The 261,713-nt window shown below is 45.3% G+C and overlaps 30 protein-coding genes, 4 long non-coding RNA genes and 2 other non-coding genes across 72 annotated transcripts; 17 read left to right on the plus strand and 19 right to left on the minus strand.

The window, feature by feature from the left end:
* Nucleotides 1-1,559: 1,559 nt before the first annotated feature.
* On the minus strand, nt 1,560-12,917 carry LOC143370358 (venom dipeptidyl peptidase 4). Its single transcript, XM_076815375.1, has 13 exons — nt 12,670-12,917; nt 10,050-10,107; nt 8,958-9,199; nt 8,131-8,205; nt 7,868-7,920; nt 7,439-7,635; nt 7,046-7,215; nt 6,310-6,413; nt 5,354-5,814; nt 4,362-4,644; nt 3,580-3,774; nt 3,311-3,471; nt 1,560-2,970 (listed from the first exon to the last, which is right to left on the minus strand). Exons 1-13 carry the CDS (start codon nt 12,682-12,684, stop codon nt 2,654-2,656), a joined length of 2,331 nt encoding a protein of 776 aa, XP_076671490.1. The 5' UTR covers nt 12,685-12,917; the 3' UTR covers nt 1,560-2,653.
* Nucleotides 12,918-16,324: 3,407 nt separating this feature from the next.
* Nucleotides 16,325-38,233, plus strand: Vari (MAGUK p55 subfamily member vari). 6 transcript variants are annotated; one of them, XM_076815378.1, is made up of 8 exons: nt 16,625-17,297; nt 21,961-22,076; nt 31,202-31,498; nt 32,599-32,835; nt 33,697-34,171; nt 34,973-35,307; nt 36,306-36,380; nt 36,814-38,233. In XM_076815378.1, the coding sequence occupies exons 1-8, from the start codon at nt 17,192-17,194 to the stop codon at nt 36,988-36,990; spliced, it is 1,818 nt and encodes a 605-aa protein (XP_076671493.1). In that variant the 5' UTR covers nt 16,625-17,191; the 3' UTR covers nt 36,991-38,233. The 6 variants fall into 6 exon arrangements, with proteins under 6 accessions (XP_076671495.1, XP_076671493.1, XP_076671494.1 ...); XM_076815379.1 differs by lacking the exon at nt 16,625-17,297 and adding an exon at nt 20,227-20,590; XM_076815380.1 differs by lacking the exon at nt 36,306-36,380 and having other exon boundaries at nt 16,325-17,297.
* Nucleotides 38,234-38,776: 543 nt separating this feature from the next.
* LOC143370362 (endoplasmic reticulum-Golgi intermediate compartment protein 3) lies at nt 38,777-42,377 on the plus strand. Of its 2 annotated transcripts, XM_076815386.1 has the most exons (8): nt 38,779-39,093; nt 39,515-39,673; nt 39,738-39,854; nt 39,926-39,966; nt 40,054-40,118; nt 40,197-40,420; nt 40,496-40,624; nt 41,687-42,377. In XM_076815386.1, the coding sequence occupies exons 1-8, from the start codon at nt 39,009-39,011 to the stop codon at nt 42,022-42,024; spliced, it is 1,158 nt and encodes a 385-aa protein (XP_076671501.1). In that variant the 5' UTR covers nt 38,779-39,008; the 3' UTR covers nt 42,025-42,377. The 2 variants fall into 2 exon arrangements, with proteins under 2 accessions (XP_076671500.1, XP_076671501.1); XM_076815385.1 differs by having other exon boundaries at nt 38,777-39,093; nt 40,197-40,624.
* On the minus strand, nt 40,637-41,455 carry LOC143370376 (reactive oxygen species modulator 1). The gene is made up of 3 exons (XM_076815409.1): nt 41,302-41,455; nt 40,917-41,053; nt 40,637-40,836 (listed from the first exon to the last, which is right to left on the minus strand). The coding sequence occupies exons 2-3, from the start codon at nt 41,045-41,047 to the stop codon at nt 40,728-40,730; spliced, it is 240 nt and encodes a 79-aa protein (XP_076671524.1). The 5' UTR covers nt 41,048-41,053; nt 41,302-41,455; the 3' UTR covers nt 40,637-40,727.
* Mterf3 (mitochondrial transcription termination factor 3) lies at nt 42,376-43,819 on the minus strand. Its single transcript, XM_076815384.1, has 2 exons — nt 42,786-43,819; nt 42,376-42,699 (listed from the first exon to the last, which is right to left on the minus strand). Exons 1-2 carry the CDS (start codon nt 43,762-43,764, stop codon nt 42,422-42,424), a joined length of 1,257 nt encoding a protein of 418 aa, XP_076671499.1. The 5' UTR covers nt 43,765-43,819; the 3' UTR covers nt 42,376-42,421.
* A 478-nt stretch (nt 43,820-44,297) lies between these two features.
* On the minus strand, nt 44,298-49,058 carry Tmem18 (transmembrane protein 18). The gene is made up of 5 exons (XM_076815405.1): nt 46,426-49,058; nt 45,571-45,688; nt 45,441-45,495; nt 45,281-45,374; nt 44,298-45,208 (listed from the first exon to the last, which is right to left on the minus strand). Exons 1-5 carry the CDS (start codon nt 46,480-46,482, stop codon nt 45,071-45,073), a joined length of 462 nt encoding a protein of 153 aa, XP_076671520.1. The 5' UTR covers nt 46,483-49,058; the 3' UTR covers nt 44,298-45,070.
* A 637-nt stretch (nt 49,059-49,695) lies between these two features.
* LOC143370367 (retinaldehyde-binding protein 1) lies at nt 49,696-56,190 on the plus strand. Its single transcript, XM_076815398.1, has 5 exons — nt 49,696-50,164; nt 53,765-54,105; nt 54,499-54,627; nt 54,829-55,063; nt 55,946-56,190. Exons 1-5 carry the CDS (start codon nt 50,041-50,043, stop codon nt 55,978-55,980), a joined length of 864 nt encoding a protein of 287 aa, XP_076671513.1. The 5' UTR covers nt 49,696-50,040; the 3' UTR covers nt 55,981-56,190.
* Nucleotides 52,568-53,011, minus strand: LOC143370377 (uncharacterized). Its single transcript, XR_013085606.1, has 2 exons — nt 52,884-53,011; nt 52,568-52,707 (listed from the first exon to the last, which is right to left on the minus strand). It is a non-coding gene; the product is annotated as an uncharacterized LOC143370377 (long non-coding RNA).
* Nucleotides 56,191-59,000: 2,810 nt separating the features above from the next.
* LOC143370364 (alpha-tocopherol transfer protein-like) lies at nt 59,001-65,577 on the plus strand. Of its 3 annotated transcripts, XM_076815391.1 has the most exons (8): nt 59,001-59,356; nt 60,656-61,194; nt 61,503-61,898; nt 63,177-63,268; nt 63,387-63,632; nt 63,716-63,910; nt 64,482-64,653; nt 65,133-65,577. In XM_076815391.1, the coding sequence occupies exons 3-8, from the start codon at nt 61,628-61,630 to the stop codon at nt 65,171-65,173; spliced, it is 1,017 nt and encodes a 338-aa protein (XP_076671506.1). In that variant the 5' UTR covers nt 59,001-59,356; nt 60,656-61,194; nt 61,503-61,627; the 3' UTR covers nt 65,174-65,577. The 3 variants fall into 3 exon arrangements, with proteins under 3 accessions (XP_076671506.1, XP_076671505.1, XP_076671507.1); XM_076815390.1 differs by lacking the exon at nt 60,656-61,194; XM_076815392.1 differs by lacking the exon at nt 60,656-61,194 and having other exon boundaries at nt 61,643-61,898.
* A 63-nt stretch (nt 65,578-65,640) lies between these two features.
* LOC143370366 (alpha-tocopherol transfer protein-like) lies at nt 65,641-81,632 on the minus strand. 3 transcript variants are annotated; one of them, XM_076815397.1, is made up of 5 exons: nt 81,483-81,632; nt 67,791-67,964; nt 67,146-67,699; nt 66,878-67,028; nt 65,641-66,587 (listed from the first exon to the last, which is right to left on the minus strand). In XM_076815397.1, exons 2-5 carry the CDS (start codon nt 67,957-67,959, stop codon nt 66,556-66,558), a joined length of 906 nt encoding a protein of 301 aa, XP_076671512.1. In that variant the 5' UTR covers nt 67,960-67,964; nt 81,483-81,632; the 3' UTR covers nt 65,641-66,555. The 3 variants fall into 3 exon arrangements, with proteins under 3 accessions (XP_076671512.1, XP_076671510.1, XP_076671511.1); XM_076815395.1 differs by lacking the exon at nt 81,483-81,632 and adding an exon at nt 79,429-79,759; XM_076815396.1 differs by lacking the exon at nt 81,483-81,632 and adding an exon at nt 69,075-69,750.
* LOC143370378 (uncharacterized) lies at nt 67,964-69,220 on the plus strand. The gene is made up of 2 exons (XR_013085607.1): nt 67,964-68,349; nt 68,952-69,220. It is a non-coding gene; the product is annotated as an uncharacterized LOC143370378 (long non-coding RNA).
* Nucleotides 81,633-85,274: 3,642 nt separating the features above from the next.
* On the plus strand, nt 85,275-95,401 carry LOC143370363 (alpha-tocopherol transfer protein). Of its 3 annotated transcripts, none has more exons than XM_076815388.1 (5): nt 85,275-85,653; nt 90,651-90,966; nt 91,040-91,134; nt 93,120-93,434; nt 94,694-95,401. In XM_076815388.1, the coding sequence occupies exons 2-5, from the start codon at nt 90,804-90,806 to the stop codon at nt 95,048-95,050; spliced, it is 930 nt and encodes a 309-aa protein (XP_076671503.1). In that variant the 5' UTR covers nt 85,275-85,653; nt 90,651-90,803; the 3' UTR covers nt 95,051-95,401. The 3 variants fall into 3 exon arrangements, with proteins under 3 accessions (XP_076671503.1, XP_076671502.1, XP_076671504.1); XM_076815389.1 differs by lacking the exon at nt 85,275-85,653 and adding an exon at nt 89,116-90,107; XM_076815387.1 differs by lacking the exon at nt 85,275-85,653 and having other exon boundaries at nt 89,112-90,966.
* Nucleotides 95,402-95,485: 84 nt separating this feature from the next.
* On the plus strand, nt 95,486-112,030 carry Ac3 (adenylate cyclase 3). 3 transcript variants are annotated; one of them, XM_076815372.1, is made up of 9 exons: nt 95,486-95,612; nt 101,894-102,273; nt 103,481-103,765; nt 105,041-105,324; nt 105,471-105,799; nt 106,064-106,399; nt 106,870-107,175; nt 107,261-107,596; nt 107,766-112,030. In XM_076815372.1, the coding sequence occupies exons 1-9, from the start codon at nt 95,508-95,510 to the stop codon at nt 107,946-107,948; spliced, it is 2,544 nt and encodes an 847-aa protein (XP_076671487.1). In that variant the 5' UTR covers nt 95,486-95,507; the 3' UTR covers nt 107,949-112,030. The 3 variants fall into 3 exon arrangements, with proteins under 3 accessions (XP_076671487.1, XP_076671486.1, XP_076671488.1); XM_076815371.1 differs by lacking the exon at nt 95,486-95,612 and adding an exon at nt 96,512-97,698; XM_076815373.1 differs by lacking the exon at nt 95,486-95,612 and adding an exon at nt 97,878-99,534.
* Nucleotides 112,031-112,454: 424 nt separating this feature from the next.
* Nucleotides 112,455-123,615, minus strand: LOC143370369 (uncharacterized). The gene is made up of 4 exons (XM_076815399.1): nt 123,492-123,615; nt 117,197-117,412; nt 116,616-116,905; nt 112,455-115,161 (listed from the first exon to the last, which is right to left on the minus strand). Exons 1-4 carry the CDS (start codon nt 123,495-123,497, stop codon nt 114,867-114,869), a joined length of 807 nt encoding a protein of 268 aa, XP_076671514.1. The 5' UTR covers nt 123,498-123,615; the 3' UTR covers nt 112,455-114,866.
* A 10,123-nt stretch (nt 123,616-133,738) lies between these two features.
* Nucleotides 133,739-140,295, plus strand: Serp (chitin deacetylase-like protein serp). The gene is made up of 5 exons (XM_076813910.1): nt 133,739-134,292; nt 137,237-137,638; nt 137,847-138,168; nt 138,302-138,601; nt 138,888-140,295. Exons 1-5 carry the CDS (start codon nt 134,244-134,246, stop codon nt 139,414-139,416), a joined length of 1,602 nt encoding a protein of 533 aa, XP_076670025.1. The 5' UTR covers nt 133,739-134,243; the 3' UTR covers nt 139,417-140,295.
* Nucleotides 140,296-144,198: 3,903 nt separating this feature from the next.
* Nucleotides 144,199-144,290, minus strand: Trnay-gua (transfer RNA tyrosine (anticodon GUA)). The gene is given in 2 exon segments: nt 144,199-144,234; nt 144,254-144,290. It is a non-coding gene; the product is annotated as a tRNA-Tyr (tRNA).
* A 937-nt stretch (nt 144,291-145,227) lies between these two features.
* Trnay-gua (transfer RNA tyrosine (anticodon GUA)) lies at nt 145,228-145,327 on the minus strand. Its single transcript has 2 exons — nt 145,291-145,327; nt 145,228-145,263 (listed from the first exon to the last, which is right to left on the minus strand). It is a non-coding gene; the product is annotated as a tRNA-Tyr (tRNA).
* An 18,965-nt stretch (nt 145,328-164,292) lies between these two features.
* On the plus strand, nt 164,293-175,649 carry Verm (LDLa and CE4_CDA_like_1 domain-containing protein vermiform). Its single transcript, XM_076813970.1, has 6 exons — nt 164,293-164,778; nt 166,776-166,908; nt 167,757-167,887; nt 172,028-172,177; nt 172,546-173,468; nt 174,638-175,649. Exons 1-6 carry the CDS (start codon nt 164,706-164,708, stop codon nt 174,872-174,874), a joined length of 1,647 nt encoding a protein of 548 aa, XP_076670085.1. The 5' UTR covers nt 164,293-164,705; the 3' UTR covers nt 174,875-175,649.
* Nucleotides 175,650-177,788: 2,139 nt separating this feature from the next.
* LOC143369703 (guanine nucleotide-exchange factor SEC12) lies at nt 177,789-180,440 on the minus strand. The gene is made up of 4 exons (XM_076813979.1): nt 180,106-180,440; nt 179,647-180,026; nt 178,866-179,560; nt 177,789-178,774 (listed from the first exon to the last, which is right to left on the minus strand). The coding sequence occupies exons 1-4, from the start codon at nt 180,241-180,243 to the stop codon at nt 178,689-178,691; spliced, it is 1,299 nt and encodes a 432-aa protein (XP_076670094.1). The 5' UTR covers nt 180,244-180,440; the 3' UTR covers nt 177,789-178,688.
* Nucleotides 180,441-184,798: 4,358 nt separating this feature from the next.
* On the plus strand, nt 184,799-186,864 carry Pgap5 (Per1-like protein PGAP5). The gene is made up of 9 exons (XM_076814740.1): nt 184,799-185,167; nt 185,250-185,395; nt 185,521-185,591; nt 185,664-185,804; nt 185,865-186,032; nt 186,112-186,197; nt 186,265-186,387; nt 186,468-186,608; nt 186,696-186,864. The coding sequence occupies exons 1-9, from the start codon at nt 185,069-185,071 to the stop codon at nt 186,855-186,857; spliced, it is 1,137 nt and encodes a 378-aa protein (XP_076670855.1). The 5' UTR covers nt 184,799-185,068; the 3' UTR covers nt 186,858-186,864.
* Tm9sf4 (transmembrane 9 superfamily protein member 4) lies at nt 186,381-191,797 on the minus strand. Of its 2 annotated transcripts, none has more exons than XM_076814726.1 (10): nt 191,639-191,797; nt 190,960-191,207; nt 190,751-190,897; nt 189,929-190,084; nt 189,584-189,858; nt 189,285-189,503; nt 189,050-189,207; nt 188,712-188,971; nt 188,434-188,617; nt 186,381-188,354 (listed from the first exon to the last, which is right to left on the minus strand). In XM_076814726.1, the coding sequence occupies exons 1-10, from the start codon at nt 191,639-191,641 to the stop codon at nt 188,115-188,117; spliced, it is 1,890 nt and encodes a 629-aa protein (XP_076670841.1). In that variant the 5' UTR covers nt 191,642-191,797; the 3' UTR covers nt 186,381-188,114. The 2 variants fall into 2 exon arrangements, with proteins under 2 accessions (XP_076670841.1, XP_076670840.1); XM_076814725.1 differs by lacking the exon at nt 191,639-191,797 and adding an exon at nt 191,312-191,481.
* An 816-nt stretch (nt 191,798-192,613) lies between these two features.
* On the plus strand, nt 192,614-197,463 carry LOC143370104 (neuroguidin-A). 3 transcript variants are annotated; one of them, XM_076814744.1, is made up of 5 exons: nt 192,919-193,387; nt 193,483-193,624; nt 193,691-194,020; nt 194,093-194,443; nt 194,522-197,463. In XM_076814744.1, the coding sequence occupies exons 1-5, from the start codon at nt 193,373-193,375 to the stop codon at nt 194,545-194,547; spliced, it is 864 nt and encodes a 287-aa protein (XP_076670859.1). In that variant the 5' UTR covers nt 192,919-193,372; the 3' UTR covers nt 194,548-197,463. The 3 variants fall into 3 exon arrangements, with proteins under 3 accessions (XP_076670858.1, XP_076670859.1, XP_076670856.1); XM_076814743.1 differs by lacking the exon at nt 192,919-193,387 and adding an exon at nt 192,614-192,859 and having other exon boundaries at nt 193,483-194,020; XM_076814741.1 differs by having other exon boundaries at nt 192,923-193,387; nt 193,483-194,020.
* On the minus strand, nt 196,695-197,813 carry LOC143370108 (uncharacterized). Its single transcript, XR_013085559.1, has 2 exons — nt 197,644-197,813; nt 196,695-197,558 (listed from the first exon to the last, which is right to left on the minus strand). It is a non-coding gene; the product is annotated as an uncharacterized LOC143370108 (long non-coding RNA).
* Mxt (Eukaryotic translation initiation factor mextil) lies at nt 197,578-205,191 on the plus strand. Of its 6 annotated transcripts, none has more exons than XM_076814731.1 (12): nt 197,578-197,698; nt 198,948-199,066; nt 199,194-199,334; nt 199,407-199,576; nt 199,649-199,844; nt 200,102-200,173; nt 201,125-201,185; nt 201,271-201,559; nt 201,639-201,891; nt 201,966-202,087; nt 203,569-203,708; nt 203,773-205,191. In XM_076814731.1, the coding sequence occupies exons 2-11, from the start codon at nt 198,958-198,960 to the stop codon at nt 203,671-203,673; spliced, it is 1,518 nt and encodes a 505-aa protein (XP_076670846.1). In that variant the 5' UTR covers nt 197,578-197,698; nt 198,948-198,957; the 3' UTR covers nt 203,674-203,708; nt 203,773-205,191. The 6 variants fall into 6 exon arrangements, with proteins under 6 accessions (XP_076670846.1, XP_076670851.1, XP_076670852.1 ...); XM_076814736.1 differs by having other exon boundaries at nt 203,781-205,191; XM_076814737.1 differs by having other exon boundaries at nt 201,972-202,087.
* Nucleotides 205,192-206,789: 1,598 nt separating this feature from the next.
* Top1 (DNA topoisomerase 1) lies at nt 206,790-213,080 on the minus strand. Of its 2 annotated transcripts, XM_076814722.1 has the most exons (12): nt 212,573-213,080; nt 212,256-212,301; nt 211,284-211,677; nt 210,873-211,198; nt 210,643-210,794; nt 210,367-210,552; nt 210,127-210,288; nt 209,967-210,052; nt 208,631-209,604; nt 208,096-208,546; nt 207,888-208,037; nt 206,790-207,809 (listed from the first exon to the last, which is right to left on the minus strand). In XM_076814722.1, the coding sequence occupies exons 1-12, from the start codon at nt 212,612-212,614 to the stop codon at nt 207,707-207,709; spliced, it is 3,072 nt and encodes a 1,023-aa protein (XP_076670837.1). In that variant the 5' UTR covers nt 212,615-213,080; the 3' UTR covers nt 206,790-207,706. The 2 variants fall into 2 exon arrangements, with proteins under 2 accessions (XP_076670837.1, XP_076670839.1); XM_076814724.1 differs by lacking the exons at nt 209,967-210,052; nt 210,127-210,288; nt 210,367-210,552; ... (3 more) ...; nt 212,256-212,301; nt 212,573-213,080 and adding an exon at nt 209,703-209,888.
* Nucleotides 213,081-213,331: 251 nt separating this feature from the next.
* On the minus strand, nt 213,332-216,806 carry Rnmt (RNA guanine-7 methyltransferase). Its single transcript, XM_076814739.1, has 7 exons — nt 216,304-216,806; nt 216,020-216,218; nt 214,814-215,070; nt 214,522-214,703; nt 214,241-214,450; nt 213,962-214,167; nt 213,332-213,875 (listed from the first exon to the last, which is right to left on the minus strand). Exons 1-7 carry the CDS (start codon nt 216,541-216,543, stop codon nt 213,796-213,798), a joined length of 1,374 nt encoding a protein of 457 aa, XP_076670854.1. The 5' UTR covers nt 216,544-216,806; the 3' UTR covers nt 213,332-213,795.
* A 228-nt stretch (nt 216,807-217,034) lies between these two features.
* Nucleotides 217,035-219,742, plus strand: LOC143370105 (uncharacterized). Of its 4 annotated transcripts, none has more exons than XM_076814748.1 (4): nt 217,035-217,338; nt 218,101-218,568; nt 218,645-218,785; nt 218,865-219,742. In XM_076814748.1, the coding sequence occupies exons 2-4, from the start codon at nt 218,113-218,115 to the stop codon at nt 219,156-219,158; spliced, it is 891 nt and encodes a 296-aa protein (XP_076670863.1). In that variant the 5' UTR covers nt 217,035-217,338; nt 218,101-218,112; the 3' UTR covers nt 219,159-219,742. The 4 variants fall into 4 exon arrangements, with proteins under 4 accessions (XP_076670863.1, XP_076670861.1, XP_076670860.1 ...); XM_076814746.1 differs by having other exon boundaries at nt 217,036-217,338; nt 218,029-218,568; XM_076814745.1 differs by lacking the exon at nt 217,035-217,338 and adding an exon at nt 217,864-218,028.
* On the minus strand, nt 219,307-222,567 carry LOC143370100 (uncharacterized). Of its 3 annotated transcripts, none has more exons than XM_076814730.1 (5): nt 222,156-222,567; nt 221,492-221,974; nt 221,214-221,416; nt 220,997-221,136; nt 219,307-220,912 (listed from the first exon to the last, which is right to left on the minus strand). In XM_076814730.1, exons 2-5 carry the CDS (start codon nt 221,854-221,856, stop codon nt 220,010-220,012), a joined length of 1,611 nt encoding a protein of 536 aa, XP_076670845.1. In that variant the 5' UTR covers nt 221,857-221,974; nt 222,156-222,567; the 3' UTR covers nt 219,307-220,009. The 3 variants fall into 3 exon arrangements, with proteins under 3 accessions (XP_076670845.1, XP_076670844.1, XP_076670843.1); XM_076814729.1 differs by having other exon boundaries at nt 221,492-221,959; nt 222,146-222,567; XM_076814728.1 differs by having other exon boundaries at nt 221,492-221,963; nt 222,146-222,567.
* Nucleotides 222,568-222,792: 225 nt separating this feature from the next.
* On the minus strand, nt 222,793-223,861 carry Rsfs312 (ribosomal silencing factor RsfS-like protein, 312). The gene is made up of 3 exons (XM_076814749.1): nt 223,460-223,861; nt 223,133-223,393; nt 222,793-223,059 (listed from the first exon to the last, which is right to left on the minus strand). The coding sequence occupies exons 1-3, from the start codon at nt 223,788-223,790 to the stop codon at nt 222,863-222,865; spliced, it is 789 nt and encodes a 262-aa protein (XP_076670864.1). The 5' UTR covers nt 223,791-223,861; the 3' UTR covers nt 222,793-222,862.
* Nucleotides 223,862-224,475: 614 nt separating this feature from the next.
* On the minus strand, nt 224,476-225,165 carry LOC143370107 (uncharacterized). Its single transcript, XR_013085558.1, has 2 exons — nt 224,883-225,165; nt 224,476-224,566 (listed from the first exon to the last, which is right to left on the minus strand). It is a non-coding gene; the product is annotated as an uncharacterized LOC143370107 (long non-coding RNA).
* A 172-nt stretch (nt 225,166-225,337) lies between these two features.
* Cdc6 (Cell division cycle 6) lies at nt 225,338-227,570 on the plus strand. The gene is made up of 4 exons (XM_076814727.1): nt 225,338-225,944; nt 226,027-226,956; nt 227,043-227,254; nt 227,331-227,570. The coding sequence occupies exons 1-4, from the start codon at nt 225,665-225,667 to the stop codon at nt 227,562-227,564; spliced, it is 1,656 nt and encodes a 551-aa protein (XP_076670842.1). The 5' UTR covers nt 225,338-225,664; the 3' UTR covers nt 227,565-227,570.
* Nucleotides 227,571-228,532: 962 nt separating this feature from the next.
* Nucleotides 228,533-229,955, plus strand: Prosbeta2 (Proteasome beta2 subunit). The gene is made up of 4 exons (XM_076813777.1): nt 228,533-228,691; nt 228,934-229,113; nt 229,202-229,517; nt 229,597-229,955. The coding sequence occupies exons 1-4, from the start codon at nt 228,630-228,632 to the stop codon at nt 229,870-229,872; spliced, it is 834 nt and encodes a 277-aa protein (XP_076669892.1). The 5' UTR covers nt 228,533-228,629; the 3' UTR covers nt 229,873-229,955.
* On the minus strand, nt 229,942-235,680 carry Qua (villin like protein quail). 5 transcript variants are annotated; one of them, XM_076813773.1, is made up of 9 exons: nt 235,447-235,680; nt 233,066-233,158; nt 232,825-232,941; nt 232,365-232,705; nt 231,476-232,238; nt 231,220-231,406; nt 230,903-231,151; nt 230,507-230,803; nt 229,942-230,442 (listed from the first exon to the last, which is right to left on the minus strand). In XM_076813773.1, exons 1-9 carry the CDS (start codon nt 235,462-235,464, stop codon nt 230,093-230,095), a joined length of 2,415 nt encoding a protein of 804 aa, XP_076669888.1. In that variant the 5' UTR covers nt 235,465-235,680; the 3' UTR covers nt 229,942-230,092. The 5 variants fall into 5 exon arrangements, with proteins under 5 accessions (XP_076669888.1, XP_076669891.1, XP_076669890.1 ...); XM_076813776.1 differs by lacking the exon at nt 235,447-235,680 and adding an exon at nt 234,599-234,912 and having other exon boundaries at nt 233,033-233,158; XM_076813775.1 differs by lacking the exon at nt 235,447-235,680 and adding an exon at nt 234,599-234,897.
* A 3,489-nt stretch (nt 235,681-239,169) lies between these two features.
* Mefts (elongation factor Ts, mitochondrial) lies at nt 239,170-241,104 on the minus strand. Of its 5 annotated transcripts, none has more exons than XM_076813903.1 (5): nt 240,839-241,104; nt 240,544-240,627; nt 240,292-240,477; nt 239,702-240,230; nt 239,170-239,622 (listed from the first exon to the last, which is right to left on the minus strand). In XM_076813903.1, the coding sequence occupies exons 3-5, from the start codon at nt 240,445-240,447 to the stop codon at nt 239,399-239,401; spliced, it is 909 nt and encodes a 302-aa protein (XP_076670018.1). In that variant the 5' UTR covers nt 240,448-240,477; nt 240,544-240,627; nt 240,839-241,104; the 3' UTR covers nt 239,170-239,398. The 5 variants fall into 5 exon arrangements, with proteins under 5 accessions (XP_076670018.1, XP_076670015.1, XP_076670013.1 ...); XM_076813900.1 differs by having other exon boundaries at nt 240,292-240,447; nt 240,839-241,103; XM_076813898.1 differs by lacking the exon at nt 240,544-240,627 and having other exon boundaries at nt 240,292-240,447; nt 240,839-241,101.
* A 37-nt stretch (nt 241,105-241,141) lies between these two features.
* LOC143370076 (dynein axonemal heavy chain 7) lies at nt 241,142-244,412 on the plus strand. Its single transcript, XM_076814689.1, has 6 exons — nt 241,142-241,386; nt 241,530-241,833; nt 241,951-242,271; nt 243,324-243,473; nt 243,544-243,732; nt 243,858-244,412. The coding sequence occupies exons 1-6, from the start codon at nt 241,142-241,144 to the stop codon at nt 243,963-243,965; spliced, it is 1,317 nt and encodes a 438-aa protein (XP_076670804.1). The 3' UTR covers nt 243,966-244,412.
* Dhc36c (Dynein heavy chain at 36C) lies at nt 244,412-260,080 on the plus strand. Its single transcript, XM_076814450.1, is given in 29 exon segments — nt 244,412-244,712; nt 244,769-245,123; nt 245,208-245,681; nt 246,546-246,926; nt 247,010-247,446; nt 247,529-247,644; nt 247,718-249,103; nt 249,191-249,388; nt 249,459-249,590; nt 249,653-250,708; nt 250,775-250,934; nt 251,012-251,195; nt 251,278-252,283; nt 252,479-252,667; nt 252,739-253,817; nt 253,997-254,188; nt 254,248-254,474; nt 254,547-254,917; nt 255,087-255,267; nt 256,486-256,784; nt 256,907-257,071; nt 257,129-257,369; nt 257,513-257,802; nt 257,883-257,900; nt 257,981-258,001; nt 258,232-258,469; nt 258,542-258,693; nt 259,240-259,521; nt 259,720-260,080. Coding segments are annotated over 29 exon segments (10,323 nt in total). The 5' UTR covers nt 244,412-244,426; the 3' UTR covers nt 259,927-260,080.
* The last annotated feature ends 1,633 nt before the right edge of the window (nt 260,081-261,713 follow it).

Consider the following 261,713-nt stretch of genomic DNA (forward strand, 5'->3'; position numbering starts at 1 on the left):
CAGCGTTCCGCTTGAATTACAGCGTGGAATTGTTCTCGTGAGCGGATCGAGGCCGGCTCAAAAATTGTTTGTCCAAGACGAATGGACAATTCGGGGGCGACCGGAAACGGTAAGACAGTTGCGAATTGGAACCAGACCACGCTCAAGTACAGATTAACGACGCGGAGGCTAACTACGGAGTGGCTGTTCCTCGGCGAACAGGAATGGCTGAGATTTACACGATGCAGCACGAAGTTTCTACTATTCTAATAATTAATTCGTAATAATATTTAAGAAATTACTGGGCGACCAGTAATTCGTTACTCCTTTCGTGAAACCCTTCCTGTGGCTAGCCGAAGGTCCCAACCACCGCTAGCTGCGAGGGAAATGAGGACCGTGATGGAATTCGCGTTCGATGGGCCAACTTTTCGGAGTGTAACGCGCGTCCTTCGGCCAGCGAATTTTTCTTGCCAGTCGGCTGGCGAATCGGGATTCCAGGTCACTGAGCTCGAAAGGGAGGATGGACGTTTACCAACCCCACTCCGTCACAGAGAAAGAGTCGTTGCAACTCGACGGTGGACTGATACCAGCTGGCTGATTAAATTTCACAAAAGTCCCCTTTGGCTGGAAGAACGGCCGATCGAGTTGCCGTGGCTCACGCAGGGCCGACCGTGCGGAAGGATAACAAACTTCGTTTCCGTCCTTCTGAATCTGTTTCACGGTCCAGAAGAGGGAAGAAGTGGTGGACAGGGCGCGTGATTCGGGGGTAGCGATGGGTCTCAGACACGACGTGACACATTGTCGAATCGTTTACAATGTCTCTCCTATTTGCGAGTTTTTGAAGCTCAGCATCTTGAAATTTGTATTGTGAATGACTGCGAAGTTTTGAAGAATTTTCGGAACGCTGAATGCTTGGAAGGTCTTGAATGTATCGAGGGGAAACACTTTCCGAGATAGAGGTTCGAATGCCCATTGCTAGTTGGAGGTAAAAGGATGTAAGAGAGTAGGGAAGATCGAGAATGGCATGGGGTTGAAGTTAGGGAGGCAGGAGAAGTTACTCGAAAGAAGTGGTCGAAGAAGAAGAAGAAAGTGAGAAATTGGATGGAACGAACACGGGAGGAAGTAAGCAAAAGAAGATCCAAGGTGGTTGGATAAAAACGAAAAGGGAGAATTGCGGGGAAGGAAATGAAATATGGAGGAAAGTCCGGTGGTTTAAGAAAGATTTAGAGCACCCAAACAAGATTGAGGAAAAAGAGAAATCTGCGGGGGAGGCCAAAAGCAAAAGACGAAAAACGAAAAGGAAAATTAAATACAGTGGTTTGAAGTAGATATAAAATTATTTCACAGGATTAAAAAGGGAGAGTCACAGATAAGTGCAGATAAATTCGAAGGTCTGGTAACTCTGAAAAAGAAACAAAGGAGCCCGTGATAAGAAAGAAGAGCAAAGAAAGAAAAATAGTGCGAAGGGGCTGTAACTATCGAAAGAAAATAAACGAAGGAACAAGGGTGCAAGAAACATCTGTGTAATGTAAAAGGGGGTGAAAGAGAAGATAGCGGTAGAATCAGCACGAAAGAAAATGGGGATGGGAAAGAGTATTTTAGGTCAGCGAGTCGAGAAGCGCGTGGTTCCTGAAATTCGTACGTGCAAACAACAAATCCCGCGGAACAACTCGTGCGAATCGCCGATTAATTCGACGAGAGCCGAATCGATTCGGTAACCAAAGGAGTGGGAACGTTTTATCTTTCCATTTTTACTTCCTCGTCGATGAAAACGAAACGTTTGATGCCACGCTCTTTCTGTCCCGTCATTCTGTCGTTTATGACCATTCTTGCCCCATTTTTCATAGAATTTTCCGTTCCCTCGACCAATTACTCCGAAATGGGTGCACCATGGCCACCCCACTATTTCACTCCGATCAGTTTTCCCGCTAAAAATGGACTCGTCAAACGCCAAATACTTCTGAATTCGTGATTGCTCGTCGAACGTAATCAAATACAGCTTGCGAAGTTAGCTAGGTGAAATTAGAACACAGGTATAGATTCGGCTTTTTCTTTCCAAGAGTAACAAAGATCAGGAGTACAGTTATCGCGTCAGATACCAACCACGCTTCCACCCTTGCATTATCCGTTCATTGAACGGTTTCAATGAAAAGAAACGATGCAGCGATCGCTGCGAATGCATCAGTTTCTTCCATCCCCAGCGCGATCCATTTGTCACTGGCTCGACTGCCGCAGAATACATCGAGCACACTTTAGGTATCGATTCACCCGTGATGTCTCTGCTTTTGCAAACGTTTGCGTTAACTGCACGCCAGTGGTCAACACGTGTAGAGATGATCTCGCCTCTGCCGAATTAGGATTCAGAGCGAGGCAGCAATTCCTGGGTCATTCGTCTGCTATTCAAACTTCTTTCCTAAATCTAATCCCTCTGCTTAACATCACTTCTGGGAGGAAAATAATCTCTTCTCGTCATCTTTATCGGGCAATCTCGAAGGAACCATAAGAAATTGAGTAATTTTTAAACGGCCCTGTAGTCCGAAGGCACAGGAAAGTATCCTAGTGTCACAGAGTGGTTCGTTTCTACAAGTAACGCCCACGAAGTTAGATGCATGGGTCGAGGAGATAGCCGACCTCCCGACAGTTTCTCGATTCGCGATTCCAGAAGTGTTTCGGGTCAGTGGGCACGGGAGTAGCCCAGGCAATTGCTCCAAAATCGGTCCATGGTGTGGTAAAGGTGAGGAGAGACTCCAGCGAGCGCGTGGGCCTCGTCCGTGTAGCTCTGCTGCTCGAACATGATGTCCCTGTCCACCAGAGCCTTGTTCAGGAGCATGGCTTGCTGATCGTGCACGTTGTCGTCCGCGGTCCCGTGTATCAGCATGAACTTTTTGCCACGTATCCCTTCCACCCTTCTGGTCACGTCCGTGTGGTTGTAGCCCTCCAGATTATCCTCGGGGGTGGGCAGCCCCATTATACGCTCCGTGTAGATAGTATCTGCGATTGATCACGGATAAATATTGGTGTAGGTACCCTTTGCTTGGCGAACTCTCGCCCGCTATGACTCGCCCTAAGTCTGAATCTCTACTCCCTCCGGCAAACACGGAATCCCAAATCTCGTGGAAAAATTGAAAATTGGAGAATCGATTGTTTGTCCCTCGAGTTATCTGGCACCCCCCAAGTTGAAGTTAATTTTTCGACTGCTGCTGCACAGATTGCAGTAACCCAAACGTGACGCGTCAGGTTAAGCACGTGCTGCCGGCGAGCATTGGGCAATAATAAATTACCGTGGCTAGCTTATATATTTTAGTGCGTTACGCGCGTTATGCTGAATTACCGTAATAAATCCAGGAGGTCACAGGTGCCACCGATATGCCGCACTTGAAAACCGAATCCTTGTCAGTGGCCAGCACCATGGCCGTGGCGAAGCCGCCGTAGCTCGCACCCCATATCGCGGTTCTGTTCGCGTCGATCCAAGGATACGTCTTCTGCAGCACCCTGTTCAATAAGAAATCACGTCAGGAATCTCGAGAGCTGCGACAGACATGTCAGCTTTCAAGCTCTGAGCCAAACGGAAAGAATATGAGAAGACAAGGTGCTTCCTACCGAGTAACAGTTATCTGATCTTCGATTTCCACTGTGCCGATGCTTCGATAGATCTCGAAGAGCATCTTGCTGCCCTTAAAGGCGGACCCACGCCCGTCGATGTGTCCATAAATGACGCTCCTGTTGGTGGCCATGTAGGACTCGAACCCGTGCGTGTTGGACTCGGTGACCCTGACGGTGTTCGGGCCAGAGTACCTGAGAAACGGTTGTTGAGAAACGACGTGAAACTAAAGCATCGAAGAAGGATCGATCGGGCATCGTTCTATCCTCGAGCCGCATGGACACGGTGGAGCGGGGCCTCTAATTTTAAATGGAGATCGCGATTCTCTTTCGGTGCAGATCAATCACGCCGGACGTCAGCCTAATGGCACCGCGGCCACCATTAAGCGTCTGCTCGCCTTTAGGATGCTGGCAGTTTGAATACGAGTTTCAGGATTAAGGAGGAGGATTTTGAGCAGTTTTTTTGCGCAGTTTCAGTGGGGCTAGCACACTTGCAGCCAAAGGAATTTTTACTTAAGTCGCCGGGGGAGGAAGAATCGAACGAGAGTCTTTGGAACGTGAGCGATGAATGGGAACATGTTTCACAGGGCTGAAAGGGCGCCTTTCTTCGGTCATTCTTGTAGAAAATGGTTTGCTGCACTTCTTTCCGATTTAAATTGGAAATCACAGCCGACTGTGCAGCGAGGGACGTGAGAGATTATTGCACCGAAGCGAGGGCTTCGCTATTGTCGACCGTAATTCGACGATGTCCGCTGCAAGATCGCGGATGTAGAGACACTTACACGTTGATCAGCAGTGGGTACGATTTCCTCTCGTCGAAATCGTGTGGAAGGTATAATCTGACCGTGCTGTTGTACCCGTTCGCTTTGACGTATAAATTCTTGACAACTGGCTGCGCGCGACTCGCCAGTTTTCGTCTGAGGGATAGATTCTCCTCCCACGTGTAGAGCTGCCTGTGATCGGCGTCGAAGATCGAGATAGTCGTTGGATCTGGCCCCGAACAGGCCAACACGTAGTGCGAGCTGTCTGGCGAGAAGTACGCGTAGGAGTAGGTGCAGGTGTTCCCTGAAAAAGAAGCGACGTTCCAGCGAGACTCCCATATTCTCCTTTTCAGTTTCTTCTTAAGCAACTTTGACATCTTCGAGCGTCCTTCTGCACGCATTTTCCGCGCGACAGCGAAGTCACAAATATCGACAATCGTCTTACAAAAAAAAAAATCGTGCCACTGTGAGCTTTTATCGTCGTTCTTTCTGTTCTAAAAATGTCGCTGTGTCTTTAAACGTCAACTCTTTTATCGAGTGAACGCGCGTTATTGTCTCTTTTATATTTCCACGACTTCATAGACGCGTACGTAATTTCATCGCCCATGGATTATCGTGGCCACAATACGATTGTGTTACACGAAAACAAGTTAAGCAAGATGTTTCATTCTACTCGGAATTATTAGAGAATCTCTCATCGAATCAGGAAACTAAACTATGAAGGACACCTACAACTCCTTCCTTACTAAATATAATCGCTTAAAGATAGTCGATGCCCCTAATAACACAAGCAGCTCTCAAAATATTGTACACTCCCTCGATCAAGCGATCCCCTAATTATCTCAACTTACTCCTAATCCCACCCCGGCCCTAATCCCGCTGAGCAGCCCGGAACAAGATCACCCCGGATCGCCTGATCCCTCCAAAATCGACGTCAACGTCCCTCAAGTTGGAACCACTCTAAGCAATCGAATGGAAACGCTCCCCCTCGTTTCTCCCCCGAAAAAATTCACCTTCAGGAGTAAGAACCTTGCAGGAGATGCACTCTGGCTTCGTGTTGCCGTCCAGTGACACCGAATATAAGTTCCTCTGCGAAGGCTCGTCGACCCCGGTTGCCGAGTAGTACAGCCTTTGCCTCTTATGATCGACAGCCGCGATGGAGATGACTTCAGACGCGCCAGGCGTCAGGTCCATCTGTCTGACCAATCTCCCATGGATGTACTCGTATCTAGTCGCATGGAGGAATCGCCCAGCCTTTGTCCCGGAGTCCTGCAGCTTCAGAATGATGACGTATTGATCATGAAACGCCGGGGGAGAGATGCGCAGCCAGCCCTCTGCCTCTTCTTGGTAGAAGACGTTGTAGGCCCTGCCCTCCGTGTCGTAGAGCACCATCTGGGCCATGTTCTGCATGCGATTCGTCCAGGTGGCCATCAGGGAGTCGTTCCACCAGCTGACGGTGTACAGGATGTTGTCCCTGTCGAGGATTAAGCTTCTTCAGTGAAACAGACTGGACAGAGTGCCTGGAGTTTCTGCTGACGATGAAGTTTAGGTTCGCGGACGCTTGTGACTGCTTTTTGCCACTTGGGTCATGATTTAGCAGTGCCATTTTAGGTAAAACATAGAGGGGGATCGGTTTGATGAAGAGTTGGCTGAACTTTGATAGTGGGGTTTGCACTGCAATGTAAATCGCTTTAATAAATTTTGACTGCGAACGCTAGCTACCCATTCCTTGAGAGCGAAGGAAAAGGTTCGCGAATATAGGTTACAGTCGTACTAGCCGCTGCAGAGCGTTATATAAATGCTAGAAGCTTCTGTGACCAGGCTGCCTGTCATAGAAGCTTGCCAATCATCGCGGAAGATAAGGTATCTAACAAAGGAAATGAGTGTCAACGACGGACTGGTTGCTTAAAATCATGTTAATGCGACGTGACAACTCTATGGCGTAGGCTCGGGCTTCGAATATACTTACGCGCCTATGATGTCAGCTGCTGGTGATGGGAGATTGACCAATTTGGAGGACGGGTTAGACAAATCAACGAGGCTTAGAGACACGATTGGATTGCGACTGCCTGCCTGAAAAGTAACGGCAATCGCTTTAAAAGCGTGCTCGCACGAAAATAAACACTAACATCGAATAAAAAAGGGAAACTAATTGTCTGCCGGCCCCTAGAGAACAATTGATAATATAAAAAAGCACCCCTTTTCTCCGGTATGAAAAAAATAAAGATTACTTTGCGAAAAACAGGGGTCTAACATCGAATTCAATTAGCCGTTCTCGTACATGTCGATGCAGCGAGGATGAAAGTAGTCGGCGGAGGAGAAAAACGGGGAGTTAAACGCGAGCTAACCCTTTTCATCCGCCTTTAAAGCCGGCGACGCGGCAGCAAGGCCACCACCCTTCCTAATCCACTCTTTTCTTCGACGACTGTCTTTGTCGCCGGACAAATTGGGTAAAGGGAGGAACCGATTATCCAATTCCAGCGATTTTTACTCGCGAGACTTTCCTTTCACCTCCGGCTCCAGAAATCGTTGGATCGTTGCAAGGGGGTGTGAATAGAATTCACGAAGAACGGCGCGAAGGGCAGGGAGACTTTGAATCGCGTTTACCTCGCTCGAGTTAAAGATCACATTGGAGAAGGGAGGAATTTTGAAGAATGTGAGAGGTAACACATTCGACAGCAGTTTGGGCGGTCCGTTAAGCTCACCTTCGGGTACTTGATCTTCACCTCCGAGGGATATTGATTCTCCAAGCTGCCCGGTGTCCCATAATACAGAATCGAGATATCCTTCACTGAGGTGTCGTTGAAAGTGGCGAAAGCGAGGTGTCTTCCATCGGGGGAGAACCATAGGGCTACGGCTGAGGCTAGAACTTCCTCTGCGAAACGATTGTCTGGATAATTACCGCGATTAATCGCGAATAATGATCGCGATATAAGCTGCGATCGTCGTTACTCTCACCCTGTCGCTCTGGCAGCGACGTTTCCCGAGGGTAGGAATTTATATTCACTATTGATAATTCTGTGCAGTATATTCTACAATATTTCGAATTTCCTATTTCCCTGTAATAATCCAACGCGTTCTCCGCGCTTTCCTTTTACCTTCGTAAACCCAGTCGGGTACTCCATTATAAATGGCGTCAGGCACGCCGGTGCGCGTTAATCTTCGAACAGAATTCCCGCCATCGGTGAAATCCTCGTAATAAATATCGTTGTCCAGTACGTAAACCAGAGCGTTTTTGGTGGGCGACCACAATGCTAATGGCAAACGCGTGCCATTTGCAATCTTCGTGTACGTTCTGCGCAAACGAAAAGACCATACGTGATTGGGAAGACTTTAAAGAAGGAATCCAATGGAGAATTCAATTTGCAATGGGGTTTTGATGTGTTCCAGAGATTGTGCATCGAAATTATCATGCAAGTCTTTAAAGTTTTACTGCTGCAAAAGCGTCGCGTTGTTTCGCGATTCAACTTATCAGGGAATCGTTAAAGTTATCGGGACGAGTGTGACGTGAAAAGCGGAACACTCACTTGCGTTTGGTGTCGTAAACGACGAACCTTTGGTGCACCGAGTACCTGAAGCCCTGGAAAAACGATAGGAATCTCTTCTTTAGTTTCCGACGACGTACCATTGCCTTTTCTTATATAAATTTTTATCGACAAGTTAGCGACAGCAATACTGCTTTGTCTAATCTGATATTGGAATCTAATTCGGATTGATTTACGCTTGCAACCTCGATGCGCGATAACAAGTTTAATAAAGCATCGAATAATCGAAAGGGTTTAACACTTACACGCGTGTGATCGTGGCCAATCAGAATGTGCGAGCTGTCGTAGGAGAAGCTCAGTGCAGGCTTGTCGTAAAGATTCTGAAAATTGATAAAGGACAGTTATCGCTTCACTCAGCGTACATAAAAACTAATCTTATGATTGTCGATATAATTCGTTTACTCCGGAAATCTAGGGCGAATTACTTATCACGGCAGATAATTCAATGGAAAGTTTCACAAGCTCGACTACAATTGTCGGCAGATAAGTCCGACGACAAACGATCAATACACTATCAAAATATTGCAGGAGAAGGTTCTAATTGAATATTCGATTAATCTGTAGTATCGATACTATTGTTTACTTATCCCGTTATCGGGCAACGCACGTTCCGTCACAGAAAATCTTCGACTGCCTACGTGCACCGATAACGTGGCATCAGTTTATCAACAGCGTCGATTGAGGATCAAGTTTCTGCGCCGTAGCTCGGACCAGCGGGAAGGAATCAATCCCAATTTATAAAAGTTCGCTCGGCAGGCTCGAACATTTTCAGTAATTACCAGTTTCTTCAATTTCCAGTCCCCCAACAACTTTGCAATTTCTGTCTAGTTAATGCTACACACATCGCAGGTTTTCCAAAGTCGACTCGCGGAAGCCGATGGCTACGCTTTCCTTTCCCTGCTTTTAAGAAGGCCCGTAACTTCTCGAACAACGTTAGTGCCTCTGAATTCTCGACATTCCCGAATTCGAAGCTTCCCCAATTCCTTTCCCCTCCGACAGATTCGACCGTCTCGAACCACTGAGAGAGCAGGGGTATCGTTGCACGTGCGATCTGAGCTTTAATATGCCTCACCGTGATCGACGAAAGCAAGATGATCTCGCTGATCCCCGACGTCACATTGAACGCACGAACATCGCCGGAGTAGTTATCGGTATAAAGGATGTCCTGGTCCGTTCTCCAGGTACCATTGAAGCCGTTCGCCCGGAAACTTTGGTCGTAAGTCTCCTCTAGATTGAATGGTTCGCTCTTGCCGTCTTGATCGTCCTCGTCGACGGGGTCGTAACGGGGGAAGTCTTTGTCGATCACCCGCGGTACTGCGCGTTGGGCAGAGAAAAATTCGAACCCCGTGAAAGCGATCGCACTAGGAAAAGGGGAGACAAATTGGAGGGGAAAGATGCTCGGGAATGGGAACGCGACGGGGAGGAGAAACGGAGCAGCCCAGAGGCACCAGAAGGGAGGACGAAAGGGTATCAGCGCGAAAGTAAGATAAATTAATCGACGCTCCGCGAGAAATTGATTTTTCACACGAGATTTGTGCGTTTGCGAGTCAGAGTGTTCTCGTGTTTCTAAATTACACGGCTGGCTAATCGCGTTAACAAACCTGCGAGGACAAATGGGCGTCGAAATCTTAAAAAGTGATGCTGAGGAAAAAAGTGTGGACACGTCGCAAATAAATTCCAGTTAGCTCGCGTCACTCGGACGTTAATGGGCAACAAATTCCCTGAATTTCTTCCCCGTTCGAGAAGCACTACAGAAATTCACGTCCGCGGCGCGTTTTAAGAGCATTTAATTACTCTCGAATGTCACCGATTTACATGAAACGTCGATTCGAAAATATAAACGAGATCTGAAGGTCGGTTTCGAGGTAAAAAACGGTTCCAATAGAAGACAAGGCAGAACACCTGGAGATCCGTTATCTTTTTTATCGCGCGTTTCTCGATCACCGAAACGTGGCCAATAAAGGTAATATCTGTGCCGAGTTGATCGATGAACGAACACGAGGTTGCGATGGACCTTATCTCCGCGCAAATAACGCAAATCGTCGAGCAGCATTAGCCAGCCAATTCGTCGATCTCGAGGCAGCCCGAGCGTTCCTTGGACATCCGTTCCCTAAGCGGCTTAAGAGGATCGCGATTATCTGCAGGAAGACAGAGGGACACTTACTGGATTTTCCAGCGACAAGGACTGCCATGGATCCCTGCAGCGCCAGCAGCAGGAGCACCTGAAAAAAGAATTCGTTGCTCGTGAAACGCGAGCGTAAAAGAGAAACCTCCCCGTGCCTGGAATTCGGCCCCCAGCACGCCGCCTGTCCACGGAGTGTCTTCAGGAGCCAGACAGGGTGGGAAGGGGGCGCGAAAGACACGCGAAATGGGGAGGAACACGTGCCGCGCATAAAAGTTGCCGGTGCAGGCGCGCGACCATAATTCCGCGAGAGAGTGGAGAAGTCGGTGAGAGCCGCGGAATCATCCTCCTAGAATTACGCCCCCGGCTGTGCTTAAGCTCGCGGCGTAGCTTGGGAAATCGTCGCGCGGCTGCTGGAAACTTTCTGGTGCACTTTTAATGGGTACGGTGCCAAGTCGCCGGGAGCCGAAGAGATCAGAGGCCGACGACTCGCTCGCCGGCTCTTCGGCTCGTGATTTAGAAATTGCCCGGCCCTGTACAAGCGACCGGGGAGTTTATGAATGAGAAATGCTGCGAGGGTTGACGGGGGCGGACGGGGCGCGGAAAAGTTTCGCCGCGGGAGGAAAGTTGGGCTTCTGGGGCGCGCGGCTTCCTCGTTTCGGTTTAAATCGTTTAAATGGCTCCGCGACGGGTCACGAGGACGATGGATCATTGTGGAAACGGGCTTGTCAGCAGACGTGTCCCGTAAATGATACGCGCCGGCGGAATTCTCGCTCCGAGTTAAAAGTCCCACGCTCAGCTGCGCGTCAATTCCGCCAGTGGCGAAGGTCGAGGCTGCACCGAAACCGTGAGTTTCTTGTCCGCTACTGGCCAACGATTACTGGCAGACAGAGGCAGTGAGCGAGAACTGTTTTAAGGAGCACGGTGGTCGAGCCATTTGTCAAGGAGTTCCACTCGATCAGCAAAGGTCAGCTGGCGAAGGACGACGGTCGATTTCGAGTTATTAACTTATCCAAATTAGTGGCTGCATTTTTGACTCGCCGAGAAGCGACGATAAACACGGTCAGCTTGATGGTAATTAATGCCAGTGGCTGGGAAATATTACTTTAAACGATTTTGCGCTTGATGGAGGAAGGCGATCCTCCCGCTTCAAGGAGCTCCTCTTAATGAACGTGGACCAATCGGTGGATGATAAAAATTCCTCGAAAATTATACACTCGCTCGGATGAATAATATTCCTCCCGCTTCCTTAACGAGTCAATTTTCCAAGGAGTTCCACTCGCTTAACGAAAGCGTTCCCCCCGATCAACGAATCATGGAAGCTTCGCTGCACAGTGCTGGTTAATTAAGCAAACCAACAATCGCGTTAAAAGTCCCAGCGACTCGGAAAGCGCGGTTCCCTCTCCGCGAAAGCTGTAAACAGAACTGCAATTTCCATCAGCAATTGCTCTTGGTGTCTGAAACGAAAGATTCCCTAAAGCCCCCGTGAAATCAATTTCGATACAATCAAGAGCAGCTTGGGAATCATTTTACAAGGATTCTCGAGCAACATTTAAGTTCCAAAGTACAGTGAACCGCGTTCGCGAGCGTTGCGAGTTAATTTTCCGCCGTTCCGCCTCGATTTCCCAAGCACACCGGAAAGATATTTCTCAAAAACCCCTGGAAACTTCGTTTGGCAGAGTCATTAGCGGCCCGGGGGGGAAGAAGAAGAACGGAGAAACTATTCCCCCGTCGTCGAACAATTACTAACCCACCCTTCTCGATTTACCGCCACTTTTTCCCTCCGCCGCGTCGTATCTTAACCTTTCTCCAGTCTGGCCTCTTCTTCGCGAGTTTCCCTGGCGGACGGGGACGAGTGCATCGTCGGCGATAAATCCGGACGAAAGCCCCGGCCCGTCCAAACTTTTCCATTGACGAAACGAGGAAGGGCTCCGAGGGAAGTTATCGGGATCGATACGTCAAAGCTGGACCCACGGACCGAAGGGAACAACGCCGGGGGAGCGAGCCGATCCCAAGAAAGACGAGAATCGAGAATCGAGACGGACCGACGATCATCCTCGTCGTATTTCATTTTTTAACGTCGTTGCTTTCTTTCCTCGACACGCGCGAGCGCAGTAAATGCGTTTGTGCAGCGGATTTGCAACACTCGCGATAGATTCTCTCACTCGTGTGTCGATCGATTGGGGGAATGGCTTGGATTCTGAGTTGCTACAGTCGGCCGGGTGCTTGGACAGATTTAGCTGTTCCTAATAAAGGAAGATTCACCTTCGATCTCCGCAGAAGACAGTGACACAGGTTTCTTAGAGCGAATTCAGGAAGCTAACTTCATTCTAGCACCTGTAACTGCTGTGCTCAATCGTGGAGCTTCTCTGACCCCAATACGAGCAATAAAACTCCTTGCGCATTGAATGCGGTAATCCTTCCCGAGGAAACTTGTAAGTCACTGTGCGAGGAGACAGCGATCCGTTGAACTCCCCGCTTTTTCACCCCGACTCCTACTTCCTGCCTGGAGAGATCGGGCCAGAATGCACCGTAACCCCAAAGGAAAACTCACTCGATCGAACCACACCCCTTAACTTCTAGCGAACTGATCCACCGTCGGCCAAGATCAAAGGTAACTTATTCGCGCTGGATGGTGACTGAGAGGGTGTGTACAACCTACCCCTTTCGACGGCATGGCGAACACGTGGCAGCACTATTCGGTGAAGGATCGCGCGTCGAGCTTGTTCAGCGATGATCGAGGGATCGCCGCGGCTGGATGGATCTCACGGGTGCGCCGACCACAGACTGATCCATCGCGTACTTTCCTGACGTGCTGGAAGTGGCAGGTGCTCCCACCTCCTTCGATAAACACGGGGCATACCCGGTGTATCGCGTTGCTGCTTTCCTTTCCCGTCTCGCTTTAGCAATTCCGCTTATGTCGCACGATGACCGATCCACTGATAAGCTCAGCCTCCTTCCTTCGCAGTGGCCCTGACCGCGGAGCGGTCTGAGAAGCTTTCATTGGATCGGTACATCGTTACGTTTGGCTGAAAATGAAGAGAAGAGAATGCTGTACTTGTGTCTGCTGTTCTCGTCGAAGATAGATACTTTTCGGTTGTGTGGGTATTGTTCGAGTAGCTTGCAACGTGGAATGGGACTCGATTTGCTGGCTGAAGTAACGCGTCTCGCCAGCTGGAAGCTATTGTGGTATTGTCCAGGCGAAGGACGCTGAAGGCTACGGCCTGTATCGTTAGCTAATCAAATTCACACTCATTGCCAGTGTTCATCTTCTCTTTCCAGACGTTTCTTTCGAGAGATACAAGCGGAGTGATTTCCTGCAGAGCGCAGAGGCTCGGCGTTTCTATCGCGCCAATGGACTTTGTATCTCTACTCATCGCTCTCTTTCGCAATATTGATACGATGGTTCTGTTCGTGCCACTGCTTTATCTCCCTTTATCGTTGGTCGTTAGTGTGCATTCGGTAATTCTTATCTTCGGTTACAAGAGAACAGAGGGCTTTCCCTCTGGGATTCCGAGTTTCGACACAGAGCACATGTTCGACCAGAGAATTGACGTTACGAAGCCTGGACAGAGTGCCAAATGCGGTGTGAAATAATGTTTCGAGGTTCGCGGGAACGCCCGAGCGAGGGACCCGGAATACACTGGAAATAAAATTCGGGGAAAATCGAAATGGATTAACGTCGGCTGGAATCCCCCTCCCCCCGGGCGGCGATACCGTTCATCTCGACGTTTCACATTCTTTCCCCGTCGTCGGCTGTCACTAATAATCCTGATTCACGAGGCCCCGCTGTCAATAACTTCGTAAGCTTTCGAAATTCGCCGCTGTAAATCGCGGTTATCGAACGACAGCGTTCCATCGGCTGCGACGCGTTGTATCAAGGGCGACGGTGATTTGATTACGGTGCCAACGATGGACGAATCGGTCCAGGAAAGGATGAAATTACTGCGCCCCGGCGTGGCGCTGAAAATTTAACCGTTAATCGATGCCGCTCTGATCAAGAGGACGAGCCGCGGTCGCTGCTAGTAATCCCGTTGTTAAAATAGGGTGCTGCTTTACGAAATCTCCTGGGAAACGGGTTAAACGAACGTGGATTGCCAATTCGGCGGACGTGCGACGCGCGAGAGGTAACAGTGTCTTACTCAGTACCACCAGCAACTCGTTACGAACTCATCGGAGTTCTGCGAGTCCTCCGAGCTCCCTGGCGTTCAATCTTCGTCGCGAGTGAACTCGGACAAAATGGCACAGTCACCCGCGACACCTCGTGCACTCCTCGGATACAATCGATCCAGAGTACTCGCGCGCTTCCTCCTAGCCAGCAGTTTAGAGACAGTCACGTGAGCTCGTCACGTTCCTTCGAGCAGTCGTCGCCACCCCGCCCGTATGTGTTCCCTCTAATTCCTCTTCAAATTTGCACTCCGCCAGCTATCGCGCCAATCGAAAGAAACCGTCGCTCGGACACTGTTAAAAGGGAGCGGGAGCTTGATTGGGGTAGACCCAGATCGACGGCTTTACGAGCTGCCTGGAAACGTGAGTCCTCTTAAAAAACGAAACGTCGCTAGTGAATGCTGCTGGGGCTCCAGTTACTCCCCCCACCCGCCTGTCCTGTAAATCTTGGGATCAGCTTTTTGTAATATCATGTTCGCGGACGGAGAGGAAGTTTAGCTCTAATTTCACCGCTATTTGCGCGCATCAATTCACGCTAATGAAACGGGAAGAGGGGGAGCCTAATCTGCGAGCTGCCGCGAGCCTCTTATTACCTTAATCCGAGTACGAGCTTCGCGCATAGGTAACCAGCTGTACCGCGAGCAAGAGACGCGGTCGGGAATGAATAATGAAAAAGTGGACCCCGCACTGGAATCGCTTCGCGTCCGCGCCCCTTAGGGCGCCCGTGCGTGCCCGCTGAAACTTGGACAAGGGAAATATAGATCGCGTTGAATATTCAGCCACGGTTCCGCGTAGTTTGCAGCAATTAGCAGAAGCTGCTTGTGCAACAGATACGGCACGTATTAAGATATAGACAGAGGATGGGAGATAAAGTTTATCGGCGCGTAGGTGGACCCGGGGATGGAGCCGTGACGCGAGTGATAAGTCGCCGGGTCAATGCCGTGTCAGGCAACCTTCATTGAGCAAAGCGGAGCCGCAAACTGGTGAGTTCGCAGGCCCCGCTGCATCTTTCATCTGGCACGGACACGTGACGCGACACGGAAGTGGGCCCGAGCCGAGTCGTTTATGATGCCAGCCTCGACCAGCCTCTGACCAATACAGCTAATCCCCGCTGAGTACTCACAGTTCCGGTATTTCGAGCGCGGGTGCGATAAAGGGGTGGAATACATTCGCGAGCGAGTGGACGAATGGCACGGAGAGATACGTTTCTTCGGTGTTTGGTTTGTTCCTTCAGGGAGAAATTTCAGATTGCGGGATGAAAGTTATGCTTCGGGTGTGGGAGGTGAGAAATGGTCAAGTTGGAGCTGGAAGCCAAGAGTCGAGGGCTGAAAGGTGGAAATTGAAAGTTCGAATTGGAAGCTGGCAATCTGAAACTATCGACTTTTCCAACGGCGAACTTATCGAAGAAGGTTTTACCAGTCGCATTATCAAATTTCTGCGCGTGGTGTTCGTTGAGAAATAAGACTTTGGCCCTGCGCAACGTTTTCTGCTAATGTATGCTATGTTTTTTCAAAAGAGTCGAGTGTTTAAACAGTGTTTGCATAGAATTACCGCGACGCAATATAGTTTTATGGTAGCTAGTGAAGATAAACCTTTACAACGCTGACCGCGGGACCTGCATAAATCTGGGAAAGTATGCAGGGACGTTTACGATAAGAATACGTGCCCGCGATAACATTCAGATTACGCGCGGAGCAACAACGCTGGCTGCTTAAAGCGCAGAGGACAGTGATATTCCGGAGATAACGTCACAGGTGCAGTTGCATACTAAACAGACTCGATAGCACTTCCTTTTTCAAATCGGTAGTGCCACCTCCCGTTGATAACGACGGATATGATATCGTCATCGAGCCAACCTACGAAACGCCTGTTAGTATGCAACTGTTGGACCTCCGGAATAATACTTCAGAGAGTTCCGCTAGATGGCAGCAGCGGAAAATTCACCAGAACAAACAGAAAGTTACCAGCGATCGTATCCGCGATTTATACGAAATTTGAAAATGGTTCATCGCCAAGTTAATTTACTATCAAGTAAAACAACCATTTATTAATTCATTTATTTAAATGACAAAACCAGAGATCGTTAGTCTAAGATTTTATTCGACCAGTTGTTCATCGAACTCCACGAGATGGCCGTAGTCTTACGATGGCCAAGAGCACGCTTTGTTTGATCGATACGAAATTTAAACACCAGTTACGACTCCACGAATTACACAGACTAGAAGCCTGAAATTCATACTACCTTTTAATATCTAAGCTAAAGGAAACTAGAGAGGAGCGTTTCCTTAAAAGTTCCTCCCCTTCTACCCTCTGACGATCGTCAATCTACCATTTACCAGCAAAAATCATCGTTCTAATTAGAACGAGCCACGACTGCGACTAAAGACTACCTCCTTCCTCGATGATTCCCTAGAATCGCCGAACTACAACTTGACACCTCGATTTGCATTAGAATCGCCAGAAGGTATACCACGAGGAAAAGTGGATGCTCTTGGCGCTCCAGTTCTACGACCGCAATCAAGAATACTTGTGCCCTTTGGCGGACGTGTATCCTATCGATCGATCAGGAACCCACACGGCACACGTTGCCACCAGTCGTGAAATCGCCTAGGCAGAGAGAGGGAGGAAGAGAGAGAGAAGGGTGCAAAAACCCACCCCCCACGCTGCCAAGCTATAAGTACCGTACACGAACCGAGCGCGGGCTTATAGGTCCCGTTGCGGTCTTCCTCGTTCGTTCTGCCCGTCGCCGCGATCACGGCCCACCTTCGTTGATCTATGAATAGATCCTGAGATCCTCGCCATTGCCATTTTCATTCTCCGCGAACGAATAGACCGATTGACGGCCGGTCGCGACGACACGTGGAGCATTCGAGAGGTAGCATGACAAGGTCGCCGATCGATCGAGGATCCAGGCGACCGGAAGCACGATACCGCGAGTGGCTCACTCGGGGCTGGGATCCGTGCTGAGCCCGATGTCGATCGGTATCACCTGACACTCGTCGTTTCCACCCGCAACCATGAAGACCAGCGCGTCGATGATGGACTTCGAAGACATCTGCGGATGCTCCAGGCTACCCTCGATCATCCCTCGGAAGGAGCTACCGCACCTCAAGTCCACGTCCGGTGAGTGAGGAAACCGTGGACAGGATAGATCGTTTGACTTTGGTTTACCTGGCTTTCGTTGGGACAGAGCGGGGTGGGTTTTATTGACTTCCGCGGAACAGCTTTGTGTATTTTTCTTCGCCTCTTATTGCGGCTTCCCGATACTTCCGCTTCGAAGTTGACGAGCCTGGTTTCCATACGTTCGATGACCTTTGTCTGGGTTTCCTTACGCGAGATCTTGGATGGTGCAACGCTTCAATTGATTTCTTGTCTTTGACTCGAGTTCTCGTAGATCTCCGCGAGCCACTGGAAGCTTCTACTCTCTAATGAAGTCCAATGAAGTTTGCCTTCGTTCGTCTCCGTAGACTCCGTTTGATTACAAATTCTGATCGAAGCTTTCAGTAGATTGCGTCTGATCGTTCACCATTCCTTTGGCTTCGGTTCGAATAGGTTCGATGACGTTTGTCAAAGAAACTTCTAAAATTCTGTCCCTCTCCTGCTGCAAACTTCCCGTTTGGAAACTCTGTTTACTGGCCTCTGAAGATTCTTGCCCCTCTGCCACGGTGTGGCTGTGATCCTGTTAAATTTAACGTGATTTCCGGCGAAGCACCTTAAATGCTGGCCTACGTGCCAGTTTTCAAGTCGCGGTTAAGGCACGTGTCATAACAAGAGGCGTGGAATAGGATCGCCGTGCTCTTACAATTTCGATTGATAACTTTTAAACCGGGTCTTCGCAAAGTCGTGGAAAAGATGCGAGAAACGAACGATCGATGCCAAGGGACACGTGCTCTCGAAAGAGAAACTTGGTCGATCGATAAGGGGGTAGTAAAAACTGCTGCATATCTTGCTGCTGATTCTTGTCCTTCTGGTTCTACAGAATCCCAGTTCTTTCTCTGGCTGTCACTGATAACCTTCCCAGTTTTTGCTCACAAATTTTCAGATTCCTTCAGATTCCTCGTTTCTCTGAACGTTCTTCTAAAATCTAAGCTGTTTGTCTTTTACGTTTATTTCCCCTCAGCTTAATATTTTTCTCTTCTGCTTTCTGGACCTTTGTCTTTAAATCTCTTCCAAGAACTTGACGCTTCATCAAACGCTTTATCTTTTTCTTCTGCAAGGATACTCTAAACTTCCTCATCTCGGTTGTTTGAAATGTAGCGTATACATTTGATTTTGCACGCCCCTTGAAAAATTTCTACGGCACATCTAGCGAAGCGGGACGTCTGACGTCTGACGCGAGAAAGGCCCATCGTTTCACTAGTCTCGTCTTCATCTACTATCTTCCCCCGTTCTCCAACTGCTCTTATTGTTACTGGAGCAGCTGGTTCTCGTCCGAGTTTTACGAGTTTCTCGATAAGATGCAGCGTCGGGTCTTCGAAAAGGCGAGGTCGTTGAAGGAGAAGTGGTTTTAAAATCGATTTAACGTCCTACGATCGTGTATATTTCAAGTACAGCGCAAGGTAAACGCCCATAAAATTATATCTCGGTGCTCTTCATCGCAGTCCTCTAATGAACGGCTGCTGTAAACAAGAGACAAACCATCGCGTGCTGGACTCGCGATTAACACTGAAAAGTATCTCCAAAAACCAAGGTGGAACAAATTGAAGCTTAACAGTAAAGTAACAGGGGTACCCAGAATCAATATTCCTCTGCTAATAACATTTCTATTTCCACCAATTCGACGAGCCCTACTTATCCGTAGTGAAGATTGAAAGCAAAGCTGATACGAGTCAAACAAACGTTCCATTTTGGAAATGAGCATTCCAGCTATACCTCGTTCCTCCTTTTCTTCCATTCCCCTTCGGCATAGAGCAGCTGGTTCGTTTCTGGACCCTTCATCAGAGGCTTCCAGTTCTCGCGGGCAGTTTTCAGCCGGTGGTGCTTACGTTTCCTCGTGCTCTTCTCTCCCTCCCTCTCTGTCCCGTCTGAAAAAATAAGAATAGCTCTCCTCTCCCTTTGATCTCGCGTTCACCGATGAATCCTCTCGGGAACGCCAGTTCTGATCGTTCTTCGGCGTCGACGACACGCGTTCCGCCGAAATCCTTCAACAATCTCGCCTTATTCTTCTGGTAGATTACTCCAGTGCGCCCGCCGATCAGTATTCTTCGATCTAAAGAGGACGTAGAAAGGGGAGGAAGAACCATAGGAGGCCAGAGTAGAGCAAGGTTTCCAGAACCTACTATCAACTCTCCAAATACGTAATTCATGAATGAAACTTCCCGATCGAACCGAACCGCAACTGATGAGAGAGCACCAAGATACTTCACCGTCGTGACGTAACGACCCAGTGTTACGTCAAGCATCGGTACTCCAAAAATAAGCCGCAGGAAACTAGTAGCTATCAAAACATTCACAATTCGGAGGACTAAAATCCCATCAGTTAACAAAACCCTTGTTAGCGATAACACGGTGTGACACTTCAGCTTAAGGATAAGAAACTATGTCCACGAGCATGAAGAAGAAACCGAGACCAGTCCCAGAAGTCAAAGATCCCTGAAAGAAATGAGGCCATTGATCCAGTGCCTTAAGTGTCTTTCGCGACAAAGGGAGGAACACTTTCTCCGTGGGTCGCAATGCCCTTAAAAAGTGACACGGATTTCCTCGCCGACGAGGGGAAGAGCGTACCGCGGCCGCTGGCTTAGCTCGCTGTTGTCCCGTCACCTCCACAGGGTGTCGCTTTCAGTCCCCTGGCTGAACCAGGGGCCCACGGGCCCCGCAGCAGGTGTAAGACAGTCCGTTTCCATTCACCGCGACGCGGTGTCGTGGAACAGGCCCGTAGCACGCTCCTTTGACACCAGCTCTGAAAGGAAATCCAGTTAACCTGCTGTTTATCCTGGCACAGCAAACGCTGGCGCAGCTTCTGAACCCTGAACTGCCTGCTGAATCGTCGGCCAGTGATTCGAGGGATCCGTTACAAAGAAATACTCACTGTGAAAATGGAAACTGTTGGCCACTTCGAGGCACTGTGATTCTGGTGCAGGGAAACTCAGCGAAGATACAGTTAGATGACAGTTGGACGGAGATTCGTGGTTGTTCATGGTGTTTGTGACGTGGTAGTGCTGGAGATGGAACGGAGGCTCGAACAGAAGAGAAGGGAATAGTAGTTCGATGAGTGAAAATGTGAGTTTTGTCGAACGAGGTACTCGATAGAAGGATCGCGTCAAGGTGGTTCGCGAAGGAAGCTGTCTGAGTTTGTTGTAGCGTAATAGACGGGGACAAGATGGTTTTCTTTGGGAGAAAAGAAAAACTGGAGGATCGCCGACTGTTGGCCAGCATCGACGCCGTGAACGGGACAAAGCTGTATCACATTGAGAATGGTAAAGCGACGTAAAGCCGTGATTCTGACTATTTCTGATCGAATTCGACCTTAATTGAAAACGAGACGGTGCGTAAAGGATCGTGTCGTTTACTTGGCGGTCTCGTTCGAGCATCGCAGGAGAATCCAAGGAAAATTCTCTAGCCAAATCGCCGTTCAGTAAAATTAAGAAAATAATATTTAGTTGTTCGCGAACGAATTCGAATTCCACCCTCTGTCTAAATATTATTCCGATGCGTTTACGTCCGCGTATTTCACGCTGATCCTTCAGCGAAATCCGCTGATCAAAACTCACGCTCGCGATTTATTCGCGTGCTCTCCTATTCCCTGCACAGAAACAACAAAGAGAGGAGAAGAATTCGATTGGGTGCTTGATTTCGAGGCGAAAGAAAAACGGGGAACGACGAAGGACCTCCTTCTTTAATTAATAAAGCATAAGATCGCTGCAGTTGGACACACTCGCGTATACACTTTTACCTTGACGATAAACGAGTGAGAAATGGGTCGGGGCGTTCGGAAGAAACGACGCTGCATATTAGTGTAGTGCTCGGTGGAACTGTGTGCGCCAGGCCTGGTTGCATCGATGCCTTCCTAACGCATTTATCATGCAAACGTTCCGCCGACGACATCGGTTATCGTCGTGCGTTCAAGCAGCTATTTATCGAAGCCACTCGAACCTCGAGAGCAGTCTGTCTTTTAAAATTGAATGCCACCGATCATTTTAGCAATCTACTCCGTAATAAACCCTGTCTTGGAGGATTAGAATGATTACTCGTGGAGCTGTCGCAGGAAATTGGAGTAGGATAAGAGGATTTATAAAAAATTTATGTTAGATCAGGGGGGAATACTTTGATAAGATTGTGCGACTTAACGTAGTCAAAGAAGATCGAGTAGCTGAAAGCCTGACGAAATGTACGTGACTCTAATTACTTCTGTGACTGGCAAACGCTTTTAAGAAGCCATCGTTAGCACCGTGGTAATTCCTTCGTCCTTGAGCTTGCCCCACATTACTACTTAGCATAATTATTTAGAATCATTATCCCGTCAGCGATAACGAGATAAAATAACTCCGTTAAAAAAACTGCCACCCCACACGAGTCCGTATGCTGTACATAGCTGCCTCGCCGCGGCGAAAGTTTATCGACCCTCGTACTATTCGATTTTTCCACCGAAAGGTCCTCGTGCTCCGGCTTAGCCACCTGTAGCTACCCCGAATATTGATCCAGCCGAGGGATGGCCACACCCGTCATCCTCCCCGCCGGTTCCTTCCCACTTTTACACCCTCGCCGGCTGAGCCGGCAGTGTCGTTGCCCTTCGCGGTGGTGAAAAGTCCTGGCAGTGTTATGGAAAAGTGCCTGGTCACTGTTCCAGGCGCCTTCATGCACGTACGCGACAACCTGGAGGAGCTGGGCAAGGTGGCCGAGGACACGGACCTACTCTTCCTCAAGGGCCTCCTGGACAGCCCTGTGGTGACGTCTCTGGTGAAGGTGAGCCAACGTTTCCTGCTTCCTCCACTCTTACATCATCATTTTCTACAGTCACGCCTGACGCGAAGGGCGAGCGATATTAAGTAACGTGGCCGTTGCGACATCGCAGGCAATTTTAGCTGGGAGATATAGTGGAGGAAGCTTTGATAAATGGCACTTCGAATTGAATGCATCTTGATTTATTTAACATTTTATTCGCTGCACGTGTTGGAGCACACTTGGAATTTTTTTTTGCCGTGTATTAGTTCTTGGAGATATGTACAGTTTTGACAGTGGTGCGGGTGAGACGAGACTGAATTTTTAGGCTCGGAAGGAATGGGAACTCGTATTCGTGAATTTATGGGCACGTAAGAGGGTTGGATGTAGTGGGGGTGGCTGTTGGAGGATTGCACGAGGGTACTTCGAATTTTTAAGGGAATTCATGGTGAATAAATTTAGAAATTTTACGAAGCAGGCTTTCCACTTTAGTTCACCAAAGAGTGCCAAAAAATGAGGTACCTGATGATCTCGTTTGGAGTTTACTCGTATCATCTTTGTGTACACGCAGCGGAAACTTTCGTAATTTTTATTATCCTATTTCATAACTCTTCTACTGTAATTCACTTTATACTTCAACTCCAGCTGAGCATTACATTTCTCACATACACCAAAATCGTAATTGCCCCGTTACGATTTTCTCAGGACTGCGAGATCTACTAATAGGCAACTCGATTAATTACAAATACGATTCACGAGGGTATTGTTTTTGGCAGAAGCGAGTAAACAAAGCATGACTCGTGGATCATGCGCAAGCTTGCACGCGCCACGTGTTTACTACGACCACTCGATTTTACGAGAAAGGAAGGGAGGCTCTCATTTACGATGACCCCCGCTTCCACTGGATGAAATTTCCGCCATCCGAGTGGATCCATCACCGTAAAATGAAAAATCACCTCCGCCACGTGTGAGCCTTAACCACCTGGCGAAAATTCCACTAGTCAATGAACTCGTGTTTCCTTTCTGGATGATCGTCTGACACCAGTTTGCAAGTTATCTTTAAACAATAACAATTTGTACGATGGTTATTTCGTGCAATTGATTTTCTTTGGAAAATTAGTTTGTTTCAGGCGATTTAATTTATTGGACTTTGCTCTGTCCTTCCAGTTACGTAACTTTTTCATAGGCTCTATAATTTCTTGGGAATTATTATACAAAATAATCCCGATTTACTTGTTAGACTTCCTATAAATCTAGGCTTTAATTTAAGTTAATTTAGTCGAGTTTAATTCCATTCGCAACTCGTAAGGCTCTCTGCTGGTCACCTCGAGTTTATTAATTGACATTTAGAACTAACAATTTTTCATTTCACTGCTATCGATGATCTAATCGTTAGGTCGAGCCATGTATACAACTTCCTCTGACCTAAATACGCTTCGTTACCCCCCGCATTGCTTATTCCCGCTTCCGGAGTAGAATACTAGGGTTACTGTAGGTAGAAACTCATTCACCTCTACCCCTGGACTTTTAATTACAATTTCATTAAATTCAATTTGCTTTAATCTCGTATACAGGTTAGGAAGCATTCACTTCCTCCCCTGCGATACTAATCACTCATGTTCCTATCTGTTTTCCTTACACTTCCATCAACAGTCGAAACAATTATTCAATCACATCGTATCAATATCACAGACCTCCGTTGAATTCTTATCAACCACTTCCCTCAAATTCTACCCCGCATCGAACCACTCGTTCCTCTCTTTCAACCCCTACCCATCCCCAAGTTCGAATTCAATTTCGCTTCATTTTCGCTCCCTGAAACCTAATTTCTTTAAGTCTTCTACTTGGATTTTTCCTCGAGGAATCGACAAGACCATTCTTTTCTTTAGAACACGAAAGGTTTCGCAGGAATGAATCGGTGGAGCGATTCCCACGGAACCGTGGCCGTTCCCGAAAGAGTCCCGTGGCGAAGGAATCCAAGACGCAGGCGTAGGAACAGGAAAACTGTTTATCACGTGCCGCGCCAAAATTTTCGGAACACGGTCCGCACACGCCTGCGCCTGTCCGTGTGTTATTTCTTTTTACGCGGGTGCTTGCATCACGGCCCCCGTAAGCCGCATTATTTCGGTCGCGACACACATTTCGGAAACGCGAACAACGCCTCGCCGGCCTTCGGTGCGAAAATATTAGCGTCGATTGTCTGGGACCCACGGTTCCTTCTTCGTGACGCAACGCACACGTCACCTTTTTCACTTGATCATCCATTACGTAACCTATTGTAGCGAAAACAAGCGTCGAGGAGAGGATACTTCTGCAGCGCTTCCAGAATACCATCTCAACGGAAGGTTCTCGTGAATTCGGCTTTTATATTTCGTTCATATCACGTGTGCCTGGCCAATTCGAATTTACCATCCAAAGTTCAGAGGAACGGAAGTTTTTCTTGAAACTCATATCTTCCAAAAATGTTTAGGACTCTGGTACTTAGGAGACTACCAGCTTCTTAATTTGCGCTCAGTTGTTTGGCGATGTCGTCGTTTTATATTATGTTTTTCTCGTTATTTTATATTTTCCGTTTATTTTTTTTTTCTGTTTATGTTACGTTATTTTATATATATTTATTCTACTGAATTGTTCAAGCTTTGTATACTAAAGGGTTCTCCCGTCGAAATAATAATAATAATAATAATAAAATTCGAAACACCTGAGATCAAAGGGAAGCTTCCTCCCGGTTATCTATGGACCTCGAATCTGCCCCTAGAAGCCTCAAACTCGAGAAATTTATAGGCTTGGAAGATCCCCGGTCGAATGGTCAGGAACCCTTGGAATTATCTTGTCCTGATCGGTTGCACGCCGTCGTGGTTTCCTGCTAGACCTTAAGACGCGTTCACACGTTCGTCCCTCCACCTGCCCTGCCCACATTCCACCCTGCTCTTCGGGTCTGCAGGTAGAAGGCCCATCTGGTGTCGAGAAGTCGTTAAGAAGCCGGTGTGTGTTTCCGGTTCGAAGCGACCATGGAAATCGATGACAGCCGCGGCAGGGTTCCAAGGGTTTCGCCGAAAAACAGTGGAAACAGCCGTGAAAATCGGTCAGCAGAGTGAGCAAAAAATAGGGTGGAGAACGGAGGTGTAGCCCAAGGGTGAAAATCTACATTCCCTAGGAATGTTTATTTTACTGACGTCTTCCTTTAATGAATTTTGGATGCGTAACAATGGTATTTCCAGACTTCACTGTAATGGATCTCGAGGATCCTATTAATAAAAGAATATGCACTGTTAAAGAAAACCACCAAAGTTAGCTACAAAAGATTGTAGAGTTGGAAGCATTGAGTCACTCAACTCTATGTCAACTTTGTTTGCGGAGTGCCTTAATAATAGCACGTCATTCGTTTGGATTAATTGGGTGAGAGGTTGTTGGAGCAAGACGAAAATTCAAATTAATAGGTACATTCACTGTATCACAGGATGAATATGAAGAAAATAGCACAGTGAAATCTCGTCTATGATTTGAGTTAATTAGGGGAAGGCTTACCAGGACAGAGCAAAGTCTTCATTCTTCCCTTTGAACTTGTACGTAGATACAAACTGAAAAAGACCTTTCTCAAAAAATGAACCCCGAAACTCCCACATGCAGACAGCAAACCACCTACTCCAGGACCCCTTCGCGACTCTACACACATCCACTAACGTCCTCCTTGAAAGAAGAAGACAAAGACAAATGACATCCCCTGGAAGCCCCGCGAGGTGGCCTCCCCAGGCACAGGAAACCGGCAACGAAGAGTCCTCGAGAGGAATGGCGCTTCCTGCACAAGAAGAAAGGAAGCGACACGCGACACTGGGTCGCATTGTGCCAGGCCAAGTCGGTGGCAGGAAGTCGGGGAGGCAAGCGGGCCAAGATCGTGAATAATCCGGGGCCTGCTGATTGACAAATCGTTGCCGCGACTTCTCTGATATCCGTCTAAGTGGCTCTGACCTCGGGGAACCCGGTCAATTGACCGGGGTCAGAGTTGGCGGCGTCTCCTCGAGCCAGAGTCATCGCTCGTCGCGCGCTGGCAGAAATCGCGAGGCCGTGTCGCGTTCGTTGCGTGCGCCCGTGTACGTATACACGGCACCGATGTAATTCCAACCGGCTTCGTAACCGCGCGGCAAGGGAACAGGCGTTTGGCAGCGCGTGTGCGGCATCCACGCGCGTGTAAGTCGCAGTGGTGTAACCAGCGGGCTAGCACGCCACACGGCCTCGCGCAGCGAAATTTTCTAGGAGCTTTGGCCATTTTCTGGGAGCACTTAAACATTTCAACTGAAAATAAATGTTCTGCGATTTTTTTTACAGTTCGCACTGGCCGCGGCTATTTCCGAGGGTGATACTTCAATTCGAAGGTGTGAGGGATTGAAATTTTTGGGAGGTTCGTTGCGGTTGTGGAAGCTGATGGAAGGTCACTTTGAGGCGATGAAGATTTAGTTCGGTGGGGTGTAGAGAGAATTAAGAAGGATTTCTGGACGATTCTTTGGGAGACATAGCCCGGTAGGAAGTGACCCGTCTTCTTTTTTATGGAAATTAAACTTTCCAGGGGTTTTCACGAAGTGTCCACTGACCCAGCGTTCACTAGCCTGGTATCGACGACAGTTGGCTTTAACGTTGGAGCCATACGATCCCGTTGTATCGCGTAACGGATTAGTGTGTATCTCGAGAAGGGTCTACCTGCGTCGCGAGATCGACAAACGGATCGGTGTCGATGACTGCGGGCATTTTTTACCACCGCTGCTATATAAATTGCGTAATTCTTCTGGATCAACGACAAGCATTGCTATCCATTTCCATCGTTCTAGACCCAACAAGTCCAACCGGAGCAATTTAAATGATTTGAAGGATTCCCCAGGTTTTCGTCACACGATCAAATAATTGATCTCAGGAATAGCCATCGAAATCATTTCTAAGCCTTAGGAAATGAAAGCCTTCCACTCGCGAATGGTGTGTATACCTACACATTCGTACAGGAATGGCGTACGCAATCGGAATGGTTAAATACTAGAAGAAACACCTATCCCCTCTTTATCAGATACCTAAGACAGTTAAGATTCCTTGCAACAAGGCACGTTCACGTTTACACGCTGACGTACTGTGTAGATGGTGTTCTTTTCTTCCATTGCAGGGACTGGTAGAAAGGTGTTGAAGATTCTAACGACGATAGAGTGCAGGTCATAGACTAGAACCGATGCATCGTTTGTCGATGATTATCTGAAGCAGTAGAGCCTTCCCGAACACCTACACCCTTCTTTCCAAACTCACTTCCATCGCGTATCCAAGAATCAACTGTGTAAAGAGACATCCACCCAGAAGAATCATCAGCACCAGGGCGGAAAGTGCCTATTTCTGGTCCACTCCGTCAAGTACCATCATACCACGTTTCATCCACTCAGTGTTACATCTACTTCAGCCCTCGACTTGCCTTTATTCCAACCCTTCACCCTACTCGACCCTGGCACGCTCCATTTTCAACCCCAGTTTCCCATCGAATTTCAAGTGGCCCGCCTCCGTGCTCTCGCCAAATTGTTGCGCGAAAATTACCAGCGAAATCGATGAACCCCAGCCTCGCGCATTCCCGCCGCGAGTAGACGGCCCTGCGCGCAACGTAGCGGAGTGTTGCATGCCATACTCGAAGAAGGGCCCCCACCTGTTCCAGGCAGACAGCCTGAACGAGCGGCTCGTTGATCGAGGTGGGGGCGAAAGAAACGTCAGTAGGCGCGGCAGTTTTCTGACGCCGCTTACCTAAGCAGCAGCACGCCGTGGCCGCGTCCCAGAAAGCCCTTCGTCAGCTCCCATCGTGCCTGCCGTTTACCCCGACGTTCTCGCCCGTCACAGTGCACGTCGACGGCCCTGTCCTGATCGATACGACGAGCCCTGGCCAGGCCACCGATCGCACAAGCCAGCCGCAGTCGTTCCAGACCGGCCAACTGGTTCTCCAAAAAGGAGCGTCCTACCTGGTAGACGGGCGACCTCTGCCGCAGCGTTTCTCCTCAGCCCCAAGTAAGTCAGGAACCGTGATCCCGTCCTCGATTCCAGCCAACAACCCCTTCCCCCTCCACCATCCAACGCCTCTTTTTACACTCTCAAAGAACCTGCCACGGGTCGAGAAGACTCTGGACGCGAGGCCTCGATGCCCGTGTCCACCTGGGACGCTGTTGCTGCTACGTCGGCACGTGTGACCGAAGGAAAGCCGCGGATTTCGTGGATCGTCTGTCCCTTCGGCGTCTGGATCCTCGTGGACCATCGATATTATTCGAGGTTTGAGGGGATTCTTGAAGACTCAGAGAGGTACACTTCGATTTCCAATGGACTCTGCTGAAGGGGGACACTCGTGACGCGAATGGTTGCATCGTTTTCGTAACATTGAAGGAGGGGAGTTGTAAGATGGTCGTTCCAAGCTGAAATTGTCCTTGTGGCCTGTCGGAGAAAGGGTTCGCCTCTGCTGTAGTGTGGATGGAAGCTTAAACGTGTTGGATTGTAACGTTGGATCTGGATACGCGTCTTCGAGGTGATCGTTTTGGAAACGTGTGGAGTTCGTACGTGGAGTAATGAGGCTGTTAGGTAGCCGATAGTGAATTCTCGATGGAAAATCACGGCGCGTCACGACCTTATTGATTTTCATTGCACGACGTGGGTGTACGAGAGACGTGTAGCCTCCGGGTGATAGCGATGATGGAACGTGTCGTTATTGACAGACGTAACGAGCGAACGACCGTTGATATTTTTTTTCCCCCGTCGATTGTAACAATCTTCGCGTGTTTCGTGAGCGTTTCCAGGGACGTCACAGAAGAGCGGAGGAATTCATTACAGGCTGCAACGTTCGTTGAGCACCAGCTGGTCTGGCGTTGTTTCCATGACAAACGTGGTGTAATTAGTGCGTACGATAATGAACGTCTTGCGACATAGGGGGAAATACCTGATGCTCGCTTGTGCATATCATGGTCGAAGGAATCTCCTAGTTGTCCTACTATTAAAACATCTCGATTCTGATTGTTCGTATAGACAAGGAATTCTCATTATCCGCTGCAAATTAGCCTTACGAAACTCACTAGCGATCTAAGCTCTCCTCCAACAATCACTAATTCAACACTAACCTTCTATTCTCCAATGTATAACTTTCCCAGCAAGCATTCGAAATTTCTCAGTATGCGCATAAATCAGAGAGGTAAAATTTGTATTTAAATAAAATTTCGAATAACGAATAAAAGTTAAAAAAAAATAAATACAAATTTTGCCCATCTCTGACGTAAATATTCTGTAAACACTAACCTTCTATTCTCCAATGTATAACTTTCCCAGCAAGCATTCGAAATTTCTCAGTATGCGCATAAATCAGAGAGGGGTAAAACTTGTATTTAAATAAAATTTCGAATAACGAATAAAAGTTACAAAAATAAATAAATACAAATTTTGCCCATCTCTGACGTAAATATTCTGTAAATCCATCGTCCCGTTTAAAAGACCAAGTTTTGAGAAGGAATCATCCATTTCCTCTACTTTATGAGAAGACTGCAGAAGCTCCAAAGTGTCCCACGTGTCTGGAAGCTCCTAGAAGGCAGCTCGAACCCCTCGAAAATTTTCACGCACGCACTCAATCTCCATAAATCATCCGGTGTTTTCTCAAACTTCCAAGCAAAACATCGCTCGAGCATGTTCTTTGATGTCGCAAGTCGCTCGGTGATTTATATCGCCGTTGAAACCATCGTCCACGAATCGCGCGGGCGGAGCTACGACCGTCGAGGGGACCAGGGATTCTGCGTTCGTTGATCCTCCCGATCCATCCTGTCTGCGATCGATGATTTCGACGCGCACATCGTGGCGAGATTCATAATCAATGGCACAGGGGAACGGCGAATCGTGGAAATAGCTCGTGCATCTGCGATGCACATGGATCGAGGCGAATGATTCAATGATGATTCATCGCAGTCGCGGGCAACAGCGACTTGGCTTTGTGGAATAATTTCCATGGTGCACAAACAGGTTGGAATTTAGTGAAACGCAGAACAAGTACTTCCATGGACTTCTATCAAGGTTGATTAATTCGGATGGAGTTTCAGTTCGGGTAGCTTAAAATTTAATCCAGGAAACCGTGAATTCAGGGATTTCTGGTCTCGCGAAGTGTGTTGGATTTTTCGAAGCTGCGAGAGCTTTCGATTCTCAAATTATAAGATTCTGGTGTAATATCCTCAGATTTAAATTGGTGCTCTGAATTTATGCGACTCTGTGCTTAATTAGCAGCGGTAGATTTTCTTAAACGCTGTTTTCTAAAGTGTGTGGAAGTTTGTTGACTGCGTTACGTTCTCCATGGGTGCGTTCAGGTATCGAGCATTATCAAAGCTGGCTCTGAAACGCTGAGAACGACCCACTTTCGTAATCACTCGTTCATTGTTGTATTGGCTGGTCTTAACGTGGGGTACACCAGCCTTACGTGGTCGACACTAATCCAATCAAACCTCGTTGACGCCGGGTCATCGTTGCACAATGATTCGGCACGCGTCTGCGATAAATCGACGAAAATCTCCGTACCATTTCTACTTCAATAAAAGAACAAGCATTACGCTAAAATACGCCCAAATTTTCATCTTAAAACAGTAAAGGATTCACTAAAAATCCATAAAAATTTGCCTTCGATTCATACGATTACAACTCGACCGCCTGGCATGCGAGAGACCGTTGATCAGATCATGCCAGAAGCCTCAGTTTCTCTTCTGCCACACGAAGAGGACAAAGAGCAGCTAAGGCTCCTTCGTACGGTGAATTTAACGCGGAAACCCGTTTCGACTTTCACAACTGGCAACGGCTAAGCCGCTCGCTGTTTGTAGGTTTGACCATGCGCTACCACGTAGCACGAAAAGTAGCTCCAGCCGGAGCATATAAGTGGATAAAAAGCAAGATTTTGAACAATCTACAGGCCCTGGTTCATGGTCATTTAGCTTCCAAATAGAGCAAAATACAACGAGTGTAAATAACTGCCCAAGGACGAAGCCTACAATAAAATTCTCCGAACCCAGACTCCCCGTTACAGAGGATCATAACTCTGAAAACCCCAAATCAGTGATCCCGAACCGTTGCCATGAAAACCAGTTTCGAACGATTCCTCTGACCACGAAGATTCGTTGCTGTTTCAGGTCCAGGAGCGTCTAGAGGACCCTCCTCTCCACGTGGAACCGGTATGCTCCTCTGTCTGTGACATCGTCGACGAGGTCTGCTACGCGTTTCGCTCCACCAGGGACGAGAACGCGCGCGATTTGGTGCGACTGCTGAGGAGCTCGCACCTGAAAGCCCTTTTGGAGACGCACGACGCGGTCGTCGCGCGAAAAGAGGCACCCTCCAAACCCGAGCCACCGCTACCAATAATGCCCACCAACGAGAGGACAGAAGCTGTGAGGATGGTCGGCCTTAGAAGACAACCCGACGAGCCTCTGGTAAGACCTCGTCAGAAATTCGTTTTCTATCGAACTCAAGCACTTCGAAAGTCGCGAGCTTCCGGTCGATTGGAGGTCTAAGTGTTGGAGTGCTAGTAAGGCAGCCTTCAAAGTGAAATTTGCGGCGGATGTTTGGGTGTTTAAGGAGGAAACTGACGCGGAGAGTGGTTCCCCGAGATTTGGAATCGTGCATATCCAAGTTAGACTAAATTAGATTCTTGGATACTGCTGCGATGGAGCTGCGTGAAATTTAAAGTCGCGTGGTGACGTAGAGTTCCCTTCTGCTCCGTTTTATTTCGTTGAGAATCGTCGACTTTGTTTCCTTCCGCTGATTAGAGATGCCCGAGGATTACGAGACACTAACTGTCCGCATCCTTGAAAATTAGCCTCTGGAAATAATTCGCTGTGACGCTTGGACGTTCACGTTTCTGTTCCCCGTCGTTCGCTCGGTTGGCAGCCGGTAAATAAAGGAAAGCGGCATAGTAGGAGGCACGTAGACACAGTGATCAACAAAGGAAATAACTATTCGCGCCGACTTTCTCGGCAGCGGGTCTACTTTTAGACGTTTACCATTCCGTCACGTGAGAGAATTCCCATTCCGAATCTCGGATTCGCCGCGCGAAGAAACGACGGAAATGCCACTTGCAGTTCATAAATAATTCGGAACGTTTATTATCGCCGCGTACGCGATACCCACGCCACGTGCTCTCGAGATCATTTCCCGTCTCCGGAAAACTGTCTGGCATGTCTCTGCTGGACCAGAGACACAGACAAGTCAGACAAGTCGATGGAGGTTCGAGGGAATCGGAACGGTCCCATAAAAACACTGTCTCCTGCTTGGCATTTAATTATTCAGAAAAGTGTTTTAGCCTCTAACGAATTTCAAGGCAGGGAGAATTCAGGCATGCAAATTAAACGTAGAATACCTTTCCAGCGAAGATGAAACCTCCTTCGCTCTCAGGGATACGTAGTTCAGACGTGCATCGCGACAAGAACCATTTATTGTTCCCCAGATGCGTTAATGACGACCATGGTTTCGGGTGCATTTAGCAGAAACACCTCGTCCGCGTTTATTTACGCTCCTCTGCTTTTGCACACAGGGCCTGACGGTGCAGGTGGACGAATCTGGCAACTTAATCATTGCCAGGATCCTCGGGGGCAGCACGGCAGCCCGGCAAGGGCTCTTGAGGGCGGGCGAGGTGATCCTCGAGGTGAACGGGAAGGATGTTCGTAGCCCTGAGGAGCTTCAGGAAGCCATTCAGGACGCGAAGGAGAACCTCACGTTGAAACTGGCACCTGGAATAGCCGGCGATGGCGGTCGTCCTGTAAAATCCACGGTGAGTGATCAGAGAATTCTGTCCTCCTGCATAGATAACGTAGGATTTTTGCAATTATAGCCACTCCTTGGTATGTACTAGTTTGCAAATGCATGAGGATATATGACGCATTGAAAGCAAAAACGGACTAACCCACATTTTTTTTTGCGAAATTGAGTTAGTGGTGCTAGTCGTATAAAATAGGACAAGTTCTTTTTTTTAAATGTGTGTTAGTCCGTTTTTACTCTCAGTGCCTCGTATTCAAAAGTCTTTCAGCTAGAATCAGACGTTATAAATCCAGCCTTCAAATTTCTACGGTCAACCATAATGCTGCCCATTGAGAACGGTTGGCTGTGATTGCAAGCAATCTCTCAACGCGAGCTTTTAACGCTAGTAGATTTAGACTACGCGATTTTACAGCTTCGCTGATAAAATTTGACCGATGCTGCGTAGTATTTCAGCGGCGTTCTAAATATAACGTCGGTGCTGAAAAAAAAAGCAAGTTGAAGTAGCACTTTCCGTTTTGTGTACGCTCGTGTGTTTCGCCGTGTAAATAAATAGGTAACGTGAATCGAGGGTGGAAACGGTATTCGAATCGCGCGGGAACACTTGTTAATAGACGCGCTTTCCACGAACGGGAGGTATTGTTAAGAAATGTAAAAAGAGATGAATAGGCAGGTATAAAAATGGACATGAAAGTATTTTGCCAGATATGTACTAAAGCAGGATATAAGGAGGCTTGAATGGAGGTGCAGGCAATATTTTACGGGGGCATGAATGAAATACAAAATAAGCATGAAAGGAGACTAAAAACTTCAACGTGTCTTACGTAGTATAGTAGGAAAGAATAATGCAAAACTCTAAACATATATCCCATTGCAGTGTTATATGAGGGCCCTCTTCGACTACGACCCATCAGACGACACCCTGCTACCATGCCGAGAGATTGGACTTCCGTTCCAGAAGGGTGACGTTCTGCAGATCGTTGACCAAGCGGATCCAAACTGGTGGCAGGCTCGTCGAATCGAAGGCGAAGGTCTCGGTCCGCCTGGTCTGGTCCCGTCCTTGGAACTCGAAGAACGGAGAAAGGCGTTCGTTCCGCCGGAGGCAGACTTCGTCCACAAAATAAGCATCTGTGGAACCAGAATCTCCAAGAAGAAGAAGAGGAAGATGTACCAGTCGAAGTCGAACGGCGAGTTCGACAGCGCAGAGTTGCTCTTGTACGAAGAAGTAGCTAGAATGCCACCCTTCAGGCGCAAGACCTTGGCTCTGGTTGGTCCAAGGGGCGTTGGTCGTCGAACGCTGAAGAACAGACTCATAAACAGCGATCCTGAGCGATTTGGGACCATCGTTCCCTGTAAGGGTTGCAATCTTTGCTTGTTCAGATATCGTGGCATGAATGGTGGAGTGTAGGGTGCTGGATAGTGTGTCATCTGCACTTTAAGGGATCATGCTCAGTCAGGAGGCCGAAAAGAGGGTGGTCTTTGGAAATTTTTTACTCAAAAGCTATAACACGTTTCTCAAAAATTCTTTTTTCCTTTTAAGAATCGCATCTAGTACTGTACATCGTAATTTTTTTATTTAAAAATATTTACCAATAACTAAGTTACTGTCCATCACTCGAAGGTTCCATTTTTTTGGTAAAATAAAAAATTCAAAAGAATTTACTTATTATATTATATTATCTAGTATTTGAACGAAGGATTTTTTTATCCGATGCTTAGTTTTCTTTTAATTGACGAAAATCAGGCAAGATTTATGATAAAAATTGAAACTTTTACTTTAAGCATCAGCCATTTTTTCCCAAATCAATATTTCGAAGAAACCTTCGTTCAAATACTAGACAATACAATATAATAAGTAAATTCGTTTGAATTTTTCATTTTAGATGATCGACTTTCGAGCAGTAGTGGTCACCGCAGAAGCCTTTTATTTTAGAGAACCTTCGAGTGACAGACAATAACTCAGTTATTGATAAATATTTTTTAATAAAAAAAATACGATGCACGATACTAGATACAATCCTTAAAAGGAAAAAAGATTTTTTGAGAACCGTGTTATAGCTTTCGAGTAAAAAATTTCCAAAGACCACCCTTTTTTCGGCCTCCTGACCGAGCACGACCCCTTAAAGTCACTAAATTGTATTTCTCGTGTTCAGACACGTCAAGGCCGCCCAGAGTCCTCGAAGAAGACGGCAAGAGCTACTGGTTCACCGATCGGGACGGGATGGAAATCGACATCAGGGAGCACCGTTACCTCGAGTATGGAGAACACGGCGGGCACTTGTACGGAACCAAGTTGGATTCCGTGCGCGAGCTGATCAGAGCAGGGAAGATGTGCGTCTTGGACTGCAGCCCAGCTGCGCTGAAGATCCTCCACAACAGCACGGAGTTCATGCCGTACGTAATCTTCATAGCAGCGCCGGGAATGGAGCAATTGAAATGCTTGTACGACCTGGGGAGATCGACTGGGGCGAGCAGTCGGAATTTAACGGTAACTACGACAACTTCGTCCCCTCCTCTTCAGTACAACGATTATATGTTTCCGTTTCTTTGTTTTTACCATATGAGTAACGCTGTCGAGAATGCAACCACTGTCTATGAGTGAAACTTCCCCGTCAAACATTTGGTATTGAACTTTCGACCGGCGATGAGCGTTCTTCGGATCGGAAATGAATTACACCGAACGAAGCTGATGCCATTAAGCCATCCGCGAATAAAGGCCACTGCCAAGCGCGCTTAATAAAAAACAAATAGCCTCGATTCGAGGAATCCCCTGAAAATCAGTTGAACAAAAGAAGAAACATCTTCTATCTGAAGAAACGACACCGCCGGTTAAAAAGTTACGCAAACAAACAGCAAGCTAGCCAAAACACATTGCGACTCGGCCGTTTCGAATGTTTCAAGTGACTTATCGCTGCACCTGCGGATACGAAAATATATTCTTTCCCGCTGTTCGCGGCGGTATTTCCACTCGATAGAGGTCCGTTTCCGCGAAAGTTATATTCGCGTGGGACGATCGGGATCCGCCGACGAATTCCTGGCAGTGACGTATCAGAAGCTGACGCAGTTCGAAGGAAAATCTAGGGGGCAAAGCCGGCTCCATTTACGACAGAATTTGTATAAAGTAGAGTACGTGTACCGTGGCGAGCGCTGCGCTCAAAGCAAACACTGCCGTTAAAGCATTTTACGACGCAGCCTTTTCGAACCCCTGCCTGCCAGACTGTCTGCCATCGTTCATGTAAAAGCGTGCAATTTAGTTACTGCAAATGTATCGCATGCACTTTCGCTCCACTGAGACGATCCACCGATCGATTGGTCCCATGGCAATTCGTGCCCTGGGTAGGCAACGAGCTCATATCGAAATCGTGCTCCCTGTCTTTGGTCTGCGTTACTCGAATATCTTTCTACCCACTCTACCCACTCCACCCCCCAGTTGACGTAGCGTTCTTTATTTAATCTTTCGTATGTATTTGATGTTGGCTTCGCTAGTTTGACCGCCAGAGTTCCATCAGGTACAGCTCCAGGAGAGCCAGGACGCTGGAGTCCCTTGCTTCGTTGTACGAGGTTTGTATCGCATGAATTTTTAGCGTCTTTGGTTTCCGTTGTAGGGCAATTATTTGTAGCTGTGTAGTTAGTCGCTGGCAGTCTACTGTTATTCCCAGATTAATGTGCAGAGCATCGCTATAATCGGGACGAAATTAAGTAACTCACCAGGCCACCTGTCTGTCCCTACTCTCGCACCACTCCAGTTCACAACTTTCGGTGGCCCTGGCCAGTTAATTAATTTCGTCCCGACGATATGTACAGTACAAACACCAAATACCACCTACTTATACTAGCACAAACGGTCCCAAAGTTAACAGACTCTCTCTAAAACACCTGTTCAATCGTCAAACGCCCACTGCACGCGTGACAAAACACGCATCGCCCTGAAACGCACCTGAAGCCTCGTCTCGCCACGAAGCAATGTTAAATCCAATTTCTTCATGGCTAATAGGAGGACGATCTGAAGTCCACGCTGGAGGAATCCGCGGCCCTGCAACGCGCCTACGAGAAGTACATCGACTTGGTGATCGTGAACGAGGACTTTGACAATACTTTCAGACAAGTGATAGCCGCGTTGGACGCCTTGGCCACCGAGCACCAATGGGTGCCAGTGAACTGGATCTACTAACCATGATTCCGATCAGCCCGGGAAGGAAGTGGTCGCAGGCCGGAGGCTCGTTGCTTCCGAGCGGGAAACGAGCTTGCGAATCGTTACTACCCGCGGTGAACGCGGATAGTCACCTTCGTAGCCGCAGGTCTACTTGTTCAAATCGAGCGTCGAGCGTGTCGTTATTGCGATCGCATTTACGGCATCGTGCTGTCGTGCGGCATTGCAGTTTTATGGTCGTACTATGTGTATACAGAGTCTAGTGTGTTGTATATTGTGTCGGTCGAATGTATAGGTACTTTAATTTAATGATACACTCGGCTCGATGGACGAAGCCCCAAGCGAGTAAAGGTAGCTAACGTTTCTAACGATAAAAGGATAACCTCGGGACACGGTCCGAACCATGGTTCCCCATTTTCTTCTGTTTCCACAGATATTTTGGCTACGAAGGTCGATGAGACTGTCCGAGCGACAATTTCGAGTTTCATTGCCGTATCTAGCAAGTACAATCATAGCATTTACGTTAGTTTATTTTAGGTTTACGAAACGACCCGTTCCTCCCGTCAAAATCAGCTAGCTTTTTATAGTTTATCGCGTGGCAGAATCTTGCAGAGGCCAGAAGGCAATACACGACGAAATCAAAACGGGAGAGGGAAAAGTAGCCGAAGGGAATCCGTTGAGGGAAAATTAAGCGAACCGGTCGGATTACTTTCTCGCAATTAAACAGATAATTCTTTTATACATTCCCGCGTGCCGTTCAAGGCGAAAACCCGTGAGCCCTCGAGCGGGTCGATTAAAGTAAGCATTAGACCGCCGTCCAATTAATTTTAGGATACGCCTAGGTTTTAATTTCCCCCTCGAACCAAGAGCCTGCATACACGTTCGTGCGTTTATTTACAGTAAGGGATACTTTCGTTATTTTATAGACATGTATATCTATCGTGCATTATTATCGTACTTCATGGGTCCTGTTTGTACCGCTCGTGCACGCTGAACGTATTCCTGGCATAGAGTGCCTTAATAGCGCAGCCCTTCAAACGGAGGCCTGCGGCGAAGACCTACTATGTCGAGAGGCGAGATTTTTTCTCCTATACTCGAGAGTTTTACGTAAGAAACCACGCGACTCTAATTGACACGGATTTTTCTAATGCTAAACCACGTATCGCACGCGGAAACTACGGCCGTCACGCTGTACGGGCGTATTGCCCGAAATTTCCGACCCCGCCACACGTGATACACGGAAGAATAAAGTTTATCGAGCGTTCGTTGCGAATTTGAATTAAGGAGACCCCCCTGCCACTCCCACTGTCCCTCAATGTCGCCTTATTTGCATCAAATTCTACTGATATAATCGAATTTCTCCTACCCCGAAAGTCATCCAGCCTATCCGGCTCTATTTGCAACTGGAGCAACAAATTTATTCATTCCCCAGATAAGCACAGGCCTGAAAGTAAAATTTTAAAAGAACCAGGTCGTTACATTCGTCTGTACAATTCCTAAAGTTTTGCAAGCTTATCTACAAACTGTGTATCACTTGCTACGATAACTAAGGAATCTAAATGTTAATATTTACATAACAAATATGGAGCGCAACTGTAAAAACAGCTTTAAATATAAAGAGAGCAAGTGCGCTTCTGGTTGTTCCGTGGGTTCTAAGGAATAATTAGAAAGTCGGACAGACTAACGATCGTATGTTTCAATTTATTAACAAAAGTTCAGAAACAATATCTTCTTAACACTAAAACGACTTTTCTAGAACTAAAACGGTATCGCAGTCTTGAAAAATAAGCAATTAAATGGATAAAGAACAGGCTTTCAGAGAACGCGAGTTTAAATGAACCAGATGCACCAGCTCGACGGACGTGATTGGTCGCGCGATGCACACGATGCACCGGGAACGGCCAATGGCGTTCCGACGTCTGCCACATTTCCGGCTCTGTCGCGTTGTCACGTACCAGTTGCGGGAAAAGTCAGCACGCCGAGTGCAGTTCGAGCACAGTTTTGTCCCGCGTCGACGAGTTTATTTTAATTAATTAAACATGCAAATATTGCGGCAACTGGACGTGCACCCGAAGGTGCGCGAAGAAGCGGACATACTCGTGCGAACATTCAGTGGTGCTGTCGGTAAAGTGTTCTGACTTGCGTCACAATTTACGCGAGTACCGTCTGTCAATTCTACCGTTACGCGTTCACGATGAATTCGCTTGCAAATACGCTGGTTTTCGGGTTTGTGACGACACCGGAACAACTTCGAATAATTTCTCGCGACGCTTTCCATCGTTGCTTTGAAGATACCGCGACTCGACGATCGCAGGCGGTTAACCCCACTCGTTGGGATTTTTTAAAGAATCTGGGATCTTTCGTTGATTTCTAGTCGCAGGGAATTATCGCCACTATTATCGCTTCCTGCGCTATCGGTTCAGCCTTCGCGCAACACGTTCACCTAAATCTTCGACTATTTTACTGCCTATTGTTTACATTCGATCGGCCGTAAATAAAGTTTATAACCTGTCCGCATTCATGGTGTATGCTTGTGTGATTTCAGTGACGATCATCAGCACCATCATCATGGGTATATTGTTTCTGTCCGAAGTGAATTATTACCTCACGCCAACTTTAAGCGAAGAACTGTTTGTAGATACCTCGAGGGGTTCTAAGTTGAGAATCAACTTGGACGTAATAGTTCCAACGATATCTTGCGATCGTAAGTGTATGACTCGCGAGAGGTATTTATTTCTGAGGAACGTATTAAACCCGGCGGCTTTCAGTTTTGTCGATAGACGCGATGGACACAACCGGGGAACAGCATTTACAAATAGAGCATAATATATTTAAGACGCGATTAGATTTACACGGTAAAGCCATAGAAGATCCACAGAGGACAGGTACGTAACAGCAGGAGGGTCGCTGAGAAACTACTATTCGATGTAACACGAGATCTTTTATTTCATTCTAGACATTACTGACACAAAAGCGCTTAGCAAAACTACGGAAGAGGTAACTAAATTATCTATCGTTCGCGTATTCGAATTTAAGCACTCCTAGCTTGGGAGGTTGTATTAAGTAAACCGCAATTTCTTCTAGACGGTGGAAAGTACTACCGAAGAAACATGCGGGGATTGTTACGGAGCTGCTAGCGACACGCACAAGTAGAAAATAAAATTACAGACATTTATAAAATGTATTACGAAAGAGTTCTTATACGTTTAATGGGATTAACCTTGCAGATGTTGTAACACTTGCGAAGAAGTGAGAGAAGCCTACAGGCTGAAAAATTGGGCAGCTCCTGTTCCAGGATCGATAAAGCAGTGCCAAAATGACAAGTCCGTAGAAAGAATGAAGACTGCTTTTACGCAAGGATGTCAGATCCATGGTTATATGGAGGTAAATAGAGTGGGAGGAAGCTTCCACATCGCGCCCGGCGATAGTTTCTCCGTTAAACATGTACATGGTAAGTTTCTCGGAATTCTTGGCACGCACGCACGCACACTACATAGTAGTATTATCGTTTATTTAACGTTCACAGTGCACGATCTTCAACCTTATACATCAACTCAGTTCAATATGACGCACAAGATTCGCCATCTAAGCTTCGGCCTGAACATTCCAGGAAAAACGAACCCTATGGATGATACCACTGTCGTCGCAATGGAAGGTATGTCCTTGCTCCTTAGAAATATTTTATTAAGAAATCAACAAAGTACTCTTACATTATAATCCTTTGTATCCTAAATTGTGAACGTAACAGTCTCCGGGTACTAGCATCTTATGCCAGTCCCTATGGCCATAAAGGTACCAAATGTTCCACCACCTTGAAGCATCACTTTCCCAACGTTGTTTATCAACTCCCTTCCTCTTACTCCATATCTAACAACAAACCGTGCCATTAACATCCGATTATAAAGTGTCCGTGCGAATTCACTTATCCTGTACGTATGAATATGTACCTAAGTGCAGAAAATCCGCCGAACAAAGCGCCAGAGGCCATGCCAACACAGAATCCAATCATAAAGCCCATTTTCATTCTGTCCCAACATGAAGGCGATTGTTGATACGCTCCTCCTGGTACGACCGGCATTTTAATCTACGAATACATTAAAGATAAAGATACATTTTCTTTTAACCTATTCGGTACGCCGCGATCTGTTATCTCGTTACAGAAATGCGAAAGTGAACGTAAGCTTCGATCTATCGTTCAACGTGAGATTGGTAGAACACATTCTAGCCGCGAAAAAAGAATCGATTTTTCTGTTCTTTCGTAGCCGGACGCACGGCAAATGTGTATTTCACACGAGAATAAGTTCGTTATCATTCGTGGGTGGTATCACTCACATTTCAAGCGTCCGCAGAAAAATCTCGAATCGTTTCTCCGTCTCGTTGTAGTTCGCTTTGTATTGCAATTTTTTAATCCCCTACGCGATTCCTTCAACACATTGCACCACCCAAGTACCGTAAAGAAGGCGCCATGTTGGATTTCTCTTTGATATGTATGCAGAAGGCGACTGGTGTCGTTGCTTCCGTTCCCCGCGATGTCGCTTCTGTCCGCGGGCTATTCAAGCTTTCAACGTCCTCGGGACTTAATCGAAAGTCGTATCACTTTCAATTTTGACGCGGCCGACCATCAAGATTCTCTTCTCGCTGCGTAGTTGCGGTGACACGTGCCCGTTCCAATTGAACTACTATCTGACCGTGTTTCGTTGTTTTCGCTATTTTCCAGAGGCGATGATGTTTCATCATTACATTAAAATCGTGCCCACGACCTACGTGCGGGCCGACGGCTCGACTTTATTGACGAATCAATTCTCCGTGACGCGGCACGCCAGACAGGTGTCTCCTTTCAGCGGGGAGTCGGGGATGCCGGGGATATTCTTCAGCTACGAGCTTAGCCCGCTGATGGTAAAGTATACGGAGAAGGCGAAATCGTTTGGCCACTTCGCGACGAACACCTGCGCGATCATCGGCGGCGTGTTCACGGTCGCCGGGTTGATTGATTCGTTGTTGTACCACTCGCTCAGGGCAATACAAAAGAAGATCGAGCTAGGGAAGTACAATTAAAATCTAGGTGAATCGATAGATATGAAAAGTATTACACGGCGCCGAAAGCTTCTTATTCCGCGGGGTGCGATCGATCGAGCTGTGCACGAATGCTGCAAAGTAGGCTCGAACGTTTGTCCAGTAACTACGCTGACGTAATTACATAGAAACTGTACACATCAAAGCAGGCCCCCGTTTTTTATACTGACCCCGATGATGCTATCACGATGGATTGAACATTTTGTGTAAGATATACATAAAGTTGTACATACAGATCTATAAACGTGTGTAAGGACCTCTAACAGTTAAGAGAAAAGTATATGAACAATAAAGATTGTACTGCTGCGGGAAGGAGGAAGGTACTAATACAGATACTGGTTGTAATGTTATTATATTTACATTAATTACTCCTACAACGTTACAGTGTCTTTAGAAACATATTGTATGTGTCGATCGATGCTTTTGCCACATTCATACAAAATTGAAGGTCGGTGCCAGATATTAGAGCCAATGGCGACACATACAATGGTTTCAAAGGATCGTACTGGTCTCTCTTCAGGTTTACTAGAAACTGATGCCTTTCTTCCAGCCTTTTCCTTCTACAAAGTAAAATCTGGGGCTGCATGCATATAACTGCATGTGATAAGTTCATTTGATTATGAGCGTAATCGAAACTATTCACTACTTTGATCCTAGCTGAAATCAGAATAAAAGATATTTTCGCGTAAGTGAATCTGACAAATATTTCCTGATGATTTCAGATTCGTATCTTCGATATTTACCGCACATCCACACACGGGGCACTTTCATCAGGAGAAGCTGCATTTCCGTAGAATCAAACCCCATTTCCTCTTTCACGGCAAAAGTGTTTTCTCTTAAGTGAGGCATATTGTATGTTATAAGCCTGGGGCATTTTACAGCCAAGGACCTCACCTGGTAACCATTCAGTTTGAACGTGTGTTGGAAATGACCCAGTCTACCATCTATTTCTTGTGTTTTAAAGGAGAGCCAAATAGGATTTTTGTTCACTATCTCTTTTATTAATTCGGGGGTAAACTTGTGGGCTCTTAAGTACCTTATCCTTGTATGAAGATCGTCCATGTCCTCCTTGAAAATTTTAGGATTTTTCGTGATAAACTGACCAAGGTTCTCCGGCTCTACACCACAATCGTGGAGAAATCTTATATAGGGTTTCATGTCTTTATCGAAATCAAGACTTAGGTACATTTCTACTAAATCTCTATCTTTCTCTAATTTATACAACTCCACTCCCAGCTTCACTAACTGCTGAATCGTATAAGAGTCGTTCGCAAACTTTGCAAAATTGAAAGTTGGCGTCGTATAAGACCCGATATCGGAAAGATCTTCGTTGCAGGGATCCAATGGCCCTGGTAGCTTTTCATTTACGTCTTCCAGCGCGTCATTGATTGTATCCGCATCGTTCCCTAATACTGACATACCATACGATTCTTTGAGTTTGTTTACCATTGTCGTTAAATCTTTATTCTCATTCTTTGTATCAGTACTTATAGAACCGTCGCTCGTTAACCTATCAACATAACCTGCACTCTTAGGTGCGACATTTCCCGGTGAATCGCAATCCTTGAAATTCTCATTCGGCGCTTTACTTTTCGTAATATCGGGTGCAGAACACGCGGAGGCCTTGGAGCCTTCCGAGGCATTTCGGAAGATGAGATTTGTGGTTCCGCCGGTCTGTCGACGCACTAATTTTAAAAGCGTGCACGATCGAGGAAGCCCCATGCTTCATACCAAAATGTTATTAACGATACCGATAACAACGCCTCCTTTTTCCCGCCGCGCGTCTTGGCCCCCGCGGCGACCGAGGTGCTTGGAGTGCCTCAGGCCCGTACCAAGTGAACCGCGTGTGGCGCGTTGACAAAACAAAAACGCATCGAAAATCGTGCTCTCTGGGACGATGTGGAAACCTATTGATACAATGTCGCCCCAATGCGTTACGCGCGGTATATATGATACGAGCCTGAAGCGCTCCAAGCACCTAGACCGCCGCGGGGGCCAAGACGCGCGACGGGAGGAAGGAGGCGTTGCCTCTAAAAATTAGCCGCCGCCTCGTTCACTTAATTCCCAAGCCTGTTGTATACATTACAATCCAGTCAGGTATTCACGCACGCGGCTTACCTGACGTAAGTTACTTCTCATCGAACATTTCAATATAAGTATCGATCGCAAATTTTAAAGTAGGGAGTGGCGTAGTGTCGCCCGTTACTAAAAATTTGCTCGGGAAAGTGTGTGCAATGGAAAATGAAAGTAGAGAGTTTTAAGAAGAAATATTTTATTACTTAAATTGATTAGTCACGCATTAAATATTACGACGGCAAGAAAATGTTCTTTGATTTACACAAATATACAACTCAAGGACGCTGACTGAATGCAATATACGTGCAATACCCCTTGATTAACACCGCATTGTTTTTTGTTGGAATAGTGTATACTCATTCACACATACATACGTGTATATATAACTTGAACCATTATTACCTAATTATGCCGTTCTTTTTTCATAATCTTGTTTAAAGAAGCAATACGTGTTATGGTAGTAAGTACACTGATAATGTATCAAGAACACTTCGATTCGTAACGAATGATTCAATGTTAAAATAAAAGCAAATAACTGTCGGAATGTACCTTAATATAAGATAATATCCTTTCATGTATCACATAGTTTTTCATAATTCGCGGATTGCGTGCCGTTTTCCATTTGAGTGGCCAATGAATTGTGGAATAAGTTAAACCTCTTGATATTTCGCATTTGCATTCTAATTGTACACACACGACGCAAGATTGGAAGTACAACCTATCGACAGTTTCAACTAGTCAACTTCAATATGAATTACAGCAGTGGCTATGTCGGCAGTACCTTTTTGAAAAAGAAACGCTACCTCCGTCAAATAACATTCGCTGAATTTTGCAATGCCATAGTGTACCATTCCATTCATGGTAAAAATAAGCTACCACCCATTCGTGCTAATGTACAGTTTCATCTGTTTTTTTTTTGCTTTTTACACTTATCGTCGCCTGACTAGAAACGTTACTCCTGCTTTTCCCTCGCGCTGGTGCCGTTCGTGCTTGTGGATTCGTCTTCCACTTGCCGATTCCTCGCTTGCTGCCTTAACTGGGCTCTCTTTAGGCTGGTCATTAACTGGCTGGATTGATAAAGCCAACTAGCCTGAAAGTATGAAGATAAGAAGTGTATATTTGGCATAAGCACGGTTACTTTTTATATTTCTTTTATACTTACAATCATTATCATACAATTCATCAAGATAGGCACAGAAAATACTATAGATATGAAAAGTCCATTTGAGTCGAAATACTGTTGTCTTGAAAAGAGCCTGCGGAAGGTTTGTAAATATATATATATATTTCTGTCTTAGCAAGTTCGCGTTCTATGTACTCACATCCAATTAGATGCAGCGACTTCGTTAATGCTTTCAGAGAAATATACCAAGAGTACTAAAAAGCAGACGTTAGAATGTAATACCATTGAATGAATATCGACTGCTTAGCTCGCAAAACAAATGTACTTACGTAGAGCTAGAAATAACATAATCTGAAAATTGGCATGGTTCCTCGTCATTAGTGCAGTCATTGTGACCGCGACATGGAAAGTCAATAACAGAGCAAGCCATGGATCTCTCCATTCGATCTGCAACAATTTGTAATTCAATCTAAGCGCCCGTGCCTTCGACACACTCGCCACAATGATGTTATATAATGAAATAAATATACTCTGTACTGGGAAAAACACAACTGTAACACAGAGAGTTTATTTAACAGAGAACACTCGACGCATACTTAAGAATACATTTCCATAATCGTACATAATTCATACATTAAACCCTCTGCAATGATTTACAAATAATTTCCTCAAAGGGGCAGCATTTTGCGTTCGAAATAATTGCCGAATCACATGGAACGAACCGAAACTTCTCGATCGATTCCTAGGACGGATTTTGGGGCATTTAAAAAGAACCGTGGAAAAGCGGCATTGGCGTAGAACGAATCGATGATGATGCGCGGAACGAAAATAGAACGGGAGTCAAAGCATTTATTCGTCGATTTTTATTAAACGTTTCTCGTAGACGGCTGTTATTGCAAGTCAGTCTACGTAAATCGTATCGCGAAACACACAGATATCTCTGATAAAGTGCAATCGACCCGCGAGTCAACGGCGATTGACATGTGCGCCAAGTGCTGCAGCATTGACACTTTTTCGCCGGTTGCACCGAAAACGAGAGTTTCGGTGAGGCCCGAAAAAGTAGAGAGGAACGCTGTCTATCCCCATAGTCTGGGCCCGCCGAGGGGAGAAATCGAAAGGTGACGATGGTCGAGGAGCGACATGGTGAATTTGTCGAGCGTAAAGTAAAAGAGGAATGAACTCACGCTCTGCAGGAATGGCAGAATACCGTCGATCGGAGACTTCGGTTGGTCCTCCGACATCGTGCCTGGCTGACGAAACTTGTAGGTCTGTTCGAGGAAAAATTGCACATCCACGAACGAAATTCGGGTCGCAGCTTTTAATCGACGCAAAAGACAACGAATGGAACAGTCGGCACCGCAGAAAACGCTGATATGCGCCGTGCGTACACGGCGACACACGGGAAAAACAAAGATCGTGGAAGACAGCGGGTCCTTCCTCCTCTTTTAATCAGTCTCGCCTTCTTTCTCGCAAGACGCACACGACAACTTTATGGAACTCACGCCGGACTACATGCTCCGAACACACAGACAATCCGTCATTTGCGGGTATATCTATAGACTTCGTCGCCAGGTGGCTGCGAACAGTAGTCGATTCTCGCAAGTCCATTCCCCCCGTGACATAATTTTTCTGAATAACGAAGACCTTTTGCATTTAGAATTACAGAAAGATTAACTAATATAGTCGAGACTAAGTATCAATTCCCTCTTTCCCTTCTTTGCGCCCCATATCTTTAATGCTATTTAAATCGCTATTGCGTCAAGCCGGTGGCGTCATCTGCGCAGACATTGTTAGTACGTAGAACTAACGTCCTCAGTCTGTTCGGTTCCGATATCGCGGTACCATTTGCTGAAAGTGCGCGCGATAAAAACGATAGTACGAAAATAAAATTATAATTGGTGCGATTGTAGTCTCGAAATGATAGTGATTACGAGTTTCTACAGTGTCTTGCATTCATCGGAAATTGCGAGCTTCTTCGATACTGGATGGATATAAAATGGATCCAGCGGGCGGCAATGAACTCGTCCCACTGGCTTGAAATGCTGAATCGAGGATCTGGCATTATACGCTGCTTTTCTGCGTTTCATCATGAAGAAGATAGGTCTGTAATCTTAGATGCTTGCGATATGATTTATGAATTGTATTATACTGCACCTATAAACTGGCGAAAAGAAGCATCTCTTATCTGACAGATTTTCGCGGCTATGTCTGACCACCAGCTGCGCGGTGTAGATGCGCACAAGCCGCGACGCAGAAATTCGTATCTAACCTTCTAATGCTTCTAACAATGCACTGAAGTATCGGGAACTCGTTGAAGAATTATTTCTAAATAAAATATCACTACACATCATCGCGATAATACGCTGACAGGTTAAATGTCATTCGGTACAACGAATGACTGCATTTTAATGTGCGTGCGTCTGCATTGGGCATCATGTGCTCAAGCACGTGGCGAAAGTCTGTCGGAGGGGAGGAAGCTTCTCGACCTTGCCGCGCACGATCCTTTGAGTATTCTGTGTATTTATAAATGACAACCAACATTCATCGTCCACGAGAAAGTTGTAAAATTATGCTCGTGGCTCGTATTTAGTCTTTCATCATTTTACGTTAACATTATCGAGGTCACGTGTTTGTCCGTGGACCTGAAAAATATCACGGACGATTACAACACTGGACAATAGAATGAACTCACGAGTTTCAGGATTTGTCGGAAGGTGTCAATCAATGGGAAGGTTATTCGTTTGTTTTTCTTCTTTGGAAATAGAAGGCGAAAGGAATAACAAGTATATACAGATATAAGAGATTGTGCGTGTATATGTTTTTCAATTCCAAAATTTCATTGTGAAATGGTTGCTCTGCAAAAGTGCAAGGATGCCTAAAATTTCATGATGACATTTTCTATGAATCACTTTCCTTCATTCAATAGGAAAATGTATCGTCTGCATTTATTTCAATTTAAAGGGCAAGCTATGTGTAATACTTTCAAGTCCCTGTTATACCACCGAAATATTTGCTTAGGTGGTCAGTTCGCGGGCCTTGAAACGCAATTGCAAGTACATTATTTTGCTACGTAAGCACACCAATAATCTGTTTATCAAAAGATTCGCAAAGTAACATCACGAAGTCAGAGATGTTATTATATTGGACTTTAATCTTGCTGTTATCTCTTTGAAAGCGGGTGACGAAGAGATTCGCAAATAAAAGGAAATGATCGCGGAAGTCATTTTTTAACAAAGCGCGATGCCGTTTTGCATGACGCATTTTTCAGTCGCAAAGTAACAGTAAAACTGTAAGCAGATCGTTCGGCACTCGAAATAACATTTTTATTGATCGCTCACTTTGGACGTTATTTGTTGTGCAACGATAAGATCGTCAATCAAATTGCGCAAACTAAAGTCGAATTGATATGCACCGAATTAACGGGATTACAGTTTGTTATATAATATTATTATTGTCATACGCTATCTTCACTCGATAACGATTTGTTTACTGGTTATCGAATCGCAAAGGATCACCGGGCAATTTCCTCGTCCTTCTCTCCGGGGAAAATAATCAAACTTTTATCGCCAACAGATTTTAATTTCCAGAAATCCTCCGTTTAATTACGCGCGTTCCGCAATTGCGCTAATCTCGCGAATTAAATAATAAGATTGCTCGCCGTTCGAACCAATCGTTAAAAACAACATAAAGGAAGGCATCGATGACGAATCATTAAAACGATCAACTGTAATCTAATCTGATAGAGTGAAATTTAACTTGCACTGCATCAATATTAAACCGCAGAGCTTTAAACTTGGCTCGAGATAAAAAAAAAGAGAAACACTTCTTTTACTTTACACACTACTGTCCTTTGTACTGTTATTAAGAAATCTATTCCTGAACGATCGTACCCATGGCAAATCATGAATGGCTCCCCCTCACACTGTAGAACTTCTGAAATCACCGAGATCAAGCGTACCCAAATTACTCCGTGTCATCCTGCTCCAATCGTCCTCTGTCCCAGGTAGCAATTCGCTGCCGTAATTGTTACTCAGCCTGCGCGAACCACGTACGAAGAAGAACCGATACTCACGAGCGCGTATTCTCGTGGCAAGATACGAGGAAACGCGAAACGATCGACAACGTCGATGTTCACAGCGCGATCTAACCCCCGTTGCTTTACGTAATCCGGCATCGATAAAATTGCATGGAAACGGCGCGTCTGAATTTCTGCTGCCCCTTATCGACGGCAAAACGAGGAATAAAATAAAGTGAAAGAGCAACACGTGCACCGGAGGCTTGCATCGCGAAGGAAATTTTCCACTTGGACTCTCAACTTGGATGCATTCTAAGAGCGGTCGAGTCCATCTGCCGATATTCACGCTTACCTCGCAGGGTGCATCGGCGAGATCGCCCGTGGTCGCTCGAAAGAAGCACCATCGCCGCTGGCGTTATCCCGTGTTTGTTCACGAGCACTTGCTGCGTGGATGGATGCTTATCAATCGGCGGGTAGCCTGGTGTCCGAGCAAACCGCTTCTATGTTGTTCTTTATCAGGTGACGCGGCAGTGTTGTGTCTCATCTTTGGGTGTACACTAGCGTCTCGAAATCGGTGGTTGGAGCAGCCACGGGATCGGTCCGCCATGCCGATTGGACTTTGAGCGGTCAAAGATTGGATCGAGATGGTGGACAAGAGAAGGCCTCCTTCTCCTCGTGCGAGATATATCGGGTCACAGATATATCGTGGTCGTCCTGCTGCGAGGACCGTTTCTTCGGCTGCCGCGCACTGAATCGGCATTCGATCGTCCCCTAAACCGGAACGATGGCATTCGAGCTTAAGCTTCATCCGCCGGGCCCGGAAGCAAAGGCCGTGGCCCTCAAGGAGCTCAGGGAGACAGAGGAGAACGTCAAGCAAGGGATCGTCGAGCTGAAGAAATACTTAGAGGGTGAGTTTCTATTAAGGTTTAGACTGCCTGTAGGTTTATGTCGAAGATCGATTTTGATGGAGATCGTAAGCTTCTTGTCTCTAATTTCCTTCTTCGTCGTGAGGAAATTAATTGGTAGCGCGTACCTCAGAACAATTTGTAGATGAACTGTGAACGATTGACAATACTGTTCTGTTATATTTCGGGTGTTTTAAGCCGCACCTTTACTAAGTGCGAAGAATCTGATATTTTCTTGCTTTATTTTTCATCAAATTAGAAGCCTCTTGATAGTAATCTCTGTTTTTAAAAATATTTACTGTAGTGCCCCTTGCATCTTTAAGTCTAGTAAATTTGCAATATCCGAGAAGGTTCAAATTCTTTCTAATGTACCATATTTCGATCACCTAGATTTTATATAGACTGTTATCGCGTGCTTTCTATACTAAATTAATCGACGATAAATCCCTGAGAGCAGCGTTAATCTATCTCGAGCTTTATCGTTCGCAAGCAAGCGAACAATTGAATCACGACGCCAGTTCTCACACCTGCGAATACACGCGCGTTTGACAGCGTTTTAAAGATTTGTTAAGTAGTCGGACGAATGAAATTTGTTCCATGATTTACGTACTCGTGTTTTCGTGTTCCCAGCTATTCTATCGCGCCACATTTCCGTTTCTAATCGCGCTCGCCTAGAATTCGCATCCTCGCATAATTTCTCGCTGTTTGAATAGCAATATTTCTAACAAAGGCGACCGTCCGTTCGTGAAGTCATCGTTCGTCAGAGACGCGGCACCTATAAACATTCCTTCGACTCGCGTGGTTCGAACGTGAAAAGGCACGTTTAGTGTCTTAATTTCAATCACAATCGCGAAAAGGAGGAGAAGTATGGATATAAAAGAGTGACAAATGAACTTGGCGAGTTTCTACTCACGGTCCAAGTTCCCTTGCAGGCAGCAGGGAAGGGGTGTAACTCGAGAGCTACGTTTTTCTCGCGAATGCCTCTTCGGGGATTGACCGAAAAATCCTAGGGAAACTGTATTTAACCGAGGTAGTTTAAGTCGTATGGAAGAAATCGAATCAGAATTGAGATCTGGGTGAATGTAAAACGAACGGTGTTTATATTTTAATATCATTGAAGCATTGACACTATCTAGACCAGCTCCGAGTGCATCAGAATCTAAACTTAGGGTCACGCTCGTTTCTTTGATAACGCGTTATCACGCCTGCCCGGGCTCGGCCTTCCCCTCTCCTTCCAGCTTCCCTGGTGTCACGGTTTTTCGAATCTCTGGATCAGAAATAATTCCCGCGGGCGTAAACAAGCCGCGCTGGCGCGCCCGAAACGATCGGGAATCGATGATAAGCCATCGATCCCGAATCTGGGGCCGATAACGGACACGGACCTTGACCCTCGATGGCACAAAGAGAACCCGAGATCCGTACACTCGAGATAACATTCTCATTGCACTGGCGAAGAAACACTGATAACGCCGATACCGTCCCGTAAGCGACGCCAAAGGAAGACAGCTATAGTACATTGTTCCACGGTCTACCTTCCACTGAGAAGATTTGTGTTCTTCATTCGAGAAATCCTGTCGATTCTCGGCGAGGGAGGGAAGCTTCGCGAAAAATACGAGATAGTTGGTAGTACAACTAGGGTTGCCAACAGTACAATAATATATAGCATTGTACTATATACTGTTAGAAAAATATATAGTACGCAAAAATACTATATTTCCAATACATCGATAAAATTCTATAGTTTTCGCTTATTTCTTTATTTTATGGCAACATCAAAACTTTAATTTACGAAATTAAATTCTAAGAGAGACGATGTTTTCTGTAATGAATATGAAACACAGCCAATCTACCTCTCATAAAAAAATGTTAATTTGGACGTTCAGTGCAATCAAACCTTTAACATATTTGTTAAAGACAATCGATTAATTAATAATGCAAAATGCACAAAAATATTACATTTATTTTAACGTAGTCTTACTTTGTACCACTTTCCTCTGAAAAGTACTATATTTTTTATCACATTTGGCCGTAAAGTACTATATTTTCCCGGAAAAAAGTTGGCGACCCTAAGTACAACCCCGAACATGGTGGTGTCTTTCGCGAAAAGATAATTTGCGAGGCTGAGGAAAGGAAGCGGGAGATGACTTTCAGAATTCATTCAATCGACTTCGTATATCCAGGAAGCTCTTCCGTGAGTTTATTTAGAATGCAGTTTGTGCTTTATCACGCTAGAAATGAATCCAGGCGCTGTGCGGAGTCGCGGACTGTATTAAATAATTCTCTGAACGTTGGTTTCGCTCGAGAATGCTCGATTGTCGAGGAAGAATCAGCGATACACTGTCCTAAGTAGTTAAATATTTATAAAGATACAATGTTCCAATTGCGTAATTTCCGACTGAAAGGCACACTGTGCGTTGGTATAACTCTTGTGGCCGGTATCTCCTATTTTAAGGCAACATTCCTCGATCAACGGTAGCCGTTGATGCAATTATGTCGTTCTGGCTGCTGGGTTTGCAGCTATGCAATAGTTGCACTTGATTAATGCTCTGGGGAGAGTAGAGAGAGTAAGAGTCAGGAGAGTCAGGTGTATCGGTCACGAGGACCAGGTCTCTAGATTAGTTTTCTAAAAGGAGACGGTAGCCTCCGAGATCTTTGCCGATTTTACAATTGCACGACTCTCAGTAATGTTTTCTCTGATGAGTTCAGCCAACGGTGGACAAACCTTGCGATGCAGCTCGATTCCCACTCCGTTTTCGGTTTCCCTCAGTTCCACGTTACGATCCAAGGCTTGGTTGTGTAAAGCTTCCATGGGTAACTTTGATGGGCAAATAGAGACGGTTGCAATTTCCTTAACGAGGACGTCTGAGGTGATTTCCGACGGAAGAGGCCTTCTTAGCTACCACGCGAGGACAGCTCGATCCTACGTGGCTGTTGTGGTTCTCGAAACGAGCGTTCGTGATCGTCCTGTACCTTCTTGGCATTAATCGTTATCATTGTTAATTACTTTCGTCTTCGGCGATATTAATTTCAAGCTGTTGCGTATTCGGTATAGAGCTGAGAGGTATTCGCGCCTATTAGTATGTATTCAGGGCAAGAACAATTGGAAAGTACTATCAGGTCGTATACAATATACATACAATGTTTTAGCAATTCATGCAGTTAAGTGCACATTAGTGGGATGTGGTCGCTAAATTGGTTGCCTTTAACACCGCGGCTCACAATGGCAAACGTTTGCCCAAAGCATGATTAATCTTATGTGCGCTGGAGAAATATTAGCCGGCCTCTGTTTCATTTCATTCGCACACAAGATAAGGGATGGAGGTTTGCCGAGGGAAAGCAGCTAAATAAACGTATCATTAAATGTATATTGTCAGGTGGTACGAATGCACGTAGGCAAATAATTGTTGGTTAAGTAAATATTTGCCCCGTGGCTTCAGCACGGTCTTAATTACTTACAGCGATCACTTATTCGCGGCTTGGCATTGACGTTGCACATTCATGTACGCCGGTTATGCAGCGACTATAGGTCACTGCCTTGAAAGGTTGAGTTACGATTTCCTACGACCGCGTTCCTCAATTGTTTTCCCGCCCTCTTATTTGCAGAGGACAAGACCATCTATTTCAAGACAGACGACGAGGTCCTGATAATCTTCCTGCGGCCATGCAAATTCTACGCGAAGAGCGCGTACGAGCTGATGAAGAGGGTGGCCGATTTCAAGAGCAAGAATGCGTCCCTGTTCGAGAATCTGATGCCGATCGACGAGAAGGTGGCCTTCCTCGAGCACAACGTCGTCAACGTCTTCAAGGGCAGGGACCACAAGGGTCGCAGAGTGCTGGTGGTCAACTCTGGAAAGACTTGGGACCCCGCCAAAGTCAGCGCCGATCAGATCCTTCGGCTATTCTACTTGATCCACGACGCTGCCATGCTGGAACCAGAAACCCAGGTAAGCTGATCAGAACAGTTTCATAAATATCATTAAATGAAAGTATGTAAGCGGTAGTTTCTTAAATCGACTCGATTTCGATGCTGCGACGTCTGATCATTGATGTCCGTAACTACTTGCATGGCCACGTATCTCACAAAAAGTGTTTTCCGAGGGAAATGGAACATGTTCTCCAGGCGAACTCCCTTTTGCGATTTGTTGGAAAATTGTGCACAGTCGTGGTAACCTTGTTATGTAAATTATTGTAAACTAGTGTTGTCGTCGACGAGGCTAGCGTTCCAGTGGCTATTATGCGGCTACTTCGTTATGCATCGTATTAGGAATTCGTCGAGCTTTGATTCGTCAGCGTTTAATTTGGAACGTTTAAATCAAGCAAACGGTTTTTTCCCACAGATTTATGGAACTGTGGTGATCATGGACTTTGATGGGCTGTCGATGAAGCAAGTGATGGGTCTCACGCCATCATTCAGCATGAAGCTCCTGAATTTCATCCAGGACGCCATGCCTCTGCGTCTCAAAGAGGTCTGTAAATTGCCTACAAGTACCCTCGAGCTCCCTTTCTGGCACATTTCCCGTGCATTTTCGTTGAGCAGAAACCTTTAGAAGGCTAAAAGTATACATATTTGCAACACGAAGGACTCCTATCCTATCTCGCCTGGCGCTTTAGTGTGTTAATGGAACGGTAATTAGTGCAATACACCAGCGTGTTTCTGTATATTTCAGGTCCACATCGTGAAGCAGCCGTTCCTGTTCAACATGGTCTGGCAGATGTTCAAGCCCTTCGTCAGGGAGAAGCTGAAGAAACGTATGTACTTCCACGGGAGCAAAATGGCTACCCTCCATACTCATATTCCAGCAAGCCACTTGCCGAAGAGCTATGGGGGTGATCTTCCCGACTTCGATTACACCAGCGCTGACTGGTATCCCGCTCTGATCAAGGTCGATGACAAAATCAAAGGTGAGGCGAATTCTTTCATTCTCCCCGCTAGAAGGGTTGCTTAAGGGGTCATTCTACTTTGATCGGCCGAAAAATTAAGCTATTTGTTAAGTTTTTTTTTCTCAGTAAATACAAAATTTAATGAAATAAATCTTTTTGGTATTTATTAAGCTACTCTTATATTATACAAAAAAAAATTAAAAAGAATTTTTACAATTTGTTTTAATAGTTTTTTACAGTGTCAATATGGCACTTAACAAAAAGAGGTGTGTTCACGGCGCAGGTGATTTCCCGGCTCAGGCTTATCCGAAACAAAAAATTCCGAAAGATTCTTAATTTGTGTGAGTGTCGCTATAGCCCCTAGCTCAGTTAACAATTTTTGTCGAGAAATAACCGAGATTTTTCTTATGAAACACCCGAAAATACATCCGCTTGAGTGTTTTGACAAACTTTTTTTCAAACCGGCGTCATTTTCTTACTTTTCAACAAAAATTATTGATTGAGCTAGGTGCTATAGCGACACTCATACAGATTAAGAATCTTTTGGAATTTTTTGTTTCGGATAAGCCTGAGCCCAGAAATCACCTACGCCCTGAACCTACCTCTTTTTTTTAGGTGCCATATTAACACTGTAAAAAAAATTAAAACAAATTGCAAAAATTCTTTTCAAATTTTTTTTTATAATATAAGAGTAACTTAATAAGTATCAAAAAGATTTATTTCATTATATGTAGCATTTACTGAGAAAAATATCTTCAAAAATAGCTTCATTTTTCGGCGGTTCAAAGTAACATGCACGCACTTTGAAAGTTCGGGAGACTTGAGATTGCAAGCAATATGTATCTCGTTTAAGCAGCAAAATCATCCCCTTTTGGGGTCCACGCTTTTCTCTTCTTTTTCCAGAATGGAACACTTACGGATATCGCAAGAACGAATAGACTGAGAGCAGGCTGGTAGAACAAGATACTCGAATTGTCCTGATGATCATCCCTCGTCGGGATGCGGCTCGGTTGTACAGATAATACGAACTTGGAACGCTCCACGGGCGGTTGTCGTTGTATATTTCTTACAGAGTTTATAATTAATTGTATACTTTTGTACAAAAGATAATTGTTACTGTAAAACTATAAAAGGTTTTCCCAAAAGAACCAGTATTGCGAGTCCATTGTGGAGAATTTCAGGCCGAAGTTTCAGAAACCGTTTTCAGGCGATGGGGGAACTCCCCTCTTCTGCTTCTATTTTCTATATATTTCCTGCGAGATATTCGTATCCTATTCTACGCTTGATTAATTCACGCTCTTCCTCACGTGAATTCTACACGTTTCTGGCTGTCACAATCAGAGGATGTCGACATTGTCTTCGTGATTGTAATGCTCGCGTTGAATGGGGAAGAGGAAATTGGAAACCTAAAGGGTAAGGGGATTCTAATTGAGGTGACGTCTTTCATTAAGGGGTCATTTCTACTTGTTGGTCTGAGGACACATGTACTTTCGCGATTTTTTTTGGAAAAACTTGAAGACTTTTTAAATAAACGGTTGCGTATTCGGATGAATATATTTTAAAGTCCTTGTAGTATTAGGTTGTTGCAAATGAAATGGCCGTTTCTGATTTTTTAATTTAAACTTTTATTTGACAAACCTAATACGTATTTCATCAATCGAAATAGTCACCATCGACTCCAATACACTTCTCCCAACGCGAAATAAGTGCACCAATGCCTTTCTGAAAGAAATCCAGAGTACGAGAGGCAATAAATTCAGCGAATGCAGTTTTTACATCCATTTCTTCTCGAAACACTTTTCCAATCAAAAAGCTAACTAGGTGCTTGAAAAAATGATAGTCTGTAGGTGAAAGGTCGGGAGAATAAGGAGGGCGAGGGAGAACTTGGTACTTCAATTCTGCTAACTTTTTAAAAGTTTGTTTTGCGGTGTGTGGTCGAGCAGTATCGTGATGCAATAACACACCACGTCTATTGAGCAATTCCGGCTGTTGAATACGCAGCTTTTCATACATGATATCAATTTCTTGACAGTATTTGTCTGAATTTATGGTTTCGCCTCGTTTTAAAAATGAAAAATCCACAACACCCCCTGCTGACCACCATACAGACACCAAAATCTTTCGCGGATGAAGCTTCGGTTTCGGCATATGTCATAGATCAAATTGAACTCATTGATCCTTCTACAGTTCCTCAACCCGGATGAATTATGCATAGGTAGTTTCGGTTGGCTACCGTATGTACAAATATCTACAACATCGCGAAGTGTGCCAATTCCATGACGACCGTTTATGAGCGATTTAGCAACGCGTTGACGGTTTCTCGTCTATATTTCACCACTGGGTGTGCTAACAACTTGACATCAATGACCTTATGACACGGAGAGTTTTCCAGACCGTCGTTACAACCACGTTTAATCCTTGTTTCTCTTATTGTTTACTGTTAGAGTGTTGGCCTGGTAGATCATCGGTTGCACGTTTAAGTACCTATTATATCCTACAATTTCTTGCACGCCAAATTCTAACTTTGTCATAGTGTCTTGAATGGAACAATTGAATGACTTTTCGAAGAAAACAGTAGAATTGAATATTTGGAAAAATGTAGTTGACCCTGATATTAGTAATATGGCACAAGCGAGGCGTGTTTTAATAGGATCCAAGTTTCACGCTTCGAGACTTATTCCTGTGCTTTGTTTTGCAATTGTAATCCCCGTCGTAGCGAAACATGCATTTATTCCGGTTGGAAAATGCGTGGCAATGCAATTTCCGTGAATTATGTGATAAGTGCACCGTTAAGCAAACGAATCGTCGATATCGGATTAGTAGGTGAGGAAATCGAAGTCGCAGTAAAGCTAATATGGAAATGATGACTGCACAAGTGAGTCATGTTATGTTTAGAGGTGCGACGGTCTCCGTCTATCCATTTAGACCGGCTATTTTCCTGCTTCTTCGCCAGTGCCTTATCAATTATATTATAGTTACGTCGTTTCAGTTGTTCGAGCCGTGCTCTCCTTCTTAATAAATAGACGTGTATCTTCTGTGCTAAATTAGGTCATTTATTCCTGCTGGATATTGTGTGTTAATGAAGCATAAATTATGCATATCTGGCACGGAAAGGAAATGAACTATGAGGTCGGAGGAGAATGTAGGAAATACGTGGAAGGTTGAACTATATTCCATGCAAACCGGTGAAAATTAAACGCTAGGAAGCAGCTAAGATTTACGTAACGCCCCGGCGCTTTCAAATTTGACCCAAGACGACGCAATTCGAGACAACCCGGTTCGGAGTACAGGATGAAAGCAGGGCATAATAAACGCTCATAAAGAGTAAGCAACTGTAGAGGAATTCATAACGTTGCGTCACGGTTGGCTGCTCTTGAACTCAATCAAATCGAAAAGCAAAGCAAACCAGTGGAAAGGGACATGCTGAAACTGCGAACGTTCTCATTGAATTAGGGCTTATTAACATACATACCTATATCACAAGAAGAAGAATATTCAATTCTGCCAATACGATCAACTATCGTGCGAATCATCGGTAAAGTTATCCTGATCAAGAATAAATGCAACAAAAATCTCCCTGGAAAATGGAAACCACAAAACCCCTCTCCTCCCTTTCAGCCTCCCTCAAACTAAACTGTACCAGCAAAAGAAAAATAGCGCATTGCTCGTCACAATGCTCTCTACATACTCTTCTCGAACGTAAATCAAAGAGGAAAAAGAAAAATCACGAACCCTGACTATTACAGTGTGTGTGTGTAGTGAAATGCGAAAATGTAAAACAAAATGTAAACAGCATGTGAATTTCCGGCTGTAACGTCCGACATTTGACACCTAGGATAGATATTAAAATTTCATTACAAGCAATGCTGACAAAGGGTGACCCCTGTCCTTCCCACTGTCACGAACCGCGATCGCGGGTGGGAGAAGAGCCGCTGACGATTTCCAACTTACAACTTCGGCCCGAAGCAGTCCTCACCGTGCCCTCGACCGCGCTGGTTCCACCTTCGCGTGCTACCTGTTTCCACCGCGGCCGATCGCGCCTTTCATCGTCCTTCTCTCTCCACCGCTTCTTCATGCGCCTGGCAGTCGACGACCTTCCGTTCCCAGAGCACCGAGAGTTTCCTCACTCGAGACCGTGAGACGACACTGGAGGCACTGTGACCCATCCCCCGCTGGAGAAAACGCATCTCCCAAGAAATTCTGATCGCAGTTAGACTCACTAGAAGCGTCTCACTAATCCTAAAGAAGGCTAGAGGCTCCTTTTAAGTGGCTTCCAGGAGAAACAGGCTCGACGGTCCTGCTTGGTTTGCTCAGGTATTTCATTAAACGTACGAACTGTAGCTCGTTCTTTGGTTCTCCTGGTGGAGGTTGATTTTTGACGATTAGAGATCATGGTGGACGATGTGGAGATTCGAGGAGCCGCAGATTTAGATTACAGGTAGAGTCGAGACGGTGTGCTGGGCTTCAAATACACTTTAGTGAAATTGGAATCGCGTAACTTTGATTTTTAAAGTAGCTGGCATTCTTTTCGGTAAAAGCTCGGGGGAAAAATTGAGCAGGACTTCTTATCGAATATATAATGTACTGGGCGAGAGTAACTTGTATGTGAAATTGCAGTGACGTAAGAGTCGCAAGTGGAAATTGAAATGGAGTAAACGAACTTTCTCCTTCATTCGAGCCCTCCAGTCAGCAAGCTTTTGACCTGAAACTTCTGAAAGCGTCAAATTACGCAAGCTTCTTACTTCGATTTATTAGCAATCGACAGTTTTCATACCTCCCCAAACAACGCGACGCACTGTTAATAACGATCGAACAGAAATTACAGCGATGTTTGTTCAAATCGAGTCTTTGCAAACGATCATAGATTGACCCCATTATCTTATCAGGCAGGGAAATGTGGATCAGGATGCCCATGCGCTAAACATAAATAGACGCAGCAGAGGATGCACTTTGTACGATTCAGTGCCATGGCTGATAGAACAGTCAGAGACACATTCGGTGATTTTTCCACCAAACAAAGAACAGACGCGTTTAGCGTTGTTTGAAAAAAATCGTCCGTCCTCTGCGAGCCGTGGCAAACGTTAATGTGTATATAGAAAGCTGAGTGACATAAGAAATTTTGTCAGGCCGAGTGAAATGATTCCACTTGCTCTATTGCCAGACTCTAAACTTCCACTTTCACTTCTCTGTCGTTTAAAGTTTCGATCGTAGAGAGCGATCATCCCGAATCGTCCCAGCACACCGACCGAAATTAAACTTCCCAGAAACTATACGAATTCACCTGCAAAACACGCGTCACAATACACAGTCCGAAATATTAACACGCTCGAGAATCACGAGAACTAAATAGGCACCGGTGCCCAGGATTACGAACATCAAACAGAACTCACGTAAACAGTGAAACCAAGCCGCGCTACAGAGGAACTCTGACATCACAGCTTTTCGAATCTCCGCTAATGGTAATGAGATTTCATAGTGTAAACTTCATCACACTTTGCACAGTGTAGCCCCCGACATCACACTATACTCACAATCAGGCGGACACTTTCCACGAACACCTCCGAACGCCCACAAACAAGAACCACGAAGCTGTCGGTCCGTTTGTTGCTTCAGACTAATCGATCGGGGCAGACAGAAAGAAGGGATCGAGGAAGAAATCTCACGCGAATATAGCGTAGAGTTATATCGACGTGGAAAAACAGAGAATCGCGATGAATCGCCTATTTGACACACGATACCAAACACGTTCCGGCGACAATCCCGCGCTCACCCGTCAGACATGCTCCGCGCCCGTGAATCTGCTTGAAACGGAGATTCATCGTGGTGTAAACGGTACAGACAGGCTACCGTGGTATGGAAATACTGTAGCCGAGCACGACACTATACGCCAAAGAACAGTACACTGAACACAGAGGCCAGAACAGCTGGGAGAGTTGAGGCAACAGTTATCTTCAGGCAACCTCGAGTTCCGTCTCTACTGTTTAATATAATTGCTAAATCTCCACCAATGAATCGTTGCTCCGAGCAGAAATCTGACAAGGCTTAGGAATGCCAAAGTGACACAATGATTACTTTGTGCGTTTGTCTGCCGAGCGCCGGTGGCCGATGATCTGTTAACGGGGAAAGTGTCCGAGTCATACCTGCAGAAATGGGTAAAAATGTTACTCTTAAGAAACTAGCTTGCTTTCTGTGCACGTGACCTTCATCTTCAATCTCAAGGCTTTTCATCCTTACGTACATCCTCCTCCGAACTCTATACACCCTCCCTTGCTCCTCAGAAACCTATCCCCTTCGAATTACCTTCAGAACTTCCTCGTTTCCTCGTGAACGTACTGTTGCAGAGTTTATCGCATTCTGAAATCTCTCACAAAGTCGTCTGCACTCGTATGTCGAATCGTCCATCCCCTAATAGCCTACTTACTAAATAACATTCTGTATTTTCATTTAATGAATATTCTAGTACGGCCGTAAGGTGATAAGCAATCTTGAGACGTGATAAGGCGGTGCAAAGTATATATTAACGAAAGACAACAGTGTCGGTCGTCGGCGTGCCATCGGTTAAGTTCCTGGCCGAGGAAGTTCATCATGTATGTCCGACAGATAGAGGTGCTTCCTAGCAAACGTAGGGGCAGCCTTGGCAAGGGTTCCTCCGACATGGAGAGGCAAGGGGAGCATATTACCGGAGGAACGATCACGAAGCTGAGGGAGGTGCCGCAGTTCAAGGTGGGCAACTTCCAGTTGACGGCGGAATTCGACGATGGGGGCGAGTATTACAGGGAGAAAGCCAAGAGGGAGCTCAGGGAGACGGACGAGGTTGTTCAGCAGAGCTTGCAGGGCATTAGGGATCTACTCAGAGGTAACTATCTCTCGGAAATCGCCCACCTTGCCAACCAATGGCACTGCCAAATGGCAATTGAGTCTGGCCAATGAGATTTAAATTGAAATCCAAAGGTTTCGAGGAAGTAGAGAGAATGATGGTTGCAATTACAGATTGAGGGAAGGGGGAGGTAGTGGTTAGTGAGAAAAAGTGGTAGCGGGGATCTCAGAGTGAAAGGAAAAGGTAATTGTTAGGTGAAGATGGTAATGGAAGCCTTAGGAGTGCGTGAGAAAAGACAAAGTGTTGATGCGATTGGGTCGGTTAGGGGAGAGTGAAGAGCTAGATCTGATAAATCGATATGGAAGGTGGTTAATCAATTAATCAGAATGTTCCTCGGCAACTTTTACTGTAATTTAAAGGACATCATTTGGGAAGGAGAAACAGTTGAATGTCGAAAGACAGTAGGAAGTTCATTAAAATTCATTGTGTAGAACTCTGGAAACCCTGGGGCGTGAATAAACTTACGATTTCAGTGGCTCTATGGTGAATTATTTTCGTACACTCGAAAACGATTCTGAATGTTAATCGTGATAGCTTTTGTTCACGAATCGACAGTGGATAATATGAAAATTTCTTTGTTTCGCGTCAGCCTACTCGAATTTGGTTAAAATTTGGATAACGCGAAGAAAATTCAATCTTGCTTAGATCGACTAGCGATAAACATTATCAAATGGAATTGGCAGGATCGTGATCACGTTTTTAATCGATAGCTCGATAAACACTGCAAGAAATATTTATCTAATGATCGACGGAACAAAGTACTCTTATCAGACGGATTAAAGAGGGAGTGATTAATTAAATCAATAATGAATGTTTGATAATCGTATCAAGATTGAGTAACTACTTAGGAAGCGGTCTGGTTCACGATAGAAGTAGTGATCGCAATTTTATAAAGAAATTAGCTCGACAAGACGCCACAGTGTACATGAATTCGCGTTTAATGGTGAAAACCGGTCAGGTGAAAACGAAAGTTGTACTTGCTCGTCGAGTCTCACCAGTCGATCAAATAAACTGTACGAAAGATGAGAGTGATACTCACAGAATGCACAAGAAATGCTTTCTACTAAAGAATTCACTAAATCGCGAACTCCATTTTTTTCATGGCTACTCACAGCTGACAACCCACAATAATTCACAGCTGTTGCGTAAATATTTCCGTCGAATGTTTATTCGTTTTAGTGAACGTTCGTCTTTGTACGAACGAACAATAGTGTCCGAGTAACAGCACGTTTTGAAAATCCTCTTTTCCATTCCCAGACGAGCCTGACCTGCACCTACCAGACGACGACGAGTTCTTCCAGAAATTCCTTCGCCCGTGCAAGTGGTATCCCAAAAGCACCATCGAACTGGTAAAGTCAATGCTTACGACCACTTGCAATTCGAAGCTAGCGCAATGGGTAGAATTATCGAGCCTTAAATCTGCCTGGAAGATCGTCATCTTCACGCTTGCTTTCCCCCGTTCCGTAGATGAAGAGGTTCTACCAATACCGATTGACCCATCCACGTTACTCCGAGAATTTGCTACCGAGCAACGAGAAGAAGGTCCTGAGCTCGGAGATCCTGGTACCGTTGCCAGAGAGGACGGACCAGGGTTGCAGGATACTCTTGATCAACGCCGGCAAGAAATGGAACGCGAAGATCATCTCCGTCGATGAAATATTCCGAGCTGTTATGCTGTCGTTGGACGCGGCCATGTCGGAGCCGAAGACTCAGGTTCGTGCATAAAAAGTCTACTTGTTCTATGAAGAGCGTGAGAAGGTGGAGCAACTACTCAAACGTCGCGTTCTCTGTTTCAGATCGCCGGCGTTCACGTGGTACTGAACATGGACGGTTTGTCGTTGACCCAAGTCACGCATTTCACCCCGAGCTTCGCGGCCTCGGTGACAGAGTGGGTGCAAAGATGCTTGCCCTGCCGTCTGAAGGGTATCCACATAATTAACCAGCCCTTCATATTCAACATGGTGTTCGCTCTGTTCAAACCTTTCCTTCTGGTGGGCATTAAACACTCTCATTTGCATTTCTCTCCTTGCGATCGATTATAAGGTGGGCTGCTGTGTCGCCTAGGGCGATATCACGGTGAAAACACCTGCCACGATCGTTGCGGATGAGTAATAGTTTTATCCACTGAAATGTTCACCTTGAAGAGTTGGCCACTCTTTGACTCTTCTTCACTCCACGCTGCATTCAGAATACTGTTAACTCTCCTCGCCTCGTGTTCCTCGTCCTCGACGAAAGAGAGACCACAACGTTACTAGTTTACATTGGCAAACGGTGAATCGAGTCAATAATATACGAGCGAATCCAGAGAATAACGAAATCCCACGGGACAAGTAGCTTTCACAGAGCTCCAACGCTAACGAAATAATTCCTCGCTCCGCGCCGTCCGCCATTTAACCACGAGGCAAGGTGAAAGCAGTAACCTGAATACGATAATTGCTGCTTCTAATTACCGTGTACAGCGCATTGATTACGCGAACTAGAACAATAATCTCCGCTGTGGCGAATATTTCTTTCTACTGAAAAGACAAGTCGAGCGCAGTGCATTGAAACCACGTGTTTCAGGAGAAAACGCGCAAGAGGATTCACTTCCACGGGACAGATCGGAAGTCGCTGTCCTCCCACCTGGACACGAAGTGTCTGCCCACGGAATTTGGTGGAGAACTCGTCATGCCAAACGTGCCGATCGGTAATGGCATTTGCGATTATTTCTGCTGGTTCGAGAAGGAGTTCGAAGGTAATCCACGATTTACCCAAATTTCTTGCTAAACGTTCGAAGTTATTATCCAATATCGATCAGGGCAGCGGCTTAACTTTCGTCCGTCCCGGACGATTTCCATCCGTGCTCCGTCTAAGCCTCGCGCTCTGCGTAGTCACGTGCAGCCGTGCCGCGTCGCAACGCGCTATTAAACTGCCCAGATTTCCGTTGCGCAATCCCGTCGCGTATAATTTTCCACGGTGACGGTCGCCCGAGAAAACGCTGATCACTGGGCCCGCGAAACTTTGTCGGGGAATTACGTCGCGCGGGATCTAATTAACGTGGCGAGGAGATTTGCGTGTGACGTCCGAGATCGAAGTTCGAGGCTTGCTCAAGGTCTGGCGAATATCTGTTCTGTTCGCTATTAGCTCGATCGCTTCTGCAACTTAGGATAACGGGAGCTTCGATGAATTTAATATGTGACTCTGCTGGTTCTATTTCGACTGCATATTTTTCAGCTTCTGGCAAGTACGGATACACGAAGAGCGCGAAGCGATAAGGAACTGGGCGCATCTACTCGTTATCAACCTCTGGTACGCGTCGAGGTATCGCGGTACCGCGATTTTCTCCGTGATCCTTTCCGAGATTTGAGAACGAGGGGAAATGGGGGCTATGGGAGATGGAGCAGCGGTGATTCGAGCATCGGTGCCCAGCACAGAGTTCGAAACGTTAAATAAGTTATTTTGGCATCGTTACGATTAACTATCGCGTTGTAAGATTTTCTTTTAAAAATCAGTCCTGTTGTTTTACGTCTCGCAGTTACAGTAGACATGTGTGAAACGAAGGAATTGTATATCGGTAGCCGGAGTAATTGTTGTTAATCGCAGTTACGAAGGGTATAATGTCTACGGACGCATCGAAGTGACAACGAAAAGAGAATACAACTATTTCTGTTATCGGCAATGAAGATATTTTTTTTTTATTATTGGTGAAAACTTGCGTGCAATAAAGGAACGGTTCGCAACGAAGGCTTCGACGGAAACGTTTAATCGTGAGGTTCAAGCATACAAAAATATTTAACAATATTCCACGGTAGAAAATATAACATAGGTCTATCGATTTAACAATTTAGGGCGTCGAAGGCCGGTAGTTTTTGCTACTGCAAAATTTCCAGCGCAGAAGCTTCAGTGGAAGAGTTTACAGGCAACGCGAGCAACGAGCAATTAGTTATTTGTTCGGCTAATTGTGTATTCTAGTTGATCGCCCATTACTCGCACCTTTCAGCGCCAAGCACATATTTTACAAATGTCTTCTCGCGATGGATAAGTAAAACTGAAGCTCCTGGACGAAGGGAGCAACGTGCGCCACCGGTCCCTTTTCTTATTTAAACAAAAATCTACTTAATTGCTAGATAACTTATTCAAAAGTATTTCTGAGCCCTCGCAGAACAAAGAGGGCTCCATTTGATTCACAGAATTCAGAAGCTACGTCCAAGCTCTTGGCTAGCGGATTATTATACACACAAACGTCGTGCCATTTATTGGATACTCTACGTCCCTGCTCTTTACAATGCGATTTATCGTATTTCTGGTAAAATTAAAAATACAACTACGGTTGCTAGTCTACAGCGCGAATAAATTCCTAAGGCTAGATAAATATCATTTCTCTTCTCGTAATAATATAATATCAAAGCGCAGCAACGCTGCATCTGCTCTGCGATTGCTGTTCCATACGGAAATGCAGTTATCTGGGGAGGGAAGTATATTATTTCTAAATAAGTAGACTGGTTCGGTCACCGAATTTCGATCGGCAGATCGACCGGATGAACCCACAGCCGACCAATTTGTCCGAGAATCGTTGCAGTTCCCGATTTTCGACCGCAACCTACGAACAATCGTTTTCTTCGTTCATCCTCGAAGGGACGCTGCAGTCTACCTAACTCTAGTTTTTGTTGTAACCGTAAGAGTTGATCGCTGAAAACAGGAAAGAAAATCATTAAAAGAAAACACTGGCGATCCCGATGGAATCGGAGAACTCCTTCGATAGCCTCCACTTGTTCAATGAAACCCTTCTATATCTGATATTAATTCTGATATAATTCGATAATGAAGAAAGTAACTACTGAGGTTAAATCTGTGATAATGCTTTATTTGCCTCCCATGGAAGAAGTTTAACAGCGCGATACAGAGATGATCAAAGAGATTTGCGTTTATTAGAAAAGTGTATGATCTCCAATGGCTGTTTACGTATTCACTTTGCGTACCGTCGTATTCTTTGTCGCATAGTAACAACAGTTCCAACCACTGCGGCCCTGTCACCCGTGGAATCTGCAGGGTCCCTCCGTAACACTCTGGCAAACACTTCGGCGAGATGTACTGGTGCAACGATTTGCGATCTGTTCCATGGAAGATAATCTGAAGCACACGTTATTCGCCATGTGTATTTAAAGCGTTACACCACCCACGAGGCATTGCGAGCAAGAATTCTGATTAGAGGATTAACAGAAGGTTCCAAGGAACGGTTCGACTCACTCTGCTCTTAAGCTTCTCCCTGAGGAACGGTTTGAACAGAGCGAACACCATGTTGAAGATGTACGGCTGATTGATGATGTGGATGTTCTTGATCCTGAGGGGCATCGCGTCCTGCAGCCAGTCGACGATCCTCTTCGCGAACGGGGGATTGAATTGCCACGTCTGCTGAAGGCTCAGCCCGTCCATGTCGAAGATCACGATAGCCCCAGCGATCTGCGTGGTGGGCTCCAGCATGGCTGCCTCCAGGTAGATGACGCAGCCCTTGAACACCTCGTCGAGGTTGCACTTGTTGTGCTTCCATTTCTTCCCCAGCTCGATGATCACCACCCTTCGCCCGTGCTGGTCCCGATTCGGCAGCACCGTCAGAATGTTCTGCTCGAATATGTTCTTCTCGTGGCTGGGCTTCAACCCGTTGTAAACGTTCGCGTGTTTCACCTTGAAGCTGTAATAGCTCTTCACGAGCTTCAATGACGACTCTGGGTAATACTTACACGGCCTGAGGAACCTGATCAACCAGGCTTCGTTGTCTATTGGCACTTTCAGATCTTTCTGACCTGCGGACGTTGAAGAATAATTTAAATCGTCGATTCTTCTGCCTTAGGGCATGCTATCTAATATTTGCTAGTATCTTTTTATAGTTTTCACCTTTCAGTAACTCCTTAAGTTGAGCCATGGACTCCTGCTGCAATTCAGGGCTCTCGCGAAGTTCCTTCTTCGCGACTTCCTGCAGTTCTGCGCTTGGCGGGCCCAGCTCGAACTCGAGGGTGAAGTCCCCGAGCTTCAGCGAGGGTAGGTGCTCCCAGTCGGTCAACATTGTTGCTGCAAATGTGAAGCATGCGATATTTAGCGGTGCTCTCGATGGACAAAACAAGATTACGTTCCATAGTTTGGAATTAGACGAATTCAAGGCTTCTAAGGGATGCCTGTCGATTGGCTACGTATTCCTTTTCCATGCGTCAGCTACGACATTACTCGTAACTCGAAGATCAACGAATATGTAAATTGCTACGTCAGGAAGCAAACAAGCCACCAGAATCTGTCATTCCCAATCACGTCACCAGCAATGACCGTAAACTCAAACAGTAATGGAGTTTGTGGAGTGACGAACGAACGCGTCAATGAAATCCTAGACGACTGTGCCATGCGTGAAATCAATGAAATTTGAAACCTAAATTTTCTTGAAAACCACGTGCAACACGCAGCAGCAGGGCTTTAATTGGTTTCGAAAATAACTGTTGCAAACTGTTATATAAAGGTTCTGACTGAAAGAGTTATGAGGAACCTTTATTCGGAATAACCCTTATAAAGAACCTAAATATCAGACTATATAAGTATAAGTTACGGTTTCTATATAGCTCTATAACTTTTATTTTTTAGGTTCTATAACTTTTATTTTTTAGGTTCTATAACTTTTATTTTTTAGGTTCTATATCTTTTATTTTTTAGGTTCTATAACTTTTATTTTTTAGGTTCTTAAACTTTTATTTTTTAGGTTCTATAACTTTTATTTTTTAGGTTCTATATAAGTTACAAAGCGGTTATAGAACCGATTCTTGTAACGATTGTGCAGAATTTTATCGTTACAAGAATCGGTTCTATAACCGCTTTGTAACTTATATAGAACCTAAAAAATAAAAGTTATAGAACCTAAAAAATAAAAGTTACATAGCTATATAGAAACCGTAACTTATACTTATATAGTCTGATATTTAGGTTCTTTATAACGGTTATTCCGAATAAAGGTTCTTCATAACTCTTTCAAGATCCGAAATCTTTATAACAACGGTTTCAAGCCCTGCGCAGCAGGCATCATTGCACGCACGATCTATTGTACTCTACAAAGCGTCTACCTTTGTATCCCCAATAATCATCTTACGAAACTACAGAGAAAAGGAGGCACAGAATTAATCTACTACGTCGGACACTAACTTCCCAGCTCCATGGTGAAAATTCTTTAATTTTCCTGCCCGTTCAGCTCGCCTCTTCTTCCCAGACGGAATACCAATCGAACTCCCGGGATGAAAGGAAACGAAGAGGACCCTGCAATTTCCTTTCCTCGATAGAGCAGCCGACCACCTTTCTCTAGACCATCCGCACTGCTAACTAACAGCTGAATACACGACTCGCAAACTTTTTAATTAAAACATCGCTGAGTAATCCGCCGATAGCGAGCCAGAAAACACGATTCCGTAATGGCTCTGACTCACTAGCTCGTTGAATCTGGTCTGCATAGTGCGAGGCTACACTTCAAGGAAACTATTAGTTATTCCGGCGAGCTCCGTCCAACATATTCCTGGTAGTGCCTCTTTCAAAAAACTTGCTCGCGGTTGTTTTTATTCGCCTCTCTCGATAGTCAATCCTCGATCGCCGAAACACTGTTTACGCACATCGATTCCTCGACAGTTCAGGCGCGAAGCAAAGAATATTCACAGCTGTAGCAAGCGGTATGTTTAATAAATTTTCGAAAGCTACTTTCGTATGGTAATTCTTCTTGCGCGCACACGTTCCTGCTGCTTCGCGTTTCGGCTATCCGAGCGAAATATTCGCTTTGCAAGCTTCTCGTTAATCTTTTTATTCAATTCATGATTTTCAATTCTGAAGTTGCCAGAGTTGCCAGTCGCGCTACTAATTTCGATGGAACGCCTGCTTTTCCTTTCCCGAAGCCCGGGGAACTACAACGCGACGCTACCAGTTCGAAAGTCGAGCAATTTTATCAGTCCCTAGAGTACGCTGACCTCGGCGTACCGGTGTAACGCTGTAGTTTGATAATCAAAGACACTGTGCACTGCCATTACCCGCCGATCGCAATAGCAACGATTACAACGATAAGAGCTCAAAAAGCGAATACAATTAAACGCAGCCGTAAACGTCGCAGAATTTAATCCTTCGCTTTACGAAATCTGAACTGCGCGCCAAGGCAGCTTGAAATTCATGTTTTCGCGAGGCAGGGAAACAATCTCGCTCGCCGGTCCTTGCGGAAAAGAAATAGAAAGACAAGTGAAACTGGTGTCGCAGAAATATATTCAGAACCCGTTTCGCCTCGGCCGGGCTTGCAAACGAATTTTTTCGCTGAAAACAACGACTCCGCGAATGTCAGCGCATCGATTCACCGCAGCAGCGCGCATTGCAACCAGCCACTGCATTTGCATGAAAGAATCTGGCGCGAACGTAGAGACGTTAATCACCAGTTCGTTTCCGAAGAGAACCCACCCGACACTTTTGCACTCGGGGATCGCACTGTCGATGCAACCGAAAGCAAAACAGAGCTCAGAATCTTCGACGAACTTCTTCGTCAACGTAGCCGCAGATTCCCAGAGTCGTCTTCTTTTCAGACAAGCCTCCTTCGTCGCATATATAGTCCGCGTGACGTCCAGCTCCTCTTCATCAGCTAGAACGGTCTTCGCCGCTGGATATCTCTCTAATCGTCGTTGAAACCGCAATTAAATCCACTTCTGACGATTGTCCGCCCCCTTTGCTAGCCAGGTCGATCATTACACCCGCCGCGTGTGCTCGCGAAAATCCTCCGTTCGTGATAATGCTGCCCAAGTGTGGCTCGTGACTCGGGAGCACCGATCTCTTTGCTGCGAAACGGTTCTCGAACGGCGCATCTTCCCTCCTTCCTATTCCCCACGGCCAGGCGAACGCGATTAGATTCGCAATTGCGATTTCTAATGACGTGCTCGCAGCTGGAGCGTGCAAGGTGCATTCCTCCGCGCCGACCTGCAGACTTCGAGTCGTTTCTTCGACGCCTCCTCGCGGAGAGTGTGCAACACCTTCTTCTTCGTACTTACTCGCGATAAACAGACTCTGTTCAAAGTCTTTTCGCTAATCGTGCCTTCCTTCTCTTTCAGGGGAGCGAAGGAGAATGGGGACAAAGGTACGACGCCTATTCTTTACCTTGGACGTGTTAATATTGTCCCTCTGCGACCGCAAACATTTGTCCCATAAAAATGACTAAGGTGTGTCGACGCGGCGATTTGTAAGCGCCAGGGACTGCTAATGGAGGAAAGAAAAGTCGTTCGGCTCACTTTCCATTCGGCGCGCGCTCCTCCGCTAACGTAATTCGCGATCGACTCGCATCCATCGGTTGCGTCTCGTAATCGGAAATGCATTATTCCTTATGGAGATCCTTACGATTCCTTCGCAGCCATTCTTTAAACGCTCCGCAGCGTAATATTCTGCAAGCGACTCTTCCGAAGTTTAACGCTCCATGGGGGCAGTTTGCTTTAACGATTATCACTTCGATATTCGCGCGCGGAAATCGTGTGGGTTGTTATCGCTTCGGTGGGAAAACCGGCGTTTTGACGTCAGTGTATCACACGTTCCGCTGAAATCGCTGCGGCGAATTAACATTCGACGCGGTCCACGCGTGGCGAACGGAGATTTTAATACTGCGATTTAATGGAGTCCACAGTGTTTGGGGATCTAAATTTTATTAATGAGCTTTTGCGACCTACGTCGAACTGATTCGAGAGCAATGAAAGCTTCAGCAATTTCGTAGATATTCGGATCGTTCTCTTTAATATTGCTATTTATTTCCACTAAACATCCACGCTTCTTCTTGATCTCGTTACACGAGCTTCGTGCAACGACAAACATTCCTCCTCGCTACGCGGAACGTTTACACAGCACAACTACTCGATACAGACTATCAGACTCGCTCATATTGCGCTCTTTCCTCTACTTGCAAAAAGCAAATGGCACGAAGACACTGTGCTCTTTAACCCCCGGGCGGGCGCGCCAATGAGAGGTACACGAGCAGGCGCGTGGTGGAACTCAGTTGATCAGTTGAAAATAATCATTTTAGCCCCCTTGTATATTACACTTCAGAAACGGTTTCTCTGTTGACAGTGGTAACTTAAATTAAAGGCGATGGGAAAATATTAGCAATGCATCCAAAGATGCAGTAAATTTATTTAAAAACACAGAAATAGTATATGTGAAACATTTTTAACATCAAAAATGAAAATCAAAAGAAACACACCACGATCGCGTGGAGAGAATGTTTGTCTAACCGAGAAGTAATGAAGGAAATACGCAGATCGGTGAACGAAGTTCACAAAGCGCGTCTGTTCTAGGGTTAATGGTTCGAAGGAGAACGAAGAGGAAAAGGGTACCGCGTGGGTCGGGCAAAGATTTCAATGCCCGTGCCGTTTGTGTCGCGCGTTTCGATTAAATAGGTTGCGGAAAGGGGAACGTTGCCAGCTAAAGATTTACGTAAGCAGCGTGGAACAAAGTCGCTCTCCGTGTCAGACGCAGACCGGAAATTAGGTAAATCCATCGTGACACGCAATTTTCGACGGTATTTTACTGCGATGGACTGAAGCGCCGCTTCTGGCGTCTACGTAACAACCGAGAGAATGATACGGGAATAATGGGAAACAATAACACAGCGGGAGAATCGTTTTGTAACGTCTCGTCGAGCGATTCAATTAAAGCTGAGTCGAGATCGCATACACCGAAGCACGTGAGCGTTGTTTTCCATTCGCCCCCCCCCCTGGTTCGAATAGAGAAAGGCTTCGGAGCCTGAAAAATACTCGCGACCGCGATCCTGCGGAGGATAAATAATCGATTGGATCGGGGATCTGTCGCGACGGCGAGGTTTGCGGAAAGAAAAACTGACCTCGAACAAGTCGAGGGGAGGAGGGGACCAATGAGGTAATCCAAACGGCAATTAGCAAATGACAAACGAGATGAAAAGCACCGTGCAAACTGTGCCAATTATGTAAACCTTTCGCTCGTGTTTGATCGACACTTGACTATCCCCGCGATGTTTAATAACGAAACACGGTCGAGTCGCGTTTCAGGTGTCACGTATCGCGCATCGTCGTGTGCCCCGATCGGCCAATTTCTTCACGCTCGTGCAGACAAACGGTGACAAAGAATGAAATAGGGGGAGTCCGGGAGAGTTGAACCACCTTTTACTTGAAGGTCCATGAAATCTAGGGTATGACATGCATCGATTTTATATTTATGTCACAGTGAAGCCTTGTTATCAGACTGTAATTTCAGGGTTATATCGTTTCAATAAGTTAATAAATGTAAGCACTGAATTAAATTTTATAGAAAATGAGATTTGGCTCATTTCTCCCCGAACGCTGGGAGATATGATCCACCATGCGGGGAGATTTGACCATACTCTAGTAACTCGGGAACAAATGAAAAAGAAACAACATTTTGCTTTAGTTTATAATAAGTAGCCACAAACTTTAGACATTACAATAATTATCTTATATACTTTAATTAATTGAGCTTTTACTTTGTATTTCACTCTGAACACGTTTTCCTGACTCACAGCTAAAGCGGACTACCGATCGTCGTTTTCTTTCGCTATCGCGAAATTTAAAGCAGATATTTGAAGCGGCTCAACTCTCCCATATGGTCAAGTCTCCCGGACTCCCCCTACTGTGAGAGAAATTGTTTCGATGTTTGCAAACTCTCTCATCGAACTCGCTTATGATTCCAAGGTTAATAGTAACATTCGCAATTAACTCCTTCGTGAATGTTAATCACAGTCGTAAGTCACAGTAATGAAACTGAGCTCGGTATTAATATTTCATCAGCGGAAAAGTAGCATATGGCTTGAGAGGTCGTTACGAAGCCATCAGTCTTTCTGTACGAATTTCAAGGAACGAATGCGAGCCTTCTAATCATTTGTAAAATTGTACTTCCGCGCGTGTCGGTGCTCGAATGTTTGATTAACCCCTACGAATCGCAGGAAAACTACGATTGGAGCGATTGACCTGTGCCGACAGGTGCGTCGGAAGCGATGCTGCGAGTCGAATCGGCAAACGAATTAACCGACTATTAACGTCACGGTTGGGCATAAAGGGGCCTTAGACTTGTCGCGGTTCTGTCTCCGATTCTGCGCGTTCAAACGCCTAAGCGACTCCGCTTTAAATGAATGGTTACGAAATCGAAGGTTGCCAGAGGTCGAATTCTTTCGCCATCCGCGGCCTCGAGGTGCAGGGGACTCCGAAAAGGAGATGCCTAGGCTCGAGGTGAACCTGTCCCAGGATCAGGGTCACCGGTGTCCTCTTTCTCGGATACAAAAGCCACCAGGTCGGTTTCGAAAGCGGGCGTGACGAACATAGAAACGAGGTCCAACGAACAGATGCGTGAATACTGATTCTGGGGTCAGAGGATCGGGGTACTGACCTAGGTCAATATTGCTTGCGGTCGATATTCGGCAAAACAGTTTGGTCAGTGGGACGATCGGGAAAGCTTAGAAGCTCGTAGCCTGTAACTTGAAGTCTTAGAGATCGTTGAAATCGAGGACCTGGATTCTAGTAGCTGAAACGAACGAGAGCGTTACACTTTCTGTAATGGACCAAGGTAGACGCAATCGAGTTCGGAACAGAGGGTGCACTGAGACTGCAGTTGTAAAAGTAAACGCGGGCGGGAGTGATGGCGGGCGAGTTGAGTCCCCAAGTAGGAAGTAATCAAAGTGGGAATTCGAAGGAGGCAGACGTAGAATCTGAGATTCCGCAGTTACAGGGGTAATCGATAAATGAAGAAGTGGCTTGCAGTGGAAACGAAAGCTCGATCGTTCGAGAACATCGAGGCAAAGATTTCGGATGCTTCGAAGTTGCGGAGCCGAAGTCATTAACTCTGCAGTTAACTCGCCCCGTTTTTCTGCGCGGGGGAAAACAAGCTTAGTTGGAAGTTTAGCAGTTTAACTTGAGTAAGGGCGCGTAGAATCCTTGTTTCTCCTCATGAATTTTCATAATTCCGGAAAGTTCAATTTCGCACCACTGCCTCCCAGTTTAATTGCAATTTATGGCGGGGCCGCGCAGGCTATTCCCCGGCCGCATTCAGGCCCTGCGAAATCTTATCGGGCGATTCTACTCGGGCGCATCGACCCACCGTTACAATTGGCATTCGACCAGCAAGTGCTTGCTCGGAAAAAGGGTGCAACGGGCTAAGCCAGATACTTTCACGACCAACCGGGGCTCCACGTGCTATTTAAACATTGAAATAGAAGCTGAACGCGTGCCAATACACGAATCCTGCATTTTACGATCGCTGTTCTACGGCGTGTGCGTAATTTCACGTCGCAACAGGCGGCCGTTCTTCAATTACTCGCGGGGGTAGACGGTTACAGCGACAGCTGCGAGGGCGGTTTCGAAACGGTAGCTAAGCTTTCAGATATCTTACACTTCGATCATCCCAGGTATCAATTTACTTCTGTGCGTGCCACCTACTTCATTTACCCTTTCATTTATATCTGTCAACGTCACTCGACGTCCTCTCGTTAATCACTCAACTCGCGCAAACTATCTCCTAGCTAGTACCAAGCACCTTGCACCACAAGCTGAAGAATATCAGACGATTCCTCGGCACAACCTTATGAAACGCAGAATTATGTATTCCCTGCTCATCATTCAGCGGCATCAGCCTCGACAGAATCGATAAGCGGATCCCTCGAACAGTACAGTAACGATTCCCCTCCGCCTAAACCTAAACGGTTCCCTTTCACGAAACAAGCAACCACCATCCTTTCGTTTCGGGCGGAAGCCAGCCCCGCAGGAGACTCTCTTATGCAATCGCGAAGATTTTTCCATATCAGAAAATGCCTGCCGCCCGTTTCGCAGCGGGAGCAATCCGAGCGAACGGTTCCCATCGTCGATAATATAATTCCATTCCCTCTGTTTGCTGGACTCGACCAACGATCGCCGAGGAACACGTCCTCGCCGGTCTCCATCGTTTTCTCGGCCCGTTCATCGATCGTTGGCTCCGCAAACAACTGGAAGTCGACCAAACGACGGTCAACCCCCTTCTTCCTTCCGCGAGGAACTCGCTGGCGAAACAGACGGTTCCATCGACCCCTGGCTTTTTCGCGTGGTCGTTTTCTCGCGAAACAGGGGCTGGAAATTAGGGGTAGCGAGGGTGGGGTTGGAGGGGTTGGATCAGAGTTCAGAGGCGGGAGGGGCGCGGAGCAGAGGGGAGTTAAGACCCTCTAAACGGGGGAGGGGAATGGATAATTAGGAGCGATGAATTAGGTTATTAGGTAATTAGGTGGTTAGCGAGAATCGATAACGAGCGTTCTAAGTGATTAGAGCGGGTACCCGTTGGGTTTCGAGTAATTAAATGCATCAAGGTGGGTCTCCAGGGGACGCCCGGCTACTTTGGGCGACTATTACCGCGAGAAGCAGATCACTGCCACTTGATAGAAATGATAATTCCGGCGGAATTACTCCGGCACAGTAGTCGGCGGTACTATTCCGGCAGAAGTTATTAGTGGAATTCAAGCTATTGTCCACATTGTTGGATCGTATAAAGAAGGAGATCCGTTCCTAGGCGGCCGTTCTTCTCCTCGCGCTGATTACGCCCCGCGCTCATTGAAAAAAGGTGCGAGCAATTTTAGAAATGACCCGGGTACCTCGCCGGGCCTGCAAAATGGAAAGGGGAACAGCCTACAGACGGGAAAATAGAGGTGGAAGAGGGGGTGGGGGGCTTACAATGGTCGAGAAGAAAGGCAAAAAGGAAGACTGAAAGGGACGGTGGCGGAGAAGGGGCGGGAGCGAGAGAGAAAGGGCGAACAAAAGGAACAGAGGGAAGCTTCGTTTCGAAGTTTCATCTATGGAGAACGCAGAACTGGTTCGTTACGTTAGCTTTGATTGGGCTTCGCGATAAGGAGAGGACCCGATTCTGGAGGCTGCGACGAAGAAAGTGACGGGATATGTTTGTCAGATGATTTAGAAGGAATTATGTATGCAGAGAAAGGGAGATTGTTTTGTAATGCTGATTTCGATCCAGGGTTCAATAGCTGTATTCGAAAAAGGAGAAGTAAGCTCGACGCTCAATTCGAAGTTCACGTATTCACGGTACGTAGGAGTTTTACTGGGAATCGACCTCTATTGAAATCTATTGCTCCTGCATTAATCGAAATTCATTTCTATCCGATAAATCATTAATTGGCGGCCTTGCGCCAGCCAGTGGCCGGCTTCTATTGAAAACAATTTCACGGGGCCGTCGCACGTGACTCATAATCGACTTTCCTTTGCAACAGTGGCATCGACATATTTCAGAATCTACATTCTACGCGAAGAATGGCGCGATCCTCTGTTTACCATTCGAAATTGCCTCGTCGGAGCGAAAGTATGGAAGAAGACAAGGTTATGGATTATGGAGGAAGTCGAACGCTTCTGCCTACGGTGGGGCCAATAATTTTATCCACACAATCATCGAGTACAGAAGCTTCTGTACTCTACAATTCAGTAGAATTTCTGACCTCCAGCAACACTGCCAAATATATTTCGCCGACCAAGCTACTTGTTTCCACGAACAAGTTACCAGGAAATCTTTCAAAGAGCAACGAATTCGTGGAATCTACGAGGAAACTTCTGAGAGGAAATATTTAACAGATTTCGTTAGACTTCGGACTTTCGCGACCTCGTCAATCGAATCACTGCTCCAATCAAGATCTCCGCGAGAAGCGACGGGACCAACGGCCCTAAACTCCGCTGGAATTTATCGCTCGTTCGCAGCAGTCGATATTGTGTCATTTCTACGTAGCCGTGCAGACATTGCCCACGTATCAAGCGTGCCATGGCCGCTGAAATAGCTGGCACGCTCGCAAGACACCTCGCGGGAAATGGACACGTGCGATGAACACAAAGAGGAGCTACAAGCCTCGCCCGATGTCGATCGAACGATACGGAGGAACTAGGGTGGAATTCGAAAAGTTGCGGGCAGAATTGCTGCGGGAACCATTCTCCTCGCAGCCTTCTCCGAAACGCTGTCACGTGGAATAGTTGTGATCCGGACGTCTGTGCCGACCGACCTCCTCCAATGACCACGTTTGGCTCGAAATGGACGGCGAAGTGAACGGAGTGTTGTGAAACGTGAGCAACGATTTCGTCATTAGGGCCGGTAATACTGTCGCATAGGCGGTGTTTAAATTGCTACCGATTGCACACTTCGTTAATCGAGATAAGACGAAAACGCCTGACGCCTAAGACATTTTTTAAACTCTGAGTGTGATGTCCCGCGTGGAGTGTCGTTGGGATCGGATCTTCGGGAGAGAAGATCTATATTTGCCAGCCTGGAACACGCGTTGAATCTCATTTATCGCCGGAACGGCTCGACATGCGTCACGCCGCGAAATTATAATTTCAAATCGCCGATTTCAATTTCCAATCAACTTAACAGAAAAAATCCCCCCCGAGGACGGAAAGACACTATTTGCATACCGCGCGAGTTCCTTATCTGCGCGACTTTTTTCCTAGAGCAAAAACGATGTCCTGCGTCTGACCGTGACGTCTCCATTCCCCTTGCCGCGGAAACGGAGAGTAATACTCGGGGTCCACCTCGGTGCTACTAACAAAGGAGAAGAAGACAATTTCTGTGTTTGCAAGAACAATTCGCGCGTCGCCCGAGGCCTTGGGGACAGGTGTATCCGCGGCTGTCCTAATGAAAATACAAACTCCGCGGCCAGGGCAGATGGAGTGGTACTTGGAAACTGGGAAAAACCGATTTCCTTTGCCGACCTGTCTGCGATCTTCTTCTACTCTAACGAGGATTATCGTTGTGAAGCGCTTAAAAGCGATCACGTGACAAATTTGAGAAAAAGGGCCTTCATCTAAATTTCGCGTCTACAGTGAAAGTTACAACTCCCCGCGCTTGGAAATCAATTCAATTCAGTTAGAGGGGAACACCACCGTGACGGCCGGAAAATTAAACCGTTTTTAAATTTTTTTTCAGGAATAATTTACAGTTTTCATAGAAAAATTTGATTACCCAGCTTTAGAACCATGTCTTAAGAGACTATAAGAAGAATATAAATAGAAAAACATGCATGAATTTTAATATATTAATTAATCTTCTAGACCCTCACGCGTACCGATTTCTTAAACAAACTATTTTTATAAAACTGGTGCATTTTAGAAGAAAAGTTTGGAAAACCCGCGAGTAAGATGGACAGTTTTCGGAGCGTATTTCAAACAATTTGTAACAACGGAAACTACACTCATATAGTTTATAAAAAATAAATGAAATTTGATTTCGGACCTGCTGTTCCATAATTCGACCAGCGCGCGTGGGGGGTCCAGAAGATTAATTACGATATTAAAATTTATGCATGTTTTTCTGTTTCTTTATTTTTTATAGTCTCCTGAGACATTTTACTAAACGTAGGTAATAAAAATGTTATATGAGAACTGTAAATTATACCTGAAAAAAATTCTTAAAAACGGCTTATTTGTTCGGCCGTCACAGTGGTGTTCTCCCTTGGAAAGGCATCCATTCCCTCGCACTCGAAATTAAAGCATCCTCTACTCACGTGCTATCAACGCCATGGGTACATCCAACAAATCACCCCGTCGTTTTCCCTCTTCCCTTCAACTGTTTTTTTTTTTTATCAAAGACGAAAGAAGGAGCTGCCGTGCGGTAATTTCTTGCGATCAGTCATCGATCGAGCGTAAAACGCGGCGCAGAAACCAACGAATCCTCTAAACTTGGCACTGATGGACGAGTACGCGAAGGGAACGGGGAATCCTCGGGCCCGGTGGTCAAACAGTCGCCGAAGAGGGGACACGCCGGCGTGAAGGAGTCGAGCGGGACCGACGACCAGCGTTCGATCGAAAAACGGACGAAAATGCGACGGCCCCGGGCCCAGTGGGCCGCTCTTATACGCGCGACAGGTTCACCTTCAGGGTCGAAAAGGCAAAACTCAGCGGTTTTCCATAGAGGCGCTCGCGCGCGCTGGCCTAACGCATGGCGACGATTCACCGTGTATGCTGACCAGGCGACGGATCTCCTTTCGAAACACTACCAGGCGGATGGATTCCTTTTGTCGAGAGGCTGCCTCGATCGAAGCTTCCGCTCGGCACTTCTGAAATTGGCTGGCTCGGCAACGGCGGGGAAGCGGGATTAAACGACAGAGCAGGGGATCTCGAGAAGTTTTCGAGGTACGCGGAGGTTTTTAAAAAATTTCTGACACGTAGAGAGGAAATTGGAGACTAGCGCGCTGGGTCGCTGAAGCGAGGGGTGCAGCGGGAAATTGGGAAATCGAGGCTGGAAGGATTGGCGCGGTGGATAGAGCAGGAAGTTGAAGCACGAGGTATTAGGTCGTTCGTGGAGTAAATAGAGTGGGCAAATGGAGTATCGTGCCTTGAATTACTTGCGCAACGAGCGGGGCGAGGAATATGGCGCTGTGAGTAATTCATGGGGGCAAATGGGGGGAGGAATTGAAACAAGATGGTTTAAATTATTCATCCGCGCAGCGTAAGCTGGGAACTGGGGTGTGATGTCGAGTTGGTCGTCCGGAAAATAGAGAAATCTCGCGATCCCGCGTTGAGGGGTTACGGAGGTCTTTCGAAGACCATCTGGCGACTAATGAGCGGGTCGCGAACTTTTAATTAGAACGATTCGTTTTCTGCTCCGCGGAGCGCGGGACTGCGATCGTTATTCGTCCCCGGCGCGGTCGGTACAATCGATCGGAGGTATAACGAGGCGATAACAGTGACGATCGCGGGCCTGGCGCTGAAGCACAGGCTCGGCTCGAAGTGACTTGCGGTTATCATTCCGCAAAGGTGTCTTCACAACTGCCCGACAGAAAGAGCCTCTAGATTCACTCAATACCCGCGTTTCGAGAGCAAGCTCCTAATTCACAGAAACGTCACTTCTTCCTTAGCGAGAAAATTAGAAAGCGCGCAAGGGGAGACCAGTTTCTAAAGTCTTCCTCGAAAGTATCAAGGTTCCTCGGCGGTGTTACAGAAACGTCGCGGGCAACATCGCTGGAACGATGAAGAGAATTAAGAAGAAGCCTGGTTGTGTTGCTGCGTGTAACTCAGTGTTGCACAGAATCTTAAAATCGATCGTGCCGATGAACAGCTGAATAAGGTTACAGCATTGACTAGAGTTCGCGTGAGAGAACAGATCATTCTGCTCCTCAAGATAATCTCTGACGTTTGCATCACTGTTCCGAACCGATGACAAAGATGATCCCCCACAACTGTCTCCACGAACCTGCCAACGCAATGCAGATCGGCCACTCGTTCACCAAGCTGCCGCGAGAATCTCGTTACCGAACTCGCGTCGTTTCTCATCACTGCGACGGCAAACGTCACCTTGATCGAACGAACCCAGTGACCTAGTCCCAAAAGCAGGGTCGCTAAAACGCTTCGCGGAATCGCTTCGAAGCGAAAGTCCCATCAGTGGTTGATCGAGTCAGCACGGCGATGCCTTCACCGGTTCCTTTCCCAGAGGAGGCGAGACCAGGCCGGACGAAATATCCCTAGGCCTGTGTCCGTTTTCGGCGCGTTTCGGCAGCGTCCCGCGACTTTCCCCCCTGCCGTTCGAACCCCACGGGAAACTGGTCGACAATCCACTCACCGGTTACGTTCGCCTGCTGAGACGGTACAGTCGTCGTTCTCTGCGATCGTGCGGCTTCTGACCGCGCGCGTGATCGAGCGTGGGACGCGCGTCAGGCGAAAACAAAATGCCGCGTGATAATGGATGATGCACAAATCGCGGCCCTCCCTTCTATATAAACGCGTCGGGGACCCCGGTCTCTTGCTTGAGCTCTGACCTTCCCTACCCGATACGATTCTGGTCTGCCCCCCCCCCCTCCACTTGTTCGCTGCACCGATGGCCATCGGTGCTCGCCGCGAAGCAGCGCCGATAAGCGGAGCGGAACGATTCGATCGATCGGATCAGACGAATGATTTCTGTCGGTCAGGGGATTAATGGGACGACGCGGCCTGTTTATCTGTGATCCACCCTCCCAAAGGGGTTGCAGGGGGATGTTTGTTTACCGAAGGGTGCGGCGGCGATCGGGTTATGGGTGTTTATAAATAAATCGACGGTGAACTTGGCAACAGAGCGCGATGGCGTGTGTGTGTGTGGTGGTGGAGCATTGGGGTGGGTCAGGGTGCGTGATCGATTGTCGGGGATTTTCATTGCGGAGGGTGGAATAAATGGTGGCGGTCTGGCCGAACGATTTTCGGGATGTTGATTGATCCCCGGACAGTAACGGGTTTTTTTTTAGGGTATATCGAAGGGGCGGAGGGTGGTGGATACTGTGGTGGAGGAAATTGGGTGTTAGGGCGGTGTGATGGATAGAGCAGGCTTAGCTGATTCATTAGGCTAAGCTTCATTAAGTTGTTAGCGCCCGTCTGTGTATTGCAGGGGCGTTGTGTTTGAAAGGGAGGCTTGTAGGTTTAAAAAATTAGAAGTACACAAACAGCTTTCTGCTAAACATCGAAGCTTTAGGAGCGCGAGAATGTAAGTACTTTCCCTGGAAGTATTCAGAAGTCCAATTCGCACCTCGAAGGCTATACCAGGCCAGGTATTCAAAAACAATAAATCATGATACAGAAATTACCAAAAAGACGAGAACCGTCGGAGGACACCAACTCCATCGTTCTTTGGACTACTAACCCGAGGACACTCTTCTCGATTGCAAGTGACGTCGGTGTAAAGAGCTCGCTCGCCCTCGGCGCGTGCAAAGTCCAATTTCTCGTGTTTGTGCATCGCGAACACGTCTCCTGGATCGCTGGAATCTTATCAGCGTTCTTATGAAACGACTGGTACACCGTTTTGTATAATCTCTGCCGCGGGTAACCGGTAAACATGTCGAATTAATTCTAAGAAGATATACAATGTGCATTAATGAGACGTGCAGGAAGACTAGAAAAAAACTGTGCCGTCAAGTCGCTACCGACATAATGATGGGGTAATCATCTGCGATACCTGTGTAATAATATTATCTAACAAGTGTTAACGATTGAAGCGTTGACGCGTTGCTGGTACTGTAATAAATATGCCACGGAGTTGGATCTCTGAGTTCTCAGGGAATCGGTTGCATAGGTTTTAAAAAATTCTTTGGAGTATCCAGGAAATAACTCAAATTTTTTTAGCAGACTTTTCTAAGATCACAAAACTCTGTCACTCGAAATCATCGACGGTTTTCGGTGAAAGAAACTTGAGGCGACCACGTATGCAGCCAGGTAGGTGTATCTCTGAAGCATTTGTATTCATTAGCCGCGCTATAGTGGAAAGGGAAGATGGACGTGTTTTCATCTGTGGCTTAGTAGTTTTCCAGTTGCTACCAAGGCTGCTGGAAACGCGTGTTTGTCGAGGAAAATCATCGCGATAAAAAAAAATACCGCCCGATACAGTTCTTGCAGTAAAATCGTGATACTGAGATGAAATATAGCCTATATTCATCGCGAATTCATTGACAGGCTGTCGATCACGGAAATGATTATCGCTTGGAAATGACGAGGAACTTATCCTGATAATTGGCCTGCTTTACCGTGATTATTAATCGAAACAGTGGCTCTCAGAGAGAACTCTAGCATGCTAGGAAAGACACATACATTGCATACTAGCTTTACTACTCGGCTTCGCCTGAAATTTAGATTCTGATTTAAAAAAAAAAAATTATTTTTTTGCGAAAATAGTCACATTCATCTGGATTAGCTGAGCATAATGAGCTGCGGCACATTTCGTGACCCCAGAGTTTACTGTTCGAAAGTGTTTAGGCGACAGACAGACACAGAAACACTTTCTGCAAACACTTTTCATATTAAGATCCACCTTTACCGTTTTCGAGAAAAAAAACAGGTTTAATCATGGTACATAAGATTCAGGGGCATACGATGAAGAAAAATATTATTTTTGACAAATTTATGAAGCTGATATAAATGTGATTTTTATACAGTATAAAGAAACAGTCAAGAACTACATTTTGCACATAAAAACTCAAATTTCATAAAGATTGGAGGTACAATATTTGCGCACTAAGCCATCGATGTGTTTCCATTTGGAAGTATCATATTTATTTGATGGGGCTCAATGAATCCCGCAGATTTACTTCCCCTGTGAATTTTGATCGCGCCGTGCCACCCCGAATTTTCATTCGAAATTCATCGGAACTCGTTGCCACGGGAGAACAGTTTGAGAGTTTTACGAGTACCCTTCTAACGATGGGCCACGTGTTTCCGCTCGTCCCATCGCCACGATTGGCGGATCCAAGATTTTATCTCGTTTTGGAGAAATGGAAACGCTGAACCCTGGGTAGAAGGCCATGAATAATGAATGACCCCCTTTTTCCAAAATCCTCCAGTCTCCTTGCAGCGGGTCTCGAAGGTCGTTACGTAAACGTCGAAAAGAGGGGAGAAAGAAGAGAAGGACTGCTCTCGGATAAGTGCCATTATTAGACGATTTACCTCGTACTTTGCTCCGAACTCACCGCGCCAATAATATCATTTTTCCAGCCAACCCTAAATAGCCGCTGTTCGCGTCTAGGAAGTCTGGGACACGAAACCTCAGCCAGCTTCGTTATCTCCTTAACTACCGGATACATGATTTCTCCGTGTCGATACTTCCTTCTTTCTTATCCCGTGTCGCTTCAAATATTTCTCGATCGATAATTCCCAACACTTTCCTCGACCTGCCTGCGCTGTCCCCCAGCAATTAACTTACAATCGCTCCCACCGAAGGTGAAAAGAAGAATCAGTGCAGCAAAAAATGGAGAGAACGTAATTCCATCGGAAGAAGGGAAGTTGATAGCCCCGGAGGCGCATCTTCCAGTCATCGAGGATGTTATCGATCGAAAGCGCCGAGGCGGACGATCCACCGGTCACCGTTTACCGAATCGAAGAAAGGGGGAACTCTTACTTCCTATATGCTCACGCTGCTCACGGTTCCCCAGAGCCCACTAGCTCGCGCGCCAACGCCTGCAGCACGCTTCCGGCTTCGGATAAATTTCGTGATTTCCCTTTCGAAGGCCTGTGTAGAAAACCAGTGCCGTTGCACGGCGATGACTCTTACCTGTACCCAATACCAGCTTGAATAACCGCATGCAACTTAAACGATCGTGTTCACTGATCGTTTCATTCCCTGATCATTGTCGGCTTACTCGACTGCTCTGCTCCTCCGGGCTTTCGCCTTCACTGTTATGCATATGCGCATTCTAGCCTTGTTTTCTTATATAACATCGTCTCGAAAATTTTATGGCAATTTTCGAAAGGGTAGGCTGCTTCATGGAACTCCTCATTCAGCAGACTAATTACAACGAAGTGGTCAAGATAAACTCGGAATTGGGTCCGAAGAATGTGACTCGAGGGAGCACTACCCACAGGAGTAATCCACGTCCTGCGACCAGTGCTCTCTCAGCTTTCTACGAGCCTTCGAACCACCGAGCACGTCGCGTTAATTGAAACGTCAATTAAGCAATCGAGGGCCTGCTGGTCCAGCTCACGGGATTGTTAGAAGTTGTCTGAGGTTCAGGAAGCGACGTGTGGACACCAGTGACTCAGGCTGGCCGGTCAGGCTCCTCCAGGAAGCGATGTCTGAGGCGACGAGCTTACAGTTTAGATCGGCGATTGTGCCGAGACAACCGTGCAACTTTCTCGCTCGCAGATTTACGAACACGGAAGAAGTCTGGAACCGGCTTGGGTTCTGCTTGCGGTCGCAGTGCACGCAGGATCGCGGCGGAGCTTGGATCGCGACGCGTCCTTGATAAAGCAGCCAGCTCTAAACCAGTCGAAACCCCAGGGTGAGTATACATCCGAGATGTGTCTCGATTCCGCCGCTATGCCGCATAATCTCGACTGCTTCTCTGCGCCCGAACCGGCGGAATAGTCGTCCTTTGACGGTAGAATCGTCTTCAGAGTCGTAGGAGGATTCGTTGAAGGGGCGTGCCCAAGGACCTCGAGTGGTCTTCGGCTTTTGCACAAGTTCTTTTCAGTAAATTCACACAGATCGTTAGAAGTCGCGTCTACGGTTCGATGGCTCGATTGTTTTATAGACTTCGAGGTTGGTAGGCTACTTAAAGAGGGTTGTTTAAGAACCTAGAGGGGTCTCGAGTTTCTGCAGCTCTTCCGGGCAAATTGAAGCTGATCCAACCGCTTCGTCCGCGCAGTTGCCTCCGCTGCGATCCGTCAATTAGCCTTTTTGCGACAGTTTGCAACTGCAATCGGTGCTCGCGGGATTTGTAATTGATATTTCCCCGTGCATATTGCTTAACGAAATGAGTTTCCTCGCGCTGCGCGGCCCGTTTTTGCGGGACATTGCTCGAGCAGTTGACACAGTACTCGGTGATAAATATTTTTTTGTCATCTCGCACGCGAAACTGGACACACGCTCGCGTGATATATTCCTGCGGCGTAACAGGTAAAAAGTAGGTGAAAATAGCTTGCTATTGCTTATACACGTTGCACGCGATAAAGATCGCTTTTTAAGTTGCGCAAGAAGCAGAGGGCAGTTGTACTTTCTAAACTCTGCGCGCACTTGAATAGGCGAGCAATAATTAGCGTTCCTTCCTTTGGGAAATGCGCTCGAGTGACATGGTTCGCAAATGTTTACCGTCCGCTCCGCTTCATAAAGTGCATCCATTAATTAATCGAGTAATTTCAATTGGCTTCGTTTTTCATTCAGCTGAGCACTTTGTTCTCTGCAAATCGTAGCACCGTTCCAATGCGAAATACTACCGTCGCGACAGAGTACAATCGAACTCTTAAATGGAAGGGAACGCGGCTGGAGCAACGGAGAGGAGTCGCTTGCGAAATCGGGAGTCTGCAACGTGCGAGGGACAACTGGAACGCGTTAAATGATACTCCGTCGAATCGCTGAGTGATTAGTAGTTGCGCGGAAAGCGATATCGAGCTAGGGGAAAAAACTGTCTGCGTTGCGGCAATATCTGCGACGACAGAGAAAGTAGTAATGAGACGCTCTTACGCGGCATTGCATCGGCAAACGTAACAAGGGACCATTACATATTACGTCTCAATATCTAATATACGCAACGTGCGTTGCTCGCGGAATGCGCGGCGGAGAAAAAATTACGAAATTTCGAGTTCTAAATCGGTGACTATGGAATGCACGAGGCTAAAACTGGTCTTAAGAAATCCAGGAATATCGCAACAACTGTGGAACTGAAAGTACTTCCCAAATACGTACCTGCTGTGATGAAACACACAGGAACCTCGCGGTATGATAATTTATAAGCGCTAGAATGTGAAAATGGAGTAGCTTCTATACGTACAACTGAAATATACATTGAAACGAAGGTGCCCGCAGGTCACCGCCACACGCGCGACAGGAGTTACGGCAATCGCGGTGCACCGCTTCGAAATTTGCCAATCACCGTGGCGTTAACGTAATCAGGCTATTCGATAATTACGGATATCAGCCGCGGAAACTCAGTTGCAGAGCCAGTTAAGAATAGTTTAGCCGGGCACGCGGCGAGATCCTCGCCTTTACTTTCTCTTTCTTCGTCCGCGTGCATCGTATGCACCGACTGCACCCACGACAGGAGCCGCGTACGATGCAGCGGTTAGTGAAAGCATCGAGCCGTGGATGCAACAGGATGACCATGACACATATCGCAACTCGATGATATCTTTGGTAACGCGCTCGGTGCAACTTTGCGCCGAGCCGATGCAGTTTCTGCGTTTCGTTCGCGATCGAACGTCCCTGCATCGCATTAACGTTGCATGCTTCAGAAAATATTCCCTCGCAAGGCTACCGAGGCGTAGCAGCGCTATGCGCTTTCCAGCTGGTCGGAGGCACAGAGGGGACAGAATCAAATACGTTAAATGCACTCTGGTGCATCCTCCGATTCCTCGATCCTCGGAGGGAGTACCTGTGATCCGGTAAGAGCAGATGATTTAGAATCGAGACGCGCCTTGGGAGCCTGACCAGTGCTCCGTAGAAATTTAAGCACGCAATTCTACTTCCATATTTCATCCCCGACCGAATCTTATTTCTCCGCGTCTCCTTACCTTCGCATGAATATCACAAAGAGGTTCCATGGAATTGCAGGGAATATCTCTTGCACGTTCTATCCGGCGGATTGAAACATCTCGAGTCGCTCGGAAGGTGAATTCAAAGGATCACGGCTACGCTCTGTTCTGCATTCTGCACGGCTTTCTATGCGCGCACGACAAACGTCGTTGAAATGATTCTGGCGGGTGTATAAGCGGCTTCGTTTGCCCGACCTTGGGAATATTTCTCAGCCATCGGTTAATTCATGCATTTATGCAGTCGTTGGTGTTTACGTTCGGACAATAAAACTCTCGCCAACAACCTAAGTTCTATGGGTCAGTCCACGCGGCCTTTTCACTCTCCTTTCAGCCGTTTCTTCGGATATCTAACGCGGAATCGCCAGCGAGATTCGCGGGGCCGTGGTACACGCGAACGCGTTCTTCGTCGCGACTTAGAAAGCCAATTAAATCTATCTAATCAGCGGGAATTAAGATGAAATGCGATAAAATGCGTTGCTGGCTTCGCTCCACTGTTACTTTCCGCCTCGTTAATCGCCGCCAGCATTTTAACGTGTCCCCGATCCGACTTCTCCCCGGAAATTATTTAATCCCGGCAAAATTGATCGCATCGATCGCCGCGGAGGATCTCACGGGATTCGCCGTTCTCCTCCGATGAACTTGGGTGCCTTGAACTTTAGAACAGTGTTCGTTATACGCGGCTCATTTGAATAACTGTGCCTCTCGCGCTGGGCCGAGTGTTGCTGCAATTCTGGCGAGCCCTGTTGCAGGATATTTGTACGTATCATTAAATAGACAAATTTTTTTGTTATTCTCACGCTTCGGAAACGGCTTCGCGTCAAATTGTCACTTAGCGACTTTCGACTGACGCCCTGCCTTCGGTTTCGTGCGGCTTGAATAATATTTAGGTGAATAATAATAGCCGCTCCAGGTCACGAGACGCTATACATATATTCATTCGTTTAATTCGAAGCTTTTAATTTTTTCCAAGCCGAGAGGTGAAAAAAGTGGTGAATTTAAATGGATTTCTTCGGTGGCTTCTTTGTTCGGAGGAACCTTCGACGTAAGGCGAATAATATTCTCTTTTAATGCCGCTATTAATACCGATTCCAGAGGCCCATGCCATCCATAAAGGAGTCTATATTTTACACTTATTAGTCAGCTGTTTAAAGTTCACCGTCGAAGGAGTTATCAAGTGATTTATCCCGTCGTCGCTTAGTAACCGAAACGCGAATTAAAATTCCGATCGTGGAGTCAAAAATCGGCGCGGCGCTCGTTCCCTCTAACGCTACCATTCTCAAAGGCGAGGCAGCAGGTAAGAGGGAAACCGTGGTGCATTTCACGTCGATGCAACGAGCCAGGGCCCCGTGGCTGCAGCCAGTTGCATCACTGACCTGCATCGCTGCGCGAGCGATTCCGCGCTCACCGTGTAACCCGCGATTCCCTCGGAATTATTACAACCTTTCCATCATCGGTACCGCATAGTCCCGCGAAATCACGCGGCGCCGCAAATTAGTCGACCCAAATCCATCGGAACACGTCCCTCTCGTTCAGATCGCGCACGATCTCATCGAAAGCACCGCCAAAAATCCGAGCCGGGCTGCGGGAACTGAAGAAGGACTGCTCTCGGCGGACTTTGCCCGCGATTACTCGTGATCGCCGCTGACTTCTGCCATCGAAATCTTGGAGGATTTAGCCAGTGACGGTGCAAGAGAATGAGAGGCAGCTGAAACTGCGGCGCTCGTAAATCGGCGGCCTTGCGGAGTATATTTTTCCCGAGAGAAAGTCGCGTTGCAGTGTCCTCGAGCTGTGCGAATGGCAATCAGCGGAAAGTTTGTCTGGCCGAAGCGTTCGTCGAGCGAAGAAAATAGCGCGGGCAGACCGGAAGGGATCACCGGACAAGCGTCGCGTCGAATCGCGTTGTCCCCCGCGGACAGGAGTGTCATCGGTAACGAGCAGCCGGGGAAAAACACGAGTTGCCTGCGAGCGTCGCCCGATCACGGCGCGCGATCAAGCCTCTCGACGAGTACAGAAGTGTTTCGGAGCCGGTGAACTCGTCTCGAGCGATTTGCTTGCCAGCCGCGAACAGACAGGCAGGCTCTTGCTTGCGTCGCTCGGCGCTAAGAATGAGTGAGTTCGAAGCTGTTCTTTGAAGCGTAGAAGGGATTTCGGAGATTCCGTAGGTGCTGGGAATGCTCCGTGCGAAGTTTCTTGGGAGCTCGAAGGGGTAGGAGTTTCTCAAAGCATCGCGGCTGAAATTGCAACGGTTCCGCTCAGAGTTTACAGTAAAATATCCACGAATTCGGCGCGAATCCCGAACCGCGTCTGTACCCAAGCAACCTGTTGATATCGAAATCGCTTGTACAGAGAAGCTTCTAGAAAGATCCCCAAAGTATTCTCTGAACAAAGGCGAAAGTAGGCGCCGAGTCACGAACTCGCAGTTTCCATCGAGCTCTGCCCGATAGAGCGAGCCTGTTAGTGCCGAGTTACAGCGCGAGGCCCTAGGAAGCTAGCAGATAGTCCCCGGGGCGAGTCCCCGAAAACTGGAGGCGACGAAAACAAAAGCCGAACCGGTTGGGAGGCTTCCTACGGCGTGCCGTTCGCCGCAGTCACTATAGTACGTCAGCAGACGGTCGAGATCGCGTTCGACCTTGTTGGTTATTTGCCGACTCGATACCTAGTCGCCGGATGACGCGACGCAGCGAGTCCGCGCGCTGATCCTCCTGGATATAGTCGATCGCGAATCAATCGTGAGCGCGTCATGCCGCAGGAGAACGAGAAAACGTCGATCGTGAACGACGAGGTGGACGTTGCGACCTTGAAGAAGGACCAGCAACCCGCGCCCAGGGAGATCTTCGGCGGGGAGGATCTGCTGGAGGACAATCCCGATGCGCGGAACCATCGGCGGCAGGATCTGAACGGGATGCCGGAGCTGAATGGCGACGAGGCGGAGGTGAGGGATGAAGAGGTCACCTTGGACCTTGGCGAACCCTCCGCCGAAGTGATGGACTACGCCAGGAGGGAGCTGGGGGAGACCGACGAGGTCAAGTGCCAGACGATTCAGGAGCTACGGGACATGATTTACGGTAATTCGGGGGGGATTTCTTGGCTGTTAGTGGCGCTCAGGGGTGCATCCTTAAGCGGGCTTCTGTTTGACAGAGAGGGGAGAGTGCCTGCCGCACAGGGTGGACGACGATTTCCTCGTCAGGTTCCTCAGGGTGAGGAACTTCAACGTGAACCGTGCCCATCGGCTGGTAAGTTGATCGCTTCACGGACGGACTTGTCGAGGAGCTTACTAGCGCGGCTTAAGGGGACTACTTAGGCAGTCAGATCGCTCGAAAATCAAGTATTTTTTGCGAATTAATTACAAGGAGATGGACACAAATTGTGACTAGTACTTTTGGGTAATGTTTCTTAATACTATAGACAGTACAAAAAAATTATTTGAATAATATATACATATGTATGACAGCGCTACAGTTGCCTGATACGTAGCTGTTGCGTCTGGAGTCGCTGTAATTTTGCAGTGGATTCTGGCCGTAAGAAATTGAATTCTGAAATATCCTCTGAAATTGATACTTTTCCCTGGCCCCCATTCTACCCTAAACCTATTAAAAAAGAAAAAAAATTATAAGTATAGCGGTTGTAAAACAGCAAGTTGTAAAGCAATGTGATTTTTCGCCAGGGAGAAGAGCCATTTTATTTTTTGTTGTTGTCAAATAGGAGTTTTCACAGGCTTATGCTTAGGTTCAGGTCGTAACTAGACATGTTTCACATATGTGAATTTTTTTTCAAATCGATTTGTACCTCCGTTTTTTCGTAATCACTGCAAAACGAAGAGGAAGTATGGTTCCGAGAGAAACGCGTTTATAGTTTCGAAAGAGGAATTAGTCTACCTGCTTATGACGCGCTCGACCTTTTCGGCTGTAAAATCCTTAATTTTGCGAATTTTTACATAAACCAAACGGCACTTTACTCGGGAAAGGTGGTACTTTCGAAAAAATGCAACAACAAAAAAATCGAGTTTCTGCCTGCCTAGTCCCCTTAACTAAGTTGATCTGAAATTTGCCGTTCGATAAACATTATACAATTCCGCGAGAGGCGAGGTAGGTAATTTGCAATCCGGCGACAGCGCGACGTGATTCGACAAACGGGTCCGCTTGCTATAGTTGCACAATCATGCCAAGGCGACCCGAACCGGTAGACAGATAGGTATCTGGCCTGGTAGAAAATGTAGTCTTTAGAATATTGTAACTGTGTCTTTCACTCGTCCTCATTATACATATAGTAACGCAATTTCCACCTGTTTCGCGTGGAATAGAGAAAGTTTCCCACAATTGTCCGTATCGGTATATCTTGCACGTTGAATCGTGGCCATTGTCGCCACTCGGGCATAATTAAGCTACTGTCATCAGTGATCTATGTACATACGCAGTTCGCTTTCGAGCACTTACCGGCAAGGATTACAGAAAGTTCTATCGGCCTCCTTTAATTGCTCGATGCAGTCAATTAGCAATGGATCGCAAGTGGCTCGCTTTTGTGCGATGCCACGCGATCCAGGATCCAAGGGGAGGGTTCGCGCAGAAGAAGAAAGTGGAAAATAACAAATCAGTTTGGGATTTTCTACTCCAAACGGTGCCCATTACTCGACGAGGAACGCGAAACGAATTCGCCGTATAACGGTGGAGTCTTTGCAATTTCGCGTGTCGCGTGCACCCCCGCCTCTCCCTCGTCCACCTTAACACTATACGTATAGTGGATCGTTAACAGAGTTGATTGCGTTCCGGTCGCCAGCGTGCTTTAATATTTACCTCAATCCGCGCGACTTTTTTCCAGTCCGCGTCCTTTCGCCTCGTTAAAACGGCCCGCGAAACGCTTGAATAATTGCTCGAATGTTCTCGACCCTCCGGCAGCTCGAAAGGGACGCCTTTGTAGCTCGGCCCCCGCCATTTCTCTCTTTGCAGAGACGTTAATTATTCGTCAGAGGCGGATATTTGCTCGATGATTACGAAACCCCTTCCCCGATTGCATTTTCTTTGCTAATTTTTAACGAGATCCGCTTCCACGCTTCTATACAACTCCAAGTCCGAGGATGTTGGATAACTCTCCGGGAAATAGGGAAATAAATGCACGAGTCCGTCAATAATCCGGGGAAAGATCGGTACGGTTACCCGGAGTCGAATTTCCCAAGCAACGGGACCAAAAGTCAGCCCCTTCCTCTCAAGGGATCTTTCGATAGATAGTGAATTACTACAACTTCAAAGAGGAACACCCGGAGATCCATCAGGACGTGAATCCGCTGGAGATGAAGCATATCGGCGAGGACGACGTGATGACAGTGCCATCGTACAGGACTAATTGTGGCAGGAGGATGATGATCTATCGTTTGGGCAACTGGGATCCGAGGAAGTATCCCGTGGAGGAGATCTTCAAAGCAACGGTCATCATCCTGGAGCTTGGGGTCCTGGAACCCAGGGCACAGATCCTCGGAGGAGTAGCCATATTTGACCTGCAGGGCATCACGATGTCGCACGCGTGGACTATCACTCCGCAGGTACTAGTTTCTATGTCTCAATTTTATTCCTCGATGCTTGGCGAGTCGGCAACCGAAGGCGTTCTCAGTATCTAATTAAACGAAGCTCCGAAGCCCGCCAGCTTCTAATTTATCTTAGAGAGATATCTTGGCCAGCGTTATCGATCTCCATTCAGCGTTCTTGAAACTTAAACCATTTATAATGCCCTTGAAACTAATAACCACGCCTTTTATCTGACGACCTCCTGTTACATTTATTCATCCCCCGCGAATCCAGCGGAGTGGCTGCGCGGACCTAATGGTGTCCTTGAAACTTCAACGATCTGCAAAGTTCCCGGCACCGATTTTCTTCCGTGCCTCCGCTCCGGAGTTTCTCCATCACTCTCGATTCCTCGTCGCATCGTCACCTCGAAGATGGGAAAGTTTAATGACGCTGAAGCTCCCGGCGAACTTTCAGATGCAAGATACTCGCCACCGCAGATGATATTAGCCTCTAGTCTGTTGGCGGCGCTAACAGAGATCTCGAAATCGAAGTTGCGAGTGGAGGCGTCGACGACCTCGACTGACTTCGAATTGGCAACTCCGAGCCACCATTAGATCGTTTAACAGCGTCGATCGTTGTCACTAATTTACTGCGCAAGTTGGGGGTTGTTATTACTGACTTCTTCCACTTGAAGCTCGTCCTCACTGAGCCCTATTACAGCTTCGATCCCTATTCCTCATAGCATTCCTTAACTCGAGTAACCAATAACTTGCAGCAATACTGTCGTTTCGTTTCAGTTGAACGTCGTCTCTACAAGGTGTTAAAACTCGAAAGTGTCTGAAAGCGTTTCCCTTACTCCAGAATCTAATTTCTTTTCTTCCTAATTTCTTTTACTTCCGCATTCCTCGGTTTAATATTCAAGCACTTTCCACTTGACACACGGCGATGCCTCTCTACACCCAAAAACAATAAATTTTATTCAGAAAAAACAGCTGCGCGACAAGCGCGGTGTGCACGAGTCGTAAACAACCAGGCTCTCTTCGAGTTCGTCACGCTTCCCTTTAGGATCACAGATTATACCCAAGTCTCTTAAACCTGTTATCGACGGAAAATTCCTGAAACTGTGCGAATCGAGCATCGGGATCTTTTTTACTGCATCATGATTTACCGATGACGTAAATAGTAGTAATCCGCGTCTGAGCCAGATTAAGAATAAACGAGTCTTAACGAGTAACTCCTGAAAACCGTCTCCACCTCACTGCGCCTTTTTAGCCTGCCTTTTTATTCATCCGTCCAGGTGGCCAATATGGTGATAGCGCTGATGGTAACGGCCTTCCCCATGAAGACCACCGCCATACACATTCTGCACCAGTCCTGGGTATTCGACGTGATGTTCGCGGTGTTCAAACCGCTGCTGGACGTCAGGATGCAGAACAAGATCTTCTTTCACGGCAGCAACATGGACAGCCTCCACCAGCACATAGCCCCCTCCCATTTGCCGAAGAAATACGGCGGGACGCGGGAGGAGCTGCCCTACTACATGTGGATGGACAATCTCAGCAAAGACCTTCGGATCGTTAAAGAAATGATGCAGGCCGGTTACGTAATCCACCCTGACCTGATGAAGCAAATGGGCCTACCGATCGAGAAGTGAGTCGAAGGAACCCTCGGGGTCCGTGTTTTCAGAGAAGCTTCTGGTATCCACCCTCGATCGATAACTACATGGTATTTCGTATGATTCGTAGGCGCGTTAGAGGCGCGTGTACCATTTTTTTTATTCGGCATTTTGGAATTGCGTCGTTGTTACTTTGATACGTGTTTCTCGTTAAGTGGCTTATGTTGTTTTAGACACTACGGTTGCATTGATTTGTGTAAGTGCACTGTTTTCATATAGCTCTGTTCACACGATCATCCTATACACCCCTCCCCAATGTGTATGTCTATTTCAAGGCTCACGTGGCCTCTATTATTCACGAAGAATATCAATTAAACGTTGGAAAAGGAAGGCTCTCCGTGTTATTTTCTTTTTGTTTGAGTGAATTGACCGAATGTAGAATCGGGGCTCGCGGATCGATTCCATCGGAGAGGAGGACCGAGGGATCCTCAGAAGCATGAAATCGGTTCGTCCGTATCTGTGGGTGCCGCTGATAAACCAGCGAGCAGAGTTTTCCAGGGACGGCGGAATAAGGGCTATCAATCTTCCCTTCGAAAGCGCGGTAACTTGCATCGCTGAGCAATGGGTTCACGTCACAATGTCGACCGTCTATTAATAAATGATTTAAAGCAATAACGAGCGAGATCTGATCCTCGTTAAGAGAGTGACTCGGGCTAACGCGGGATTATAGACGGTTCTCGAGTAAATAAGACGGGTCTGTAATCGTCTGACGCAAATACTCGACTAATTAGAATCGGCGAACGATTATTCTGTTTCTTTGCCATCGACATTAATCATAGGTTGGCTCGTATCACCGTGGACTAACGATAGTCTTCTCAGCACACTAACGCAAACCACAGGCGAGCGGGATGAATCTACATGTACGATAAAAAGAAACATATATGCACTATCATTCTTCTCTCTCTCTCTCTCTCTCTTTCTCTCTCCCCTCGATATTCTCCTTCCGGTAGTATGGAACTGTGGCACCAAGAAGAAAATACTCTGCCTCGTGTCAATTAGACCTTGAAGCAAACACCACGTAAAAATCACAGATTCGTATCAGCCGCTACTGTTAGTTCACCCTCTATACTAGCTCCCAATTATCACAAAGCGAAACACGTTCCCCGAACTGACCGTGATCAAAAGATTCCCTTAATAGCACTCGTATCGCTCTGATAATTCGAATAATGCAGACCCTCCCCGCGCGACTACAAACGTAATTGAAAATCAGTGTTCCAAGTGTGAAAGTTTGTCCGGTGACCACTGTCGAGCCAGCAGGAGCGGGTAAGGGTGGTTGGAGGATGCGAGGCACGACCGTGTCGTGTGAAAAAAGAAAGGAAGAAAGGAGACGAAGAAAAACAGGAATCGAAGGAAGGGTGACCGACATCGAGGCAATTGACGGAAAAACGTCGAAGGGTGCAGCTGGGTCGGTAGGTACGCGTAGGTAGGGCGGAGGGGGTGGCGCAGGTAGGGCCTGGCGTCGGACGCGCTGGGCTTTTGTGGTGGTTGATATCGACCCGCGCGGAGGGTCGGAGCTGTCGGGGGTCGTATGGCGCACGCCTGGACGGGAACGAGGACGAGGAGGTGAACGGTGGCGGCCGAGGAGAGGAGAGACGGACACGGGCGAGAGTGCGGCTCCTTGCGAGGAGTGAGGAGAGAGCACCGGCAGTAGTAACCCGGCCAGTACCCCGCGCGCGGGTGCAGCTGCATCCCGAAAACTCGTGTGTGTGGGAGTGCGTGAGAGTGGCAGCCGCGGCGTGTGTGTCCTCTGCTCGAGCACCGTGCCACGACACGCGAGCAGGGCGGAGTAGAAGAGGGTGGATCGTCGTGTTGGGCGTACGCGCGTGAACGCGGTGTCTGCGAGCCTGCCACCTCCAAGGACCAGGGGCGAGACGGCCAGGGGACCAAGCCTGCAGGTGAGGGGACGCGACCGCGACGCGGCGTGACGGGACCCGCGACAACGTAGCGGCCCGCCCGAGGAGATGTCATCCGAACGGCTGCTTCTGTGCTGCTCGACCGAGTTTCCGTGCGTGTGAGGGTTGCGCCCGGTCGAAATGTCAAGAGTGTGATAGAGGAAGGACAGGGAACGGAGCGCCATGTCACGGAGACACCAGGCCTCGAACGAGGATTCCTACCTGAGCGCGGGTAGGCCGTCGAACCTGCTGCGCACCAGCTTCAACAGCGCCAAGCTAGAGTCCCTGTACCGCGCTTCCTCCCTTCAGCAGAGACGGGGCGGCCTCGAATGCTTCCTGCTGTCGGCCCTCCTCTACGGCGCCCACACGATCGCCTCGCCGGGCCTGGAGCTGCTGGCCCGCGGCCTCACCGCGGTGTTCCTGGGCCTGAACCTCGGGCTTCTCGCCTGGGCCGAGCACAACCCCCGAGCCAAGGACGCGCTCTGGTCGGTGATACCGCACGTGGCCTGGAAGCTCTATACCGCACAGCTACTCGCTCAGCTGTTCCTCAAGTCCAACGACGTCACGCCTAGGGACGGACTAGGCTGGCTGTTGCTCTTGCTCTACCTGCTGTTCGCCACCCTGCCGCTACGACTATCCCTCTGCGCCCTACTCTCCTTCGGCACCGCGCTCGCCTATATCGTCACCGTGGTCGGCCTGTCCAAGGCACCCGCACAGATACCCATCGACGTTCTGGTAGGTTGCCGTCCGTGTCGTCTGTGCCGCCTCTGTTGGCGCTGGAACAGATGCAGGGGTGTATCAGGGACAAGCTCGACGATCGGCCCGACATCCTCGCGTTATATACCTTCGTTAGATGCGCTCTTCGCCGCCAATTATCACGGTGCACCGCGGACCCCAGGCTGTCTGCCAAACTAGGTGTGCCCCGGCTCTTATTGTTCTAGAACGCCAGGCGTCCAATAACTATGCTGAATGCGTCCCTGGGCTGTTGACTCCCGACACTCAAGTGCGCTACTGCACTCGCTCCCTGCTGCTTTTATGACATCGCTATATCTGTTCCAGCGACTATGGATTGGTGTCGGGAATGGGGATGGTCTGGGTTGGCGGTGGGTTTTACGAAGTCTACTGAAGATTTTCGGATTCAGCTTTCGGTAGCTGTTCATTGTTCTCTGTGGGTTGGTATCGGCGGTGAGGAGAGATTATTCGCTGGTGGATTTTGGGAAGACGGGTTAGAAATTCTGGGATTGATTTCACTTGGTGGAGTAAGAAAGAATCGATCGTGTACGTAAGGGTGCGAAGGGGTGGATGGAAATTCATATATTTCAGTTCGCAATAAATATTATCCGCGGTTGGAGTTAAGACGTCTCGAGCTCTCGACGATTCAAACCCACTGGAGCAATCGATTAGCCATTGAACGAGTCTCTGTTATCTCTATTGTCAGGCTTTTTAATTGACGTCTGCTTTCAAGCCTGCCCTCTATCCAAACGATTACTATCCTTAAATATTATCAAACATTAACAATTGCGTCTCCGTTGATACTTTCTAGAGCACTTTTGCCAACTGAAGATACCTTTGGGGTCACCCAGAATCCAAATTTCGAATTAACTAAAATTTCAGGTTCACTACTCCAGTGAATAGATATTTTTAGACGCAGTCTTTGAATTATTTCACTCTCTTTATCGATCTCAAACATTTCCCTTTGCTTGCCAACGATATTTACGACGCAGCCCCCTAAGTTACTCGATATTTCGCATCATTCAAGCCCGATAACGAGTAATTCACAGGCATGGAATCAGAAACTTAGCCTGTGATTTGAACTGATTGCGAGGCTCGACAATTGCTGCAGCCTATAAGCCCATGGAACTATTATAATTCGTTGGCGATACACTCCCGACCATAGACCTTACGTGTCTCTCGATCGATTGATACACAATACGCGGCGCCGTTCCTCCAACTATCCATTCCAATAAAATAACACCCTCGCAACTTCCACTCGACTTCGAAACCGTAAAATTTTCTCTGCTGCCTCGACTACGCAACAAGTTAACCCTAAGCCTGATTAACTTTTTCATTACGCAATTCCTCGAGCAATTTCTGGAAAATCATTTTCGCGATTGCGTGGCATCTCCCGCCTCTGCCTTCAATCTCCCCGGGAAGGAAATTAATTTTTGTGTAATTAAAATTGAAGAAGCCCGACTCGCCAGCGGCCCCCTTAAACCCTAGCCTTCGTGCTCATCTTTCTCTTCAACGAGAATCCTTGCTTGTTCTTTCGCCACAGCCTCGTTCTCTCGATCATCGTAACTCCCCATCAGGGGGGGGGGGGGTGGTTAATTAGCAGTTTTTGTCGATACAGGAGCTCGCCCGGTTGCTGATTAAAGACGACGATGTCCCGTGGGCAAAAGGCGACTCGAGGAAGGGGTGGACGAGCAAGAAAAGTTCGTAATTAAGCGGGGAAGTTCGCGAGACGTAGCGGATCGGGGTCGTGGAAGAAAACGGCTGAATTCAGGGGATATCAGGGCGGCCGTTTCGACGGCGAAAAGCCCGATTAATTGAACTTCTGATCGGGGATGGCCGGTAATGAGCAATCTGTCGCGACTATTAGCATCGCAAATTCGTGTCGGGGCTGGAATGCAACGGCAGGAAGCTCCGACGATTGCCCGGCGGAAAGCAGGCGAAATTGAAAACTTTCGGCGGAGCTTCTTGCGCCGGTGTTGCTTCCACGGGATTAGACTCGCCTGGATCGATCGTTCGCCGAGTTTCGACAAGATTTATGGGGTATAAACGGTTTGTCTCCTGGCGAATTCGACGGGTCTGCTGGCAGCGAAGGAACATCCGAATTTTAATGATGGACGAGGGGGGTAATTTCTCGCTAATTTTCTGTCGCGAAGCACCGCCATTAAAAGCGTCTCCTCCCCGGGGAATTTCCACGGATCCCCCCAGCATCGTTCCACGGTCTGGTGTTGGAGAATTGCTCTCCGGCACCAGGCACCGAAACGGAGACGCGGCTCTGCACTTCGAGCGTCGGTGAAAGTTTTAAGCATCGCGTTTCCCGTGTAAAGAAAAAAAAAATGACGAAGCTTCCATGCATTGTGCTCGTTCGTTTAGAAGTTAAAATTGGACGTTCTGGCCGCGAGTAACGAAACCTAATGACCGTCTTCCTGTTAAAAATTGGAGAAACCTATACACAGCTGCGGTGGAAGTGGGGCGTTCCGCCCGGAGATTCGTCAGAATGTCTAAACGAATTGTAATTGCGTAATGCGAGGTTTTATATGCATTACGAATACAATTGGAATCTGAAATATTCGAAAAACCTTGATAGGTCTCGAGAATTTTAACGAGTTTTCTCTTTCTTATTCACCGAACAAAGGCTCGCCAAGTCTTTCAACATCCTCGACGACTTCCAAAAATTCCTAAACCTCGTATATAACATTCGAAGCCTGCTGCAATCTACGGCAAAACGCCGAGCGGTACTAGCACGCATCCACCCACTCGAACGTTAATCAATTTACGAAGTTGCTTCGCGGCAATCGGTTGCAACAAATATCATCGACTTTCGTTCGCTATTCCCAGCATCGCGGAAGCCATGGCCGAAAATACACCGTGGACTGTCACGGGGCAGGATTTCCGCTGCAAATCTCCCTAGACAAGAGCGATCGCGAAAGCGAAAGTTGGAGGCGTACACGTGGTTCTATCGTTAGTGACACTCGAGTAGAGTTCGGTCAATGGTAGTTTAAAATAGAGAGAGGCAGAGAGAGAGAGAGAGAGAGAGAGAGAGAGGGACAGAAAGAGAGATGCGCAATGACGCGACATGCCGCCTTTTCCCATGCACGACGCCCGATCGGTTTTCAATGGCAGGAACGTTTCTTTGAAACGCCATTCAGTTGACGAACCCAGCCACGTCGGTTCGAACGGTAATTCCAATGATCGTCAGCTGTTTAATGAACCCTCCAAGGGGTTCCCCGGAGCCTGGCAACCCTTTCACTCACGGGCATGTGCGAGGAGAGCGACGCGTTTAGCTTCTTGCACCGAGTGGAATGTTATTCATGAGTAGAAGTTTACAGCGCGTCAAGTTGAAGACCAGGTACCAGACGGGTATCCCCTGTCCGTTCAGGAAATACAGATCAGATGCAATTGAATGGACAGCGCCTGTATTAATAGCCGGCGACGCGCGCCCAAAGGTATTCTTCTTTACTGATATCCTTCCTGCAGAGAGTTCAATCAGAATTCGCCCATTATTTCTGCGTGACAAACGATCCCAGCGGACGCGCTCGAATGGTGAATGGCGCGCTATCGAGCGTGGTGGATCAAACACAGGACGTCGGACGGTTTCCCGTGAAATACGTGAAATTAAAACCAGGGAGGCGTGGAGGCGTCTGTTCCCAGCGGTGCAGGAACTAGTCGTTTCACGGATGACGCGGCACCATGCTCTCCGCCCCCCCTCAGATGAGTGGGGCAATTCAATTTCGCCCAACAAATTCGAACGTCATCCAGGAATACGGAAGCGAGCGGATTGAAAGCTTTCCGAACAGGCTACGAGACCGGTCCGATCGAACCGACGTGCACGCCTGGCTTGTGGAACAAAAGTGGCTTATCGATCGGCTTTCTTGGAAATTTAGCGACGCTTTCATCGTACCCCCGGACTTCGTGCTTGGAACGCTGCGGCGAGGACGTCGATGCGGCGTATTGATAATAATATTTGACAGGCTGATTATTTCTCCCGATTATGATTAGGATTTCTATGAACAGGAGTGTTTGGAGATGTTGGGGTATTTGGTGTATTCGCGTTGGGGTGGTTAGGTAATGAGGTGTTGGGGGATTTTAGGTCGTTAAAGTGTCGAAGAATGAAACTCTTCCAGTTTAGTTGATTCATTTATTTTCCTAATGCGATCCAGAATATCTGCTATGTAAAATCCTCATTGGAGCTTTCCCACAGGTCCTGACAGTGACACTCTCCACCGGCGCAATGCTGCTAGGCGCTTCCAGCTATTCCTTAACGGAATTCCAGCAACGTCGAGCCTTCCTCGAGACCAGACAGAGCCTGGAGGTTCAACTGGTGATCGAGGAGCAAAGCGCCGAGCAGGAGAGGCTGCTCCTCAGCGTCCTCCCCGAGCACGTAGCGGTGAAGATGCGACAGGACCTCGGCGCTTCGTTGGACACGCAGTTCAAGAAGATCTATATGTCGAGACACGAGAATGTGTCGATCCTCTATGCGGACATCGTCGGCTTCACCGCCATCTCCTCCACCTACAGCGCCAGCGAGCTCGTGAAGATTCTGAACGAGCTGTTCGCACGATTCGATCAGCTCAGCGAGAGGTACGTTGCGATTAGTTCCTCGGGAACAGCTAGCGAAAGCTTTCGTAGTAGAACGGTGTATCTTGCTATCGATTTGTGACCGGCACGGAGGAGAAATCACGATGCAATTTGTAATTCCAAGGGATCGCCCGATAAACGCTCGGAAGACAAACGGATTAATCGACGTGGAAGGTATTGGCGGCGCGAAAGAATTCGTTCAGTTTACAATCCACTCGACTGACCCGGATAGAAACGGCGCCGCGACCCCTCCCTTCCGGCGGATAATGAAAATCCTGAAATTGCCAGCCGCGAAATTGACTTTATCGGGGAATTCCGCCGAGTACTTCTCTCCGTCCCGTCGCGCCAGATCCTCGGAGACTCGCGAGTCCTTCGCGGGGCGTCTCCTGGCAATCGATACGTCCCGGGGACGAACTGGTATCGTTACTGCGCGTCCCACGAACCGATATGATTTCGTTGAATGCTCGAAGCTTCTACTGTGTCGTTAGACATCTTACGTTGGATCGTCAGATCTCCGACGAATGTCGATAGTTCGATTTCTCGGGGCTCTAAAGACTCTCTTATTGGCTGGCGTCGGGTTCAGCCTGGCTCTGCTCCACCTCGGGGGGAAGAGAAATTGGAATTTGTTTGGCAGAAATAACGTAAAAGACTGCGAAGGACTGTTGAGGAACTGGGGCGAGAAATGCGAATGCTTTTGACCTTAGGAGTCAGGAATTTAAAAAAAATATGTCACCGCTGGAGATCGCCTTTATTTATCCTCCCTCTAAGCAGATATATAAAAACGTCGAGCAGACAAAGTAAGAAGAAAGGGAAGAAACGTATCAGCCGCGGATTCACCCGCCGTGTAACGCCAGCGCCAGTAGTATAGCTCAGCGTATCTTCCACTTGAAACACTTCTCGACATGTACACTTCTTTCCACTCGCTAAGCACCGACTCGAAACGAAGCAAGGAACTAAGTCCCCTTCCTTCCCCTTCCTGAAATTAAAATCTCGCCACTCAACCCCATTTCCACGTCACTATTTCGATCTCGAGTTGCCAGTGGTGCAGCCAATATACCACACCGTCGCTGACTTATTCCACTTAAGAGGCTCATCAACGCGCGGGTGTATCTTTCTTATCAGCAGACCTGTACTTTAATCCAGTATTTCACTTCGATGCACCGCCCGAACTGCCCAGTCTTTCACTAACCGTCGAGAGACGAATTTTCAGGTACGAGCAGCTGCGAATCAAGATCCTCGGCGACTGTTACTACTGCATAAGCGGGGCTCCTGTCGAAAGGACGGACCACGCTGTTCTGTGTGTCTACATGGGCCTGTCCATGGTGGACGCCATCAAGTACGTCCAGCAGACAACGAACAGCCCTGTTGACATGAGGGTGGGCATACACACTGGGGCGGTTCTCGCTGGTGTCCTCGGACAGAGGCAGTGGCAGTTCGATGTTTACAGCAAGGACGTCGAGCTGGCGAACAAGATGGAGAGCAGTGGAAGGGCAGGGTGAGATATTATTGTTAATTTATTAATTCTAGGCAGGAATATTTGCTTGGCTACGACCGAGAGAAAAGGAATCTTCGAACACTACATCGCTAAAATTTCACGACACGCTGAAAGCTATCGATACGCCGGCATATCAAAGGCGTCCTTAACGCTCGCGGTCACATAATGAGCGCACTCCCCGTGTATATTTTTGACATTAATTAGCCGGAGAAACGCCTGGGGAGCGATTTTGAATGCCCCCGGTCGCGCTTTAATTTCAGCCAGCCGTATTAAAGGGTGAAATGTCTGCATCGCCCTGGCGAAACCTACCCCTCGGCGCACAGTGGGCCGGATTTAAAGTTTGCCGCCTTTTGGCTCTTTTTTTTAAGATATCGGAATGAAATTTACGCCAAGAAATAGGAAAGAATTATTCCTTTCCAATGATGTATAATTTAATATTTTTTACATTTATCTATTTACTTATTTTTCCATTTTTTTAAACTTATTTGTGATAAAAAAAATTAGTTCTGTTTAATTGCTACCTTATAAAAATATTGCAATTGGTCAAATGATATTTATCGCAAAAGCCTGGTCTTTAATTTAAACAAACCTTGCTACTTTCCTTTATTATTCGACTTTTCCTTCTAATATGGAAGCGAAAAGTTTCCCCAAACATGTTACTTAAACCACTGTAAAGGGCATTAAATAAGGTAGCAAATAAACAGAATTAATTTTTTTTATCACAAATAAGTTAAAAAAAAATAAATAAATGTAAAAAAATATTAAATTATACATCATTGGAAAGGAACAATTTTTTCCTATTTTTTGGCGCAAATTTCATTCCAATATCTTAAAAAAAAACCCAAGAGGCGGCAAATTTTAAATCCGGCCCACTGTGCGGCGCCTTCGCTTTAACAGCCTACTGACACAATTGTTTCGCCTAGCTTGTGGTACACTGACGTTCCAAGCACTCCCTTGCAGCGAGAAATTCGTGCGAGACACTGTCGCGGTAAAAGCTAATCGTAAAACAGAGAAAGTACGTAATCATAGATCTCCAAGGGAACTTTCCAGTTACTTTCTACTTCTGCTTCTCAAATTGCTTCGTCAAGTATCCGCTGCCTTCCCCTCGCGCATTTTGTTGCGCCCCAAATTGGCCCCCGTCTGAATAGGGGTAACAGGAGACGCTTTGAAACCCAAAACGGGTAAATCCATTTCCCCCCCCCGAGCCCTTTGCGCCATCCGAGCGGCGGAACGAAAGGCGAGTGCGCGAATAACAGGCCGTTGAAATACTTGAAGGAGGGTACACATCTCGAACGTGACTCTGAGCTTCCTGAACGGGGAGTTCGAGGTCGAGCCGGCCCGCGGCGAGGACAGGGAGGAGGCGCTGCAGAAGGCGGGCATCGTCACTTACTTCATCGTCAGGGCGCTGAAGCCCTTCAAGCCGGCTGTCACCAAGAGCCTGGCGTCTCTGACGGACCAGGAGACCTCGAGGATGACGATGGAGAGCGCCAGGGATATACGAAACAAGGAGGACTCGGAGGAGTTCAGGCAGAGGCTGAGGAAGGAACTCGACAGCAAAGGTGGAGGCAATCCCTTCGATTCATAGAACGTAGAACGCTAGTAGCTTCGTCTGATATCACGATACACCTTCATAGAACTCTAGCTGTCTCAGGTTTTACCTTTCAAGCAGCTTCGTGACTAATTTAACAACGAGTCGTGTGAACAGGTGGAGGGGCAGATCTAAAGGGCCACGCGCATTGGTTGACGCTGAGGTTCAAGGACACAAAAGTGGAGTCCGCGTTTCACCACGCCGAGGAAGCTTTTTCACCGTTGTCCCTGATCGGTGGGCCGTTGGTAATGGTCTGCGCCGCCCCAGTTTGGAGGTTTCAGCCATGGGGTCCCTTCACATGGGGTGGCTTAGGGGTGGTCGTGCTGTTTGCCGTGGTGCTGGCGGGCGCCACTTGTTTGGGCAGCGCTATAAAGGCTATGTGGCTGAGGAGAGCTCTCGCTTTGATGATGACCTTCTCCCTGGGTGACTTTTTGCTTCTCGATATGGTACGTTCATCCACTGTGTTATTTCAGACATTTCTACACAATCTACTTAGCCTGTCACTTATTCCTGAGTCTAGTCCATAGAATCTTGTGCGCTTGTGTATTTGTAAACGAGAATCGCACCCATAGATACGCTCGAGAGCTAATTGCATCGAAAGTTGAGACGTCCGATTCGATAATAGTAATAAGTCTCAGCGAAGATTACAAGTCTCCGATGAATTGGTTGGTTTCAGTCCCCTAAAGAATTAACTGTTCAACACTTCACAGAGCAACTGCGTGGTCATTGAGGAACAGATTCCGGCGTTTAACGCCACGGTCACCCTGTCGACGAAATGCCCCTATCCTTCTTATTACTCGTACATCGGCGTCCTCACCCTGGTGGCGATCTCGATGCCGACCTACATATGCTACCTCGGCAAGGCGTACCTGATGTACAGCATCGCCGGCATACAGTGTTTCATCAACATCTGGCTGCTGGGCTCCAAGCTGGACTGGGAGGACCACGCCTCCTCGCCCCTCGAACCAGGCCAGTTCCCATCGAAGTACTGCCTGTCGGCCACCTTGCTCATCGTGGCCACGTCGTTGGTCATCGTGGCTCGATACGTGAGTAACTGAACTCCGTTCCCACCGAGCCCGCTTCCATGTCAGCGGTTCCCGTGTTTCTCGTTTTTATCGAAAGCCTCCTGAGCAAATACATCAGAATCGAGGACGCGCTCTCGAGCGCTCGAGCGTCGATTATACATCCCGCAAAAACCCTCGAACCCGGTCCGTCAATATTATTTCCCGCCGGGCACAGTGACAGTGGCTCGCGATCAGCGCTTTCACGGATGAAATCGCGCCAGGAGTGCCCCGTTATAGCAAACGGACGCCGCGGAATTGCTTTGCCAACTACGAGCTCCCTTTTGTTCTGCTCGATCGACCCCATCAATCAGAGTCGGTTTAATCAGTGGAAAAACGAGCTTCTTCTGACACGGGCGAGCTCGGAGGAGTGGTTAAGGATTGGAAAGAGGCGGGAGAGGGGTGGGTTGGGTGCTCGATTCGGGTGACTCGAGGATGGTGGAATCGATTTACAGGCGGAGAAGTCCAGAAGGATGCTGTACCTTCGTGGTCGCGAGGTAGTGGCGCAGAGGGAGAGGGCTGCTGACATGACCTGCAGAAATGGCGTGCTGATATACAACATCCTGCCGCCCCACGTGGCCGCCTACTTCCTGTCCAGGGCGAGACACCACGACGACCTCTACAGCCAGAGCTACGCGGAGGTTGGCGTGCTGTTCGCCAGCATGCCGAACTTCGCCGACTTCTACAGCGAGGAGAGCATCAACAACCAGGGCCTCGAGTGTCTCAGGTTTCTGAACGAAGTCATATCCGACTTCGACGCGGTGAGTCAGCCTCCATTCGCAATTACGAAGCTCGCGGGGATAAAAGAGCACTATGGAGACTCGTCTTTGCCGTTCTGTCCGACAGATCCTCGACCAGCACAAGTTCAAGGATATCATCAAGATAAAGACGATAGGCTCGACGTACATGGCCGCGTCAGGGATAACAGAGTCCGAGGAGCCTGAGGACGCGCCGCGATGGGGCCACCTCTGCACCCTGGTCGAATTCGCACTGGAGCTGAAGAAAGCCTTGTCGAGCATCAACGAGCAGAGCTTCAACCACTTCGTCCTGAAGATGGGCATCAATCACGGCCCGGTGACCGCTGGGGTCATCGGGGCCAGGAAGCCTCATTACGATATCTGGGGCAACACCGTGAACGTGGCGTCCAGGATGGAGAGCACCGGGAGGGTCGGTTGCATCCAGGTACAATCTCACACGACGCTTCCCCTATTGAAAATTCTTATATGCGTTTCCATCTCGAATTAACCATATTCCTCGGAGGAATCGTCGTTCTCTTCAATGCCACTTGCACCCTGAAACTGACAGCGACCTGCCGATTGATCTCCACATTCGACGAACGTTGCAATCGTAGGTCACTGACGAGACAAGGAGGATCCTGGAACCCTTCGGCTTCGGTTTCGAGCAACGCGGCCTGGTGTTCGTCAAGGGCAAGGGTCAGCTGCTCACCCACTACCTGGTGTCCAAGGACGGCGTGTCCTTGAACCTGGACAGCGACCTGCCGGTCGAACCCACTCATCCGATCATCTACCAGTAGGCTACTACTCGAAGGCTCTAAAACTGCAACGCAAACACTTCCTCGTTCACGAAGACAGGTTTCTCTCCCCCTTGAACCCTCCGCGGGGTGGTTCGAGCCGAAGGGACAAGGAAATCGTCGGCGAGGATCGGCGGCCGTGAGGCACGCGTCGATCCCGCGAGATATAGGGAAATGTAACGGGAGGAACGAATTGTAGGCGATTCTAAGTGTGTTCTTGTACTGCGAGCAGATGAGGGATCTGCGAGGTTAGAAAATGTTGTATACGAATGGAACGGAAATCGAGCGGGGGACGAAGGATGTTTCTCAAGATAAAAATGATCGAGAACAGAGCTGGGCAGTTTCGATCGATTTTACCGCGTAAGAGCGTAGAAGGTTTCCTTTTAAAGCAGTTAGTTATCCTTTTTTTTTATAGATTTTTTATTGACACAAAGCTGAAGACACTTGGCTAACTCGGAAAGTATTGAAACTGTGTTCAATGAGAATTTTTAAAGACGCCCAGCTCTGGCGAGAAGGTGAACTGTCGCCGTTGCCACCGATGAATGATCTCTTACCGCTGTTGCGACCGCAGTCTACTGCTAATGTCGATCGTATTAGCACGGAGTATGTTCATCGAAGAACAGGGTACAAATTGAAGAAATAAGTAGGTTTAGGGAGCTTGCGCGAATATTCAACGGGGACCCTCGATTCGAGAGGGGATCCCCTAGGGGACGATGTTTTTCGTCGCTCAACTAGTCGTGGTCTTCGAATTGACCGTTGTAAATTGTTTTAACTAAGATTAGGCCTTCAAAAGAGTCCTATTTTACGTAGACCTGTGCACCTGCGAGGTAAGAAGACTCATCGGCAGTAGTCTGCCTCAAAGGAATCCATTAAACGGTGGGGGAAAAATTGAATCCGAAACTACCGAACCTTGATGCATCAATTTAATATTATCGTCGGGCCGTAAACGCCGATCTAATCTATCGTTGCGAAGATTTTATACTAAATTATAGTTCTCACTGGTGTAGTAGGCGCAATCTTCAATTTGCAGGGCTGTTAAAATTACAATCCAAGAATTCATTCGAATCGTGCATATCTAGGATAAGCATGGTTCCGCGGATAAAAGGGAGAGTTAATATGGTTCAGAGAAGGGAGATACGCGTCTATAGTCGGGGCGAGGTTAATTGGCCAGCCAGAATCACTGACGGGCTACCCCCACTCTTACCATTCCCCGCCATCTCGCGTAAATTCGAAGGCACGTGTCCCCTGCAAGGGTGGGGGAAGTGTTCCTGCGTGGCCCTTGGATTTCGCCCGGACTGTAAACGATCGTCGGCCATTCTCGTCGCTCTAGAGTCGATACGTAACTTAAGAAAGTGTCTAGGTCGTAATCGTTGTGGTAGATCGCTGATCTTGACTCTATTTTTCTAGATCCCGCGACGTGCACGTTCGATGTTAATTAACAGCAGGCGCCGGCGGTCAATTAGTGGTGAGGCTCTATTTCCTTCTAACGTGGCTCGCGGAGATCTCGAGGTTCTTCTCGGTCATTCGATTATCGTCAACTGTGTGCTTTCCTACGATCTCGGTCGAATTCTTGCAACGCGATATATCAAGTGATCGCCACTGAATCGACGAACGTAATAATACTCAAGGATAGAGCAAAGTGACGCTATTCACGGGGTCCCGGAGGTGCAGAACGCTTGCTGGGTTCTCAAGTCCTAACTGGGTTTAAAGGTAACCCTATCCTCTTCGAACGAGATCGTTTGTAAAAATTCGATCTCGAATGTAATTACCTAAGGTAGCCGAGTCACACGGAGCAGGGCTAATCGTCGTATAATTGGCGGTTCAGTGTGGATAGGGTACTGTCGGTGGAAACTTAATCGAGTACTCCCCAAACGAGCACGAAAGTATGGAATTGCGTACCGTTAGTCGGATAGAAACTCGACGAACTTCGTCACTCTGAAACTTCGCACGATTCTGGAAACGGAGGAGCACTTTCGGCAGGACGAGAGCTGATAACGTGGTAAGGAAGACATCGAAACGCGACGTGGAATCGCTTCCATGTACTCTTTTCTTTTTTTCTTAACGTGCGTTTGCTGGAGAATTGAGAGAACGGGACGGGGGGAATGCGTGCGATCGAGGGAGAGAGCAGTGCGAAAAGGGGTGAAGAGTGAAATCTCATGATCTAGGTGCGCGCTTAGGAAATGCGGTTGAAAGTGCGAGCGCCGGTTTCGACGTTAATTCCTTTAAATAGAATCTATCCCTTTCTGTTCTACACGCGAGGAAAGATGGGAAGCCGAGTGGTTTTGTATCGAAATATTCTAAATTAGAGCGAATTACAGCATCCCGTTACAAGCGACATCGAATTGAAAGGGCGCTTGCACGGTCAACAGCGCGATTCAAGGAAGATTCGTCGGTAAAAGAATCTCTATAGTTTCTAATTCAATTATATTTTTCTGCGAACAGAGTCGTCGATTTATATTAGATTGCGGCGGGGATTTCTTAGGAGTTTAGATTCGATTTACTTCTCAATATACAAGGCATTTCATAAAGCTCCCGGCATTACTCGCTCGCGAACGATTCCTCTGATAAGGGTGAAGAAATTTTGAGGAGTAACGTTCCCTAGAGTAACTCGAGTAACGAGAGACTTTCCGGGGGAAGTTGCTCCTTGGAGTCTTATGGTTCTTGCTTTGGAGATTCGTTTCGGTGTGTCAAGGGCTTTGTGAAACATCCTGGGTCATTAGTAGGATGATGTTCGTTCATACAATCGACGTAATCGAAGACTATAGAACTCGATACACGATCACCGATATAATAATTTATTTTTCTACAGTTTGAGTCGCCGAGTTGATCGCAGACCAAAGATGACTCGAGTTCGTACAACGCACACGATTATGATGGGAGGGAACGAGGGGGCAGTTGTTAATCCTTTCGTCGAGGAACTCTTCGAACGCGGAGCAGTCTGAATTAGTCCTGCACGGTTCACGGAAAAGTCGAGCGCACGAGACTTATATTTAAGTACAAAATCGTGGACGCGGTAGAGAGTTCTTATTCGCGCCCTGTTTTTTAACGGGCGGCTCGTTTAAGGTTCAAACGAAGGATATCTACTTCATAGTTGACTCTATCTGGTAGTCTTTTCTCCAACGATACGTTGCCCATATTTCATATAACCTACGTGCAGCGCGAAAGGATTAAAGGGGGAGACAGGAGCGGAGGTGTAACTGGAGAAAGCACGGCCTAAGCGCGATTAAAAGCGGGCAGACTGGATAGATATAGCGATAGAGGAGCACGGAGGATCGAATCGAACTCTTTCGAAGGAAAGCTGGCTGAAAACTTTTCCACTTTGCTCACTTAACCCTTCGACACCTACGAAAATACTCGCTCGAATAGCCTCTTGTAAGTGTCACTGCGACGCCAGTGAAGCATTCCCGTATTAGGGCAGTGAAAATGCCCCTCCCATATACAAATTAAGCTCCCCAACAAGTCTGATACTCTAGTCAACCCCCCTTTCCTTTCTAGACAATCGAAGGTCTTTCCTTCGTCAGGGCTTCAGAGTGGCACGAGAGAAACGGGAGAGAAGAAATCAGCACGCGATACTTAACCCTCAAACCTTTTCCCAACGGACCCGATCGACGCGCTACACGCGTCTCCGCGCTCCCGAGAGACGGAAACGAAGGGAGGGCACGCGAATGGGTGGCACAATCGCGCTAATACTCGCGTCGGATCAGGCGGGGATCTTGTAAAGTAGCAATAAAAGGAAATTCGTGTACATACATACGTTGCGTATAACAGAAGACGTCGGGTCGATTTGTGCGGGCCAGGGGCAGAGAGGGGCGGGAATTTGTCTGTCTTTTTAGCGTCATCGTAGACGAGAAGCCAGGGGAGAGCGACCCAGCCGAATGTGTGTGTGTATAGTCGTGTAAGGAGAATTATATCATTGTAGATATATCCTAGTACCTTAGATGTGAGACTACGAAGAGGGAACACTTGTTGTAAACTTTCAAAGTATACTTCTTCAGACACAGAGGGACGAAGACACGCCGGGGGACTCATGGGAGTCGGGTGGAATCACGCGACTGTAAAATAAATGGCTTCTTTGCCGATGTAAAGGAACGTTTCTTGCGTCGCCAGCCCACCTTCCTCTTCAATTTCCAGATCCAACGTACGAAGGGGTGCTCTTCATTTTTATTTCGTGCTTCGCTTTTGTATATTTAAGGAGCATGATTTCAGGCGAAGGAGAAGAAGAAGAAGTTCGAGCTGGCTTGGGAATAAAGTCCCTTGGCCGATCAGTGGTTCGAGTCAGCGTGCTCGTAAGTAGAATGCGCACGGCCGGGAATTATAGTCAGACAAGCTGACGCGGACTTGGTAACTTTCACTTTGGGCTGATTAAATGGGTGGACAATTCCAAACTTCAATAAGTGAAATTTCGATGAGTGATAACACCATGTAGACAGCCACCATTTTTCTTTTATGCAATTACAATTATTGTGCGCTTACATGCTGGGGATGGAAATAAATTGACGAGACGGGAAGGACTTTATTCATGAAATTTATTTCGAACGTGGTCGAAAGTTTCTTATTACAATACCAAGCGATCGATCCAGGAAAAGTTTCAGACGATTCAACATTTTGTCTCCTCTGTTTGTAGACAATAGAATAGTTCACTGTAGAAATTAGAGCGAGTGGACAGAATTAATTACAGCATTGATATTGATTTTACGTTCATCTCCCGTGGCAGCGAAAACCATGACCTCTTCCTCGCAATTACATCTCGGTTCCCATCTTTCTCGTGGAAGCTTTCGCGCTGTTTTTGATTGGAAAACATTCTCATTTCACGCGGAACTGTTTATTACGGATTTAGTCGAAGTAAAAAAAATTCTCTCGCCTTTCTTCGAGCCGTCGCGACTCGTACGTATGTATTCTTCGCGTTTACATTAAAAAATGATCAGAGTGCGGCGTTTTTAACGATACATAGCACGACGCAAAAGAAACGAAGGACGCACCTGTCTATAATACTTGTATATAGATATATTTACAATGCATGTATAATACGTGTGCATACATGTACGTTTCACGATTATCTTGCTCGATAAAAATACCAACGTTACGCAAAGCTAAGAAGAACATCTCTCGAACGCTTCTCCCTTCGTGAAACTCGGAGCTCGGAAGGCAATCGGCGAGGAAACGAAGTGTCTCCGATCAATAAATCGGTAACTCAGATTTCAACGTAAAGTAACACGCGAATTTGAAATCGTGGATGAATGAAAACGTAGAAACGAAACAGGTGAAAGGTGTAGCGAAATGTTTATTTAAAAAGATCGCGAAGGAAAATTGCTTTTCCGAGGCTTCTAATTTCACTCGGAGTCTTTCAATTTCAGTTCGAGTACAATTAGCAGCGGAGAGCGCGCTTAATGTTGCATTTACCGTGAGACGGGAAGAAGACCTCACGATTTCATCAGCGACGCTTGCTCGTTAATTATCGAGTGTCCTCCGCTCGTCGCCGACTTTAATTCGCACTGAGGATTCCACTCGCGATTCCCTTAAGATTATCCTCTACATGTCGGAGCGATTGTCATCGGGATAGAATTGTGTAAAGCACTTGAATAGTCACGGATTTTCACCTAATTGCACGCGCTGGCGAACTCGGCGCGCCCTTTCACACGGACGAGGTCTGAAAAATCGTCACAGAACTCGCAACCTTTTGATATTATATTTTGATTGACCAAACGCCTTAGTGAAGATACTTATAGCTTCGATAACAACCGAAATTATTAAATAGCAATAGCGCAGTACCGAAGGGAATTGTTTTCGTGCAAGAATTTCTTGCACAGTGCATTTTACATTGTTTATTATTCAAGAGGGAGGAAATTTTTGATGAACGAAAATTCTACGCACATCTATAATTCAACTTGCTACGTGGAATTCTCGATTGCCCTCTGTTCCGTTCGCTGCCTCGTCCGCGTGAACACGCCGCAGCGACGATAAATTTCGAATCATCGATCGCTGCCCACTGTTTCTCCCAGTAAAAATACTCGTCGGTAGTGGCGAGCCTTCAGCACCGTATCAAAACTCCACGACTCCGCCGCGAAGCTGCTCCAGCCGCTGCATTTGCATACGTGCTCCATGCCGCCTTAACGACCCGCTTTCGAACTTTATTGTAAACCTTCAAGCTCGTTCGTTATACCCTATTTTGAACTACGTGTTACTTTCGTGCACCCGAGTCCTTTGCATGCGCGCTGAGCTTTTTTTAGTCTCGGGAGGTTCCGTCGTCATCGTCATCAAGCGAAATTGCCCTTTGTGCCACGCGCGCGGGGGTAGTTTCGTAGTCAAACACGTTGGTGCTACTTTCTGCCCGCTGTCGATTCCTCGATAGGTAGTCCGTTCAGTCGGAGATGATCGCCACTTCTGAGTACACAATTTTTTTGGTAAATCACCCCTGTGAAACTTTTCAACAGTGCAACTTCTGCTTCACCCAAAATGAGACTTATAAGCAAGTACCCTTTTTTTTGGAGGAAAGAAACTGAAAGGACACAACCATTAGTTTAAAGCCACCAGTCAACGTGTCCCAAGAGAAAATAAAACACAGACACACCACGAGCGTGGGTAATACTTAGGGTAAAAGCGAAATCGCCGTTGAAGGATTTCCTATAATAGGGGTTGCGCGACAAACACTCGCAAACATTCAACACGCTCGATTCTAATCACTTGGATTATTCACTTCACTGGCTGTCCTTCCGCAAATCGTTCGAGCTGACAGTGCGACGTTACTGCAAACTGGGTGAAACTTCCTCAAGCTCCGTGAAACCTGCCCGAACTGGTACTTCGCGGTAACGGGGCGATAGTGATCGTCGAACCGGCGAGTCAGTCGCCGAAGGAATCGCTGGCACCCGATCGATCGAAGTCCTGCGAGGTGGCAGGCTGCCGATCGGGCACCAGCAGCCACCCTCACGTCCTCACGAACTTGTACACCACCCCGAAGACCAGAACGCTGACAAGGACCAGCACCAGAGCGGTCACCACCTTGGCGAACGCGTTCAGCCCGCTCTCTGCGTGCTGCTGCGGCCTCCTGGCGGGGATGCTCTGCTTCGAGGCCAAGCCACGGGCCAGAGCAGGAAATGCGAGGCTCTGGGTGAAGGTCAGCTTGTGCAGGGACTCTGACAGCGAGTACGGCCCTACGGAGCCACGGGCCGCTGCCCTCAGAAGAGCGTACTCCAGATCCAGGGCGTCGAACATGCTGTACCTGTTGATTTCAAGAATACACACTCGGTGATGCGGTAGAGTACGATGCATCGCGTTTTCAGTGCAAATCTCTGGGAATAGTATTTCATATCCATCAGTTAATGATAAAAAATTTCCACCCCTTGAACCGTCAAGTACCTACACTAACAATTTCCAAGGTTTTCTTGCTAAATATTCTCCCAGGCTTCCTCCACATATCATTTCGAAGACACGGTCATTCCATGCCGCGTGAAATATTATCGAGTGAAAATGAAAGCGAGTTCTGCGCTCGGATCGATTCAGTGCTGTGGGTGAAGGTTCCACCCTTGGAAGTCGTAGGCGCGAGAAGGGCGCGACCGAATCCGGACGACTTGCGTCCACGTGTCGAGGGAAATGGGCTCGAAAAGGGTGAATTACACCGATACCCGTGACGATTAATATCTCGGATGCATAATGAACGGGAGTGGTAGCGCCACGTGCTTCGGGGTGGCTGGTCGACTTATTTGCATAGTGCCAGGGTCGCGCCTTGACACGGGCCAAGATCGACGTCAGAACGCATCAGCCCCAGGGATTATTTCCAGCGCGGATATCCCGGATCGAGAACAGGGAGAGACGCACAGGGAGACTTTCTCCCCCTTGTCCACGGGGGTTGCGACAGCGCTCGAAGACCGCTGTCGCGTTTCTGGAGGTGTCAACCCCTCGGAGGATGAACGAGTCATTTATCGAGCCTTCAATTTCCCAGCATTATGGGAAAACTGTTTTGTAGGGTGATAGAGAGAGAGAATTTAGGGGTGTCCTCTTTAGTGGAAGGGTTCGCGACAGTTTTTGACCCTGAAATGACCCTTTCCTTAGGACGAAACCTAAGGATAGGATGAATGTTTAACAGCAGTTCCATCAGATGTATTATTATTCCTCGAATGGACAGTTTAATACTCCAAGCGGGTTGGACAAATACAAAATTAGAATTGATTTAGTTGTATGCCAGTACGCGTGGGGGTGTACTGAAAGGAAACTTGTTCCATGCATGGATAAGATCGCGGGAGTGTGTACATTAAGGTCGCCAGTTATATCGTTCCGAACGATCTGCTGTCGTATCGCGGAACATTGATAGGGTCGGCGGAGTGATTTCATTTAAATCACGTCATGCTTATAAAGCCGCGCGCGTTCGTTATTACTCTAAACCGGTTGCATGACCTATGGTTAATCTAATGATCTCTTATCGCCCGCTGTATTTATAGAGATATGTCAATTGAGAGCAAATACATAAGACACGCTTGCTGGGAACAATATTACAGATTCCTCATTTATTTATTCATTCAGCGGCTGATTCGGGTTGCTCCCAATTCTCAGACGATACGTAACACCTAACTACTGAATCCTCGAGCCTCAGTTCTCGCTTAAAAGAGTTCCAGCAACCACCACTTGGTTAATATTACAAGATCGACTTCCCGCGTATTCAATTTGAGGTTCTATTACCTGCTGCTGCGTCTTCTGTCCTGCGAGTGCATCGAGGCGATAGCCGAACTCGGCATCGAACGCAGGCTGCTGGTAGTGGAGCTCGAAGGGCTCGGCGGAAGTGGAGGTTCCTCGTCGATGGAGGTCCTGTCGGGGGTTGGCGGAGTCTTAGACCCGGAAATGTGGTGATTGTGATGCAAATGATGCAGCTGCAGTCGAGCGTGGTCCGGATGCAGTAAACTGGCGCGACGGGATTGCTGGGGCGTCACTGCGGGGCTAGTGCTCGCCACACCGCACGGCGACGGTGATGCCTTTGCAAAAATTGTTCGCATGGAACCGTCACTCCGAGTGTAGTCACTTGAATGCAGTTCGTGCACAGAAGAACAGCTTGGAGCCCAGTGACTGTTGCTATCGAACTTAGTAGCCGAATTTTACTGGACGGTAACTACCACTACCGAATTCTACGAGTTAGTATCTATTTCTATTTAATTATCCAGGCCAATTATCGCTGTTAGTTCCCGCGATTAAAAAAGCATCGCTTCCTCAAGGCGAGTGCGATATTTCCGGATGATTTTTTGATCGGTGTTTGTTGGAAATTTTACCTGGATGGAGTCGATGCCACTGTCGCTGACGTTCTCCTGGACATCGGGGAATACGAATGCCTGGGCCTGTCCGTCTGCCTCGCCCCTCGGCGAATCGCTCGGCCATACCTGAAGCAGGGGAAGCCCACCGCGCGGTTCCGTGCAAACTTCCGCCGTGACGACGGTGCTCTGTTCACCTGTACCGAGGCACAGTCGGCCCAGCTCTCTCAGTGGCTTCTGTTAAATAATATTCAGCGCTCAGTTCAAACGATAATCCTCTTAACGTAATTACGCAAAGATAGCATACATTCGTAAACGTTCGTTAAAGTTTTGAAAGATATTAATATTAAAATTCCGGAAAATTTCTCCTTGGAACAGTAGACATCCCAAGCAGAGAATGATTGCGTCTTAAATAACAGAATGCACGCGGCCTTTGTATCTGCCGCAAGCGTGTTCCAGCGCTGAATAATACTCTTCCTCGGTATTATGTCACTCACATGCCCACAAACAGCGCGATACACGTTCCATTTCCGTCACGTGAGCCTGTCACCAGTCCGAATTGATTCGACCAACGAAATTACCTACGGAAATTTCGCCGCGGCCAGCTGATGATTTACGAGCATTGCGTTAATGGTATAATTATAATTTCATTTAAATCCAGCTTCTTAAACAATACTCTGCCCTTTCTCAATCATAAATTTTACGTACGAGGGGCTGCGCTATGTATACTTTTACCACCGACTCTCTCCCCACCTTTCTTACCTACTCGCCCCGCGTTCCTGTACTCTGAATTTCGATAAACACCAAACGTCCTTGTCGAGCACTGCTTCGAATAACCAGTATTATTCGGGCGGTGATAACGATAGGAACTCTCTCAAAGCGTATGCTTCGTGTCGAATTAGTGTTACACCAAGCTTTCACAAGCATCAGTGTCTCAGCGATGCAATAATTATACAGTGATACTGTGACATTGAATGGTTAGTCTCGCGAAGTCTCTGCGTTTCTATATTGTTGATCGTCAAGGACTTAGGAAATACGGCAATCGTTCCAAAATCTTATTAAGTACCTACCAGCGGATACCGAAGCCGATAAATATCGAAATAAAGCGGAATTCAGCCAACGAATGCCAGGAATTTCGTTCCACGCGATCCCTGCGTGAATTCCAGCCATATCTGACCCACCCTCTGACGCCACGCCAAGGATCGCCAGCGTTTGATACATCCATCAAACTCTACCCCCGTCGAAAAGCCCCGTACACGGTGAAACTGTTTTTTTTTTTTCTTTCACCCTGCATACGTCAGCGACTCGTCGAGGAAGAATACACGTCTGACTTATCAGCCTTTTGCAACACTTCGGTCCTCCAGTTCGCGACGAGAGGTGAAGGCTACAGCTTTTCAAACGCCATGAATGATTAATGCCAAGGTCACGTCGCACGGAATTTCTACCTCGAGATTGAGGGCGGCGGAGCACGATTCGCCCCGCGAAGAAATCCCATTAACAGTCATGATAACGGGATCGAAGGAAGTTTAACAATAAGAAAGGCTTCCTCGCGGGAGGACACTGCACCATCAATAACCTCCGCCAGAACTTTTGAATTTCCTCGCAGGAACTTCGAGAGTCTTCGACCTCGAGCACCCCGTCGCTTCCACCCCGTCTTCCCAAGGGGCTGCATCATTGGATTCTCATTAAAGCCTGTTTACGTTGCAACGACGAAGGCCACCGCGCGACGATGCGTGCTACCTTTGTGACGTAGGACGGACGCACGGGAGGATTTACAGCGGTAGTTTACTGCTAATATTTATCACGGCGTGATGGAAGTGCAAAGTTCAGTGGTTCACGTGTCACGCGTAGAAGAATTCAAATACCCCTTCGCTGCCGCCCCTTGCTCGGGCTTTCATCGAGGAGAACGAATGTGTTGATGGGGATGAATGGGAGAATGGTAAGAATTAAAAGCTATTGCGAGCGTTCCCCAATTTCTTTTTCAATGAGAGTCCCTGGTACATTGAATTGCTATTCGAGATATCTTTCCACTCTGTGCGGATGAGACGCGACACGAGGCAAAGCCTCAATGTCGTTTCGCGATCGGGGTCGAGCGAATGGTTTTTCGGAGCTGCGAGCCTACAAAAAGTACTCCGATCTCCGGAGGGAAAACCGGGAGAAAAAAAGTAGAGGGTGGGACCCGAATCGATACCTAGCCACGAGGAAGTATCGCGAACCATTCCTCTATTTAAGCCCATTATTTCGGCAAACTATCGGCGCTTTTTGCCCCGGCGAACACGCCCTCGATATCCAAAGTAGATTGCAAAATTGTTGGATATCTTTATCGAGAACTGCGATCGAAATGTGATAGGAATGGTGTAGGTTCATTGATAGATGAAACATTGAGGGGATATTCTTCGAGCTTAATTTTCCAAATGACGCAGGGCTAGGTTTATCGTCGAACAACAGATTAGATCAATATTTAATGGTAGATTATAACTGTGGTCTTGAAAATGGGTTGCTTTGGCAAAGCTTTGGTCGTAGTCCTTGCTTTGCCAGCAGTATCGAATTTCCTCGGAGTCGTCAATGTATCTCGCTTTATCGATCACGTATCTTTGACATTTGCACCCCGAGCTGGGAATATACTGAAGTTGCTCCCGTCGGTCGCCCTAATCCACTCAAGAAGGCTCGATTCATAAAAGCCGGAGATAGAGAGATGACATTTAATAGACGGCTAATGTATATTTATCGGCACACTTTTATCTCTCCGGGAGATTTTTTTCACAAGCACATAATTAGTCTGACCTCGCATGAAAAAGAACCACCGTTGGCGAGACAAGCGATGCGAACGCAGATCGATAAAGCGCACCCAGGAAGCTCTCCTAATGAAGCTGGATGATTTTTTTGCAGCTTCTCCGTACCCCGGAACCGAGCGGGCGGCATTCATTATTTTGAAAAAAAATGAATGCAACCGTTCTATGCTCGAGGAAATGGGTCAATCCGCGAGCGTTCCGTCACAAAAGCACAGTGGAAACTTCACGTCCGGTCAACGGCGACGGAATCAGTCAGGAAGAAAGCGTACTTGCTGATCTTATTGTGTTGTAATGGTGCGAATTGGTCGGGGCACTTCTGCGGCCGTTTTTCAGGGGTCTGTGGCGAGCGAACCGACACAGTTCGAGTGAAACTGGAATTTCGACTTTGGCGAGGGGCCAAATCTTTGGGCGAGGAGAATAATGGAAAGGGACCAAGGGGACAACTATCAATCACTGTCGTTCGACAAGGAAATTTGCATTTCCTTTCTTGCTGAAACCTTTCAGCTTTTTTTTTTGCAAGGTAACACGGTGCGTTGTGGCTTTGTGTATTTTATGGCTGAGGTAATTGGGGGAAATTCCGTCTTCGGAGGGGTACTTGAGTGTTTTCTATACTGGTGCATGAATGTTTGATTCATAAGCCACTAAAGTTCCTTGGGAAGCTGCTGTACCATTTAGATAAGAAACTCTCCACTCGTCCTCGATACATCATCCGTTACCAATTTCTCGATTCCCCTTTCACGTACCTTCAATTTCCTTCGATAAACATTGCTCGACAGAATTGATACAATTGATCACTTCTGGATAGCAGCAATGGTCCCCCATTGTCACACAGATAATAGCTATTCATACGCGTCCCAGCAAAGGGAACGAATATCTGGGAAAATTTATCGAACGATTGTCGCAAAATAACTCACGCACCGCGGTATGTGACGTGTATAATGTAAATGCATCAACTACGCTCGTTTCGATAAGTAATAGAAACGCGAAGCATAATATCACATCAGAAATTATGTGCTGCACGTGTGGCGTTTCCTTTAAAGTAACGCGCCGTAATTTCTTGGCGCGAAACCGGATGCCGAGCAGTGAATTAAACCGATGCACTCCCCCAACGATGTATTAAAAATTTCACGACATCGCTGCTAAATCAAAACTTCAGAAATTAATTAATCGCGCGCCGGTAGCTGGCGAAGAATATTAAAAAGTTCGTCGGAGGCTTGTGGGAAATAACTTGGAGCTCGACGCGTTATCGGGTGGTCTAATAAATTACAAATTTATCGGGGACGAAGTTTCGTGCATGAAAAGTGGAAAGTTACAAAGACTTTCAGCTTTCGAAACGAGATCTGATAAGCCAGGGACTAAAAATAAGACGCGAATAATCGAGAGGATTAATAGCCACAGATCTCGTCAACTTTAAAAGTGTCCATATATATTTTCCAGTAAGCAGAAAATTAATTCTGACAGCCACCCATAGCTGTCTCCCTCAGAAATGATTAAAATTAACTTCAAACCACCCCATTCCCTTCAAAGTTGCCGATAACATTACCCCAAATGTCCCCCCAATTACCGTACTTCACCCCAGGCTAACGCGCACTTTGCAACATCATTGTCAATTCAGAATTTCCTAAAATTACTAGAACGGTACCATCCTATGGCACACATTTCCCAGGAAACGAGCTTCCGCAGCCATTTCGAACATAGTGGCTCGAGGAATCCAATGAAAATTTCATGCGCCAAGTAAGCAAGTGTCGGAGTGGGGCCGGGGCGAGTACATAATCGTAGCCAATGATTTGCAAAGCGTGTCGAGCAGACAGAGAACGATGTTCGTGACCGTGACTGGAAAGAACTTGGCTGGTTTTGGCCTTGACACGATACGGTCGATGAAGGTGAAGAAAAGGGTGGTTGGTTTTCCTTTCGCGACGCCTTCGCACGCGTGAACAGGAGCACCCCGCTCCCCGGGATTCACTTTTAACGGAGAATCAGGAAATGTCAGCTCTCGAGGCGTTATCTTGCGAGTGTCCTCCCTTCCTCCCAGGAATCTGACCGCAGGCTGAAGGAAAACGACACGCGGAGGGTGTGTAGATGACTCGACGGTGTCAAGAGTCAGGGTATTCATTCGGAGTAGCGACGGAAGAAGGGGAAGTTCACGATTGACGAGGGTAACGGAAAAGTTTGAGATCGTCGGGGCGAGACTAATTGAAATCCGTGACTTTCGAGATGCTGGGGTGAAAAATGCCAACGCGGGGGTGTGCTAACTCCTCGGTTTCTGTTGGGAAGGGTAACTCTGTGACGCGTTGAAAGGGAAAGCGGTGTCGAGGAATTTACTCTCAGCCCGATCCTACGCGATCTTATTTTCTCCTACTCCCTCTAGCAGGTGAATTTTCACCCTTTCTTTGATCCTCGTGCATGCGCTCGGGTGTTGAAACATAGTTGGTTCAAAGAGACTCTGGAATGAGTTTAATCAGGGAACGGGGGAAGAAAAAGGGACAAGACATTCGAGGCCAGTGATTCTAAAAAAATCTTCGCTTTTATTAAAACGTCGCAGTCGAGGAGATTGCGGCGAACAATTTAAAGGGTGCATCGAGGAATTAATCGAGGGGAGTGAGGATCGTTGTGTGTAAGTAAAACAGAATCGTAACAGCGCTGGATATCCCGAAAACGTGGAGGGAAACACACCCGTTCGCAGAATTAATTAAAAATGTCATTTACGTGACGCCCTGAATGCTTTGAAAAGGAATGCACGCCACCGCCTCGCGCTATTTCGCTCGTGGACCAGCGACACCGACAAAAAAGGGATCTCATTACGTCTCGACAAACCAGCGTCCTTTTCATCCGAGAACCATGGCAAGGTAAAATACCAGTTGTTCGTGAAAACCAAAGGAAACGATCGGGGGTCTTCGTTGTCAAAGGTAAATCCTCGGTTTTCAACTCTATTTCTACACAGCACTCCGTTGTTTATCTAGCCCACGATGAGATCTGTGTGAACGACACCCCTTGTGAAATCCACCCTTCTAACCCTCGTTATCACGTCGTAATCAGAAACGAAATGTGTCGCTTACAAAGGGAAGAGAAAAAGTAAAGCAAAGGTTTCTACCACAGAACAGTTTGACCTACTGAAAGACTTTTCTAAAGAAACCAACTCCATTAAGAAAGAAATATGTTCTTCCCTAATAGTACCTATCAAAAGCACAATATAATCTTCCAAGTTACTCTTGGCAAACCTCACAAAGATCTCAAGCAAAGCCTCATAAACTTCGTTTCAACTACTCGAAACATCTAACAAGTACCACCCTCGATCTACCCCCAAATCCACCGCAGCCCACCACAATAGACTCAGCCACCACTAAAATACCTTGACGCACCAGCCTCCGTCTCCAGCCTCCCACAAACCGTACTCGAAAGAACGCTATCACCGCAGAGAACCACCCCCAGGAAGGGTTGACCCGTTGAGCTAATCGTTGCACGACCAGGTCGCGCGGAAACAGGACACGCCGGAAGCTCCATCGGAGGGGAATCGAACGACCCACCTGCATGCTTCCGGGCTCATGGCCAAGGGTTGCGGCACGATGGTACGCGTCGTGCCTGGTGTCGGCGTGCAGGATACGCGTGTCTCCTCCTCGTGCAGCGTCTTCAGGGGGTCGAACTGCGACTGGTGCCGCTCGCCGACCGACAACCGAGACAGAAGCGTGCTCAGGGGTTGGAGGGGGTTGCCTCGGTCCGGCAGCTCGCCGAGGGTGGGGATGGGCGGCAGTGTTTCCACGTGAGGGGGTGTGGAGAGGTCCACCACCGCGACCGTCCTGGCGAAAGCTTGATTTACCCCTCGTGCTCCACGGCGAGACTGATCGTTAGCTGGGGGGTTGACTCCAGGTTTATCGGTAGATGGACTGGTGGTGGATTGGTGGGCACCCTTTCTAGACATTCGAGGATCGCATTTGGGGGTGGATGATACGTTTCTCGAGGCTTGGCTAGATAGGGTTATTCGAGGGGAAATTGATACGTGGATTTCTGGTATTAATCGTTGGGGTTGCTTGGATTGTTTTGAAGGGTGGTTGCGTTTCTCTGGGAGATTGGAGACTCCGGAGTATTTCGGGCTGAGTTTTATTATGTTATTGATGGGAAATCGATTGGTTTGTTTCTTTGCGGTAATACGAAAGGGAAGGGGACGTTTAATGCCTCAATAATCTGTAGAACAGCGATCGATCCATTCGTAGGAATTCATTTATCCGGCACAACGCATCTCAGATTTCACCGCGTGGTCTCTAATTCGGAGCAAAATTCACCGAAATTACTTAAATGCCGTCAGAGACAATGGCCGGGACGCTCGACTGGAGAGAACGATTTGCTCGTCGTAGAGGGAACCACGAGTGAAATGGGGAAGCGATTTGTCGGGAAGCGGATGAGGTTGGATGAAAGAGTGTTCGAAGTACCTAGGGATTGGAGGAGCAGGAAGGCGAGGGAAGAAGCGATAGTGGAGGTTCTCGAGTAGTTGGATTCGTTCTCCCGATAACGAGGGAAATTCTCAGCCACCTGGACGGTTAAATAAAGACAAACTCGGAGGGGCAAGTAGATTTCCGTATAATCAAAGAATTCCCAAAACGATAAGTAAACGTCTCTCGAGCCTGAAATCTAAATTAACCACCACTGATCCTTCAACAATCTCCACTAATCAGTCAATACATCAAGTCTACAATAATTACGATTTAAATCCCAACCCCTTAGACATATCCAAAAACAGAGTGACGAATTTTCAAATACTCATAAATGAAGAACGCGGCACAGCAGAAGTGCGTGGCGCAAGGAGCACGGGATAAGATCGAGAGCGTGCGTGCGCGAAGAGGGTGGCAAACGATGGAAGGGTGAGAGAAAGTGACGAGGATCGAGTGGAGGTGTCGAAGGAGGACGGAACGAGACGCAGGACGCCGGGACGCCGTTAGAAGAAGCTTGGGAAGAGAAAAGGGAAGGCGAGGACGCGACGCCGGCGCGAGAGAAACCCCGTAGGTCAAGGTCGTCGCAGGTGGCGTCGAGGCCCGTGGTACGGCCCTGAAGCCTCGTGCAGGACGATCTTCGCCTCTCGCGAGATCGATATAACCAGCCCCCCCGGTGAAGCTGCAGGCGAAACGGGCTGCTCCTGCTGCTGCCTGGCTCTGCAACGTGCAGACTGATAAGGGTCGCTGGGGCTCCCTTGAATCGATCAACGCCTGATTCGCTAACCCATTTATGCGTGGAGACCCCATGCTGCGTCTACATCAGCGAAATTTTCACGCACCGCATAGGTAAAGGGTAGAAATTTGCTGGTTTAGGATCATCCACGTGGGGCTGCGTTTTGGGGTAGGATAATGGAAACAGGATAGAGATTATTATAGCTCCTTCTATTTTAGCTCCACCATTTTCAGGTACTGCATTATTGACGAAATTTTTCGTTTCGAGCATTACGGCTCAGCGGCTCTGATTCGCCTCCAAATTCGGTTCGATAAATAATTAACGATTCCCGGTACGCGTATGCTTCTATAATTCGGCGCCAATAAGTCATGGACGACTGCGTATTTCACGCAGCAGGGAGCACTGTTCGTTAATACCTAGGCAATCTATTTTTTCATTAAGGGGGCAGACCACTGTAACGGTGCTTTCGGGAATTTATTTCAACCAAACGACGCAAGTAAATCAATGGATTGCTTAGTATAGATAATAATGCACACATCGAAGGGTACGAAAAAAATTTTTCCAATCAAATTCATAAATTCGTTTCCTGTATACTTCTGTATACTTCTTCGTCAAAATGTGCGCTGTGGCAAAATCCTGCTTGTCGCGTTGACAGTGCCCAGGCCATATGGTTAATCCGAATTCAAAAGGACAAAAATATTTACAAACTAGAAGCCTACCTCTATTACATGACGATAAAAAAAACAAAATCGCAAAAAAATTACAAAATGGCACCCCACTGAAAAAAATCATGTTTTCGGGGTACAAAATTGGGGAACTGTTGATAAAAAAAATAGAAGCGATTCGTTAATTGAATAAAACTGATCGTCATGTAATAGCGACGGGTTTTTCATATAATAAATGCCCTTGCTCGTGTCAATTGGATGTATAGTTTTCTCTGTAACTGTCAACGCGGTTGAAAAATATTCTGAGGAAAACGCGTTCAAAGTTCCGCAAGGCTCAGTCGCGTGCTTGACACCGCTTCACGGAAAACACTGTATCTCCGTCAATTTTGCGAATTTCTTCATAAAGTTTGGAGAGAGCGTTCTAGAAACGTGCATCTTTCAGACAATGTGAAAAGGAAAAAAATGATTTTTCCTATTTTTTACAGTGGTCTGCCCCCTTAAACTCTGCGCTTGAGTTTAATGAAATTTTATTGGTTTACCAGAAACTGTATCGTAAAATGTAAAGTGCAATGTTGAACTTTGCCACGGTGAAGTAATTCACCAAATTGTTTACTGGATTATCAGTGGGATTCGTCGACTTTTTTCGCTCGGCGTATTTAAATCGCAAAAAATGGACGCCCTTCTTTCCGTGCCAAGGGAGACAGCACCGAAGATGGAATCCTTAATATGACTGCGCCTTATGCACCTCGTGCAGCCTCGTGACGCGTGCCTCGCATACAGGCTATAAATATTCTTTCTTTATTCCGCGAGAAATTTTTCCATCGGGTGAGACGAGTCGCACCTTGCTCGCCGTTTTTCACGGGATTTCCTCCGGGGAATAATATCCCAGCGACTGGCAGGACAGATTACATCTCCGTATCGGTCCGCGTATCACGGATTTCAGTAAGGGGATGGAAATATGGAGGGTGCTCGATATTCTTACTCGACAATTTTCTACCATTCATGTCTGTTGCGTGATTTCCTTCCATCAGCCCTTCTCGAGGCCTGGAGGATCGTAAATCTTCGACGTTTCCACGATTATATACCAAAATGTTCGAAGTCGTTGGATCGTAGCAAATGTGTTTTTTATACACAGCCTTGGAAGTTGGAATCGAAAAGGGAGTGATAACCGTGTTATCGCGAAAGGGTTAAGAATTCGCCTAGAAAACGTTTCCAGCGGGCACTCGGCAGAGAAAGTCACGCCTCCGTCTCGTCCACTGTAATTCCCTGGGCGCCAGGATCAAAGGGGGCAGAACCAGGAGCTGCGATCCAGGATAACAGGCTCCAATTACGCGATCGAGGTATCGCGAAGCTCCAGGGATCGTTCCACCTGAGGCAAATTGAATTCCACCCGTGGACAACCGCACGATCCCTTACCAGCCGAAGAATTTTCAAAGAGGCGTCAATGTGGAAAGGGAGCAACCCCTAAAAATGTACAGTTCAAAAATTGCGCTATCGAGGTTACTTTCTGTTGGGAAGTGCCTGCGATTGCATTTCAACGAAAGAAAAGTCGGAGGAGAATCGGCATTGAAATCGGAAGTTAAGGCTTCACCCCCATTAACGTACAAACTTCCCTCAGGAGCGTATTTTTCTAGTAAATTGGGGTGAGAAAAATGTTGAGTTCCCCTGAAAAGTCATCCCGCACAAAAGGAGACTTCGACTGTGGAGGACAGTTCAACAATGGAGAAACATTATTCTCCAAGAGCAAAGGATTCTGTTTGAAATCTCCATTGTCTTGGTTAATTTCCTCCAAAGGCGGTTTTTCCAACGGTGCAGTGTATTATGCAAAAGGGGGAAACTGCGTGTAGCTTCCACTGCATTGTTCCGCAGTGTTATCGACTGGCGCGTCTCGAATCTCGAACTTCAACCCGCGTGCGTTCTCGTCAAATTAATTTCCACTAAAATTCCAGTTTTCTGCCATTGTCACCGATGGCGGAACAATATTTTCCCTGACGCTCGATGTTGCAGGGGATGCGAAATACGAGGCGCGGATTAAAATCCAGTTCTCTCTCTCCGGTATCCCCTGTTCTCCTCGTGCTCGAACGAAATCCACCTGGCAATATCGCCTTGACAGTCGTTGGGGGGTAGGAAAAAAATTTACCGAGGCGGAGAATCGCGTATAAAGATTAAAATTTCACCCAGCGCGACTGGAATTACTTCTCGCCATGCTTTTTCAACGTTCACCCTCTTCGTCCGCGTATTTTAATTATCTCAAAGGTCCATTCGCGGATACTCCAAAGCCCTTGGACAACAGAACCTTAAGGGGAAACACCACTGTGACGGCCGGGAAAGTAAGCCATTCTTAAAAATTTTTTTTCAGGAATAATATACAGTTTTCATAGAAAATTTTGATTACCTACCTTTAGTACGCTGTCTTAAGAGACTATACAGAAAAAAATAAATAGGAAAACACCCATAAATTTTAATATATTAATTAATCTTCTAGACCCCCCACGCGAGCTGGTCGAAGGTGTAACTATGGAACAGCAGGTGCGAAATCAAATTTCTTTTTTTTTTATAAACTATATGAGTGTAGTTTCCGTTGTACGTACCGATTTCTTAAACAAATTATTTTTGTAAAAATGGTGCGGCTTAGAAGAAAAGTTTCGATAATCCGCGAATAAGATAGACAGCTCTTCGAGCGTATTTAGAAAAATTTGTTTTCAATCAAAGAATCCGTACGTACAACGGAAACTACACTTATATAGTTTATAAAAAAAAAAATGAAATTTAATTTCGGACCTGCTGTTCCGTAGTTACACCTTCGACCACCTCTCGTCGGGGGGTCTAGAAGATTAATTAATATATTAAAATTTATGGATGTTTTTGTGTTTATTTTTTCTTGTATACTCTCTTAAGACAGCGTACTAAAGGTAGGTAATAACAATTTTTTATGAAAACTGTAAATTATTCCCGAAAAAAATTCTTAAAAGTGGCTTACTTTTCCGGCCGCCACAGTGGTGTTCCCCCTTAACTTATAATTGGCTCGTAAGTTGCTCCAGAATCAGAAACAATTCTGCCTACGCAAATTCTTTCACGAATACTTTTCAAGTATCTTCTAACGAGATGCTAAACTCCTACTAACAGTAACAAGTGGAATTGAATACGATAATCGAGTAAGTTTCCCTTCCTTCTGCTCCTCTATCTTCGCTGCCAAATAAATACGCTGCAGCAAAGTTCTCTGTCGCACAGATAGTCTCCAGCCCCGCTATTTTGAACTGCTAAGTAGAACTAATTAATTCCAGGCCATTGTAGGCTCGTTTGTCGCTAGGGGTGATAACGACGCTATCGGAGATACGCATTGAATGCTAGCGGCTGGTTCGGGGGGTGGCTCGACTCGGCCAAGGACACCGAGTGGGGTCAACTCCTCGGGATGCAACAGATAGCCTTCAATGCACAGCCTGAGCCGTGCTGTGGTTTCCTCGAGCGGGTAAACGAGGGAAAGAAGCTGCTTCGATTTCCTGCTCGAATTACTGCGGCAGAATCACCTGGATTCCCTCGCTGCGGAGGGTTGCACCGGGCTGGATTACCAAAAGTGCATTAACGGGAGAGACAATTTATTCCCATTGTTTTCTGCAGTGGGAAACAATGGGAAGCACTATTCCCTAACGCCTAAACCTTCTATACGAGTACCACTGCACTCTGAAATTCTTTCTGCATTACCCAATTGCAGGTAATTGGAGTGGAATTAACACGGCTGCCACCGTATCCCATTAATGAAACGATTTATCAAAGAAGATTAAAAATAATCAACTACAGTGACAATACTTCAAATCAAAGGGATCTGCCCAAGAAGATCCAGCCTCCCCGATTTCGCGAGAATGTACCGACCAAGTTCTCGACTGGCTCGATCGTTAAATCCGTCTGGATCGTGGATCATTGATCGCGATACGGGGGATCGGGTGAGCCACGACAGATGGAGCTCGATGTACGCCGCGAAAGGCTCGGCGTGGAATCCGCTCGCTTTGGCCGCGGGCAGAGAAAGCTCGGGCTAGCCTCGAAGGCACGAGCCGATGCCAGCCAGGGCTGCCTCTTCTTCTTCTTCTCCTTTTCCTTTCACCGCCGTGGCATATGTCACGCCGTAGCCGTGCACGATTTCCAATGGAATCGTGCCCCGTCCCCTGATAACGATCGAGACGGTTTCACGCGGCGGCCTCAAAGATCATCGAGGAAATTTGCGACGCTCTCCGCGGAGGAAAGTGTCTTTGCCCGCCTCTGCGATCGGCCCTCATTGTCGTCCCTGCGAATGTTTCTTCGGGAAGATTTCCTTGAAAGAAACTTGTATGCTAATCCGTCGATGTGTTAATCTTCTCGCGGGACGTCTTCTTCGTAGGTGGTGTCTTAACTTCGTTCTAAGAAATCGCGGGAACTTGGGTGAAAGAGATCAAGGTTCCGTGTTTGGGGACAATAATTTATAAAATTTATTTTGCAGATGAAATCGGAGATATTCTTATGGATCCACGGCTCCGTTATCAGAGAATGATACTTATCGATCCCTTATCTGCTAAATCGATGCCGGATCGATCGTGTCATCGCCATTTGTCGACGGTTTAACGGTGCTCCCCGCGGCTGCAGTTCGCGCGTGCAATTTTCGACGGAGTCACGAACGAAGAAACGATCATTAGCATTCCAAGCGATCATTCCTTTAAATAGACGGTAGTCGAAGGATAACGGACCACGTTCCTTTCTTCCGTTTTCCTCCTTGCCGTTCGCGCGAGGTATTCTCGTCGCTCGTTGAAAAAAAAGAAATAAGAAATTTATGGCCCGTACTTGCTCGAAGGACGAGCGACGACGGTGACGGACGGCTGCTCTTTCCGTTGTATAACTTAATTGTTTGTTGAACGCTGGTCTCGTGAGCCTGCACGAGAGGAACGGCGATTATGTAATTTACTATGATAATATAATCGAGAGGATTCGTCTCCAAGCGTCTCTTCGCATTCTGCTATCGTCACTGATGACATTAATATCGATGCGGGGTATTTTAAGTGGCCGTGCGTTTAATAATGCAAAGTAGCATGTAGCAACGATGGCGGAGAAGAAAGTTTGCGTAAGTATCCTTCGTCGTCTGTGCCATGTGAAAATTCAGCGGTAATTTATCGCGGTGGTATCGTTAGAGCCGTTTTTCGGAGGGTAGGCGGATCATTGCTTCCTCAAAGAGATCCATAGATCTCGCAGAGATGTAATTACTCGAGCAGGAAGTGCAAGTTACGCTTCCCACTTAGGCGCATCGATCATTCGCGTGCTCCGAAGTAGCCATTGTAATCAAAGGGTCTTCACGATCCATAGATCGAAGATCCTCGATCTTGAGAGTCTCGGAGCGTATTTAGAAAGTGATCGGCAATAACTCATCGTGCACCACGAATCACCATCCTCAATTATATCTGCCCCTCGTCGTGTTTCAGGAAACTCAGCGATTCCATCACCCACTCTATTTTTCTTTAACGATACAGTAGCTTGTAATTGCCATCGGGGGTCGCGCGTCTGCCGCGAGATTCGCATGATCGAACAGCAGACTCGTGGAACACGTGCATACACTTTCCCCGGTGAAGATTCCCCGATTGGAGTTCCCCAGCCTTGTAAAGGGCAAATTCCTCGGGCTGGGTTTACAGACACTGTCGAGCAGAATTGGTGCACGCTGTTGCGCAATACAACACCCCTGCCTATCGCTACGACGCACGACTTGCTAATCGAGTAATTGGGATCTATTAATCCACAACAGTGTGCCACAGGTTACCTACCACCGCCACCTTCGGTGACCAGACAATAACACCGAATCATTAGCCTCCCACGTTCAATCCCGCAGCCACGTCAGCCCTCGTTCAACACGGCCATCAAGGATGCCACAGGCCTGCCGGAGGCGTGAACCGATCTGCTCTCTAGAATCGCGGAAAGATTGAACGATCAATCAGCGGGACGGGCCGCGAACGAGAACCAATAACCGCGGGCACGCGATCGAACCTCTGGGGATCCTAGCGCGCGGCTTTACTAAAGGGTAAATTCCTACGGCGGGCTCCTCCACAATGACTTCTGCCGCGGAGTCGAGTCATCGATCCGCCCGGCAACCTGTTGGCAAGAAATGGCCGAAAGATTCGCAGGCCTCGTGGCATTTACATCTCGATTCCGAGAGACAGACGGTGTCGCAACGCGCGCGCGTGCAGACTTCCTATGACGGTGCTCGTCACCCGCTCCAAAATGCCAGGCGTGCCCTTCCCCCTGCGCTGACATTTCGGGGGAGGAACGAAAGAACCCGTGGCATCGAATTTCGCGAGCGGGGCACGTGCTCGACCAGCGGGGAAGCGAATTCGAACGGGGACGGGAACCGAGTTTCGTCGAACTCTAGGCACGAGCTGGTGATTCGTTCAGAAACTTTGTCTCCGCGCTTGGGTGAAATGTCGCAGAATTTTGCTACCTAGCAGTTTATCGATTCGGGGTGTCGGCTCGGGGAAGCTGTTTGAGATTGAAGGGTTGATTGGAAATTGAAAGTCCGGTGAGTGAGGGAAGGCCGAGCTGCATCCAAGTTGCAGCGGAATTGGTTATTTTAGGGGAGCAATGAATATTTCGCTTGGGACACAGTGGAATACTGTTACTGGGCTTCAAGGACCTTTATTTTAGTACGAACGATACTGTGCCGTGTGTAATCAGCATCCAGCTTTCGATCCCAAGGTCGAGTGTCCGAAGAGTTTCCAGCGTTATTGGTAACTCGGGGCAGGAACGATGTTAACTACTTGCAGTCCGTAATCCATCGCGGCGGCATTAAATTGTAGGTGCAATTTCATCGATAGCCTTCAGAATGGATACTCTGTTGCATTAATAGAACAGTCTATGGGTGAACGAAGCTGGTTTCGCTTTCGACGCAATGGCAACTGCAGCCGTGCTTCCGAACCGTCGGAAAACTCCGTATTTTCTCTGTTACGTAAAAAAAAAGCAGCATTGCGAAAAACACGCGAATTACACGAGCCTGTTTTTCCCCTGTTTCTTCGCGGAAACCGATTCCCCTCGGAAGAGTTCCTCCTTGACTCCAGCCGCGACCAATGAACCAGATCCAGCTCCCATTTCCTCCGCCCTTGTGTACCCAACTTGTTCCTTACCTCGAGGTACCAATTTATCCACATTTTACGGCTTTTCATATCGAGCGAGCCGCGCTTAATGGAGGTTTAATCCTCGATGAAAGTGGTGTATCGCGAGCGAGCGTTTTATGGCGATATCTGCCGCGACTCGTAAACGCTGCACCGATGCCACATCTGCTTATGCCGCGAGCGATGTCGGGGGCGTGCAGAGGTACCGTTTACGAGCCGAAATTATTACAGTTCTGGCGGGAAACGTGGCTGTAAATTCGGGGGGTATGGGGAACTTTCGACTCGTAAAATTTAGAAGAAAGTTGGTGTTGCGAATAATTCGCTGGATCAGCTGGCGCTCTGAGGAGCCCCGCTGGGTATAAATCAACCGGCGTAAGGTGCAAACGGTAGCTTTATTAGTCTGCGAAACTGGAGGCAGTTACTTCGTAATCGCACAATCGATCGGACGTTTAGTGTGACATAGGCGATTCGGTGGGTGCATGTGTTAGAGACTTTATGGTATACCACCAAAAGGGGTAAGGCAGTCACATATCCGTGAGGGATACGTTGCATCACTGCTCGGGCTAATTAACGAGTGTCGGGTTCCAAATGGAAGAAGCCGAATGTTAACATTCTCGGGTTATCTTCCACGAAGTAACCCAGAGTAAGTGAATCTTCTACAAACCATCTGATACACATTTTCCAGCGTACATCAGACCCCGCGGCGAGGGACTCATCCGCTACACCGTGCATCCGAGCATCACTGGGACCCCCCAAAACTCGAGACCCAAGCGAATAGTACCTCGTCGAGTATCGAAGCCTGACTCTCCCTTGAAAGGCTCGCTCCTACGCCATTGCAAGCCGACTGTAGAAGCGAAGCAGCGGCTCTTGGATCACCATAGACCCCGGCATACAGGCATCGGGGCGTCGAAAGACAGGGAAGGGGGGCAGGGGCCCGACGGGGCCCGCAGTGGTGGTGGAAATATAAAGCCCGACGAGTGGCGGGCCTCAGTCAGTCCGTGAGCGGTACCTACACCTTCAAGGTCCGCGTCCTTGAAGCTACATTCGTCACCAGATCTCACCTAGCGAAGCCAAGGATCCCGTGGACGGCGCCCGCGAGCGCTGATCGCCGATAATCTCGTCCCTCGTAACCGGAAGTGGTGGCAGCGAACTCTCTCGTGATCTCCCCGTAGAGGCTCCCGCCTCGCGTCAGCAACTACTCCCCCCCTCGCCTTTTCGCCTCTCGTTCAGTTCTCGACACGAGTGACCTGGGGAGAAGCGTGGATACGACGGTGATCTCGTGAAACGGAACGTCCATCAGCGGGAGCAGGAAGCGGCGTGTTCCTTCCGTCAGAGGAGGATGAGGTCCTCGCTGGTGCTGCTGTTCCTGGCAGCGATCGTCCTCGCCGGTGAGTAATGCCACTTTCCTGCGCCCTGCCACCGATTAATCACTCCAGCCCCTGGGGCGTCGTATCTGTAGAGAGCACTCGGAGAGTTAGGGTCGGTGGAATTTAGAGGATGACATCGGTGGCCTACGATCCTGGAGGTCGGAGCTCAGGGTGGCTCGCGGTGGAAAATGGCGGTGACAGGGAACATGGTAGCAGAGTTTCTGATCCGTGCCGGGGATTTCCAATATGGGATTGATGTTTGACCTCTGCTGGCTGCCGTGGAGGGTCGCGAAAGGTCGCACGGGGTCCTTCGCTCATCCTTTATGCAGAAATGGTCCTTTTGTCGGAGATTCTTAACGTATCGGTTACCTGAGTATCTATATCGCGAGCAGATGCTACGAACGCTCCGTTAGAACGCATCGTTACGCGTTAGTAACCTCGTACCCCTCGAAATTTACCAAAGCATCGTAGTATCGCTGAAAGAATTTACCTAACGATCCCTATCATCGATTACTCAAATCACTCTCGAATCAACTGGATTATCCAGTAAACACTGGTCTGTTGCACAAAACCGTCACTGAATCACCGCGTGAAATTGCAAATTAAACCAGCGATCGGCCAGGGGCGAAAAAAGCGAGCGGAGTGCACGTGAGGCCCAAAATGGCGAGGGTACTCAGCGAGCCAAGTTGCTTTTCCCCTCCCGAGGGGTGCATCCGCGGTTCTCCTCGCCCAGATAGAGGAGCAAGTTTTTCAGGAGAAAATCGGCCGAGAATATACGATTCTGGCGGTCGCCAGAGACGACAGGTTGCATAAGAGATTAGAGCGTGAAAGCCCCTTGGTCTGGTTGGTCCCGGATGGGTGACGTCACTGCCGTGCCCTGAAAAACAACAGGAGAGGGGAGGGCACAACTTTCCCCATTTGTCGCAGCGCTGAGCGGAGCGGGCGCGAGCCTGGGGGACCAGCGGGATCGAGAAGCCATAGAAATTGTCCTCGAGAGCCGTGGTCCACTTTGAAACGATGCCCGCCCGGTCCTCCAACTTTGAAATTCCCTGTAGAGCATCGTTACTTTCTAAATTAACCACTCCTCCGGTTTCTGTTGGCTTAGGCCAAGCGAAATTAAGCCAGTCAGTCGATTCAAGACGTTTTTTATCCGGACCACCACTTTTGGGACTGCCTGAAGAATTCTCAATTTCCAAGGAGATCCGGCGACTACAGTACTTTGCTACTGAAACTTGCAGATGACTTAATGTCGCTCGCCCGCAGCCTCGCGAGTTGACATCCCTCTTTCAGGGATTCTTCAAGAATTTCACTTTCCTTTTCTGGAGATGTAGTGATTTCTTGCAACTTGACTTCTTTCCAACTGGATACCCCAGTTTTGTACCTCTGCTGTGGAAAAGTATGCAGTTTGCTTCAGTTCGCTTTGAACCTTGACATCTGAAAGTCTTTATGATTCTTCAGTATCGTATCGAGTTGAATTTTCACTTTCCTCTTTGGAAGATTTCTATATTTGGAGCTTGAATTGTGCTCAATTTACCCACGAACACCATTTGTCTAATCTTGAGAGTATTTCAAGCGTTCCTCTCTCCGGTGTGACCAATCTCCCACTACGCCAGTCCGTCCAATTTAGCTTCCTTCCACTTAGCCTTGCCGATGCTATCCTATTCTACTTAAGAAGCTCCCGATTTCGCTTTCTACCTCGAGCCTTCTCTCTCGCCACGGAACGTTTCTGAAATTTCCACTCGCGAACTTCCCACTCTGCGAAGCCAATCGAAACGACCTTCTGCACGGAACTTCTTCGGCAGGATCTGACTTTCTCTTCAAAAGGCAGCCACGATTGCTCGGGGAACTCGACTGGGCGTCTTCCCTAGCAAATGCAATCCTCTCCGCGCCGTTCTAAAATGCCAAGCGGACAGGGAAGCGTCTCCGTCGAGTGCAAACCGTGGGCTAATGCAAAATGCTGGCCGCTAATAAAACAATGTCGTTCGAAAGCAACGGGACAGCTTTCTCCGTTCCCGGCTTTGATACCTATATAAAATTAAACGCGAGCTCCAAACTGCAACGAGAAGAAAGCAACACGTGTTTCTCCGAGCGCGTAAAAAAATATGCCGCTTGCCTTCGCTTTCTCGACGAGAGCGTTTTCTTCGATCCGTAAATGAGTTTAATCGAAACGGCACCTCGGCGGAGGACCATCTGGCGCGTGCCGTCAATTCGCGGTGCGTTCGTCCGTATCATTACCGAGAAACGACCAATCCCCGTCTGGCCTCTCATTCTGCAAGCAGGAGGCAATTACTCGAGTGAAAAACATATTGTTCAATGATAAGTTACGTAGGGAAAGTAAATATTGGGCAAATCGCGCGAGGCTCGCTCGCAATCTCTTACGCAAGCAATAATATTGTTTTTCACTTCCGGGCTCGAGTGAATATAAAGTAATCAAATCACGGTGATAAATCTGAACGCCGAGAATTTCAATCGATATCGAGGCTTCTTTTTGCCATAGAAAGAGAAGAACGAAACGAAGCTGAGTAGACGATTAACGCGGTTATAATTAATGATTGGGTTTCGAGCAACACTGTTTGCCAGCTCTACGATCAGAGAATAAATAACAGTAATTTCTTAACTGTGATATCCTCGCGATTATGCAACGAGTGTGAATCTCGAAACTTCATCGACGAAATCCAAGTAAATTGAAGCAACATTTGTAACGTTTAAGGGGATCAAAGGATTCAAATCATGAGACACGTTAATGCTGATCGAAATATAATATTTATTTAATACACATTCGCAATACGATCTGTTGACGCACACTTGCACCACATATTTATTAGTTGTCTAAAGATCTCAGTTTCTCCATGGCCCATGACTGAAATTTCCCTAGCCTCCCTGTCCCTCTGAAGCCCTCCAAATTCCATCACCCATCCCCATTCAGATCTGGGATTAGGTGAGCCACGAAACACTCTAATTGCAGAGGGCTCCGAGCGTGTGAAGCGGCAAGAGGATGCCAAGAAGGAGGAGAGCTTCGAGAGCGAGATCTGCAAGGACAAGGATGCAGGCGAGTGGTTCAGATTGGTGGCCGGGGAGGGTGACAATTGCCGCGACGTGATCCAGTGCACCAGCTCCGGTCTCCAGGCGATCAGGTGTCCCGCTGGCTTGTACTTCGACATCGACAAGCAGACCTGCGACTGGAAGGACTCCGTGAACAACTGCAAGCTGAAGAATAAGGAGAGGAAGGCGAAACCTCTGTTGTACACCGAGGAGCCTCTCTGCCAGGACGGTTTCCTCGCTTGCGGCGACGGATCTTGCATAGAGAGGGGCCTGTTCTGCAACGGAGAGAAGGACTGCGGCGATGGATCCGATGAGAACATTTGCGGTGAGTGGAAGATTAATATTTTCACCAGGGAGCCGATATCCTGGCGAAGTTGGAGAAATTCGGCAAGCCGCACTGCCGAGTGAAAGGAACGCTCGGCGACCTGGCTTTTGCAATTCATCATTGCTGAGAAATTTCAACATTGAGTTAATTGCTCCGCGAAGCGAACGTGAGACGTCAAAAGGAGCAAACTGTTCCCTGAAAATTCCAGACATGGACAACGACCCGAACAGAGCGCCGCCCTGCGACCCCGCCGTCTGCGTACTTCCCGACTGCTTCTGCTCCGAGGATGGCACAACCATCCCCGGCGATCTGCCGTCCAAGGACGTGCCGCAGATGATCACGATTACCTTCGATGACGCCATCAACAACAACAACATCGGCCTCTACAAGGAGATCTTCAACGGGAAACGCAAGAACCCGAACGGTTGCGACATCAAGGCCAGCTTCTTCGTCTCCCACAAGTACACCAATTACTCGGCTGTCCAGGAAATGCACAGGAAGGGCCACGAGATCGCCGTTCACTCTATCTCGTAAGGAAATAGGATAGCAATCAGAGAAAACCTCTCAATTAATACTCTTCTCCCTGTTCCACTTTAAATCTCGATTCTGCGAGACCAGCGACACTAGAGTTAGGCTTAACGAAGAGGTGACACCTGTTTCCAGGCACAACGACGACGAACGATTCTGGTCGGACGCCACCGTGGACGACTGGGCGAAAGAGATGGCTGGCATGAGGATCATCGCTGAGAAATACGCCAACTTGACGGACAACAGCGTGGTCGGCGTGAGGGCTCCGTACTTGCGGGTCGGTGGAAACAATCAGTTCACCATGATGGAGGAGCAAGCCTTCCTTTACGACTCCACCATCACCGCGGCCTTGAACAACCCGCCGCTGTGGCCTTACACGATGTACTTCAGGATGCCCCATCGCTGCCACGGAAACCTGCAGCACTGTCCCACGAGGTAATCACGATGTTGATAGAAGTATATGCATAAATCAAGTTGGCGTAGCGTTAGAATGAATTGCGAGGCTTCTAGCGTTCATGAATCACTGCAGGACATTAATATTAATGGCATCCCGCAACTGACCTAAGACAGCAATGATTCCGCTGCATCGTCAACGAACTTTCACTGACAATCCGAAGTAGAATCGACCTTAATCAAGCAGCTACCACCCTGAAAACCAATTAACAGACCGTAGCAGCTTGATTAGCCCCCCTTAACCCGCCACGCGAATCTCTTCCCCCAGGTCGCACGCTGTCTGGGAGATGGTGATGAACGAGCTGGACCGTCGCGAGGACCCCCAGAACGACGAGTACCTGCCTGGGTGCGCCATGGTGGACTCGTGCAGCAACATCCTGACCGGCGACCAGTTCTACAACTTCCTCAACCACAACTTCGACCGGCATTACGAGCAGAACCGCGCCCCCCTGGGTCTCTACTTCCACGCTGCCTGGCTGAAGAACAACCCCGAGTTCCTGGACGCGTTCCTCTTCTGGATCGACGAGATCCTCGCCAACCACAACGACGTGTACTTCGTCACGATGACCCAGGTGATCCAGTGGATCCAGAACCCCCGCACTGTCACAGAGTCGAAGAACTTCGAGCCCTGGAGGGAGAAGTGCGTGGTCGACGGCGCTCAAGCCTGCTGGGTGCCTCACACTTGCAAGCTCACCTCGAAGGAGGTACCCGGGGAGACCATCAACCTTCAGACCTGCGTCCGTTGTCCGAATAACTACCCATGGGTGAACGACCCGACCGGTGACGGCTTCTTCTAGACACCGCACCGTCCCCCGTTCCTCCTTCTCGTCTAAGTCAAAACCCCCTGACTCTCCTCTTGCCCCATGTCGTTCGAAGCGTTCGACCCTCATCTTCCTCCAGCTCCCCCCAGGGTGTCATCACCCGTCCACCCTTCCTCCGTACTCGTCCCCCCATTGGTCGGCCACTCTTGACGAGTCTCACGATGGACGCGGGGTCGTCGGCCATGTTTTCGATCGGGAGACGCCAGACAGGGGGGTCCATCTGGATGGTACAGGGTAGTTGCGGAAAAATGGCCACTCTAGGCGTCACAAAGTAGCTTTCGATGCTAAGGGTGATACTAGCAGGTGTCGACGAGGAAGATGGGCCACCCCCCGATCGGTTCCCCGGTCGAAAACCGTCCGTCGCGTCACCAGCGATCTGTGATAAGTTTCGAGCGCCTCGAGATTCAGCGACCAGGACGACGAACACTACGACAACGACGAGACAGCCGCGCGAACACCATCCCAAGCCCCGCGACGATCGAACCGAAATTCTCCCCTCACCTTGAAGCACGACGGAGAGAATGACGGCTTGTCCCTCGAAGGGAGCGCGAGTCCACGACTCGACGGCGTGATACCGAAATGCGCGCGACCCTATCTGTCCCCGAATAATTCCTGCCACCCGAGAGGACGCGACGGATCAGCTGGACAGGCCCGGTGTCCCGAGCATCGATCATCCCCCCCAGCGACCGTCGAAACTCCCTCCTCGATGGCGGGCACCCTTATTTTTCTAAGGGTCAGCCAAACTTTATATATATAAATATATAAATATATTAAATATTATGTATGTACATTTTTTAAAGCTAAGTGATACTATCCGTTTACCGTTCTCGATGGAACCTTTAATAAAAGAGAAACTTTCGAAGCGCGGCGTTCTTTCTTCCCATTTGTCGGGCCACGTGGTCGCTCGCAACGCGGAGGAAAGTGGAACAGGTTCGAAGTGCTAGGAGTCGATTGTCAAGTTCAGAGACCTTCGCTCCGTGCCTAGCCCCACGGGTCGATGACCATTTCGCCGCAAGATCCCCGTGTTAACCAGAGGATGCTGCTCCGCAATTTTTTCTCGCTAATATTCAACGAGGAAGCGGTCCAGTGGCACGTCTGCAAGTATATTCAGGTACTGGGTCCTAGGTGGAATTTACAGTAAGAACAGCAAGCGAACCGCGGTGAAACCGGAGCATCGGATCCTTGGAACGCGAGGGGGTGTTAAGATCAAGGCCAGGCTGACTCGAGCGGATTTTTCAGGGCAGTTGCGAAATCCGCTAGTCGGTTTTCGTCCCTGGAAATTAGAACGGCGTGTCGCGCGTACGTGGCCAGCATCGCGGAGTGGTGAGAGGCTGAAGAATATGGCCGAGAAAACGTCGACTGCATTCCTCGGCTTCGTTTCTGTCCCGCTGCTACTGCGAAATTTTCTGCTGGCGTTCGCGCGAAATGCACAAGTGGCTATCTCGCCCGGGAATATTGCATCTGCTCTGCGCGGATGTCGTATCTGCGATAGTCGCAGCGATGAAGCTCAAATAGCGTAGATAAGTATAGATATCGCGACTACGAAGCGTAATTGTAGCGCTTATCGTGGACATGGTCTCCACTTAATTGATAACAGGGTACAACCGGTGGAATAGAAGCATTCTTTTTCGACGTGACTTCGTCTCAGACGGATTTTAGAATGCTGAGCGGCAGGCGAGGCTCCTCGATGGCGAAGTATTTGAAAAAAGGGTCTGACAGTGAAATATAGAAACTTGCTGAAGCGTTGCGCAGCTATAGTACGTTTGACAAATGATCGTTCGTGTCGATTTGACACGCGAGGAATTTTGACATATTACGCGTGGTGGCGAAGCATTCGCACGAAGGGACAGTATATTCGAAAGGGCACAGCCGCCTGGGGTCTTCTCAAACTATTTTCTCAGAAGAATCATTTTCAAGGAAAAAATTCTCCCGTTTCGCATTCAAATCAATTTCCCTTTCGCAAAGAAGATCGAAGGTGCAAAGGTTCTAGGGTTACCGAGGAATCTACCACTGCCAAGCACAATCGCCGTCAATCATGAAAGCAAAACGCCGCTTAATAGCACAGTAGCGAGCCAGCTCGTTGAGGAACAATGAAATCGCAATGGTAATCGATTAACCAGCCCCCCCCCCCTCCCACCCGCCGGCTGCGATAAATCATTGTCGATGCTAGGCAGCGGCGCTCAGGCAGAAATTACGAGTCCAACGTTTTACATACCGGTGTTCCGTTATTTTCCGCGAGGCGTGGAGGCAGAGAAAGAAAGGACGCGCGATGGATGGAAAAGCCATGGTTACCTCTGCGAAATACCAACAGGATCGGTGACTCGAGGCGACTATTGCATTCCGATGGCCAGCCTTCCTTTCGTCGCCATCCGCGAGTCGTTTCCATTCCGCGACGATCCCAGCCTCTGTCTCGCGACCGAGGGAATCGCTTCTAGGTGGAAACCCGCGTGAAAGTACATTATATTTCATGAAGAAAGGTGAGGATAATCTGGAAGGGAATTAGCATCGATTTTCCATGTTTGCAGGCTTCGAAAAAGCCACTAGCAGTTGGTATTAGACATCAGCGATTGATTGTTCTCCAGGTATTCGCGTTGCTCGCAGCGTTGCTATGTAAAGAATTTTGCCAATTAATTGCCAACGCATCCCGCGAATCGTTTGCACCCACGTACTGCGGTGGCGATCAGTAAATGTCGCAATTAAATTCCGGTATCTCGGTCGCATAAATCTTTGGTAAATGCGGCGTGCTGTTCTACGTGTTCGACGTTAAACCACATCAAAGTACATTGTTACATCCCCCCATTATTATTTTCCAAAACCACGGTTTCAGAATATTTTTTTTAACTTTGTAATTTTTATGCTAAAGTACAGTGTTTTAAGAATCAAACAAAATTTATGAAATATCTTAAAATCTTTATTAAAGTTCTTTAAAAAATTGTGACAAACACTCAAACAGTATTCATATTTTCGCAACTAGCGCCTCTGTGGTAAATTTTACCCAGTAGCTCCTCCCGCCGAGTTAATACCTACTCTATTTCTACTCTCAGAGAAACTTCATATTAAATTAACTCCCCTCCTTCCTCGAGAAACGAATCAAACTACTTTCTTTCAGAACAATGTTCTACAAACATTGAGTTTCATTCAAATGAAGTTTCACTATTTAATGCGAATTACAGAACATATTCCTCCCACCCAGGCTTTCCATTTCACGGATATCTTCATCGTACTCCATCAACAGCGAATCTGTCTCAGCAATCGTCTCCTCCTCGATTGAACGCGAACGAATCCTCTTCTCCTCGAGGAATGCACGCGAATCGAGACGCTTGAGATCCACAATGCTGCGCTCGGAATCACCAGGCCGCCGCCGGTAGCGGCCTGAAAATCTCGCGTAAGCGAAAGTAGAGAAAGCTGCGTATCTCGGCGCCGGGGCAAGGCCGTCCATGGCTGACTGAGACTACTTCGACAGGATGCCAGTCGGATCATGCAGGAATCTCGTTAGCTTGTATTACATGAGTGTATGGGACAGAAGTCGTTCAAAGTTTCGCTAGAATATGGAAGCTGAAGAAACTGAGCGTCCAGGGGGCAGGTGTCTGAACGCACCTCTCGTCAAAAGTAGGATACTAAGAAGTAGGCAATATGAGAAATGGATTTTAGGAAAATAAAAAAAGGTACAGTGGGATAAATTGATTTTACTCAAGAGGAAATGTTACATATCGAAAACTAGATCGTGGAAAAGTGAAGGAGTGAAGAATCGAAGACTCTACTCCAAGTCTAAAAAACTCCAGATATGTATAAAGAATTTGAATTCAGAGCAGCGGACACCAATCAAAATCAACACCACCTTCATCCTAAGTCGACGCATCAATTTCGACCCGATTTCTCCGTCGATCCCGTATCGATAGCTTATCTGATCGACACACGGCACATTCCCAGACACAATGACAGTGTCAGTGTCAGCCCGACCCTGTAACGTGGCGTTTCACGTTATTAATCTCGTCGCTGTTTATCATACGATCTCTGGTGGTCATCTTTAACGAGGTACCGTCGAACTTAGACCCTTCGTTGAGGAACTATCCTCTTCGATATCGAACATTTCATGTTCTCGACGCGCTGCCTGTCGATTTTGAAAGCCAACGGCAACGATATCTATGTTAGCGCGGAATTCTATGTCAGGAACTTTTGACTGCCGCCTGGCGCGCCTTCGAAGAAATGGAAGCCAGTGAAATTGATTCCTATTAGGTCAGTGGGCGATGGAGGCAGAACACTGCTCGCCTGGAATGATTTGCCTCCCTTTTTGCGAGTCCGCGTCGCGTAACTAAATTGCGCCGTGTTAATTGAAATTCTCCTTCCACCGGGAGCAATCGATCACGAGTGATTGGATTTTCTTGGCAGCCGCGGTTTCACTTGTCGCTACTAATTGGCGCACGCTTTTAACCGCCAGATGTAGGAAAATGTCTCACCAGGTCCAGGCGCCTTAGTCCGCTGCAGGTGGATGGAACTTGTGCCTGAGGTATCTGGTCGTTGAATTTCATCCTTATTTTCCTGATGAGATCTGATATCGTGAATGATGTAATTAATTTTATTAAACGTGGAGTTAATTTTATTAAATATGCTAAGGTATAACTCCTTGTGTGCATCGTGTTGACCCATTAAGACTCGAACACAATGGAAATTATATTCGAGAATTATTTCTTGAACGAATTTAGTATTTGACAGCAGAAATGGAGCAAATCTATTTGTTTTCGAAAATAAAAAAGGAATTCCTTCGAGCCGGAGTCGAACCAGCGACCTATGGATTTCTTTGACGAATGTACCTCTACAGTCCACCGCTCTACCAACTGAGCTATCGAAGGATGGTGATGGAACTTGCTTAAATATCGATTACTTGTTTCCCTCTCCAATTCCAGTTACACTATTGATTTAATTAATAAAACTACTACTCCGCTAACCGACTAAAGTAATTAAACGTCATACAATTGATTACACACCGTAGAGCAAACATATTGAAAGTAAAGGTAAAAATTGATGGTTAAATACTTATTCGACGGTAAAACGATTCCTTCGAGTCGGATTTGAACCAGCGACCTATGGATGTGTCCTTTTTTCGATGGCTCTAAATACAACTGCAGTCTACCGCTCTACTTTTTTTTATAAATTTTTTTTTTATGTTGGTCCGGTTAGAACTGTTTACATAGTTATATTCGCTCCAAAATCATAGGGGAAAAAAGCATACAATCAGGGAGTAGGGAACTACTTGTTCGCCGCTGCGAATACTTGTAGTTATTAGTCAGTTAGTTGAAACTATGCTAGATACAATACGGTCGGAATAAGGAAAGTAGGTAGGACGATCGCTATCACTTCCACATGTGATATTATCTAGGGGAAAAATCACCGTGGCCGGGAAGCCGGTGAAAAACCCTTGAATCATTCTTGGCTGCAGGACATATCTTAAGGCTAAACTTAGGGACTAAGGAATAGGCGAAGGATAGGAAGATTTAAAGAGGAGGAGGTGTAGAAAAAAGAGAATAAAAAAAAGAAAAAAAGGATTTGTACAGTGGATCGTGAATGAACCTCTATTATACAGGGTAACGCGTGGGTCCCTAACAAGTGCTAAAACGGCCTCGGATCATGGCTCCCTCGCCCGTAGGAGGTTTCCTCGACGAGTCCACCGCTCTACCAACGGAGCTACCGAAGGGGTGCGGACTCCACCCCCTCAGAACTCCAATTCATTGATTTCAGTCACGTGGAATTGGTAAAACTGTATAAACCCGAATATTTCTGTAAAAATATTCCTCCGAGCCGGATTTGAACCAGCGACCTATGGATAACTATCTTCTTTGTGGATCACAGCAACTACAGTCCACCGCTCTACCAACTGAGCTATCGAAGGCCGGTGATAGCAGCCGAATCCCCGGCAGTCATAACTCAAATCACTTGCTACTGAAGCGTCAAAGAGAAAGGAGGCTCTCCCAACACGTTCGACAAAGAAAAATTCCTTTCGAGCCGGATTTGAACCGATGACCTATGGACGTCTCTCGCGAGACATGGGAGTGAACTCTCTGAATGTTTTTGTGGTACGTCTGCGCCGAGATAGTCCATCCCCATTCTCCTTGACCTCTTTCATTATTTCTGGTCCAGCCCATGGCATAGAACTAAGGTGCTTCGAAACAGTCGCTTTCTAATGGCATCGTTCACCAAACAAGCATCTTAAATCTATTCCGCTTCGTTACGCACGTGGGAACGTGCCTCCACGTGTTGTCATTCATAGTACCAACGCGTTCAGCAGCCATGATCACTTCTGCGACTGCACCGACCCTATTAAGTATCTGTTCCCAACGCCACATTGACAAAACCTACCCTATTCCATTTCACTGACGGGACCACTCGCCTTAAGGGAGGATTGCGCCTTGCTGGGCTGAAAAATAGGTAATTCTTTATGAATATTTTCTACACAAACGGTTCGACAAATTAATTTAAGATTTGGCAGGATATTTTATTGTATCTTGAACTATTGCTCTGAATTGTATTGTGAAAAAAACATGGCAGATACGGAGAGAGCGTTGCAAAATAATCGGGAGGCCCTGACGTTGTCCAAAAGTACCTACTGTAAGGGTTATCCGAAACACGAAAAGGAAAAGAGATTCTTAAACTATATGAATGTGGCTATGCTAGTAGATTTATTACCGTATCTGTTACTGCTCCTTTTTTATTTAAAGAAGTTTTCCCGATTTTGAGGCAAAACCTTTCCCAGACTCCAATCACGGCGCTTCATCTTCTTCAAAAGGCTGCCATTTTAACATTTTCTTCCTTTTCTTAATGCATCTACTACCACCTATAACCACATTCATATAGTTTATGAATCTCCTTTCCTTTTTGTGTTTCGGATAAACCTTACAGTACTTTTCGTCAACGCCAGAGCCACCGGATTATTTTTCAACTCTCTCTCTGTATCTGCCATGTTATTTTTTCCACTGTCACGCAAAAATTCAGAACAATAGTTCAAGATACAATAAAACAGCCTGCCAAACCTCAAATTAATTTGTCGAACCGTTTTTCTACCAAAAATTCACAAAGAATTACCTATTTTTCGGCCCAACAATGCGCAATCCCCCCTTAAGCCACGTGTACAATTCGCGATGCAGTCATGTTTGCAACGTATTCCTTCTTCCCTCACGCTCCCTCGACCATTCGTTTCATCCCCGAGAGGAACCCACTATACCCTATCCAGTATCCAACACCTGAGCGCCCTTACGCAATCTAAAACCCGCGGCGACGGAAAATCGCGCGATTCCCACGAATAAATTGTCGAATCGCTCAGCCTGGTTGCGCGGAACCGACGAATTATCTCGTCGGGCAGTGCGAAGGGACGGGAGGAAGTGGGATAGAAATTTATTGGTCTGCTAACGCTGTTTCTTCGACGCGTTCCGGTGCTCCGCGCGTTAATGTAACTGCGGCGACGTAACGCATAATAATAAACCGCTTACTCCGCTACCAGCGTTACAGGAGCGTCACGGATGGCCGAGCAAAAATTCTCTTCTCGCTCTGACTCCCTTCCCCCGCAGAACTGTTCCGCGGTTTTAGCGGAGAACGAATCGCTCGAAACGGTGGCGACCGATACCGCCGAGGGAAAACTCAGTCAATGGAAAGCGATTTGCATGCAGATCGATGTTTTCCCGATGTGGATCCCGTAACAGGGGAGACACTCAGTCACGCTCGGGCCCCTCGTTGACAACCATCGGGGTATCATAAAGTCCACAAATCACTTTCTGACATGTTTCTCGGACATTTATAGCAGCGACATTTTAAAAATGTTTATTTAAATCCGTATCTTGCGGCATTAACCGCGCGTTGTTTCAGGAGCTTGGTATTCGCAAAGCAGGTTACTGTAGCACTTGCTTACGACTCCTTAAAGTTCCATAGCGGTTAATCAAAGCATTAGAGAACGTTTAATTAGATATTGAAAGATATAGCGTGCTTGTAGCCCTCATTTCGCTGAAGCAGATATAGAACACCACTCAGTTGTTTCTCAATGTCCAAGGCTCCAAGCGCACGGAGCGATAATTCGATCATGAGCGATCGACACGCTACGGACCGCGTTTTTTCCCCCGCGAAATCGGTAAAAGTTACCCCCGTCAAGGTTTCGCGGCGCGTGAGGTAAACGAGTCCGGGCGACTAAATAAAAGGCCGGTTCGTCCTTCGTCGATCATCGGAATCGAAAGTCGACGACCCCGAGGATTCATCGTCCGTAAAACCGGAGCAAGTCCGTGTCGATCGCCGCTGAAACGCTCGTTGACCCAATTTTCGTCCCGTCGTTCTCCAAGCAGACAGCTCGAATTCACGTTGCATTGTCCCCGAGGCATGCACCACACCTCTCTCGGACGCCCACGCGCATTCCTACGGTGTCTGTCTTCGGATGGGGAGTTCTCCTACGTCGTTGGCCAATGTCCACGTAGAACTGGCCGCCTCGTGGATCCCCGGGCGCGTTTCCGGTCTGGCTGCGATCGCCCTTAGGCAAGGGCGGCCTCGAGGATCGCGTGATCGATCGAATAAGGTCTCGTCCTCGAAATACCTCCACTGTCAGGATCACCGGGGAAGGAGGGACAAGACTCGGCTACCGTATTAAGCCGTTCGATCTAACAGACACTTCCAGCCCGCGTTACAACGTCCCGTGGAATGAGGAAAGGTGAAAGGAATCGAGATTGTCGTGGGAAGTGCTGCAATTACATTTCCAAGATGGAATACTTAAGTACCGCGTGCTCCGCGATAGACGAAAGCTTGGCAGCCACGGGGGAAATGCGGAGAAAATTGCGAGGGGTTGAATAACCAAGTGGGATGTCAATAACTTTCGTTATCGAGACTCTAATCAGCTTGCTCGTTGGAATAACGATATTTCGTCGAACCCTCCGCGGAGGCTCCGTTGCGCAATTGGATTTTTCTCGCAAAGGTCGGAGCTAAAAATAATTCTGATTTCGGTACCAAGCGGAGCCCTGCTCAGGCAACAAAAGGAAGGGAAATAATTTCGCCGCGGTGGCTCGGTTCGCCGAGACGTTAAATCGTCGGGAACCACCGGCGTCTTCCACTGTCACTTTCAACTTTCAACTCTTCGCAATCACCGTCCTTCCCCTGGCGGGCGCCTCTTTTCCCCGTTTCTTCGCCGCCTCTTGTCGATGGCGCGCATCGAAGCTGTAACGGCATGCCCGCGCGAGTTGCGACACCTCCGCTCATTATCCGCCGATGAATCTTACGATCCACCGATTCCACGCCGCGGGAGGTGTGTAATTTTCTAATTCCTGTAAATTGGATAACCGTCGGATGATTAATTGCGCAATCCCCGCCGACCGGGAATGGCCTGTCGCCGTGAAAGTCGACGAACGGAAGCGCCTGCCGCGGATCGATACGCCGCATCCGAAGTCTCGCACGTCGCACACCTCCTCCGAAACAACGACAGCCTCCAGACGGTCGATTAAAATAATGAAAAAAGAGGAGCCGTAAATACTGGCGAAATTATCTCGTCTACCGAGTCGGCGCACGCCTCTCAGATTTATTATCGCTTTCACCCGCGTATGCGAAATATAACCTCGGTGATAATGGAGCGAAAAAAGGAGCAGAGAGAGGCGCGGTAGGGTCAAAAAATTATCGCGCGCAGATACATAATTACGGCAGATTAATTGTGCGACATTACGGCGGGGCGAGCGACGCTTTCACTGGTAAACAAACTGGTTTCGCGTGCTTCCTATCCGAATCGTCAATTTCTCAAATTCGGATCATGATTATCGTCTTGTCTAAGTAATCGACTTTTGCTAAACCTGCACCTCTGCAACCCTTTAGCGTTTCCCTTTTAAAGTGGAACAAATTCACTGTTTGCACCAGGTTAGTAGGTACACGTTTAGTTATTTAGAGTAGTTTTATTTATTGAAGAAAGCTGGACCAACCTGAACCCTGTATTCATTTGTTTTATGCATTTCAAGCTTTGAAAAAAAAATATAGTAGATGTCCCATTTACTGTCAGTGTCCCTATTACTGCCACTTTATTCATTTCACTTAAAAAAAAAACGTAATGTATAAAAAATAGACATATAAAGAATGTACTATAATAATAAGAAGAACAGTCCCAATTTTATGATAAATTCTTTTATACACTACTCTTTATACATTGCGTGTTTATTAAGTAAAATAAATGAAGTGGCAGTAATAGGGACACTGGCAGTAATTGGAACATTTACCCTATATATAAAAATTCAGACCAGTTTTAACGTTACAAAAAAATGGAATATGTTATTTTTCCCCGAGTGGGAATCGCTCGATTTCCTCGGTATAGAAGCGATGATCCCACAGTTGCAAGGGACAGGCGTATATCGAAACACGTTGCAAAACTCTTGTTGTCCGATCGCGCGGGGCCATCCTCGTGTTTTACGCTCGCTCGCGGATCTCCCGCGGATAATCCCGGCGCGGCGGGTGTCTTCGAGCCGGCTCGTCCCTGGATTACGTGACGTTTGACAGCGAAAGTTAACCGTGGCTGGCCCCAGGGTGCCGTGTAACACGAAAACTCTCGTACCTCGACCTCTCCCGAGGATGAACCATCCGGAATATTAAAACGTCCACCGTTGCACGCTCGATCCACTCGCCGTCTCCATTCTTCCAGCGCAGCGATGCGCAACGTCCCTGGCGATTATAACGAGCGGACCGAGCCATTACCTCGAATCTCATCCTAAAAAGCAAGCTTGCGGAGCGACTAGCTTGGACATAATAAAAGGATAAGACAAATGATCGATGGAAGCTGAGCAAGAATCGCTGGCACGAGGGGGGCTCCAGTTCTCCTCGAGACTCTGCCAGCGGAGGTTACGTCAAGCAGAGAACGAAGCTCGATGCAAATTTTTACCTTTGTATACGCTCGCAATTATCATCTCGGAACGAGAAAGAAAAAAACGACTCTCGCGGTTCATTTGCAATTCAAACATTGCGCTAGCTCTTCCGAAACTCTCGCTTGCGTTTCTTCTTTGAGGAAGCGATTAAAACACCGCTCGCTGCGGGCAGACAAGTTCATCTTGACCTAATAAAACGGCGCGTATAGTTCTGGAGCAATCGCAAGGCTCCCATCTCGCATGAAAAGATCCCAAAGTATTGTCCTCCCGGTTACTTCGGTCGCGTTTCTTCTTAAAACGTCATTCGGCTGGCGTTGGTAATGCGCCGGACGCCGAAGCGAGCTGGGAACGTTCTAAGGACCACTCGGAACGGTTATTTAGCTGCGGTGCCGTTTTTCAGGGGCAAGGTCGGCTTTCCTGGGGCACGAAACTCGCGATCGGCCGGCAGGCCGCGTAAACGCGATCGCTCGGGGCGGAATGGGCGTGTTCCTCTGCAGCGATCTCCCCTGATTCCTTTTCACGGATCGGGGCACGGGGACGAGCCGAGTGAAAGTGACAAGAACAAGGTCGCCGCGCGTTACAAAATCGTGAATTTCTCGAAAACAGCTTTTCGATACCCGCCCGTGCTCGATTCCTGGCCGCGGTTCGATAGGCGGCGCGTTGCGCAAGGCTCGTGGCACGGAAATTACTAATACGATGAAAAATTAATGAGACCGACGTGTGCAAGTGCACGTACAATATGGGATTTTCTAGTCTAGACGTTAACAAGTCATTATAATCGCATTGGGACTCGGAGTGACAGGATGATGATACTCCACTCCGGAGGGTGCCATTAAATTTCACGCGGACGTCCGCGTCGCATCCCTCGGCGCTTCCTCGGGAAAGCGTGGAGAGCCAATGTGTATTCAGTCCAGCGGGTTCGTTAACATTTTACCGATGACTTAGATAGCTCGGTCGCACTCTGATTGTGCGGCCAGGAAAATTGCATACGCTGCAGGGATTTGCAAGAATTATCATTTATTATTCGGCGCTACGTAGTTTCGCGCTACTCTACTGCATTTCACAACGCCATGGAGAAGGGGGATTTTAATTAAGTACCGCTGCGTAATGGCACTCAAATGTATCGATTTTCTAGAATGAATATGCCACCGTGGGAATTTCAGTCATTCTGGGGTATTCAGAAATTGAATCTGGGACAAGTATCGAGTCATGATTTTAATTAAAGAGAAGTTTTGCGCCACGAGGTGGATGGAGTTAGATTGCAGTTTAATAAACTGGAACGGGGGGTAAAAGAATTGAAGGTGGAGGAACAGCTGCGGAGTATCCTCTGGTTATGTATGAACCGGAGTAATAAACAGGGCTCGATTAATCGATTTCTTAATCTGGCTCGGGTAGTCGAACAGAAATGTCGACGCTGGAAGAACGAGGCTTGCAAAGGGATGCTCGTGGTAGGGGTGTAAACAAAGCTACGTGGCTGAGACTTTCGGGTTTGATACCGGCGGGGTCGTCAGTCGAACGAGAACCATCGGTGTAAATACATGTCGGGCCATTTGTACAGTTTTCTGGCTTTGCGACTTAATTGCTTCGTGCGTCAGTTATTTAAACAATTTTTTACATTCGAACTTTCCAGGCAAACATTTAACTAACTCACATCGTTTAAATTTTTCGTTTACTTTTTATTAAAAGCCCACTCGGTAGAGTTGAACTTTCTTCGATCGCCACGTAATCAGCCAAATAATACTCCATCTGTTCGCGTGCAAGAATTTCTATTTGCGCTAACAATTCGCCATGTCAACGGGGGAGGTGAAATCTGTGTACCGGAAGTACAGTGTCGAAAAATAGCGAAAGCGAGAACCACTGCGTCCGCGAGACAAACGTTTTCGAGTGATTACGGATTCCCTCGCGTCATTCAAGTGTAATTGTACGCTTGTGTATGTGCGTGCGACGTGTGTTTCGAGCGGATAATAAACTGCTGTCGGGGAAAGGTGCAGGATCAAAGTGGTTTCCGGGACGCCTTCGATTATGGCGATGATTTAAGAAATACGAGCGATTTGCGAAGACGGGCCAGCGTTGTTTCTTCGTGGAAGAGGTAAGTCTGATTCCCAGTTTTGCATGGTAGCTTCTATGCGGTCAGAATTCGTGACACGACAAAATTTATGTAGCAAGATTTTTTGAGGAATTGTATTCTCGTGCGACATTTGAATTTGAAGTTGGGTAAGGGAGCTATAGCTTACTAAGAAGTCAATTTCATCATCAACTTCCTAGATTCAAATTCAATATATAATTGTAATGGGTATTTGGATAGGCAATAGCTTAAAACGCAAATTGCCTCTTTTCTTAAACTTCCTTCCGAACTTTTATTTTTCCTAATTAATCCTTTAAAGATTTCACTCAAATAACGATTGTGTATTAAAATAGGGACTTGAATAAGTATCCCATAATTCTTTTAGATTTTTTGAAAGTAAAAAACCGTAAAAAAACAGCCATGGACATAAACGACCTAGTGCGCCCGCGGAAGGGGCGAAAATAAGTGTACCCACGAGGGGTGAAAATTCTTTTAAACAGCGGACTGTGCCACCGCCGTATTGCATACATTGTTCTTTCTACATAATAAGTGCACGTCCCTGTTTCGAACACAACTTCTCGTACTACCACGATTCGTCACGCATAATCGCATGTTTATTTATCACGTGTCCACGAAATTCGACGTTCGATTTAGAAAGGTGGTCGTAAAAATCGGGTCGCCGAAGAGACTTTCTTCGAGAGCTGTTGAACATCGAACTCGCATGTCTCTTTTCGATCGTCGCCTCACAACCAACACCACTAGCTTCGTTTTCTTTCATCGATTTCCAAAACTGTAGAATTATCCCCTCAGGATGCCTCTTCTCAATCCTTCCCAATCTCTTTGCTCTTCGATGATCGAAGTTTTTCTGACAACTCATTGGATAGGCACCCTGCATTAGGGAAACCAAATTTCGACGCTTTCAATTAAGGGTAGTTCCGGTCTAAAGCCCATCAAAGTAGGTGACCTTTAGGAATTAATTAAAGGAAAACTACAATATATAATTCAATGGAACTTTTTGCATTGTATTAAGGATGTTTTAAATTATAGAAATATATTTTTTGTTTTATAATTAATCATTACAGGCGGCACTGGGGAGTCGTTAAAGTCGAGGCGTCAAAAAATTCATCCAAATCGATGGGACCTGTATCTTCAAAAGTTATTATCCGATTCGACTGAAACCTTTTTCATTTTAAAGAATATATTTCTGGCTAGAGGAGAAACCAGAAAAAAATACAAAAATGACATTTCTTAGAAAATAACGACACTTGAAGTTTGAAATCACTTTTTCCCTATATTTTTCGTCCTTTCAACGCCTTTAAAATTTTAAAATTTTCAATTTTTGTAATGTTTTCTGCCCCGTCTCCTAGCTAGAAGTATATTCTTCAAAATAAAAAAGGTTTCAGTCGAATCGGATAATAACTTTTAGAGATACAGGTCCCACCGATTTTGAGAACACTGTTTCGAGAAAAACGCGTTTAAACTTTTACGTGAGCGCCAAGTGGCCGGTTGTTACCCATGCATTTGCCGCTATTCAAATGCCTATAACTTTGAAAATTTTACTAATTTCGAAATATCCTTTTAAACATATATTCCTAAAAGGTTGAACATTCGAAAAATGAAAAAAAAACGATTTTTACACCGGAACCTCCCCTTAAGAAACACGAAATTTACGATTGCTTTTAGCTTCCCGGTGAGGTGAGGAAGTTCGAGATCAATTTTCTCGACTGTTCCGCGACGAAGTAAACGACGGAGGCTTGTAAAACGACACAGAAGCATTTGGCTCGTGATAAATCAATTGGAATGAGTGTCGCGTCGGCAAATATTGCCAGCAAACAGGAACAGATCGTGCCGGGACTGGCAAAGATCACCGGTTTTCAGCGGCGACCGTGACTTTAAAAAGTACTTTTCCTTTGTCCCGCCGTGTGACTCGTCGCATAGCGATCGACCGCGCATGCGTGCCTCGAATTCAATGAAATTATCCACGCTGACAGGACGAAAATAAAGTGGTTCGGAGAACTTTGCCCCAGCCGGAAGACATCGCGGTTATTATACAAGAAACCGGTGTCACGCTCGTGTCACGTCGTACTTAATCACGCCATTGAATCGATTCCCAGAATTTTTAAAAAAATACCCAACGTATCCTTTCATAAACTCATGTGAGACTTTAATGCTTAATGTATCTCCAAAGAATCCGCGCCAGACACTTGTATAATACGCGCAAAAAGGACGGGAAAGATCATGCGACGCGTGCAAAGAAAACGAAAGAGGGAACAAGCTTCTCCTTTTGTCGGTGTTTCATAGCCCCGGGGTGAAAAAGTGCGAACGAGGGTCGAGTTACAGCGGTAGGTATATAAAAGGGCGAGATAGGTATCCAACAAAAAAAGGGAATAAGCTATGGTCGTGTATAAAAAAGACTAGCGAAAATGTATATACAGTGGCTCACACCCATAATCGTACACTCTTTAAAATCTCTTAATAATTTTAAAACTGGTCCAAACGAGTTGAATTTTTTTCAGAAGCTAGAAGGATTACTTTGCTAAGCGAAGTGTTTCGTCGTTTTGAAAAAAAATGCAATTGGTCGGAATAGCAAAAAAAATAGTAAAGGTCGTTTTTAAAAAAAAAACACCCGTTTGTAGATTAAAGTAAGTTGTATACACGTCTAAAATTTCATCAAAAGTAGAGCGGATAATAATAATAACCGATTTGGATGAAATTTTCAGCATATATACAACTTACTTAAATCTACAAACGGGTTTTTTGAATTTTCATTACAGGCTTAGGAAAAAAGTTGAAGAAACGACCTTTACTATTTTTTTTTTTGCAAAAATTTCAATTTCTTCCAAAACGACGAAACACGTCACTTAGCAAACTAATCCTTCTAGCTTCTAAAAAAAATTCAAGTCGTTTGGACCAATTTTAAAAATGTTATGCGATTTTAAAGAGTGTACGATTATGGGTGTGAGCCACTGTACGTGTGAAGAAGGGTGGCGAAGGAAATTGGAGGCATGGCGAAGAAGAAGGGAGCCGACCAGCGTTTACAGGCGCCACAGGCACAACTTTTCTATCGGTACTCGATGAATCGAGGGTGAATAAATGGGAATTAGATCGAGAAGAAATGCAGATGCCTGCTTACGTGGTGTTCGACGCATTTCTATTAAAAGTTACGCGATTGAAAACGCTAGAACGTTTCCTAATCGTGATAGAAAGCTGTTCCATGGATCGTCCGAGGTAAATGTCAGAACCACGATCACCGTCAATTTCGTTCCCGAAACTTCATAAATTTCACAATGGATAGCCATAATAAATATCAGGGAAGGGGTAATAAATGTATATCTATTTTCCTTATCGTCGTCACGGGACAGCTTTCTCCGATTAAAAAGAAGTGGCGGCGAAATTTACAGCCAGACGTTTTCATTCCTGCGGGTCCCTTTTCTTTTGTTCCTTCAACCAAGCTGGAGGTCGCGCACGACTCGTGACAAACACGGGCCGGATTCGAGGAAAGCTCGGGCCGCATTTTCTCACCATCGATGGCGAATCGATATCAAGCTGGCCGTGGCGTCAATTACGATGGAATAACGGAAGGCTGTTTCTGCAAGGTGAGCCACCTTCTTTCTGGCATTCGAGCTGGTAGATCGCCTGCTTCTACGCACAATTTCTCTTTCGACTCCCTTTTTGGAGAGCCCGTGGATTTTCCACAGCGATCCCACGAGTCTCTGAATCTCTTTCCGTCGTTGAACTGCTGCCAAGTCCATTTCGCTGGCGCCCTCCAAGAAACATCTTCCAGTTTCCAGTAGAGGTATCAACCGGGAACAGCTTTTCATATAACAGCTGAGACCATAGTTTTCCAAGATCGAATCCAAAGTATCGTGAAGTATATTAACTCGCCTAAGTCGAAGCGGGGCTGAAAGATCAATGAAAGTTTGAATTCTCGACGAAGGTGACGTCACGATCAGCCTCGAGGAGGGAATTTTTTAACGTTTTTCGACGTTTTCTTCTGGAGCCGCGATGAATGGATCCGCTCGACAAGGTGAACCACCTTTTCCCCTCAGCATCGCCGTATCCCCCTGTGCTGAATGAAAGTGAAATGCCTTTGTGGATCACAAGTCGGTCCTGCGCGAGGATCGCGATTAAACGTCGTAACTTCGTGAAGCGACGATTCACTCTGCGCGAGCATAACTTTCCATTCTTCGTTTCCCTCTCGCGGGTTTCTTGGATGGCCCGACGTGGGTCGCCGCTACAAGGCAAACCACCTTTCCTCTTCCCAACGGGGATGAGCACATTCTATAATTCACGTTTAGCTGGAACCGGGGTAATTAAACCTGTGCCTGCTTCGCCGAGCAGGATTCGTCGTTATGCATGCAGAATGATCCCGCCGTTCTCAGACTCGACCTTTCTTTGTCGTGATTCCTTTTTCTATCGTCGTCGAGGAACACTCCGTTATCGAAACGCTCCTGCTGTTTGCTTTGTCCTACCTTTTGTGAATTCTTCTCTCTTCTCTTAGATGTGTGGATAATATCACAGATTAATGGGCACAGTATTCATTACCCACGATATAATTCAGTAACTGAACTTTAACTTCGTTTTTACGCTTGCTGCGTTGATGATTTCAAAGGGTTGTCTAACTGGACTATTGTAATTAAATTAGAGAAAAAATTTACACGGTGATTTAGGGTTGATTTTACATTTTAGAGGACCGAGAAATAAGAAATACGTGTCTTTTTATTTTTCCCCGTTTTCATATTCGGGCGGTGAAAACTGCGTTCAAAGTTAGGGGTGAAAAATCATTTTTGTGGAATATCTCGAGAACTATTAGAGATAGGGGAATAGTGTCAATGGACGAATTTTGTGTCTTTGAATGCGAAATATGACTGACTCGCCAGATTTTCAAAAATCCACAAAAATGATCTTTCAACCCTAACTTTGAACGCAGTTTTCACCCCCCAAATATGAAAACGGGGGAAAATAAAAAAACACGTATTTCTTTTTTTTCTTAGTATTCAGAAATACTTTTCGGACACCTAAAATACTCCCCTTGTTAGCGCCTTTGTCAGATGAAGCCTGCACTAATTCAGCGAGCTTGAAATCCAGTCACGAAAGTGGAGTACACTTCCAAACAGGAGCGTTGAGCAAATGCTCCATGGGACCTCTTTATCGATGCTAATGATGTCGACGTGACACCGCGCTGTCCCACATAAAATTTCGGGCTCCCAGCAGAGAAGCGTCCCCAGAAGGTGGAGCGATGGGCGATGACCCGTCCATGGTCAAGGTGAAAATCACGTCGTCGATGGTGCGCGTCGATCATACGAAAGAGTCTTCTCCCGGCGCGTGATTGGAATCGAGACTGTTCCGTTCTTTTGATCTACCATCGAGCATCTAACCCACTTAAACCAGCACAGTAATACCACGTCAATGCTGGCAGAGTGTCTTATTAGAAGCTAAAGTTAATCCAGTGAATCATCCTCTGATCGTCCGGACAATAATGATAGTGAGCAGCCTTAGCTCGAAGCTGGTGCAAGAGGAATCTTCTGCGATCCAAGATCCGCGGTCGAGACACGCTGCTCGTGTATAATAATCGAGGAGGAGCGACATTCTAGCGTCGATTTTCGATTCGTCACGACGTCGGCAGTGACATTACAGTTATCAACGCGATATTCATACACCGGTCAATGGGATAATGGGGAGTCGCTGAGGCACGAGGGGTCGCCGCGTTATGCGCCATAAAAGGCAGTCTCGGGTGTAATCGAAAAGGCCGATCGAAAGGTGGACGGCAGCTCGGGGCGTGCCAGAAAAACGGAGGACTACGCTGCATTCCCGATGCATCTAAGTAGGCGCGTATAATTATGCGCATCTCGTATTTCGAAACGCCTTCTCTTCTCTCTTTGGCGGTGCACGCTGCACCAGCCAGCTCCCCCGACCGCCACGAGCTCACTTTCCCATCCTCGAACAAACCGCCGACGGTTTTTCGACGAGGAAAGCCTTCGAAATTAGTCTAGGGATCGTTCCTAATCGCTCGGTTTCGTTCTCGTTACACGGCGAAAGGGAAATCTGTGAACACAATTTCTGTCCAGTTTCGTGGTAATTGCTTTGGGCGGAAAAGATGCACAGTGTTGAATGTCAGAGTTCCAGTGATTGACTACTGTTTGAAAGCGTTTGAAGAGGCCTGAAGGTGTTCGGCAGCGAAGTTTCTGGGTAGAACGTAGCTGAAAATGATTGAATAGTAGCGCAAGGTAGTAGGCGCTCTTCGACTTCGATGTTTCCACGTGAATTGCTGAACGTGAAACGCAGCCGAATTGTACTCTGGTTGCTCGAGCGCCTCCATAAATATTCACGAGGCCTTCTACGTATAAATCAAAAATCGATGCGCTTTCTACTCGAGCGAGAAACATGGCTGTTTTCAGGGGGAATAGAGAGCGTTTACAGTGGCAATAGCTTCTATCGGAGAAAGCTCAAGCGTTTCCGAAATAAAAATCGATCTCCACCTTCGCTTCTTCTTCTTCCTGGTTGCGGTCTCCATAGACGAATATTTAAAACCTGAAAACTGACGGGAAATCGTTGAGATGGTACAAGGAATTCGAAGGATTGGCAGATCCATAGAATTCTAGATCCACGGCTTGTTCCAACGTCGATCAGGATCGACAGCTCTGAATCCAGCCTCGCCATCGATCTTCATTAGAGATCCATCGAGCGCTAACTCTGCGATCGAGCAACTTGGGACCTTTCGAGTCCGGACCGACCGCCGTAGATTTATCGGCGCTCGCGGCAAATCGGAGGCAGCTACGCGCTCCTTGAACAGCGACGATCCTCGAGGAGGCGCGGATGGTTCAAGGAGAGGTCGCGATTGTAGAAAGCATGAAGGAAGAAGAAAAGAGCAGGAGAAAAAGGTCTGTGGGTCACTGTGCTATTCGCAATTACGTAACCCTGTAACCTTCGGCGCTCGATCCGCGCGAGCGCGCAACGTATTTTCAGGGTTTTATCGAAGAAGCGGAGCCTGATTTCGTCGGTGGAGAAGTAGCGGCGAGCGGTGCGAGAAGCGATCGAAACGGAGGGATCAAGGTTCCAGCGGAGGCTCTACCCGCCGAGCGGATGACTTTTCTGGCGCCTCGATAGGTCAACGGAGAAAGACGGAGGGAAAAAAGGGAGAGGACAGACGGCACTGTTGCACGCATAGGCTGGTGAACTACGAAGACTGGTTTCCCGCGGCTCCCCTTATTTATCCTACGGTGAACGTGTGCCCCCGTTGGCATCCCAACCTGTGCATCCCGTCAAGGACTCGGCTCAGCACGCGTTTAGAAATGCCATTGGATCCTCCTGGGTCAGAACGTTGGGGAACGTTTACCGTTGGCAACCGCGGAGGCGCAGCTCGCCTCGAGGAACCTCCAAGTCTCAACGATCGATGGAAGGGACGCGTCTGTCCTCTAGCATGCAACGAGAAGAAAAGAAGAATCCTTTTACCGGCTAAGGGTTTCGTGTTCAGAAATACCAGCGTACCTCTCTGACTGGCGATATTAATGGAGGTCCAGCGTTAGAAGCCGCGGACTGGTCGTTTCTCTAGAATCTAGATAATACCTTGAATGAAGAAATTTAAAAAAAATTAAAACCGACTTAAAAAAAATAAAAGTGCGGTAAAAAGTAAAGAATAATTTTGTTCCTCGTTTAATCTACGACTCTCCGTTTTTTATGTCGGCGCCTCATCATTTGCATTCTGCAAATCTGGCGCCGACTTAAAAATATTGAAAGTCGTCGATTAAATAAGGAACAACACTTTTTTTCTTTTTAGCGCATTTTTATTTTATTTTTTAAGTCGGTTTTAATTTTTTTAATTTTTTGTTTTTAAGTTATTTCAGTTATATAACTACATTTATTTAAATAATGAAGTTGGCTAGTGAAACAGATTTCTTATTTTTGGGTGTAACTTCAAAACTACTGAACCGATTTTGATAATTCTTTCTCCACGACCTAAGTTGATCGAAGCTAAACAAAATGCAATAAGTTTCGCGAAAATCGATCCAGTAGTTACGGATAAATTCGCGGACAAACATAATACAGACTAACATACATACACATCGAAAGTAGAACCCCTTTCTTTTCGAAGTCGGTGAAAAATCACGGACCACCGAGCGTTGAGTTGTAAATCTGTCAAATTTAGCAACAAATTCTGTGACTTCTACAGTGCCATTGCATCGCTTCTGCGATTGTATCGATTCTACCTTTGCAGGGACTCGTTGAATGAAATTTACAATCTTAATCCTGCGATACAACGCCTCCATTATGCAATTTACGGCAATATGTATCAACGTAACTGACGTAGGCGGGTGGTATTTGAATACTAGACGGGTTGAAGGGAGAGTTTAAAAACGCCCTGGGTGAATCGATCGTTTAGGGCGCTTAAAGGGAAAATCAAGGCTCGAGTCCTCGCCCATTCGGTTTTCCTTTTAATCCTGGTTAGGCGGCGATATTGGACTTTTATCGAGCGATTGGTTCCATAGAAGTTGCCGTAGGATCTGCGTCGATTGTATGTTACAACGTGGCAGTGATATTGGATCCTTCTAGCTTGCCGTGTTAAAGCCGGTTCAATGTTAAAGTAGAACCTGCACTGGCTGTTGCGAGGCGCGCGATACACGGTCGCCATTCTCGATCAGTTTCGTAGATCCACACGATTGGCGCACACATTTTATAGCTCTGAAAATGTTGCGACTTTTCGTGACACCCGTGTCCTTATCGAGCTTCGAGGACTTTGGGAAACGACGCAGGACGTGGCAGGTCGCAAATATTTTGATCGTCACTACTGAATTAGGTGGCTTATTGGATCTCCATGAAGGGAAAGTCTACCTGCGTAACTTTTTCGCGCGTCAAAGTTATAAGACACGCGTAGTAAGCGATTTCTTGCAATTTTCTTTACCCAACTTTGTACCCGCATTGCCACAATCTCCTTCTATAGAGTTTCCAGCTGGCGTTGCAATATCTTCCGCTAACGTTGCGATGGTATAAGAGTAATATGCATCCGAACAGAGGAAACTCGCGTTACAGAGAGCCGTAAGATAAAGCGAACTAATTTTCCTTCTTGCTTTCATTAATAAACCAAAGGGAACGTTGCATACCTCGTTGCGCGCGCTCGGCGCTAGCACGTGTTTCGTGATTAACGACCAGGAAACGACGGTTTCCTTATTTAATCCGTGGTTACGATGTTTCGCGGGATTGATAGAAACCCGGCTGTCCGAGAAATCAGGTTGCACCTCCGTATGGATCGCGAAATCATGAATCATTGAGTCTTTGTGGCCGTGCGAACGTGCAGGCAAACGTCTTCTACGCGGCGCGTGGAATTCACCCAGACGTCGATTGCTTCTCATTACTCTTTCTCCTTAACGCGCGCTCCCAAGCACTTCCTGCATATTTTCCTTAATTGTATACACGTAATAGGTCTAGCTGAATAGATTTGCATAATTCAGCATCAATTTATATTAATAGTCGCGCTGTGAAAGAAGTAGAGTAACAGTTCTCTTAATCATCTCTCTATTATCTACTCCAGACTCTTCTCGCAACTACTTGCCGGCTCCTTTTTCACTCGGAACCCTTCAAGCGCTTAACTCTTACTACTCCAGCAGCTGTCTCGAGTTTCGTCAGTATCGTTTGCAGGTACATTCCGAGCAATCCATAAAGTATTTGGCTGCAGCTAAATTCTTTTTCCTCGTCGATTCTTCAGCCATTTCGTCAGCTTCCTTTCCCTCTTACTGTGTTCAAGTAATTCGAGCCTCGTTCTAATGAAGAGCCATGGTAAGATCGCTATTACCCAAGGAGCTACTCAGTGTTCCAGCTTAGGCAGAAGAAAAATGTACAAACGAGCAGCCTGTGCAGTTTGTCAGGATCACCTCCATTTTCCCAATCCCCGAGACCCGTGGTCTTTTTGCGGCACGCGAACACGATACTGTTATTAAGTATTATCTGCAACAAGTCCCCTTTATCGCAGGATTTATTGATGCTCCCGGGTAACGTGTCAGGCAACCCCCTCTGGATCCTCGTCAGAAAAGCTGCCGGTTATTTGTCGTTCGTGGAAGGAGAGTGTCGAGATAAACGTGAAAGACGGGACAGCTCGGTTTCGACTCGAAGGGAACGGCGTATACTCGATCGATCTCGAAGCCCCCCCGAGACGGTTCGCTCTACGCAAATCTCTGCTTTCGCAACAGATTTGTTATTGGGAACGAGCGTGCCGCGAATCCTTGCCAGGCGGTTTCCCGATTTCGCAGAAGCCGTCCAGCGTCATCGGCGGCAATCGAACGCGACGAAATTCGATTGCACATCGTGGAATTCCAAATTGTACGCTCTCGCAGAAAGTTACAATGCTCTTTCCCTCGTAGAAATAGTCATTCGCAGTTTTCTTGGAACCTGTCAAAGATGACAGGCAAACTTTTAGGTTCCCCATGCCAGAGCAACAAACGAAGGGAATAGTAACTTTAACTTTATCTAAGCAAATCGAAGCAAACGTTGAAGACTGGTAGCTGTATTCCCACAAACCCCCGACGATTCCAGCTGCTTCTATTCATAAACTCGAATCAATACGAACGTCATTATCTCCCTCGGAGATTGCAGCGTGCAGCCCGCCGGCATCTAATGCAATACTCTACGTCTGGCAAAGTTATTTCGCCGGGAACGACGCCGATAACCTTTTACCGCGTAAACCGCAAATTTATTGGCCACAGGGAGCATCCCTGCCAGGCTCGGGAATAAACGCATTGCGCAAATGGATAACGCTGACAGGCAAAAAAGGGGGATAAAGAAAAGGTAGGTATGCTATTCTGTGAGCAAATTTAACAACAAAAAAAAACGCGCGGATAATTTATACGCTTTTGGTCGCTGAGAACGGGAGAAACTAGTGGGAAGAAGGGGATTTTCTGACTTCGATACTTGACTGCTACAAGCCTGGGGGTGTGTGGATTTTATCGGCTCTGCAGATGTGTAAGTGCTGTTCCTTTTTGTCACCATTGCAACTCACTAGTTATCGGTCCCGTTTAGACCGAATGGAAATTCGTGGAACAGAAACTTCGCGTTTTCTCGCCAACGGTGGTTGCTTAATTAGCGCGCCGTCATCTTTTCGCAAATGCACGGGCATAACCGACGGGCTCTTCAAAGACCGTAACTAATTACCAGCGACGGGCCCTTTATCCTTGGAACAACGCATCGCGAGAACGAGCGCAACAAGTTTCGTAACCGGAGCCATGAAAAGCCGGAGACTTTCGACGGGGTTTAGAAAAGCGAGTCGCGGCGAAACCGTGGTCGATCGCCATCGTGTTAGATCGCTGCTGCCTAACGCGCGATCGTGGAAGAATGACGGTGTTTCTCTTAGTCAGAATGTTCCGGGAGCCCGGACCTCCTGGATTACTTTGCTCTTTGTTAGGCGAAGAATCGTCGACTCTTTATCTCGCCGATTAAAGTTTTTACGAAGCAGTTTCCACGAAAAGTTACTCGAGGCCGTCGATGCTGAATTTTTTTTAACATTTTTACCAGTACCAGCGTTGTTTCGTCGCAGCTTTTACACCGCGATATTTTCAAGAAAACGGTAAGAGGATACCGAAAGCACGTTTCTACTTCGTGGCGGAGTGAGCGAACTCGCAAAGAGGACCTTGAATATTCCGAAGGTCGATCGCGTCGCATTTTGCGCTGGAAAAGTAGACAATTTTCACTTTAAATTTTCTTCATCGCGACAAGAGTCCTTTTCTGTGAAATTCCCCTCGAACCAAGTACCATTCACATTTTCTTCGAGCTTCAAATCTCGCTCCATAATGGTCCCCACTAAAAACGAAACGTGTATGTAATTCACAGCGAAGAATACTGTAAAAATTTTCCTTCGTTGGTCAGCCATAAGACTCCAATCCGTGCCCGAACACTCGTCGCCTCCGTCGTCATCATCAGTTCTCTCGGGCCATCGATAGAAGAAGCGTCCATGAAATCTTTACGAGAAAACCAAGCATCGAAGAAAGTGGGACAAGAATCTCGATTCGGGGCACAGAATTTTTCCCAATTATTTCCAATGATCCAGTAAACGTTTCTTATGCTTCGATCCCATCGGCGAGTTATTGAGGAATCGAGTCCACTTTGATGGATGGCTGGTTTCTGGGTGGAGGAGCAGGGAAGAGCGATGAGAAACGTGGTCCATCCGATGGTCCCCTCTTGTTGGAAGGTAGACGGAAGGATCGGACGTTCTGGGTGGCCGTTTTGCGACGTGGAAAAGGTGGCAGCACCATCCAGATGGGTGAAAGTCCTTCGACGAAGAGGAAGGAGTGGTGGTGCACATATAGAGGGGCGAGAGGGCGCGGCTTGTCCAGACACTCTTTGTCCCGACGACGACGATGACGGCGACGACGACGATCACGATGTCGCCGAGGTTCCTGTTCCTTCTTGGATCCCTCTTTCTGCTTGCCGGTGAGTACACGATTATCTCTTCCGCGTCTCCATTCAGCCAAAGCAACTCTCCACTTTCCAATCCTTCGTTAAAGTTCCTCCACTGTTTGGCTACGACGAAGATCGCTTTGAAAGTCTGCGCCCCGAACGATTGTCTCTGAGGAATCTAAGTTTCGAGATCGTAGATCGCTGCAGGGGGTTGCTTTTGATAGCTCCTGAGAAATTGATGCTCGAGTGAAAGTCGCTTCTGAAGATTGAAAGTCTTTCGCGGTAACGTTGGCTTCTCCTTCGAAGGAAACATCTGACTATCCAGGTTTCGATTCTCCATGTGTTCACCGGCGGTGAAAGTTGTTTTCGATGTTCGAGAATTCCTTGGCAGACGAACGGTATTCCACGATATACTCGGAGTGTTTGGAGTACAAGTGTTGCGGGAAGATCCTGCTCCTTTGTAGGATTTATTCAATACCACACTTTCCTATTCGTTGCTTTCTGTGCTCTCTTGGAACACTCTGAAAATATTCTGACCTTCTCCAAACGGTTCTCCAAAAAACCACACGGAGTATCGTTAAACGATGGGTCGCATAGGAATCACCGAGAAGGTACAAAAATTCCGTGGCATTTTTATAAGAAGTGAAGGAAAGCCTGACGCGATCGCGGAGTGCCTGCGAGACATGAGAATTCTGGTGACTTCAACGCCTGGTGAAGAAACGCGTCGAGCCACTTGCTACGTCATTAGCCGCGCTACTGTGACCGTTTTAAGGCATTATTCCAAAGAATTCGATATTAATCATTAACAAATTACCCGAGCATTTATACAGAACTGCTAATCCTCAAACAAAAGAAAAGCACTTCACTTTCTCTATCAAAAGTTATCTTCGTATAATTCAGCCCACAAATCCCTTTACTTGAGTTACCCTTCACCTCCTACAAGAAATACCCTATGATAGCAAAAGGTACACCACAAATACGCGAAGAGAACCGCGAAGAATGAGCTTCACCGAAGTATCTTCCTCCACGAAACAAGATTCGCGAAGTGTCTGAGAAAACGTGAAAGTTTTACGAATGGCGAGTTGCCTGATCGTCCGGAAGCGGCGATCACGATCACAGATCACGATCCAACGAGCGCTCGGAGGAACGACGAGGCACGTTCGACGTCTCCTTCGAGCAGAACAGTCGGCTCGACGAAAAGGCGCCACGGCGGTGGAGGAAGGAGGTGGAGGAGGGACAAGCAGAACCCACTTTGGAGAACCGCTGTTGCTTCCCTCCCCACCCACGTCTGGTTGCCCTGACATTTCCAAGACTTTCTACTTCTACGGGGGTTCAGCGACCCCGGCGTGCTCGGTCTACGATCTCCCAGGATCGCGGGGCTCCCAGCGATCGCGACATTTTCCGCGATTAATCGAGACGACGTTCGCCAGACGAGTCTGCCCTTTTTATTCAAATGTCAGGAATGCTGATCCCCCGATGTGTCGCTTGATTTCTTTTCCGCGACCCGTCCCAGAGAGATGGGAGGAGAAGTGCAGGCACCGTGTCGAGGCGCGCGTTCATTAACTGCTGGAGATTTCATCTTGATTAGGGTGATTAGGCAGAGGGTCCTTAGGGAACGTTCATTGGAACCCTAACTGCTTTTCTTGGAACCTTTAGAAAGGAAGAAGGGGAGCCACCGTCATTTTTCTTTCTTAGTTTCCTTTCTTTTATCATGTCTGGTCAGTGTGGTTGTCGGAGATGCGAGACTTCTAGACTTCCCGTTTCGTTTGGAGTAGCAGCCGAGAGAAGAGGCTTAATGCAGTGGAGAAAGGGTGGAAAGATGTTTGCGAGGCCGCGTTAGAGATCGTTCTCATGAATTCAGAGTCGTTTATGTAATCGATGATAGAAAGTACGTAACTGTCAGTAGTGGAAACAGAAAGGTGGAGCAAGAGGTCTCTCCGCTTTCGAGCATCGCTTTCCTCCCTCATACTAGACAAGAATACTATCAATTCGTCGCCTCACAGATATTAACCTCGTTCATCGATCCCCAGGGACGCAGGTCAGAGCCCAAGATGACGATGGTGGAGACGGCCTCGACGCGAACGCTGAAGAATTGTGCCAAGACAGACCCGGAGACGAGTACTTCCGGCTGAGCGTCGACGGAGACTGTCGCGACGTAGTAAGGTAAAATACGAATCACTGTTTCCTACCTCCATCAACTTGTCATTCAACTGGTCAGCTAAACTTGGCTCGTACAGCGCCGTAACTAAATGTAATTAAATTCAAATCCAACGAAGATGACAAACCTCGCGCAGTGATTGCTGGATCGTTAGTCGTAGTCGGAAGAAATCGAAATCAAGCGCGTCGTTCTTCGCTACAAAACTATCCTCGATTAAACTCTCTCTTCGGATCGATCCGCGGATCGGAAACGTCACGGCCAGCTTCGATTCCCTGCTCCGTGCAGCGTTCGATTCCGTAACGCGGTAAAAGTAACCCCCGAAGGACACGCTCGGCGAGCGGAGCACGGCTTCTGGTCACGAGCTTAACGGTAACGCCGTGATTTACGCGGATGAAGGATCCAAGCACGCGCGAGGACGTCGTCGAGGTCTGAAAAGCAAATTCCCCCTGTTCCTAGACGATCGAATTCCGCGTTCGAAGGTTCAAGGCGAGCCTGATACTTGGATACAGGACTCGCCTTCTAATTAATGGCGACAGGCTGAATGTCCTGACTCACTGGGACCGAGGTATTCCGCCGTCAAGGACGCGTGGGCAAAAATATCCACGGCACGGGAACACATCGTCGTCCTGCCTTTTGCATTTCAGCACACCTAACAGGATCTTTCTCCTTGCGCCATAAAACTTTATCCACCCTCCTTCCTCCTTCTTCTTCGTTTCAAGGAGAACATCGAAAGCGCCTACTTAGATCCCTGCAATTTTATTTCGATATACAAAATACATTCGCCCGTCCAGAAATCGGACGGAACCGCGAAATATTATCCGAAAGGAGACAATACCGAGAACGTTAACTACAGATGCGACAAAGCGACCGAGATCGGCGTCACCAGGTTGGCCTCCGTGCGATGCCCGACAGGCTTGGCCTTCGACATCGAGAGGCAGACGTGCGACTGGAAGACCAACGTGAAGAACTGCGACCAGATCGAGAGTAAGCAACGACATACGATTCTTCTATTAAAGAACGCCCCGTTTTCTTTCTGTTCGGCTCGGACAGGTGTACGAAATCTGGCTTGAAGCAAATCACGTGCCCCAGCGGACTGGCCTTTGACTTGGACAAACAGACCTGCGACTGGAAGGGCAAAGTCACCAACTGTGACAAGCTCGAGAGTAAGTCGATGTGTCGGCCAGGTTGAACCGGGCCCAGCTGTCTCCGTCTCTGGTGCGCACCTTCCATTTCAACGTGCGTTTATTGCCACTCCTTCGGAGGGATGCCTCGGGAGTAGGCGTTCTGGGAAAACATTTTCTGTTTAACGGCTACTGGGCTTGCGGAGGATTCGTTCTTGAATCTCGAGGCTTCTGTATGGATTGACTTGCGTTAAATTCAATCGAAAATTTATCCAACGCAAGCCTGTAGGCACAGAAAGCAAGTTATCGCAGAACGTGTTGGAGTAAACGCATTTTCATGGGGAAAAAAGCGCCTGTGCCCGAGCATTTTCCTTCATCTTCGTGTGAAAGGTGGCGGAGAACGTTCCAGGGGACACGGAGAGGCCCGGTTCCTTCGTAGACTCGCAACGTAGCACGCACCGTTCGTAAAGTAGTACTAACGCACTATTTATCCTCGTGTGCTTTCGAGATCCACTCGTGACTCTTCTCGTCTCCGTTGGAAACAAGGCATCCATTACGCTGCTCGACAGTTCTTTACCAAGCACGCGATCGTGCGAAGTGAACTCTCGCCCCGGCGAGAGCATTGATAAATTCCTTTGCGAGCAGAACAGTCGAGTTCCCTGCACTTTCTAAATCCAACGCGGGGGCCAATATTTCTGACTTTGCAATATCCTTTTTTTTTTTTTCTTTCCTCCCCGCCTCGTTACGGTGCCCCGGCGTTACGCGAGCGCCGCGCTAGAAGCGTTCTCCTTGCCCGAGAATACCGCGCTGTTGCACGCACACGTACGCGAGTGACTTTCGAGACGCCTTGTAATCTCCAGCCCGGCCACTTTCGATTCGCCGTGGCGGTAAGACTGGTTTCGATTTTGAGCGAAAGTGCAGCAACGGAGACGAGAAGCCGCTCTCGCGAATCACACTTCTAACCCAGTTCCGAGGCTCCCACCCGGGGACTTCTTCCTCACGGCTCAACCCGCTCCCCTACGGCTCACCCCTTGCCCGACTAACAGTCCCTGGAACATGCGCGCGCTTTCCATATTGCAAGAACTTCGATCGCCTGTCGAAAAATCGCCAAAGACCTTTCCGCTTGACGGGACTCATTGCGCACCTGTACATAGAACTGCACACACGCATACATACACGTAACTCTTTCTCCGCGCGAGATCGCTCCAGGTACGAGGTAGCACGTTCTCGATCGCTGATCTCACCTTTTTTCTTCTTCTTCTTCTTCTTCTTCTTCTCGCACTTTCCGTTTCTATCTCTCTTTCCCACCTAGCATTTTCTGCCACTCTTCTGTCTCTCTCTTTCACCCGCCGTCTCTCTGTCTGCGTCTCTGCATCCAGATCGGTCTCGCTTCGACGGTCTGGCCTCCTTACCAGAGCTCCTCGTTACTTAGCCGGCTCGCTCGCTTTTATCGCTCGAAGACCCGCGGCGCTCGCGATCGATCATTAAATTCACTATCGTCTTGTCCCCGTTCCGCGCCGACGCAATACTTTCTGGTCTATTTCCAGGCGGGCCGCGGATCTACCCGCGGCTTTCCCATCATTCCCACGAACATTTCCACGGAACCAGTCGCGCGTTCTCTTCACTTCTCTCTGCTATCGATGGTCCCCCGTCCTCGCTCTCTTATCTCGCCGCTGCGAATCAACCGCTCCGATCGTGGGAGAAACTTGCCGCGGGTAGGGTAGAGTCCGGGATCCTGGAATTCTCGCGCGATCTTCGCGTTCCATCGCTTCGGTTCTCTTCTCGCATTCGTTTCATTCGTCTCTCGACCGAGCCTCGTCCAGGCTCCCACCTTTTATTTCTCTGCTCTCTCTCTCGTCTTCGCCTCTTTTTTTTATCTCGCAACGTCCACCACTATTGTGTCTGTTCTGTCATTTAAATAAAAACAGCTGAGTGTGTTTCACGAGATCACTTGCGTGCGAATCGCTGCGAGCCAACGAAGCGAACCACTCGACCTGAAACGTCGATCCGTCGATCCTCAAAGCTCGCTCCCCCTCCTCGAATTCCGAGGCGTTAATGAACTTGAAGGTTTCCCGAGCGAAATGCTCGAACGGGTGGCGCGCGAGCCTCGCCGGGAAAGCTTCCAAGGCTTCTTTTGCTCCCGTCACGTTGGTCTCTTTGCGTCTTCCCGCTGCAACGTGTCGCTACACGGGGGCACGTAGGTTCCTTGAAATGAAAGGGACAAGCAAAAGAAACGAGGACGAGGAAAAGTTCTACGATAAATGTGTCTTTGAAGGATGCAGACAGTGGCGTAGGAACGTAGGGAAGGAAGGATCGAAATCCCCTGGAAACGACACGTTCGCGACTGGTCGCATAGATTACCCTATCGGGTTTGATAATCGTCGTAGAATCTGTAGCAGCTCGGGCAGCATTCGTTGCCACTTGAATCGGAATTGGAACAGATCGAACAGTCGCGAAGGCGTCGAGCAAACTTCCCACGCATGTGCATAAAGTTTGCGTGTAAATATTAGATTACACGGGCAACCGATTGAAATGGTAACTCGTCCCAGAAAATGTAATTAGTTTGATACTTAATACTTGAGTTGGCCAGGTACTGCAGCTTTGGACTTGGGTGATATTAATTCAGCACGGTAACAACCTTAACCCTTTGAGAACCGTGAACAGAATTATCTTGCTAATCTTTTCAGTCGTAAAAAGGAAATTTCTGCCTCAAAGGGTTAACCGTAGAACTTCGTATCGTACTATACGAGGCGAGTCTCGCGATGGGGGCAAGTATTCTCCCCTGGGATTGATAATGCAGAAGGGTAGTAAAGGAAACAGTTGAGCAGAAAAAGATTCGTCCCCTGTGGCCTCGCCCTTTTCTCAAACGCAACGGTGGGCCTGCAAAAGCATTTACAATACCCACGTACGCTGCAATTTCGACTCCACTAAACACCCGAAAGAAAAAAAACAATCAACCACCCCGCAACTCCCGCGAAAGGATCCATTCGCACAGACGATGCGGCCAAAGTGGGCGCGTAAGTGCACTGCCTCGCAGGTGAGCTATTCAAAACGGATAGGTGAAAAATTTAGTTTCACCGATTCGCTTCAAAATTACAGCATTTGTCTATAACCTGCAAAAACAAAGTATACTAAATTTCAACGGCCTATGTCAAATAGTTTCCGAAATATTTAATCTTAAAGTTTCGAAAATTCAAACAAATCGGTTGACGCGTCATCACTTAAACTGTAATATCTCGGTCATTTTTAAAGATAATGCCACCGTCCTGGGCTCATTTTAAAACTGAAGGAATGCTTTCTCAACCCGTGTAAAAAATATTTTATTTATTGTTAATAAACTTAACAGTAATTGATGTCAAAGTTTCAAATCGCGATTTGAAAAAAATACCGTTAAAAATAAACAAAATATTTTATACACGGGTTGAGAAAGCATTCCTTCAGTTTTAAAATGAGCCCAAGACGGTGGCATTATCTTTAAAAATGACCGAGATATTACAGTTTAAGTGATGACGCGTCAGCCGATTTTGTTTGAATTTTCGAAACTTTAAGAATAAATATTTCGAAAACTATTTGACATAGGCCGTTGAAATTTAGTATACTTTGTTTTGAATCGGTGAAACTAAATTTTTCACCTATCCGTTTTGCGCGGAATAGCTCAGGTGCGTCGTTGCACTCGAGAATACACCCACGGTATTAGGAGACATTGTAACTTCTCCCTCCAGCGAATCATTGGATTTTCCTTTCCAAGTCTCGCGTGACTCGCCCCGTATCGATCCAAGGTAGATCGCGGTTCCTGCGCCGCTGTGCGTGTATCGATCCTCCCTCTTCTCTCTCTCTGTACATACGATTTGGGCGAAGTAAAAGGTAGAATTCGGGCCTTGATCGCACCACCCCCCACCCTTCCCTTTATCGCTGCGAAACGCCGATCAGATCGTATGGTAGCGGATATTTGTCGTGAGGCCGGCGGGAACCGGCCCCCGGTTAACGAGGATTACGTTTGCAGAGCCCCGTAAGGTCTTGCCCATCCTGAGGACCGACGAACCGGTCTGCCCCGAGGGGAAACTGTCGTGTGGTAACGGCGAGTGCGTCGACAAGGAGCTCTTCTGCAACGGTAAACCGGACTGCAAGGACGAATCCGACGAGAACGCCTGCAGTAAGTACTCTGCCACGATTAGCCCGTGCACTTGCGCCGCGTCGCTCGAGTATTACTTTCACTATCATCTAGCGCGAGCGGGATAGCCGCGTTACATAACCGAGCGGAGCGGGGGCAAGTTGATTCTCCATCGGGGAAATGGATGGAATGCGTACGCACCGTGTCGCTCCACTGCGGCAGTGCGACCAGTTTCAATTTCTCGCGCAGCTATAAGTTATTCGATTGATTTCTAGGGGTATTTGAATATCGTTAACTTCGTAGTACGACGTTTTAGAAAGCTCTTAAATATTGAACCGAAGGAAAGTATTAAGTCCCCGAGGAAAGCTCAGAAATCACGAGCTAATTGCACGCTGTTTCCTATTTGCCAGCCGTGGAAACCGATCCCAACCGCGCGCCGGATTGCGACCCAACCCAGTGCGTCCTGCCGGACTGCTACTGTTCAGCCGACGGCACCAGGATCCCCGGTAACATCGAGCCCTCGCAGGTGCCTCAGATGATCACGATCACCTTCAACGGGGCGGTGAACGTGGACAACATCGACCTCTATGAAGACATCTTCAACGGGCAGAGGCAGAATCCCAATGGCTGCCAGATCAGGGGTACCTTCTTCGTCTCGCACAAGTACACCAACTACTCCGCGGTGCAGGACCTCCACCGACGCGGTCACGAGATCTCTGTGTTCTCTCTCACGCACAAGGACGACCCGCAATACTGGACCCAAGGTACCTACGACGACTGGCTGGCCGAGATGGCCGGAGCCAGGCTGATCATCGAGCGGTTCGCGAACATCACGGACGGCTCCATCATCGGCATGAGGGCTCCCTATCTCCGCGTCGGCGGGAACAAGCAGTTCGAGATGATGGCTGACCAGTTCTTCGTCTACGACGCGTCCATCACCGCGTCGCTGGGCCGCGTGCCCATCTGGCCTTACACCCTCTACTTTAGAATGCCGCACAAGTGCAACGGAAACGGCGGCAATTGTCCGTCCAGGTCCCACCCGGTCTGGGAGATGGTGATGAACGAGCTGGACAGGAGGGACGATCCAACTTTTGACGAATCCCTGCCCGGTTGCCACATGGTCGACTCCTGCTCGAACATCCAGTCGGGCGAGCAATTCGCCAGGCTGCTCAGGCACAACTTCAACAGGCACTTCAACAGCAACAGGGCGCCCCTTGGCCTGCACTTCCACGCTTCCTGGCTGAAGAGCAAGAAAGAGTACAGGGAGGAGCTGATCAAGTTCATCGAGGAGATGCTCGCCAGGAGCGACGTCTACTTTGTCACCATGGTCCAGGTGAGTGCTTTGGATTCTACTCAGGGGAGTTCGCTGGGCGGAGGGGTGCAATCGATTAGTTCTGAGCAGTGGCAGATTTAAGGGGAAAGGCTCGGGTGGCGAACGTTCTGGGACACCCTGGATACGTAACAGAATTACAAATAAATTCGGAAGGAAAAAGAATATAGTGTTTGAAAAGAATTATAAATCTTGTTTGGAAGATGGGGCCTTCTGCTACCCAACTGCTCATCTGCCGCCCGTTAAATCCGCCACTGGTTCTAAGGTTTGTGTGATTAACCACCCGGTTAATCATTAAATTATCCAAGATTTTAGTTTCGGAGAACCGAGGGATTTTAGGAAATATTGATTTTCTCTTTTAGCGATTGGAACATTTAGTACTGGAACATTTCGTCCTGTATATTCGACGAAAGGGGTTTTCAATTTGCTCGGGAAGAGAGAGAGAGAGAGAGAGAGAGAGAGAGAGAGAGAGAGAGAGAGCGATTTCGCATCACTGAAACCGTTATTAAGAACGGCTCAGCTTATTCCAATTTATCTCTCGTTTCCAATCCTGCCGCATCACGACGTTTCTCGTTCGTGATCCATCAAGCCTCGGACGCGGTTTTATTTTGCTTCTCCTTCGAATTATTCTCCGCTTTCAATCTAGCCGCGCTATAGCAACTATATCTCCCTTTCTCCCTCTGTGACAATTCCAATGTGTCCGTAAGCTCTCTCGATCAGCTCGTAATCAATCACGAAACTTCTCGTCTCGGTTTTATTCCTGCGCCAGTGTCCCCGTTCGATTATCAAGGATAGTATCTGTGTATCAAGTAATCGCAATTGTTTCGGACTAAACATGAACGATATAAATTGAAAATCTTATAGAATCCTTATAATCTATTTTAACATCCAATTTCTCTATGGAAGCACGACTTCTCGATGACTTTTCTGTGATCATTTGTCAATTTTCACTGATTCCTCGGTAATTCTCTCCCATTTCTCGTTCATATTTGACAATTTCTCCGAAATTCTCTTACGATTTTCCGTTGAAACTCTATTAGCCACGCGGAGCTAAGTGAGACGCGCGTAGGAATCTCATCTCACCGACTTAGAGACTCCATACACGCAGCGAAAGCCCTAGGCAGGCCGTTTCGAGTCACGGCTGACCAACCGCGCGCCTATTCTACTTGCAGGTGATCAAGTGGATGCAGACGCCCACCGAATTGTCAGCCCTGAGGGACTTCCAGGACTGGAAGGAGACCTGCGACGAGAAGGGACAGCCCTACTGCTCCCTGCCGAACGCCTGCCCCTTGACCACCAGGGAGCTTCCAGGAGAAACCCTTCGCCTCTTCACCTGCATGGAGTGTCCCAATTACTATCCGTGGTTGCTCGATCCAACTGGCGACGGTTTCACCGCGAACAGGAAGTGAGCGAGCCACGAACAGTGTCGCTCGATCGAGAGGCGCGTTACCTTCGAGGAAAAGCGAGGACAAGATCGTTCACGGATCGAGGACCATTTTCTTGGAGAACGCGCGCGAAGCACGTTTCGCGAATCGAGCCAGCCGTGTCTCCCGTTACGCTGCCCTCGAATCCTGACAGGCAACTTGGATTTTACAGCGGAGAGTCCTTCGAAATCGATAGTAAAGGCCGCAGAATCGCCACGCGAAAATTCAGTACTCTGGACGCCTCCGAACGCCGTCTTGCAAAAGGAACCCTTCGCGGGTTCAGGTGTGACTCGTGGATCGGGCAAAGTATTGTAAAAATTCATTCGTGATCTCCAGGAAAGTGAAAGCGCAGGGTAAAAAGCGATTCTCTGTCGCGCGATTCTGGCGTTGGATGATTTGCTGTCAGGATTCCATGGGCAAAACGTTCGCGAAATGCTTCCTGTCGATCCTCGAACGAAAAGGAGTCTCTCCTCGCGAGACGGGAGCGAGTCCTTCGCGAGGACACTCGACTTGTACATAACCACCGTAATCCTTGCCCCTCCTCCATGATCCTGCTCCCTTTAGTTTCTCCGACGTGTGTATCCTGCCGAAGGATCGTATCGCTGCGTGAAACGTCGTTTACAGAACGCTTTACGGATTCCTCCGTGGCGCCGTTTCCCCGCTGGTTAAAACGTTAGTGGTTTAAGAGAAGCGTGAGAGTTTTAAATAATTTCTAGACTCCTTTAAACTATTTCTCAATAAAAGTTTTACGAAACAAGAACACAGGAACATTTCACTGCGATTCCTTCTCAACCTTATCCTGGCTCTTTTACTTCAGGGAAGCTTGCATTACAGAAACGCTCTATAGTGTGCTTTTTACGTGGAAAATTGAACAAGTAGGCAAAGAATAGGGATGGAATTCATTCGCATTTTTTTCTGTTTGCCCTTTATTTACTTCCTTTGCTTTCACAAATTGAAATACAATTTTTTAATCTTATTCCGTTTCTTTCAATGTTCGACTCTTCTCCTTTCCCCAGCCCACTTTTGGTCACCAAGTAAATTGGATTGTTCTATGTTTGTAGTTTTGCAAGGTTGGAGCAAATTAAAAGGACGAAAGTTTCAAAATTATTTGTTCATTTGCTACTTTTATCTACACAAGACTAAAATATCGAAATGGTAAATTCTACATGGATGTAACGTTGGTCCTGCGGGGCGAAATCGACGAGGAGAGAATTACATATTTCATTTCGCGCGGATGACACGTTCCTTGCAGCCTTGAAAGTCATCGACAGGCGCCAGCGCTATGATCGTGAAATGTCATTTCCGAACCTTCTCCCGTCCTGCATCGTGGTTTGGCGGCTCGTTTCGATTTCGGACGACATTCCTGTTCGACCACGAGTCCTGACTCGTTAGGGGAGAAGCGAGCATTCCAGCCGCTTTCATCGAGACGACTGCTAGCAGGGACGCATCGTCTCGACGCCTTTACATCTGATCAGAAACTGTTTTTTATTATCATAAATACGCGGCTCTATTTTTTTTTTACAAACCTTTCGCAAGTGAGATTATTATAATATAATACGCCACAACTTGTTTAGATTAAATGACTAATTAACTGACATTAACTAATGATATTGATCATATTGTAACAGTTATACATGAAACAATGAATGGTTAATGATTGAGCTTATTATTCACATGTATCATCGAAATTCAAATTATGAATAAAGCATACAGAAATATATCGCATATCTCTACATATTCCGCCCACGTAATATTCGATACTCTCCACCTCATGTTTCTCACACCTCATGCATGCATCCGCTGAGCACACTCCGTAGATTTTCCGGACGTTAAGCAAGCATATAAGATGCCACTCCTTCAACGACACTCTTAGGGCGGTATTCGCAGTCGCTACTTATTCTTAAGCAAATGGTTAAGCACTCGGCACCCTTTACTAGCTACTAGGCTTAAGCATTTGCTTAAGAATAAGTAGCGCCTGAGAATACCGCCCTTACACTACTCGTCATAAACACTGCTCCAAATAGATTATAGTCACCTCATGAAGCCGCACAACATACTTTCCCTTCTCTTGTCCGTACAACAAAGTCACACTGAAAAAAGCTTCTCTTGCAGGTGCAGCAGCGAAAGTCTGCCTTCTTTGCAGGTGCAGTACTTAAAAACGGCATATTTCGAAACCGATTCCACGATTCTGGCACCTGCAAAAGAGGCGGAATTTCGCGCTGCGCCTGCAAAAACAAAAATTTCCTCACCGCACGACCCACAAATTCTGTTTTTCCCACAAAATTCGGAATTCTACATAGCCCACAAGACTTTTTCCCACAGCTTGAGAATTCTGAATAGCCCACAAGGCCTGTAAGATTTCATTTTCCCACAAACCGGCATTTCCCCCCAAATTAAAAAATTCGAAATAACCCACAAGACCCACAAAATTCATTTTTCCTGCAAAATTCGGAATTCTGAATGACCCACAACTTTCTAAGCCATCTTTGTTCCACAAAAAACAAAATTTCGCCCCGCCATGCTGCTATAATCTAGTTGAAGCAGTGTTTATAATGTAGAATTAGTAAAAGAGAGTTGTAGGAGTGGTGTGATGTGGGTGTGGTGTGCGAGAGTTTTGGAGAGCTGTAGGAGTGGCATGAGAGAGATGTAGGAGTAGTGTAAGAAAGGTGTAGGAGTAGTTTGAGAGAGATGTAAGAGTGGTGTACATAGAATTATTGTATTAATGATGCGGGCGTGGTATGAACGTAGTATTGCTACGGTGCAAGAATAGCGAGGAATGTGGTAACCAGAAGATGAAACGCTTTCTGTAAAATCTTGAAATTTGTGTCCTCTTACAATTCCCACAATTGCTGTGGGAAGGAATTAAATTATGTGGAGTAATTTATGAGCAATAAAGTAGTTTTCATACCTTTTAGGATATCTTTATTACATTAACAAAATGTACAGATTCATGACCGCATACACAACCCGATGTACAAGTTTGATTCGTGACTTAATGATAGACTATTCCTGATGAATTCTTGTTCTATGGCAATCTCTTCTCCTCTGGAAAATTACGATCTTCCGCCAGACGCATTAAAGTAAATAAGAACCACCCGTGTAATGGATGTGCTAAACTATACGTTGTACACACCAATTCACCTTAATTTGTCTTTTAATATAAAACGAAATGAGCACGTGCTCCAAGTTGTCGTGTTACGTAACGCTAATTGATAAAAAAAAAACACAATGGAATAAAAAAACACGGTAAACACATATAACGCTAAAGAATATACATAAAGTGATATGCTCCGTTTCTACATTCTGCTGTACACATAAATATTATACAGAAATGGTAAATTAAATAAATGCAGTAGAGGTCGGGGAAATTATCTCAAATTTTCTGTACAAAAGGAAACAGTGTAAATTGGCCTCCATGTGCGAACAATTCTCTATTTACACTAACATCTGCCAAATAGTTTTCCTAGTGCAATGTAGTTTATCACAGTAGCGCTTTATTTAGTCCAACACTGCCTAAATAAAGAGAACCCGAAGTATCTGTTAACGTACGAGAGCCAATGTTCACCGTTCGCGAACAAACGAATTGCAGACAATCGTGTGTATTGCCACCGAAATCGTGCACATGTATTTTGAAATGAATATCACCAAGAGTTGCAATAAACTACTCCCGTTCGCTATGAATAGCGTTTATCATCTAGAGAAGGCATTTGACAAAACCTCGATGTTCGATCTGACCTTACAGAATCCTAGAGAAAGTAGTACCGCTCCTCTTGACGCTGTCGAAAATGTATTCCTTGGGTCAAATTCCGAGGTAACTGCAGAAGATAAACGCGCCACAGATGCTCAGGATAATCAGCATAATAACGAGCCAGAATGGCAGTGTATCTGCAATTAAAACAAACTGATCGTTCAAAAATATTCAGGGACCATTGTCCGTTGAAACAATCATTTAATCTTTAAACAAAGATCTACTTACGCCTAAACGGTATGCTGTGTATGCAAATCTTGTTATCCACAGAGATGCTAACAACCGCAGTTTCGGTGTTACTCGTTATCGCAGGGCCGTCGAGTTTGGTTGGTAGGAACTCCAGGCCAGTCACAAACATACTGTGCGCACCAGGTACGTGTAAAGCTCTCCTCAAACTGAACGCGACATATATGTCGACGCTACCAGAGAACATCGTCCCAACAGCCACAAACTTCCCATCGTCCGACACTGCCAATGCAGACAGAGTTTCCTTATAAGGAACTGCTTTCAGGATACTCCCGGAATCGATGTCCCACATTTGCAGGAAGCTGGGATTCTTCCCAACCACTGAGTTCGAGAGAATAAACAGCTGCACCTTCGATTTATCATCTTCTAACTTTCGAAACCGGCACCGCTTATACATGTACTTCAATCCACTCGGAGGTGTCCACGTTAGTTCCTTCTCCCTGGCACCGCTGTTCACGTTCCACAGGAAAGCTTTACCATCCTTCGCGATGCTTGCGAGCAGCTTACCATCCGAACTAAAGTCTATATCGTCGATTTCTTTTGTATGCGTGTCTAGATCGTGCAGTTTGTGCAACTGTGGGAACTTCCATAGTCTTATGTGACCATCTGTCCCACCAGTGGCCATAAATTTCCCATTTAAACTTACTCTAACGATCCTCTGAAGGGGCTCCACTTCACTGTCGAAAGAAGTTTCCCATTGATAATCGCCGAAGAAGAAACATTGAAAATACAAGTTACAAATGCAGTTTGAAACGATAATCACCTAAAGTCTGTTTGTACGCTATCAGCTGGCTTCACGATCAATTGCAACTTCTTGTTACGAATATTCGAATTGTCGTCCTTGATTTCCTCTATCCGTTCCCGCGGCGCGACACTTTCTTGCCCCTTCTCCGTGGGTTTCCTACGCTTCAAGCCATCCTTAGAACCGTCGCTAGGCCCTTTAATAATCTCTCCGTTCTCCACCGTCACCACTTTATTATTAACGTTGTATAGCTGACAGTGACTCTCCTGACCAGCTGCGATCCATGTGCGCTTGCCATCAGAATAAGTGGTGCAATTCATGACGACGCTGGGGCCTGTTTCGTGTCTGGTCACCTCCTCCGCGACGAACTGTGTCCCGTTGTGGGACAATTCGAATATTTCCTGTAACCCAGAATCATTCCGTTCGAGCGTTTATAAATGTGATTACTGTGTTTGATAGTTATTCCTGAGAAATACTCACAAATCCATTGGCGACTCCTGTCTTCGAGGAGCCTCCGCCACCACCAACAAGGATATGCCTGCTGGTCAGCATCTGCAGTGTGTACAGGGGAAAATTCACCCTGGCCAGAAGGCCACAGTTAGCTCTCCTGGAAGGCATGCTGGCTGAGTAGAATTGTCTGCTCCAAGACTCGTTACTATCGTATAGACGGCTGGTCTATTGATAGCCAAGGACTGCGACTAGCTAGAAAATTCGACTCCCGTCATATTTCCCCTATCACGTCGGAGCAAACTCAACAGTGACACAAGGCTTTCGCGAAACAGACGACAAAACAACAATGAACACGTATTCAGTCCTCCGGTCTGTTTCGCAAACCCGGCCACGAGATGACTCCAATGGCGTTTTCCGGGTGGAACGCCCTTGTGGCAAACCTCAATTTATGCAACAGTACGCTACGATTTATTAACAACAACTATTAGCAATGAAATTGTCTGTTTGTAATAATATTTAAAGACTTAAAAGCGCTTTAAATATTTAGTAGAGAAGTAACAATTTCAATTAGTATTTAAACTTAAAGCTGCCGGGGTAAAACAGAGTGCACACGCCACGGAAATTTGATACACCGCCATCTATCAGAAGTGAGCATAAGGTGTCCTCTGCGTTTACACAGACGAGGTATAGAATAGACCCATCACCTTATGGGACTTCGTGTCGCCACCCAATCTGTGTTACCGACCCATAATTTGAGGACTGAATTTAGCGATCTCTGTTCATGAACAGCGTCCAACTCAGCAACTACTCTGAAATGGTTGAAATGCTGAAAGGTGTTGCGTACTTGCATACGTGTGACTTGTTTAGAGAGAGAGTTTGACATAAGAGGGTAGGCTTTTGTTACGGTATGCTTTGGCTCGGTTGGTCAACGACTCACGCGGATTTCTCTCCGAAAATCCATTTCGTGGATCAAGACACCATGGCGTTCAGAAATGGCATTTCTTCAAAGCCCGTGCAAGCTATAAATTGCAAGATGACATTGTTTATTAGCACTTTGCGTACCCTTGCGAACCCTTTCACGTATCGTGCGCCGAAAAAAGTATTAAAAATTCACGCTGTTACTGATATTCCCACAAGTTTCTAATGCACTGTTTAATCATTCCAGTGAAGTAATAATAATTGGATTCCGTTTGCCGCCAACACTGAAATTTACAGTAAAATCTAATTTTAAAAGTCTCGCAGAAAGTTGCATGATGCATGAGTGTCTTAAAAGTTTGTCTAGCCCTGAGAAATTCATCGGTTCAGTCAAGTGTGTGCATGGCATAGTGCATATTATCTCGTGATTTCTCAATTCGCGCATCAATTTCATCGATTACTGGACCATGTGGGAGGCCTTTTAATTTAACAGGATTCCACTCAGATATACCCGTTACTTAGAAGACTTTTTCAGAAACTGAAGGATGTTTAAAAACAGAAAATGATTTTGTAATCGTGTGCAACGCGATTGTAGAGTCAGTGCTTGTGCCTGCCAAAAAGTGTTTCATAGAGTACCGTGCCTCTACGTGTTAGTGATGTGAACGCGAATTCCCATAAGGTGATAGGTCTATCGTTTTAGCCTATACTTCGCCGATGTTAGTAACTAAGGGGGAGAAACAAGTATCTCACTCATATTTCTCCAAATATTCCTGCAACTATTCACTTACACTAAGTTCAACTAAAACGTATTTATACATTATAAATAATACTACGTGATATGTATAAGCATTAACATTAATGTATCGAACGATTAAACATTGAGAATAAAAGAGAATTCAGTCGGCGCAGAAAATCATTTGCAAATCCAAGGCCAAATGTTACAAATTGCTTGATATCTCGAGTTCTATCGATTATAGTTAATAATAATTTATACTGGGCGGTTAGTGTAAATGTTGTTAACATTATTTGTCACAGCAATAGCCACTGGAATGGATATTTTAGCCGAAAATCCATTTTTGCCGAAGAATTCGCTGGATTTCGCAATTGTAACTAACCGTCGACCTTGTTTTCATCGGGGGACATCATTCCTCGAAGTCTACATAAGGAGCTCACAGATCTTCATGTACTCAGTCGTCGTCGGTCCTCCGGACTTGAAGGACCTCCGGGTACCCTGGAGCTGCCGAGCCACCTGGAGCCACTGGACTTCCTGGGGACCTGGTTCTTCCTCCCCCTCCCCGCTGGAGCTGCCGAGCCACCTGGATCCACTGGACTTCCTGGGGACCTGGTTCTTTCACCCCCTCCCCCCGGAGCTGCCGAGCCACCTGGACCATTCGGAACTGCTGAACTTGCTGGGGACCTGGTCAGGATTTCAACCCTGGTTCTTCCGCCAGCCTCTCGCCCCTCTGGCCTGGGTTCGTTTATTCGCTTGGTGCTGATGAAATTTTGGGGTTCGGTAAGTCATTTAAAATTTTATTGTTTTGCGAATGTCAAATCTGATTTCTTTATCTGTCCTATTTCCATGCATACTTTCGAGAATTTTGCGCGAGTCGTTCTATTTTGTGTATTTCTTCGATGGGTTTGCATGATTTATTTTATTTCATGCATTTCTTCGATGGGTTTAAATGATTTATTTCATTTTCGTGAATTTCTTCGATGGTTTTCTCTGATTCATTTCATCTCGTCGATGTCTTCGATGGTTTTCCCTGATTCATTTCATGTCTTCGATGGTTTTTCCTGATTTATTTCATCTCGTCGATGTCTTCGATGGTTTTCTCTGATTCATTTCATCTCGTCGATGTCTTCGATGGTTTTCCCTGATTCATATCATCTCGTCGATGTCTTCGATGGTTTTCCCTGATTCATTTCATCTCGTCTATGTCTTCGATGGTTTTTTGTGACTTCTGTCACTCTTTCCTTCAAGTACTTATCTCTGCGGTGGTTTTGCATGCTCGTGCGTGCTCTGCTGTTGGTCGAAATTATCTCGATCGTCTCCAACTCAATAAGCTTTTCCTTAATTTCTTTCCAGGCCGACCACACCGTTACTAACATATAGTAGTTGATTGTTTCAGCTTTTCAGGTTCACCGTTACTCGGGGAATGGAGTTAATAACACGATATATTTACAAAGAAACTAGTGAAAAGTGATAGTGAAAAGTGATCGTGCAAAGTGACAGTGAAAGAAGACATCTAAGGTAGGCTAGGCTAATTTATTATAGTATGAAGTATTTAAGGTCCCATGTAAAATTGCCAAGCAGTCACTAAATCATTAACTTTGTTGTTCGTTTATTGGCTCCTCATCTGTGATGAGGAGGTTACCGCTGCTTCCGTTTGCGGAAGCAAGTGACTGAGCATGGAATCGGTATGGGTGGATCAGTTTCATCCCTTGGTGTTCTTGTCCAAAGGGAAAAGTTTCGGGCGTAGGGGGTGCACCTTTTGGTACACTGCCTGCGTAAGTCACCCGGTTCGATTACCCAATCTCCGTGTTGGACGGCTTGAGTCAGGTCAAGTGTTTGCTCCTGACGAGTCGCATCGGAGCAACAGGAATCGTCTGGGAGGCGCCGAGCGCTTTTCCCTTTCGACTTGGACAGCAGGGTGGTAGGAACTGCGCCGTCCAATACTTGTTTCACGCTTACCCTTCGCCTTTCCTTCTTTCCTGAATTTCTTTTAATCGAGTGATTGCTTGGCAGTTCCCTAGATTCTATATCTAAACCAAAGGGATCGATGGAACTTTGTTTCCATCCATCTCTTTGGTTTAGTAGGCTTCATGTACAGGGAGATCGATGGAACTTTGATTCCATCTATCTCTCTACGGGTCTCCAAGCGCAGCAACCTCCTCGCGGTGAGACCTGGTAATCGGTGAGAACCGAGCCGATGGCTGCGATTGTCAAATATTCTAGTCGTATATAAGAATTTCTTTAACTTGCAATACTATGTAACTTAAAATGTTGTTCGATTGTTCCTACCGAACCCCAGAACACGAATATAGTGTTAAGATGGAAGAATAAGTGCAAGTTGGAATATTTCAGCGAGATACTGGAACTGTTGAGTTTTTCACAATTTTTAAAGTCCTCTCTGCTTCAGCATTTTATTGAAATATACAAAGTTACAATTCCTTTGCGAGGTATTCCACGTTACATCATGAAAGCATGTCTTCCACAAATAATGTTGTTGTTTATATAAATTTGTATGTTAAATAAATTTGTTTTGCGTTAAATAAACCGGAATAGGACAGCAAGGTTAAAAGACGAATGTGATATCGTTTTATTTTCTTCCTCCGTTCTCTTCCGTTGAACGGAATATGTTCATAAGACGATTTTTAAATTGTTACTCTAACAGAAACATTTGTAAATCGCGGGCATTGACTCTCAAAACATAAACTAGTTTTAGTCGTGCTTAATTCTAGTTCCTACCACGCGTAGCGTTACAATCTGTTTTGAGACTTCACCGGTAACGTTGCATGCGACACTAAAATGGCAAGGGGGTCCTAGGACCCCCTAAACCGGCGACACAAAAATACATTGCTTGATAGGTCTATTCTATACCTCGTCTGTGGCAAAATGAAGCTATTTTCAAAATTTCAGCCCAATCGGGTTTGACCGGTTTTCGGAAGTACAGCCTAAATACCTACATAGTTTGTGCCTGTAGTCTCCATACTTATCAACTGAAGGCTCATTGTAGTTTTTCTACTGATCAACAATCGGTCTTTCACTTTGTATTTATTTCTAGATGTCACTAATGAGATTCGGAGTGTCTACAATAAATAAACAAAACTACATTTTAACGTCCCTGATTTTAACAAAACGCGGTACCTGAAACAGACACACGTGTACGATACGTGTACAATTTTATAGCATATGTCACAAGCTTCCAGTATTCCATTAAAGTATGGACAGTATTTGACGTGCAACATTATGTTTAAAATCTTTAAGTTTAGCCTACAGGCGATTTAGAAATGACTTTACTCCTTAGTTCTTGAATTATTCAAATCTGTACAGAATGTTAGATACTACTTAAATAGGATGGCTTCGTATAAGAAGTATTTAATCCAAGCCGCTGCAGCTTTATTTTGCGTATTTCTATTCTGTGAATATCTGTTATATTATCTTGTGCTAATTCAGGTATGTTATATTAATATAGCATGCAGTGATAATTATATGTCACTGCAACCCTTTTTACACCTTTCGTTCCTTAATGCATTAGTGCTCATGGCCTACCTTGGATTCGCGTAAAGCCGATTTAACGATACCTCAACCAAAAACAGAAGAAACTCCTGTACACGCTATGTTTATAGCGGATACCCATTTGCTGGGCTCTACACATGGACATTGGTTTGATAAATTAAAAAGGTTTTCTCATAGTTAAGAGCTTTATAGTTCTCTAATTAAAGTCTATTATCTCTGCTGTGTCTAAAAATTGTATACCTATTTAATGGTAAGTTCTTTCCATTGAAATGAATCTTTTCTTGATTTAGAGAATGGCAGATGTACAGAGCATTTCAAACTACGGTTACACTTCATAAGCCAGACATAATTTTTGTATTAGGTGCGTAACGATATATGTTTCAAGCATTGGAAAATTATTAATAATAGTGATACCTTGTAATTATTGCGTTAGGTGATTTATTCGACGAAGGACAATGGTGTAGTTCTGCAGAGTTCGATCAGTACGTACAAAGATTTCATTCTATATTCTCGGTACCTGAAAACACTCATCTGTACATTGTTGCCGGAAATCATGATATTGGATTCCACTATGGTAGTATAAAATCTTCTCTTACAATTACTCCGTGTCCCTAATAAAAGAATATTTCCCTAGCCATTACTCCGTATTTGAATCAGCGATTTATAAATGGTTTGAAAGCGCAGAGTGTGAAAAGAGTTAGTATAAAAGGAAATCACTTTGTTTTACTGAATAGCATGGCTTTAGAAGGAGACGGATGTTTCTTATGCCATTCTACTGAAATCACGTTAAATAAGATTGCAGGTAAATGGAATTTTTGGCAAGAGAACAAAGGCTCGCTAAAATTTCAATTTGAAAATGACGGAGTATACCTTTTGTTTAGCACATTTAAAATGCGCGAAAGATATGGGAAGTCATTGTGGCAGAGATAATAAAATCTCAAGATACAGCAGACCGATTATTTTGCAAGTTAGTAAACAGCTCCTTTGAATAAGTCAAGCTAATTGTACATGTAACGTGTCGATTACAATTGTAGCATTATCCAATGTATCGCGAGTCCGATGAGATCTGCAATGAGCTCGATCAAGCGCCGGATGAGGTAAAAGATATTAAATTTCGAGAACGATGGGAATGTTTATCAAAGGAGGCATCTGAACAAGTATATGAAATAATTTATACATCGCACAATCATCATTGACGATCGAAATTATAAATATTTGTAACATAATTAACTTACAGCTACTAGACATATTGAACCCAAGACTAATCGTTAATGGCCATACTCATCATGGTTGCAGAAGAATACATAGAGAGAGCATATTTGAATTTACAATACCGTCGTTCAGTTGGCGCAATAAAGATAATCCCTCGCTCTTACTTGTAAGTTTGTCAACTTAAGAGGATTATTCCACTCGATCTCGTAATTCCATTATTAATTTAGTGCTTAAAATAATACTGACATTTCAGGGTGTTTTCACTCCCAATAATTATTCTGTATCAAAATGTTACATGCCCGTGGAATCTACAGAGATAAAGATTTATATCATCAGCGTAGTGTTTATCTTTGTGTACTTGATTATAAAATGTAAGCTACAACAAAATCGACATTACTTATTAAAATTTCACTGAGAACGTATTTCTTTCCACCTGTATCGACGATGATGTGTCAATGACCTTAAATTCATCGAGACGAACGATTATAAAAATAAACAGGCATACGGAAATATGAACATCAGATTATTAGTATAAGTTATATATTATTTACACTATTTATAGTATAAAATATTCGAGTTACTTATTAACAAAGTCAGATTAAATGTGACTTGTTGATACTGTCAAAATTTTGAAGATCTCTAGTATTCTCGCACACTTCAGCTTTCCCTGTACCGTTCTAATGATAAAGAAGTATGTGCATAGAAAAAAAGTACGGGAATATTGAAAACCGTGAATACATTGACAAATTATCGTTGTGGCATGTATAAAAGTTGCTTATGTATTATACATTTTACTCACTGTTGATGGATTAATGTGAATATTGAAAAGCCAACAAAACATGTATTACAACACACGAATTTACTAAACATACCTGTGTAATTCAATATGCAGATATTTATAAACGTGCCAAAAATAATTTACGCATAACTGACAAGTATTCCATACCACAGAATACTAAGGAATGAAGTTTACACTCTCAATCGTACAAATATAAGTAAATACATATGTATTGTATTATTAATCTTACATCATAACGCATTCAACACATGTATGTGTATCAACAATCGTTTGCAAACGCAACGCGCAAAGTGTTGTTGTTTTATTGCAATAAAACAGACGATATATAAACTAATTTTATGAGTTATAGTACTTTGCATTGACTATCACTAATATTACATTTATCAATAATTTGAAACACTTATTTATACGCTTGAAACAGTAATATTAATATAGTCAATGCAATTCTTCGTACGCATATGTATGTATCAATCTATACATGCATACATATACATTCTCAGTATTTATATATTTTTTTCCTACTGAACTATTTGAGTAGTACTCTGTTTCGTTAATTAATTTATTATAAGTACTTGAATGATAATGAAGTATACTTCCAAATGTAATGAAAACAGACGGAAGTAGAAATCACGTGTTAATTAAGCATTGAACAATTAAATTATAGAATATTTCGGATAGAATAGTTCGGAACGACATTCCGCAGATGTACTACTCGTTTGTAACCAAAGCTAGATCAACGTATAGAAACTGTAAGCAAACTATTGTACTGTTTTGGTTTTATACATTTAATTTAAAATTAATTAAATATCCTTTGTAAATCTGAAAATTTGCCGTCCCCCATCATCACTGACTCCCGCCAATGATAATTTATGACTAGTCTATTTTTACCGCGGCGTATATTTTTCGAATAAACGCGTATGCCGCGAAGAAGCCTATTGTACCTGTTAATAACCAGAACGTTAGAACCATTAACGCTGTGTAACCGAAATACAAGAGCGTTGGAACCAGCTCTGTTATCACCAGCTTCGTCATGAAGTAGAAGACCGAGTAGGCTAAAACATATACAGCTGATCCTCCGCTGACGATAAAGCTTCTCCACCACCATCTATAGTCCTGGCGACGCGTAAAGAACGAAACGAACACGTTAATATTGCAGAAATAATTCGCGTGTGCGAGCTCATTTAGTACTCACCTCTCCGCATAACTGGAAATAGACCATAACTATGGATATCTGAGAGCAGGAAATGACGAGGATACAGAAAACGAGAAAGAGAAATCCGAAGAGGTAGTAGAACTGATTTTCCCATAATGCGGTCAAAATGAAAAATAATTCTATGAATACTGCGCCGAAAGGGAGAATTCCAGCCATCAGTGTACTGTAAAAATATTAACCATGCATATTTATGTTTTCGCGTCGACAATTACGTCCCTTACTCGCTAAACAAGTTGTACAGATTTCATAAAACTTACCAGAGTATTGGATTCATGTACCACAATTGTTCAGGAACTTGTCTATCGATTTGATTCGTCCTAACAGGATGCGTGAAGGGCTGTTTACGGTATCCAAAGAAATACCCAAGGTAGACAAGAGGAAGCGATATACCAAACCACAGGCACAATAACGCTAACATTGTGGTGAATGGTACTGCACCGGAACTGTGTTTTCCCCATATAAAGAAATTTAAAAAGAAGCAGACACCAAATACTATTCCAGGATAGAGCGTCGCTGTCTGAAATCATGTATAACGATATAATAGAAATTCCATCTCGATCTTTAAACGGTAAATGAATGTCTTTATTTTTCTCACCAATAGTGCTGTTCTCCTCCACTTTCGACCACGCATTGTTTTATAAAGACGCGCAGAGAAATATCCAGCAATTAAACCAGAAAATACGTATAACAATATCGCGGATGTTCCAAGGGCTCCCCTGCTGGCGGGAGAAAGCATACCCAGCATAGCAAAGACTGAAACGCGCACGATTAAATAGAATAAAAGTACGAAGAATGGTATAGATCCTTTGTATAAGAAAACATGATCTTACATATTGTTATCAAAGCCATAAAAAATATCTGAATGCCACTGCCTATTACAGCGGCGAACAATCGAGGATTTGGTGGAGGTCGAAACACGTCCCCGTGGACTAGCTTCCAGCCAGTTTCCTCAATCGTCTCATCCAAGCTCGCTAGACTGTCGCTTTCTCCAGCATTATAACGCGCAATGTCCCTTCTGAGAGTTCTAACCATAATCATTGTTAAAATTCCTGTATAATTTTATTAAAGAATATTATCGGTATAATTTATACTGAGTGAAACTCAAAAGCAAGAGGTACGGTATACTTACCAGAAAGGAAAAGGACTACGATAAGAGAATTGATGATCGAAAACCAATGAATTTCAACGTCGCTCATCCCTAGGTATATGTCCCATCTGCTGGCCCAACTTACGTCAGATTGCCTCCATTCCACGGAATATAGGAACAAAAGCTTGGTTCCTTTAGGATTGACGAATTGAGGATTTGCGTGCGTAGGCAATATACAAGTATTTCCATCGAACTTCAGTTGACTCACATCAACCGATCGAGCTTCTACTTCAAATCCAACCACTCTAAACTCATTTCTGCGAATGGAAAGCATGAATTATAATCCAATATATCGCATACACGTACGGCGACAGGATTAATACTAACTCTCCATATTTGTGATAACTCAATTTTAATTTAAGGTAGTTATTGATGTAAAACTGATCGTTCATTATGCCACCTAAACGGTACCCATGATACACAATTATATTGTTTGTATCCTTATGGATCTTTTTTGTCGCTGCTGGTAGATTATCGATTAACCTGAAGGAAAGAAACGAAGCTCGTTGCAGTTTAAATGTACAAAGCATATTCAAATTTTAGGTAATTATTTATCAATTTCCCATCCTCACCGATTTCAATGATTTTTGGATATATTATCAAGATCAAGATTCTGAACAACTTTTTCCTATACATGTTACCACCGCACGACCTTCGTTTTCGAGATATTTGCGAAAAACTTCTGTTGATTTATTCCGACGAAACGCATTCCACTTTCCAACTTGTCCCGGGTATTAGTATTGGTTGGGGCTAGATTAGTGTAAGGGGGGGGGGGGGGCGTAAAGCATGATAGTGAACTGATGTGAGTTTAGAGATTTGAACCAGAAAGTTGCGGATGTCCGTCAACACCCCGACTCATATCGGTCCGCTATCATGCTTTACGCGCCTGCTCGCGGGCGCGTCCCTTCCCACACTAATCTAGCCTCAACCAATACTAATACCCGGGACAAGTTGGAAAGTGGAAAGCGTTGCGTCGGAATAAGTCAACAGAAGTTTTTCGCGAATATCTCGGAAACAAAGGTCGAGCGGCAATAACTTGCATAGGAAAAAGTTGTTAAGAATCGTGTCCCCGACATCATACCCAAAAATCATTGAAATCGGTGAGGATGAAAAACTTCTAAATAATTACCAAATTTTAAATAATCTTACAAGTGCACGGTATAATCGTGTTGAATGCGCTCTATAACACGCTGCGACTCCTCTTCGTTCCACGTCATACCAGTGTTCGGTACATGACATAGCAGTCTGCAGGTTATATTCTCTGCCATTAACACCTCATATGGCGTATTTACAATTCTGCGTGATTAAAAATCGTATTAATTACTTGATGACGAAACAAAGTGCTTAACGAACCTTACCTATCACCGCGCAGTACTTCTCCTAAATTCTCAGATTTGTAAATAAGAGTCCCATTTTTCGGCCTGCAAAAGGGAATGGAGTAATACTCATAAGGTAGCTGTGTGTGAGTGCTGGTCATTTTAACTGCTTTGACATCAATCTTCTGCCCCCTTTTAAACTCCACAGGAGCAACGCCAGGCACGTAAAAGCCATTCGCTTCGATTAATAAGGATATTATTATTAGCACAGTACTACTTCTTAATCTTCCCTGTTGACAAAAGATGAATAATACATAACAGATGTTCTGCTGTCCAATTAACAGACACCTTTAACAGTGCTCGACATATTAACGCTTTATTTATATTTACATACATGAAAGTTTATAAACAGTGGATTACAAGTACTAGCTATGCACATAATGATTATATAAAATATAAACAGACTCTATTAGTTTAAACCGATTATTGCAGATAGAAATTGCGGCACTGCAAACACCTACGTTTGTCCCAACAACGATAAGCGGTGTCATTACGCTCTGTCAACAAGTAATAAAATTGTACTTCGCGAGTACACCCGTCGCGAACTTAAGAAAATATTAGAACGGGTAAGAAACGCCACGTCAGTTTACTAAGAATTTTGATAGTGTAAAATATCATTTCCAACACTTTTCAAGACTGAATAATATGCAATGATACTTACCATTCTACGATATTATTTTCGTCAAAGGCGCGCCACGCCGTACCTCTTATTTTATTCTCGATTACTACCACTCGCAGAGTTCCCACTCCGTTCACGTCAAAAATGAAATTTACTTCAGCGCGAAATTTGCGCCGCAACACTTACCAGGATGGTAACATAAAAAATAATTCCTTATAAAGATCCCTAGTGTTGCGAATTTGCGATGCTCGCTGGTGTGTTGCGTGATCACGCGAATATAGCTACAGGATTGTATATAATCGATATGTGAATTAGGAGACTCTGGGAGAGCAGAACGATTTTGACTCCTGGATTAGAAAAGTCATAAACTGTTCTCTGTTACAAACGATCATTTAAAACTATCGAGAAATATATTGAAGTTTTCACCAGCATTCAATTTCATTTTATTTCAAACACCCGCGCATTTCGCGAGCAGAGTGCTCAGCGCTCCACGGGCACCAACCCGCGTTAGCAACTGAAATTTCCTTGGAACCGCGCAACACTAGTAACACTCACACATAGATATTATCGCCCGCTTTAACAACGCATACATACCCAATCTATTAATTCAATTTCATGGAACAAGGACAAGATCACAATGCTTTTTCATATTCTAATATTTACACGTATTTTATTTATAAGTGCGTACAGAAACAGAAATAAAGAAATACGATAGCACGTTTTTCACATGCTAAAAATTTCGTCTATCCTCCTTGTATTAATAGGATATCTTGCGCTTTAAATTGTTAATATTTGAAGAGTAATTTGCGCTTCAATTATGCCTTATGATTAATCTAATAACAGACAATAGTCCATCAAACTTTTCTCATGTTATTTGAAACATTAATCGCCAAATAAAAAGTATCCGTTATCGCGTTTATTCTTGAAATTCCCGCAATTTTTTATCTCGGCAAACTGAAAGGAAGTGTGTCTTTTATAAACGTGAAATATCATTTAATCGTCAGATTATTACTTCAGACGGTATGCTATAAATGCGTGACGGATTAAAATGATTGTTCTTGGAAATCCGGAGGTATATTTCTGCTAGAGAGTAGATGCATTTTTATTGGATAATAGTAAGTGTTTTGATCAGGCTTTTCCGAGCGAAAAAATATACCCCCGAAAAGGAAAATATCGTCCCACGTGGGGACTCGTTTAATTACAAGTTACGTTATTTAGATATGCGTCTGTTCGGTTAATTTTTGTTTCAGAACAATGGTACAGGTGAGTGGAAACTTTTCAACATATTATATCGATAGATTTCCACGGGGATCGCGGAAAACCAGTGCATTTTTCTATCGGGTCTATTGGGAATTTTTGATTGTTTTTTTTTCCGCTGTCATCCATTAGTAAATAGGAAAGATGGCAGCAGATTATTGCGCTTTTTTCCCGTACATCCGCGGATCCGACATTTTTCTTGAAACTAAGCCTTTCCGCAAATTTTCACGCGAAACTCGTAGAAAAACATTGGTTACGCTTCAGTTTTACGACCAGAATTCAACGCGTGACTTATTTTTTTCGAACGAAACGTGCTTCACGTTGAATTAAATAGAATGCATCGTAATTTTTGCGTGCCGGACTTGCGATAAATACGGTGCAAGACGGCACGGAAGTATCGAGGGACTTTGTGAAATATTAGTTGAGTGAGCGTGAACCAGGAATTTAAACATTTTATGAATGGAGAATCAGTCGTGAATTGAATATTTATAAATATATCCCTTCTTTTTTAATTGGGATATGACTAAAATGAGGGTATATACCTTTTTCTCTAACAATAAGCATGTATTTTGCGAGGTACCGTGCTAAATGTTGCGTTTGTTTTGAAACATGAAAAATTATGTTTACAGGCAATCGATGAGATGGAGCAAAGGGATCTCCCGCAAGCATTCCGTCTGCTTGGGGAGATGAACGCCAATGTTTTACAAGTCAATCAGCTTGTAGATAACATGTTGGTTCGTGTAAAGAATGGGGAGATTTCTACGGACAAAGGTCTTAGTTTCCTAGAGATGAAATATCATATGTTACTTTCTTATCTAATTAATTTGACTTACGTAGTCTTAAGAAAATGTTCGGGAGAACGTATCGAAGGAGATCCGTCGATTGATCGCTTAATTGAAATCAGGACTGTCCTAGAGAAAATCCGACCAATAGATCACAAACTTAAATATCAAATAGATAAACTTGTTAAGACTGCTGTAACGGGTACTACTAACACTGACGACCCAAGTAATTTTAAAGCGAATCCCGACGCATTAATTGCCAAAATTGATAGTAACGACGAAGAATCTGACAGCGATCAGGAAGACGGCGTAGATGGCTTTAAATCTACACAGCCAAGAAAACCTAACATTTATGTACCCCCGAAATTGGCCGCCGTACATTATGGTTAGTATTGAGATGAGAATCTGGTGGCGATGCAACTTTACAATGCCTAACGCACTTACGTTATTATCGCAGATGGGGACGAGACAGTTGCAGACAAGATTCGTAAAGCGGGTGAAAGGGCTCGTAGGCGTGCAGTGTCGGGCTCTGTTTTGAGGGAATTGAAGGAAGAGTATTTAGACGCGCCTGTCGAAGATACCCATGGTCTAAGCGAAAAACAAGTCAGCCTAGGTCGTGAGAATAAGCGGAAGATACAGTATGAAGAAACTTACATGACACGTCTGCCAGTCACTAAGCAGGAGAAGCATAGACGCCGTCAGATGACGACTCTTGGCACGCTTGGGGAAGAAATCACAACTTTCGGGGAATCATCTGCCATGTCTGCCAAGAAAAGAAAAACTCAAAAGAAAGGCAAAGCAAAGAAAAGTATGTTATCTTATGTTAATAGATCCGTTTGATCTCCGTTAGAGTTAACACTTATAATACACGTTGAATCGTCTGCAGGTTTCAAGAAAAAACGGCATCATTAGATCGGCTTTGCAAGAATTCGAAAAGCTGAATTTCATACAGCATTAATAATTAAGGTAAAATGCAAAAAATTTACTTCAATTCTTCTTGACGAAAGCAGATGCCATTAATACTCGTTAATAAGTTAAGCTAAATAACTCATAACATTTAGTAATAAAAGGCAACCGTCGACGGTGAAATAAAATAGCACGATAGTAATTTATTACTGCATAAGGCATACTAATGGTCGTGTAATTGATAATTATAGTTAATAATGATTTTAATCTTTAATTGTTGTCTAAAATCAATTTTTATCTATGGAGTTGAAACGTTCCATGAATCGCAAGAAATAATAATCCAATATGCGAGAGGTAATTGTCAAGGTACATACGAGCTTAACTTATAAAGAAAAAAAATTACGTGTAACCGTGACAGAATTAATCAAATAATGGATTTCGGCTCCAAGATGTAAAATTGTAAGTTAAACGTAAAAGTTGAAAGCAGAAGGATTTTCTGCTTTATTTTGAGATATTCTCCAGCTATAGAAGATGAAACCGGTAACATAGCAGGAGGGATAATATTGAATTAATTGTTACATAAGCGTAAAAATCACAAGACATTCAGTGCAAGCATTAGAGAATTCAAACTTTAATAAGAGAAAATGACTGTGGGAATTGCAAACATTCTGCGACTTCTACGGAATAATGTTCGTCGTGCGATATCGCATGTCTTAGGATTTTCTCGCTATTTTAGAGTAGTAAAGTAGTTAATAGTTTTACTATTATATGTATATTTCGTTTGTGTTTTATCCCTGGTGAACTGTTGAGGCTATTATATCTCGATGTGAGTCATATTTTATATTAAGTTTCTTTTTCTTTACAATGTGCCCCCGCGGGGCGCATTGTATACGTTGTTTTAACTTAAAAAAATGACTTTGGTTATGTCGTTAAACTTATATTAAACGTAATATAAGGATAACACGAATGTGTCAAAATTCAAAATTGATGTCGTCAATTTCTCGAGTATAGTTTAAGTTCACTGCGTTTGGTTTCTTAGGGAGGGGGTATATGTGATATTGAAGTAAAAACTAATATACGAAGACTAGAGCGAAAATCACTTCTGCAATAGAATAAAAAGAGTTTGTACAATCAAATTGCAGGAAGTATCCGCCTCTTGCGCTTAAATAGGTTCCATTTTTTAAACATTAGGTATAACTGTGGGTATGTTTTTCAGCCCAGAGACCGTGTCTCCTTTTATTGCGAAAGGGGGGAATAATGTTAAATGCACTTAATACAGATCGTACATGGATATTTACATCCATTGCTTGTTCCTGCAGAAGTGATACGCCGTTACCTTCAAAAGTACTAATTCGCTGTATGCTAACCAAGGGCTCAACCATCCATAGATGTTATATTTTTTACAAAAGTGTTCATAGATTGAGCCGACTTGGTAATGCATGATGTTACATGTGCCCTCTCTTTTTCAATCTGTGAAGACGATTAAAATGTGATAAATTATTCATGAAATAATAGTTAAAGAAACTAACGGAATAGCACAATTGCTGGGCATTATTTACAAGTGCTAGCAAGCCTAATGTCAGCAGCCTTGTCGTATTTGGTAATGAAGTTGGGATACTGAATAACGGGAAGATTTTGACGCGATCGTGATGTGTGTCGAGTGAACTGTTACGAGAATCTCGCGCTGGTTCCAACGTAACGCGGCATGTGTAAAATAATCGATGCGAACAGCGGAGCAGGTTTCAAAATTTGCCCGACATTTGGTTTTCTCATACTTTATAAGTACATAGATGATAATTTTTGAAGCACACTTACAACCGAGATAACTGTAAGTCCAAAATATTGATTTGCGTGTGAGTGTGTGTATATTTATATATACATATATACATAGTACATATTTCTTCGTTTATATATACATATATATATTCTGAACTGTTTATAAATACTCGTAAGAGAGAATATCATGTTGTTTGCAACAAATAGAATTATCACCGAGAATATGATCTGAAAGAGATTTACACGCTTATGATCGCATCTGTTTGTTGAGTACAAAGTTCCCTAACATGTTTTACCATATTTTGGACTTATAGTGAAAAAGTGAACGGGTGTGAAGAAATATTCGTACGAGACACATATCCGCACACAAACATATAGCAGCAAAGTAATAGGGTTACATTGAGAATACACTACCTCAAATCAATAGAAATATGGATTTACAATAATGGAACTGCATCAGTTACGTTTACATTGTTGTGTCAATGTTTAATTATACATTTACTGATACTACTATTCTGTTGCGAGATATAATAGAACATATTATGCCTTACGGAGAGATGTGTCTAGGATTTGTTATCTTTGAACCTGCTTAGCAGGTGGGAATCTTATAACGATGTACAAAGAAAGCACAAAATATGTAAACGTCACTGTGGCCAGCGAGTTTAAAGTAGTCCTTCAAATCCAACAACGCTGCCGAATACCAAACTAAATGGAGTAACAAGATATCTTTGCAGCAAAAAAATAAGAAGAAGAAGAAGAATGAGATAAGGATAATTTATTGACTACATTCATAGTCTGAGGAATGTAATGTTTTCTGTATTGATGAATTTTCTATAATTTATGTACTATGACAATTCAATGCGTGTGAAAGCGAGATGGAAAGAGAAAGAGAGAATGAGCGAAAGAGAGAGAGAGAGCGAGAGAGAGTTTACCTGTACATTACAAACGGTTATTATGAATGAATTATTATTATTATTATTATCATCACTACTATTATTATTATCATTATTGTCATTATTATTATTATTATGAATTATTATTATTACATTATCATCATGAAAATCATGGTCATCATCCTCATCACTATCATCATCATCATGTAGAATGCTTCTTACTGACTGAATAAAATGTTTTCAATGTCAATAATTGATTTATTCGAGTACTTATCCCCCGTCCGTATTGTTCAAAGCGGGGTTTGAAATGCCAGGAAATGGCGCCCATTCGAATCCTTGCCCTAGTGACTTTTAAATATTGCGTTGGCATTATTGTTTGAAATTTAAGGCATCCGTTTGTAACTTCGCAGCGTATGTCAACGACATATCTTACCGATTTCTTTCGGACGGTCTGCCTGTCGTTGATCTGTGGCACGACCGACGTGGTGGTGAGTTACTTTTCAGCGATAAGAATTAAGGTGCGAGTAATCGTTGCCGCGCGGAATAACGTGCTTAGTGTACTGGACGTCAAGTGGTCCACCCAACACGATATACGTCTACAGCTCCTCACGATTTTGGATTTTGCGCTGACGCCAGACGTTATTTATTAGTTTGGCGGAGCTGCGCGATCTTTGCTGATTCGATACGAACGATATCCTATCCGTATCATCCGTCCCGACGAACCTGTAAAAACATTCAAACCCGTTTCCGCATCGTGATTTCATCGTTCCCTTTCCCTCTGCACCTTTGGGTCTTCTCTTCCGCCCTTCCTCTGCCCCGCTCCCACACATTCTTGTTTTCTCCTTTCTTTTGCTAACTGCCCCTCTTTGTCTATCATATGTTTCCCTTCTTCCTCTAACCGCCCGTGCAAGATGTCGAAAGTGCCAGAGGCGCTCACATGGCTACTGCATAAATTATTTTTATCGCTACGCGGGCTACAGCAAAATAACCTGCCATTGTAACGACACAAACGTTTCGCTCCGTCCGAAGACGAGCGTAACGAACATCGTTGATAATCACGTTAGCGTATTAGATTTTCAACATTTCCTCTCTCCTTTGGTTACCATCGGTCATTATTTTCTTCGCGAACCACCCTCTTTTCCGTAGTTATTTTTAAATCACCCGCGGCGCAGAACTACACATCGAGAGTTTTAAGAGAATACTCTCTTGAAAGTGAGAGAATTACCTGATAACTAACCGAAAAGGGATTACTTTTGATTCAAATAAAATGATATTGTATTGCTATTCGTTGGCTTCGTTTAGATATAATTAGACGAATTTAATATGTTACGAAACCGCGCCACTTTTCAACTATAATCTCTGCATCGAACGTTACCGATAATCCTAATCGTTAATTCTCAATTCGCGTAAAGTGATCGAAAAGCTGAACGATAATTATTTTGCGCGCGAATAATCTTGTCGCCTGTTTCATTATTAGGCATCGGAATGCGTGCAAACAGTTTGCACGGTGTTCAAGGAGAAATCGGTTAGAAAAACGGGTCTCTAATTTAAAATATATACGGCTTCGAACGTGATGTTTGGAACGTATTACTTTCTATCCGCGTGAAAGTAAATCCATTCGAAATACGCGTTAAGGTAGATTACGCTCGGCGGTGTTTCAATAGAATTATATTTAATGCCTATTTTATTTGGGTGGTAAAAGCTCATCTTTGTTTTCTTCGTTTGTTTATTTTTAAGATTGCATACAATGGCCGCGACGCAACTGAACAGGGCTCGAACCATCAAGAAAGTCGAAAAACCTCGGCCGCTTAAATTGAATCAACGCCACTCGACCGTCGATGGGCGGATTACGACTGGTAATTATTATTCCCATATTTCCAGATACAGGATGACAATATACGCGTTATTTTCGCTGAAATTTCGTTAGCTGAATTCGGTCGTTGTCTCGATTATTTGTCAAAGCTTGAGTATTATGTTTAACAGTGGAGGACATTGTGTCCTTAATCGACAATGTTGCTATGCAACTAACCAATGGCTTCCATGACCGAACGCTGCAAATAAGCGTGGTTACAATGTGCAATCACTTGAAACTTTACGCCCATCAATTAGAAGGTCTTTATAAAGGTATAAACCCGTTGAACTGGAATGCTAAATGACGTATTGTTTCGTTTCGATAACTCTGGGTTCGATACGCAGATCAGCTGGATAGAGCTTTTGTGGCGATCAGAAATGGAAGTCAGGACGAAAAACTAGATCTGACGACTAGGGTTCACCTGCTGGAACTTATAGAGTTAAGAGCTAAGCAATGGCGTCATAATGATTCTATGGATGTGTATTACACACAGAAGTTATCACATTTGGATAATGTATGTCCAATTAATATTTACCCGTGGTGTATATGAAACATTTCATGAGGGAACGCCGAATGACGTTAACAGGCAGAAGCGATTCCCGACACACCTACAAGTGCGTTATCATCTCCGTTGGCGACGTTGACTTCGCCCACTGCAGCGCCGATCTTGGGGCCAGGAGAGGTCCTGAAAAATAGCGGCAAATTCGTTAAACCCACTCGTATTCCTGGGAAAAACTACTGCAAGGATGAAGTCGTTATACGTAATAGTGATTCTGGTAAAGGTAAGGAGAATTCAAGATACCCACGTCTATTTAATAATACTTTATATTATAGCAGAGAAATATGTGTAAAACTTTGCCAAATCGTAGAGTACGGCCTATCTTTTCGGCTTTCAGTCATTTATTTTAATTTCAGTTATCACGCACTATATTCTCGGTTCTGTTTTTGTTATTGTATACATTTGTATGTCGTTTTTCACACCTATTGTAAGTAGTAAGTATTATGTTCCTACTTCTAAATCATTTGCACAAAAATACAGTGATGGGAATAAAAGGGCGGCGGGTTCACATGATTGAAGAGCTCAGCCAGACAATCATCTCCTTCCAGCGAGGTAAACAAATAATTTGCAGACGGCTTGATAGCATCATGTTCATGCATTACAAAAATAACAAGTTATATATATATTTTTTTTATGTCTATTACATATCCTAATATTCTTGTTCCAACCGAAATTAATTTTACGCATTAATCAAGATTGGAATCCTGTTTCTGTTATAATTCTGTTTATTTACGAGATAGTTAAAGCAGGTATGAATGGAAATATTCTATTGGATTGCATAAAAACACTTTAGTTCCAAATCTTTTTACGCATACGAGAAAAAGATTAGAAAATTCTCTAATAGCAAATTATGAGAGACCTTTCTGAAAACAGTATCCATTTGATTTTAATTTTTATTCCTCATTTACACATACTTCTATTTGCATGGAACACTTATGTTTTCCTTTTTTCTATGTTACCTCGTTAATTAATTGGTGAATGTGTCATACCACACGCAAGATCGAAAATGTTCTGCAAGGGCTTTTGAAGTTTGATTGCTCACATAATTCTTTTTATTGTGGAATTCTTTTTACGAGTATCATATTATTATCATTAGTATATCATGCATTGTGTTCGCAGCTTATTAAATCACGTTTAAATAAGTATGTTGTATTACGAACAGCATTCCATATGTTTAATACAATTGTTTTTATTGCTTATAAATGCTTATAGCCTTAAATGCACTTAAAGATCACATTGTCTTCTCTTCACAGGAATACTCGTGTACAATTAATATGGAACTACTTGTCAATGTTCTAATCCACGAATAATTTGCCTTGGAGTGTTTGAAAAGTTCCTCTACTTAATACATTTTTATAGAAATGTAATTCTGCACTTATACATTGTATATTAACCATAATACAGATGAATATTTACGAAATGAACCTTGGATCGTAACAAGCGTTTAATACTATAGTAATGTTATAAGCTGTGCGAGTCTAACACGATTCTTTTTTTTCATAGTAAACCCTGGAGCCAAAGAACGACTTGTCCAAATCACGGGTACTTCCGAGGACAAGATACAGTAAGCCGAATTTCTGTTTAGCCGTCTGAACCGGTTAATTAAGCTCCTGGTATATAATTTATGCACGAACTCTTTATGGCAACAGTTACGCGAAGGACTTGATAAAAGATACGATTCAACGAAATGCATCGCCGGTGAGATTGGAGCAAGGTGGAGGAGAGAAGGGAGCTATGGGTGGTTCTAGTTCCTCGTTAAACAGCAGTGCATCGGACGAAAGTAACCGATTGCAGCACCAGCAACAGAACTCTCGTGCACGGAGTTCACTCCTCCACAGCTTCTCCACCAACGACGCCAGTATAGGCGAATATAAATATACGGTTACAGTCGGTAACCAATCTTTGAAGATCACAGGATGCAATCTGGATCTTGTCAGGGTAATAATTCTAATAGTTCTACAGACATAAATTACACGATTATGTGATTTATTTTCACATTATCCGCTATATATGCTAGACTGCCAAGCTAGTCCTAGACGAATATTTCCTGGGAGATTCTGAGAATTTTACAAGCGGTATAGAATATTTCAATTTCGAAGAGGAATCTTCCTACTCGGTCTCGCCTTCCAACACGCAGAAAACGCCGTTAACTCCAAGTACTACAAACGATACGAGCCGAGAATTGAATATGGATAGCACTGCAACTTCAGAAAGTGAGGAGACCTATAAACCCCTTATAATTCCCGAAGCAAATCCTTCGGCTCAGGAAGGTAAAAGTCGCGAAGTGATTTCGTTTGAACATCCGTAAATACCGCGGGCAATGTTTAAGCGAACGTTCATCTAGTTCCAGAAGTCAGGGAACTCACATATGAGTTTCTGTTGCTGTGTTCAACAGGCCCCTATGCCAAGCGGCCGCCCGTGGACTGGGCACGTATCCAAAAGGAGTGTCCCAACATTGTTCGCAAGGTACATCAATGCGATACCAATGCTAATCACCTGATGTGCAACAGTGTTAGTTACTAATCTTTCTTACAAGATTACGCAAACTTAATGCCTCGAAATTAATGATACTCGGATTGAATATAACTATGTCTTGGAGTTTACACTCATCCTCAACGCTGGAATGTGCTGATGCTAAACTGACTATTACACGTTTGTTTGTTATACATTTATAATACTCGTAATAGGATATTGACCGCAGTAATAATGCAGAAAGGATGATGACACAGTAGGATCAAAGAGAAAGCAAGTTTTCGTTATCGGCGTGTAATTGTGATGAAAGTATAGTCACTCGACAACCCTTAACTTTGATCGGAAATATCTAAATCCAATTCAGGATTATTCTCAATTTTCCATGACCATTAAATCGCGAAGCTCGATGTTCTAAATGGCATGTTCACAACAGCATGCGATAAACATCGGATTCAAATGTGAAGACACATGTACTTAAACCAAAGATTTTATGTTACTACCATATATTACGTGATATATGTAATACTTTTTACCAAAAAAATTCTTGCGTTATCAGTATTATATGGAAAACTTGTTATACATAAGATTTATTCTTAGTGTTATTTAATAATTTTATTTAAGAAGAATGGCAACTTATTTCGTCATTGTACTAATACACAATATTAATGCTTATATTAATATGTGTACTGCTTTTACATTATATTAATATATATATTAGCGAACGTGCATTGTATTAGTACAATACGTATTTCACTATAGCTACGTCATAGCTTCATATTACACGGTATCGTTTAATAAGGTACAAGGAACTGTTTTTAAGTATGTTCTTCCGTTTTATGTTATTAAAGAGATAAAGATTTAGTATTTTTCTTTGTTAAGCAGAGAGTATGGTCAGCAATGTAGACTGAAAACTGAATATATATTATGTTATGTTTGTCACCAGAACTATAATCGTCATGTTCCTACAAGTATTTCTCGTTTTTTGTAATTCATAGTACGAATTCGTTCGACATTTACATAGTTTATTATTAAATGAATTTGCAGAGTTGTTGTAACTTTTATTATTTTTATTTAATGTGGCGGGAAGAAAAGTACTGACATTTTATACGCAACATAAGAAATTAAAAATTATTTATAACGAGGAGGATATCATTGTACACAACCTTTATGAGATTTCAATGATAATAAAGCATTTTTACTTATTACATTTTTAAAGCTCGTGTACTTACAAATATTATAATAGCACCGTAGCAAAATCTTATCTATACAATATACAATTACATTAAGAACGTTTGTATCATTACATTAAGAAGGCATGTACGTACGTAAACCATTTAACATTTGCTTTACAAATTCAAAGCATGCTGCTTGTAACAACATATCCAGGTAAAGTACAAGCCACCATATCCTCGACTATATCATATATAACGTTACCATCGATAAGCGTACATTAACAATAGCTTTATGTTTAACAGGCACCGATTCGCTGGTTCGAACCGGAGGCGTATAAAGCTAAAGTAGTAGCTGCCGGACTTGTTACAGTATTGCCCATTGGAGAGGGGGAAACTGATCCGGAATGAAATTGAGAGACTAGCGTTTCGATCATCGTGAAATCGTATGTACTAGATAGTAATCTCTACGTCGATCTTTTACCTCGATGTATTGTGATAAATTTTCAGAAACAAAGAAATCAGTATGGTATTGTTCGTAAACGAGCAAGAATGCGGTGTACACACGTTCTCGCCGACATCCACGTGTAAAATGATTGATGAGCCAGGCAGCATGTATCGCTCAATTTAATTATAGCAATACAAGGTGGCTAATATCAATGCCAAGATAAGCGCTGATATATTTCTATGAATTTGTGCGTGTTGAGATCGAAATTTTGTCAAGATAATTTATAATATTTTTTTAAGCATTTATGCTTTTTGTATTGCACTTGTATGCGGAAGACTCATGAAGTTCGTTGTACGTTGATGTCTAATTCTATTTAATCAAGTCTGCAGGCTGCAGTAAATATTTTTGCTGTACGCGCGTTATGCGGTGTACGAAACGCGCAGGTACAGCTGGTTCACGAAAATTGAGCATGTTCAAAGTACGTTCTAGGTATATGATTCGAATGAAAGAGAATTGTAATAATGATTACACTAACAGACGGATGGAAATTGGCTCTATACTTGGAGTATAAATTTTTCTTATTCTAGAAAGTAATTTTGCGCATAACAAGCTTTTTGTTACGCATAAGAGACATAACAGAATAATGGAACGAACAGTGATTTAGCATAGTCTAGTCTACCTATTTAAACTAGGAACTACCACTTTTGGTAATTACTCTGCTGTGACATAATAACCAAAAAAAAAAGATATCATTTAATCTCAACATTTTATATTTTATACACTAAAACGGTGGTGTTATACATATGCAGTATATAATATCGGTCGTATGGACAGATGAAAGCAAAAATGCCTTTCAGCTAGTCATTTTTCTTACCTAATTAATGTGGAACGTTGACTTTTAATGTTGCGCATTCGTTTAAAGAAAAATCTTGTTTAATAATATGATTGATCCATGGTTGCGGTTCTATTAGTCTTCTTTTAAACACCAAATTCTAATTAAACAAGGTATCTTTCTATTGTATCGTTATTTCTGTGCTTTTAATTAAGCTTGTAAGTTTTATTTATTGGAAACGTTTCACTCGCCAGAATATAACACTTTGCAAATGTATTTTTACACTTTCTTAATTAGGTTCTACCCACGATTGTTCTTGTTTCTATTATACGAACCTTTTATTTTTGGCGTATTTATTGTTTGAACGTTGGAACAGTTATGTTTGTACGGTTTTAATTATTTTCTGGCTTGGAACATCCACGATAGAAGGAAAAAGTTTAATATTTATTTATTTAATTTCGGGCAAAATTGTACTGCACGTATATGGGACGTTATGTTTGTAAGTTTTTACGTCGTTTAATATTTATTACAAATTTACAGAAATTATTTGAATTAAATTATTAGTAATTTATTTCTATTATCACTAACTGCAGTAATATGTTATATTATTGTACTTTGCTCTTTAATAATAAATGAATAAAAATAAGCATTTCGCCCGGTTAAGTTTTTCTTTTCCTTAAAGTACGATAAAGTTCGAGCGACCCTGTAAGTAGCTTAGACATTTGTTTTCCTAACTGTATACAATTGAACTGGACCAAGACCATTACTCATTGTTAACAAGTAAACGTTCAAAGTGGATATGTAAATGAGTGGACTGACCTTTCAGCGCTATAAGTTTTATTATTCCAGTACCGTATAGAAATGGTAATGTCCGAAATATACATACACCTTCAGATTGTGCAGACTCCATTGTACTAGATATCAATTGCATTCATATTCTTCGCTTCTTGTAAAAGTTAAAAATGTTATATCATCTGATATTATGTGCATGAAACATTCGATATCAAAGGCCTACTCATTGATTGCATCTCATTAAAATTCTATCATGATAATTAATTACTATAACTCCTACATTGCAAATAATTTCAGTACATAATTTGAGAACATATGCATATATGTACCTTAAGTTCAGTCTACTTTATCATCGTATAAATTAATTTAGTCTAAGGACAGTACCAGTTTCGGCCTTGAAAACGTATTCGCCAATCATAAAGACGATTGGGAGAAAAAAAGAGAAGTACAATCAAGACTGATCGTTCATACATACGTCGAGTACAATTGTCTAAATAGTTAGTAAGTAGTAAGTCGTGAGTTATAAATAAAACACCCTCGTTATGAATTGTCGATAAAAACCTTTAAAGTATTACGAGAATTATAACTAAATTGAGAAACTGGTTCTGTAGCATAGCAGACTATTAAATTATACGATTAATCGTACAATGATTGGCAGTTTCGTGAGAATAGTGGTCTTCAATGTTACCTTATCTTTCAAATTAAGCAGACACGCATGTTACACCTTTTCAAACAAAATTATCTAACGTGTAATCAACTCGGCAAAACGGGGATTATAAAGAACCACCATTCCAATTAGACGCTGTATAATTTCTATCATTGTAGTTTACTTAAATATGTATACCTATATATAATTATGGGCGTAAATGACAGTGTACATGTATTTATACGCATACAACATAGAGTCACAGGAATATTTTGTCAGTGACGAGCAATCTATGACACAGAATTCAATAATACAAAGGAACGTGATTGTTGGACATGTCAGTGTTGTTGTTCTCTATTGTTCGTGGCGTAAGGATGAATTGGCGGTACTATGAGCTACTCTAATGAAAAAGAATTACTCGTCCCTGTTACATATTCCCCGATAAATAGGCAATAGCACAATTTATTCTAAGTATCATTTACTTATGTTTGTAACAAATTAGAAGAAAATATCTCATATTCTCAAACATTAATATGTAACTTGAGTCCCATTAGTCACATAAACAGATATTCTTTATTACAGAATACCTTGTACAAAAGATAGACAGTTATAGCTCGTGTAGAACAAGGAATTTCACGTAATATTGCAACAAACTCGTACATCCTGCTACTAAATACGAATCTACGAGAATTACATTACAGAACGTAACGAGCAAGATTTTAAACACATCAAAATCAGTAGCTTTCTCGCAAGGAGCTTAATACCATAGTGATCACAAGGTTTGAATGTATATAAGTATTAAAAAAATGTGATGGATACACTGTGTTCACATTTATTATAGTCTAAACATTTTGTTTTATAAAACATAAATCGCTAAAAGCGATAACCTACTTTTTAAATACATCACTATACTCTTGATCTGGGACACTATAATCCAATCGAGCTCTGCTAACCACAATTTTGTTTTCATAAATTTGGTATTAAAAACTTCACATACAGCGCACCACTCTAAATATTCCAGAAATGTTATAATGCACGATATAACATTCCGGCGATGATACTATACATTTATAAGAAAATGTCAAAATTAAATGGTTATAAAATTATCTGCTCGTTTCGCAGACGCGCTTTTATCGATCTAATACACGTTATATCTGCTCCTCCACTTGTTTGGCTGGCAAAGTTTTCATGAATAATTCTATTTACAATGCGGCAGCCCATACTTATTGGTGTACTTCTAAATTTAGAGGTCGTAAAATTCTTGTACTATTCAAGTAACCGAAATATGTCCTCTAAATTTAGATCACTCGTACAAATCTTGCTTCACTTCATTTTTTTTATATATATATATAACTCACACATATTAGAAATTTCTACCTAAAAGATGTAAATTGTTGCCAAACTAATCAATTGTCACGTTCAATATTTATAAGATCAGTTAAACTCCTACATGCAAATGCGACCGCTAAAATTCTTATGCAATGATTGCTAAGCGATCAGCTTTAGACTACGAGTATGTGTCGATTAAACACCGATTATAAGGTCTTTACCGAAAATTTAACACATTGGTTGTTCTATATAAAATATGTCTCCACATTCTCGCATTTATATTTCGTAAATATAGAAAATTATGCCATTACTTTCCTCCCGATTATTAAAACAAAAAATTCACTAAATACAATCAATGGGAGTTATTTTCTTACAGAATAACCAATCTTCTACAGGGTTAAAAGACATAGTCAGGTCCTGCCATATCTATTGCCCATCTAAATTTATCCCTTTGAGTTTTGTTGTAAATTTTGTCAATAGGGACATTGTTCTTCTTACACCTAAAAAAGACAAGAAAAAGGGAATAAGAACTGAAATGATGCTTTCAAGGAAGAGAGAAAGAGGATGATAAAAATTACCATGCAACAGAGATCCTAGGATCGAGATAGTTCAGCTTGGACGTGCCCAGTGCGATTTCTTTATTTTCTTCCTTATCCGTTGCTTGCACCTCCAGCTTTGTCAGTTGCTCCTTTAATCTGTCGAGAGTTTTCTTCTTCTTTTCATATACACTGAAACAACAGGTACATTATTGAATACGTCCATCGTATATAAATACAATTTACATACACTTTCTCCTTGACAGATCCATGCTTCGCGTCACGCTTAGCATCCTTTACAGCAAGCTCTGCATCAGCTATAGCTTCTTTCTTAGCTTCTATCTTTGTCTTGAGATTCTCCATCGATTTGGCGTGAGTTTTAGGCACTGAACGCTGGTGATTACACAATATCGCGACTGCTCGATTTGCTCTATTATACGACAATATCTTTTCCGCTTCTGTATCATCGGGATTTGTCAGCTGATCCAGTTGTTGCTGTAGCGTCCATGACGCGTTGTATGTTCTGAATACTTTAGCAGTAAGACCTTCCATCAATTCGTTCAAATGCTTATTCATTACAGTCGTATTAAGACGATCAAATAAATCATCACTAGGAGATTTATTCTCCATAAATAGTTGCAAATTCCTGAATACTCGTTTCTCTACTGGCACTTCATTGTAATATCTTATTGAATCCTTACCTGCAACACACATTAAAAGGGAGATGTAAAAATATCAAACTAACCATGGAAAGTTAGTTAATCTAATTGAACAGCTGCGCATACCTAAGAAATCAAATACAACTACATATTCTTTCCCATCTTTCTGTTCGAGCAACGTGATGTGCTCCACTCGTAAGGAGCAACAACCTACAGTATCTGCCTGATCCTCGTCCTTCTCGTTACCAGCCCTGAGCGCTAATTTGTCTATAAAATATAATGCAACAGCTCTCTGCCTTATACGCATTTCTTTACTCTTCCAGTCTTCTCTATACTCAGCGCGAATTTTGTCTATCGATATTGCTAATTTCTTAGCGGTCTCATACTTCTGCCAATCCTTCTCTCCTTTAAGCTTACTCGATGGATTCAACATAACGTATTTCACTTGCCCTTGAATATTTTCTGTCCAAGAGGCGAGCCACGTAACATTAGGATCGTGCCGAATCTCTTTCCATCTGTGGCCTTCCGGTGGCTTTGGTACATTCGAGTCTTTGGAGCAATTGATGAGAATATCCTCGGGCATAACTCTCTTTTTCAATTTACCCATTTTAGGGTGCTCACCGCGACCTCTAAACAAACCAGGAGGTTCAATTTTGAAATTTCCTATTTTCTCTTTATGCCCGTCGATAACACAAAGGCCATACTCCTTTTGGATCTCCTCGTTCTGTAACTTTATTTTCTGCTTCTCTTCTTTCGTCATAGCTTTTCGTTCCTCGCTTTTTTGAATGAAATACGCATGCATCTCCTTAAAATTGCACTTGGTTAAATCGACTATTTTCGCTCTCTCCGAATCGGACATTACTTCTCGCCAGTCATGAAAGAAGTTTGTGTTGAACGCTGGTTTTGTAGTGTAATCGTGGTCCAACATCCGCGCGTAGAAAGTTGCAACTTCCTCCGTGTCTGGAGTCAGTTTCATTTCCTTGCCGTTGTAATAAAACTTCACATCGGGAGGAAGCGGCTCGTACGCAGGTGCAAATACTGGCCCTTTATGCTCCAAGAATGTCCATTTCTTTCCATCGTTCTTCTTCTCTTCTTCCCACCTAAAACAATTTTTGTATCACTTTTATTATCCTCCACTTAATTAATTATTTATCGTGTTAACGTTATAATAAAAATGTGTTACACAGGAGATCATAACCTTAAATGGGATAAGTGCTTAAGAACTTCAGATTTGATACTATATTTACGACCAATTTTGAAAATTGAAATTTTTGTGAACGTTACATTAAGTTTGATGATAATTCTAATCATATCTAACTTCAAACACTGTGTGTGTCATTCATCTTTTCAATTACTGGACTTTAGAAATGCTGTACTGGTAGCACAAGACTAAATAACATAACCTAATCTTGTCCATTTTACGCGGGATTTTTAAACGACGAGAATGGTGAAAGAATTTTACCATTTCCAGACTTCTTGTTCGTCTTCTTGTTTCTTCTTCCTTGCATTCTCTCGCTTCGTCCCTTTTATACCCTTCTTCTTTGGTTTCTATAAAACAAAAGCAAAAAGTAAACACGTATTGTTTCATTATTAATATACTTAACAGTAAGCAACTGTATTACCTCTTGAATTTCGTCGTCGTCGTCATCTTCGTGCTTCCGTTTCTTTTTCTTTGTTTTTGTTTCGCTTTTCTTAGATTTCTTGCGCGCAGAAAGTGGTACATCCTCGTCTTCTTCCGATTCTAGACTTCTTTTAATGCTCTTAGGGGTCCCGGACCTTGCGCTCTACATAAGTTTTATCGTATACAAGGTACATATTTTGTAATATAATAGTGTGATAACATAAATGTGAGTTTTACTTACTAGGGGCATATTTTCATCAGACTCTTCCACAGATTTAATGGTCGTATTATGGAGATCCGAAAGTCTAGTGTTATTGGCTGAATCCATACTAGCATCCTCGTCTTCATCCTCGTCTTCCTTAATGTATAACGGTTGCTCTCCGCCACTGTCATCGTCATCTTCTGGTTCTATTTGCGAAACGGCTTCCTGCAATGTACAATTTGTTCCTCGAAATTTCTGTCATTGATCATTAGACGTTTTATTATAATATTACTGGAAAAACAAAGGTGCAGGTACCTCCTTCACTTCCTGTTTCAAACTATGACCAGCCTTATAATGAAATTCAGGTTCCACGTGATTTGGTTTCTCATCCATTACCTCTTCTTTTACTTTAATACTAATGTCTTCCTTTTCCTTGTCCTTCTTATCTTTTTCTTCCTTATGTTTTGCTGCAAATCGAACAAAGTAAAAACAACAGATTGGACTCGAATTATATTCTCGCCGTACACCTCAAACCTGCAACTCACATTTCTCTTTGTCGTGGCGATGACGATCTTTGTCTTTGTCATGGCGATGTTTATCCTTATTGGATGTGCTATGCTTGTCCCTGTCTTTTTCAGAAGAGCGATGCTTTTCCTTGTCGTTCGTATGAGATGTGGAATGTCTCTCCTTGTCCTTTTCCGATGAATGCTTCTTTTCCTTCTCCTTATCTTTCGATACACTTTTATCTTTATCCTTGTCTCGAGAACTTGAACTCAAGCTATGTTTGTGCTTGTCCTTATCCCTATCCTTGTTTTTATCTTTGTCTTTCTCTTTACTTGAACTTTCTTTATCCTTGGAACTACTGTGGTGCCTATAACAACAGAGCGCAATTCTTTTTATATAAGCAGAAAATAGGAAACGGCGAACGGAGCTATAATTACAGGCTTCTCCTTTACCTATCCTTATCCCTGGAAGTGGAATTAGAGCTGGAGCTAGATTTGTGATGATGTTCTCTGTCCTTGCTTTTGTCTTTTTCTTTATCCTTGCTCGAGGAACTACCACTTTTATGCTCTTTATCCTTACTCGACGAGGAGCTACTCTTCTTATCCTTGTCTTTGTTGCTGCTACTGCTATCATGCTTATCCTTCTCTTTAACAGAACTGGAACTATGTTTATGTCTGTCTTTTTCTTTATCTCTGTGTTCACTCTTATGATTCCTATCTTTCTCCTTGCTTTTCTCTTTGTCTTTATGATCCGACTTGTGAGATCGCTCTTTGTCCTTATCCCTATGTTCAGATTTATGTTCTCTCTTTTTATCATATCCATTGGACATTCCATTTATATGGGCTTCTAAAAATAATAAAATATACATTGTACTGGTTGTACTTTAACAGGCTTATCAGAAAAACTTATTTAACAATTACTTAATTACTTAAGTAAAACTGCACAATTGTTGCAGTATTTAAGAAATATATATATATATATATACACCACTTGAATTTTTAATTTATGTTTATTATCATAATTCAACATGCTTGTTTAAGTATGCATTGCTAAGGAATTTTTAAAATCAACTTTCCCTTTATTTTTCTCTCTTATGGAGAAACTTAATCGGTTGAAGAAAAAGTTTTGTTGTTTATACGAAAAAATAAAAATGAAAGTGAAAAATTTTCCGAGTACCGGACGCGAACAAGTGGGAATTTGAACGATGAAAAAAGAAATGTGAAAAAATTTGAATTGCAGGAAGTCACACGTAGTTCAGACGCTTCGTCAGAGTCGAAACACGTGTCAGACCATCAGACCGGTCGGGTCGTTGGCAGCCCCAACTCTTTGGTCACCGCGTCGAACTTAACATTTTGCTGGTGTAAAGTTCCGATTTCATCTATGTCAGAGGCACGTATGTTAAACTCCATGAATAAACGGCTTACCGCTATGATTCCCGGTAGCATTGCTGTTCTCCTTGGCCTTCTTTTCCTAAAACGAAGAAAATTCGCATGAAAATCGCTGTTAATAAGGGGGACGCATCGTACAAAGCGTCCGCTCTTCTATCGGACTTAACGTCTGGCAGTGCGAAGCGAGCCAGGTAGGACTTAGTCGCCAGACGCCATTTTGGGACTTAGAAAAATTTCGCGTCTGTATCTACACCGTGCGTTCAAGAGAAAAGCGATGATACGGTGTAAAATATCGAAAAACTATGCACGTGGGTGGACGCGGCGTAACAAATAAATACGGAATAGTGACTTACTGGGTCGGAATTCGACTGCGTTATCGGCGGCTCGATGTCCATTTCTCGTACAAACGCGACTGATAGACTCTGGCAACGCGAGGGCTAACAGAAGCGAGAGAAGCAAAGAGGACTGGGGACACGCACACCAGTCGCTCGCTACTCGACTATACACTCCGCGCGAGACTGCAGGCCGAGCCTACGCTTAGATCGTGTAGGAGACCCAGTCTAAGTATCGAAAATATCTAACTGCGCATGCGTCCCTTTGCTCCGCCTCTTCGATCCCCCGATATAACCCTTCGCCCCGCAATCCGTCGTGGTCGTAACTGTTTATTCGATCATGTTCCGTTCCGACCACGTTCAATTACATGTGAACGTCACACTTATGATTTTACAAGTAGACCATTGAAAAGTATTTAATAAAACAAGCACTCAGCGCGGCTTCCCATTGATCGGAATCGCTTTAATTTTGAAGAACCGGCTCCCCAATTTTTTGCTCACGCGGCACAACTTCGTCTGCGAACAGGCACGCTCGTAACGCAACAATCGAACATGGGTATCGAAGCTCATCGTATGTGCATGGACAACGTTCTTTCGTACGACGTTTCACGAATTAAATATTAATTTTGCGATGGCGCAATGATGCTCTTCGGTGGTTATTGTCGCGAGATTCTCCCGTTGCTTTTTACTGCACGCAAGCGTATCCACGTATGAATATGCATTAGTAATGTATATCTTTTTTCTACGTAAACATTTTAAAAGAAAAGAATGAAATTCGAGTTTCTCCGCCATGTGTCAAAATTCCATTTATTTGTATATTTGTCAAAGAACCAATGAGCTTGTTAAATAAACAAGAAAATTCAAGTGTTAACCGATTATATTTAAATCTATTAAACAGATAGCAATGCGTGTTAAATACTTTATACAGTTATCTTGTCACCATACAAGCAATAGTACTGGATCATTTATCTTCAACTTTATATGAACAGTTTATAGAAAGCATATTTTATACAGACAGTTATACAGATGAAAATGTATAATACATATGACTATTATGCGTGATGTATTATTGAAATTCATTAAAAAAAAGTTATATAAAATATAGGTGACTGTGTACTATAGTTACACGTTCATGTATTTCTATAGTAACAGGCTAGTTTATACAATATAAAATCAATGATCATAATTGTTTTTCTTTAACCCAATTTTAAACTATCGAATCAATGCTATAGGGTTCTTAATTTTTATGACTTCGCATGCTCTGACTTCCCCTCGCTGTTCCTGTCAGTTTTCACTTTTTGAAAGGCAAACGCAGCATATAGAGCTGCGAATAAACAAGACAGCCATTAATAGTATAATAATAACATTAATCGTGATTCTCGAAGTTGAGAGAAGAATTCTTTTACTAACAGATAACTTCCCATTCTGCTTGAGACAAAGTTCCGATCTTACGGTGGCCTGGTAGATTTTGCATGTACTGTATGGCATGTTGATAATCTTGCGTGGCGTTGCCAAGAAGTGGCGTCTCATGATATGGCGGATAAGTTTCTAAAGCCTGCATTTTAGCCAGTACTGATCTACCTTCATTTTTCATACGTTCGTAGTAATCGTCAAATCTGCAATTACAGAACACGATATTTGTACCTCGTGCATATTCGAATACACTGTTTTTTTTTAGACATTCTTTACCTTTCAAACATCACCAATTCCAAATCATATTTCGACGCTAGTTTACAAAGAGTGGGTAAATGAACGAGAAACTCTGGGCAATCGACAACGCCTTCTAGATGAAAGTTGTACTTAGCGCCAAACAGTGGCGGTTTCTTTTTATCGCAAAAAAATTCTACATTGTAAATTTCATTCCCAAGCTTATTCCCGTCACACTTCTGCCACCTAGAACTGATGAAAAGAAAGTATTTTGAAACGAACTTTCGAAAGATCTAAGATGACTGGTGAATATATAAACATACACTAGATCGTACGCATCTGGAATAGTCCCGATAAAGTAGCCTCCCGGCTTAAGACATTCGCTGGCATTCTTCAACATACATTCTGCTTGTTCCAGTGATTCGAAGCTATAGTGGAATGCAAATTGGCAGCTGACAAAATCTAGATGCACGCAAGGATCCTTGTACTTTTCCCTTAAACGAACCTGAAACCCTTATTTATAACTAATTTCCATTGACAAACATATAAAACATTTCGCGATACCGACTGTTTTTCAACCTTTCGTCTCTTACGACGTATGTGATGAGCAATTACCTTTGTACAATCGGCCGCTATAAATTCAGCGGTGAAAATAGGTGCGAACCCTCTATCGTTAGATTTTCTGTTCAATATCTCGTTGTATCGATGTTGACATTGTTCGACTGAAACTTCAGCCAGGTCAGCGCAAATCACGTGCGATATATTTACTTTCATCCATTTAAATAGATCACCTCCCTTTCCGCAGCACATATCCAATACCCTCAAAGAAACTCCATGCATTTTGTCCTGTTTCACTTTGTCAATATATTCAGCTGTAAATGAAATTTTCTTTGTAATAGCCTGTTAACGAATTCAGTTACGATGTACGCTGAGAACAGCGAAATGTTGGGCAGGGATGCATTTTTGTTAAAACATATTTCAATAATCAAAAAACTGAATTTCACTATATTAAAGCAATATTATTTGTTTCTTTTACTCTGAACCGAATTGCTACTATAAATATTAAAAAAATTAATATTAATGTAAAGCTTTTTTTCACAATATATCTAATAATCTAGTAAACTGTGATATAATTCGAAACATGGATAAATACATACTCCTACATCACATTTCTTACATTCGTAATGTGTCTCACTTCTTTTCTTATGTTTTCGACACACTACACATTTGCGCCTTGTGTTTTTCCGAATTGCTACATTTTTCACGTATAGAGACGGAAAATGCCTTTGTATCAAGCGAAAAGGCTGATTATTAGGATTTCCACCTTTTGATTTATATTCATGTATTCTACCTGAGCAGTATTTGCGTAAAACTTGTTTTATTAAGTGTAAATGAAATTTAGAAAAAGATAAGTTTCTTCCAGTTGCATACTTGTTTCTTCGCATTACAGTACTTGGAATTATATGCGGCTCCTAACATATTTTGATTTATTACGCATCGCCTACATATTTAAATAACATGTGACTAACGGAATATGTAACAGCAAAATTAGCATTCACTTTCGTCTAACTGAGATAAGATCTATCGGAATAATTATCAATAAAATTTTCAGGGCACCTATAGGCGCCTTCTGTGTCAGAAAGCCAAACTGCGTCTAGTGCCTTTAGGTACCCTCAGTCTTAGGCGACCACAATGGAATAAGCACCTATAGGCGCTCTCAGTATCACAAACGCAAAATTTCAAAGCGCCTATAGGACCCCACAGTAGCCTAGGGGTTAAGGACAAATCATTGATTTATATGTTCGTAAACCAGGATCTTACCTATTAGCATGCTTTTAATCCAGTTATTGAAGTTTCTCATATATAAGATACGACTTTGATTCCTCTTTAAAAAACCTTTCTCTTCTAGCGAATTATAATGTGCCGCAATTAATACTGTATTGCTAGTGCATACTTCTGGCTTGGGTATTTCTTTCTCCCTACTACTGCCAGTAGATAAATCAGAGGGAGTATTGTTAACCTGCAATGTACAAATTGTATTCGTATAAGGATTATTTAACGGATAGGAGGCTTAAAGGATGCACATATAATATATTTAAATATACATTTTGTCCGATATCGCATTTTGCTATCTTAGATGGCTCTGAGTCTGGAGAATGCTTTCGTTTTTTTCCACTTTGCTGTGTACAGTTCTTGTCATTTGTTTCATGGTCTCGTTCTCTTTTCGAACAAGATGTTTGTGAACTTGTTTCGAGGGATCTCTTTGCAGTGTGTTGCTCTGATACTGTTACTGTATCTTGTTCTTCTTTGGCCTCCTTTGTTTCTTCGCGATAAGGTGCGGACATTTCGAAGTAAGAGGCAATTTAGAGGAATTATTAAAATCTATTCTATATTTTCTTACAATAAATACTTGTATACGTCAACGGATGTTGCGCTATAAACACCCCTATGCGAATCATTCCATTGATCCAAGTTCAAATAAAAACAAACCTCTCGCGAGTAGTCACACACGTTGCACTACAGTAACCGTAGCACCTATATGTAGTTCTTCGATATTGCTTTATTTTCAATGCAACGAACCGGTATTATCAATGCTGGCAACATGAATTATATTTCACGAAAATACCCTGCAAACTGTAAGGTCAGCCGAATATTTCTTCTACCATTATTACGCGTAAACTTATTAATTTACAGTCCATTGATAATAGCCATCTTAACGATATATATAATTTATTTACTTTCTTATAAAGAGCCACGTCCCTATAGCTTTTAATCAATGAAAAAGAATATATATTTGATGTATCTTTTACTTACTGCGACGGAATATATTTTATCAATATATAATACTTAATCTTTTCTGTGAGAAAATTTATCGCGTTAAACCACAAAGGAAAAGATCATTATTTCCATGGACAAATTTATTCAGCTCCCGATGAAATTTCATCGGTATGTTTATTTACTACAGTGCTGCCAAGAAATTCGCTTTTACGCAAGCATTAGTATTTTATAATAGCCTTTTATTTATTAGGCTTAAATAAACACACGCTCGTAATACTCAAGGAAATGAGCAGATTTGATTTTATCATTGTGCGTTAAAAGATTTTCGCATCATAATAATAAAGCGTTATTTTTCGAAGTTGGTAAGTAGACATTGGAGTTCTTTAGCTTGTCACAAGGGTGGGTAGGAAATCCCGTACGCCTCATGATAATTAGCGGTGGGGGAACGCCAAGGTGGGAAACGGCCTCGCCGCGGAATCGGTGGTCGACGCTGGTTGGCTTGGCTGGCTAGCTTGGCTTAGCTAGTGATCCTCTGGGTAGTGATCGGAAAATGTGTTCCGCGTTTTCTATTGGTCGACGCAATTGGGGTATAAACCGGAAGTAGAGAGAGCAAGAAACTGTAAAAAAGAAAGAGACATAAATACTGATAGAAAGAGACAGAAATACTGACAGACAGAGAGAAAAATACTGATCGAAAGAGATAGATAAACGTTTAGATTATGTTATTTCCGGTTTTGCTCCAAAATGGCTGCGGTTATACCGATCACTCCCTAGAGGATCACTAGGCTTGACTTGACGGTGGCGCCGTTTCGTTTCCCACCTTGGTGTTGATTGGTTGAAATTAAACTAATTATCATGCATGAGGCGCACGGGATTTCCTGCCTACCCTGAGCTTGTGTTCCATACGGTCTCATCTATTATCTGATCTAGATTTGTTGTGTGCATGACATTCTTATCTAACAGCTTATCTAAAATTCAGTAAGAAACCAAGATAAATAATAGCATTTTCCTTTTACTGTCATTAAAAATTATGGTTTTACATTTAATTACAGGTACTTGAAGCATTGATTATGTAAAATTTATTTAACCTATTCAGCATTTTATCTAACACACTTATTTGTCAGATTGAATATTGTATGTATCGCAAGACCATGGATACATACCCTGCACAAAGGTACGAAACAAAGATTGAGACATTTGACACATGCATGATCGATACTACGAACCAACAGCGAGAAATATCTCAGACAGTAAGCGGACAAGCTCCGTCCCAAACTGTTGAGGTAGAGAACCAAGAAAATCATGAAGCATCCGCTTTGCATCAGCAACAACAACAACAACAACAGCAACAACAACAACAAGAGTCACAGCAACAACATCAACAGGATCAAGCTAATCAGATCTCTCCAATACAGTCGAATACACAACATAGCATGACCCTTACTCCAATTCGACTACCAGCCATTCTCGATGGAGAGTTCTTTACAGTGATTAGAGTAGAAGACACCAATGTTACAGTTAGATGTTTACAATGTCAGAAACACCTGAACGGAAACTTGAAATCTACAGGAAATTTTTTAAGCCACATTAAAGTAAGGTGATCTTATCTTTCGCAGTATTTAAGTTCTAACTTAATTTTTCATGTTTATTAATTTAAGTGTTCTACAGAGGGTACACCCTTTTATGGTAGATAGAATTAAATGTAAATCGAACCAGAGAAAGCCTGCGATGGTATATATCGATCTATCAGCCGAGAAATGTCCAGAACTAGTTAGAACCAAACGGGGATACAGGAAATGTTACAAAACAGTGAGTGGATTGTCTCCGATTTTAACTTTATGAAATGAGAAGCGAGCTTTCTGCGAAACATAAACATGCATCTATTTAGGAGGAATGCCAACCAGGGAACGAAGAGACTTATGATCAGCCTAGCGAATGGACGGAGTCTCCATTAATTCGTAGACATAAATCGGAGGAAGCTGAATCTTCAGATCTCTTAAAAATATCACACAATAACTCATTCGTGATGGAGGACGAGTTCGACGCGATCGGGCGAAACGTAGCAGCGAAACTTAGAAATATGAGATTAGACCAAAGAATTATAGCCGAGAAATTATTAAACGACATTCTGTTCGAAGCACAATTGGGGAACCTTCACAGAGATTCCAATATACATGTGTGAGAAACACTTTTCTCTCCAAAGAAGTGAATGTTGTTAATATAACTGTGTAGGTCTATAAGGAGACATATTTTTTATCGAACCAGATTTATTAACATTTCTTTGCTACTGTTGTCGTACAGCACCACTTTAATATTAATAATCTCAGAACGAGGTTTTTGCCAAATTAAGCAGCCAGATACAAATAATGTGATGTATTTTATAAATATACTTTTAGTTCGTTTTCACGAATATCGTGAAAATAAGGTTTCTACTGAACCTCTATTAAACCATTACTACGAGATAAGTATTCGATGTAAATGTATAAAAAATCTTCAAAGATGAAAACAGATTGAAAGATATATACATATATTTTTTAATACTTATAAGTACTCATATAGGCATCTAGAATTATTTCTGTATATAAATGCGTAGTACTGTAAATATCACTGTACAAGTATAAAATTCGCAGATAAGAAAAAACGCTGCCGAATATAGTAACTATTTGTAAGTTTTTTTTAGACGGATCATGTTTCTATAAATATTACATAAATATAGCTACCTGTAATTTTATAGTGATGTACGGTAAATACATTTTTAACATACTATCTAACGATTATTATCAGTCCTTAGTACATTTCATCTTGCATTAAAAATTACGTATTGCGCATCGCAATTATAACCATATACCAACTATTTTATGGTGTCTGTAACTAAATAATAACTCTCTAACATTACCTACTTCGTATAGAAAATGGAAATGCAAACGAAGTTCGTATAAATAGAAAGAATATGTTAATGCGATATTTAGGAATAGATTAAAGCATTTACGAAATCACATTTCAATGAGTTCTTCACCACGAAATAATCGTTTGTCAACTGGTATATATCCTTCGTTTCTTTGGTTTAAGTAAAACGCAGTAAATCGTAGTCGATAAAATGCAAAGTGTCATACTTGCGAAAATTACGTAGAATACATAAGTGTACCAAAATCCGTCCCAGTCCGCGTACAGGTACCAGGATAATGTTAGAAATGTATTTTGTAGCAATACAAAGATGTAGTACGGCAACACCCACTTGTCCGCGTATTTGAATTTGATTCTATATTCGATCAAACTACATATGTAAACTAATCCGAGCCATAAATTAACAAAGAACGTAATGATATCGTAATATTTTGCATAGTAAAAGAGGTATATCAGCATGACACCGTAATGTATACTAAGCACGATGGATAAATGAATAGGATAAAATTCATAGAACACAGCGATAGCCAGTATACGCGCCAGAATGAAAAAGAACCACCACAGGAAGCACAAAAATTTGCCTATGGGATCATCTTCTTCCAATCCTTTCTTTGAGTACCTTCTTTGTGGAAGTTTTAAATTCTGTATGTCTGCTTTTTTCTTCGATTCTTCAGCAGATATCGACTTAGTCGGAGCATCCCCTGATTCAAGATTCTCTGTGTTCGTGCAGATAGAGTCTGGCCTTGGCGGAGCTGGTATATCCGGGATAGGCAGCGGCGCGACTGTGGTGATTCCGCGTAAAGGAGTTGGAGGCGGTATAATATGTACATTTTTCGGTGGTAACGGAGGCGTTACGGATATTTGACGGTCTAAAGAGACATGAGGATCAATTTCTCCTTTATTTTTATTTTCAGTTTCTCCAGATTCTTTGTGCTCTTCAGATTCCTGCGTTTCATTCTTTGTATGTATAGTATCCTCGTTTTTTGCATCGGATAACTTTAAAGGAGCTCTTTCTTCGAGGTCGCAAAGTTCCTAAATACAATGGTTACATTTAAACATATATTTAGGGCCAAATATTCTAATGCCGTAAATGTATAGTCTATTTTAGGGCGGTACCTGAACACAGTATTTCTTCAACCACATCGCCCATGGTAATTTTCTGCCATTAACACGTTGGCTTTCAAATCTTTGAAAAGAGGTAGTCTGAATAGCCAGTACCATAATGGACATGAGAATGGAGAGGACCTTTACAACCACTGTAAAAAGATCAGCATTTTCATACTTATAAAAAAATTTGAGTTATATCATATAATAATATAGCGAGATAAAATACCAGACTGATGAGTTTGATAAAGCGACGCTTCGCGGAAAAGTAGATGCGTTTGGAAGATAGCTTGAGGAGCTGCCTGAAACCAAGCTTGTAAAAAGAAGTACAACTCTATAGCTGCGGGAGCAGCTGCTATGTTTAAAGTCTTCGTTCTATCTTTCCCAGATAGAATAATAGCATCCACAACCAGCACTAGGAGGCCTGCGTATCTGGAGAAGAATTATTAATCAGAATAATGCTAATGAAGAATACGATCGTTAACTTTGAAAACGAAAGGACGATACCTGTAGAGAGAAAAGCAAACAAAGCCGATCAGCTGGCAAAATTGAAGGCAAAACCAACCGAATACACCCTTATTCAGTTTATCGTCATCTGTCATCCACCAATCTGGCCTCGAAACGGTTAACATAAAGTATACAATTGCTGGCGCATAGATAAAGCCAAGCGTACAGCATCCCCATACAGGATTATGCTCTCTAAAGTGTTGTACAGCAACCACTAGGTCAGCGGAGAAGTGTATTATATATATAAAACAAGAGATCAATGTTGGGATCAAAAAGACAAGATAAATTTGCTCAGTCGACTTTAAAGGAACTTGTAGGAAACGCGTGCACTTCCTTTGACAAATTAAATCTGGATTGCTCGCCATTTTTTGAGATCGCGTCGATCTTTTTCACCATTTCATATTTCTTGCCTTTATGTACCTCTCCCGATACTGATATTTGTTTAAGCACCTTGACGTAGTCATATAACTGGCTGGAATAAATGTAAGCTGTATGTAAATATTTCTAATATTTTATTAATGATATATATAAATATAAATAGCTTTACAATTTCAATGATCGATTTGTTGCACTTTAAAGTGAATTATACAAAACGAACTGTATATTAAATAAGGGAAAAAGCTATATATTTTTAAAAAAAGTCATATGCATTACCTGAATTCAGCTACATGGATGTTTCACTTAAGGAACACATTGTTGCGAAACATATACGTAGAATTATTTCTTTATCTTAGAAATTACGTGTGAAATTTAGGAACGTAAATGCCTTGCTCCGAGTATGCTATAGAATAGTTACTATCGTAATCACGATTTCATCTACACGCGATGTCTAAAAGGGCAGATACGCAATTTAAATCGAGACGAAGCCAATCGCAGGTGCCTGTATATCTGAATGATTAGTCAGCGTGTGAATGGACTAGATAATTCGATAAGATTCCATTTTGTTATTAGTCCGTGATAAGACGTCTTCAGATATGGATGCTGTCTAAACGAATTACTTCTTAAAGGACAATCATTAAACGAAGGAGGCGGGGGGTGTGAGAGAAAACCCTTTCTTTACGTGCGAGAGAAACGTGCATCATCACACATGCGTAGTGCAAATGATTCGGGCACTGTTGCATAATAAACGTAATCGAGGTTGTAACTTGTTTATTTTTTTTTGTTTCACGAACATAATTCTCTTCCAGGGTATTTATAAAACGTCCTTTTATAATAATTACTGTTCGAGATAAAGGTATAGAAAACAAAAACTATTTAATATATTCATGGATTTTTAAATGTTCATAATATGGAAGTACAAATTTTCAATTAAACATGTATTTATTACACAATATCATCGATTGTTATTATTTCATTTATTTCAACATAATTTCATGCGCTATCACTCTTTATAGCCTCATCGCTCTCCTCCATTGGTTCCAAATTGGACAAGAATATATTATATTGGTCCATAATATCGATGCCAGTCACTTTGTTCTTATCGTCATATTCAGGCCCAACTGACCATAATGTTTCCAGGTCATACAATGACCTGGCACTCTTTGAATAAATGTGCAAGGCAATGTTTCCTAAACAATGAAATAAATGAAGATTATTTGATTACACTATGAAATAAGAAAAGAAAAAACAAAATAGATGTACCTAGATCTAATGCTATCCAGTCCTTTGAATCTAGTCCCTCGATCTTGGGAATTGAATCTGTTTTACATTTTTTCAGTTTAAACACTTTACGAACGAAAGTAGCTAAAGCTTGCATATGCTTCTTCGACTTGCCAGTAACTACAACTATGTAACTGACGTATGATAATTCAGGAGGCACCGAAGCTACAAATATGTTTTTAGCATTGTCCCTTTGTAATACAGACACGAGATCCTCTATTTCAAATACCCCTGTTACCCCACCTAATAAGAAATCGCATTAATATTATTATTACTAAACGATCTTCATTTTCTATGCTTCTAACTTACGTTCCAAATTTATTCCTTCGTAAGGATTATAATATTCTTCGTGACTTTTTAAATCGTCCAAGTTGATTGTCCCCTGATTCTCATTGACGTCGAGAATAATGTCTGCATCTTTGTCCTCGAAGGGTTTATGAGTGTAATTAATCGAACCGGGTAGGTTATGTGAGCCTCCCTGCACATTTTTAATATCGTCGGGTTGCTTTGGATTATTAGTTGAAAAACTTTTAACTTGTTTCAATTGCGAGTACGTTATTACATTATTTATGGGAGGTTTGAAATATTGATGAAACAATTTTCTTGTTTGCAATAAACTTGGTAACAAACGACTTCGCATTTTGTGTTCGCGCGTTAGGGGAAAGGTTATGTTTACACTGGGATGCCGAAGTATAAGAGTATTATCGCAATTCGTGACTGATATATTCTTCAGTTTTCGTTAAATACGCATGCACGCACGCATGGCAAATTGTCCTCGACATATTAATTAAATAAAATTCTTTCTCATTAACGAATTCTTCTAAATGTAATGTTAAGGAAGGAAGAGAATGAAAAGGATTTTTTAAATGTATTTCGAATATTAAATTTATTCCATTATCCAAGTCGTGTACATTAATAGAATGCAACTCTCCGCAGAGAAACAATAGTAGCAGGTGTTAAACTGTTGAAACAGCATCAGTCAGATTGATCAAATTTTATTTCAGTGTAACTCATGTTTTTCTTAGAGCTGAAACAAACATTTCATAAACTTATAAGTAAGGACATAAAGGGTTTAAGTGGTTAATGTATTTGGTACAAAGAATTCCTCCAGCATAAATAGATACTGTCTGTTTTAATCACTTATTTTAATGCACTTCTGGACAGAAATTCTATGTATGATTTGTCGCCAGATACATATCTCATTTATACGAAATATTTTTATATTGTGGCAATACTTTCAGTATGGTTAGTACTCTGGTTTACAAAAATTATACGAGGACTAATGTGTTACGAGATTAACGAATACTTGGCGATGCAAAAATGTACTTACAGAGTTTATGGATATAAAATTTACTTGGACCTCGCGCGCATCTTCCTCCTTTTACGCTTTAGCCTGCGCATCCTCTTCTTTCTCCACTGAAAAGAACCATGTAAACCTCGGTTAACCTCTCCTTACACGCATTTTACATTGCATATTCATTATCCTCTACAATAAATATAAACGATACAAAAGTAGACTCGTGACCGTTGAAGAATGCAGAACGTTTAAAAAAGATGTTAAACACGTTATGAAAATTAAATTTATCACAGGAAGATTGCAATTATATCGTCGTGTCAAGTAACCACGCACGTCGTTACCGAAACGTATGTGTAGATATTCGGAAAAACACGTAATAACAAATTTCTCGCGAAAAATATTGGGATTAATAATAACACGTGAACAGAAGCTTACCTTCGCTCTCATTCTGCTTCCTCGAGATTTCTAGATTATCCTAGAATATCTCGATTTCTGCGGACTTTGATTCCGCCGTCTCCCTCGACTTCTAAACCCAATATGGAAGAGAAGCGGTCATTTCTTCCCAAGCCCGGAAACAACCGGAAACGACCTACTCTATAATTTCTGTCTCCACCTATAGAGGGCTACGAAATCGTACATACGTGTGGCCGCCTTTAAGTAAATTCTGTTAAATTAAATAATTTTGGCTACACATAACGAAATGAGAATCATATTTAATTATATCGCTTACAGTAGCCATTAACGCCTGTAGAATATTCCTCGTTGCATGTTATTAAAATCTAATGCTGCGAATTTTCAAATACCATTATTTTCGCGCGGAAATAGAAACATTCGTCTGTTCCAAACTGTTCCTATTTCCACGCAACTTCGGTTTCCCGCGTTCAAAGCGTCTTCCCGCGAAAATGCACGACGGGCTTGTCGCACTTGTTGCCCAGTGTACAAAGGTGTTGGTCGTATATTATAAAAGAACTAAATATATTTTATAGATTAACTTTAACGACGTAACGTTATTAAATGTGTTATTTCAAGTACGACCAAGGAACAGTATTAAATAATTGAACGTCGGAGGGAAAGGGTTGAAGGTTAACGGACAATACGGAATGATGTCAAAGAGTGTATGATAGAAACTTCGTTTTTCAGAGAGAATATCTTTATTATCCGAAGAATAAACTTGTTGCTTATCAGTAAAACATAAGTGTTGTAAAAACCGCGTAAAAATGACGAGTATCCAAACGACGATTCCGTTTAACATACGAAAAAAATGTTCGTTCTACGGAACTAAAAATGATGTTCCGAAACAAGATTTTAGTAACGCGACTGTTAGAGATTCTTCTTACAAGTATACTCCGACCGTGAGAAAAATCATTACCTTGAGTAGTAGCGAATCAGACTCGGACTCGGATGTGGAAAACACGTTGGAAAACAATGTTAAAGTATCTGACGCAGGTGCGGCCGTTCGAACTCCACGTCGTACTCGAAAATCCAGTGAATCCGATGGTATATAACTGTTCCTGTTAAATTCTTTTTAATTTTTCTATTCGGACCATAATGGCAGATACAATTTGTGTATATGTTTCAGAGGATCATGGCTCCACACCTCCGAAACAAAAGAAGATAGAGAAGGGAATGCTAATAACTTCTCCCTCAACACCCTCCACTCTCCTAGATAAATTACATTTGATGTCTTCCCCCGAGAAGGAGGAGAAGCTAGTTCCTAAAAAATTGTTCGCTTCGAATAAATACCGTAATGCTTGCAAGGCTTTACATAGTTCGGCACCAGTAACTCTGCCAGGCAGAGAAGCGCAATTAGTTAAATTACAAGAATTTATAGAGAAGCATTTGAACAATGAAACATCAGGTTCGCTTTATGTATCCGGACCTCCAGGGACTGGGAAAACTGCGTGCCTCTCGAGGCTAATGTTAAAGCCGGAGTTCAAGTCTCAATTGAAAGTAGTTTATGTGAATTGTACGACCATGAAATCTGCTGCTGCGATTTATGGAAAGATCATTCAAGAGTTGGAATTGACTGGGCCAAAGACTGGAAAAAGCAGCAAAATGATTATCGAAAAGTATTTAAAATCGAAGCATAAAACGTTGCTGTTGATTCTAGATGAGATAGATCAATTAGAAAGCAAAAAACAATCCGTTTTGTACTCCATCTTCGAATGGCCGTCGATACAGCGTTCAAAATTAATTTTAGTTGGCATCGCCAATGCCTTAGACTTGACGGATAGAATATTGCCTAGATTACAGGCTAGATGCGAATTGAAACCCAAGTTAATGCATTTTCCACCATACACAAAGCCACAAATATGTACTATAATATCCGAGAGATTAAACGAAGCGAATGTGTCTGATTTGTTTACTGGAACTGCGGTACAGATGCTAGCTGGAAAAGTTGCAGCTGTCTCTGGGGATATTAGAAGAGCATTGGATATCAGTAGAAGAGTAATAGAGGTGGCTGAATCTAATAAACTGGTACAAGTTTTACAACCCACAAATAACAATGGTATGTTTCGCTACTTCCTGTAAAAAGCAGATTAAATTGGCGAGGTAGATTACATTCTACTATAATTAACGTATTTGTTTTTATAGAGACAAACACTGGCAGTCCTAAAAAGCAGCAACCTATAACAGAGAAGCGAGTAGACTTAAAGGAAGTCATCAAAGTTTTAAATTGTGTTTATGGGGGATCGCAAAATATTCAGAAAGAAGAAAGTACGTTTCCATTGCAGCAGAAATTGCTACTATGCTCCCTTCTTCTCATTTTAAATAAGGGACGAAATAAGGATGTGACAGTGGGAAGAGTAAGTTCGAGAAACATTAATAAATTCGGGTGTGAAAATTTTGGTCGCAACTTGTATTGTCATAATTACGTTTCAGTTACATGAAGTATACAAGAAAGTTTGCAAGAAGCGGAATATTTACGCGGTTGACGCCTCCGAATTCGTAAGCCTGTGTTCACTGATAGAAACCAGGGGTATTTTAAAATTGACGACCAAAAAGGAGCCTCGTTTGTCGAAAGTCAACTTGGAGTGGGACCAGGAAGAATTGGACGCAGCTTTACAAGACAGAAATATGATGGCGGAAATTATGAACGACGTGACTTGTTTATAAATGTGTTGACACAAATCCTTGCGATTTGTTAGACTGAATGTTACTAAGCGTCGTAAGATGTGTTATATTTTTATGATAACGCGTGACGATAATTTTAAAATAGTATTTACATTATAACTCGGCATGTCTTTTATCCTGTTTCCCTTGTAAATTTGATTGTTTAATTACACTTAACGGATCTGACGTTTCACAGTTGTGTATACAGCATGGAAACACTGTCTAAAGTTTTTGTATCTATTATACATTTCACTATTCTACACTCTTCAAATTCTAATTTTTGTATCGAAGCAAAGTGTGTTTTTGTTTAACATTATATTTCACGGGCAGCCATGTTAATTTTTTTGTTTTATAAATGTTTTTAATTCCGTTTATTAATTGTCCTAACTCCATTTTTAACCGACTTCAAAAAGGAGTAGGTCATATGCTGGTATTTTTTTTATATGTTGTCCCCGCGTAACTCAGCATATAGACCGATTTTGACGATCTTTTTTTTTATTCGAAAGAGGGCGATGCCCCGGTGGCCCCATTCTACGCTTCAACATTGGCCCAATATTTTGCCAGTTCTGCTTAATAATAAAGACTAGTGTAACGTAATTATTATTTTATGTACGTACGCGCATATCTCCTCAGCATGTTGTGTCAATATATATATAAAACTAAAATAAAGAAATTTAAAAATAAATTGAAACAGACTTCAAAAAAATAAAATTTAAAAAATAATTTTTTCCCTTATTTAATCTACGACTCTCATATTTTTTAGGTCGGCGCCTCATCATTTGCACTGTGTAAACCTGGCGCCGACTTAAAAAATATGAGAGACTTAAATTAAATAAGGAAAGAAATTATTTTTTACATTTTAGTGCATTTTTATTTTTTTGAAGTCGGTTTTAATTTTTTTTTATGATATACGAGGTTCCCACACACGCGCGATAATTTAAATGCAAATGCGTTAAGAGAGAGAGAGAGAGAGTGCCATCTTCTGGCAAGCGTCAACACTTACGAAACCGCTTTTCATTACTGTTCCTTTTGATAGCATTAGGAGTGTAAAAACCAAAAGCTTGAATCATGTCTTCGGTACTTGTGCCCGAAATTCCTTCACCTGGATTTTCTTTCGACCTTTGTCAGAGGTAATTGAATATTAAACAGTTTCATTATTAAGGGACAATCGTGTCGATTACATTCACAATCAGAAAGCTGGAGAATAGTATTCCATGATCCATAACCTACCGCTAGTTAATACTGCTGTGTCACTTTTTTAAAAACATCTATTTTCCTCTGTAAACCCCCGTTCATACTTTCACGAAGTATCCACGAAATTGCCCAGTACCAAGGAAATTGTCGATTTTATTTAGCTGTATGTTTCTTTTAGGAACAACTTTCTGGCTAAGAAAGGATTCCAGACTCCTAGAGCTGTTAAAACAGGAACAACAATCGCTGGAGTTGTTTATAAAGATGGAGTGGTTCTTGGCGGCGACACTAGATCAACAGAAGATACCATAGTCGCTGATAAAAATTGTAGCAAAATTCACTTTCTTGCTAAAAATATGTAGTAAGCATCGAAGTGATCTACAATACAATTCTTGCAATTCATTTTATGATACCGGTCAGTTAAAAGGTAATACATTGTCGTTTTACAGTTGCTGTGGTGCTGGAACTGCCGCCGATACTGAAATGACTACTCAGATGATATCCAGTCAATTGGAGTTGCATCGCTTAAATACCGGTCGTATGATACCGGTCTGCACTGCCAATGCAATGATTAAACAATTGCTCTTTCGTTATCAAGGCAATATTGGAGCAGCTTTGATATTAGGAGGTGTCGATTTGGATGGGCCACACTTGTATTGCATTTATCCTCACGGATCAACAGATAAGCACATGTACACCAGCATGGGCACAGGATCATTAGCAGCGATGGCTACGTTCGAAAGTAGATGGAAAGTCGATATGACGGTAGGGACATTTAAACTTTACCTGGGCGTATTTCTTCTTAGGAACGACACACTTATATTCTATGTGGAAATGTGTTTAGGAAGAGGAAGCTAAGGAACTTGTGGCAGACGCCATTCGTGCCGGTGTATTCAATGACTTGGCTTCTGGTTCCAATGTTGATCTGTGCGTTATACGTAAGGGTTCTGTTGATTATTTACGGCCATACGATGTTGCTAATGTAAAGGGCGAGCGTCATATATCTTATCGATATAAGCGCGGCACCACTGCTGTACTTCGTAAAACAGTTCATCCCATAGTTGTTGAAGAAGAAAGCGTTCGTAGAATCGATACAGAGCCGATGGATACCTCATCCTGAAATGCGCACATAACGGTTCTAAGTTTCAGTTCAGATGATATGTGAATTTTTAATAAATAAATCCTTAACTGTGGTATTTGAAATTGAAACACTTTATTTCTCACGTTCATTCGTTTAATAAATTTAAGTCCGAACGTTAAAAATATGAGGAGGTTTTTTAGGTATTTTGATTATATTATAATTACTATCGTACAAAGTTCATTATAAAGGAATGGATGTCTTAGAAAAGACCCGCCGACTGCTTCAGCCTCTGTCTCTTCCATCCAGGAAGCTTTACGAACTCGTCGGGTTCCATTTTAAAAACTGCAATGAAGTTATCGAAAGTGAGATGCATCTCTTTGCGAGCAACATCAACACCGGACGGTAAATTTTCCGGATCGTTTTTCAACATGGAAAGAGGATATTTCACGTAGTTATCGAAATCACTCGATGATTTCAACGATGTTTGTATCTTCGGCAGTAATTCCTTATCTTGCAGGAGCGTGGAAAACGTTTCGAAGGATTTGTAGTCCCTTAGTAAATTGTAATTCCAATTGTCGAAGAGTCCTACAAACGTGGAAGGTTCCATTCCTGAAAGAAGGATAAAAGAAACTTGTACATCTCCTTGCGACAGGACTTTCGTGGCTCTTTGTACCTTGCTTAATAACAGAAATGGTCGTATTTCGATCTCGGCCAGCTGGATGAGTGTACAGAAATATCATCGCGTCGTGCACGGATTCCCTTAATGATTTAGAAGACGAAGATTTCCCAATCCAGACCCATATTACATTTCCAGTATCTAACAGCCAAATTGCTTCCGGAAGGAGGCAATTCTGTCCGAATCCAAGGACTTCCTCGCCAACAAATGTTTCACCTTCCGCTACACATTGGTACAAATGTTTTTCAAGCTCTTCCCCAACATCCAGAGTTTCCGTGCCGTAAGTGCCTTTACCTAAAGAGTATACAGGATTAATGAATTCTTTCGCATACAATGTTCTCTAGCTCTGGAGCTGCTAATCAACACTTTGAAGCTATGGAACAAGCATTTTACCCCCAAGCTCCGCCCAAAATTCATTATCTTCCTTATTCTCAATCATCAGAGGCGCGTTTCTTGGTGCGAGACGACGCGACGCTTGCCTAGCATCCCCAGTGCTTCTACCGCCGCACCATACGATGGGCATATCAGAGAACAGAATAAAGACCCCGCTGGAATCGAGGCTGCTAGATCTCAGAGGACGTTCAACCGCTTTCGACGTGTACGGGGTAGATCCGAAAACTCTGACGAGGTATTTCTCTGGTGCTGCAACGTGAATTTTCCACTAAGTAAAGTGCAGCTCGAAGAGCCGATGGAGCATACGCATCACTCACGGGAATCACGATGCTTTCCAGCTAGTATCTTCAACTTCCCGTCGTAAATTTGAAGCAGATGAGGCGGCTCTCTACCCTGGCATGCTTTTACCAACTGAGCGGAGGTGTCTTCTGATAAACGGCAAGCAGCTTCCAAAGAGGCCTCTCGGTCCACCTTTATAGAATGAACGCCCTCCCAACAGTAAACCTACAACATTATCGTTCTTTCAGATTCACGCCTCAACATTGCAAGCTACATTCTTCTACGCGAACGTACGATGGTTCTGCTCCTGCGCCCCTGCCCGTACTTGTAGCACATTATGTAACATGCTTCCGCATAGTATATCCCTTTGTCCTCGATCTGGACCATTCCTTCTTTGTGAGTCACTCGCCAGAGAGTTCTTTCGCCGGACCCATCGTCCATCAGCTGGCATTCAGCAGCCATCCTAGGCCTCTCGTTCATGTAGTCAGGTTCAAAACTCGGTGGCAGAGTAAGTGGCCGCGTTTTCGACGGCTCCCAGCCTCTAACCAGGGCCCTCATCTCTGTTGGCTCGTGAGCCTCGAGTGCTCTGCCGACGGACACGCCATTGCTATAATTCTTCTTCTTTACGAATCCGCGCGCGTTGCGGACCGCTTCGAGCTTCTCCCGAGCGTTCACGCTTCGCCCGACCCACGCCCAAACGCCCGCCTCGCCGCGATCAATCAGATAGACCGACTCAGACGTGAGATCCGATCGAAGAATCGGCCCAGACTTCAGCTCAGCCACCTTGTATTTACCAGACTGCTCGCTGCACTTGTATAGCTTCACCGGACTCGGTGTGTTAATTCTATAAGGACGATCGGGTTGTACCATCCTGGAAGATGGGTCCAAAATGCTCGCGAAGAACTGCCTATCCCCCTCTGGAAGTGTCTGCTCGTAGCCGTCCTCGACGATGACAACGCGACCATTATTATTCTCCTTTCTCGTTTCCAGCACGCTCACCGCGTGTCGTTTGTGCAGCGGGTCCGCCGATGATCCTAGCCAGAGGAACACGATGCCCCTGTTTCAACACGGTGACATCATCGTTTCACAATCATAAGCCCCATCAAACCTATGTCTACTTAATGTGTAGCATTAGTTATGAATTTTCTTGGAAGGATTAAATACCGGTTAAGTGGCTACATACTTGGACAGAACGTCCACGAGGATAACGTCCCGCGAGCTGAACTGCTCCCAGTGGACCTTCTCGAGTTCCGTTAAAACGGGAACCGCCACGCCGGTGACCCTGTGCAACGAGCAGGTCGGCGCCTCGAAATGAAAGTTCTCGATGACGAGGGGCTGCCGAAAGTACGCCAGGAATCTCGAGCTCTCCCGGCCTTGCGCTTCCCTCAATAGTATCGTGGTGGACACTTGCGAGTCCAATTCGGCGGCCCGGAGGGCGGCCGCGCCGGAAATCGTCGAATCGCACGCGGAGCCGATCCAGAAATGAATCACGCGGACCACTGGCGAGGATTTCAGATCCTTCACCTATTTCAATAACGCAGGCAAACGTTAGAAGGGAAGCTTAGCTTGTGTTGCTAAGCTGATAATAGAAGAAGATAGACGGACAGAGGGAATTGGGATGATTTCTAATCGAATGTAATTACCGGCATCCCAGGGTAAGGAAGTGGACCGTCTTTCGCTGACACCGCGTAGATAATGTACGCCAGCTCCGAAAGGAAGTATCCCATATTACTTCCGGTGACGGCCGCGACTCGCAGACCCTATTGCACGGGCATTAGCAAGGTAATTTTGTATTTCATGCTTTCACTCCTTCTGTTTCACAATCTCTCGAAAACACCCGTGGCGCATTACCTTCGGTCTGTTTTCTACTCAACGAAACGGTACCTCGATTTTCCAAATGCGAAACGTGCTGCTGCTCTTCGGGACGTTCTTGAAGATCTCGCCATTAGAGTCGTCGGAACGGCAGCTCCTGTCGTCCTGCGGCACACCGATCAAAATTTTAGGTAACGCACATTTTTAAATTCACATTTTACGTAATCCCTCGCTTCTTACGCCACAAGAAAAACCATTCTCTTTTCACGTTCGCAAAAAAGCTGAGCCCTATCGTTAATACCGTGAAACTGTAATTGCAGGGCTTTCGTATCGAGAGCAATCTGGTCGTTGGCGACGCGAAACACCGATGAAACCGTCCGATATGGAACAGAAACACGAAACAATCGTCCGAAGAATCAATCAACGAAATTATACAACAGCGTCGATAACATTTACGATTAAACTGTATCGTACAGCGTTTATAAAACGGGCCCGGAACACCGCCGAGTTTCCGCCTGTTTCATCTCGTTTTCATCGGATTTGTTAAAGCCCCGGTGCCGTTATCGATAGTTCACTAGCGTCTCGTTCTTCTCACGCTTTCCCTCGCGAAATTGCGATCTCTATTGTATTATTAATTACGCACCGGCTCCTCGATCCTTCCCAGTGGCTCCGACATTTGCCACAGAGTCCAGCTATCGATCTCTCCCGCACCGCGGACCCAGCCAAGGCGCTATTCTTTACGCAACGGCACACCCGGCCCCGGCGATCCCCGTCGATCGATTTTCGCGTTTTGAAATTGAACGGGCGCCGTCCCGATCCTTTCTGATCGCGGCCTGGTCTCGCGGGCACGGTCGTTCGCGCGCACGAATTTCGCAACGGAGAAACGCGATCGGTGCTCGCACACGACGGTTGCCGGCAGAAAACTAGGGTATGGGAACTCACGAGAGCGAGGTCCTCCAGAGGACTTAATCACAGGTGATCCGCGAGATCCCCGGCGCACGTCTGTACACACTAATACAACCACGCGCTATCTTCGCGCGTACGCGCCGCCGAACGTGCGTAAATACAATTTGCCGGAATAACCGTCGTGCTTTATCAGAAATTAATTGCCGTGTTATTTTCACGGCCCACGATGGTCTCGACCGAGCCGGATGCTCGGATAAGTGTTACAGAGAAACGGGCATATGTATATCGTTTCGGTGTCCGCAGAACGATGCGCATTGTACAATATTCGTGGAAGCGCGACGGCATCGTTTAAGTTTAATCCTCAAGCGATTCAATCATACAAGTTACAGTAGATAATTGGGACTGGGCGATGATATACAGTTGCTCGAACAATTATTAGCTAATTGTCGTTAAAAGTAAGCCGCGAAGTCGATGCATTAATATTCGCCCGGGATATGCGCAGATTATTATAACGAGCGCGTACGTAGATTCGTTTCTTTTCTAATTTTTTGCTCGCGTGACTGTACCGCTGCTTGCCGATTTGCTTGATAAGTGGCTCGTTAATTGTTCCGCGCTTTCCAAGATGTCAACGGCACTGTCTTGGAACTGTTGGATGTAATAAATACATGCAGCTATCCCAGTGACGCAACGCGGCATTACCTGTAGCTATATGCATAGACTCTCGTTTGCCGATCGCCGTTAGCCGGCGATAAGCGCACGCGACGTGCAGCGATCGCACGCACACACGGGCGCCCGTGCATTCTATTGTCTTCGCGGATGCGTCTCTCCGCGTTCATTCATGCCCACGCACGTCCCAACGACACGGACTGGTCGCGAACGGTGCGCCTGTACACTCGAGCGTTACTCGCGACGATCATTTGCGGCAGGAAGCGGTGACTGCACTTGCTGCACGCCCACTTGCCAGCGGGGTTTCGCGCCGAGGTGAAAATTCGTGGCCGCTCGAGCTCGGAGAGTCTCGTTTTCTTTGTTTCCCCAGGCTTTTTGAAAGCGACGCGTGCAACGGCAGAAAAGAAAGTGCCCGATCGCGACGTTAATTGCAAGCGCAATAAAGTTATAGGAATACAGCGGAACTCTCCGAATGCTTTAAGCCGGGAATCCACCGGTAAGCTAAGCTATGCTATGCAATGCTGTGCTATGCTATGCCATGCTAAGTTTAAAAAAAAATTAGCTTCAATACATTCTTATGGAACCGTTCCCACCAAAAGCTACGTTAAAACATAGCATCGCATAGCATAGCTTAGCTTAGCTTGCCTTAGTTTCCCGAAGGATTCCCGGCTTTAAATTTTAAATGCTTGTCAAATAGAAGGCTCACTTCTCATCATGTCCAATGCACACGTATCAGATAAGATTGCGCCTTAATGAAAAGTATGGGAATATGTAACTGCAGCGTGATTAATCACTGTTCCCGGGTAGATCCTTCGTTCCCGATCGCTGTCTATCCCCAGGTGGGTGCGCGCGGCGACGTAGATCCGCGTATGCTTACTTACACGTCTGGAGAAGTCCATGGTGTTGCCTCGTTCCCCGTCGCTTCCCTCTACGTCATTTAAAAAATTACGCGCGAGTTAATGCCGCGGCGATATGCGCGAAGGAGCAGCGGAAAGCGTTCGGTGCGATGTAACGCCGTCTAACTGTACGCGAGCACAACTGATACGATGCGTCCCTGGCTAAAAAGAAACCGTACCGGTGCGGACTCGTCCGGAAGTGGACCCCGGAACACCGGGCGGCCACCCGTGACCGACCGGGTATACATGCGTTGAGCCATGCGGGCATCGCATCGGTTTCTGTGGTGCGCGCATCTCGCTCCAGCGCACCTGTTTTCTCTGCACCTTTCTAACGTTATCCTCCGTCACCCCAGGCCTCCCTGTCCGATCTCCTCTTCCTTCTCTTCCCTTTCGCCCTCTCTCTCCCCATCAGTTGTCTTCGCGCTCGAATAACGGACGGCGATTTAACGATCCCGATTACGGCCTCCTACCGTTCCTCCTCAAGATCAACAGCGTTGCTTAAAGGCTTCGAGTCCAGAACGCGTTCGTCACGCCTCGAAGTGTAAAATATGCAGAGGAATATTTCATATTCGTTAATGCCGCGCCACGGGAGGAAGAGGGCGAGATTGATAATTCGTATTAGTTAGGGGGCTTCTAATAAAGGATGCGAAAGCTTATAGGCTTCTGTACTTTTGTAGGGAGGAAAGTAGGTGTGAGAATGTATTGTTGCTCGAGACCGGTGTATAGTCTTGTAACCCAGTTGCCTGAGAACATTTAGGGGTAATTTTTCGGATACGCTAGTTTTATCCGGTGTTTCTGTCGATATTTATGTCGCTCGGTGATTTATGCACTTTCAGGGTTGAATTTGAGAATATAGATCTTTAACGACGAGCTTTGCCTGCACCCTGTCCGTAATTAATTACTTATTAACAATTTCTCGGTACGCAAATCCTCATTCCTATTCATATACATATACAGTATGCAGTACACTCGTATTACATATTCGGTAATTAATTAAATTTCCGTGCTTAATTTATGCACATTCAGAATTGCATTTCGAATATAAAGATCCTTCAGAATATTCAAGAACGCTTGTTGCGCATATTCCACGCGAAAGTAAACATTAAAATTCTTCGAAGTCGGTAATTTCTCTACTTGTAAACGTCGATAATACAGAGTCAGGATGTTCCGATTTGGACCAGAAACTGAGAAGAATCAACAGGAACGCATGATACTAGTGGAGGTAGGCGGCGCGAGCCGAGTGAGAGAGAAAGGAAATATGTGCGACGAGGATAGGCATAGATGGCGTGCCACTATTCCTTGATTATGTGATCCTGCTACGAGTCAGGAGTGCATAACCAAAGTTAGTGGCACGCCGTCTACGTCTATCCTTGTCGCACATATTTCCTGTCTCTCTCACTCAGCTCGCGTCCGCAACCTCCTCTAGTATCATGTATTCCTGTTAATTCTGTTCAATTTCTGGTCCAAATCGGAACATCCTAACGCTGTGTTATCGACGTTTCGACGAAACATTACCGACCTCGAAGACGTGTTCAATAAATATCTGCTTTCGCGTGGAATATACGCGGCGACTCGCGTTGCTGAACATTCTTAAGGATCTTTATTTTCGAATGCGATTCTAAATGTGCATAGATTAATGACGAAAATCTAATTAATTACCGAATAATGCGAGTGCGTACTGTATATGAATAGAATTGGTAATGAGTAATTAATTACGGACAGGATGTAGGCAAAACTCGTTGCAGAATGTTGCCACGGGGTTATATTTTGCGATGCAATTGTAAAAGTGTATGAATCATTCATGAGAAATGCATACATTCATTGAATATCCTGGATATTTACCATTGACTGTTAATAACTACTTAATTATATAGGAAACATCGTAGCAAATGTTACATAGGAAAGTAGCTGGAGGTCTACGCTTTAAGAAGTTTAAGATCTAGCTGCAAAAGTGCATGAATCCCTCCTAGAAAATCCCTCTCCGTCGTTATCGCACACAGTTGCACTCTCTCTCTCTTTTGTAGCGTGCCACCTCTTATGTCATTCTGAGCTCCTATTAACTCGAGCGAATTTCCTGATCCAAACTTATGGAGACACTTAATTCGCATGTCTCACCGTTAGGTGGCTATACCTTCGGCTGTCGGTAAATTGAACAATTGTGTTATAAACGTTCTTTTAAGATTTAAGTTGATAACTATTTAATTACGAATAAAATGTGTAAAACCCGTTCCAGAAATTACTTAAGGGTCCACATTATCCATTGCAACTACAAAAGTCCATAAATTATTCGGAGAATATACATAAATCATTGGAAAAATATGGATCCTTACTAAATGCGTTTATACGCCTTAATTATAACGGAAATAAGTGCAACTGCAAATGTCCATGAATTATTTGCAAAAAGTGTACAATTAACTGAAATATATGAGTATGTCTGACTTAAAGAACAGGGCGCCGCGTTTCTTTTAAACGTGTTCAAAAGTTCTTAAGAACTAATTAATTGCATTTGAAGTTGCAGGGAATATTATTCAGGGATGTAGCGAAGGCGCTATATTTTCAATTGCAACTGTGAAGGTGCATAATTTATTCCCAGAAAATCCATAACTCAGTGATAAACGTGTCTCGAGGGAGTATAATTTATCGCCGTCTAATGTAACATTGCAAACGCGTGAACAGTCGTGCGAGAGCCGTTCATTTATTACAAATATCGTTCGAGGATGTTTCTCCATCCGCGCAGAGAAATAGAATCAGTATCTGTCAGCTGATTTTGACAGATGCGGGTTTTTTTTTAATGTTACTTTTCTATGGCACAGGGCGAAACTGATGGACTGGAGAAACGATGAATCTGATCATTCCAGCGGTTTGTGATTCTTTCTCGTGTACCATGTACCATTCCGTTTTATCAACCCCCTTCTTCTCCTTTACGGCTAGTTGAGAATTTTGCGTGGGACGAGAAGAATCTTTTGACGAAGACCAAAAGCGACGCGAGCTTGTCGGGCGCGATCGGTTGTAATGTCTGCTCTCATGGAGTGCAGGTTCGCGAGATTTCTATTTCCAGCGATGGCACGGATTATCTTGTAATCGATTGACGAATTTGGAAAATAGACGAACTTCGGTAACTGCAAGGAGTCGAGAAGCTTCACGTCAGCTCTCGAACGCTTGGAGCTGGAGGCGGAAATCGAATCTAGAAAGGACACGATACCGCTTCGACGAACCAGCGACGCCCAAACCGAGCCATCCGACGAAGTCGAGCAAGAGTTATTCGGTCTGACTGCTAGGAACGTGCTACCCTGTCGACAAGTGCTTCATCATTCCGACATTCTGAATTTCCAAGTACGATCTCCACATTTTCGAATACTCCGTCCTGTAAAGTACATCGTTAATGATGTCCACTGATTTAGGGCGTCAGGCATTCGCCGGATGACATTGCCAGTTATTGGAAGAAGGATTCGCGAATGTGGCTATGGAAATCTGTAAGGCTTATGCGAAGAAGAAACAAGTTGAACTCATCTAATAACGTGTGCGCGACAAACGACGAAACCGACGGAGAGCAATAAATTTAATGCCATGTAGAATTTCGGACTTTCCAAAGTTCCTCGCATTTAGATCGTCATTTTTATTGTTCACAGCGCTATTTTAAATTTCTATCTTTTCGACGTATGTATATTGCACGAGACGATAAGTAAAGTCTACCAATTAATAAGATACTTTGGTTCTCGTGTTGCGTATCGACTTTATTACGACGGATCGCGCGTGAAAGCAAAATGCAACCTTCTCTTGTCGTTCACCTCTATCGAGATAGGCAAAAGGCGACTAAACTGCTTGTATATTCTTTATGATGCGAAAGTAACAGTACTCTTGTCCGATGTGTGAACAATATAGTTACATAATGAAATTTATGTACACGCCATGTATCAGATGAAGATCGCCCGTTATCTTAACCACAAGTTTCTACAGCATCCATTGCTTGATCTCGCTCAATATTCTCTCCCATTTCGAAGCGCGCGAAATCCACGATCTCAACTTGTTCATTCTCTAACAGCTGCTGAACAGATAAACTAGGATCGAGCAAGAAGTCTTGATACAGCATAACAGGTTCATCCTCTGTGTCGTTGTAGGGTTCGTCGATCTTCGGATCTCCAATCTTGATTGGATTCATGCCTGCCACCAAAGTATAAATTATCATTAAAAGTCTCTACCAACGACTGTACCACACAGATCGAAGAATTAATATAATTACCAATAACATGCTGGCAGAGTTGCATACCCAGGACCGGTTTCTTTTGCTTACATTTCAAAGCAATCAGTGCTCCGTATCGCCCAAACGATGACGGCACTGGATTTACAGGGGCGGGGTGCGTGCAACCGTACAAATACACTCCTGAATTTACGTTCATGCACAAAGCGCGTCTTATATTAATGTTTTCCCCGATGCTCCCAATAGTTAAAGCGGAGTGGTCGGCTAAACTTTTACCATCTCCAGCGGACAGCGAGTTTATAGATTCCGTGTACAACATAGTTTTATTGACAGGTGCTTTCTGCTCCATAGCTGTTCCATGCTTCAGCACAGCAGCAAGGATGGTCTCGGCTAGTTCATGAAATTTCTTGTTCCTCGCGACAAAGTCTGTCTCGCAATTAATCTCGACGAGGGCTCCATGACTATTATTGGTGATCACAGCTATCAGTCCCTGAGAAGTTATCCTGGAGTGTAATTTGGCCGCCTGGGTCCAGCCTTGGGACTGAGCCTGCTCCTTCAGCCACTGTTCAGCCTGGAACTCGCAAGCGATTAATAACGTTCCCGCGCGGATTACGCGTTGGCAAGTTCCTTACCTTATCGAAATCATTGTCGTGCAGCTCTAACGCTTTTTTACAGCTCACAAACGTGTACCCGGTCTTCTTGCGCAGCTTGGCCAGCAGCGTCTTCTTGGATGAGTAACAGAGCAAGTAATTCGTGTGTACAGAACGAAGCAGCTGACGCGGAATCATCTGAAATATGCAGGATCGTGTCACTTCGTGCTGGAACAAGCTGCACGAACAAGCCGCCCCGTAAATGAGTAGAAAAGTTAACCTAAAAACATCTACCTATCCCTCCAATTTGTACGCTATTTCGTTGCAACGATATTGCAACGACGATTACTTTAAGAGAAGTTCCCTTATTCAAAAGCCCTACAAATCCAGTGGGAATCGATTAATTTCGTTGCCTAGAGACTGCAGTCAATTGCAGTCGTTGGGTGTCATTCTATTCGCAATCTAACGGTGTGCTAGCGCACAGAGGTAAAGGTTCTTGGGACGTCACCTTTCGAGAGTAGCTTACGAATGACCCTTTAATCAGGATATTCAATGTGTCAGGGAGCACGTGCCGCCGTAAAATACTCACCGTGTATACCGTTTTAAAAACGGAGACCTGTAACAATTGATAAACCGGGACTTATTCCGAAAGTGGCGCCTTCTGCGACGTATACGAAGTTCGATAGCAAGGTAGTGGTATCGAAGTATTTCAAATGAGAATTGGTGAGTAACGTTCACGTCGAGCAGCGACTTATATTCGATTTTTCATTCACGATTACTCGAACCTTCGCATTGACACCATGCCTGCACGTTGATCCCGTGTTTACACGCCGGTTTAAACGCGAAATAGTCGCGCAGCTTCTGAGATCCTGTTACAATACGCGGTCTGAACATGGAGTGCGATTGCCCGGAAGCGACGTCCTGCGAGGGCCTTCCGGAATCGTCGATTCGAAAGGAGCCCGCCAAATGTGCCTGGGAACACCGGAAAGTAGTGGACACGAGAATCGAGCCGTTGTTTTCTCTGCCGACGGACCTGATGGGGTGCGCTAGGTGCATCAGGAAATACGAGAAACGAAGGCAGCGGCAACGCGAGGTCACTTATACCGGGAAACGATTGAAAACAGAATGCTTTCGTAGGTCAGCGCGAAACGTGCCCATTCTCCCACTGCTTTCTCCTATTCCCTGTGTTTATTCGGGGACAGGAGAGCAGGAGTGGGATTTAAATTGATCGAAGGGAGAAGCTGGAGCCTTGCGAAACTTATTTCTGCGTGTGCTTGCAGGTTTACGGCGGGCCTGACAGTAAAGCCGGAGTTACCACACGTGGACGTAGATTTGAACAACGACCAAGATGTGAATCGATATTACAATTACATTTGCAACGGGGTTGACACGATTCTCACGGCGCAGATTCAAGCCGACATCGTGGAGGACATACTGAAGCTAATTCCGTACAGTTTGCGCGAACGGTTCAACTACTACGCGGATGATTTACTGGCGGAGGTCAAAGAGGACTTCACGAGGAACATTAAGAAGGCGATATTGCAGTTCGCGCTTCAAGATCCTCTGCAGGGGCACCGGCTCGAGGTCCGGGCAGCCTCGCTTCTTTTCCATCAATTTTAGAAATGCCTTGGATGGCTCCATTCACAAGGAACGCTTTCAATTTCCGCAGGAGGGGGAGACTAGATTGATGCCCAATTTAAGGATTCAACTTCGAGAGCAGCGCGATACTTTGCGGAAGAATTTGTGCCTGATAAACCCATGCATGGTGATGACCTTGGACCAATGGGTTTCCAATTTTCGGTACGAGATTGCTCTATCCGCGGTGTAACGTTCCCGCGGCCGATCCGATCGGGGAATATTTCTTTCAGGTCTTTCCGGCTTATCGACTTCAATCGAATCCAGGAGCACAGGGAGAGCTGGGACCTCGCGGAATTTCAAAGCACGGTTCTTCGTCAAATAGACAGCGCGAGGAACGTTCTGAAGAATTCTTGGTACAGCGGGATACAGGACATATTCCTTGTGGTAAAGGCTCGATGATTATAGATTAGGGTAAATCCGGGGGTGCCGGTGCGACTGGGGGCATTTTCCTATACGTAAAAATGCGCTAAAGTGCAGACCAATTGCTTCTCTAGAAGCCAAACAGTTGAATGAATAGCGCAATTTCACTCAATTTCTACACTTTTATTCTATCAGTTAAATTTACAATATTTTTTGCGAGGCATTATTTTTTTTTATTATTTTTGTTTATTTTTTTTATTCGTTCACTTTTGTATTCATCTGATTTGCTAATATTTAGTAGGTAGTTCACTTTTCAATAGATTTGTAGTTGTAAATAATTTTGCTCTCTTCTTTGTCATTTTTTTACAAATAATTATGTGGGTTATTTCTTTCAAAAATAGGCGGACCATCTCTCCGAACGACGCGTTTCGTTCTTATATCATGACTTCAGTTTTCAACTCGATTTTCAGCAAATATTGTCTTAAGGGGTCTTTTCACTGTGACGTCCCGATAAAGTCCTGCCGATTGGAACCTTTTTCTTTCACAAAAAGAATGTGTTTACTAAATTGGAGCTTTTTTCCTTCTATTTATTAATACGTGATTTGAGAATACAAAATTATTTTTTACATATTTTTTTAATGCTTGCTTACGCCATAAGTGGGTGTAATATGCGCTGTAAAATGAAAGACGCATCGACTGCGTGGTCGATTTTGGAGGAACGCGCACCCCCTCATTTTGGGGCAAGGCATACAAAAATACGAAAAAATGTTGTAGTCTCAAAACACATATTAATAAATAGGAAAAACTTCAATTTAGTAAACACATTCTTTTTGTGACAAAAAAAAAAAATAGCGGTACTTTATCAGGGCGTCACAGTGGAAAGACCCCTTGAAGCAAATAACGACCAGTTTTTCTGAATCAGCATAAAATTCTGAAGATATTAGGTTCATTCTGATAAAACAGATAACATCAGTGTTACTTTTAATAGCCGTTTTATGTTAGGTGTACCGACAGCCCCGGATTTACCCCGCATCAATTTTATTACCCGTATCAAATTTTTCAGTTATCATTCGCAGAATAATAGGAAGAATCTTGTGCCAAGCCCGATGGATCGTTGGCGATTCAAGAGGTTCTTCGAGTGCGTTGGCAAAATCATGGAGTCGCAGCTCATGTACGCCTTTAAAAAGAGTTTGAAAGATTTCATGGACATGGTCGTCCGCTGCCAGGTGAATTATTTTCAAATTATCGCTGAGCGGGGATAAAATGTACAACGTAGGAATTATTCGTTGCTCTCAGCCCGTCGGTGTGAACTTCAACGCGAACATGGTGGTCGTTTCTGACCAGCTCGAGTTCGAGCCATCCTTCGACGGATTTAAGTATGTGCTGTGCAATATTTTGGAGAGTATGTGCGAAGCCGTGAGGAATTTCCAGAAACTGGAGTCGCAGCTTTACTTGGACTGGGCTGGGCCGTTGGACACTCTGAAAGTATTAAAGCTTCACAGACTCAGACGTTCAGCTTGAATATTCACTGTATCCTTTAGCGTCCGTATAAATTCGAGGTAAAATTAGGCGAGTAACTAACCGCGCGAACCTGCTTGATCGCTTTGCAGCCGAAAATAGAGCAGTCCATAGTGGAAGAACATAAACGGGACATCGTCAACCTGATCGATCGAGAGAGGCTAATTCCCGAGCAGATTCTGAGCAAGTTACAAATGTAACTATTCGTATATTCATTGTCAGCTCCCGCAACCACGGTTCTCCTCGAAGCTGTTTCATCCATGTTTCGCAGCTACGAGCATTTGTACAACGGCGACGAGTACAGTATGGTGGAGAGGTTCGTAAGGAACGAGAGCAAGACTTTAGGGGAATACGAGGGAATGATAAAGCATTATCACGATCTGATGGTAAATATCCCGTTGGAGATCGAGAGGACAGCTTTCACGGGCCTCTTCAAAGTGTCCCGGCAGATATTCATCCAGACAATCGTCGAGAACGTCGATCGTGTGAAGCGTCTTCTCACCGACAGTTTGGTGGGCAGGTACCAGAGTACAGTGAGCAGGTGAGTGTCTTGTTATCTCATCTTGTTATCCCAAGGAAGGATAGCGCAGCAGCGAGAGGCTGCCAGGTGTATTGGTAATCATAATCATCAGCGTGGTTTAGAGTTGCAGATGAATACGAGATGATAGCCGGGCGAGCTTTGAGCACGCCCTCGGACACTGCCAGCTTGATGGAGCTAATAAGCTTCGTTCGAACAACCATGGACGTCTCTCTGAAGAACCTGGAGAAAAGGCTTTACGAGACAATCGAGCATATTCTCCTCCTGTCCGATTATCGCTTCCTCACAGACGCAGAGATAAACGCCAACAACGTGGCGTTTCAGTGGTACCACAAGATGCCCGAAATTTTCGAGGAGAACGAAGTGATCATCGCGAACAAGAGCATAGAGTTTCAGGATGCTTTAAAAGGTGGGGATGTTAGAAACGAAGCATCGATCGGAGTGTAACTGGTACGTTTCTAACAGTCAGGTACGTGAGGTTCGAAGAGGAGCTGGAGTCCTATGCCAAGCAAGTGGAGGAGATCCAATATTGGGGAGATCCGGAGGAGGTGTACAGGTACCAGAAGCGAGCGGAGAACCTGGAGAATAGGCTGATCGCCGCCATGGAGAAGATCGATAAGTTTAACGAAGAGGAGGACTCGTTCGGCTGGGAGATGACGCAATATCCGAGGCGCAAGCAGATAGCGGATCAGCTAAAGCCGTTCAAGCAGCTGTTCGATGCGATCTGCGACTTCTTGACCAAACACGACCAGTGGGTGAACTCGATGATCGGAAGTTACGGCCCTGATCAGATCGACAACGAGGTGGGGTACGCGTACAGGTCCGTAAGTCGCGTTTCAGCTTTCCACACTGGAGCTTTTATTGACCGGTGCCTTGACAAGTAGAGATTGATGCGCTTTATTAGGACGATCTACAAATTGGAGAGATCTTTCTATGAACCGGACTTGAAGAACCTGGCACTCAGCGTGCGCGAGAAAATCGAGGAGTTCAGGGAGAACATGCCGATCATCACGACTTTGGGCAATCCGGGTTTGAAGGCTCGCCACTGGGAGCAGATTTCGGAGATCATCGGTATCCCCGTGAAAGCCGACGCCGACTTAACACTGCGGAGGGTCTTGGAGATGGGTTTGGAACCGTTCGTGGGGAAGTTCGAGGGTATCTCGGACAACGCCTCGAAGGAGAACACCTTGGAGGTTGCCATCGAGAAGATGCACCGGGACTGGAAAAACTTGGCCTTCACGGTGAACCCTTTCAAGGATACTGGCTCCTACGTGATCGCGGACGTTGACGATATACAGCTGCTTCTGGATGACCACATCGTGAAAACGGTCACCATTAAGAACTCGCCTAACATAAAGCCCTTCGAAGCGAGGATACTGTAAGTAAAATGGCAAGGTATTATTGAGGGGGGACACCACTGTAATGGCCCGAAAAGTAAAGGTGTCTTTGGAAATTTATTAAAAGCAAACTACGTAATGAATATTTTTCAAACTTTCAGGACTTTTTATTGGATATTTAAGCTATACGAATATCTTTTTTTAAATTTATTTAAAGCAGATTTATAAACTGTACAGCACCAGTAACTTAGGGCTGCAAAAAATTTCCGCTGACATAGTTGACAGTTTTCCGACGAAACAGTTCTTCGGAAATAAAAAAAAAAACAAAATGATTTAGAAACTATATGCGCATCGCTATGGCACGACGGATTCGATTTTAAAAATTTTGAATAATGACAAAATGGCGAACCTCTGAAAAAAATTGTGAAATTTGATTCTAGTACATTAGCCTCTTTCGTTGAAAAAGAAATAGAAGGAAACAACCAATAAAAAAACTCCCGTCGTGCCATAGCCATCCGCATGTAGTTTCTAAAACATTTTGGTTTGTTGATTTTAGAAGCACCGATTCGTCAGAAAACTGTCAACCGGATTTTTTGCAGCGCAAAGTTACTGAGCCTGTACAGCTTGTAAATCTGCTTTAAATAAATTTAAAAAAAAGATATTCGTATAGCTTAAATATCCAATAAAAAGTCCTGAAAGTTTAAAAAAGATTCATTACGTAGTTTGCTTTTAATAAATTTCCAAAGATACCTTTACTTTTCGGGCCATTACAGTGGTGTCCCCCCTTTAAGTGACCTGCAAGGGTACTTCTGGAGTTCTTAGGAATAATGTTTATAAGTCCCTGTTTCGAAAAATGGTACCCATCCTCGCGAGATAATTCAGACACGATCGTGACGTACGAGCAGGAGGTGGGAGTTAAAGCTGCATCTACTGCAAGACATCCTGGACCAATGGCTGCACGTGCAGGCGATCTGGATGTATCTGGAGCCGATCTTCACGTCGCCAGATATCCAGCACCAGATGCCAGAAGAAGGGAGGAAGTTCTCTTCCGTGGACAAAACATGGCGGGATATCATGAAGACCGTGCAGGTGGATTCTCGCGCTCTGGTCGTCGTTGAGATCGATAAGATGCTAGAGAGGCTGAAAAAGTGTTACGCTCTGCTGGAGGACATTCAGAAGGGCCTGAATGATTACCTGGAGAAGAAACGGCTCTTCTTCCCCAGGTTCTTCTTCCTCTCTAACGACGAGTTGCTGGAGATCCTGTCCGAAACCAAGGATCCGACCCGGTAGGCCTACGAACGCTAGCATCCACTTCGATCCCGCGGGTGGTTCGGTTAGAATAAGAACAGCGAAATCACCGGTGTTTCAGCGTTCAGCCGCATCTGAGTAAGTGTTTCGAGGGTATACACACGCTGAAGTTCAACGAGGACCTCGAGGTGCTCGGGATGACGTCCACGGAGGAGGAGGAGGTTCCCCTGATCGAGATAATATCCACTTCAGCCGCCAGGGGACAAGTGGAGAAGTGGCTCATCGAACTGGAAACAATTATGCGGAAAAGTGTGCGGCATGTGGTGGAGCAGGCGATACTGGCGTTTCCAACGAAGCCGAGAGCAGACTGGGTGCTCGACTGGCCTGGCCAGACAATTCTTTGCGTTGGCAAGACCTATTGGACACTGCACATAGAGGAGGCCATGTCGGACGGGGTTGAAGGCATGACGAGATACTTGAACCAGTGTCGGGCAGAGTTGACGGACATAATATTGCTCGTCAGGGGCAAACTGTCCAAGCAGAATCGTATCACCTTGGGTAACTACCGAATCCTCGCTCCGCGCCGTTATATGTACATATATCCGTGGGAAATCAGCTTCAAGTTTATTTGCAATTCTAGAGGCCCTGGTTACGCTGGATGTCCACGGGGGCGACGTGCTCGAAAACCTGTGCATCGAGAAAGTGATCAGGAACACCGACTTCAAATGGCTTTGCCACCTGCGTTACTACTGGCTGGTTAGAAAGATCGTTTGGTACCAGTAAGTAAGAGCCGAACGACGACGACGTTACGCTAGTACCATTCTTCTAGGAAGAGAACATGTTGGCCTACATGATAAACACGTTCCAACGATACGGTTACGAATACCTGGGTAATTCCTCGAGGCTGGTCATCACTCCTCTGACAGACCGCTGCTACAGAACCCTTTTCGGCGCCCTGAGCCTTCACCTGGGCGGCGCGCCGGAAGGTCCAGCTGGAACCGGGAAGACGGAGACGACGAAGGACCTGGCGAAAGCGGTGGCCAAGCAGTGCGTGGTGTTCAATTGTTCAGAGGGGTTGGATTACCTCGCTCTGGGCAAGTTCTTCAAGGGGTTGGCGTCCTGCGGGGCCTGGTCCTGCTTCGACGAGTTCAATCGAATCGACTTGGAGGTGCTGTCGGTGGTGGCTCAGCAGATCCTCACTATCCAGCGTGCGATCGGCAGCGGCACCGAGAGGATGTTCTTCGAGGGGTCGGAAATATTCCTGGACCCGTCGTGCGCCATATTCATCACCATGAACCCGGGCTACGCTGGCAGGTCCGAGCTGCCAGATAATCTGAAGGCTCTGTTTCGGCCAGTCGCCATGATGGTACCCGATTACGCGTTGATCGCGGAGAACACCCTCTACTCGTACGGTTTCTACAACGGCAGACCGTTGGCCGTGAAGATCGTGACCGCTTACAAGCTCTGCTCGGAGCAGCTGAGCAGCCAGCCCCACTACGATTACGGTATGAGGGCAGTCAAGTCTGTCCTGGTCGCTGCCGGTAACCTGAAGCTCAGGTACCCAGATCAGTCCGAGGATATTCTGATGCTGAGGAGCATACTGGACGTGAACCTCCCGAAATTCCTCGTCCACGATTTGCCTCTGTTCGAGGGTATCGCTTCGGACTTGTTCCCCGGCGTCGTTCTGCCGAAGCCAGATTACACACACCTGAACGCCTGCACGCTGGACGCCTCTGCGGCGGGGAACATACAGTGCACGCCCTTCTTCTTGGAGAAGATACAGCAGATATACGAGATGATGATCGTCAGGCACGGCTTCATGATAGTCGGCCTGCCTTTCGGCGGGAAAACATCGGCGTACAGGATACTGGCCGACTGCCTCGGTTTGTTAGAGGAACGAGGACTGATGGATGAGCACCGGGTGGAGATAACGGTTATTAATCCCAAGGCGATCACCATGGGACAATTATACGGGCAGTTCGACCCCGCGTCCCACGAATGGAGCGACGGAGTGCTGGCCGTCAGCTACAGGGCTTTCGCCACGTCCACAAATACGAATAGAAAGTGGCTGGTGTTCGACGGGCCGGTGGACGCGCTCTGGATCGAGAATATGAACACCGTGCTGGACGACAATAAGAAGCTGTGCCTCACCTCGGGGGAGATCATCCAACTAGCGCCCACGACGAACCTCATCTATGAACCCATGGACCTGGATGTAAGGAGGATTTATTGCTTTTATAGATTGCAGCTAAGATCTTCTGAATTGTTTACCACTTGAGGACGATTGTTTATGAACTATTAGGTTGCATCGCCCGCCACAGTGTCCAGATGCGGTATGATCTACATGGAGCCAGTCAGCCTGGGTTGGTCGCCGCTTCTGGTCTCCTGGTTGAACAATCTGCCATCCACTTTCACGGAGCACATTAAGCTTCACTTGTACGAAGTGTACAAGAGATTTTGCCCGCCTCTTCTACATCTTCTGCGGAGAGGCGGACTGAAGGTCGGAGGGGATCCCTTCTTCAGATAGAGTTATCGGCGTGGTTCACGATTTCTTTTAATTCCGTCTCTAGGAACTGATAACGATGCCCGATACCAATCTGGTGAGGTCCGTGATGTATCTTGTCGACTGTTTCCTAGACGATTTCCACAACGAGAAGTACCTGCAAACGTTGTCGGACCTAGATATGAGAGCGCAAGTGGAGGTACTCGTTTCTCCGCGATATCTATTCGATCCAGAAACTTTTCAGCAACATTCGCGTTGCAGGGCTGCTTCTTCTTCGCCTGCATCTGGGCGATGGGTGGCACGCTCATGGTGGACTCTCGACCAGCGTTCAGCGATCTTTTCAGAGCATTAACCGGGAGCGAGTTCCCCGAGGACGTGAGAGAACGTTTCGGCGTCTCCGAGGAAACCACTAACCCGTCCAAGCCGTACGTGGTGAATTTGCCAATGACGGGCCTGGTTTTCGATTATAAGTTCATCAAGGAGGGCAGGGGCAAGTGGAGGCCGTGGATGGACGATCTGCATGACCTTCCGGCGATTCCGGCGGACATGCCAGTGAACCAGATAATCGTCCCGACGATCGAGACGGTCCGGTATTTTCACCTGTTCAAGCTGTTGATTTGTCACCACAAGCCTGTCCTTCTGGTTGGTTCGACCGGGACAGGGAAATCTGTCTACATCATGGAGTTCCTGCTGAAGAGGAACGACCCGGACACGTTCAAACCGATGTTCGTGATATTCTCGGCGCAAACCACCGCTAATCAGACCCAGGAGACGATCATGAACAAATTGGACAGGAGGAAGAAGGGACTTTTCGGGGCTCCGCCGGGCAAGCACTGGGTGGTGTTCGTGGACGACCTTTCCATGCCACAGAAAGAGGAATACGGCGCCCAGCCGCCCATAGAGTTGCTGAGACAGTTGTTAGACCACTGGACGTGGTACGATTTAAAGGAAATTGCTCCCATACAGCTGGTGGACGTCCAAATAGTCTGCGCGATGGGCCCCCCAGCCGGCGGCCTGGACGTTACCCCGAGATTCAAACGACACTTCGTCACGCTGGGCATCTCGGAGTTCTCCGACGACGTTCTGATTACTATATTCACCACTATAGTCAGTTGGCACTTGGACGCCAAGGAGTTTCCCGACTTTTTCCTCCCCAGCATCGCCCACATCGTGGACAGCACGCTGGACGTCTATAAAGAGACCAAGGAAAACCTTCTGCCAACTCCAGCCAAGTGCCATTACTTGTTTAACTTGAGGGACTTCTCGAGGGTGATCCAAGGAGTGCTCTTATCGACCCCCGAAACTGTCACTAATCCTGTAAGCACCGATGCAGATCAGGGGACGTCCGTCTCGCGGAGTAGTAATATGATTTTCGCTGTCAAGGTGGGCTTGAAGCGTTTGTGGGTGCACGAGGTCCTCCGCGTCTACGGTGATCGATTGGTTGACGACACGGACATTAAATGGCTCGTCGAGCAAATACGGCAGACCATCGCGCTGTATATGGCGGACGACTTGAATAGTATGTTTCAAGACTTGCTCAGTGGTACTAGTGATACCGTAAGTTGTTCTCCTTATATTAGTCTCGCGATCAGATTAGAGTCATCGATCCAAAAGTGTGAGATGTTCGTTAGGTGACAGAAACCGAGCTTCGAAACCTCATCTACTGCGACTTCCAAGACCCTCTGGCTGATAAGAAGTTGTACACAGAGGTGGAGGATTTAGAGCATCTCACAATCGTGGTCGAGGAGTACCTCGCTGAGTACAATTCGATTTCAAGAACACCGATGAATCTCGTCCTCTTTAGGTCTCAATCCTACCTTCCATTCTAGCATTACAATCGTTAAACAACACATCTGAGAAGCACAATTTCGTTCCATTCTCGACAGTTTCGCTGTGGAGCATCTGTCAAAGATCTGCCGAGTGATGATGCAGCCGCGAAGTCACGTGATGTTGATCGGTGTGGGAGGTTCAGGACGGCAGTCCCTGACGAAGTTGGCAGCCCATATCCAGGACTACGACCTGTTCCAAGTGGAGCTATCCCAGCAGTACGGGCGATACGAGTGGCACGAGGATCTGAAGAGCATCCTGAAGAAGAGCGCCGCCAGTGACTTGCACACGGTCTTTCTGTTCATGGACACTCAGATCAAGGAGGAGACGTTCCTGGAGGACATCAGCAACCTGCTGAACTCCGGGGAGGTACCGAACATATTCCCAGCCGACGAGATGTCCGACATCTGCGAGAAGATGCGAGTGATCGACCGTCAGAGGGACAGGTCGTTGCAGACCGATGGCAGCCCCGTGGCGCTCTTCAACTTCTTCGTGCAGATGGTGCGCGAGCACCTGCACGTGGTGGTCACTATGTCGCCTATCGGAGAGAATTTCCGCGTGAGGATCAGGAAGTTCCCGGCCCTGGTGAACTGCTGCACGATAGATTGGCTGCAACCGTGGCCGGAAGACGCTCTGCTCGCCGTCGCCACCAAGTTCCTCGGCGAGATCGATATGCCGGAGGGCGAGCGGGACGCCTGCATCGAGATGTGCCAGTACTTCCACACGTCCACGCAGGACCTGTCCCAGGAATTCCTGAGGAGGGCCAAGAGGTATAACTACGTCACGCCCACGTCCTACCTCGAGCTCATCAACACGTTCAAGGATCTGCTGGAGCAGAAGAGGAAGAAGGCGCTCGACGGTAAGAGGAGGTACGAGGCGGGCTTGGAGAGGTTGGACAGTACTCACAAGCAGGTGGAGAAGATGCAGGAGACCTTGGTCGCGTTACAACCTCTGCTCCACGTCGCTGCCAAGGACGTGGAGGCCATGTTCCTCGACGTTCAAAAGGAGAACGACGAAGCCGCTGTCATGGAGCAGATGGTTCAGAAGGACGAGGAGGCTGCTATGGTAAGACGTTGCCGGGCTCAAGATCAAAGCCCCGCGATTAGACTTAGGGTGCCTGATTTTCGCGAGTGACACTCCACGTTCCCTCGCGCAAGCTCGTTTATTTTCTCTGTATACATTTCTCGCTTCGCTTTGCGTTAACGGTAGGTGGGTTTGAATGTTTCTTTAGCTTACATCGAAGTCTTCGGGGTGTTTTAGCTCGTAGCGAAGGGAGCAGAAGATATGCGCCTGGAATGCGACGCGGACTTGCAAGAAGTGATGCCAATATTGAACGCGGCGAATGACGCCTTGAACACTCTCACTCCTCAGGACATCCAAATCGTTAGGTCCATGAAACGTCCACCAGCCGGTGTCCGACTGGTCATGGAAGCAGTCTGCATTCTGAAGGTACCGCCCTCAACCTCCCGCCGAGACGATAAAAAGGGATCGGAAGTATAATAAACACTCTGTCATCTCAGGACGCGAAACCAGAGAAAGTTCAAACCCCGGAAGGCGCGGTTGAAGACTACTGGAAGGCCTCCCTCCGCATGTTGAGCGACATGAAGTTCCTCGAGTCCTTGCTGCTGTTCGACAAGGACAACATACCAGAGAGGATCATGACGAAGATTCGCACCACGATCCTGACGAACCCGAACTTCGACCCGGAGAGGATCAAGTACGTGTCCACGGCTTGCGAGGGCCTCTGCAGATGGGTGTTCGCGTTGTCGGAGTACGACGTAGTGGCGAAGATCGTGGCACCTAAAAGGCAGGCCCTGGCCGCGGCGGAGGCGGAGTACTCCAAGGCGATGGTTCAACTGAACTTGAAGAGGAGTCAGTTGCAAGAGGTGCGTGATAGGCTTCAGAAGCTGGAGGAGCTGTTGGCAGAGCGAAGGGCCGAGTACCAGGCGATGACCGATGAAGTGAACGACTGCGAGGCGAAATTGAGGAGAGCCAAGGAGCTGATCGGCGGGTTGGGTGGAGAATACACCAGGTGGTCGGAGACTGCCAAGGCGTTGGGTGAACTCTACTACAAGCTGACAGGCGATATCCTGGTAGGCTCCGGCGTGGTGGCCTACCTAGGGGTGTTCACCACCCAGTACAGGCAGCAGCAGATCGAGAATTGGGTACAGATCTGCAGCGACCTAAACGTGGTATGCACCAAGGACTACCAGCTCACGCAGATCCTCGGCGATGCTGTGCTGATAAGGTCGTGGAACATCTTCGGCCTGCCCAGCGACCTGTTCTCGACAGACAACGCCATAATCGTGACGAATTCAAGGCGATTCCCCCTGATGATCGATCCCCAGGGTCAGGCCAATAAATGGGTGAAGAACATGGAGAAGGAGAACAACATCAACGTGATCAGACTGTCTCAGAGCGATTACATGAGGGTGTTGGAGAACGCCGTGCAGTTTGGGCAGCCAGTGTTATTGGAAAACGTCGGCGAGGAGCTGGATGCCGCCTTGGAGCCTCTTTTAATGAGACAGACGTTCAGGTCCGGCGGTACCATTTGCATCAAGATTGGGGATTCCATTATCGAGTACTCTGACAGCTTTCGGTACGTGTCCGTTAAACTTTCCCTGGGGTATTCGATTTCTTAGTTAACTGCGGGTGTATACCGCGAGGCTATCGGTAGGTCGGGAGTTCGGAACGCGGACAGGTAACGAGACCATCCTTTTGAAAAAGAAATGAAAGCGATTGACGAAGAACTTTCGAGACACGTGTCTCTTCTTCCAGATTCTACATCACGACGAAGTTACGCAACCCACACTACCTGCCAGAAGTGGCGGTGAAAGTGACCTTACTGAATTTCATGATCACCCCCATCGGCCTGGAGGATCAGCTTCTCGGTATCGTGGTGGCGAAAGAGAGGCCAGACCTGGAGGCCGAGAAGAACCAGTTGATCGTGCAAGGAGCCGCCAACAAGAAGTACGTGATCGATGTTCCACGACGGTTCTTCAAAGTTCACTGGCAATGCTCTGTCGCAGAATGCTGAAGGAGATCGAGGATAAGATCCTGGAAGTTCTATCGACCTCTGAGGCGAACATTCTCGAGGACGAGACAGCGATCGGCGTCCTCAGCTCGTCGAAGCAGCTCTCTGACGAAATTCTAGCGAAGCAGACGGCGGCTGAGGTCACCGAGAAGTCTATCGACGTCGCGAGATTAGAATACACCCCGATTGCTGTTTACAGCACCGTCCTCTTCTTCACGATCGGTATCCTTTTCCTTGCGAGACAGACGGGTCACAGGTGGTGTTCCTCGAATAAAACAGTGATTTTTCAAACAGCTGTCCTGGCGCACATTGACCCTATGTACCAGTACTCGCTGGTCTGGTTCGTGAACCTGTTCAGCAACACCATCGACAACACGGAGCCGGTCGACGATATACAGACACGACTGAAGGACCTCACGAAACACTTCACTTACTCGCTGTACGTGAACATATGTCGCTCCCTGTTCGAGAAGGACAAGCTTCTGTTCGCGCTGCTGCTTTCGGTGAACCTGCTGCATAACCAGGGACTGGTCTCGATGCCCCAGTGGATGTTCCTGTTGACCGGGGGCGTCGGCCTAGACAATCCCTACGCGAACCCCACGGAATGGCTGCCCCCGTTATCCTGGGACGAGCTGTGCCGCCTGGACAATATTCCTGGATTCGAGGTACATCGAGATGCAAATAAAACACGAATGGGGTGCGAGATAACGATCGTCCCTCTAGCTTGAATGTATTAAAAGTTCAAGCAGCGGAGGTGCGAGTTCGCTTCGTTTATTATCTGGTTTCGTCGCGTACAAAGTCCGCCCGTCTCCGTTTTTTTTTTTGCGCGCGTAGGGCCTGAGAGCTTGCTTCACGGAGAAGGTGGACGCTTGGAAGGTCGTCTTTGATCACATGGAGCCTCACACTTTGCCGTTCCCAGAGCCTTACGACAAACTCACCCCTTTCGAGAGAATGACCGTGCTGCGGTGCATTCGTCCTGACAAAGTCGTGCCCGCCGCACAGCAGTTTGTGGAAGGTAGAAATATTCTGCGCAAGGTAGACCATTCCTTATCGATCGACACGGCAATTTAATGTGCACAGTAATGTTTCAAGAGTCACATCGAGATAGGACTGCTTCATTTGTAGAATATAGTAGTGCACAGTGTAAGTACAAAACTGAGTGGCGGAAGCATTATGCTTTCAGATCATGTCCTTAGGATGAACTGTAGGATGAATATTATTCGGAATAGCTTTAATACTCGGCTTTGCCCGAAATTTAGATTCTGATTTTATAAAAAAAAATTTATTTATTTTTTTTATGAAAGTAGTCACATTCGTCTGGATTAGTTAGACATAATGAGCTGGAACACATTTCGTGACCCCAGAGTTTACCGTTCGAAAGTTTTTAGGCGACAGACAAACACACAATCACTTTCTGCTTTATATATTAAGATTAACAGAAGAAGGTAGACCTTCTGGTCTACTAATGAAATTTATTCCTGTCTTCTACTAGCACTAGGCAGTCAAACCGCACGAAAATCTAGTATTCTTTGCGAATTAATTACAAGGAGATGAAACCAAGCACAGACTTTCCTTTTTACAGAGTGTTTATTCCTATCGCGTAGAGTAAAAAAAATATTTTTTTATCTACATATCTATTTTACACATGGCGCTGCACGAGGTTGATTATACAGTAGTTTAGAAAAAGTGTCTTTGGTTTGGCCTGATATTGAGCTTAAAAATAAAGTTACAGCGATTTCTTCAGACAAGTTTCTCTTAGAACCTGTAATTTTGGGGGGACCTCTAAAAAAAGAATTGAACCAAAATTATTAAAGTAGCGGCTAGGAAAAGGCGATTTATACGCAAAATGTCGATCTTCGGGGGTGTACAGATGGCTGATTGTTTTCTTTATCTCTGAAAAAGGAGTTTGACTGAACCTCAGTTTTTTCACAATCAGGGAAAACGGCAAAAAAAAATTCACAGTTTATAGTATTAATAAACATTAACCAAAAGTACTAATCACAATTTGTATTCATCTTCCTGTAATTAATTCGCAAAAAATACTTGACCTTCGAGCGATTTGACTGCCTAGTCCCCTTAATCCTCCTATGAACTCCTCTACTATTTCTATTATTTTTATACCGCAATGTCGCAGGAGCATATGTTGCGTGGAGTAGGAAAAGTTGCGGTGTATCTGGAACGTGAAACTGTACCAGAGTTCTGCTAAACATTCGTACCTTTCGCGTCCTGGTAGAGCAACTGGGACGGCAATACGTCGAGCCGCCGCCCTTCGATCTGGCCTCGTCGTTCGCTGACTCGTACTCCTGCATTCCCCTGATATTCGTTCTGACGCCCGGCGCCGATCCCATGGCGGTTCTACTGAAATTCGCCGACGACCAGGGTTTCGGCACCAACAGGCTCTTCTCCCTGTCTTTGGGTCAAGGGCAGGGAGTGATCGCCGCTGGGCTTATCGACGAGGGGGTGAAGAACGGCACCTGGGTGGTGTTGCAGAATTGTCATCTTGCCAAGAGCTTTATGCCTCAGTTGGAGAAGGTAGACGGATGAATTTGCCTGGTAGTAGGTCCCGGCAGCGAAGGCAGCAGTCGAAAGGGCGAATAGAACGAAAGGAGAATTGAATTTCCAACACGACAGAAATCTATGAGGGCTGTTTTCAGATTTGCGAGACTTTCACTCCAGGAACTGTCCACCCAGATTTCCGATTATGGTTGACGAGCTATCCAGTGGATCACTTTCCCGTCAGCGTTCTCCAAAATGGCGTGAAAATGACCAACGAACCGCCGAAGGGATTGCGAGCAAACATAATCAGATCCTACTTACAGGTAACCATGAATAAAAGTGAATATTCCAGATGCATAAGTTATCGTCTGAAATGATAGGATCCAGTATGCGACGAGGACTTCTTCGAAATGTCGAAGCAGCCAGTGGCCTTCAAGAAGCTGATATTTGCCCTGTGCTTCTTCCACGCGATTATCCAGGAGCGCAGGCAATTCGGCCCCATCGGTTGGAACAATCAGTACGAGTTCAATGAAACCGATCTACGTATCAGCGTCTTGCAGCTGAAGATCTTCCTCGATCAATACGACGACGTGCAGTTCACTGCTTTGAAATACTTAACAGGTATCAGCACCTCCCAACAGCTGTTTCCCTTCAATTTTACCCCGGCAAGCTCTAGTACCGAATTTCAATCAGCGCAGTTGTGAATGTTTGAAGAGCAGTTTAGTCCGCACAGTGGACCAAATCGTAATCAATTTGTCTCTCAGGCGAGTGCAATTACGGTGGCCGAGTGACGGACGAATGGGACAGGAGGACTCTGGTCACAATTCTGGGGAGATTCTATCGCCCCGAGATCCTCGCGCAAAAGGGATACTTGTTCGATCCCAGTGGCATATATTACGTTCCCGCAGTCAGGACTCACAGCGAGTTTCTCCAGTACGTTAGGTCCTTCCCGATGGCCACCGCGCCCAGCGTCTTTGGCATGAACGAGAACGCGGACATCATCAAGGACCAACAAGACACCACGCTGATGCTGTCCTCGATATTAACTACCCAGGTCAGAGCGAGCTAACAAACAGTCAGAAGTTCGTTAAAAATTAACTCTACGAGCAATTTCTTTATCCCTGTGCTGCGTAGACCATTCATGGGATCAAAGTAAGTTGCTTGGCACAGTATTAGGTACGCGGTAAACGGAATAGTAATATCTATTGCTGATTATTTTCCACGCCGTCTAGCTGAGGAAGTTCAGGAAAAAGGTAACAGAATATTATCGCTCGGGTACACGAAAAATATCAATTCCCGATGCTAGCTTCGCCAGCCACGCGGGGCCGCCCATTATCCTTATCTTCGTTCATTAGTTCCGCGACAATTATGGCGCACGCGGGCGGCCGCTGTTCCGCGAGATATAATGGCATTCCTTAAATGTATTCCGCGCGAGGGAATCGCGCGGCGGACTTGCTAACGAGGCACTGTGTCCTCCAATTAGGACACCGGGGATGCGGAAACAGACGCGGGGAAATCGCCCGACGAGATCGTCCACGGGGTGGCGGCTGATATTCTGTCAAAGTTGCCGGATGACTTCGATCTGGTCGTGGCGCTCGAGAAATACCCGACCCTCTACAATCAAAGCATGAACACCGTGCTGGTCCAGGAGATGGGAAGATTCAACAAGCTCCTGCAAACGATCAGGGATAGCCTGGTGAACGTTCAGAAGGCGGTCAAAGGTAAAGCGAGCGTGTGAGCGCCGCTGCCGGCGCTCTGACGAATTTTTCACGGGCCCGTGAACTTGATCCAAGGTTTGGTGATCATGAACCCGACCCTGGAGGAGGTGTACACGTCGATCATCACGGGCAGGATACCGAAACTGTGGATGAACCGCTCCTATCCGTCCATGAAGCCTCTTGGTAACTACGTGCACGACTTCCTGAAGAGGCTGGCCTTCCTTCAGGTGCTCATATGTTTGCCCTTACAGGATCGTCGTTGTCTAATTCATTCCTGAGCTTCGAAATGATCGGTGATGATTGAAGTAGGACGTTTCGTGTTGTAATATTAGAAACGAGGCGTCTTGTTCCTTCGAATTGGTCGATGGATATTATCGTTAGATCCAGGGTACTACTTAGGCAGTCGTTTTAGTCGAAAATGGTGCATTTGTTTCTCAATTAATTACAAAGAAATAAATTCAAGCTGAAATCTGTCTTTTGACACAAACTTTATTAACATCATAAACTTTAAAAACACATGTTTGTTTAGTAAAAAATATTCATTATATGTGACGCTACACGTGGATCATTAAAGAGGACTTTTAAAAAAGTTTCTTTTGTTTTACGAAAGTTTGTTTCAATTGTTTCATTTTTGGTGAAACAAACATGCTTTCTTAAAGCTTATACCTTAGCTTCAATTTATTTATTTGTAAGTAAATGAAAAAGAAATGCTTCATTCTCGACAGAAACGACTGCTTAGCATCCTTAAGGACGATTTTTTTATCGTTTTGTAGGAGTGGTACGACGAAGGGCCACCGTCGACCTTTTGGATATCTGGCTTCTACTTCACGCAGGCCTTCCTCACCGGGGCACGTCAGAATTTTGCGAGGAAATATTCGATACCGATAGACCTTCTGATCTACGATTTCATACCTATGAAAGAAACAGTTTTCCCACAACCACCGAACGACGGTGTCTATATCTACGGGCTGTTTCTTGACGGGGCTCGCTTCAATCTGGATACGATGAAGCTGGACGAATCTTTGCCGAAAATTCTATACGCGGTTGTTCCTTACGTGAGTGTCTTCGTTATTTCCGTCGTTTGCAACGAGTTCTATATCGGTTAAGGTGTCTTCCTGGCTGAAGAAAACTTAATTTTTCGCGAATTAAAAAAAGAAGACCCCTTAAACGATTAGGTATCCCAATGGCAGTGGTGAACTTGAAAATGTTCAACAGAGGACTTATTCTACTGATCGCTGCGTTTGTCTCGCCAGATTTGGCTGGTACCAGCTAAAAAGGACGACGTACACGAGAAGAACACGTACACATGTCCAGTGTACAAAACCGCTGAAAGGAAAGGTGTCCTGTCGACGACCGGCCACTCGACCAACTTCGTAATCGCGATATGGCTCCCGACGGAGCATCCGCAGGAACACTGGATCCTGCGAGGCGTAGCCATGCTCTGCCAATTGTCCGATTAAACCAGTTATTACGCGCGCCGCGTGCTACACCAACGTTTATTTTAACATGAATCTATCCACCGCATGTAGCTTCGTAGATCATTCACGCATCGTTATCAAATAGGATCGAGTCACCCTTGAACTTCGATCACAATTAAACTACTCATGTTATGGAATCTAAAGTTAAATAGCAAGGAAGCTCTATAACTCTACCGCAAATTACTTTACTCACGATCGTAACAGAATCCACGGTGCTGTAAAGCTTTCACCCCTACACACCCCAGCTCGGCTGACGGATTCCGTACAGTGCTAGTAGAAGAGATCAATGAATTCTTCCCCGCAGCGTCTTCTAACTAATCCTTGAACCTTGACTTTCCGAAACTCCCCGCGCGAACATCATCCCCGAACCATACCCTCGAAGCATCCCACCAGAGCAACACGTGAATTATCTATCCACAAAGAAGCATTAATTTCCACCCGGAACCTCGGCCACCGAAAGCTGTTTCTAGAAGTGACAAGCCTAAGGCTCGCGAGGACCGACGACTATAAAACTACGGAGAGACTCCGAACGATGTTGTCCGTGGAAGGAAGTTTAGGCGTAGCGACGAAGCACACTACAACAGGTGGCGGTACACGATCCGGGCAGGTTTCGCCCCGAAAAATCAATCGACCGTTCAGCTTCTTTGTGAAAATTTTCAAACGACCGCGACGGCCAGCGGTCATCGATCCAGCACCTGGGCGACGCGCACACAGCATCCGTGCGCTCCTGTATCGCCAAGGAGGACGGAGAGTCGGCCTGGGGCCACGCCAGCGTCGGCCGATTTCCGGTTACGCGGCGGCGCTTACCCCCTGGACGAGTAGGCTGGGCCATATCCGCCGCAGAATCGAAATTCCTATGCAAACGGTTATCGTAAATATTGCAAGCGGTATCAAGAGCTGGCGGCCAGGTGCAGGAGAGATTTCGAAGGCAGCGTACGTACGCAGGAGATAGCGCGATCGGTCCTGGCGGAGGGGGCGGAGGGTGCTAGGACGAGGGCCAGGAGGGGTTGGAAAGGGAAACAGCCGGATGAAAAATAGTAGGATGAGGAGGAGAGGTGTGCACAGGGTATATTCAGAGGCAGGTTGGTTCGGAAAGGGTGGGTGGTTGGTGGGTGGCTTCAGGGGTTGGTGGCGGCACCCTGTCTACTCGGACCGAGATCGCCGGAGGCTCGTTGCCTAGCGACCTCGTATTGATCTCACCCCGTATCTCGGCTTTTCCCCTTTCCCACGTGATTCCCTCCCTTCTGGCTCCCCTCACCGTTGCTTCCCTCTCCCAGGCCCTCCTTCATCGCGCCCCCGTCTTCCTTCTTTTCCTCTCCCGCCCCTTTTTTGTCTTCCCTTCCCTTCGTCTCCTTCCGTCTATCCCTTTCCCCCTGCCAGGTCCTTCTCCCTTCTCGTCTCCCGGTTTCTTCTTCTTCTGGGCTTCTATTAGGTTTCCTTCTGTTTGCGCGTTTCGAGAGCACTACTGCCCGCGGGAGGGGTAGAAAAATGGTGTCGCTCGGGGGTGGCGGCGACGGGATTAGGATCGAAGGATTTTCTTATGGAGATCCGGCCGAGGGTGTGCTCGTTGCCGGCCGATCGCATCGGTTTCGGGTTTCATCGTCCGCGGTGGAGAACGCGTAAAAATCTTAACAAGTTATCGAGGATTCCGCTCATTTGCTCGCGCCGAGGTGGAGGAACGTCGTGGAGGGGAAGCGCGATAGAGTCCTCCGGCAGGAACAATCGCACTGTATTATGGTATTATGGAGGGCCTGCTCAGTTTATGATTT

The sequence above is a fragment of the Andrena cerasifolii genome, chromosome 6 (assembly GCF_050908995.1).
Source record: "Andrena cerasifolii isolate SP2316 chromosome 6, iyAndCera1_principal, whole genome shotgun sequence".
In the NCBI taxonomy this organism is placed as follows: domain Eukaryota; kingdom Metazoa; phylum Arthropoda; class Insecta; order Hymenoptera; family Andrenidae; genus Andrena; species Andrena cerasifolii.

Coding starts and splice junctions, on each gene's coding strand:
- LOC143369703 (XM_076813979.1), bottom strand. CDS start 180,243: ATGCCTTCCAGGAGAGCTAACTGTGGCCTTCTGGCCAGGGTGAATTTT. Junction 180,027..180,105: donor CAGGAGTCGCCAATGGATTT/GTGAGTATTTCT, acceptor TCTGGGTTACAG/GAAATATTCGAATTGTCCCA. Junction 179,561..179,646: donor AGCGTACAAACAGACTTTAG/GTGATTATCGTT, acceptor TTCTTTCGACAG/TGAAGTGGAGCCCCTTCAGA.
- LOC143370076 (XM_076814689.1), top strand. CDS start 241,142: ATGGAGTGCGATTGCCCGGAAGCGACGTCCTGCGAGGGCCTTCCGGAA. Junction 241,387..241,529: donor AAAACAGAATGCTTTCGTAG/GTCAGCGCGAAA, acceptor GTGTGCTTGCAG/GTTTACGGCGGGCCTGACAG. Junction 243,474..243,543: donor ACATGGTCGTCCGCTGCCAG/GTGAATTATTTT, acceptor CGTTGCTCTCAG/CCCGTCGGTGTGAACTTCAA.
- LOC143370358 (XM_076815375.1), bottom strand. Junction 9,200..10,049: donor CCTTGTCGCTGGAAAATCCA/GTAAGTGTCCCT, acceptor CCCAACGCGCAG/TACCGCGGGTGATCGACAAA. Junction 8,206..8,957: donor TCTTGCTTTCGTCGATCACG/GTGAGGCATATT, acceptor ATCAATTTTCAG/AATCTTTACGACAAGCCTGC.
- Mefts (XM_076813903.1), bottom strand. CDS start 240,447: ATGATTCCGCGTCAGCTGCTTCGTTCTGTACACACGAATTACTTGCTC. Junction 240,231..240,291: donor ACGACAATGATTTCGATAAG/GTAAGGAACTTG, acceptor TGCGAGTTCCAG/GCTGAACAGTGGCTGAAGGA. Junction 239,623..239,701: donor ACTCTGCCAGCATGTTATTG/GTAATTATATTA, acceptor CTTTGGTGGCAG/GCATGAATCCAATCAAGATT.
- LOC143370364 (XM_076815391.1), top strand. CDS start 61,628: ATGTATGTCCGACAGATAGAGGTGCTTCCTAGCAAACGTAGGGGCAGC. Junction 61,899..63,176: donor CATTAGGGATCTACTCAGAG/GTAACTATCTCT, acceptor TTCCATTCCCAG/ACGAGCCTGACCTGCACCTA. Junction 63,633..63,715: donor TGTCGGAGCCGAAGACTCAG/GTTCGTGCATAA, acceptor TCTCTGTTTCAG/ATCGCCGGCGTTCACGTGGT.
- LOC143370100 (XM_076814730.1), bottom strand. CDS start 221,856: ATGGCGAGCAATCCAGATTTAATTTGTCAAAGGAAGTGCACGCGTTTC. Junction 221,417..221,491: donor GTTTGCTTTTCTCTCTACAG/GTATCGTCCTTT, acceptor ATTCTTCTCCAG/ATACGCAGGCCTCCTAGTGC. Junction 221,137..221,213: donor TTATCAAACTCATCAGTCTG/GTATTTTATCTC, acceptor ATCTTTTTACAG/TGGTTGTAAAGGTCCTCTCC.
- Verm (XM_076813970.1), top strand. CDS start 164,706: ATGACGGCGACGACGACGATCACGATGTCGCCGAGGTTCCTGTTCCTT. Junction 164,779..166,775: donor ATCCCTCTTTCTGCTTGCCG/GTGAGTACACGA, acceptor ATCGATCCCCAG/GGACGCAGGTCAGAGCCCAA. Junction 173,469..174,637: donor ACTTTGTCACCATGGTCCAG/GTGAGTGCTTTG, acceptor TTCTACTTGCAG/GTGATCAAGTGGATGCAGAC.
- Mterf3 (XM_076815384.1), bottom strand. CDS start 43,764: ATGGGGCTTCCTCGATCGTGCACGCTTTTAAAATTAGTGCGTCGACAG. Junction 42,700..42,785: donor GCCCCGTGTGTGGATGTGCG/GTAAATATCGAA, acceptor TTCTGATTTCAG/CTAGGATCAAAGTAGTGAAT.
- LOC143370363 (XM_076815387.1), top strand. CDS start 90,642: ATGCCGCAGGAGAACGAGAAAACGTCGATCGTGAACGACGAGGTGGAC. Junction 90,967..91,039: donor GCTACGGGACATGATTTACG/GTAATTCGGGGG, acceptor TCTGTTTGACAG/AGAGGGGAGAGTGCCTGCCG. Junction 91,135..93,119: donor TGAACCGTGCCCATCGGCTG/GTAAGTTGATCG, acceptor ATCTTTCGATAG/ATAGTGAATTACTACAACTT.
- Tm9sf4 (XM_076814725.1), bottom strand. CDS start 191,356: ATGTGCATAGCTAGTACTTGTAATCCACTGTTTATAAACTTTCAT. Junction 189,504..189,583: donor CGTAGTCCTTTTCCTTTCTG/GTAAGTATACCG, acceptor AAAATTATACAG/GAATTTTAACAATGATTATG. Junction 188,972..189,049: donor GGAGGAGAACAGCACTATTG/GTGAGAAAAATA, acceptor ACATGATTTCAG/ACAGCGACGCTCTATCCTGG.
- LOC143370376 (XM_076815409.1), bottom strand. CDS start 41,047: ATGCCGGTCGTACCAGGAGGAGCGTATCAACAATCGCCTTCATGTTGG. Junction 40,837..40,916: donor GGCGGATTTTCTGCACTTAG/GTACATATTCAT, acceptor GTTTGTTGTTAG/ATATGGAGTAAGAGGAAGGG.
- Pgap5 (XM_076814740.1), top strand. CDS start 185,069: ATGGCTTCGTATAAGAAGTATTTAATCCAAGCCGCTGCAGCTTTATTT. Junction 185,805..185,864: donor TGATATTGGATTCCACTATG/GTAGTATAAAAT, acceptor ATATTTCCCTAG/CCATTACTCCGTATTTGAAT. Junction 186,609..186,695: donor ATAATCCCTCGCTCTTACTT/GTAAGTTTGTCA, acceptor CTGACATTTCAG/GGTGTTTTCACTCCCAATAA.
- LOC143370367 (XM_076815398.1), top strand. CDS start 50,041: ATGGCATTCGAGCTTAAGCTTCATCCGCCGGGCCCGGAAGCAAAGGCC. Junction 54,106..54,498: donor TGCTGGAACCAGAAACCCAG/GTAAGCTGATCA, acceptor TTTTTCCCACAG/ATTTATGGAACTGTGGTGAT. Junction 54,628..54,828: donor TGCCTCTGCGTCTCAAAGAG/GTCTGTAAATTG, acceptor TGTATATTTCAG/GTCCACATCGTGAAGCAGCC.
- Rnmt (XM_076814739.1), bottom strand. CDS start 216,543: ATGTCCGCACCTTATCGCGAAGAAACAAAGGAGGCCAAAGAAGAACAA. Junction 216,219..216,303: donor AATGCGATATCGGACAAAAT/GTATATTTAAAT, acceptor TGTACATTGCAG/GTTAACAATACTCCCTCTGA. Junction 215,071..216,019: donor GATTAAAAGCATGCTAATAG/GTAAGATCCTGG, acceptor TTTCATTTACAG/CTGAATATATTGACAAAGTG.
- Rsfs312 (XM_076814749.1), bottom strand. CDS start 223,790: ATGCGAAGTCGTTTGTTACCAAGTTTATTGCAAACAAGAAAATTGTTT. Junction 223,394..223,459: donor CGAAGGAATAAATTTGGAAC/GTAAGTTAGAAG, acceptor ATTTCTTATTAG/GTGGGGTAACAGGGGTATTT. Junction 223,060..223,132: donor CTGGATAGCATTAGATCTAG/GTACATCTATTT, acceptor TTCATTGTTTAG/GAAACATTGCCTTGCACATT.
- Mxt (XM_076814731.1), top strand. CDS start 198,958: ATGGCCGCGACGCAACTGAACAGGGCTCGAACCATCAAGAAAGTCGAA. Junction 201,560..201,638: donor GCAATCTGGATCTTGTCAGG/GTAATAATTCTA, acceptor TATATATGCTAG/ACTGCCAAGCTAGTCCTAGA. Junction 202,088..203,568: donor GTCCCAACATTGTTCGCAAG/GTACATCAATGC, acceptor TATGTTTAACAG/GCACCGATTCGCTGGTTCGA.
- Qua (XM_076813772.1), bottom strand. CDS start 233,669: ATGTCGGAGCCACTGGGAAGGATCGAGGAGCCG. Junction 233,159..233,636: donor TGGGAAGGATCGAGGAGCCG/GTGCGTAATTAA, acceptor GGTGTGCCGCAG/GACGACAGGAGCTGCCGTTC. Junction 231,407..231,475: donor GGCGCAGGAGCAGAACCATC/GTACGTTCGCGT, acceptor ATAATGTTGTAG/GTTTACTGTTGGGAGGGCGT.
- Ac3 (XM_076815371.1), top strand. CDS start 97,147: ATGTCACGGAGACACCAGGCCTCGAACGAGGATTCCTACCTGAGCGCG. Junction 105,800..106,063: donor ACTTTTTGCTTCTCGATATG/GTACGTTCATCC, acceptor AACACTTCACAG/AGCAACTGCGTGGTCATTGA. Junction 107,176..107,260: donor TCATATCCGACTTCGACGCG/GTGAGTCAGCCT, acceptor TCTGTCCGACAG/ATCCTCGACCAGCACAAGTT.
- LOC143370105 (XM_076814748.1), top strand. CDS start 218,113: ATGTATCGCAAGACCATGGATACATACCCTGCACAAAGGTACGAAACA. Junction 218,569..218,644: donor ATTTTTTAAGCCACATTAAA/GTAAGGTGATCT, acceptor AGTGTTCTACAG/AGGGTACACCCTTTTATGGT. Junction 218,786..218,864: donor ACAGGAAATGTTACAAAACA/GTGAGTGGATTG, acceptor GCATCTATTTAG/GAGGAATGCCAACCAGGGAA.
- Vari (XM_076815378.1), top strand. CDS start 17,192: ATGAAGACCAGCGCGTCGATGATGGACTTCGAAGACATCTGCGGATGC. Junction 17,298..21,960: donor GCACCTCAAGTCCACGTCCG/GTGAGTGAGGAA, acceptor TCACTGTTCCAG/GCGCCTTCATGCACGTACGC. Junction 31,499..32,598: donor GACAACCCGACGAGCCTCTG/GTAAGACCTCGT, acceptor TTTTGCACACAG/GGCCTGACGGTGCAGGTGGA.
- Prosbeta2 (XM_076813777.1), top strand. CDS start 228,630: ATGTCTTCGGTACTTGTGCCCGAAATTCCTTCACCTGGATTTTCTTTC. Junction 228,692..228,933: donor TCTTTCGACCTTTGTCAGAG/GTAATTGAATAT, acceptor TGTTTCTTTTAG/GAACAACTTTCTGGCTAAGA. Junction 229,114..229,201: donor TTTCTTGCTAAAAATATGTA/GTAAGCATCGAA, acceptor GTCGTTTTACAG/TTGCTGTGGTGCTGGAACTG.
- Serp (XM_076813910.1), top strand. CDS start 134,244: ATGAGGTCCTCGCTGGTGCTGCTGTTCCTGGCAGCGATCGTCCTCGCC. Junction 137,639..137,846: donor ATCCGATGAGAACATTTGCG/GTGAGTGGAAGA, acceptor TGAAAATTCCAG/ACATGGACAACGACCCGAAC. Junction 138,602..138,887: donor CTGCAGCACTGTCCCACGAG/GTAATCACGATG, acceptor CTCTTCCCCCAG/GTCGCACGCTGTCTGGGAGA.
- Top1 (XM_076814722.1), bottom strand. CDS start 212,614: ATGGACATCGAGCCGCCGATAACGCAGTCGAATTCCGACCCA. Junction 212,302..212,572: donor CGCAGTCGAATTCCGACCCA/GTAAGTCACTAT, acceptor TCTTCGTTTTAG/GAAAAGAAGGCCAAGGAGAA. Junction 211,678..212,255: donor TGCTACCGGGAATCATAGCG/GTAAGCCGTTTA, acceptor TATTATTTTTAG/AAGCCCATATAAATGGAATG.
- LOC143370362 (XM_076815385.1), top strand. CDS start 39,009: ATGCAAATATTGCGGCAACTGGACGTGCACCCGAAGGTGCGCGAAGAA. Junction 39,967..40,053: donor TTAGCAAAACTACGGAAGAG/GTAACTAAATTA, acceptor AATTTCTTCTAG/ACGGTGGAAAGTACTACCGA. Junction 40,119..40,196: donor GCTGCTAGCGACACGCACAA/GTAGAAAATAAA, acceptor TTAACCTTGCAG/ATGTTGTAACACTTGCGAAG.
- LOC143370104 (XM_076814741.1), top strand. Junction 194,021..194,092: donor ATTGGCCGCCGTACATTATG/GTTAGTATTGAG, acceptor TTATTATCGCAG/ATGGGGACGAGACAGTTGCA. Junction 194,444..194,521: donor GAAAGGCAAAGCAAAGAAAA/GTATGTTATCTT, acceptor AATCGTCTGCAG/GTTTCAAGAAAAAACGGCAT.
- Tmem18 (XM_076815405.1), bottom strand. CDS start 46,482: ATGTCGGAGGACCAACCGAAGTCTCCGATCGACGGTATTCTGCCATTC. Junction 45,689..46,425: donor TTCTGCCATTCCTGCAGAGC/GTGAGTTCATTC, acceptor AAATTGTTGCAG/ATCGAATGGAGAGATCCATG. Junction 45,496..45,570: donor TATGTTATTTCTAGCTCTAC/GTAAGTACATTT, acceptor TCTGCTTTTTAG/TACTCTTGGTATATTTCTCT.
- Cdc6 (XM_076814727.1), top strand. CDS start 225,665: ATGACGAGTATCCAAACGACGATTCCGTTTAACATACGAAAAAAATGT. Junction 226,957..227,042: donor ACAACCCACAAATAACAATG/GTATGTTTCGCT, acceptor TTGTTTTTATAG/AGACAAACACTGGCAGTCCT. Junction 227,255..227,330: donor AGGATGTGACAGTGGGAAGA/GTAAGTTCGAGA, acceptor ATTACGTTTCAG/TTACATGAAGTATACAAGAA.
- LOC143370369 (XM_076815399.1), bottom strand. Junction 116,906..117,196: donor GTGGCATCGACTCCATCCAG/GTAAAATTTCCA, acceptor ATTTTTGCAAAG/GCATCACCGTCGCCGTGCGG. Junction 115,162..116,615: donor GACAGAAGACGCAGCAGCAG/GTAATAGAACCT, acceptor TGAAATCAACAG/GTACAGCATGTTCGACGCCC.
- LOC143370366 (XM_076815395.1), bottom strand. Junction 67,029..67,145: donor GGGAGAAGCTTAAGAGCAGA/GTGAGTCGAACC, acceptor CGTGTGCTTCAG/ATTATCTTCCATGGAACAGA. Junction 66,588..66,877: donor ATGCGACAAAGAATACGACG/GTACGCAAAGTG, acceptor TCCTGTTTTCAG/CGATCAACTCTTACGGTTAC.